The sequence below is a fragment of the Acomys minous genome (assembly GCF_964271855.1).
Source record: "Acomys minous genome assembly, chromosome: 11".
Classification (NCBI taxonomy): Eukaryota; Metazoa; Chordata; class Mammalia; order Rodentia; family Muridae; genus Acomys; species Acomys minous.
This window is the reverse complement of record NC_140492.1, coordinates 103922948-104211305: the sequence shown is the minus strand read 5'-3', so window position 1 is coordinate 104211305 and position 288358 is coordinate 103922948. Positions and strand designations below refer to the sequence as shown.

Genomic DNA, 288358 nt, shown 5'->3' with positions numbered 1-288358 from the left:
CAACCTGATCCATGGTGCTGATGGTCACTGTGTTGGTTACTTTTTTGTCACTGTGATAAAACACCAGGACCAAAACTGGCCTGTGGAAGGATGAGTTTATTTGGCCGTTTGATTTCAGGGGGGAGAGTCTATGATGGAATAAAGGCATGCGGGTGGAGTAGGATGCCGAGAAATCATTTCTTGATTCACATGCAGGGAACAGAGAAAGCAGACGGGGGACTGGCAGCTCTTATCAACTCTCAAAGCCTGCCCTCAGTGACACAGTTTCTTCACCAAGGCTGTACCTGTTAAAAGTCCTATAATTCTCCAAACAGTGCCACCAACTTGGGACCCAGTGTTCAAACGTGTGACCCGGTGGAGGAAATTCCATAGGCAAATCACCACAGTCATGCTATACCTAAAAAAACAAAAGAAGACAGCAGTAGTAATATTTAGACATAAACGCAATTGTTCAGAAGGCATTGACAGCCATATCCTATCTACTTAATAAAACAATTGAAGTAGGTCTCCCTAAGTTCTATCATTTCCTAGCCAAGTTTTCTTCTGTAGATTGCAGTATAAATATGAGTCCCGTGCTGTATAATAAGGCTTTAATACAGCTAGAAAGTAGTTGGCTGGGTCAATAATATTCGTGCCATTGTTACACCTACAGATATATCTTGCCTGGTTTGCTGATAGGTAACCACTGGCAACAAATCTTCAACACTCTACACAGCATCTTCTCATACTAGAAATGCTAGCCAACAAGGAATAAGTATTCACCTCAGTCAGGTTATAATTTTTCCATAATCAGAGCATGCAATGTCTTCAACAGTAAGATCTTACCAGCTAATTTTCACATGCAACCATATTGGTCCATCTATATGGTTTGAAGATCCTAGGGGTGTATATATATGGACAATAATATGTAAGGACAGTAATACATGCAAAGCACTCAATGTTTTATTTGAATTATGGCTTCTGGTCATCTGCTACCGATGCAGGAGACGTTCTTTTAATTCTTTAACTTCTGTTTTATTCTTCCAGTTTCTTTTGAAATGTGTAAGGTCCTCAGCAGTTACTATTTCATCTATGCTATGAACCTTTTTTGTATGTTAACAGAATGTGAAAAGAATTTCTGAAGGTCCACTTACCATCATCCATCTGAGGCAGGGAGGAATTGGTCCTGAAACTTAGCAGCTAAGGGGATACTTTTTAAAAAGTTATCAAAGCCCAATACAAACTTAGCTTTCTATTATATACAGCTGTCCTCATGAGCCATGAGTTATCTGAGCCCTCCATTAGTCACAGCTGGTGGATTAAATAATCTCTACCTTTACAGGCTCCCACTTCCTTCAACCACACAAGACACCTTTACACTCTTGACTGTCAGGCAAAACCGAACAATGTCATATGCAGGATGTGTCTCAGCAACACTTCTGCCCCACCACACTTTTCCACCAAAGAGGCACCTCTATGGGAGGACAATTGCTCACCCACAGGATAAGCTTAGTTTTCTTTGAACTGAAACCATTTATCTCCATATCTACCTATGCTTCCCAGTGTTTCGTGTACTTTGTGGTGTTGCAATGAATTAAGACATACTAGCCTCCAAAACCAATTCATGCCCAAGCATTCTGCACACCAGTAAAGGAACAGCAAATCTGCAGGCCAAGATGAAACCTCTGGTGTTCTGCAGGCAGCATTGGCTTGCCTGTTCAGGAAGCAGGTGATGTAGGTACCATCCTAGGAGATCTCCTTCGACAGCTATGATCTCCTCATTTGTAAAGAGTCATCAGGCACCTTAATAAAACCACAAAAACTCCATAACAGTCCTGAAGTCCCTGATATATTGACTTTTTTCTTAACTTTCTTGTGAAAAGAATTTTATCAGGCTCATTGTACTGGGTATCAATTCTCCCTTCTCTCGTGCTCAGTTCTTTTAATATAAATTCTACATAATGTTTTCATCTGCATGCTTACCCTATATGTAAACTACTTTCTTGTTCTTTCTCAGCATATTGCATTCCTCAAGAAGGTATGCCACTCCAGAGAGAAAGGTGATTTCACCAGGATTATCTCCACAGACCATTTTATCCTGACTTCTCCTCTAGGCAGACAGCTTAGTCTCAGCTGTGTGTTTCTTCCTCATAAGAGTAACCACGCAACTGTTGCCACAGCATAAAGGTGTGCCATTCTGTATTGCATGGGAAGAGATACTTGGCCTGGCCCTTTGAATGTTCCTGTCTCAAATAGCTCAATTACAGTGGCTAGACTTTCCATCCCTAGTTAGGGCCATGCAACTGATTCTCCTAAATTCATCTTTTGTTCTGCTTTGTGAATACTCTCAAGGAGAGGAGAGTTCAGTCCATCCACTCTAGATAGGACACTAACAGTAGAACAAAGTAATGATTCCATTCAAGTCCAGCTTGGTGGAGCAACGAGCTTAAAGGGACTACTTAAAGGAGCATGGTTGACCCGTTACCACGAAGTCCCACCCAGCATAGCAATGGCCTCATAAAACCTTAAACTCTGTTGTCTGTCGACCTGTTTCCTGTACTCTCTAGCACGTTCCAACACCACATGCACTTGTGGGCAGGAGAGAGTGAGTGGCTGGAATCTTGGGTAATGGTCTAGTGACCCCCTCGTGTGTTTCCGTGAGAGAACATTAATAGTCTTGTTAGCGTTATCATCAACATAGGTATCACTGTGTGGTTTCATTTATGCCATTGCCATAATTACTAGATCAGGGTACTTTGTAGACCACCATGGCAATCTCTGCTACGTGGTGATAGCAGTCATATTAGGCCTATAGGAAACCATTTCAGTTTTATACCCATTCTAAGGGTCAGACACCATATGCCGTGTTGGAAGACCCAGGAGTATATATATACATGACATCTAACTTAAAGTTAGCTGTTTTCTGTTAGTAAAATAATGGAAAGGAAAACTTTGTCTTCTGCCAAGGTAGAGAAAGAGTGTTTTTACAGTAATCAAAATTTAAGTTCATATTTCAATGAAAGTGCAGATGTATAAGGATAAATGTAAAGATATTTGTAACTCAAAAATCTATTGTCAGGAAGTCACCAGAAGCGAGGAGGGTCAAAATGTACTGCCTCAAAGTATAAGGTATAATGCAGTTAGACCATAGGTGGGACCATGTTCTAAAGCACATAGAAAAAAAAAACCAAATTTTAAAAATGGTTTGAGCATGTACTTTCCTTTAGAAATACAAACAACAGCAAATCCCTACTGGAGGAGGGGGTGAGAACAAAGCCAGGCAACAAGACAATTACAGGAAGTCCAGAGCAGCACATTTGTTTGAGGCAGATAAACAACATTGTAAATGCTCTTGTGTTTAGCTGGGGCAGCATGAACTCAGGCATGAAAAAGAAAAGATGACTAAGATGCCCCAACTCTATAGTGATACAGCGACACTTTATTTTGCTCTGGTACACACAATTTCTCACCCACAGTCCTAACTTGAGATATTCATTGCCAAAATAGCCACAAAGTTCTCATTTCTATCATCTTTACCTTTAATCTTCCCTATCCTGGCATGAATAAAGCATATATCCACCACAGCTTTTTTCTTAGAGTAACCGGGTCAATAATGCTGTTTCAAATTTCTGATAGAGTTTTGCTAAGTCTTCTGCTCATCTCTATCCCCATTTCCAGGGACACAACATAGCTTTTATAACTGGTCCAATGGTCTAACCTCACTGAAGACAAAATCAAGACATCCTTATGTACAGAAAAAGCAGATGACTGTGTCCCATAAGCACAGAAAAAGCAGATGACTTTATCCCGCTACCAGCAACAACACTACCAAAGCTACAGAATAGCTCCATGACGCTTCCCACAACAACCTGAGCAGTTTTTCAGAGATGTCTGCCCAGGCAAGGGCCAAGATTCTTGCCTGTGGGGTAGGAAAAAAATTCAGCATGAACCACTATGAAGCAAATCTAGAGTTTATTAATAATGCTTTTAGTGTGCAATTAAGAACAGCGTTAATAGAAAGACACTCAGAGAAAGACTTGTACATATCCAAGTGTGATGCTTGGATTCTCAGAGAGCCACACTAAATGTGTTGACGATGCATTGTATAAGGTTTGGTGGCTGCTGAAGTCATATCCTAGGGGATCACTAAAGTGATTTGTTTTCTTCTGTTAGATTTGTGTCTCCCCTTATACTAAATGTACTGTTTCTATAGGTCACAAGAGTCAAAGGCATACAGGGCCACAGGAGATGAAAAAACGTATGTTTTTACTGTAAACAAACTATAGTCTTATATATAAGATTCCCAGAAAATGGCAGGTTCACAGGTGGAAAAGGAGGAAGGCCATATGCATGTTGGCCTTAGGGATTATTAGTGGCTACTTTAATATTTGTGTTTGAAAGAGATCTATATAAGAAAAATCTTCAAATCATGACCATATCAGTCACTAGTCTATATTTATCACAAGAATATACATCTTAGGTGCAACAGATAGATATGATTCTATAGAAAGATAAGGTAAAATAGTTAGATAAGGTCTTCAAAACCCTCAGAGACATACGGAATAAGGCATTTAAAATGTTTTTATTATTTTAAAGACTCATTGATGAGACAGGTTAACTTCTGGAAACACCCAGCCTACCTCCTAAAGTCTGGCCCAAGAACCTAGGACCACGGTATTGACTATCAGATATATGTTAATAAGAATCTTCCCAAAAATAATTACAAAAGAGACCCAAGTTTAATTTAAAATCCTTTGAATTCTCCTGTTATCAGACAGATGAATTATATAATAGGGAGACAGCCTTCAAATTATGTTCATGGCCTATTCATTCATTTTTCAAGTATATTTTTTTAATGCTTTTGAATCTGTGAAGCTCTGGGTCTGTCTTGGAGCCCACTCTTTAATTACCTACTTTGGGTCCAGTGCAATGACACATGATCTTAGCCAAAAGATGGAGGAATGATTGTGCCAAGAGTTAGGACAGACCCTGGGGAAAACTCAGAACCCCTGTCTCAAGAACATTTTATACTAGTATAAAAGGGCAACTACACACACACACACACACACACACACACACACACACACAAAATAGAACAGCTGACATTGGCTTAAATATCAATCTATCTAAATTACTTTAGTTTTTTAACTCTGGTGATGTTCCCTACATAACAGTAGCAGCTTATTCTTGCTCTTGAAGTTTAGAGATCTACAGCTCTGAAATAATAATTGGCTTGGTCATTGTCCTGTCTGGCAAATACTTGAGCCAAGACATAACCCAGGCCTTATGATCCCAAAGCACATGTTCTTGGACCAGCTCTGCACTCTGTCCTCACACTGCTTGTAACGCACAAGGTGCCACAAAGCTGAAAATGGAGAGAGCTACAGTCCAGGAGTCTGAGCCTGAACAAGAAATCAACCAATGATTTCAGGACAGGGTAGAAGAAAGCTGCCTTGGTCAGTCAGACAGCAAAGAACAAAGCTGACCCGTTCCCCTCCAAGGTGCCTTCAAACATAATTCTTGATGAAATACATATGAAGTCATTTCTTACAAGTTCCCAGTGTGTTTGCTCTAAAATTCAGGCAGTTACTGCACTACGTTTCTAAACTTTTCCAGTTGTATTATTTCCACCATAATGGGCAGAGAGGGCACACTTTAAATCTACAACCAGGAGGGCTCTGTAAAGGGGTTGCTCCCCTGTACAAGATAATGTGCATTTAATAGCATATGCTTCATCTTTCCTAGACCTCTTGTTCCTTTTCTGTGAGAAGAAAAATTAATTCACCTGGTTTCCCCTTAGGAATACACTCATCCCCTGAAGAAGAAAACAAATGTTGGTCTTAAGTGCTACCCCGCGCTAACCCATGCTTTACCAAAAGGCGAGGCCTCCCTGGAATTCCTGTTAACAATGAGCTTACTCCTTTCCTGTGCACCAAGAACAACTAAAATGAAAGTCCTTCCCAATGCCAAGGATTTTATACGGTTACGAAGAAATAGAGACAAAGGCCACTTGGCTGGTGTCATGCCATTTCATTACGCATAAATATTTGCTACAGTAGCACAGGAATTCTGTTCAAAGGAATGTCACCTTGGAGCCAGGACTTTCAAACCAGTGTGGTGACGCAGCCATACCCAAACAAATTATGTTTCTTCCTTTAAAAGTAAAAGTAAGGGCTAGAGAGATGGCTCAGATGTTAAGAGCACTGTCTGTTCTTCTAAAGGTCCTAAGTTCAGTTCCCAGCAACTACATGATGGCTCACAACCATCTTTAATGAGATCCGGTGCCCTATTTTGGGCTCCAGGTACACATGCAGGCAGAATACTGTATAAATAAAATAAATTTTAAAAAATAAATAAAAGTAATAGGACAACACAATATTAGGCTTTAATGTTGCAGAGACAGAAAATTACAAATTGACTCAATAATTAATTAATCAAGCAAATAAAATGAAATGCTATTGTTACCTCATATTATAGCTAGGTAAAAATCATTGGAGGATATTAAGTTAAACATTCAAATAATTGAGTTTGGTGTTATGTGCAGACAAGAAAAGCTTTAGCCAAGATAAAGAAGAAGAGGGTGAGTGTGTAGAGAGAGGCGGGCCAACAAAACACCTGGAACATTCTGTGATGTCCTGGCTCTTCATGCCATGAGGCCAAGAGTGGGTGGGAGCACCTCTCACCCTCTTAAGAGGACAAGCAGGCTGTTTTCCACATTGAAGACTCTGTTCAGGTACGCGCTCAGGAGCTTTGGCCCTTGCCAGCTCGTGAGCATCCATGAAAGAAAGCAGTGCACCAGATTGTCCAAAACAAAAGCCAAACCCCATCACCATCACCCCGAAATGACAGCAACCAGAGCCAGCACCAGTAATACAATAAAATATACTAAGGTAAAAAAAAAATCAGAATAATACAAAAAAAAAGAGCCCAAGAAAAGCCACACAAAACAGTTATAAATGCAGAGACACACCCATTTACACACTAAGGAATTCCATAAAAACAAAAAACAAGAAGCCATAATCTATTAAGACCTGTAGGGCTAAAAAATATACACAAATAAAATAAAAGGAAAATAATAAAACAAAAAGTCTGACATGACATCATGAGACAAGGAGCTTTGAAAGATGCCAACAATCTGGGAATGTGGCCTAGCCTCAAAGGTAGCTTGTTTTCCCACTAAGACTCCCTTAGAGAAAACTAAGGGAGTTTTCATCCGTTAAGTGGTTATCAAATGGAGGTAGCTTCCAGGTTAGGGATGGCGCGTATGTCAACTTCTCCTGTCAGATCTGTGGCCCCATCTGGTGCAGCCCCATATGGTCCTGTGCTTGCTCTCTCAGCCTCTGGGAGTCCATATGTGTATTAGTCAGGGCTTGATGTCTACAGCCACACCACTCTGAATGCATCTGTTCTCCTTTGCATGTAGCTCTTTATCTAGGGTTGTAACCTCAGGAGATTTTCCCCTTTCCCATTATCATGTCTATTGGTATTGTCATTGTTCAGGTTATGCAGCCAAATCTTTGGGTATTCCTGTTATTTCTAGGAGACACAACCTCAGAGAATCAGATGTCTCTGATTTTTATCATCTTTCTCCCCCCGCCCCCCTTCTACAGTGTTCCCTTGGTCTCATGGGCAGTTGTTGTATTGCAGATATAGCCACTGGGGCTGGGCTAGTTATAGTTTTCTGCAATAGTCTCCATTTGCAGTAAAAAGAAGCTGCTTTGATGAGTGATGGTAGCTGCACTTATCTGCGGGCATAAAGGATAAGTTTTAGAATGTAGTTAGAAATTATGCCTATCTAGCAAAGTGGTGGTGGTAGGATTTATCCTACAGATCCATGACATCACTATCCCTGGACAGTTAGCTAGGTTTCTAGAAGCAGGCATTATTTCTTCCTATTGAGTGGATCTCAAGTTAAATTAGATAGCTGTTGGTTACAGGCAAGATATGCGTCCCACTGTTACACCTTCAGGGATAGCTTTCTAATGCTCAAGTTTGTTGGGTTGTGTGTGTGTGTGTGTGTGTGTGTGTGTGTGTGTGTGTGTGTACAGTATTGAAGAGTGTGTCTTTTTATTACTTTTTCCTTATGAAATCATTCAAAATCTCCACAGAATTAAGTGAAAGCTAAAACACATCTATGTTGTGTAAGTTCATTTACTAAGAATCGGGCATGGTTTTTTGGAAGAAAATTGTTTCCTCTATTTTGTGAATTTTTACCAGTATGTTAAGGATTGTAAGCACTTTCAGCCCGGTGCCCTATCATTTGTCAACAACAGGCAATCTGCTGACAGTGTATTGCCACCCACTTGCATGTTTAGAATGAGGTACTGAAAATCTCAATTAGAGAAATAAAATAAATAAACAAAGAATAATAAGAGCTTTGAGAGGGGGTTATAGACATAATTCTTTGAGATACTAAGTGAAAACTTAGCCAAAAGCTACCAGAACCTTAATGTTCTTACACATATAACATTATGATGCAGAGTCTGAAGCTGCTGAAACACACCTCTAATTACTGCTACTGCTGGATTATAGAACAGATCATGTGGTAAAGACCTAAACCTGTCTTGTAGAAAAAATATCTAACATTCTTACAAAATAATTTTTTGTTGCACTTATTCTGCCGATAGAAACAGGTTAAAGTAGCCTAGCCAAGAAAAGCAACTTGTAAATGGCACAGACATTATTCTAACAGGTTCTCACAATATCCCTAGACTGACTCTCTACCAGATTGCAGAGTACTATTCCTGCCTCTCCAGCGGTGTCCTAAAACCCAAGCATTGATAAAGTAACATGAGACTTAGCTACCAACCACAAATTATCTCCCTCATCTGAAGAAACTCAAAATGCAAAGATGAGAGTGTAGATATCTCAAACAATTCAGAGAGTTTCATGTGTATGAATTGGAATGATATTAAGGATGACTTTCTCCTGGTAATTAGTAAATACCTGTTCAGTTCCTGCAATATAATCTACACCAGATTCATAAAAAGCACAGCACATCCATCCTACCTGACTGGATGCTATGTGAGAAAACACTAATGCCTTCACAATGCCCAACACAGCAGAAATGACAGGCTGTTAGGGACAGAGAAATAATAAGTGATCCCTATGAATGAGAGGAAAAATCCCCTATGGAGTTGCTTATGACACCAAGCAAGGCTACTGAGTAATCGTCAGTTAGGAGACAGCAGCAGTGGGCACTCACTATCTATTCAGAGTGGAACTCCACCAACCCAGGAAAACCTTCTGCAGCCCCTGATTCCCTAGGGATACGTTTGTCAGTGTTTCTCGCAGCCTCTGGTGAGTGCTCTGACAAGGTTTTATAATCTGCTAATTATTGTCTTCCTCATGAGAGAAATGCTCTTTCTGACAAGTTAAAACCTCTGCAATGAAATGCCTTCAGCCCTTCTAAGCCATGATTATAATTCGAAGACTCTCATCCAGAAAGAAGCTGCAGAGAAGTCTCACAGTCATTTGCAAAACCAGAATCTGCTGGCTCAGCAGTTAAAAGCACATGCTGCTCTTACAGAGATCCTGAGATCAACTGGCGCCCATGTTGGATGGCATACAAGTGGCTGTGATGACAGGTCCAGGGGGATCCAATGCCTCTACCCACACACAACATGAATACATGTACATAAAAGAAAGTGAGTAGCATCAAACATCGCAAGCATGATGAAAAAAGAAACCAAGCAGAAATAATAAACCCAGAGCTGGTGTTATGGCCTCTCACTTGATATGGTCAAATGGAAAGTAGAATGAAGATAAAAACAGAGCAAAAGATAAAGGCAAGAAGTGAAAATCTAAAAACAAAACAAAACAAACCCAGGAGAATCCATACAGCTTACTTTCCATAAAAGGAACTATAGTCCTCCTAATATGCTATGAAGTATCTGTTTCTGTTTTGTTGAGACTGTTTGGGATCTGTTTTAAAGCTAGAACTGCTGATCTGGAGGCTCCCCATGACCCTGCCATCCCTGGCTCCTGACTGGGTCAGTTCAAAGTGCAGGACTGAGCCTGCAGTGAGGGGGAAATTAGGAGGCTTTACAGGAGGAAGAAGGTTGGGTGTAAAACATTGCAAAACATCATTTCCTTTGCTGTCCCTGTGCTTCATGCTTCCAGTCTCAAGTTAATGGAACAAGAGGTTTGCATATAGAGATGGTGGAAGTGTGGGATGCTGCCTCCTTTTCTTTCCAAAGTGTCTGTTACTAAAGGTGTAAGGAAGAATTCTCCCTCAGAAAAAGAAGAGGGAGAAAAAAAGGAAGGAGGAGAAGAGGAGGAGGAGGAGGAAAAGAAGGGGAAGAAAAGGAAGAAGAAGAAGAAGAAGAAGAAGAAGAAGAAGAAGAAGAAGAAGAAGAAGAAGAAGAAGAAGGAATTTCAAAACTCTACAATAAATTCACTGAAGGAGATCCAATCATTTGGGAGCTGAGGGGTGGGGCATTTCCTAGGGAGCTCTGTGTATAGCCCTAATTATCAGTGTTGATGTTGCACACATTAACATCATTAAAATCAGCAGGAGGGAGACTTCCTCAAGAGCCTCATGATGAGGAGAGATTAGTAGCAAATATTTTCCTCTCCACTGAGGTTGGTGTAAAAAGCAGAATTAGTCTATGCCAGAATAAGATTTCTGCTAAGAACGGATAAGCAAAATAAGCAGCATTTATTAAGCCAAGGCAGAGACCTCACAGCCAGAAAACAAACAAACAGATAGCCATGAGGTATTTATGCCTATAAAATGGAGCCCTCCGTTATGTACCAAACAAGTATTCAATGTTGTGATACAGTGAGAAGCTCACACTGTATTCTAAAGTTCAGCATCACAAGGTCTCCTTAGCATCCTCCTTGTGAGAAAGCAGCCTATGCAAATGAGCACTATGTAGTAGAGTAGACTAGGATTCAGTGACTGTGTATATGCATGTGTGCACGCGCACACACACACACACACACACACACACACACACACACACACACGCACGCACGCACACTTTTTTAAAGTAAGAAACCCCTCTTCTTTCCAAACAAAGTATACACATAATCCATCCCTTCCAATCTCTTCGCGAGCTCTGTAAGGTTGCTGGAAACCTGGGAGAGCAGCGATACTTGGCTGCTTGGAAGTAAGACATGGTCTGTTTCCTTGGAGACACCTCTCTCACAAATGCTGTCTCTGCCCTGTTCTTTCTGGTGTGATATGCCTTAGTTCACTTACTTTCTTTTTCTTTGAGATTATAATTTAATGATAGCTTAAAAGTGGATTATTATGTCTCCTTTTAGACTAAAAAAGCAACAACAAATCTCAAATATTTTACATTGATATGGATTATTGTATATTAATAGAAATTTAAGGTTACTTTGTTCAACTCTTGCTTACTGTATTGTACATATGCAGCTCATTTTAAAATGTAATGTAAAGTTTTACTTTTATGAAAGCTACTATTGCAAACTGTTTAGGATAATTGGAAATGCAAGTTAGTAGTTAGTCACCTATAGATAATCAAACTTGTAGTCATGTTAGGTACTAGTTTGGTTAATTACAGAACTAAGCTTTATTTAGTCTCCTGTATATATTTTCAAAGTTAAGCAGTTAATAAATAGCTAGAAACAAGCAACATTTGTCTATTCAGATACATCATAGATAAACCATAGAAAACCATAGATAGATGGTCTTCAAACATTTTAGAGATCTACAGAATGCGGCATTAAAGATGTTTTAATAATAAAAAGCTTTTCTAACAGGGAGACACATCTGATCCTGGCAGCACTCCCAATCTACTTCAAAGAAAAGGAGCCTTCACATGGAGTTTGCTTCAAACATGACAAAGCTAGCCACTGGCCAAAGAACTGTCCTTACCTCAACAGTTGACAGTATGCTCTCCAAACTGCAGACAAGCAAGGTAGTGGAAAATCAACTGTGTAACTTTACAGAGACAAGATAGACCAGGCCTTCAAAATTCCTGCTTCACAGAAAAGTCTATCAGATATTCTGGGCCAGAAGGCTCAAGATTGGATGCCCCAATATTACAGAGGAATCTTCAGTGATTATTCAGGCATCTCTGTCATTTCTATAGTTTTTGAAGCGGCTTGCTCTACACTTTCTGTTTACTCAGGTAATATTTATCCTGCTCAGGTCTCTAACTGGGTTAACAACTAAATAGTCTTACAGTTCACATCATTAAGATTAAAAACATAAAAGCTTAAGTTGTTTAGGATTCTACAAAATGTTTTAGGGTCTAAAAAGATGTTTTTAGCGTGATAAATGCAACTTATGATAATAAAGAGATTTAAGTACAGAACTTTGGACTCATCAAGATAAGATAAATAGTGAATACTTTCTCTAATATTGTCAAATATAAATGGACTGAACACTGTGAATATAATGTTAATTAATGTTAGATTAATAATAAATAGTTTATTCATGTTAATAATAATTAATAATAATTTATTAGTGTTAAAGAAAAGGCCATTTTTGGACTAAAAGGGGGAAATGTATTGAGAATTTTGGTTTCTTTAAAACCCAGTTATGTTATACTATAATGTGTCTCATGCTCTGGCAGAGACATGTTTTTTTGCCAGATGCAGATAGTTTACTTCTGGGAACTCCTGAGATGGTGTAATTGGGAGAGCTCTGTGGCAGCTGCTGCTAGTCCTGCCTGGCTGCTGTTAGTTCCTGCTGCTGTGTTTGCTATTGCTGGGTTGCTGGATGGCTGGGTTGCTGGACTGTGGCATTGTTGGATTGATGCATTGCTGCACTGTTGGATTGTTGGATTGCTGTGCTGCATTGTTGGGTTGCTGTGCTGCACTGTTGGATTGCTGCATTGCTGCACTGTTGGATTGTTGGATTGCTGCATTGTTGGACTGCTAGATTGCTGGATTGCTGGATTGCTGGATATTCTGACAAAGAAAATTGGACTTGCTCCTAAGAAACCAATGACCCTGATCAGCAGTAAGTAGTTTTTAAAAGTCTACATCCCCTTTCCCCCTCTAACTGTCTTTCTTTCAACTTTTCCAATTGCTCAGCCATTCTTCCAGCCTTTTAAAAAATGGAATACAGGAAGAAAGCAAAGAAGAAGAAATTTAAAAATCCCCTCAGGGAGCAAAGTCGGAGAGAACTCTTCAGCATCAGTCAAAGTAAAGTTCTCGTTGATGTCCTGATACAGAGTATTCATTCATTTATTCCCTGCCATCTCCTCTATGGCATTGGAAACCAAATTTCCCATTATGCCTGGTCATGTCGGGTCCTATTTGTAGGCATATTTTTTAAGCTGTATTATCTGGATTCTTTATCTGCCACAATTCTCCACACACTCTCTTCTAACACCTGCCCCCAACTAATTGGAAAATTAGGAGTGAGCTGCTTCCGGCTTTGTTCTTGCTCAAGACGATTTTGGGGCAAGTCTTTTGTGAGTCTATATGAATTTCACATTTTTTTAAAAATCAGAGGCAGGAAGATATCTAAGTTCATGGCTATCCTGGTCTACATAGTGAGTTCCAGGACAGCCAAAACTACACAGAGAAACCCTGTTTTGAAAAAAAATTTTTTTTAATTAAAAAAAAAGTCATTTTACTATTTCTGTAAAACTGCCCTTGGGATTTTTGATAAGAATTACATCTATAGATTCCTTTGGCTAGTATGGATTTTTATCTTCTGATCTATAAAATAAATGTTTGTTTGCTCATAAAATTATTTGGGTTTTTTTTTTTACTAGTACTTATACTAGTAGTCAGTAGAAGTCAGAGTCTAACTTCCATAGTTATATTGATTGTTAAGTCTCCTTCTCTCTCTCTCTCCTCTCTCTCTCTCTCTCTCTCTCTCTCTCTCTCTCTCTCTCTCTCTCTCTCTCCCTCTCTCTCTCCTGTCAGGATGCTTCATTCATCTCCTGCAGACAGCCTGTGCCATCTACAAATACCTTATAAAACTACAGCCCTTAGAACAACATGCTACCAGTATAGAGACAGACAAATTTACCCTTATAATAGAACAGACTTCACACATGTACCATCAATTGACCTTTGAACAAATGGTTGTAGGAAAACTAGCGTCCACACATGGAAGAATGACATTGGGCCCTTATCTCATTCCATCCAGAGAAATCAACTCAAAATGGGTTAGGAACACAAAAATATGAATGGATAAAATTCTTAGGAAGGTAGACATTCATGAAGTGATTTGAGCAATGAATTGATTTACTTTACTTAGTAACCATGAGAAGCACAGGAAGAAAGTCCAAGTGAGATGAGTAGGACCACATCAAACTTAATGTCTCGGACAACACAGGACAGCACCAATAGAGAGAAAAGGCTACCTATGGAATATGGAGAAACACGCAATAGGAAAAGAGTACATTAGGCTGAAATTCATCATGTTCCAGAGTGAGATACATATGTTCAGCATCATATAACGTTATTTAAAAATTATCTTAACAATTTTGTAATTGATAACTGAACTCTGCTATTTAATACCCACTATACCCAGACTGTGCTTGTAGCTTAGGTTACGACACTAGACAAGATGGATTTTTTTTTTGTCTCTTTGGAATTTACAGCTTAGAGAAGAGCAAAACCTGCTACTCAGGGCTAAGTGCACAGTGGTTCAATCAAGGAAGGATGACTGATAATGAAATTGAACTATCCATATTAACTGGAGTCTTCCATTAATCTACTCTGTGTTTATATCTGCTGCATACACAAATACCATTTGCACTACAATTTGTTGCAGATAGGTTACATAATTTTTCAGTGGCCCATGGCATTCAGTGCAGGACCACTGTGTGGTCCTCTGAGCAAAACAAGCCACAGAACAAAGGTGTCTATAAGTACCTCTATGCTGTCCGCATTAGAGGGGAAAATGCCCTGTGGATGAATTTCTGATTGAATAATTCCCTTTTAAGTGATGTGTGACTGTCTGAAGAGGAAAAACAGCCACAACTAGACTGGAGGTTTACAAGGACACTTCCTCCCAAAGAAAGCAACATCTGGGCTGATAGAGCTCAGTTAGTAGAGTGCTTGCTTAGCGGGCACCAAGCCCTGGGTTCTACCCCAGCACTGCAAAGCTCACAGACCAGGTGTGGTCACCTGTAAGTGCTCAGAAAGGCAAAAGGATTGGAGTTCAAGGTCATACTCTACACTGAATGTTTGAGGCCACCCTGAACTAGAGACTCTGTCTCAAAAAGGAAGAACAAAAGGAAGGAGGAAAGGAAGGAAGGAGGGAGGGAGGGAGGGAGGGAGGGAGGGAGGGAGGGAGGGAAGAAGCAAAGACATAACAACCAAGGGAGTTCTGGGCATGGTGATGATTCAGAACAGTAACATCAGCACTTAGGAGGCCAATGCAGCAGGATCACAATTCAAAGCCAGCTAGGGCTATGTACTAAAGACCTTATCTCAAAAGACTTAAAACAAAAGCAACAATAACAACAAAATGTAGCATCCAAGAGGTAAGAAGATGAATGGGGACGCATGGCAGGGAGGCGTATTCTGTTGCTGTGGCCAGTATGTGCAGTTATTGTGGGATCACAGGAGACACCTGCCAGTCATAGTGCCGCAGTCCATGCGATCCACCCATTGTGCTGGAAGAAATGGTGGGTTAACACTGGGCTGTCACCAGAGTGTTGTAACCTGTGTTAAAGATTTAAGGCTTTCTCCAATGGGCACATAATACTTCCAAGAATCTTAACACAGCAGCGACAGTCACGTTTTCTAATAGAGAGACGAATGAAAGGGAACATGGCTGAGAACAGAAATCCAAGACGAAAAGGATAGTGTTGAAAATAGCAAGTGATAATAAGAAGAGCAAATACTGGGAGGGTAAAGATACGAGTGGAAAATGGAGCTGGCTTCACCATTGGCTGAGTGAAGACCGTGAAAGAGGAAGGAACGAAGGCAAGGATATGAGCTGGGCATCAGGATAGTGAGGGAAACCACTTACTGGGATGTGGAGTGAGGAAGCCAATTTCCAGAGGTGATAAGATAGTCTATTTTCAGTGTGAAGGATTTGATTTGCCTATGATATATGTGAGTCAAAATGTCTGTTATTTGGGAAGGAAAACTGGGCCAGAGCCCATCTGCACACAAATGAATAAAAATGCAGTTTTCAGAGATATAGAAATTGCTAGCATTGGATGGTGAGTTCAGAAGCCTAGGAAATTACTACAGGGGGCATCTGCTGGAGAAAGACTTAGAAAGCACAGCAAAGTGGCAGGTGGTTTATGCGTACTCACCGTACAGCTATCTGGACCTGAATTCAAATCTCCAGTACCCTGAAAAGGCCAGGAATGACTATGGTGCCTGTGACCCCAGTACTGGAGGGACGGGGGCAGCATGTTGCTAGCCAGCCAACCTAGCCAAAATGCTTCACGTTCTGTGGGAGACCCTGTCTCAAGAGAATAAGACTGGAGGGATGGAGCAGGATGCCTGATGTCCCCCTTTGGCCTCCACAGACACCAGACAGTGTCTACGAGCTACAAGAAAAATCAGGAGAATACTCTGTGAAATCCATGAAATAGATTATATTCAGGAAGTCAAACCAAATAAGGTTTGAATGATGTTTATTGGATTTGGCAACAAGAAATTGGCCAGTCGGTCATTCTGGAAAGAGGAATGAAAGGGAGAGAAGCAGACTACAGCAGGCAAATCCAGAACCATCAGCTCCTTTGTTAAGACACCGAGGCATGCTCTTCTGCATCTACAATCCTAGCCACCCTGGAGGCAGAGACAGGAGGACTGGCTGAGCCAAGGAGGAGTTCTGGAACAGCACGGGCAATAAAGCAAGACACTTCCTCTCCTAGGAAAAACAAGGGCGCACACAATATTAATCAGTGATAAAAATTAGAACGTTCATGTTTCATTAATGCCTGCTCTGAGTGTGTCACAGGGAGTCAAATAGGAATGTCTACAAGTTCAACCAAAAGCCCTGACAACAACATGGTGCTTCCTGCCATCAGAGGCTTTAAGAGGGTCAATCCCCTGAAGTGCCAGCAGGTGGGGATAATGTCACAAAAGATGAGGGACAGAATGGTGGCCTGTTATCACCAATATGCAGAAATAATGTGAGCACATATGTCACAGTTGTCACATTGCCTCTTCAGGAAGCAGGCTCCCTCCTGAGACTGAACTAAACTGAACAACTGTGCATGTGCTTTTTGTGTGTTTATCCTCAAGCTAATTTAAGAAATGAAGTTAGTAGTTGATAATTAACAATAAATATATTAATGAAAAGAAGACAGAAATTCAACAGAACACCCTTCCTACCTGCCAAAACACAGTGTGCTTCTGGGAAATAGCTAAAAATTTAAATTTAAATTTAAACTAATTTTTGGGAAACCCCTGATCACACTGGCATTTATAATCAGTGGGATCTAATTTTTTCACAGGAAATATTGGTATATTTTTTCACAGTTCAAAACATTTATGATAGTACTTATTCAAATTATGTTACAGCTTTGATTAATTCTAAAATTTTTAATTGGATTGGCCTATCTTTTTTTTTTAAAGTACAGGGTCTCATGTAACCTAGGATAGCTGAGGACTTGCCTGAGGATGGCTTTGAACTCCAGATGCCACACACACACCCCCTTTATCCCTTGAGTGCTAGAATTGCAAGCTTGTGCCCATGGCTGGTTTTATGTGGCACTGGGTATAAACAGGGCTTCATGCATGCAAGGTAAACACTCTACCAACAGAGCTGCAAGCCCAGTCCCAGAAAGATCACACTTACAAAGTTGTTTAATATATTAGCGATATTTAGCAAACAAAGAAGGATTCTCTATAACAACAGCTGAATCACTGAAGATACATTCTCGGACTCAGAGAACCTTTGTTTTATATGGGATTTTATGTAAAACTTAGGCATACTTTAAAAAAAAAAAAGTCTTCCTACTTGGCTCCAAATTTTGGAAATAACGATAGGAAGAAAACTGGGATTATTTACGAGGGATTTGTTGGTTTGTTGTATTGCTCAAATGGTTCTTATACAATTTAGTTTTCAGGATAGCTGGCTTCATAAGAGTTGGAAAAGCTGATCTATAATTTATACATATTGGTTTGTTGGCTGGTTCAATAGATGAATGTTCAGGGGTGGGAGGTTTGTTTGTTCTCCTCTTAAATTTAGTCTCTCAGTTTACAGGGATATTTGAATAAGATCATTATGGGTAACATTTATGAGGGGAAATTTTCTAAAGCTACTGTGATTGAATGACTAAAATTATTGCCTAAAATAGTTTTATATCATGTATAGTATGCCAAGCATCAGGCTTGGTCGCACACCCTTAGAATTCCAGCACCTGAGAAATGTGGCAGGAGAATCAAGTCAACTTGAGCCACATAAAGAGTTGAAGGTCAACCTAAGGTACAGGAGGACCTTTCTCTCTGTCTCTCTCTGTCTCTCTCTCTCTCTCTCTCTCTCTCTCTCTACACACACACACACACACACACACACACACACACGTATCTACTTTTTTAGAATTCATCTTCATTTTTACAACAGAGTACACCTGTTCCATATCCATAAACCCAGTTTTCCTGACTGAATTCTTAACTAAGAGCCTGGGCACAGAAAGCACTCCCAGAGAAATTAATAGAATAGATACAAGATAATAATAATAAGATGAGAGTTTCTAACTAAATTTCTTCTTTAAGACAAATTATTCCTGAATACTAAACACCCCAGTAGCAGAAAGTCTTGCTAAGCGTATATGTTGACAAGTTTTTCAGACTCTCTTATCTGATTTGATGTGCAGCTTCATTTCCACTTAATATAAAAGCCACCGGTTCCATCCATGCTGTTCCAGAAGACAAGACTCTGTTTATCTATGACTGAATAGTATTCCATTATGCAAATGACCACGGAGCATAGAATGCCTGAGTTCAATGAAGTAGGGATCAAAAATTGCCTGTGTGCCCTGGAAACTCCTAAAACAGGAGCACAGAGTATTCTCCAGGCCAGCTGCTGCTCCGATCTGCTTGGTCAAACATGGTAATTATGTGGAACTGGGTTAATGAGGCTCCTGCCAACCAACTGGTGGACATTTCATTACATCTAGCTTTCAAGGAAGGTGAAATTATACCGATGCAATTGTAAAGCTAAAATGTGGCTTTCCTTTTGCTTATTTGGTAGGTTATGTTTGGTCTTCTGTGGGCTTTCCTCTGAGAAAGAGGCTTTCTACCTTGCAAGACAGACCTCAGACATTGTAGCTACACTTTAACGGTACATAAGAGGTGCTCAGCTCTGAAATATTTATATAAGCATTTAAGACCCCCCACACACCCCTAAAATGATGTCAGTGTGAGACGGACTCATTCAAAGATAGGTCAGAAAAAATGTTACACACATTCTGCTGGTCTGCTCTCTGTCAGAAAACACTCTCCCATTCAAAGGGCTAAAAAAAGAAAAAAAGAAAAGAAAAGAAAAAAAAGCTAAGATCCTTTCAGCATCCAGGCATTTAGCAGCAGCAGCACCACCACCACCACCACCACCATCACCATCTTGGTGACTTTGCAGACTATTTGTCAGTTGAAGAAGATGCTTCTCATGTTGCCATTTACCTAAAATGTTGCCATTCATGTATTGTGCAAGAGAAGCAATTTCCTGAAGGATTCAGGAGAAAAAAAAAAGATAATTTTTGTTTCGTTTCAATGGAGCGAGGCTTGAGGCTACAGCTTTTGAGGATATTAGCACAAAACCATTTTCCCAACCACCTTCTGTTCTTTCTAAATGGGCTTTGAATGTTACAGCCTGTGGAAGCTGAGGTCGCTTTCAGAGGAGGGAGCAATCAGAGCAGTCTAATTCTATACCATTCCATCAAAGGACTCATTACTTGTATTTAAAACTCTAGATAAGTGAGTGGGAAGGGAGGCTCGCAGTGGTCATGAGGCAGCCAGCTGCTGGAGAGGCCACAGATGGGAGCCTGGAAGGGATCAAGAGGTCTCCTGAGCAGAAGCAACCCTGGGGCCAATCAAAAGCAGCAGAATTGAGACCAGAAAGGTCTCACTCTGTGTGGTGAAGAATTCTTTCTGCATTCTGAAACAGATCACATGGTTTACCATTTGTGTGGAACCACATGGCCACCCATTAAAGAACAGAGTGATAGGAACCCTGAGTACGGCTTATAGCAGTCATCTGCCATTTAATGTACTTTTACTGTTCTATTAAAAACTTTAAACTGTGCGCTCTAGTTTTGCAACACTTCAGTGTGCGCATACATGGTATAAGCTTAAACCAGGTAAAAAGCATCTGTCTCCTCAGTCTTTCCCCATCTCCCCGCCCTCATTTTCATCCGCTCTCCTTCTCTGAGAGAGGTTTTGCTGTGTGTCTTGGGTGCCCTTGAGCTAATAGAGAGCTGCCTGCCTCTGCCTCCTGGGTGCTGGGATTAAAGGCATATGGCACCAAGCCCAGCAAGATGTTAGTTAGCTTCTTTCTGTGTGAAATATACAGCACATTACTATAGCTTAGGCCACGTTACAGGGAGACAGCACAGTAGGACTTCTGGCTCCCAGCTGTGACTTCACATCCACTAACGGCCCATCCCCCATCTCTCTTGTCTTCCAGCTCTCTGGAGCATCTAGAACGCACCATTCTACTCTCAACTTTTCTGAGACCTTTCTGTTTTGTTCTGTTGGTTTGTTGGTTTGAAGACTCCACAAGTTAGATGAGACAGCGCTTACTTTTCTGTGCCTGGCTTATCACAATGGCTTCCGGGTCCCACCTATCTAGTTCTGGGCTGCTCATTTTCTTACGTACGAGTAGTTTGCCACTGTAGGTATGTGGTGGGGTTTTTTTTTTCTTTTTTTTTTTCTTTACCTTAATAACAACTTATCGGGCTTTGACACCACTCAGGATGTTTCAGTCATTATTGTGAGCATCTTAAATATGTTAGTCTGTGTACTGTCCACGGCAGTCTTATAAAATAGTTTTGTTTTGTTTTGTTTTTTCTTTTTAAAGATTTGTGTATAATGTACTTATTTTATATAAAAAGAGGAATACATAAGACAGAATAGCTCCCATGCTCCCTCCTAGAGAACTTCCCTTTCCTGGACCATCTTCAGAGAAAGCCACCACTCCCTTTCCTGCCATGGAACTCTATCCTGTCAGGGAGTGCCGTAACATGAAGGGCACAGTGTGTGGTCTTCCTTATCTGGATTCATTTGTGCAAAGTACTGTTTTAAGCATCATCCACATTGTATATGGCCTATGTCAGCACATTAACATTCATTCTATATGATATAAATAGTTAAGTTCTATAAGCACGCTATAATTTGTTTTCCTATTGACTGTTTTCCTATTGATGGGCAACTACACTGTTTCCTGTCTTGAGGTATTATAAATGAAGCTTACATCAACACTGCTACACAAATCTTTTGGTGCACATTTGGCTTAACTGATCTGGAATTAGATCTGGAGCCTTGACCTAAGGTTGGCTTGTCATGACATATACATTCTTCTTTTTCATCTTCATTTCCCCAAAATTTATCTTTGATATCTTTTAACATTTCCACCAATCTATGAAAATTTCTGGTAGCCCACACCCTTGGCAATATTTCATTTTTTGGCGCTTTAAAATTCAGTCAGTCTTAAATTTTTATAGTGGTGTTGCATTTTATCTTAATTTATATTTCCTTTATAAATAGTAAAATTGAGCTAATTATTCCTTTTACTTTTGAGGTTATTATATAATTACACCATTTCCCCATTTCTTTTCCTTCCTTCAAACCCTCCTATATGCACCTCCACGCTCTCTTTCAAATTCATATTTTTTTAAGTTAATTGTTGTTAGGTACATATATGTATATGTACTTATTTGTTTACTGGCTGTTTTAGTAAATTTGTTTAATTAGTTTACTGATTTTTTTCACCTGGAAATGCCTCTTGTTAATAACTTCTTCTTAACAGCTAAAGAAACTATAAATCAAGTGAGGAAAAAGTCCACAGAGTGAGAGAGACTATCAGCCAGTTATATGCTTTACCAAGGATTCGTATCCAGATTTTATGAAGAACTCAAAAAGAAAAATGAACAACACGTTTTTTAAAACGGGTTTGACATCTGAGCACAGGGTTCTGAAAAGAAGAAATAAAAACAGCTAAGCAATGTTTATCATCCCTAGAAATTAGGAAATTGCGAATCAAAACAATGTAGAGATTTGATCTTACTCAGAATGACAAAGATCAACAAACAAGTGACAAAAATGCTGGCAGGGATGCATGGAAAGGGGAGCCCACATTTACTGACACTCTAGGAAGAAAGCATGGAGAATTCTCAAAATACTGAAATTAAATCTTACCAAATGATTTACTGTATCGCTCTTTGGCATATACCCAAAGGACTTGACATCCTATTCCACAGACACTTGCTCAAACATGTGCACGGACGCTCTATTCAAAATAGCTAGAAAATGGAAACAATACAAATGTCCTTCAACTAATAAGTGAATAATGAAAAAATAAGTGAATAATGAAAACATAATATATCCATTATGGAGTGTTATTTACCTATAAGGAAAAATAAAGTTATGAACATTGAAGCTAAGTGCGTGAAACTAGAAAAGATCATAACAAGTGAGGTGACAGTGACCCAGAAAAGTCATAAGGAAACATACTATTAACAACCTAAAAATAGTTATATTATGTGCAAGTTGATACATATATTTTTTTTAATTAAGTTTTTCTATCTGGACTGACAATGCTTTCTCCAAGAGTCAGAGACTATAAAACATAAATCCAATAGCACATATGAGGAGCCCTCCTTTGAGTTGTTGGTCAGAGTTGACCGAGAAAGTCCTACAACATTACAGGCTATTGCTGTTGCACTTGATTGTCTCCCAGAAGTGAGAGGCAAGTCCCGATTGCTAAAGAGACCATGCACTTTAGGCACAAGTCTCAGAGGACCAAAGGACCAAAGCTGGACCTGAGCTGAAAGCCTCCTTCTGAAGGACTAGCTCTCATGGTATCAGAAGGCATGAGACAAGCTTCCAAAAAAGAAAGAATTAACCAATAATGACCAGCATGGCACGTAACCCTAAGGTGCATAGTCAATTATGTTGCATTCCTTTTTTTTTTTTTTTACAAGAATGCCAGAGGTCATTTAATTTGATAGTTTGGTGTGTTCCCTTCTTGTTTTTTGTAGATAGTCACTTCTGTGAAAAAAGAAAAAAAAATTGGGCTACTTTCTTCTGAGTAACTTGGTGGTAATCAACAACTCTCTAATTGGACTTAAGAAGAAAGCCATTTGAGTCTTTCTGCTTCTGGGTTAACTCACTCATTATGATCATTTCTAGCTCAATCCATTTATCCACAAATTTCGGGAATTCCTTGTTTTTAATAGCTGAGTAGTATTCCATAGTGTATATGTACCACAGTTTCTTTATCCATTCTTCTACTGATGGACACTTAGGCTGTTTCCATGTTCTGGCTATTATGAATAAGGCTGCTATGAACATGGTTGGGCAAATTTTCTTGTTGTGTGCGGGGTCCCGCTCAAACTAATGCACCAGCCAAGGACAACACAGGCGGTAAACTTTAAACCCCTACCCAGATCTAGCCAACGGTCAGAACATTCTCCACAGTTGAGTGGAGAGTGGAATATGACTTTCTCACATACTCTGATGCCTCACATTTGACCATGTCCCCTGGAGGGGGAGACCTGGTGGCACTCAGAGGAAGGATAGCAGGTTACCAAGAAGAGACTTGATACCCTATGAGCATATACGGGGGGGGGGGGGGGAGGTAATCCCCCTCAGGAACAGTCATAGGGGAGGGGAATAAGGGGAAAATAGGAGGGAGGGAAGAATGGGAGGATACAAGGGATGGGATAACCATTGAGATGTAACAAGAATAAATTAATTTTTAAAAAGTACCAAAAAAAAAAAAAGAAAGAAAGAAAGAAAGAAAGAAAGAAAGAAAGCCATTCCTGGTACTAGAAACCCAGTCAGCTTTGCAGGGCTACTGAAGTCATGGATCTTGGAGGAGGAGCTATAACCACCACTTTACTGAACCAGAATGCTCCCTAACCACATTCTACGTAGTTCCCTTATACTCACAAGGAAGTGTTGTTCACATCCCTTACCAAGTAAATTTAATCTTATAGCAGACAGACCATTCCTGAAAACCACAGCAAATCAAATTGCGAAGGTGTGGAGTCCGGTCCCAGGTGAAACATCTACAACCTGATGCCTGTACCTAAGGGCTCAGGAAACACTGCAGAAGAGAGAGGCTGGAAGATTGTAGGAGCCACAGGAACAAGGAGTTTGCTCTAAGACTGTGTCTCTCAGGAATGTCAGAAGCTGCACCCATTAAAGTCTCATCAGTGCAGCTCCCTAAGCACAGCATACTACTGCAGTTGGAAGAAAGAGCCTTGAAGTAGACGTTTTTTAACTGTTTGCATGACAACAAACAGATTTCCTGCGAAGGGAGGAGCAGGGAGGCAGAAAAGCACTTAGAAGCAAAATAAAATTTAAAATTCCATTAAACATGAACAAGAACGTGTTGGCTTCTGGTCTCTCATCTCCTAACTTCTTAGATCTTAGGGGTTTTGCCTTTGGGGATGTCTGTCGAATCCTTAAAGCCAATCTCCCTTCTCTGGGAATAAGTTTAATAGTTTCCTGCACTAGATATCCCCTTAAGATGCTTAACCATCTAATTCTACTGATCCATATGAAACAAAAACGAGAACACATTGGAATAAATTTCATATACCTTTTATTATTGATTAGATACAAAAGCAAGAAAGGCACCCAGCTAACTAAATAAACTCTGCCGTCCTTTACAAATAAGCGACCCAACATAAGTGGCCATGTGTAGAAGTAACTGTTTGGCATTACTTCACTGGTCTGGAAATCAGGGCCAGAGGATTCACAGCACCCAGTAGCTATCATTGCTTGATAATCAGCACAGTCAACTCAAACTCCGGAAACTCTAGGTGTTTGGTTCTTAGGTAACATTCGTTAATCAACTTTTCCTTTCATTAGACCAAGATGTAACGTTAAAATAATGATTTGGTTGTTCTGTGGTCTAATCTTGATGTGACAAGTACTTAATCTTTATTAGCAGGTTTTTCTATGCTTCCTCTTGTGGCCTCGTTAGACCTAAATAGTGTCAAACGTTTGTGCACCAAAACAGAATTTCTTTTTGTTACTTGACTGCATTTCTAAGCTTTGGAAACGAGTGCTAATTAGCTAATTATATCAAGACCACCTCTGAGAATAAATCTAAAAATGTCCTGTTGTTTTTCAGAATCTCTCAGTAGCCTCTCATCTTATCTTAGGCCAAGTAAGCACAGTGTGATCATTATGTGTGTGAGGTTCACTATCAGACCACCACAGGACTGAGGTCAAAACCACATCCATTGATATATTACACCTGTGCAGGTCACAAGTTCAACACAGGCTCACCAAGCTAAAATTAAGCCCTTGCTATACCTGTGCTCCCTTCTGGATGGTGAAGGACAAACTCCATTTCCTTGCCACACCAACAGTGTTGACAACGTTCTGATACTTAGAAGGCCGAGAGTCACATGTTGTCTCTGTCCCTCTTGAGTCATTGTTGGCTCCTAGAGATTAGTCACATCCCTGGGCTCATAGACGCCGTGCTCCTGAAGCTGTCACTAGTAGCACCTGCCTGAATCTTCTGGGACTTTCTCTGAGGGTACAAGGGCTTAGTAATACATCCAGAGGATTCACAGCCTATTGCTCATCAGTCTGTTTAATTTCTTGCCCCAATATATTTGATGAAAGCAAAATTCAGAAGAATTTTCACCCTCTCCAGTCCCCTTCAGATTATGTTTACAACATGTAGAAGAGCTAAAATTTACCTGAAAGTAGTCTATGATGTATGCTTTTGATGAAAGAAAGAAAGAAAATCACTATATTCTCATAAATATAAAAGTAATGAACTCACAAGATCCACAGCTATAAGCTATATAGTAAAGATTTTATTTAGAGCTACTTGGTAAGCTGCTATGTAATAAATCAGGCAACTTTTTATAAGTTTCATAACACTAAAAAAAGAAGTGTCATTAAGACCGTCATTCCTGCATCTTTTTAATTGGTAGTGCTGAGAAATTGAGCCCAGAGCTGTATGTATGCTGTTAACACACATGCTCATTTATAATCTAGCCTTTGTGTGTTCATTCTGAAAAAAGCACAGTACACGGTGCTGTATTTACATCCATATGAGTCCTGTGGCACACTGATGAAATGATGATTTATTGTAAATATGTAGCTATTAGAGGGTTAGCGCCAGCCAGGCGTGGTGGTGCATACCTGTAATCCCAGCACTCGGGGAGACAGAGGCAGGCAGATGGCGGTGAGTTTGAGGCCAACCTGACCCATAAAATGAGTCCAAGACAGCCAAGGCTACACAGACAAACCCTGCCTTGAGAAACTGGAAAAAGAGGGTTAGTTCCTGATTTCAACTTTTCTAATTGCATGTTTCCATCGCCGTAAACAAAATCTCTCTTAAACATTCGAATTTCACAGCACCAAATAAATATGACTTCCTCGGCGTTCTACACAATACCAGAAGAGAAAGGTAAATATCAACCTACCTACACTCTACAATGGTATGCTGATCCAATCGTGGCACAAATATTGTAGGAATAACCAATCACTATTCTATTTTATTGGATTTAAGGCTCACTCCGTGAGTGTTTGGCATTGCTTAGGTCATGAGCCTAGGAGAAAACCAAATATTATTCTTCATCTAAAGGAGCATAGAAGTAAAATGACTCCCAAATGTCCCTGGTTTTACTACTTCTCAGACGGTTGTGGTGTCAGCCAGGAATGAGAACCAGTGAACTAAATGCTTGTCCTCTGAGAAGGCAACCTCAACCCTAACACAGCAAAGGAAAACTTACTCAGCAGCTATATTCTTTAGCCCCTATAAGGAAGGAAAACTAGATGAAAACATTAAAAACCCTAGTATTGTATGCAATCCCTAAGAGGGACATGTTGGGCAAGGGTGGAGTCTTGAAACACCTCATATCTGATGCACCAGTAATTAAAATGGTACATCATATCACTTCTGTATTCCAGAACGCTTAAGGCTACCAAACTCTTTTCACAGTTTGGAGAAGAAGAAATAGTTCTGGATTTTCACCTGATGTGTTTCTGTGGGAAAGTAGAGTCCTGTCCTGTATGACACCTGCTGGCACAACAGGCCTAACACATTGTGACAGAGAGACAGAAATGACAGCCAGAACTGTGCCTTATTCTTCTGCCAAGATGTCCTAGATTTGCTAAAATTCAGAGCCATGTGGATCTGGGGAGTTCACAAAGTGCTGACTAGGTTTACTCCCCAGGGATCTAAGTCTCTCAGCCAAGTCACAAAGAGCAAAATGATGATTAGAAAATTCAGTTAAAAGTCAACTGCACAAAAGTCATCTAGATAGAGATAGAAGTACACTGAGGACTCACCCCAACTTCAAACATAGACCTTAGATGTTTAGTCACTTAAATGCTAACCTTCAGAACACCATTCAGAAGAAATGGTGCGAAATAAAAACAATGTTTAGATATCGCATTAATTAATATAAATGTCAGTTCTTGTTCTCCTGGTTGGCGTGTTAGTATTTTGCTTCCATTCCAATCCATTGTGAAACTGCGCAAAAGCTGCTGTGATGACACACAGATAGTTTCATTCTAGTATTAAGCAGTCAACACAACATTTTCCATATGTAAAACTATGTAACCAATCAGGATGACCCTATTCACTAAGTGCAGTAGCTCTCTAAAGACTGACAACTAAGGCTCACCACATACTGGTAGCCTTCTTAAACAATTCTAGGGTAACAGAACATGACAAAGTGCATAACCTTTAAAAGTGTAGAGCAGTCAGACATGTGTGCGTGCGCGAGAGATGGCATGTTAGGTACTGGCTATATTTCCAGATTACAATCCTAGAAACCTCCTGGGTGCTTTGCTCTTGTTTGGGAGTTAACATTTAGCAGGGCTCCTGTGCAACGAAACCTGAATCTTGTCCTTGTTTCAAGTCTTCAGTCGATTAGTCCTAAGCAAGTGACGGAGTTCTTTGTCCCTTAGTTCCTCCTTTGTTAAATAGGGTGAAGATAATGTCCTAATTGGAAAATTGACTTAAAACAGAAAGTAAAAGACATAGGTTCTGAGCAGGGAAATCAAGGTGACCACTTCAATCATATCTTCCTTCAAATATCTGAATATTTATCAGATTAAAAGTAAGCCAATTCCTTTTGACATTTCAAATGACGTAACAAAAACTTATATGTAAAAGTCATGGGAAGCATATTTCTAATCAAACCAAAAGAAAACTTTAAAGTCATTGAAACTATAACCAGTGAATAGGATGCATTAAGGCAAAATGGTCCTGTCAAGGTTATACTGTGGATTGGGCAGAGAAGAACAGTAGAGAAACTTGAAGGTCCTTTCCAACTCTTAACTGACATGATACATTCATATGCATAGTTGCTGAAAAGCTTAGCTTTCTTATTCCCTTAAAGGTACTGGTATTTCTGCAAGGCCTCTGCCTGGCTTATAAAAAAATGGTATAAATTTTTGACCAGCTCCTCGGTTGTTATGGTAACAAGAGAAAGGGACATAGCAGGACAGATTGGCTGGTGATTAGAAATTTCTTTAAAAAGCAACTGCTGTAAATGTAAGAAAAAGCTGATAGTAATAGCAGGATCCAAATAGCGGTGTGCCTGACCCATCACTTTCTAATGGACTATCAACTTGAGATGGACAGCCATAAGCCATGGCAGAAATGCAAACATCAATGTCCCCCTAAATAAAAGAATGTACATTGGGCATAGTTATGTGTACAACATTAGAGGCAGGCTTATTAAAAGAAGTTAACTTTGAATAAATAAACTTATTTTCAACACAGGGATTCACAACCAGCAGCTTTAGTTTCCAGTTCAATGTCTATTTAAAGGAGTTGAGTAGAGAAACCCTGGAAGCCTGCCTGCTGATCTCTTCTCCCTCTGTCCCCCTTGAGCCAATCCCCTATTCTCATCAACAGTGCTGCAGCAGATCATGAGCTGCAGTCTTCTTTTAATCTCTGACCACATCATCAAAGGATCACAAAGCTCTTCTTCTCCAACTTTCCTTCCCCCAGCTCATGCCAGGGTCCCAGCCTCCAACACCAGCAGGCATTTTCTGTGAACACAGCAGCTGAGCAGGCCAGGAGAGCAGGCAGAACACCATCATCACACTCCACAAAATCCAGAGAGGAGATAGAAATCTAGGAAGAAAATATCTGACCAAGAAAGAAAAATGTAGAAATCAGCACCTAGACCTATAATCGTCCCAAACGCAGATGCTTGGATGCCAGCCTAAAAACACAAATACAGACAGGAAGATATGTTTCCACTAGAACCCAGATATTCTACCGCAGCAAGCCCTGAATACCCCAACATAACTGAAACACACACACACACACATACACACACACACACACACACACACACACACACACACACACACACACACGAATTCTGGAAGTGAAAAAATTAGGAATTTGAACAAGAACCGCAGAGGCAAGCTTTACCAACAGAATAAAATGGCTATAAGAACTCAAAGAAAATATTAAATGTAAAAACACTTCTGATACAAAACATCCAGGCCATCTGGGACACATGAAAACTTCCAAATCTAAAAGTATTAGGAACAAAGGAAAGGAAAGAATTCCAGCTCAAAGGCCCAGAAAATATTTTTAACAAAAATCATAGAAGAAAATTTTCCTAACTTAAAGAAAGTTCAAGAAGCATACAGAACACCAAATAAATTGGACAGAAAAGATGTCTCCTTGGCACATAATAATCAAAACACTAGCTGTACAGAACGAAGAAAGACTATTAAAAACTTCAAAGTAAAATGGCCAGTAGCATATAAAGGAAGATCTATTAGAATTACCCCTGACTTCCCAGTGAAGACTGTAAAAGCCAGAAGGGCCTAGACTGGTGTGCTGCAGACTCTAAGAGCCCACAGATGTCTACCCGGACTACTATACCCAGCAAAAGTTTCCATCCCTATAAATGGAGAAATTAGGATATTCTATGATAAAACCAAATCTAAACAATATCTATCTACAAATCCAGCTGAACAAAAGGTGCTAGAAGGAAAACTGCAGCCTAAGGAGCTTAGCTAAATCCCTGAAAACATGGGGAATAAATAATCTCTAACAAAATCAAAAGAAGGGAGTGTGCACGTGCGTACGCATGCGCACGCGCACACACACACACACACACACACACACACACACACACCTAATACTACTACTACCACCACCAATGCAACAACAAAATAATCAGAATCAATAGACATTGGCCATTGATGTTTCTCAATATCAATGATCGCAATTCCCTAATTAAAAATCACAGACTAACAGAATAAATGTGAAACAAGACTCATCCTTCTGCTGCATCCAGGAAACACACCTCAATATCAAGGATAGACATTACTTCAAGACAAAGGGTTGGAAAAATATATTCCAAGTAAATGGACTTAAGAAGCCATCTGGTGTAGCCATTTTAATATCTAACAAAATATACTTCAAACCAAAATTAATCTAAAGAGATGGGGAAGCACACTACATACTTATGGAAGAAAAAATTCAACAATATGACATTTCAACTCTTAACATATATGTCCCAAATGCAAGGGTACCCATGATTGTGGCTGGATAACGCTGCATGAGTGTCCACATACAAATTTTTTCACAATGGATTGGAACTACAATCCTGTTGCTCAGGAAGAAAGAAAGTGGTCTTTTTGTGCAGTCAAACACGTATACTGTCCAAGATAAAACACAAGTCTAAATAATGTTTAAATGTGTCAAAGTCATCTGGATATTAAAAGGAAAAAACAAATTATTTTAACTTAATGAAAACAAAAATTATGTTTCAACCTAATTGTTAAGTTCCCCCTTTGAATAAACCTTTTTCCATATCTTTATCTATTTTTTTTTTAGATATGAAATAAGGAATCTAACTAGATTTGAAACATCCCAAAGCTGGGTAGAAAGATTTCTGAATTTACTGAATCTAATACAAAATTAATACCCATCTGGTTTTGCTCAGGGACACATAGTTCCCAGATTTTTAAAAGAGACTGTGACCCATTACAAATACTAATTAGTCCCTGTAGAAACCAATTAGCTTCAGAAATATGTACCATATATCCAATGTTTCTGTAAGGCATAGGAGAAAGAGAAGAAAGATGCTTAGGGATCATTGTTAAAAAGTCCAGACACAGTGTATATTACCAAACGTCATTCACATATGCTTGTATTTGCCCCAGACAGATTAACCCTCCCTCTTAAATTCAGTGGAAGTTCTAAGACTTCAAAAGCCTTCTTGTTGCTCTACTACCACTCACCAGCAGGGGCCACTTCAAGCATCAAAAGGTTCTATTTGGCTGTAGGGGAGGGGAATAAGGGAAATAAGGGGAAAATGGGAGGGAGGGAAGAATAGGAGGATACAAGGGATGGGATAACCCTTGAGATGTAACAAGAATAAATTAATAAAAGATTTAAAAAAAGAATTCACAAAAAAGGTTCCAAACCCCATTTCAGAACTAATGGCAGAAGGCACAAGAAGAAACTCCATGCATTCTTGTGACTTTAATCCAATAATGTGAGATGCAGCTCAGAGTTGCCTTTTTCTGCAGTGTATCCATCCCATGGCATCTCAGAAGAGCAGGTGAATCATTAAAAATAAAGGTAGAGATCAGGGAGTGGTGGTGGATGTCTTTAATCCTAGCACTTGGGAGGCAGAGGCAGACGGATCACTGTGAGTTCGAGGCCAGCCTGGTCTACAAAGTGATTCCAGGACAGTCAAGGCTACACAGAGAAACCCTGTCTCAAACCCCCCCCCCAAAAAAAAAGAAAAAAAGAAATAGAGGTAGAATGAGAAACCACGAAGAAAAATTCTATGGCATGTGAAATTTTGTAGACTTTGTGATGAGTGCTCAAATGCTCAAAATATCTATTTTTTTCTCCAATTACATTAATTCTGCTACTTACAGAATAGCTGAGAGAGGTTGGTTGATGTGGATCAGCAAGAAAAGTTCTTGCCATTAATCCAGGTGACCTGAGGTCAGTACCTGGAATCCACTAGGTGGAAAGAGAGAGAACTGGGCAGGGACAAGTGGTCCTCTACCTCCATGCAGGCATACCTGAGCATTCTCTCCCTCCATTCCTCTCTCTCTCTCTCTCTCTCTCTCTCTCTCTCTCTCTCTCTCTCTCTCTCTCACTCTCTCTCTCCTACACACACACACACAAAGTAAACAAATGAAAAGGAAACTCCTGAGAATGGAAACAAGTCTGTCATTTACCAAGATACTAAAATTAACAGAAGAGAATATATTCCTGATACATATGATACTAAAATTATCTGAGAAGAATATATTCCTGGTGCATACCTGTTTCAGTTTCTGTAGTATCCCTTCAAAAGTCCTACAGACACAAATGGCCCCTTTATATCGTGGGATTGCCTGTATCAAAAATGTTTCTCGATAACTTATAGAATATGAGCTATCATGAATAAGACTCACACCAAGGTGTCCATTCCTGGTGGAGTATATCTGCAGCCCCAGCACTTGGGAGGCAGAGGCAGGCAGATCTCCATGACATCAAGGCTAGCCTAGAAAGTTACAGGCCACCTAGGGCTACCTAGTGAGACCCAATCTCAAAAACAAACAAACAAACAAACAAACAAGCAAACAAAAAGACTAATCCCAGCATAGGCAGATGTTTAGGTATTTGTTGCTGAAATTCTGCACCCTCTCCCCTGTACTACCAAGTCTCTCTCCACATTTTGTTGCTATTTCTGTGCTCTCTCTGCTCTGCAAGCCCTAGAGGCCCCAGCTACTGGAGCTGCCTGGACTCCCTCTGCCTCCCACAGTAGGACAGCAGTGATCTGTTGCTACCTTCAGGCCTCCTTCTCCCCACAAAAGGCCTTTCTCACTATACTGAGATCACTGTACTCCCTCCCAAGCCAAATTTCCCAGGCGTCATGGAAATATGCCTTTCCCCAAACATCTATATAGATAGTCAATCAGTCTGGCAGTGCACTCCCGGGATCAAATGCTACCAACTGATCTCATCTTTATTATTTGGTCCTTCTAACGTTTCTAAGACATGTGCATTTTAAAATGTCAACCACTGAACTAGCTGAGCCTGCTCGACAGGAACTATGACAGAGCGCATTCATGCTTTAAAAATTTACACCACTGGGACATATTTGATTTAGTAATAAAACGGTAAACCATTAGGATGTGCCAAGGAAATTTATCCCTTCGGTCTATTATTAGTCCCAGTCGTTTCCCATCTTGTAGCTGGCTGTTCTATTTGTTTTGTTTTTGCATTCTTAAATTTAAAAACTTGGTTCATGCTTACAGAATGTTAAATTAATTTTTAAACATTAGCCTACAGATTTTAGGAGTGAAAAAAACAAGAGAATAATGATTTTTCTATAGCTCTATTATTCCTTTTTTTCTGTCCCCATTTTACCATAGTTTGTGTATCTTTGTGATCTGATGAAGCTGGCATCCCACTTCCTGATGAGCCCGTCTATACATTGTCATGGCTCATTTTGACTGGCTATTGTTTTCTGATGTTTTTGTTCTGCTTGAACAAGACAAGTTCTCACTGTATATAACGTTAGTACATGGTCCTCTGAGATGTATGTCTGGAGAAGTACAGTAATCATAGCAGGAACTGATCCTCTGGTCCTCAATCCTATTCATGTTCATGAACGAGAGAGGGGCCAGCTACACCGCGAAGTGAGCTCTGTGCTGTTGACTGCTCTTGTGCTTTGAGGACAACCTGGCTTCATCCTTTCCCTTGATGTTCCTTTTAGTGGAAGTCAGAAGAAACGGAGACTCAGATCGAAGCTGTAGAGAAATACAGTGAAGGAGGAGCATTTGTGAAGTAGCGTATTTCCTCAGCTTAATTCTTAAAATCTTAATTTAATGGAATTTTAGCAGTTAAATTAAGTTCCAAAAAAGAAAAAAAAAGCACAGAGTGATCTCATAATTATTTTAAGTAAGTTTATGATTTTGTGTCAGGTTACTTTGACTATTATCTTGGGGTGCATGAAGACATGGGCTACAGGTTGGACACACTTGTGGAGAAACATGGCCTTGTTAATAAGCAGTTACTTTAATGGCTCTTAAGCATGAATGTTTGAGATGACCAATGAATGTCAGAAAGTTGAGCAGGCCGGGAAGTTACAGACACCCTTCCTTCTCTCATCCAGATTTGCTTACTGTGACCCTTTCCCAGCATCCTTGACTAATGACTGCATCACACCAGTCCTCTGGCTCCTTGTCATCTCTTTGTCTCTCTCTCTCTTCCTCCTCAATCTATCTCCTCAAGATGTCTCTTCTTAGTTAAAGATTCTTAGCTTTTGTTTGTTTGTTTGGTTGGTTGGTTGGTTGATTGGTTTTTCAAGACAAGGTTTCTTTGTGTAGCCCTGACTGTCTTGTATTTGCTTTGTAGCCCAAGCTGGTCCCAGACATCTGCCTGCCTCTGCCTCCCAAGTGCTGAGATTAAAGGCAAGTGCCACCACACCTGGCAAGATTCTTAGCCTTTTATGTCTACAAAAGACCTTTTTTCCAGATTCCAGGAAATTGATAACAAAGGAGGCCCAGCCCCTTCTGCTTACCAACATTTGACACATGAACAGGAGCACTGAAGTGATCCCCATCACCCTAAAGCTCGTGATATGTAAACAAAGCTAATCAAAGTAAAGCAGCTGTGTCAACGCATTGGCTGGAGTTTCAGAAACAGAGGGCAGTTTGCACCGTAGCAAGAATTCCTCCTATAAGACTGATGATCAGATTTGAGCTCATCTCTGGATCTGCCTTGCCCACTCAGCTGTTGTGAGCATGGACTCCATGCAGGAGAAATCTGAGAGAAATGAAAGGGGAATGAGTGGTTGCAAATCTACTCAAATTAAGCTCAGTGTGTTTTACATGATCTTACCTAGGTTAGAGTCATCTGAAAACACAGAATGAGTTATTATTCTTTTCACTAATATTTTGATTTTTTTTTCTTCACATTGTTGCAGCGCTATCTACTATAATATTCCAAGCTTCTTTACCCACCCTTCAGTCTCCTAAGGAGAATATCTCCAAGGGAAACCTCATAGTTCAGAAACCCTCAGATAAGAACTGGCCAGGCCCAATGTGTACTAAATTTGCCCATGGTGATGGTAGGTAGTATATCTGCTTACAAACGCACTGAAACTTTCAGCTTACTTTTGGCAACTGTTGCTACAAGAAGTGTAAGCCTCATAAACTCAATTACTTGTGCCGGAAATTACACCAAATCAAAGCCAGGGATAATGAATTCCCTCTGCTGAGTCATTCATGCAGTCCACTAAATATTTCCCATAGGTCAAAAATGTTGGTTTGAAAATTCTGGTATATAATAGCCTCTCCTCGTTCTCATATGTATGGGAGAGAGAGACTTAGAAGGAGGGATTAAGAGAGTATCTATACCCACAATTCCATGATTTTATGTTAAAACACACACCCATAGATGTAACAAGAGGTCTCATATTAGAGAGAAAACAGGGGGGATACATGGGAGGGGCTGGAGGGATAAAAAAAAAGGAGTAAAATTATGCAATTATATTTTAATTTCAAAAATTTTTAGATTTATTTTAAAAACACAGAGAGTAAGATGTTAACATAACTTGAAAATCCTGTTTTCTGAACTAGAGGAAAAGGCAATAATTAAAATACAAAAGATAAGATTGTGAGATTAATCCCTAAGACCATGATAGCTAGCACCTTTGAAGCAGAGGCACGAAAGCCCATTTTCTGCTCTGCTTTCTGCCTATTCAGGCACAGGGGAGAGTGAGAAAGGAACAGTGACCTCATCAGAGCCTGGACCTGTCACTGCCTTTGGCCCGGACTTCCTAACCCCTGAAACTATGAGAAGTGTCTGTGCTCTAGGCCGCATAGTCTATGGAGACATGTTATAGCATCTCAGATAACTGTGATGAGCTATTTTCTCCCTCTACTCTCTGATTGTTGGGAACTACCTGATAACAATGAGGAAGAAGTCACACCTCACGTTGAATGCCCTACAAGGCCTGGTGGAGGTTGGAATGCTATTGGGAGTTAGGGGTTAACCATTTCTGCTATAACATTAACTTGCTGCTCCAGCAAAAACAGTGCATGACTAAATAGAAATGCTTTCCACTAAGTCCACTGGTTCCAAAAGCAGTTGGCATCACAAACATCATTCACGCCTTCCTCTGTGTTGGTCTCTGTTTTATTTTATGACTTATTAGTTTGGTTATGGGGTTTAAATCCGGGACTTGTGCATACCACCTGCATCACCTACCTCTGCAGTACACTTCCAGTCCTTAGGCCTTTTCTAAAGAGAGGTTTAAAGCCTCATGAGTGATCTTCTTCATCATTCCTTAATTTAGCCAGGAGTGACATATTAGATTACATAAAGCACTACCTGGCTCCATTTTGTGGCTGTCTTTGGACAGCCTTAAATGCCACTGAGTCAAAATTTACCATCCAGCTCTGGAGGGTGTGTCTTTCTTTAAGGTCGTCTCTTTGTTCTTAATCAATAATAGGTCATTAAAAGAAGAAATTAAATGAGAACAAGAAAATCAGCTTTCCTTGGAATTACTCACGGAGGCAACTAAACTCTGAAAGTGTAAAGAAGGGCAGGCCAAGTCTATTTAATATAAGATAATGAGCAGAAAACTGCTTTCAGCATCCCTACTTAATTGTTCCAACAGCTCCTGCAAATTAAATAAATGCATTGTCACATCTGGTTCTTTAATAATGAATTTCCATTAGCTACTGGGGCAAGATAAAAGACCTCTGCAGATACCTTAGTTGAGACCACCCGTAGACCAAGCATGAAAACTTTTCCTTTCCAATTGCTTGAAAGGCAAGCAATTGGTCAGATAATAAGTAGCACACGTAACAGAGCAATACCAGTCAACAAAAGGCAAGGATTCTGTTGGCACCTTGAAGAGCAGGCACTGAGGATAACCCCAGAAAGAGTATGCACACCAGAGGAAGATCTATTCTACTTTCTTTATATGAATTATTACAAAATTATTCCCATATTGTAACTGAATGCAATAGGATCATTTCATGGTAAGTGGAAATACCATGAGAAAAAGCCCGGCGATGCAAGAATAAAGATAAGTTTATCACTTGAAGCACGGAAGGAGAGAACTGGAGGTAATTCCCAGTGTAGTGTTCTTCCCAAAGAAAACAATCATGGAGATTTTACTGGGAAACCTACGTCTATTGGTACAGGAAAAATTCATCATCACAAGTAGAGGTGGCTGTGTACCTGAGCATGCTCGCATCTAATTACATCATATGCATTAGGTGCTGCTGCAGGGCGTGGCTGACAAGGTCTGCCCTCTACCTAGGGGCGGGGCTTCCCCTCTCCCAGAGACTCACTATATACACCAGATATTTTAATTCCAGGAGCCCCTTTTTCCCCCGCCTTCCTACCCTCTCTCCTTCTCTTCCCCCCACCCCAGCATGCACTCTCCCTCCCCTTCCCTCTCCCATGTGGCTTCTAATAACCCTGAATTTATATTATAGCTTTGCCACCGACTAGCTCATTCTGCTTATTTAATCAATCAATATACTAAAAAAAAAAAAAATGGCAGAAAAGAACCATTTCTGGGTAGAGACCTTGATGCTACGATGAACAAAATCACTATAGGGCACCTAAAAATCATGAGTGTCTGCAACTTTGGGCTTTTCTTTGGTTGTTGGTAACTTTCTCTGAATGACCCTATCAATAATAGAAAATGTGAAAATTTAAAACAACGAGGAATAAAAAACATTGAAGGTAATTTAACATAACATATATTTAAAAGGGAAAGCATCTTCATCGCTATATTTTATTTATTTATTTATTTATTTATTTATTTGGTTGTTTTTTGTTTTTGTTTTTGTTTTTGTTTTGTTTTTTGTTTTTTGTTTTTCTAGACAGGGCTTCTCTGTGTAGCCTTGGCTGTCCTGGACTCACTCTGTAGACCAGGCTGGCCTCAAACTCACAGCGATCCACCCGCCTCTGCCTCCCGAGCGCTGGGATTACAGGTGTGCACCACCACGCCCAGCTTTCATCGCTATATTTATAGGTGCTTTTCCCTAAAGCTGTCTGTTTCAAGTCTCTCTGGCATATGAAACTATAACAAGAAGAACTATATACATCTATTAAGAAATTATTTATTATACTTATTATTAAAAATAACTTCAGTGTTTCTATATTTCATATTAATTCAAGTATTTGTTATCTTTCAATTCTTTAAAGATGCATTTATTTATTGTATACAGCGGTTTTTTGCCTGCATGTGTGCTTGCACATCAGAAGGCACCAGATCTCACTATAGATGGTTGTGAGCCACCATGTGGTTGCTGGGAATTGAACTCCGGACCTTTGGAGGAGGAGCCAGTGCACTTAACCTCTGAGCCATCTCTCCAGCCCTACCTTTTCATTTTTATTCCGTGCTTTTTCTTTTCTTTTCTGGGAATCCATTTCTCTTTTACACATAAAATATTATATACGCATAGTTCCCTTGTTGAATAATACAGCTTTTTATAATCCATTGTGTCTTGAAGAATTAAAATCATAAGATCCAAGACATTTATTCATACTTCTCATTAATCTGAAAAAGTTCCTTTCATTTTTAATAGATATTAATGTACATATTAATAAGGTTTGGTGTGATAGTTCAATACATAGGTATCTCTCACCGAGTCCTCCCTTCATACCCACCCTGTGCAACCTCTGTAAAGCCACTGTTCAGCTCCCAGGCTGACTTCTGTTGACACAAACATGTGGGAAAACATATAGTACTTGCCTTTGTGCGCCTGGCTTATTTCATGGAATATCCTCCATCCCATCAATTTTACTACACATGACAGGATTTTATTCTTTATTTGTTTACTTATCCATGTTGATGGGCGACTAAATTCCTTCTGTCTTACCTACTGTGAGTAGTGCAGGGGAGCTATGGAGCTTCTGGATAAGATGATGAATTACAACTTGCTAATGTGTGGCCTAATGAAAGAGTTGTGGTAAAATTACAAGTAGTCCCAACTCCTATAAAAGAGGAATGAAGGAAAAGGAACAAAACTTGGTAGGATTTTTTTCCACAAAGAACCATCCAGAAATGGTCACCGAGCTATGCCCATTTGCACATTATTCACACCAGGGGTCAGCAGTATCTGCCAAGGAATGCTATCCCTTTTTGACACAGGTACCACAAGTAGAGTCAACTAGAGAGACCTCATCAGGCTATGGAGATGTGGCCATGGGCTGGGCACACCATGGGCCAAAACAGCCACAGCAAGCAGACTGCATAAAAGGAGACAAAGACACAATAGGAGCTTCAGTTAGTGATTTGGGGGTGCTGTGCAGAAAGTTTTTGGATATCAGGCCTCTATCAAATGTGGATTTGGTGAAGATCTTTGCCTGTTCTGTAGACTGCTATTTTGTCCTTTTGGCAGTGTTCTATGCCTTCCAGAAGCTTTTCAGTTTCATGAGATTTCACTTATTAATTGTTGATCTTAGTGCCTGAGCTGTTAGTGTTCTGTTCAGGAAGTTGTCTCCTGGACCAATACATTCAAGGATATATTCCTCACTTTCTCATCTATTAGATTTAGTTTCTCTGTTTTCATGTTGAGGTCTTTAATCCACTTGGACTTTAGTTCTGTGCAGGGTGATGTGATAAATATGGATCTATTTGCACTCTTCTATATGCAAACATCAAGTTAGACCACCACCATTTGTTGACGATGTTTTCTTTTATTTTCTATTGGCTTCTATTTTGGCTTCTTCATCAAAAATAAAGTGTACATAGGTGTGTGGGTTTATATCTGGGTCTTTGATTCAGTTCCATTGATCAACCTATTTTTATGGCCATACCTTATAATTTTCATTACTATTGCTTCGTATGTAGTACAGCTTGAAACCAGGAATGATGGTACCTCCAGAAGTTCTTTTATTGTACAGGATTGTTTTCGATATCTGGGGTTTTGTTTGTTTGCTTGCTTGCTTTTTCCATATACAGCTGAGTATTGTTCTTTCAAGCTCTGTAAAGAATTGTATTGGAATTTTGATGAGAATTGCACTGAATCTGTAGACAGCTTTTGGTAAAATAGCCATTTTTATGTTAATGGAAGGATTATAGTAATCTTATTAATCCATGAGCTGGGAGATCTTGCCATCTTCTGATATCTTCTTCAATTTCTTCAAAGACTTGAAGTTCTTGTCATACAGGTCTTTCCCTGCTTGGTCAGAGTGACACCAGGATACTTTATGATTTTTTGTGTGTGTGATTATGAAGGGTGTTGTTTCCCTAAATTCTTCCTCAGCCTGTTTTGAGTTAATTCTGTATCCAGCCATTTTGCTGAAGGTGTTTATCAGCTGTTCCCTGGTAGAATATTTGGGGTTACTTATACATACTATCATACCATCTGCAAATAGTGACATTTTTATTTCTTCCTTTCTAATTTGTATCCCTTTAATCTCTTTTGGTTGTCTTTTTGCTCAACCTAAAACTTCAAGTTATATATTGAATAGATATGGATAGAGTGAACAGCCTTGTCTTGTCCCTGATTTTAATGGGGTTGCCTTAAGTTTATCTCCATTTAAGTTGATGTTGGCTATTGGTTTGCTGTATATTGCCTTTATAATGTTTTAATAGGTGCCTTGTATGCCTGATCTCTCCAAGAATTTTATCATGAAGGAATGTTAGATTTTTGTCAAAGGCTTTTTCAGTCTCTAATGAGATGACTTTTTTTCTTTCAGTTTGTTTATATTGTGGATGTCAATGTTTGAGGAGACTGAAATTTGAGCCTGTAGATCTTCATGTTGGTACTGGCATTTAATCACATTCACTATTGCTGTCTAAGGAATCCAAAGGCCTTTTGATTTCTTCTGTCTTCTTTCACCAGGGTTTGTCATTTTTATTACAGAGGACTTAGACTTTCTTGCTTAGATTTACATATCGGCCCTGTTGTTCTTTGGTGTGTTGTTGATGATGATTTGGTTGTTTTGTAACTATTGTGAATAGAACGGTTTCAGTGATATTTTTTCTCTCATAGAAACTTTACTGACTTTTTTCCCCAACAAATCATCCAGTTTTATTTCTTATGTAATGTATTACTTTCATTTCTCTTTTGCATTCATTTTTATCTTTTTATATAATTTTTATTAAATATTTTTACATATACATTTATATTCTTACACATATATACAATAAACTACCTATAGCAAGAAGAACCACAACACTATCAGGAATTATATAAATGTCCTATTTCCTAAGAGTGTTTTGGTCTTACCTTTGTATTATTACATCTCCAAACAGGGAAAATGGCTTTCTCCCTTCATATTTGTCTGGCTTATTTATTTCTCCTATCTAATGGGTCTGACCAAAATTTCTAGAACCGTAGAGGATAATAGACATGAAAAAGGGTGGCCTGCCCTTGTCCCCGACATTACCAGACATGCTAAGGGGTGCATTTAACTTTTCCCCAGTAAGACATTTTGAACATTTTTAGTCATTTTGTTTTTACTTTTATTCTTATTTTTTGTTACTTCAGTAGCAGAAGTGGAATGCTCTCCCATGACCTATTGGAAAAAAAGGTCTCCAGATAATATTCACTGTTATCACTGCTCTTGGTCTCTGCAAGCAATTGCACACATGTGGTGCACATACACATAAAACAAATAAATATCTTTAAATAGTATTGGTCTTCTTATAGCCTAATTTTATAAGAATTTGTTATCCTTGCTTCTTGTTAATCTTCTGTAATTATTGAAATTGGAAGGCCCGTTTTTAAATATTTAAAGCAGAATCCAAGATTTCTTTTTCAAATATTAAATGTTTCCATTTTCTACCTCTCCTACAAACACACACAAAAGTTACTGATTTAATAGCATTGTTTGTCTCTTAATTCCATCCTTAGAACCTCTTAGTCAGGTTTTTTCTTTCTGTCACAAAATCTGATAGAGCCAAAAGTTTAGAAGTTTTACAAATCTTAGACTTGGTTCACAAATGTAATCAACCCTTGTCCTTTCATTGTGATGACAATGATATATCAAAGTGACAGTAAGGGAGAAAATGTAGCGTTAGACCCCAGGTAAGAAACAAACATGTATGGGTATTAAATATTCATCTGCAGAAGGCACACTGATGAGAACATAAAATAGTAATATAGAGTCTGAGACAAGTGACCACCCTAGGGGCTGAATGATCACTCCAATTCTATGACTGACATATGTGTGTCTCTGTGTGTGTGTGTGTGTGTGTGTGTGTGTGTGTGTGTGTAGGGAATTATCAGTTTAATCTGATTTTGGTGAGCATTTTCTTAAAGGTAGTCTCAGGGTGCTCCTGTGACATTCCATCTGTAATGAAACTATTATGCTTTGGGGTAATGTAATGTACATTACATTTGTTCAATGCACTTAAGTGCATGTGTTCTCCTTGCAAATCTAGCAAGCATATTCAATATAGCCCATATTTTTGGCTATTGGATGTGAACTTAATATGTATACATAGCTATCATAAAAAACAAAAGGGATAGCCAGTGCTATGGTGGTACATCCCTTTAATCTCAGCACTTGGGTGGCAGAAGCAGGCAGATCTTTGTGAGTTCGAGGCCAGCCTTGTCTAAAGCATGAGTTCCAGGACAGCCAGGGCTATACACAGAAACCCTGTCTTGAAAAACAAAAACAAACAGACAAAATGCCAAAAAACAACAACAAATAACCCAAAGATGTTTATTACAAATTCCTTTATATTCTGTTTTGAAAATATGTATAATAAAAATATTAACAAGAAACTCCCTGCAAAGCATAACAAAAAGTATCTGCATACACATGCACAAGTCCTTCCGAAGACACACTGAACACCTAATGGTGCAAAGATATTATGGAAAGAATCCTTAGCTCCCACCCTACCCAAGATGCCCACAGCATCATTTCCCTCACCATCATAGTATTTCTCTCCCTACTTTCTCACTTTTACCTCACAACTCAAACCATTACAAAATGGTTTCCATTGCTAGTCAGTCAAGGAAAGCTGACTAGGGATTATCTTTGCACATCCAAATTTCTATTTCAATCCTCGATCTTTCTATGGGCATCTACTTACCTTGGCATCCTTCAAATTCCTGATGCCCGTAAACTTTTTCTAAAACTTGATTTTTCTACAACCATCAACTAAATGACTAAACACACTAGTTATGAAAGCCAAATGCCCTGGAATAATTGTGAACGCTCCCTCTCCACTTCTCACATGGCCACCCACAAGTCCTCAAGCTCTCTTCAGTCTGGTCTTCACTTCCTCTGCTTCCATCAGTGGAAGTCCTGGCAGTGAACCTCTATTTCCTGTGTCACTTAATAGTTTTCTTGTTATTGATCATCTGCTTCTACAACCCTTTATTTTCTTAAAACCTGATTCTTATGATAATTGTTTATTGATAAATGTTGACATTTTCAAGTTGTTATTATGACAATGATAATTCCCTATCATTACCTATAATGTTCTACGTGCCTTGGGCCCTACCTATCTCTCTACCCTACTCTGCACACTTTGTTCCCACTTATTTTGTTCCCTTCCAGCCATCTCAGCCTCTTTTAACCCATCACTCCCAGAAGAGGACATTTGGACAAGCCATTCTTTTACTAATAAACTTATTTCTCCTCCCTCAAAGGGTTAATATATTCACATGTTCAATTCTCATCAATGTCATATGTACAGAATATTATGACAATCATAGCACAGCCTGTGATAAAACAGGGAGAATTCTCAAAGTCTTGACCTTTGGACTGATTCACAAAAAGAACTGAACTTCAGCTGACATGGAAGAAAACATTCCTGGCAAGGGAATGACAAGAAATCAGTGGAGTAGAGATTGGAATTAAAGGGGATCTGTCAGTCTACATTCAGCTAGAATGTAAAACACAATTCCTGTAGAGCTGTAGAAGTCTCAAAGGCAGAAAAAATGTTATATTTACTCTGAGTCCAGTTTTCATAGTCACTACTTACAGAATGTAGAGCATGACGTCATGTTCCTGTCTCTCAGATCAAGAATCCTATGAGCCCCATACTCCAGAATAAGTCAGTTGCTTTTAAAACAGATTGCAGGATACCTCTGCCAAGACATTTATACTACAGCTCTTAGGAGCCCAGTGGTTCCTATCAGATGCCTAAATGATACTGATGTTAATAACTTAATGATCATACTCTGAGGATTGCCCTACCAGACTACCTCTCATAATAAACTAAACATAAAGCAATTCAATGAGATCTGACTCTAAAATGAATAAGAAGGAAAAGTTGAGGCACAAAAACACCCAAAAAACAACCTATGGCATTTATGTTGACTTTTGCAGCATCTTATTTGTTGTTTCTTGAATTATAGTGTTATTAATTTCCTAATGTCACATTTCTTTATCTAGAAAAGAAAATCATTGGGCCAATCAAGCCCAAAATCTCCCCAGTTCTTTGCTGTTTCAATCCTACAATTTAGCTTCTAAATTGCAGTTTGTTAAGATTTCACTCCAAGGCACTTTACTCTGTAAATATATATTTGTATAGATTTAAGGAGAACAGCTTATGGGGCTTCTAGAAACTAGGCAGAAGTTAGCAAAGAGTCATCATATTTATGTCAAACACCACGGGTTAGCTAAACAAGATAATCACTCAGCCAATAAAGAGCAACCATCAATAAAGCATCATCAGATGTGAGTGCCCAGAATAACTGCTGAAACCAATAAAGTGAAAACAGAGTATTGCAGGTAGAAGCAATAGAGAGGAGAAAGTAGGGGTCTTTAGTTAGGGAGAGGGAAAGAGATAAATACAGAAGACTGTAAAAAAAAGTATCTGAAAAATGTCATAATCATACTGAAAATCTACCTAAAATACCTATAGTGTGTATATAGTATGTACTATATTTGTTTATTACTATATGTACATGTGTAAGTCAGTGTATATATATATAGTTTAATTAAAATTTTCTCCAAGAGCCATAGACTATCTAACAAAAGCCCCAATACCAGCCATGAGAACTCTTCTTTTGAGATGTTGGTAAGGGTTGCCAAAAAGACTCCTATAAATTTGTAGGTTATTGTTAGTGTCTTGGTTTTCACACGCCATCTCCCTGACCAGAGTTGGAGGGTAAGTCCCTATTGCTAAGTCACCATTGACTTTAAACACAGAGTCTAGAAAACTTGAGATAAATCTAACTTGGAAGCCTCCTCTCTGAGGACCTGCTCTCATGGTACCAAAAGGCATCATGCAAGCAAGGAGGGAAACAATTCGCCCGCCCACCTATGATCCTATGATGCCTACAAACCACAACAACTAGCATAGCACAATAATGCAACCAAGGCAAAGGTGGCATGCAAACCTCAGGTGCTAACCAAGAGGTCTGTAATTGCATTTAAGGTCTGTCCATCAAGAGGGAAGTCATGCCTAGTGCTGGAAACCTAGCGGGTACCCAGGCCTAGTGAAGCCATGGATCTTGGAAAAGAATCTCTAATGGCCGCTTTATCAAACCAGCATCATTCCTGGCTACATCTTCAAAATGACCCTTATGCCCACAGAGAAGTGTAGCTCTTACTACTTCGTCAAGGAAACCTCTCTTTGCAGCAGAGGCCATTATAGAAAATCACAACCAATCAGAATGCAGAGTTCTAGCCAGGCATGGTGGCGCACGCCTTTAATCTCAGCACTCAAGAGGGAGAGGCAGGTGGATCGCTGTGAGTTTGAGGCCAGCCTGGTCTACAAAGTGAGTCCAGGACAGCTAAGGCTACACAGAGAAACCTTGCCTCAAAAACAAAAAGGAAAAAAAGAAAAAAAAAACAGAAACAAAAAACAGAATGCAAAGTTCTGGAGCCCAGTCCCAATGGAGACATCTACAAAATAACCCCTGCACCCAAGGTTCAAGAATCATTGTGTAAGGGAAAGTGAAGAGACTGCAGGAGGAGCCAGAAGAATAGGAAGTTTGCTGCGAGACTGTGTCCCTTCAAAATTGTCAGAGAAGGTACATCATGAAGTCTCAGCAACATGGCTGCCAAAACATGACCTGAACAAGGACAACACGCAAAGTCATGATAACATGGAAGTGGGAAAGCTAGAAAGCCTCAACTCTAGACAAAGAACAACAGGAGACTAAGGATGCTGAGAGTGGGAGATATCGTCTTCCCCAGGGCAAAATACACCAACTGACTAGCCAATCCCAAATGGTCAGCCCTGAACACACACACACACACACACACCACACACATACACACACACATACACACACACATACATACGCACACACACCACACACATACACACACACATACATACGCACACACACATACACACATACACACACACACACACACACACACACACACACACACACACGCTCGCGCTAAAGAAAAGAGGCCATAAATTTGAAAGAGAGAAAGCCAGAGTATTTTATACAGCTTGGAGGTGGGAAATGGAAGGAGAAATGATGTTACTTATTATATTATAATGTCAAAAAGTACTTAAAATTCATCAAGATGAAGATGTACAGTTGGCTATGATTTCTGAAAAAAAATTTTAAGGTTTATTTATTATGTATACAGAGCTCTGCCTGCATGTATACCTGCAGGCCAGAAGAGGGCATCAGGTCACATTATAGATGGTTGTGAGCCACCATCTGGTTACTGGGAATTGAACTCAGGACCCCTGGAAGAGCAGTCATAGTATTTTAAATATGTATATCTTAGTATATAAACATTAATGATGACCATGGGTGGCAATATATGGGGATTTGATGCCTGGACCTACAGCCAAAGTTTTACTTTAAATCGAAACTAAAACAGGCATCCTGTTGCTATTACTTTAAAAAATGAAAAAAGCAGAGGGGAAAACACTGGAAGAAAACACTGAAACAATGGCAGCCTAGAAGTTGTTTACAGTAGGGTGAGCGCAAGGGCAACAGGGCCACCTGCACATTCTTTACTTAGACATCTTCAACAATGAGGTCAGAGAGTCAAGAATTAACGGGAGCACTAAGATCAAGGGATATAAAAAATGGCTTTGTGGCTATTAATTTAATAGCTTGGTGGTAGAATGCTAGCATGTACAGAGCCTTAGGTCCAATCCCCAGTACTATAAAAAAGTAATAGTATATAAGGAGATATGTGTGGAATACATGCAAATACTGTACAATTCTGTACAAGGAGTTTGTGTTTCCCAGATCTGGTATTTTATGCAACACTCCATTCCAGATTATGATAAATGACCATACAAAGACTATATATAAAGCATACATAAACTTCGGAATGCTTAAGCAGTCAGTCATTATGTTTGATGAGATGAGAAGGCTGGCAAATATTTATTTTTCAATGGTCTAGGAGTTAAAGCACATTTGCTTATACTATGACAAGATGGCATAAAGTTGAGTTATTTCTGCCCTTTTGCTAAAGAGTAAGATATTTTCCCCTAAAACATTGGAAAACTTAACTATTGTGAATTTGTTAAGATATTTGTTATTGTATTTATTGAGAAAATGTTTCTTCATTTCAGGTTATAAGGGGACAAGTGATTGACAATTGGAGTGTTTAGTCCTCTGTGGCAGGGAAGTCCTGGTGGCCAACCCTGAGGCAGCTGTCACACTGTCCACAGTAAGGCAGCAGAGAGGGTAACTGCGCATGCTCAGGTAACTTTCTCTTTGAGAAAGTCTCTCTGGGACTCCAGCACACAGAAAAGTGCTGCTTACAGTCAGGAAGAGTCTTATCCCCTCAACTAACCCAGTCTGGGCAATTCTTTGCAGACATGCCTATAGGCTTGCCCGCTTGGTGATTCTAGACTCTACTCTGTCTAGTTGACAATCATTAACCATCAGTGTGAGGATCTATAGGAATGCAGGTATCCAACGGGCAGCTGCATCACCAAAAGGCTCTCACCCCAACATAGTGACGTCATTGGCACTCCTTGCTCAGTGTGCAAATAATTCCACTGGAGGGTCTGCTCGCTTAGCAACTGCTCTGTGTGTGTGTGATGTCCTTGACTTTGTCATCTCCTTCACATTTACATGTGTTGTTGTCCAGCCTACGTTGTCCCTCAACTGTGTTTAAAGCCGGTCTTTAACTCCTGACAATCCTCCTTCTTTGCCTCCCTCAGTACCGGATTCACACCTGCGAGCACCATGTGTTATGATTAATAAAAAGAAAATAAGATAAGATAATAAGATGCCAGGCAACAGATATTATGTTGTAGAGGAGTTTATTAAATTAGCATGGGAGGAGAAGAAAAGGGGGGAGGGGTACCCCAGAGAGAGACAAAGACAGAGATAGGAAGTGAGAAGAAGAGAGAGGAAAAGTAAGAGGGTTAAGAAAGGCGGAGCGGAAGAGGAAAAGGGAGGTCACATGCATGGCTTGTCCTTTTATACGGCCCTGGGCAGGGCCACGCCCCCGTGCCAGGTAAGCAATGACATCACAAGTAGGCAGACTGAAGCCCAATCCTAACACCATGCCCAGCACTGTTTTGATGGGTTGTTCTTTCACTTCCCAAAGGAGACATCATTGAAAAGCCAAAATAAAATACTTCAGGCAAATGTAAACTTTTGTATTCAGCAGTGAAAGAAAGATATATTTGGGGGCTTCCTCCTCCTGTTTTTCGTTCCCTATTCCGGAAGCCAAGTTATCAAACATGCTTTGCATATTCGGAATCTTTTGATCAGCTATTTTAATTGCTCCGAGCCTAAAGTGTATAGACTGACTGGTCAGCATTTACTCCACAGGGCCCCTTTGCTTCCTGAATAGCACCTGGATACCAACTGGCCTCTCAACTGTAATTGCCAGCGTCAGGTTATCTTTTGCGTTTTATATCGGTCGCGCAGGAGCCACAAGAAGGTAAACGACAGACAGACACATCAGGAAGGTAAAACTGAACCCAGGTAGAGGTGCCACCTTTAGAGTCAGGGATGAGGATGGGTGGCCCGGACACCTGCTGATTCTAACTAGGAACAGAACCTCTGTCCGCACTCCCGAGGCGCTAGGTGAAGACAGGGGAGACAACACAAACTTTTGTTGCTCTCGTAAGGGCTGAGCGGAGGGGGGAAACTTTCCCACGGCCCCTCAGTGCTGAGCCAACGGGGTCTGCGCGACTGGTCTACGCGGGGCCAGGCTAGGCGCTGCCCACGCCCGGCTCCCGGGAGAAGCGGAGCAGACGAGCCGGCAAATACGGGTCTCCGAATCCCAGGCTATGGAGTCCGGCTGCGGGAGCAGCTCCAGCGCTTTCAGCGGGGTTTGTCTCCTTGTCCCTCCCTGTCTCCGGAGCTGGCCTCGCCCTAGGTTCTGGGAGCCAGGCGGTGTACGAACGCAGGTAAGGGCCGGTTTGGGCCAGGCGCGGCCCCTGGGGAGCCCGGGCTGGACGCACGGCAGTCTCCCGCCGGCCTTGGGTGACGCTCGGAGGCTCAACTTTTCCACCCGATGGCGAAGCCTGGGCAGTTGCGCGGACAACAATGCCACGGTCTGGAGCCGGGTCGAGTAGTGGCGCCTGGGTCGTAGCAAGGAACCTGCGGGATAGGAGTGGGGCTGAGGGCGAAGCATGCCCGGGGCTTCCAGAGCCTGGGCGGAGGCGCACACTCCCTTCTGCGCCCAGCTCTGCACGAACCCCAGTTTCTTTGGTGCTTTTCAGTCCTGACGTGCCAGTTGCTTTTGTTGCAGCACTGAGTCTGGGACCTTGCAGACTTTGTGCCAGGCTGAGGTGATGAGGGAGCTCTAAGGTGCATCTGGACCCTGGGGAGCCAATGGGTCTTGGGGGGAGGGGTATTATAACGAGCATGGTGATTAGCAGTAACATGTGGCTTTTCCAGATAACCCTCGATATTTTTGTAGCATCTAATAGTTTTAAGTGTCCCCATAAGAGCGTTTATTAGGTAACTTCAAAGGTGCATGGTGTGTGCAGGTTACTTTACCCCATTTTGTAGACCAGGCCTGGGGCACCCACGAAGAAAAGTGATTCTATCAAAACGAAGCTGATAATAGAACTTGCCTGACACATCTTTGCCTTGCATGACCCGGTTGCTCTCGGGGCCTCAAGCAAAATTCAGTGCTTGAGAGACTGCCAGTTAGGTTCTGTGCTGGCTAGTTTTGTGTCAGCTTACACAAGCTAGAATCATTGGCAAAGAGGGAACCTCCCGTTGAGAAAACAGCACTACAAGTTTAACCTGTGGTGCATTTTCCCCATTGGTTATTGGTGTGGGAGGGCCCAGCCTACTGGGGGAGGTGCCAGCCCTGGGCTGGTTGGTCCTGGAGCTGTACGAAAGAAAGCGAACTGAGCAAGCCAAGTGGAGAAAGGCAGTGAGCAGCGCTCCGCGATGGCCTGGACTTCAGCTCTTGCCTCCAGGTTCCAGCCTTGACTTCCTGCCACTATCTCCCTGGATGATGCACTACAAACTGTCAGATGAAATAAACCCTTTTCTCTTCGAATTACTTTTGGTCACAGTGTTTCATCACAGCAATAGAAACCCTAAGATGGGCTCTATTTTATTTTACTCTTTGCAAAAACAAACAAAACAAACTTTCTTTTAAAGCTTTTAAAACAGGGAGTGGAATCCTTTCAGACTCTTGCAATAGTATCCTTAAAAGTAGTTCTTTTTTTTTATGTTTTTTATTCATTTAATTTTTAAATTTATGTGCATTGGTGTGAGGGTGTCAGGTCTTGGAGTTACAGACAGCTGTGAGCTGCCATGTGGGTGCTGGGAATTGAACCCGGGTCCTTTGGAAGAGCAGGCAGTGCTCTTAACCACTGAGCCATCTCTCCAGCCCCAAAAAAGTAGTTCTTAAAAGTCTGAATAGTTTCCACTGTGGAAACTTAGTCTTAGCGTAGAATGAAAAGCCTTGTCTCGCCTGTTTTTTCTTGCTGTAGAAGCGTAGAGCCCGTAGCCCACAAAGGCATTGGTGATGATCATGGCAGAGATCCTCAACATAAATCAATAAGCAGCATGGAGACAGGTTGCTAGCTTACTATACTTAGGAAGAACTGACTATGTAGGAGATAGCCATCTTGATGAAAAGTAACTTATATAGTAAACGCATGCATATTTTATTGTCTTCTTATCTCCCTACAGCTATTAGCAGTTAACCAGTTTCCCTGGGGTTCTCCTTTAAATTGTTTTGTCAATATATAGCTTTTATTGCTCAATTTTTCCTCTCATTTGTATTTGGCTTTTCAAAATGAAGGTTTTCATCTAAAAGTCAAACTTGCTTTCTACGTAGTGTTAGCAACCAGGCAGCAGTGGGGTGACAAAAATGTGTGCAGACCAAGTACGGAAAGACCCCCTAGAGATAATATATAGGTGACTGTAGTTTGGTTTTCGCTTGTTTGTTTTTGTTTTCAATTATATCAGTTCTTCTCCAGTGGAAATGGGTAGGCAACAGATGGGTATAGGACATCTCCTGTGGATAACAGAGCAGAGAGCGGAGAACCAGGTCAAGATGATGACCTGCCAGAGACAATGAAAATGGTCTGACTGCTTTGTATATTGGGCACCTCATAGCCCGAAGAGCTAGGCAGGTGAGTAGAGACGTGATTGTGATTGCTTCAGACTGATTGTCTGACACCAAGTCTGGGCAGAGCGCCCTCTCATTGAACTTAAGGAAATGAGGCAAATGTCAGGTAGCAGCTGGATTCTGAAAGGCTGGTCCCTTCTCTTGCACTTTACAGTTGGGGAGGGCGTGACAACACTTCACATTCTCGGGGAGAAGTGCAAAGCTTATGTGGCCATAGCTAGAGTGGGAGCCAGCAATAAAGAGATTAAAATGTTAGGATTAAATGAAGAAAATTCATTTATAATTAGCCCACTAGGTCTAAGCACGAGTGGATTTGAGTTGTACTCCCTCCATAAATTACATTGAAAATAGTTCTATTAAATAAACAAATCTTCTTCTTTTATTCCCATTTACACTGAAGAACAGGCCTTTCTTTTCTTTAGGTTTAACTTGATTAGCAAAATGACATCACTACAAAGTCTAAACTTACAAGTTCAAAACAAACACAACTAACTTTTTTCCTTTTTCTTTCTAGCCTTAATAACATTTTACTTAATATAAAATGACAAAAAATATTGTAATTTTTTTTGATTCTCAGACAGGATTTTTAAATATATTTTATTAATTTATTCATATTACATCTCAATGGTTATCCCATCCCTTGTATCCTCCCATTCTTCCCTCCCTCCCATTTTCCCCTTACTCCCCTCCCCTAGGACTGTGACTGAGGGGGACCTCCTCCCCCTGTATATGCTCATAGGGTATCAAGTCTCTTCTTGGTAGCCTGCTTTCCTTCCTCTGAGTGCCACCAGGCCTCCCCATCAAGGGGACATGGTCAAATATGGGGCACCAGAGTTCATGTGAAAGTCAGACCCCACTCTCCACTCAACTCCATTATGGAAAACAGTCCTTAGAAGGCAGTAATCTAAGGACTGTTTTCCATAATGGACATATTAAATGACTGACATGTGCATCAAACTTATTGACTTTAAGAATGAAGCTCCAATAGAAGTCCTCTAGGGGACAATAATTGTGATGAACATGTCAGTCATTTAATATGTCCATTATGAAAAACAGTCCTTAGATTACTGCCTTCCCCTTTGAGACTTCGTTCCCACTTTTCTAGTTACTTTCCTGTCATTTGACAAAATACCTGGCAGAAGGAACTTTGTGGAGAGGAAATCTATTTTGTCTCACAGCTTGAGCGGGACCATCTAGCACTGCAGGAAGCATGGTGGCTATGGCAGCTCAGTCCATGGTGGCCCGAGCTCGCTGGTGTGTCTGTTCACATCTCAGTAGACCAGGAGTTAGAAACAACTGAGCATGGCCAGGGGCTTTGTACAAACCCTGAAGTGCCAGCAACCCGTCTCTGTCTGCCCAGCTGACTTCCTAAAGCTTCCACAACCTCCCCCAGATAGCGCCATTTCTGGGCTCAAGATGTTAAAACACAGGAGCCTCTGGGAAGCATTTCTGACTCAAGCTATGGCACCATTTAAACTTTGTTTTTTATTTAAATAGCAACTTCTGTTACTAAGAGACTAATTAAGTGAAATTAGTGGGGTTAGTTGGACATGGAAAAGGCAGTATCAATTTAGTAAAACAAAGCCATCTAAAATTAGATACATTCTGGTTTACTGGGGTCTATGGGTGGAGGGATAAGCATAAGAAATTCAATAAACCCTCAGTGACACCTGTTGTAAAACCAGTGAATGACATCAAAGCCATGCTCTTAAATCAAGACATCTGGCTAATTGTGACCCAAGGGAAGGCAATAGGGCTGCCCAGCAAGCTCAAGTTTGTTTTAGTAGGAAAAAAAAAATCAAAAAGGCATCGATAATGTTTTGTAGCTTAATTCAATAGTTTCATGGTATAGTAAGACATTTTAATTGTAACTGTTGTAGATCCACATTCCTTATATGTATATTCATTTATTCAAAAAGCAGGCAAGGGGTATGAATGGCTGGAGCCTTACTGAAGTAGGCAGCAGCATTTCATTAGACCATTTTAGACATTTAGACTGTTTATGTACAATAATCAAAATAATTGAGTAAATAGTCTTTATGAAATAAAGGAAAATTAAACATTCTTTTTGTGTTTTAAAAATCTAGATTATTAGTTCTGTCTTCTCCCTTGTAAGAGTAGTATTTTTGTGGGTTGCAATATTCTCCCCTGACTCACAATAACTTAGGGAACATTTAAGTAGAGGCTATTTCTTATTTCTCAGAGGCTAGGGAGTGTCTTAATTTTCTTCTTCCTCCTCTTTACTGCAGAAAACTTCACAGTGGAAACTGAGCCTTACTTATCCCTCTAGTACCTGGACATGTCTTTTATTGAAAAGCATGATATGATCTTTTAATAGATACGAATGCACGCCCAAATCTATAGCTAATGTGGGAAACACTTATAAATATTTGATTTGAATGTACATCAACCTATAGGCTTGTTCATTTTCCTATGTATTATATTTTGCTACAGTTTTTATCTTGGTACAGTTATTTTCTTATAGTCACTAAATCTTTAGCTTCCTTAGCAGAAACTGTTATTATTAAAACTAATTGACGTTGGGTTGTAAAAGTAAGGCTTTGGTGTGATTACGGTTGTAAATATGTGTTGGAAGTAAGTGTACTAAGTAATTTAGTTTCAGGACCAGTGCTCATCCATAATTCGCATCTAAGTTGATCAGAACTCTGCTGTGCTAGCAGGCACCTTGCCACAGGATTGTTAGCCCCTGTACAGGACCAGGGCAGCAAGGGTAAAGCCGCTCTGCCATCTAGTGGCAGTATAATGGTGTCTCCATGTTCGGATCTGTTTTACAGAGAATCTGCACTGTAGCAAGTGGCCGCTCTGGCCTAGTAATACCAAAAAACAACTGAAGGAAGGGAAGAAGGAAAAGGAAGGGAGGATGGAAGGAAAGAAAGAAAAAGGAGAAAGAGACACAGATAAGTAGTAGGGATTTTTCTGTTTCTTCACAGGGTTATTGACTAGAAAAGGCTCAATATGAGTGGCATAAGCCGGCTTGGTGGGCCGCTCAGAATAAAACAATATTGTCAGTACTTCGAAGGAAAAGAATCAAACATGAGGAAAAACTCTTGTTTTTCTCTTGAAACTGAAAAGAAAGAAAAAGATTTTTTTTTTTTACAATCTCCGAGTTAAATGTTTCTTGGGAGTAAATATTTATTTACTTGATTTCTGGGAATAAGCCCCTGGTTTGAAGGTGCCTTTACCTGTGTCTTGTGCGCTGCTGATCCCGAGTCTTCCTGAACCAGTCACCTCAGCATCAGTACCACCTGTGTGTCCCCTGCCCACTTAGACACCTACTTGCCTTGCCAGGTCCGCCCTGCTCTTCCTCTGGGTGTTGATCTTGCTGTTGCCCTTCCTTCCAGTGATCTGCCTTTCCCATTCTTCTGCCATTGTTTCGGAAGTTAGCTTTAGGAAATATAATTCTAGAGACACCCCTGTCCTGCTCTCCAGAAGTTGTATGTGTTTTCCTAAATCTTAGTGAGCTGGAAGTTTAGTTATTGTATCATTTCTTGGCTTTGTTGAGTAGGGCACTGGGAATACCAAATACAATATAACATCTAATACACACTGAGGGTGTGACCGAAAGATCAGTTCTAAAGGTCTGCAAGCAAATGAACAGTTAACGCAAATATCAGTGTGTCTTGGTGGCCAAGAGAGAAACACATTATATGCAACAGGGAGCAATAAAAAAAGGAGAGCGTCTTTATCTGGGATTCTGCTCTTGCTGGGGCTGGTTCTTGAGATAGGCAGATTAAATTAGGCTTCTTCCATCCTCAAGCACATGTTTCACACCATGGTTTATTTATCAGTTTTCTTTCTTTCTTTCTTTCTTTTTGAAAAAGAAAGGACACATTGCCATATATGTCTAGTCTCTTTGGATCCTTCATGCTTATGGGTCTTTAGCTATATGACTTTGCCTTCCTTTACAATTTAGCTCATAAAAGCTTTCAGAAGAGGGACCATCATTCTTGTTGAATTGCCCTATTAATATAAGGTACTATTCAGATATAATAATAATAATAATAATAATAATAATAATAATAATAATAAATAATAATAATAATAATAATAATAATAATAATAATAATAATAAAACATTTAAATGATGAGCTGAGCACTTCTGAGTAAACTTTCCAGATACTAGTTTAGTCTCCCTAAAGGCCCTATGAAACAGCTACAGTTGTTCTTACTTCCTACAGAGGAAACTGGAGATTAAATTACCCACTGTGGTGAGTGGAGACTTTGGGACTTGCACCCCAGCAGTACTGGGGTGCAGCTAATGAGCCACAGTCTGAGCCTGATATCTTCCTTCATTCATCAACTATCAATTCAAATCTATGCCTCACCTCATCTCTTTCGGGGGTACTTAGCGTGATGTCTCAAATTCCATCAGTGTGGTTTGCCCTTAGGAATGTCTACCACGTTGTAATTTGTCACTCCAACGTTAGAGTAGTGCCCACCACCACCAGCACCATTGTCCCTTTCTGTACTTGTCCTGAAGAAACATAAATGAAGACGGGAAATTTCACTATAGCACCGGTCGGTGCTTTATTTGTAGTGTCTACAACGCTCACTTAATATAAAACGCAACTTGATCCTGCTCCCGTGGTTCAAGCTAATGTTAGTCCCATGTGTGGAGCAGTGTCTCATAGTTTGTTATGTGATTGATGGCTTCTTCCTCCTTCTCAATCCTTCTTTGGGTAGTAGGCATTGCAACATGGGAGGGAAAGAGTAATAATACTCAAAATGAGGATGCACCAGCTGAGGGAACATAGGATTTGCCTGGATGCTACTTATAGTCAACCCAGAAAAGAGCCTTATGGACTAATTTTACTATATGCTGTTTGTCTTTCAAATCATACTAAAACATTTTCAGACTCTCAGATAACAAACTTTGAACGGTAATGAGAGATTTACTGTATAAACGGACAATGCTTAGGCCACATCTTACAATAGAGTTCTCACCCACAATTTCTAGAGCAGCCAGTCTGGTCTGGGAATCTAACTTGCAGCTTCTGGAGCAATCAGCTCAGACTGGACAGAATGTGGTCTATGGCTGGCAGATCCCTTGCTCAAACTCAGCCCCAACAGGTAAAGCTAAACATTCTTCATAAACTCATGCTCTAGGTGTCCGCCTTGTTAGCCTGCAGCTTCTCCGCCCGCAGCTGCCGTCAGAGCACACCTGTCAGTACTTGTCTTAACCACAAAGCGTTCCCGTGCCTCTGCTTGCTTGAGTTTATGCCAGATACAACCGGCAGAGCTAACAACTATTGCTGCAGTATATACCGAACCGATGCAGAGCCTCTGTTTGTCCTCGTTTGTATGGTCTTTCATTATATCCCCTCCCTTTACAAAAGAAAAGGTTTCCTCTTGCTCTAATTTCTGGAAAATTAATCATCATATCTGCTCCTCACTTCCAGTGATGTCCACAAGGCATTTGTACAGGGCTGTTATGGTTTACATCTAGATGCTTGGACTCTCGTCTAGATGTATCTCTGTGGCATTAAAACATCAATGCCATCACTTTAAAAATACCTTTGCTTCTTGCTGCCTGTAACTGGCATATTGGCCTTTTTAGTATTATTAAAAATCAGAGACACAGCCCAGTGGTATTAGGGAGAGTTTTATTGTAAAGATAGCAATACCTACACTTTTACATGTTTCCAAGTCTACAAAAACTCTCAGAGCAGAGACTTCCTTGTGTCTGTCACACCAGCAGACAGATTACTCATAAACTGGGAAGGAAAAATCACTTCCTGCCAAACTGTGGCAGCGGCGGGGGCACTTTAATGTCTTGGCCTCTCTCCAGCTTCTTCTCACAATCCACCAGGTAGTTGACGCCGTCGATAACGATCTGGACAAGCTCAACCTTGAGAGAGAGAGAGAGAAAGAGAGACCAGGAAGAGACATGATGAAGAAAGGAAAAGGAAACGGGATTAGTTGGAGCCGAAGCTGCCTGTGGAGCCCTGCTGGACACAACTGTGTAGGCATAAATATGAACTTTGCACTCAGCAGGACTTCGTTACAGTCAGGGCACTCGTGTGAGGGGGTCATCCTGAGGCTGGGAGCAGGTGTGGAAGAGGATGGGTAGCATAAGGTTTTCTCTCAAGTTTTCTTAGGGTGGGGAATCCTGTGAGGACATTTTTTATACTTGAAATCATTAGGTTCCATCCCTGTTGTAACCTGCTTGAAACTGTAGCTCCTCTGTTAGTTAACACCTGCTTTCGTCTTTATGACAACAGAAGCCATTTTTGTTTTTAAGTCTCCATTTTGAGCATAAGGTGAAACTAAGTTCAGCTTCTCGGGCTGTACCTGCCTGGGAGCGTGAATAGCCTTTTACTTACAATTCAATTCTGGTTGTTGTTGTTGTTGTTGTTGTTGTTGTTGTTGTTGTTGCAGCTATTGGCTGTCCTTTTTTAAATGCTTTTATTTTATTACATGTGGATAAAACAAATTACATACAACAGGGAGAACCATGTGACAATCATGAGAATAATGAGTTCTATATATGTTACATTCATAGTGCAATTCTTGCTGAACGTTCTGCTTGAATTAATGATATGTCCCCTTATTCCAGAATGATGGGCAACTGGGAAGTCCTCAAGCCTATACCTAGCCAATCAGTTTAAAATGCTTTGTCTAGCCACCTGGATACAATGTACTCAGAATAAAATAGATTCTTCTTGTGTTTAGCTAATCAGGATGATGTAATGCTACCCCCCCCCACTTCCCACCTGGTTACATAGTTATAGTTTTTCTTATAAAAGAAAAAGCCTGCCTTAGAAACAGACCAGTGTCGCAGTTTGGCTCCTGAGTCCACTGTGTCCCTGGTCATGGTCAGTCTTGGGGTGCTGCATTTAATAAACCATCAATATCTCACTGAGACTGGTGCTCAAGTGGTTTGTGTGGCAATTTTTGTACTAAAAAATCCTCTTTCTTTAAAAAAAAAGTGTGTGTGTGTGTGTATAAGAAAGAGGGGTACGGAGTCAGAGAACAATTTTATCACTTTTCTTATTATACCACATGTTCCAAAATTGGACATGGGTCTTTAGGCTTGTGTGGCAAAGCTATCTCCCTGGCCCACATACTTCCTTTTTCTTCTACAGATTTATTTAATATTTTCTTATTTATTATGTGTATGCATGTGTGCCTGAGTAACAGTCTGTGTGTACTGCATGCATGCGGGTGCAAACAGAGGCCAAAGGACATCAGATTCTCTGGAACTGGACTTGCAGAAATCTGTGAGCCACCATATAGGTAATGGGAATTGAACTTGGGTCTTCTGCCAAGAGCAGCAATTACCCTTAACCAGTAAGGCATCTATCCAGGCCCCATGTACCTTTTCTTCGTCAGCCTCTTGTATATAAGACTATGCAATGACTTCTGCGTGTTATTCTTTGGATACAAACTCTGAGCAGCTTCCCAACCCTCTGAGCACTGAACGTGCTCAAGACACAGTTATCCTTATTTACATAGTGTAATAGTGTCTTCTGGAGAAATTGTTCTAACTAAATCATGCTTTCTCTGTGATAGGAAAATAGACTGCTTAAAGCAAATTTTACAAATTAGAACAAACTATGCTTTTGAAATTTTCTTGCTTGGAAAATGTTAGAACTTTATTGTTCGTATATTCATTAAAGGCCATTTACCTATGATTAGGTTTTTTTTTATGGGGACAGGGATTACCAGCTAAATGAAACACACCACTGCCCAGAGGCTAAGCTAAGATGGTAAGCAAAGGAAGGCTCCTGGAAATATAGCCTACTCTGTAAGCTGAGAATGAGTGGCAAGGGAGGCAAGACCAGTGTGTTCAGAGGGTGCAGCAGGCCTTACACACAAGGAGCTCAGTTCCCTTCCACCTGCTTTTCATTCAGAAGGAACCTGGGGCCAGAAAGCCAGCTATGTCTAGTTGAGCCCAACGTCCCCTTCTCTGACTAGATCTGTCCTGTGCTGGACAAGGTGTGATGGCGTGAGCTCCTCGTTCACTTCTGGTGGGACTCTGTCTTAACCTTCCAGGAGGGAACTTGGTCATGTATAGTTTTCCCTCTTCCTTCCACAGGATTATAGGCCATCTAGACCTGTGATCTGAGTCATAAACAAAGTTGGTTAAGATCTCAATCAGAAAATACTAAACATATAATGGAATGTCTTTACCATATAATCACCAAAAATCAAGTATTTGGATGTCAAAGCATTTTTCTTGATTCGTTTTGAAATTCTGTTTGTTTCATAACACTGGGATCAGATCTAGGGCCTCGCACCTGCCAGGCAAGTGCCTTACCATTAAAGTATACCCCTACTGGGGCTGGAGTCAGGGCTCAGCAGTTAAGAGCACATGTTGCTCCTACAGAGGACATGGGTTTGGTGCCCAGTACCCACATGGTGGCTCACAACCATCTGTAACTCCAATGCCAGGGTCATTGAGGCCCTTTTCTGAATTTCTACATGGTTCACATATAAACATTCAAGAAAAACATACATCTACATAAAATAAAACAAATCTTCTAAACATCTGACACAAAGAAAATAATTTTAAAATCTATTTCTTTATCCCCCCAATCAAGTTACTTGATAATATTTATTGTTGTGATAAAATAGTCATGAATTATAAAAAGTGCTATAATACAAAATATGTGCTACGATAGTATCTTTTAATGTGTTCTGGACAATTATTAAAAGGAGTAAGAAGAAATTTATGATAATATTCAAAACGATAATGAGGGCTACTGGATTAAATACACATGGTTTTAAAAATACTTTCAGACATTTTTCTAGGTTTTATAATAATCCCCTAGAAATGTACAATAAAACAGTAAGCTATGTTTGATCAGTACTATGCAGATTGAGAGAACAACTTTATATGGTGGCCCTTCATAGTTAGTCTTCCGACCAGAGGCTGCGTCCCAGATTGAAATAACTCACTGTGCTGACCCTACTGGCAATATGTTCTTAGTATTCAGTCATGTGTTCCCAAGTGACCGCTCAAGACCCATCTCAGTCATGGTTCCCACGTGTCAATGAACCCACTGTTCCTATGTCCCACAGGAGTCCCTAGACTTTAGCTATCTAAGATGCCAACATGAAGGCGACTAGCATGTGGTCTTCAGCAAAGGAGGTTCCAAATCAAGAGAGATTTTCACCCTTTCCACTCTCAGAGGGACAGCACATCTGTTCTCTGAGTTCATGAGGATACGATTACTGCTGCCCTTTAGCATTTGCGAGCCCCTGTTGCTGGAGATGGCTGAAACCGCTCCCAAGGGGCTGGCCAACAGCAACAGTTCCACTGCGGTTCCTTGGCTCGCCTACCAGTGCTCAGAAAGGACTGTGTATCTCTCTTGCACTATTTTCCAGGCAAGAGAAACACAAGAGTGAACAGGTAACTCGGGACTCGGTGGGGAACAAGTGTGGGGACGGAGGCAGGCTGTGGAGGCTGCTTCCTCACGTCCTCCTGCTCTTAGGCTGACCTTGCGAGTCCACGACAGAGCGAGAGGGACGTTACCTCTGATCTACCGATCCGATCAATGTTAGAAATGTCGTATACGTCCGCCACGGCTGCAGTGTCCACACCGCCTGTGCCGCGCTTCTGGAGCCTCAGGTTCTCCAGGATCTTAGAAAAGCGTGGGTCCTAGGAGAAGAGATATTGTTGCAGTCACTGGGCGAAGATGCAACATAAGAGACGGTAACCGTTAGTAAAGTATTTACAATGTACTTAGGCTTAAAGCCTTCCAACAATCTAATGCTATTACTTTCACCCCATCAAAGTCCATCTTCTGGTGCTGGAAAAGAAAATGTCTAACACAGGGCATGGGTGGTCTAGATCTTTAATCCTAGTATTCAGGAGGCAGAGGCAGGTGGATCTCTGATACTGAGGCAGCCTGGTCTAAGCGCCTGTCCTGACTCCAGGACAGCTAAAGCTACTTATTAGCCTAAAGCACGGGGGGGGGGGGGGGGGGGGGGCGGCGCGGAGGTGGGGGGGAGTACCTGACACCAGGTCACTTATAAATAATATAAGCACTTTTGGCTCACCGTTGGTTTAAGTCCTCCCTGGCTCCGGCACCTGCTTCATATCTGGTGAAGACTGTGTGTGTGTGTGTGTGTGTGTGTGTGTGTGTGTGTGTGTGTGTGTGTATGTGTGTGTGTGTCAAAGGGCATCACACAGTTAGACAGAGCATATGTGATAGCTTGGATCTTCTTGTACAGCCACTAATGCTATCATGGAGTTCAAAGCTATCTCTGACATATAAACTTGTAGGGGACAATTGAAGCTATACCAACTCCCACACTCCAGATGAGCAAACTGCTCCTGAGGAATTAACTTGCCCAAAGTCAGACACCTAGAAGTTGGCAGAGCTGCAACTGAACTTTCAGTATCTGACTCCCAGTTAATCTTCCAATAAATACACACACATATATTTGCATGTTGGTGCCTGAGTTTGTATGTTTGCTACTCACCTGTACATAGCTTTATTGTTATAATTAAAATCCTTCTCTTAGCATTGGGATTTTGAATAACAAAAAACATCATGTGCCTTCTTGTTAGGCAGCACATTTTTCTAAAATTATTTCAACATCCTTGATTTACTTTGTGTGTGTGGAAGAAACGATTAGCTCTGCATCAGAGCCCTTTACCTTTTGCCCTAGCCTTGGCCCTGAAGATGAAGCCACTTGCTTGCTAAGTTCTTTCCAACGGAATGAGTGGAAGTGACATATGCCCTCTCCTTTTCTCACATTCTAGAACGTGGAGGCTGACTGTGACTGTGCAAACGGGGACCAGTGAGGTTGCTCAGTGACCATGGTGCCTGCTGCTGCCAAGCCTGATGTCCTGAGTTAAGTCATCAGAACCAGGAAGTTGTCCCCTGGCCTCCGCTATATACCCACATGTTCCCGCAAACTGCATAAAATACAACTACAAAATGTAAAAAAAACCAAAACAAAACAAAAAAAAAAAACCCTTCTCACAAATTGCACAAGTCTGGCCCAAAAATCTACGCTTGCCTAAGCCCTCCCTCGGGTGTAAGGACAGGGCTAAAGGAACCGTAGGGAGCAGAGCAGGGCAGCCCACACACCTACCCCACCCCCTTGTCACAGGCCTGAAACCTTTTATCCTAACTTAACAAAAAGACTTTTAAGCCAAATTTCGTCCTTGTCATCACTCTTCTATTGCAGGTGGCAAACCTTGGGGTTAAGTCATGAACACTGACATTTTCTCCTGCAAAGAAATCATATCTGAGCTGGTCCCGTTGGGACCACAACAAAGTCCCTGGCCACATGCAGTAGTTACCTTGCTGAGCTTCGGGATCCTAACGTGGACGCCAGCTCGCAGTCCAGTTCCAAGGTTCGAAGGGCAAGTCAGAATGTATCCTAGGCGCTCATTCCACATGAACTCCCAGCCTCGTTCTTGGATTAATCGCTCCACCTGCAAATGCGGCAACAATGAACAAACGGCAGACTTCCCAAAGATCCCCTCCTGCAGGTCATCCCGAACACCAGGCACAGAGAGACTAGCACAGCACATGAGTGAAACTGTAGTGGATCTATATGGCACTTGTACTATAATCTCCTGTTGGAATACACACGTGATCCTGTTAAATCAAATGACCATGTGAAACATTTAATGTTCTATGTTCTCAATAAATGTCAGCTGATACCCTTTCTCATGCATAGACTAGGAAAAGACAGGAATTCTCAGCAGTTTAGCTTGTGAGAATCTATTCTGCTTCATCTCATCCAATCCTGTGTCCCTCCCCACCCGCTGCCACCCCCATTCCATTCACCCCATCTACCCCCATCCCATACCATTTTATCTAGCCACGGGCACCCCTCCCCGCCAAGAGAGAAGTCAACCCCCTTTCGGAAGCACTGCTGTGAAAGACTGGGTTCTTAGGAGAAAAAAAAAAGGAGTTCTGCTTTGGAAGTTTCCAAAGTTATCTTTTTTTAATGGAAAATTACGGGGCTAGAGCGATGGCTCAGCACTGGAGAGCGCTGGCAGCTCTTCCAGAGGACCCCTGTTGAATCCCAACACCCCTAAAGTAGCTCACAGCCATCTGCTGCTCAGGCTCAGGGGATCCAGTGCCCTCTTCTGGCCGCCAGGGGCACTGCATGAATATGGTGCACAGACACGAGTGCAGGCAAAACCCTCATACATGTAAAATAAAATAATAATAGAAAATTTAAAATACTTACACATAAATGGAAACTAGAGAAACTTTATGTTGACAACTATCTAGAAACCCCTGATGGAATCTTACTTCCTTTAGTCCACGACAGAATCGCTCAAATACTCGTTTCATATTGCCTCCCCGTTCCATCGAGATTACCCTGGTGTGGTCTTCCTCATTTATCCAGATGAGAAATGTCTTGTCGTAGTTATGCCTAACGAAGACAGAGATGAGGCACTTCTTGTTAATTGCGTTTATCTCAACACATGAAAATTCTCATTGCCTCTACAGCTTGATTGCTGCGTCTCTCCTTCCCCGTTCCCTGGATGCCCCTTAGCTCTTAATTGTGCTGGAACAAGTAGCACGGAGTAATGATGCCTCACAGAATGGGGGCTGCGACTAAACCCAGCCATTAAGGACGCCGCACGTGTTTTTACTCCCACAGGATCCTTCCGCTCCGCTTCCCCTCGCTCTTCAAACAAGATGACAACAGCTCACCTAGGATAGCATTTCACTCTAATGCAAGGAGGAGTGTTTTGGCTCCTAAGAAGTTCAGCCAAACGCTTGTGGTTCTTGAAAAAAAAAATGTGAGGCAAGGATGGAGAAACTTTTCCTGTACCACAAGAATCCCCATGCGTTCGCTACACAGAGCTACATGTCTACGCTCCTGTGAACACTCTTCCCCGCTCCCGTTGGGCACAGGTGGGATAACTCACTACAGAGGCCGAGGTAGGCTGAGGACCGCTAGAAGAGGTATGAATACACTGGGCAGCCATTCCTCCCTTCCTGACTTTAATTATCAATATTGATATTTTTCATTTTGTGTTCATGTGTCTTAAGTTTACAAACAGATTCTCTAGCTAATATGAAGTATCTTTCTTTTGAGTAGTCTGCCCCCCAGCTCACATTCCTATACCTCTTTTTTAAAAAACCACAACACATACACTCACAAACACACACATACACACATACACATTCAGACACACACACATGCACACACAGATATGATCACACACTGACACACATACTCACATACACACTCAGAGACACTCACATGCACATGCACAGACACACAAACACATACTCACATACACGCATTTATATACACACAGAGACACACACTCAGATACATACAGACATACACATATGCATGCACATGCACACACACACACACACACACACATAGAGTTTTCATATAGACTTCTTTCCCGTTTAGCTCAAGCCCCGCATGCTGTCAGCTGTAGTCCACAGCAACCTCGGGTTAGAAGCAGCAGGCAGTTTGAGATTCTCCACTCTCAGGAAAAAGATGAAAACTTTGTCCATACCAGATTCCCCTGGCATCTGGCCAGTCACGGGCCATCCCAGCACATGTCAGTAAAGGGGACACTGGCTTATCAAACAGAAAGTGGTCCTGTGGGCCAAAAGGGACAAAGCCGAGACAAGAGTCTGTGAGACTAGGCATGGCCCAGGTGATCAAGTTTCACCTTACAGATAATAAGGCCTCTCCAGCAGGCCAGTGGTTCTCAGATTCACTGTGTCTGGACCACCTCGGGAGCTTTTAATAACAAGAACACCATTGCCCAGAGCTCATACAGAGACAAGATACCAAGTATAAGGGGCGGGGGCTTCTAAATAGAAGCTCTAACAAGTAGGAGCCCCTGGAGACTCAGAAGAGGAGAGGCTGGGGAGCACTGGTCCAGGAGAAAGCTCACGCATAAACAGGAAGCCAGGGTGGCTGCTTAAGGCAGATGTAGGCTTGCTCTGTAACAGCAGGCAGGAGGATGGCCAAGTCCGCACACACCAGGAGAGAGGTGGACCAACTAGATATTTCCTGTGTGGTTTGGAAATGGCATGTTTCGTGTAATTTACATCTGTGATAACGGAATCATGTTTCTTCTTCTCTTGGAGTTTAGTTAAACATTACTTTTGAGATTGACGTCCTTTTAAAATTTGTGCTAATGAGGAAATAAACAGACTTGAGTCCAACACTTGGGAGGCCGAGCCAAGAGGATTGCTGTGTGTCTGAGGTCAGCGTAGGCTAAGTACTGAGACTTTTGTCTCAGGAAACCCCAAAGGACCGGTGTTCTGTCTACCTAGAGCCGGTGAGAAGTTTGGGGGCGCTGGGAGGCAGCGAGGTTCTGGACCAGTTAGGGGAACCACCTTAATTTCCTACCTATATCCTTCTCAGCTTCCATCAAGGCCTGCATGAGATTCCCACATCCAAGATCCCCCATGCACCTCCACCCTCCTGTGCCCAGGCCAGCGCCCGTTTTGGAGTTTCCTCTTCAGACTTTAGCCATGGCTTGACAAGATTTGAAGCCTCAACTCCTTTCTCACACTGAAGCTGTGAAATCCCCAAGGCCATTTTTAAAATATATTTTATTAATTTATTCATATTACATCTCAATTGTTATCCCATCCCTTGTATCCTCCCATTCCTCCCTCCCTCCTGTTTTCCCCTTACTCTACTCCCCTATGACTGTGACTGAGGGGGACCTCCTCCCCCTGTATATACTCGTAGGGTATCAAGTCTCACACTCTAGGTGAGAGAAGCATGGGAGAATGGGGAAATAGAAGAATCCAGAGGGTCCTAGAAACCTATAAGAAGAACATTATGATGGGCAGATCTGGGGCCAGGGATCCTGCTCAAACTATGACACCAGCCAAGGACAGTACAGGCAGTAAACTTCAAACCCCTACACAGATCTAGCCAATGGACAGGACATTCTTCACAGTTGAGTGGAGAGTGGGGTCTGACTTTCACACGAACTCTGGGGCCCCATATTTGAACACATCCTCTGGATGGGGAATCCTGGTGACACTCAGAGAAAGGATAGCAGGCTCCCAAGGCCATTTTTAGCCCTGCGTGCCGTGCCAACTCTTATAGCAGATAGAAGCCTAGACTGAGCTGCGGGTCCAGCCTCTTCCCAGGCAGCCCCTGGGTGATTTACCACCTACTTACATCAATGAGCCGTTGCTGATCCTGCTCCGTCATCTCAGACAGCTTGTAGTAGCGACCAGCCAGGTCTCCTTTGAGGCCCTCCAGGGCAGTGATGGCCACGTTCTCCACCTCTCTTCTCTCCGCCCGGGAGCAAGCAGGAGGCAGGCTCAGCCCTCGGATGCTGCGACCAGTGCGCACCCGAGAGGACAACACATAGCGCTCATCAAACTGCCCGTGAGTGATCTGCCGGGTGGAGGAGCATAGTGGAGTGTCACCATAGTACCCACAGATCAGTCTTCCGGCCTGATGCTTGCCTGGAAACCTTCAGGCATTGCGTTACAGAGAGCATGACTGGCCCCTCCAGCTTTGAGGTAGCCCTTAGTTAAGTAAAGTGGGGTCTGGAGTACATGGCTTTGGTTGGAGTAAAATGCTGTAGGAAAGTTTAAAGTTCTCATCAATTAATGGTCCCCTGGGGGGATTTTTAAAGGAGATGATTAACTTACTCTGGCCTTCTAGGGGATGTGCTGAGGGTAGGCCATCTTACACCTTCCAGGGACATCTAACGAGGGTAATGACTCTCAGCTTCCCTCCTCTGCCTGTGGAGTCAGGAAGTCCTGCATCGTAGGAACAAGAAATGGAGGCTGGAGCCTACCTTGGATGCGTCCAGGTCCGTAGGATGCTTCATCACCTTCGGGTCATAGCCGTTGTGTCTTAGTTTGATGACAGGATCAAAAAGGTCAGCAAATACCTGCAGGCAAGAGTGTCCTGTGACTGGCTCCCTTGATAGCAAAGAACTTTTGCTTTCACTTTCCCTCAAGGACCTAAGGGCCAGGGTTGATGGCCTCCTCTGAATCCTCCAAAATTCTCCATGCTACTGCTGGGACCATGTATATAAGAGGAGACTAGTGGCAGACATGGGACTTCTACACCAAGGATGAGATTAGATCCAAGAAACTTGATGAAGCCAGGAGTTTGTGCTACAGTAATAAAAAGATGTCTCAAACTACAGACACACAACCCAACCCAATAACCCCCAAAACAAACACTTGAAAGTATTTCTCACGAACACGCAGCATTTTGTTTTAGTTTTCCTGTACCAACACAGCCTTTTGACAAGCTTAGAAGAGCTGTTATGCAACTAACCTCTCTATGAGAGGGACATTGGCACAGTAAGGGGGAAAAAAAAAAGCATTGTCCTAGGAAGCTATACATCTTATAATCCCAGAAAGGATTCCTGATAGTTCTATGGGAGTTGTCTTCCTGTTACTGGAGCCCTTTCCTGAGAAGTCACAAAGCTCACTCCGAAGAGAAGATAAAGCCACCATGATAGTGCAGGGTAGTCCGCAACTCTGAAACCAGCAGCCCATGGTCTTACCTCATACGACTCCTCGTCACCAGCCACCATGCCCACAGTCTTTATGAAGGGGTGGCCGGGGTTGTCCACTCCGGTTTGGATGCACTGGTCCAGGGTGTAGCCATTGGGTGTCATCTTGTTTCGGAGTTTGGCATAGATGGTAGGAGTGAGGCACTCAGCCATGCAGTTGTTGTGTTTCCTCAGGTCAGGGTAGTCTGCGCTGTGGGAGGAGAGAGGCTGTGGGCCAGTAGCCCCAGGAAAGGGCTATCAAAGACTCAGTTTCTCTGTGACCTTCAACCAGGCTCTCTTGGCCCAGCGAACACAGGGGAAATTGGATAGAGACACCTACAAGGCCTGGCCTGAGCAAGCCAGGCATAAGAAAAGCCAGTGTCATGACCACTGGAGAAAAGGACATGGCTCCACCTAGTAGGAAACACCCAGGTATTTACAAAAGCTACAGAGGAAAAAGAGGAAAGGGAGTCAGAAAACGCACTGAAATCATACGCAGATTTCTCTTCTGCCCTGATGTGTTGGTAAAATTGAATGACAGCCATAGTCTGGTCTCTTGGGGAGGAGGCGTGGGTTGGCGAGTCAGACACAGAGCTGCCTACAATGCTGCTCATTTTTCTGTCCACTGCCACAGGACAAGCTCAACAACAACAGAGACCTGGTCCATCTTCAGAGCACTGCCTCAGCTATGGACCCAAGCATTTGGTAAATATTTGTTGGGATAACACAGAAGGCCACCACATTGGATGCCATCTTACCCTGGCCATGTACTGTGTGGGGAATATGAACTGTGGGACACCGTGGACTCAAACACAGGTGACTTCCTCCTCAGCGATTCCTGGGGTGCATGGTTGCTCTGACTGCCTCAGAGACAGACGATTCTGTCAGACAGTAAATGTCTCCGAGAGACACCTTAGTTGTTTTCTCTTCTCTACTCCCACCTACATGGAATCCTCGGACATCCTCACACTGCTCAGACTTCTCGGTGTGTTGATGTCTTAGACACAGTAAGGTTCTGAGGCATGGGAATGCCTGACCTCATCTTGCTGCCCCTCCACTTTCTGACTATGGTGACCTTTTATGTTCACACTTAAAATCTATACCATGATGGCATTTCCTAAAATACAGTAGAGCAGTGAGTGGAGCATGGATCTGCTATCCAGGGGCCTGGGTTTGCATTTAGCTGCACTAAGTACATAAATTTGGCCCCAGTATTTCTAAGTCCTTACTTCATTACTAAATGATACCAGAAAGAATCACATGCCATGTGAAAGTGCCTAACATACATGTTAAGAGATAGTCTCATAATCTAAGTGCTCAATGCAAACTATCACTGTTATTACTATTTAACTGGACAGCAGGCTTTGGGCAGAAATGATGTCATATTTCCTTCTCTTTGTCACAGGTAACTAGGCTTGCTGTGTTTCAAAAAAAGACTATTAAGTTTGACCTAGGCATTTAGAAAGACAAAAAGAAGGATTCTCAGGCACTGAAGAGATAGGTAAAAAGTTTAGGACACTGTCTGTTTTTTCCAGAAGACCCAAGTTCAATTCTCAGCACTCCCATGGTAGCTTCTTTAAAAACTCAGTTATGTTATATAAAGATGTTTTTGTTTTAATCCAAGATATGGGATATGGGGGCTACTCCAGTTTGTCCACAGCTGATAACTGTGGAGGGTGCATGATCTTTGTCAACAGGGAACTGCCTCGTGCAGTGGCATGGTCTTTGCCAGTTGGAAAAATATGAGAGCTGAGAGCCGGGAGGGAGGGAGAGAGAGAGAGAGAGAGAGAGAGAGAGAGAGAGAGAGAGAGAGAGAGAGAGGAAGGCCTTGAGAAGAACTCTTGGGAGAGATGGTTGGAGGAGGAAGAAAAAGCTGCTGCATGCTATTGCTGGATGAACGTCCTGATGATAGAGATTGCTATTGCCCCAAAGATCCCAACGACCCTAAACATCAGGAAGTAGCCAAAGAGAACTACGCCCCTTTGCCCCATTAACCTTCTTTCTCTCCTACCTGATGTTGGGGTTAGAAGGGATTAACGTGGAGAAGGGAGAAAGAGATATAAAATGAATATAAATAAATAAAAATAGACTTTAAAAGTACGCCTACAGGCACTGCAGGCACATGGTGCACAGATATACCCTGGGGCAAAACATCCGTACTAATGAGATTAAACAAACAAACAAATAAAAAGGATTCAGTAAAGAACACATGTCTGGTTGGCACTGAGTTATTCTAAAGCCAGGAGGACTCACCTTGGGGGAAAGAGCTTGTGCTGCTCCCGGGCATCAGCTGATACCTTCTGCCTGTTCAGCAGGTAGCCAGTGGTCAGGGCACTGGTTCCCAGGGTAGTAAACAGCAGAGATGCATTGCGGCCAGTTAGCAGCTTAGAGAAGGCACTGGCCATCCTTCTTCTTGTCTGAGTGTCTAGAAGCAAAAGAGCTGTGTCAGAGATCACCATAAGATGGTGCTGAGCTGCAGCATGGAGGGCAGCAGGCGAGAAAGCAATCTGCGGGGGGCGTGGCCCTGCTTCTTGTTTTGTTTATCTATTTCTCCCTTTTAATTTTCTTTACAGTAATTGGGAAAATGAGTATAATCAAATTTTGTAAATGCTCATCCCATTTTCTCCAGTGATTGTAGAGGAAAAAAAAAAAGCAAAAAGTTATCTGTCTCTATATACTATACAAACTGAGTGCTTTCTGGACTTTTCCACTACATAACAGGCCTCTGAGTAGGATGGATTGCTGAACTTCTAAGAGGTACTAGCATTCTCTGAGGACCATTGTCCCACCTCACACACCCAAATAAACTTGTGTCAGAACTCTAAGTAACATGCAAACACATTTGGGTTATCTTAAGACCAAATGCCCTTATGACTTAAAAAGTAAGAGTGACAACAGTGTGTAGGGGTGGCCAGAGATGGTGTCTACAACTTCTGCTCTGGTTTAGGACCCCTGAAAGGGGGTACAGTTGTTCAAAGTTAACAAAAATGCATCCCTTGGCTCCTAGAAGAAGCAGGTTTGAATTGTCAGTTGTAGTGGCACACGCCTTTAATCCCAGCACTCGAGAGGCAGAGGCAGGTGGATCTCTGTGAGTTTGAGGCCAGCCTGGTCTACAAAGAGAGTTCCAGGGCAGCCAAAGCTACACAGAGAAACCCTGTCTAAAACAAAAAACAAAAAATAAAAAATAAAACATATTTCATTTAGGTCTTGGATTCTTGCAGATTAAGATTAAACAACAAACTCTCAACCAAAGATCACAATCATAAAAAAAAGTGAGAAAAGAGAAAAAATAAGAACAGAGTTAGACCTCCAATGACTAAAGGTTATGGATTTGCCAGAGAAGAGTACAGATTGGCTCTAGATAGATATTTAAATAACAGTTATTCACAAATTATTATTTTATTTAAGATGTATAATTAGAATAGTAATTATGATCAAGAAGTAAGACCTATTAAGAATGACCAAGAAACCCAAGCATGGTGGTTCATATATATATATATCACTTCAGCACTTGGGAGTAAGAGGTAGAGGAATTGCTTCATGTTTGAGGCCAACCTGGGCTGATTAGTGAGTTCTAGGCTAGCCAGGGCTGTGTGGTGAGATCCTCCAGACTAACAAGCCAAAGAATAAAACAGGAGGAAAATGAAAGAGAATAAAATTGAACTGTTGGACATGACTGGGAGGCTAATAAGAGTCAGGCACGACGGCACACATTGGGGTAAGATAACACAATAAATAAAGGCTGTACCGTCTCCAGGTGCTCCTACTTTATCTAGGAAAGATGGTTAAACAGATGGTTAAAAAGATAAGGATAGGTGGGGCTAGATGCAAAAATGAAAATTAGCAAGATATTATCCAAGGGATCTTGTACACTGCCTACTTAGAATAAGGCTGCCCAGACAAAGAGAACAGAGGGGCTGAGGACTTGAGGCCGGACAGACCTCCTTGGGACAGAAAGGCTGGTGGCATTGCAGCCGTGCTGAGGCCTTTGGGACCATCAGAGCATCTGTACCTGCTCAAACCAGGGCAGGCAAGCAGGAAGACTGACACGGATGATGCTTACTCCTCTCCACGGTGATGGAAGCCCACACCAGGGAACCCCGGGAATGTGGTGGGAGGAGCGGGCGATGCGAGTTTACATGTAACAGTCATAACTTAGGCTTTCCTTGGCGTGTTATGTTTGGCTAACTTCATCTCATTCTGGTTTTAACTTTCGTTAGTAAAAAGCGGCCTGGTGGCCTTTGCTGTGGAAGAGAGGATGCAGAAATCCGCATTAGCACTGACGGAGGCTCGTGCCTCTCCTCCAAGTTCTCAAATCCATTCAGACCATGAACCAACACAAAAGGTTGGACGAGAGAGCTAAATATCAACAAAACAATATGGCTTCCCCAATTTCATAAAATCACATCCATCTCATGCATACTTCACTCAGGTCATCCTTTCACACAGCTAAACAGACAGAATCCATTATAGCCATGGATTCCATGTGTCTCTCAAGGAAACACGAGGAAGAGAACTTGATGGCAACATTGTCCTACAGAAGCCATCCAAAGGTTACTTCTGGATTGGGATGCCTTGTCTGCTAGCTCATTGCTTTGATACAAAGAACAAGTAACTCTTCTCAGTTCTCTATGCAGCAGGTAAGTCAACAACTCCAGAACCAGATACCTAAATAAGACAATTATCTGCCCACTGACAAAGGGAAGGCCATCCATGGGTTCCTTGAGGTCTACATTCAAGGCAATGGCTTCTGGGTCACAAAACTGGCTGGAGGCTTAGTTGGTTTGGCCATGTCTTTTTGAGACAGGGTCTTGCCAGGTAGCTTAGGTTGGCCTTGAACTCACAATTCTCCTGTGCCTGCCTTTAGAGGCACTTATAGGTGTGTACCTACTCTAACTTGTTCACAAAATATTCACAAGACATCTCAAAGAGACAAAGACATTGGTAACAGCAGCACATTTTTATCCTCAAATAAAATGCTCTAAGGAAACAAAATGGCTATTTCTCTCTGCTGTAGAGAACAGCATTGTGTCTCCATACACTGCTGTGGGGAGGGGGTGTGTGAGGAAGATGAGCACTGGGCAGTGTTAGGAGTCATGCAGAGCTAGCCGTATGCCCACAATTGAAGGCAGGGCTTGTAGGCAGCTTCCTTGGCTTTCACATCCATTGACCCACACTTGATAGGGTCTTATTAAATGCCCAAGTGGGTGTCACAGGAACCTGCGTAGGCTGTCTAGGTCAGTCAATTTAGCTGTAGTACAGAAATTTTTCCTCCTTAAACACCAGCAGCTCCGTGGGCCTCTCTGCTCCCTGGTACTGCTCACTCAGAATTGCATAACAGTAATTATTATAATGTTTTTTATTTGTCAATAACATAGAAAAAGCAAAGCTGGAGAATACGTTCAAGAGCCTATCTCCAAGAACAGGTAGATTATACTGAAGGAACCAGCCCCTTTAAGGACCCCCATTAAAGTCAAAGTCTGGGAAAATGTAAAAGTCAGCCTACTCAGTCTTTTTTAAAAGACCCTCATTAAGGCCAAAGCATGTACATTTTTAGGGGGTCTAGCTTGAACCAAGGACAGACAGATATCAGATCACTGTATGTGTGTGGCAGGGACAGGAAAAACCTTGAAAAGTCTAACTTGACTCAAGGTCTCAGTCTGTGCTCAGACTCAAGGACAACCAGCTGTGTTTAAAATTTTTACTACCCCTCCCCAGCTAAAAAAGTTCCTAAACGCCCCCTGTGACTGCTTCAACCAATCTTTCCCATAGGTCAGCTTGCCCCTCCACCCATTATCCAACCACCAAACGCCAAGACTTGTAACTCCCTGCTTGCAGCTTTTCTGCCCAAATGCCAACCAGTCACATACTGTAAAACTCATTTCTTTGTCTAAAACCTATTAAAAGGCCTGTGCCTCTGTTTCTCGGGGTCTACAGCTTGAAAGAGCTGGACAGACCCCATCGCGATGGCTCAATAAATTCCTATTCCTGTGCATTTGCATCGACAATGCACTCCTTCTCTTAGTGGGGACTCTGGGAATAGACTAGAGATCTCTCTAGAGGTCTCAGTCTTACAATACCACAGAACAGGAAACTTAGAGACAGAGATTTTTCACAGTTCACAGTCACACAACTAAGGTGAAAGCAATCAGCTCAAGTATCTATTCTACACCAGACACTCATTTACGTGAAAGCCCCACTCTCGCTGGCAGGTTTTTACAACAAACAAACACCACCTCAGTGTATTTGGATGGAGATGGCCCCCTGGGCTCCCAAGGACTAGAGCTGTGTATGCCTAACTGCTTTCTGTCCTCGTGGGTCCCCCGGGAATACTGAGTGGCTTTTCTCCACCAGGGTTTCCACAACAGAGTAACAGGGGAGAAAAAGAATGGGACCCAAGGCCAATCAGCACCTCAAAACAGTTCTGGGCAGTCCTGAGGGGAAACAGAGCCGGAGGGTGGCCCCAGATGCTCTCTCCACAGGAAAACTATTGACCACAGACTAAGACAGGGTCAGTAGACTGTGGGGTTCAAGATCAAGCAGAGAAAATGACATTGACACGTATCACTGGTACAGATACAGTGTGTAGTGACATGGGAAGACAGAAGGGAGAACAGTGGACGAGTACGGGGCAAAGTAGGTTGTTTAAAAAAAAAAACCAACTTTCTCCCTTGAAAATTTAACAATCTACGATATGGCAGTTTCTATGGAGTTCTTAAATTGGAGGAGGAAATTGTCATGACTCCATTACTATATGCTGGTCACGTGGTCCTAGGGTTTGATGGGTGCCGCCCCATTTCACAATCTCTACAATCCCACAGGACACCCTTATCACTTATCACCTCTGTTTTCTGGTGAGAGAACGGAAGTGAAGAAAGGCCAAACACCAGAGACCACACGGCCTACGAGGAGTGGTGCTGGGATTCGTGGGCAGCTGTCTACCCTCACCATTCACACTCCAAGCAAGCATCCTCTCCCTGGAGTTTGTATGATAAGGGGGCTCAAGTGTCATGGACCTCTGAGACGTATGGCCTGGTAGTGGCATTGTGTGAGGGGCCTCATCAAATCTTAAAAATCCCTCAGCATTCCCTGCCTTCTCCTCTAAGAGAGAAACATCATGTCACACACTACAGAGCAATAATAGAAACTGAGTAAACACCCCCACATCATCAGAGGAAGCAGAAGACCACGATGCATCCATTGTGCCCAACTTAGACAACTGCTTTTTAGGCCTCTTCTAGGTGGAGAAGTAACCATTGCCCTCAGCAACATCAAACTTCACCTACCATTGAATACTACAGAAATAAAGAGCGTTTGCCTGGAAATTGAAGTGGTTATTTAAACGGAGACTGCTATGCCTAGAATTGGTGGTGACTATCACAACAGCCCCAGGGAAAACCCATGACTTGTAACATTATTTCTTTCAAGAGTCCAGACACTGCATAAATGAGGGTAAAACCATAAAAATCACCCAATAAATAATTTGTGCCCAGAGAATCCATTCGGGCCCAAGAATTAAGCCATATGTTCCATCTATCCACTTATCCATCCATTTTTCTTATCCACTTTCCATCTATCCATCCATCCATCTATTCATCCATCTGTCTGTTTATCCATCTATCTATGCATGCATGCATCCATCCATCTATCCATCTTCCCATTTGTCCATCCATCCATTTATCCATCCATCCATCCATCTATCCATCCATCCATCTGTCTATCCAATCATTCATCTACTCAACCCTCCTTCATGTTGCCCTTCCATCAACCCATGTACTCAACAAACATTACAGAATAAATCCTGATGTCCAAGCAGGTTACCGAGAAGAGACTTGATACCCTATGAGCATATACAGGGGGAGGTAATCCCCCTCAGGAACAGTCATAGGGGAGGGGAATAAGGGGAAAAGGGGAGGGAGGGAAGAATGGGAGGACACAAGGGATGGGATAACCATTAAGATGTAACAAGAATAAATTAATTATAAAAAATTTTTAAAAAAAGAAAAAATTTTAAAAAGAAAAAAAATTAACCAGAGTAAATCCTGATGTCCAATATTGGGGTCATCTCAAGAGTTCTGTCAGAGTTCAGGGGGAGACAAACCACTGTCAAGCAGAATGCTATAATTCAAAGGACAGGGTAAAAGCAAAGAGATGAGAAGACCCCAAAGTGCTTCATGGAACAGGAAGGGCTTTCTGGAGGAGGTGAGTGTCTTTGTCACACTGCCAGATGAACAAGGGGAAGGCTTTGGAGGCAAAAGGAACAGAATGCCCAAAGCTGGGTCCAGGAAAGGCAGCAAGCAGAAGGCACAGGGGGCAGGGTGAGGCTGCAGAAATAAGCAGGCCCTCAGTAGGACCAGCATTACAGACATAATTAGTGATACTCTGGACTTGCCTCTGTACACGATGGCAAGAGTGTCAGCATTTGGGATAAAGGAAGCATTTTAGTGGATTTAAAGATAGTTGACATCAAACCAAGACTGCCAAATGGTGGTCTGTGGACTGTTACCAGTTATTTATGACAGAAACACAGAAAGCCTGTAGAGTGTTTACAACCCTTTGATAGAGTGCTTTTAATTTCAGCTGACATTTCACACGTGTCTATTTTATTTTTCTAGTAGTTATACTTTATTCTATCTTACAAATGAGTGCATCTGTTATGGATCACACTGATCAGTTTCACAGGGGCTAAAATCTGGGCTGGTCTACCTCCTAGAAGTTGTGAGGATTGGAAGAGCTGTTGGCGCTCTTCCAATCCTCCTTTAAAGCATGGGTGGAAAATAATGGAGCTTCTATGCTGAACTTGATGAAATTGGTGAGAAAGGGGAAAAGAGTCTGTAGACCAGGCATGGCTTCCAGAACAATCCAGTCAAGAGCCAGAGGGAGAGATGGGGAGAGATCTTCCTGGGGAGAGATGGAAGAACCCCTGAGGTGTCCAGGGCCTCTGTGGCAAGTGAGATGTAGATGTGAATCAATCTTGGAGGTTACCCCAGTTTCTGGTTTGGGTGGCTAACTCCACATGTATCCATGTCCTACAGTTGGGTTCTGGCTGGAGAGCAGCTTTGTGGGGTACAGGGTGGGGGAGCATGGCACTTAGATGGGAGGCAAGAGATTAATTTGTGAGGTATTCCAGGGGGAATGTGCTCTTGCAGGTGTCCTTAATGAGCGTATAAACATCCATCACTTGAAAAGCCACTGTACCCATCTGGGAAGAACAGTAATTATCTAGTTACTACTTTGTTTCATAATTCCTGCCTGGCATCCTTCCTGAGCCATCACCATAGAGTCAGAGACGCAGAATCACGAGCTGACAAGGGCACAGCATGTGAACAAAGGTCTTGGAACAACAGGGCCTGGGATTGGGCACACCTTTTTTAATAGTTATTATATTAATTATATTATATATTATATTATTAGTTTTATCTTATTGTATTATGACCATATCAGTTATCATTAATATATTATTAATTGTCTGCAATAATATATTATGTTAATAGTTATTACTTGTTGTCTTCAGAAATACTACACTCTCCATGTCTTAGTGTTCAAGCAAGCCTGAAGAGTAAGGATGTGGCCCACATCAAGTCTTCATAACAGGGCCTCGCACTCACTCAGGACTAAGCGAGGGCTAGCACCCGCAGCTATCCCCTAGCACTGTTTCGAAAAAGCCACTTCCAGATGCTTCCCACAGAGTACTTAAAACATTCTTCCTACAACCCCAAAACACCCCCATATCAGAAACAGACCCTGTTCCAGGGAAAGGTCTGCAGGTCCCTCACTTAAGGCAGGCACAAGTTGCTAACCCAGACTTCCCAGAGACTGGGCAAGGTCACAGCTGGGCAACTGTAACGCATCAGTAGGGCTACATCTTCACAAGACCCTATGTACCCTGCTCAGGTACCCTACTTTTCATCAGCTCTCCTAGCCCCTTACTGGTTCTGCTCAGGAAGATAAAGCCTTGAGTCTCAGTTCCTTTCTCTCCTGAGGACACAAGTTTCCCTGGGGCTGGGTATGACAACTGGCCAGGCAAGAGCACTTGGTCCTCCAAGGACATCCACCCAGACGCCAGCACTTTCCTGTCTGCAATTTGCCACCAGATGCCATCTCTCCCTCTGTGTCTGGCATCTTCTCACTCAGTCCACTGGGACTCTTCTGCTCTGTTCCCTGCTGTAGGGCATCCCAGAGCTAGAGAACAGGAGTTTTCTGCAGGCCAAGGCTAGTTAGCTGGCTCAGCTCACCTCTGTGGAAAAGCAGCTGAATAGACTGTAACCGGGGGCGGGGGGGAGGGGGAGGGCATGGTGGAGCCCTCCTTTGGTACTTAAGAGGATCTTTCTGAGTCTAGATGAGATTAATGACTGAATGCCAGAGGTCAGGAGTGAGTGTTGCCCTTACATGGACCCCTGTCTGTCACTGACTGTGGGACCTGGGAGGCTGACGGCCTGGATTTAGAGTCACCAGGACAGCTCTGTGAAGTGCTGTGACCAGCCTGGAAAAGGAAGCAGGAAACAGCCATCAACACAAATACACCCAGGCCAATCATCCCAGCATCACACTGTGGGAGGAGAAATGAAAGTGCCAGAACAGGACAACAGAAGTAGAAAGATCCTTAGAATCTATAGGGGCAAAAAGGCTGGGAGCAAGCAGCCTGTCAGTGGGAGAAGGGTCATAATACATGAATAAAATATGGAAGACCCTGCAGCTGTTGTCTCTGTTTTCCTAGACACATCTTTTATGACTCATTCCTAAATGAAAATGAAAAAAAAAAGTCTCACAGGAATGAGTATGCATAGTTATGGTTTTGGGACAGCAATACATTATATATACACGTGTCTACATGCATAAATATTTGCTTTGGATGAGCATCGGGAGTGTTATTGGAGGTTATTCATGAAGCACTAAAGGGTTAGTTCACAGCTGTGTATTTGGAGGAGGCTCAGCATCTGCCTTTCTATGATGCGGTGTGGCAAAGACAGAAAGGTGGCAGGCTGCAGCAGGCACCAAGTAAATGGGCCCTTAGGGTCAATCTTTTTCACTCCTTCCCCAAGACTAGTACCTCGGTGATCCCCAAATACCTAAACAGCCTTGGTTGCCCCCTCGGAAAGCCTATTCAGTTCAGCTTTTCCAAAAAATTACCTTAAGTGTTTCATTGAACTGTCTTATTTTATTCATCTCTCTGAGAGCACAATGACGTCCCAGAGTATGCTCACTGCATACCTTAAGATTTGCTGAGCATCCTTTGAACACCAACGCAACACTCACAAAATGAGTTTGACCACATGGGCCCACTCAGCCCAGATTCCCCCATATCCTCACCGGGCAGTGTCTGCAGCAGCTTCCTGGCCTTGCGGTTTGGGCCCTTGTCTTTCCCACCTTTGCTGGAATTCTTCACTTCTACATAGAAATAGCTTCTCATCCCTGACCATCTAGCCAAACCTCCCTCCCTCCCTCCCCCCGGTCTCTGTCTCTGTCTCTGTCTCTCTCTGTCTCTCTGTCTCTCTCTCTCTGTCTCTCTGTCTCTCTCTCTCTGTCTCTCTGTCTCTCTCTCTCTCTGTCTCTCTCTCTCTCTGTCTCTCTCTCTCTCTCTCTCTCTCTGTCTCTCTCTCTCTCTCTCTCTCTCTGTCTCTCTCTCTCTCTCTCGGTCTCTCTCTCTCTCTGTCTCTCTCTCTCTCTCTCTGTCTCTCTCTCTCTCTCTCTCTCTCTCTCTCTCTCTCTCTCTCTCTCTCTCTCGTCTCGGTCTCTCTCTCTCTCTCCCTCCCTCCCTCCCTCCCTCCCTCCCTCCTTTCCTCCCTCCCCTGTCTCTCTTTATTTTAAACTCTATCATGTATTGAGCTCCTCCTTGATCCCAATGATGCAAAGGGGCTTAACATCTTTAGACATTGCAACACTCTTGCCACAAAAGCTTTATTTGGCTGAATGGAAGTCAAGTGGCCTTTTCTAGGTTCCAGTGCCACAACCTGAAATCAGATTTGTCCCCAGTTCTGACCCAGGTTCATGTGGACCCCAGCACCTCATCTGCAGTCCAGCTTTGGCCAGCAGTCACAAAATAATTGTTCTCATAAGTTCAGGACTTGAGGTGTGCCCCACGTCACTCCAAGAGCCCAGAAACGCTTTCACCACAACCACGGCAGGACGCGGGATTGTCGCCTTGGAGCACGTGACTCCTCACTGCGTCCCAGAACATTCAAACTTTCTTACCTTCCTTCCTTCAGGCTTCTACAGAAGTGCCCCGAATTCCAGGCACTTCTGTGCACACTCCACTCTGACGCTAGGTACTCGGTGTGCTTGCCAAGCCTTGCTAGGGGCGCTGCACTGGCCTTGCCTTTCTTGGTACAGAGGCTTGCATTCTCTCTCTTCCTATCCTCTCCCCCTCGACAGGGGCTAGGTATGTATGAGAGGAAGAGGGGGAGGCTGTCGATAGCTCTTACCAGGAGCTCAGGGAATCTCAGGGAAACAGAAGAGCTCTATTACGCTTCATTTGAAAAACATGTGGGTTTTGGTTTGGTTTGGTTTTACAGCATTTGGGTAAACTTGGGTAGAACTTTGGAACTCTAAGCCAGGAAAATTTTATGTGAGTGGTCACGCATAAGAACTTAGCCTGACTAAGCCAAAGACATTGGGATCATGTTCATGCCTACATTTGCTCTCTATATCAAAAAAGAAAGCCACCCTGAGTACTTTAGGCAGAGTGTCAAGGAGCTGTGATTTTTTTTTTTTTTTTGCAGTCCCTGTTGGAGGACCCAGTCCCAGATGCCCAATTTCCTCTCTGGATCCATATCATCATAAACTACCCCACTCCTGAGTCTCTGCACACCCTTGGTATCCTAGAGATGGAGACTCACACGGGCCTCTCTGCCGATTCAGAGTGAGTTCTGGTCCTGCAGTTCACCACGACCATCTGCCTGAGCTTTGCCAGGCTAGGAGGTAGATGAAAGGGATGGAGTAGTGGTAGAACCCCATGCCAGCTGTCAATACAGAGTCACCCCAAAGCAAAGGGTGTCATGAGGTTTTTCCAGCACCAGAGGATTTTCTGAGCAAAGTCTCACGATGCCAGTCTTGTAGCCCAAGCAGAAAATGGCTATGGCTTCCCAGCTCTAAGACAGCAAAGCGATCCAATTACCTCAAGTGACAGGATGCAAGGTCAACCTTGGTGGGCACCCTTGGCCTTCTCTGTCTGACTCAGCAACTAGGAAGTCATAAGCTAAAGACATGGGGTTCCTCCGAGAGAGACGCCAGGTCTTTCCCAACCCTGCTTGTAAAGATGGCCAGGATTCTTTCAGAATTGTCTTTCAAGAGAAAAATGTTTCCAAGAAAATAGGGACCTAAAGGCCACCATATCCTCTGGGCAGGTGTAACAGAGTGGGACGTCATCTTCTCTGATGGCACAGGGGTGCATATGACCTCTGGCGGTCACCTTCAGGGTTGGCTCTGTGGGAGGAACCTGGCTCAACAGACAAGAACTCCCAGAATGCTAGTCACAGATTCCACATGTGACCTCAAGGAAGACAGTGGGTATTCCTCTGGACTGTGGCAGAGATGGGGACACAGGGCCTCAGGGGGAGGGACTGAATTGGTCCCGGACTCAGCCCCCATCCTACCCCTGACCCCCATCGCACCTTCTCACTCCAAACCTCAATTCCTACTTCCCAGCCCTGTCTCTGCTGCTTTTTAAAGAGAGGCTGCCCAGGTTCCCCAGTCCATGTTCTGATGCCATGATTTTTACCACGAAGCTGTGCATAGCTTAGCCCCCAGAGGTGGTCAGCTCTAAGCACAGGGGCCTTGAAAAATGGAGCCTCCCAATGTGAAAGGCATGCAAAGCCTGAGTAGCTGACAATGGGCAGTAAGTCCAGGAAGAAGGACTCTTCCAGCCGCCTCTGGTGTCAAGTCTCCATGAAAGGACAGAGAATTAAAGGGCACAGATGCAACAGGAAGTGAGAGATATCCAGAGAGGAAGCAGCCCAGCAAGTATACAGTTTAACTACCATGGTATTGTCCTCAGTGTACTGACTCCCGCCTCAGAGACCCCAGATCTGCATCCTTGAGTGAGATTCAGAAGACAACGCAGAGCACGAAGGGGACTTTGGTTTGTTTAGCAAGTGCCGCTATCCACACATTCAAAGCAAGGGTTCCAAAGGCATGGACTTTACACACAAGGACAAGGGCAGGACAGATCATGACCGTCCCCACAAGAGCCCAGAAAGGAAGTAAGGAGTGGGCTGCCCCCCAGCCATATGAAGCTTATTTTTTAGTTTCCTTTTAAAAATGGAGCTTTACATAGCTCATTTTCAGTACGTCAGTACATTCAGGAGTGACCCTCTGGAAGTAGCATTAACCAGTTAACAACACAGAATCCAGCCCATTAGTGACTGACTTTGCTCTTTTGGAGAAGCCTCGAGAAACTTCAGTTTTCTAGCTAGCTCATGCCATGTCACCAGGCATCTCTCTTGATGCAAACTGCAGAAAACACTACCAGGCATTAGCAGATTGTTCTCTGCCAAGTTATTAGAGAATGAAGTGTAACATCTAAACTTACCCCAAGTTCAGGGTCCAAAAATAAAATCCTACATTTAGATTTTTTTTTCCCCCACTCACAGAAGTTCTTGATTCACCACGAAACAGAAACACTACAAGCTGAGGTTCTGGCTTCTCCTGTTGAGCTGCCAGTGCTCATGCCCAGGGAAAAGTGGTTCCAGGCAAGGAAGGGCAACCCTACCGCTGCATCAAGTACCCACTTCTCTCTGGCCCACACAATCTCCCAGGAAGTGTTTTCAATGTGGCTGGTGGTGGTAGGCGGCGGGTTCCCCGTGCTAAAGGGAACCACATTGGCTCTAGCACTGTTCTTCTTTGCATAAACCAAGCATTTTGATCATCTCACTGACCTTGAAGCTGGAGGAGTCTGTCCTATGCAGATCCTGCTGCAAGTGCACAGCCAAGAAGTGTAACATGATCCTGTGGGGCTCGGCCTAGAAAAGGCTACTACTGCCCTGGGCGGGGCTGGAGAGTCCTTCTCCACCAATCCCACTTCAGACTTCCTGCCACGTGGCTCCCCCAGCTGTGTCCTTGAAGGCCAGCCCCTGACTCCTCTGCCACTGGGCCAGGCCGTCCTTTCTAGAACCTGCCATTTCTGTGGAGCGTTTTTTCCTGTCCCTTGAATAGGCGCAGCCCTATGACTTGGCCTGCCTGCCAGGTCTGCAGACAGTTCTTGCTCTAAGGGGAGGCTTGGTCCTGCAGCTCACCTGAGGGCAGTCTTAGTTTGAAGGACAAGGGCCAGCAGGGAAAATGACCTGCTAGGAAAACACTTCCCTTGGAAGGGACAGAGGCTTAGCCCTGATGAATAAAGTCTGAGAGGAAGTCTCAGGTGTTGCATTTCCAGCTGTTAGAGAGAGGACCAGGAGCAATCAGGAAGTCCCCCTTACAACTTGTCTGGAACTTGGCTTCAGGGATAACCGGTGACTGCTGTCATCATGTTCAAGATCACGGTATCTGAAGTAGTAACTAGACTTTTCTCACTTTCGATTCACACCAGCTTACATGACCACCAGACAGCCCAACGGTCCTCATCCTTGCTAAAAATAGCCTCCCAGGACATCCGCCACTGAACGGTGCCTATGAATAGCAACAAACCTCCCGGGTTTTGGGCAGCAGCCCTGCCATTTCCAAGGAGCTTGCCTAGGCTTCTCCAGGTCATCACGTACCCAGCTTCTGCGGCCGTGTCAGCGTCACCAGCTCACTCCTTCCCCTCCCTTCTCAGGGCACAGCCAGACTCACAGAGCTGCTGGACAGCTGGGTAAGGGGACAAGAATTGTGGTCCCCTGAATGAGTCGGTGTCCTTCTTGGCCAAGGTGTACTTAAACTTGACTCACAACAAACGTGCTTCTTTTCATCCTTTGCATGAGATGCAGACTGGGAGAACACAGGAGGGGGCCGGGCATCTCCTGGGAGCTGGGAAAAGCCTCGATTTGAGGAGGAATGTGTGTCCACTCACACATCTCATCTCCTCTGCTTAGGACTCAAGAATTTCACTGTGTGTTTGTTACCGCCCAGTTAACCCACGCACTTGCTGTCACTAAGACATGGCTCACACTGAGCAGAAACCTTTTTACAAACTGATTCCCCTTCAACTTGCGAGATCCTCAGATATTTTTCTGGATTTTTCTGTCATTTCGTTAAGGCAATCCAATTGGAGCCAGCTGCAATGACTTCACGACCTTCCAGAATCTTAGACCCAATTGGCATACTCTGCCATCTTGGATCACAGCTCCTGGGCCCCGGTGGCCTCCTCTGGTAGCACAGGCATCAAGCTTCGGGGCTGTGGGACTGGAATGGCTGAATTCTGTGGCTGGGATGGGGCAGTGGGAAAGCAGAAGCTTAGTTCCTCTCAACATAGCTCCTGTGCACGCATATTTGTTTCAAAGTCAGTTCCAGTGACCTGACACAGCCTGGCTCCCAGACCCAGAAATCCACAAGGCTTTAGGGAGGGCAACAAAAAAAAAAAAGAAAAATCCTCCTTGTAGTTCCCCTTAATTTTTTGATAATCAACATGTAGAGCTCCCTCAATACCCCTTAGCTCCACAGATTATATATTACTGATTAAATGTATATTTTAGTGAGTTAGGTCAGAAGTTGGGGGACTTGCCAAGAGAATGTAAGTCTCTGCTCCTGTCTACACTTGTGATTAAGAATCTGTGGCAGGGACAGGAAACCTCTGCAAGTGACTCACGGCAGTCATTACAAGTTTCTGACAATCCACCTCACACAATCCCTGTCATAGCCCCTCTGTCCCTCTCTCGTCAAAGCCAGTTCCTTCAGGCTCACGTCAATGTGGGCATGTGGCTAGCTCTTGTCCTAGAGAAAAGAACAGAAGTGAGCGTGCGACTGCTTTATCGTATCACTTGCTTTAAAGGAATTCTGCACTGGCCTTGCTTCCTTGGCTGCTCCTAAATCCACCTGGAATGTAGGTAGAGCGGGTTTCAGATGGAGTCATGCAGGCAAGAACGTTGCCTTGTGAGCGGGCCAGGCAGGAAGATGTGTGTAACCTGTGTGTCCTTGCGTCCACTCGAGCCTGGGTGGTTCACATCACAACTGGGAAAGAAAGCCATCTTGTGCTCATCAGCTGTATGCCGACTCAACTGCAGATGTCAGGACTGCTTCTCCTGAGCGCTTTCACATATGTTAGCCCATGTAAGCACAGCAGTCACCCTAGAAATGGACACGAGTCTTTATGTCTAAAGAAGATGCCACCTGGGACTGCTCAGAAGTTCCTGAATGTCAGAGAGAGTGGTCACTGGATGGGGACCCACCTCCCTGTTTCTTACGCCTGTTGGAAGCTTGAGATCACCCCTGCACGGTATGAGCAGCCTGGGCAGGGTGGGTTCTCCGCGGGTTCTCAGACACGGGCTGGGGATGGGACTGGGACAGATTTAAGAACTAGATATGGACGGCAGCGGGCCGCTCGCTCTCTAGAGGGCCCTGCCCTCCGATCCTCTGCTTAGTATTTCAGTCAAGGTGTTCTTTGTACCTGAACTGTAGAAGTAAAAGAGCATATTTTTAAAAGCCTGTTGAAGGGAAGGACCGTGTCAAAAATAGGAAAGGAGATAAATGAAGACATCACGGAGACTTCTGTGTACTGAAGAAAGGCGAAGTTTAATTTGCATATCGGCATAACCTACGCCTCACTTGGCAAGTGCTAGGTGCCAACCCCTCATTTAGCGTTAGTTACAAATGACAACTGATGTGCAAAGTAACCAGACACAAACAATGTGTTTTTCTGACTAACACATGTGTTTGTACACACGAACGCACACATGTACATACAAACAATAAGTACATTTAACTCCTCTGCAAAGGAGAGCTGAGAATGGTACTAAGTTACCTCGCAATTTTACAGCACTTTAAAGTTTACATTCTGACCCCTTTGGTCCTCAGTACAGCCCAGTGAGGTAGACAGCACAGGAATTATGAGTAATCCCATTTTGCAGATGAGGAAAGTGAGACTCAGAGGCATGAACACTGGCCTAAGTTTTTCGGCTGGATAGTGCAGAGCTGGGCTGAGACGAAGGTCTGGACCAGTGCTCTTTCACCACCAGCTTTCTGGTTAAAATGAAATGGGTTGTGTAGAGACAGTGATCCAACGCTGTGAAGTAAGGTGATTATTTTCCTCAAGCAGATCGAGTCAAGAACAGTCAAGCCTAACCTTAATGCGGTGCCCTGAGCAGCTGCGATGGAAGCTTTGCTAACCCATTCGTATGTCTGCACCTACAACAGAAGATCCTTCTCTGTTTCTATTTTGTCCAGTGTTAAGACACCAGTGGCCTCTGAGAGGAAGGCCAGTTACACTCCACTCACTACAGTCTGATCTCAGGGAATTACGTAGTGGTGGCCTTAAAAAAAAAAGTCACTAAACTTACAACGTTATTTCTCACAGAAAAGAAAAGTGAATTCCAATCATTAATCCCCTCCAGCGGTGGACACTAGCCTGGCTAAAAACAGTACGTTATCTTTTATGCCATCGTGACAACTTTTACACGTTGGACTTCAAAAAGAAACATATTTAAAAACAAGAGACATTTTTCCATGGGGAAATAACATTAAAGCCTAAGTGAAATCCTTTTTTGTTTAATATGAAAGCTGACAGTTTTAGGAATGGACCCTTTATTGCGTTACTGTTTAGGTACAATGCAGTCTCTGCTTTCCCACTGTCTTGTCTCAGTTAACATGAGAGAAAGAGGGGCAGGCCCATCTTCACATTAAATGGCTCACAGTGGATTATTTTTCCCTTCCACATGACCCAGCCAGCATCCGAGAGGTTAATTCGTTTATATGTAGTACTTTGAGATGCGCTGGCAAACAGACAGCAAAGACTTGATGTTAGAGTCATTCTAAACTCTGGTCACAGCTGCTTAAATTCCTCTGGAGAATTGCCAAGGGAAAGCGTCCCATTTAGGCTTCATGCCTGAAACTGTCGTGTCTTATAGTGGCTTCAGTGACAGATGTGTTTCCTTAGCTAAGAGTGGGTGTCTTAGTCAGGCATCCCCAACGTTCTCAGGGCCACCCCACCACCAGGACAAGGTGTTGTGTTCATTTCAAAGCCTGGAATTGGTTTGACTTCCTGTTAATTTTTCAATACGTGTATTCGCTACGTGACCTTTAGAAGCTGGTCTCCAGGTGCTCTCACAAATGCATCTCATAAAGCAGGGTGTTGGCGGGGACACAGACCGGAGTGCGGGCATGCCCCGTACCCCACAAGTACACAGATAGCTTCAGAGGATGGGGGACTTTCAGAAATCAAACAAATTGCTCTGGTAAATTTTAGGTGCAGCCAAGTTGAGGTGTTTTGTTTTTTTAAATGTGCATTCCTGCTTTGGCTGGCTGGTGTATGACCCCCATCTCTTCAGCTCTAAAAAGCTAAAGAAAAACTAACAATGAGCAAAGCAATGGCAGTGCCCACAAGTGACCACTAGGGGGCGATTCCAACATTCTAATGAAGGAGAAAAAAAAAGCTTTAAAAGCTGCATTCCAAGAGGCAAGGAGCATTCGAAATTCTTGTTTTTCTCTAATAAGAATGGCTGCAGTGGCCTCTGGAATATAACATTGGTGAAACTGGAGCCCAAACTCCCAAGCAGAGTGCAGACAGAGGGCGGGGCTGGGGTAGGGTGGAGGCGGGGTTGGGGTGGAGGCAATGAGGGTACTCCTTCCCCAGTAGTGTTTTGCATGAACCTGGTATGCTGTGGTACTCTCAAGAATGCTAACCTTTATTTTATCTCTGTAAAATCTTGAAGTGTTCTTATTTTATTTTATTTTATTTTATTGGTGTTATTTTAAACGTTCGGCTTCTGAACACGGAGAGATAAGTCATAGGGTATGCACAGTTAGGATCCCACATCCCATGCTTTCATCATGCATTACGATGCACCAGTCCCTTATTTGAAACTGAAGAGAACAAAGAAGCAACTCAGGAAATAAATAAAGTTTTAAAAAAGGAGGAAGCATCTTCAAGTGGCCCTTGTGGGGCTTAGTGCTACACTGTTGGCTAATATGAACCAGTGAAAAGATTTTTGGAGCGGAATTCATATCATATAAATATTTTTATGCAGGCATGTGCAGGGCTGACCCTTACTGTACAGAAACTGTACCCTCCTCTAGCTCTACGGTACATCACCAATGCCAGCTCTTCCACTGGGCATTTGGAGGCAGCTAGGGGAATGTTCTAGCAAGTAGGTAGCTCTGCCACGTAATTAAAATGCAATAGAAGAAGAGGGGAGCTAGCCAGGCAGATCAGTCTTCATCGTCAGGATCAATAAGCATCGCGCCTCTAGGAGAAAATACCAGGGATAAAAGGTTCAGATAGTAAGATCCCTCGTCGCTGTTTCTTCCTTCTTGTAAAGCAGTGGTCTCCCTGAGAATAGGAGAGGGGGTACTCAAGGCGAGCCCTGTTCCTTTCACAACAGACTGTCACAGGGGGAGCGAGTGAGGGCACTTCTCCAGGCTTGGGGTGCAAGGCAGACCCCTGCATTTGGTTTTCTGCTATAAGAGGTGTGGTGTGATGGGAGCCATTTCCCACACACACACTTGGAGTATTCTTATTCCGAGTGATCTCAAAGCCGTTTTTAAACAAAGATGGTTGAGACAGGGGAGGGGATTGCCTACCAATAGCACAAAATGTCTGTTTTTAAAGTACAGCCAACGCTCACAATGAACCCAAATAAGTTTGTAGGATACATCAGAAGGGATTTCCAGAGTGCTTTAGGGGGAAAGAAAACAAGTGAATCCAGGTGCCAAGATGATTTTAGGCCTACATTTTTGCTTAGTGAAAGATATTTCTCTCCATAGCACTTGGCGGCCTTAGTAACCCATTCCACAGTTTCGTCGGTTAACTGACATGCGCATGCGCCTTACTGCCACCTCCACAGCTGCCTCTCCAAAGGGACAGCTTCTCAGGACCACCAGTCTCCTAATGAAGCCCCCACTGAGCCCTATGGGACACCGCTCACTGTAACGAAGGAAATGCTATCTACAAAGCCGCTTGTTTTTTAATCTTTTATTTCCTCGCCCGTTGCCTAAAGGCTAGAGAAGGTTGTTTTCTGAGTGAGCACGCAGCTCCTCCCATGCATGTAGAATGCACTGAGAACCATGCACATGCTGCATACCGAAAGTGCTTGTGTGTTGGGCCTAGAGAGAAAGCTTCAGCCTGGCCCTGACGTGTGGCATAAAGGAAATGAAATTAGAAGCAATTAAGTCCTGGGAGATTGGTAGACGTGTGCCCAGGCTAGCACAGTGCCAAAGAAGCATTACAGACAGGTCTTCTCCATGGGACCTTGTCCCTGAGTTCTAACAGAACATGGGGCAGGGGACCTTTACCTTTACTCCACTTCACGACGACTGCTGCCAGCATCTCCTACAATACATCCCTTATGCAAATTGCGCTGTGCTAACAGCGCCCCTAAGCTTCAACTTTTACACCTTCCCACCCAAGGCTGGAGCGTCTGTCTTTGACCCATGCGTCTGGGCTTCACTCTGGCTGGAGACAGAATTGCAGTCTTGTTCCATCTTTGGTGGTGAAAGGAGGCAGGCGTTGTCCCTCCGGGTCCCCTCCCCTGTGCCGTGAAATTCCCATGGTCTCAGGGACAAGGCCAGATCTTCAAGCAGGGAGTCGAGGCTCAATTTTGAGTGACAGCTCATAGAGTGTATCTTCGTCTATGATAAGGGCTTTGTCAAGCAGGTATTGTATGACCTGGGGTTGGGGGGGGAGTGAGACAGAGAGAGAGAGAGAGAGAGAGAGAGAGAGAGAGAGAGAGAGAGAGAAGGAGGGAGAGAGAGAGAGAGAGGTCAGCTGATGCTTTTCTCAGATCAACTGTACATTTTCTGAATGAATCTGACACAACTCGGCATTATCTTTAGGACATTTAGAATTTCTGTGAAACAGAAACAAATGAACATATTGTTATTATAAATGTAGTCCTCTCCTAACCTCTAGTCCCTGTCAGCACCCCTGAGGACTGTTGTTGTCATTTGTTGTAGGTGATCACGCATGTGTTACTGTGCATTTATATGCATTACACGTACTTACAGCATTAATTTCAACCTTATAGTGATAAACAGAATTGTAGCATCCACTGAGATTCACTTTCTTCCCTGTACCACGGGCACATGGAGGCTCTCACAGCTTACAGCCTTGAGAGTGCTATGGCTCGAGTGATAGCACACTGATACACACGGAGTTGCTGTCAGTAGTTTACAACCACGTGGTCGGGGTGAAATCCTTGTCAGCTTCCTGTTCTTCCTGTGTTCATGTGCGCACGCTCTGATGGACACATTACCAGGAATGAGGAAAAGAAATGGCACCAGAAGTGAGGATGTGAGGGTGGGAGGTATTTCCAGGAAAACATTCCTTCTTATTGAAGTATAAAGTTCACAGTCCATATGAGTCTAGTTCTGACAAACACATAAACTCACTATTCTAGGCTGATTTCTGTTGCTGTGTTAAAGATCATGGCCAAAGCAACTTGGGGAGGAAAAGGCTTATTTCACCTGACACTATATATATGTCAGTTGCTGAAAAGAGCCAAGGTAGGCATTCAAGGAAAAAAAAAACTGAAGCGAGCTAATATGTATATATTAGAAAACTCTGCTTAGTTGTAGAATGTGTTCTGTGATCTACAGAGGCTGAAATGGGAAGGAAGGTACTGGAAACAGAAGAAAGAGGGCTTGACGATGGGTAAACGTTGACGAGTTCATCCTTTCCCCTTCCTTTTTCTCAGTCAGACTTGCTGATCATTTTGAGTTTAGGCCTTTGCCCTAAGTCAGCTTTTGGCATTATTGCTCCGCTGTCTGGTTTCATGGTACCACTAATTTCTGTGACCATCTTTGTAACTTCTCACAGGCATTCAGTGTTACCTTTGGCTGCTGGTCTATGCGGTACGCAGTCTGCTGGAACTGGCGTATCTCTCGAATAATGTGTGATATCTAACAGGAAAAAAACAAAAGCAGCTCAGAAGCATCCCTCTGCACTGCAGTACACTCTCCTGGGACAACATCCCTGAGTCCTGTCCTCCATTGAGGAGGAAGAACCTCGCCTGATCACTCTCTTCAATGAGCCAAGGGAAAAGCAAACAAGATGATCCTAACCTCATAATTATCCAATCAGCTGATACTAGATGCCCTCCGCTGGGGGCTGGGAGAACCTCTGGGTGCTGCTCGCCATGGGTTTATAGCCCCTAGCTTGATGTTCAGAAAACAGGTATCTAGCAAGGGGATTCGTGCATCTGTCTACTGGTCGCTATAAAAGAATCATTTTTAGAGCTTTATTCCCAATAGCCTAGGCCCAGACTGCAAACAGAAGTGACTGGCTGATGAAAGGTGCCCCACCCTCCTCATCTTCCTTAAAATGCTGAATCTAGCTGGGCACAGTGGTGCACACCTATAACCCTAGCACTCGGGGAGGCAGAAGCACAAGGATATCTCTGAGTTCGAGGCCAGCCTGGTCTACAAGTCAGTCCGGGACAGCCAAGGCTACACAGAGAAACCCTGTCTCTAAAAAGAAAAAAAAATAAGATGCAGAAGCTAACACCACCACACTGCCTATCTCCTTCTCATTAAGCCGTGAAGTCACCAAAACAGGACAGTCACAAAATGGCCACCTTACCATTCGCATTTTGGAGAAATTGACAAGGCCTTCTTCGGTGAAGTTCGGTGTCCCTTCTTCAATGAAGGCTAGGTCTGTCAAGTACATCCCAAGGTAAGGGACAGCTGGGGGGTTACAGCTGCAAGACCAGGAAGAGTGGCTCTTATTCCTGCACACACACACAGTTACAACATGCACTACATGAAATGACACATATTTTCTGTTTAGCTAGCATGGAAAAGAATTAGAAGATGCGAACTTAATATCCATCACAGCTGCACACTGAAGCCATGAAAGGATTGACAGCTGCCTGGATGGACAAACTGGGTCCACCTGGTTTTCCTCGTAAGACCTGAAGCTAAGGATATGCCTTCCAGTGCAGAGAGAACAGAGCGTGAATCACAGCTTGACCAGCTGCTCAGGGATTCTGAGCAGGGTACTCCCCAGCCTACATTTTCTTCGTCCATAATGGAGCCAGAAGAGCTGGTCTCTGACGTTTGCTGTGACGTTTAGGAGAGGCACGTGGAGCACCTAACGCACAGTGTGTAAACATTTAGCAAGTACTTGCTGTGCTATCATTGCTATTTCTGATGTAACAGCAATGTACACATGACTAGCACTCATCTTTTACTAGTGGGTCATGAGACCAATGCTCCTCCAGAGTCAGCCAAGCTCATGTGCTAAACCGTAAGAGAACCCCTTGCAAGCAAATAGAGCCATCACCCTCCCCGCTCTCAGTGTGCGTGCCTAGAGAAAATGATCTAGGTATAAAAGACCAAAAATAAATAACAGTAATCAACTGCTTCTAGAATATTTAGATTAAGAAGATCATAGTAGACTATTGCATTTAGATTAAGAAATACTATGTGATATTTTCCTATCTGGAATATACTGCATACATTTCTAATATGCTTACTATATGCACAGTATTCGTAAGATCCTCACTATGTGCATAGTATCCTTACACACTATGGTACATCCATAAGGTGTTCATTATATGAGCAGTATCCTTACACACCGTGGTACTTCCATAAGATGCTCACTATATGCATAGTATCCTTACACACTGTGGTACTTCCATAAGATGCTCACTATATGCATAGTATCCTTACACACCGTGGCACTTCCATAAGATGCTCACTATATGCATAGTATCCTTACACACCGTGGCACTTCCATAAGATGCTCACTATATGCATAGTATCCTTACACACCGTGGCACTTCCATAAGATGCTCACTATATGCATAGTATCCTTACACACCGTGGCACTTCCATAAGATGCTCACTATATGCATAGTATCCTTACACACCGTGGCACTTCCATAAGATGCTCACTATATGCATAGTATCCTTACACACCGTGGCACTTCCATAAGATGCTCACTATATGCATAGTATCCTTACACACCATGGTACTTCCATAAGATGCTCACTATATGCATAGTATCCTTACACACCGTGGTACTTCCATAAGATGCTCACTATATGCATAGTATCCTTACACACCGTGGCACTTCCATAAGATGCTCACTATATGCATAATATCCTTACACACCATGGTACTTCCATAAGATGCTCACTATATGCATAGTATCCTTACACACCGTGGCACTTCCATAAGATGCTCACTATATGCATAGTATCCTTACACACCGTGGTACTTCCATAAGATGCTCACTATATGCATAGTATCCTTACACACTGTGGTACTTCCATAAGATGCTCACTATATGCATAATATCCTTACACACCATGGTCCTTCCATAAGATGCTCACTATATGCATAGTATCCTTACACACCGTGGTACTTCCATAAGATGCTCACTATATGCATAGTATCCTTACACACCGTGGTACTTCCATAAGATGCTCACTATATGCATAGTATCCTTACACACCGTGGTACTTCCATAAGATGCTCACTATATGCATAGTATCCTTACACACCGTGGTACTTCCATAAGATGCTCACTATATGCATAGTATCCTTACACACCGTGGTACTTCCATAAGATGCTCACTATATGCATAGTATCCTTACACACCGTGGTACTTCCATAAGATGCTCACTATATGCATAGTATCCTTACACACTGTGGTACTTCCATAAGATGCTCACTATATGCATAATATCCTTACACACCGTGGTACTTCCATAAGATGCTCACTATACGCACAGAATTCCAAGTGAAAAGCAAAAATCCCCAAACACTGCTACAATAGGAAGTGCTTCCTATTTCTCCTTTCCAGCAATGAAGGCACTAGGTTGCTATTTGCATGCCATATAAATTATGTGATCAGATTCTTGAATTGTGGCTCAAAATGATTCAAATAGACATACTTTTTAAGGGTTTCTCTGAGGTTTTTAAATCTTCCTTCAGACGAAACAGTCTTCTGAAGTTTTTCCATCAGAGCTTTTGTCTAGAGAGGGAAGAAAAAAACTTAGTTTGTCAAGAAAATACTATAATTTGATGAGTGTGAGTTGCTGCAGGGTTGCTCCATTCCCTCCCTCAGTGGCAGGTGCTGGTGCCATCCAGAGTTCCAAAGAAGACAGAAAGGAACACCACAAAACTTGAAACGTAATTTTAAAGTGAGCTGAGACTCCCATCTTCCATAGTTACAATCATACTGTATCCTTTCATGTCAAGAAGACCACCGAAGTCCATGACAGAGGTGGCCTGGAGCTTCCTTAAAGATTAAAGGAGGCCTTGGCCCAGTACACCAGTTTCAACCAGTTCAACAACTGCGCCTTTATTTCCTCACTGGGATGGTGCGCATGCTTATGTGTCAGGCTTCTATGGAGAGAAGGGGTCGGTATAAGAGAATGGAGGGGTTTTTTTTATCATTTTTATTGCTGCTTATGAGTCTATGCTTGTTGTGAACGAAGGTTTGGTTCTTATTTACGAAATAACACTATTGTTTTTAATGGATGGCATCTACTTACCATTCCAGGCTCTGTTGGCCATGGATTTCTAAGGATCCGAGTTCAAGTTCTCAGTGCTGCCTTTTTACAAAAGAATAAGCTAGGATGGGCACCGGGACGGCCTATTTTCTAGCCACCTGGAGAACTTTAAAGCGACTCCTGCTCTAGCGAGAAGGGCGCAGAGAGATAAGTGAAGGTAGAAGAAATGATGAGCTCATCAGAGAGGCAACAGGACCAAAGCCTCGAAGAAATGCCAGCAGAACACACTGACCCTCATTTGGTCTGGCCCTGGGAGGCAAGCATTGTGGGACTCCCCCTCTCCAATTCCCGTGGGGACATCAAGGTGCAAAGTGTAGCAGAAGGTGCACAGCACAGATCTCCCATCGGGCATTACAGCAGTAAGGAGAAGCCTGTGAGATTCCTCCAAGACCCTTTGTGAGGACCAGCATAGTAATGTAATAATGAAGAACCCACATTCCCTGCGGGGTCACCCAAGTAGAGGTGAGATACACCCTGGGCTCCAAATGTTAGCAGAGCCAATGGAAGTGCACAACACAAGGCTGTCCCAACTCCTTCAGAATAGTCATGCACTGTTGCTCTTGGGTGGGTTGGGGAAACTGTGCGTGCACACCAGGAACAAGCAATTCACAACAGCCTACACCTGATAACCAACCAGTGAAGGACTAGGGCCAGAGGTGGACACAGCCTTCTACGAGTTCAGAGAAAGTCTTCCAGTGTTTGGGGGTTCGTCTGCCGCTATGTATTCTAATGCTGAGTACTGGACCCCCAAGATCTGGTGGCAGTCAAGAGGAAACAGATGTCTGCCTTTTGCTTGCATCACACCCTCACAAGTCTTTGTTGGGTAAACTTTGCTCTATCTAATTCAAGGTTAATTGGTTAATAAAGTTTCTGAAGCCTGAGACTGGGCAGAAGAGAGGTAGGAGGAGTTTAGGGTCCTGGTTTGGCGGGAGAGGAGGACCATGAGGCAGAGAGAGAGAGAGAGAGAGAGAGAGAGAGAGAGAGAGAGAGAGAGAGAGAGAGAGAGAGAGAGAGAGATCTGGAAAGGAAGAGCTCGCCATTGGACAGGATGGATTAGGAGCACCAGGCCCAGGGAAGAGCAACCTGAGGACAGAGTGATGGTGTAGAAGCCGCCTAGGAGTCATCAAATTGGCAAGTGACGAGCTTTTATGTGAGTTCCAATGGTAGTAGGATTAGAATAGCTCAGAACTTGAGCAGCATAGTGCTTACAGCTTAACAATGAATCATAGTCTCTCTGTGTCAATCATTGGGGAACTAGCTGGTTACAGAAAACTGCCATTGTATTAATTTCTGGCATACATTATTATTATTTATCATTTTACATTCCAGATAGCTTTCTAGAAGCTATCTGGAAACACCAAAACTCAACAATACCCAAGGAAATGGCTAGAAAAGAAGACAGCAGTATGATTTGGTTTGATTATTGAAATGATCTGAGTGAAAATACTAAATCTAATGGAAGAAAACGAACTACCATTTATCTGCATGCCTAAGCCACCAGGCCAAAACTTGAAAGCTGCTCCCAGAGTGACAATGGAAAGTGTCAAACATTCTGATCTCTGAGGACAAAGGCTTTGGGGAGAGGAGAAAGGGGGAAGGATCCATTGGGCAGTTGCATGTTCACTTTCCCTGCTGAAAGAATTCAGGAGATAAGTTATGACTGACAGCCACATTGTTGGAGGCTGTCCCCCTCAAATGTTTAAATGAATGTTTTGGAGACACACAGGAGGAAAATTAATTAAGTGGTAAGAACAGGGTAATTATCCATTGGCACCTTCCTTTGACAACTGTACTGCTCTCTTCAGCTAATGAGTCCCTAATTAGCAATTTTCGTCGCAGCTCGCTCTCCCCATCTCTCCTCCTCTCAGCAGCAAGGTGTGTCACACACTGACGCTCACCTGCTTGGACACCTTGGCCCAGGTTTTCTTCAGCCTGTAGATGGCACTTCTGTTTAAGGCTGAGGTGATCTCCAGGACGCCATTGTAGTTGTGTAGACATCGGCAAATGTCGGCTACTGCTACCCACTTCTCAATGGCGTTGGCACGGGAGCTGATATCAGCGTAATTCATGATCTGGGAGGCCACCAGGTTACTCATCTAAGACAATCAAACAGACCAGGCAAGCTGTCTAAGGGCCAAAACAATGCATTCAGGCAAATAACTGAATGGCCTATGAGCACATAAGGAAAGCAGACTATTAAGCAGTACAAAGCCCTTAGTTTATCTTTAGATATCAGCTTTAAGAGACCGGAATCTGTAATGATAATAGCAACCACCCACCCACGTGGGTTCATCCTGAGAGCAAAGGCAGGGGCTCTTTGAAATCCAGCTTGTCGGGGAAACAGTGGAACTTTTTAAAGGAGTCGTTTTAACAAAGGAGTCCTTGCCAAAAGAGGGAATGCAATGTATGTCCTAACTACCGAGAGAAGGACACACGGCAGACCAGGGTGTCACTCTTTGAGGAAACGTACTCCTGTACCCTCATCCGTGTGTAGGTAACATATTCTGAGAAAACTCAGTTATCACAGAGAAAGAAAAGTCACGAGTCCCCATTCGTCTGAATTCTCAATTGGTCAGCTCTCAAACCAGAAAAACACGTAATGTAGAAAAACAAAGCACATTTCCTTCCTGTAAAATTTCACCTGCAAGAGCCAACCAACCAACCAGACGCCAAAGCTAAGGACTGTAAGTCTCCTAACCAATGTCAGCTGAAGCCGCTCAACTTCCCCAACATGGAAAAAGCTGGAATACAATCGTTATCAAAGGGGGCACAGGGCGTGTGTGATCTTGTATCTACACACTAAATCTGATGGGCACCCCCAACTCTTTAAAGATACATAGGTTTTATAGTGCCTTTGGGTTTCACAGAGAACATCATCAAAACCCCTCAGGTCTTGTTGAAAGTCATTAAAACACCTAGGGTTAATCATTTGCTCGGCTTTAATGTAGAGAATGACTTGGATTCCAGTTTGTTCGCAGAAGGTGTGAGTTTGTGGTGATTGTGATAAAAATGGTAACGACATCTGACACACACATGAGTACTCACCAGACCTGGGAACCATCAAAATGGAACCTCTCATTTCTAGAAATTTCCACATCCCTTTGAGAACGCGAAGAGATTTAAGCTTGTCCTTACTATTCAATCAGCTCCCTTTAAACAGTGGTGATGGAGTTGATTTACTTTGGTTTCTGGGGATGAAATCCAGGGTTTTGCGCATGCCTAGACAAGCGCTCCTTCGCTGTGCTACCCCTCGCGGTCTCAGAGTTGCTTTACTCCAGAGGGCCCGAAAACCCATAGCACTCACCCACCTGTAACACACGCACAGCCGAATGTCCATTACTCACTTCGTTGAAGTGCTGGCTGGTTTTCATAATGTAAGGTGTCCTCTCACTTTTGTCCAGCTTCATCCAGCCCTGACCCAGAAACTCTCTGAAAGTTCAAAGCAATACACAAAACTGGTGAAGTTTGTAAGAAATGGTGGCTAGACCCCCCTCATACTTATGCAGATTAGACGGGTACATTTAAGTTAACATTCATGGCTTATTATGACCATCTCTATGGAACTGCAGCCCAAGTCTAGCATTCCACCACTTAATACTAAGATGAGAAAGATTTTTTTTCCAGTTTCCAGTGTTTGGAATTTTGTCTCCATAAAGGCTTCTCTGGAGTTAGAAAACACAGCCAACATAAGAGAAATGTAGTAAATACTAACTCAGCGAACGAGTTAAGGTTATTTCCTCTAGGCTAGTTTTTCTAAAAGCATCTGTCAGGATTCCAATGGATCTATTGTGACCAAAAGCATTCATCAGAACAGAATTCTTCCTTCCACTCTGCTCTGGTTTTTCTTGGAAGCATTTTCTTCTGCAGTTCCCAAGGCTAGGGAGCTGAGCCTGATGGAGGATAAGCTTCCAATGACCTCCCTGTGCAGTCACTTAACTCGTGAACAGATCGCTAGACCTCAATAATGAAGGGACGGGAATCCCGGGAGGAGCCCACAGCAAGAACCATCACCAAGCTCTCTCTTGGCTCTGTCACCTCTTGCAGAAAAGATGAGGGCCCACCTTCAAAGCTCGGGGGGGGGGGGCGGGGGGTAGTGAGAAGGTGAGGGGTCAGAGTTGGAAGGGATATTATGTCTCCTAACCTAAGTCTGCACAACATCACTGGGTTCATTTGAACGGCCAATGAGCCAGATTCCTATTTCAACTCTGCTCCCACAGTCATGGGTAGGCCTATGAATGCCAGGAAGCCAAGAAGGGAAGAGAAGATGAGTAAAGGAAAAATCTACGTGACTGTTCTTGGGCTCTCCCCCTTATGTTTTTCTGACGTCACTACAGGTCTAACAGCATCTCTTATCTGCTCTGACCTCACTTACCCCTCCACCACCAGGGATGTCCTATGTGACAAGGACCCCATTCCTGTGCCTTGCCCAGCCCCGCCATTACCTTCACCATGTTATCAGTTCATGGATAACCTGTGCTAATAGCTGCTGTTTTTCTAAATAAAGATCTGTTTATGGGTCTTTCTGGTCGATGTGATTGCTGGAGGTTTGGAGAGCCGCCCCCTTTGTACGTGGGGGAAGATGAAGGGTCAGGACAGCAGGCCCAGAGCCATGGAGCTCAGCAGAGTTCCATGTACTAATTTACTGAGGTGAGTGAAGAGCTGTCACAGACATTACAGCATTAACCCTGGTCACTGGTTCTCAGAGTGAATCTTTGGGCCCCCCAAACTATTTGGGGTTCTCATGGAAAAACAATTTTTTTAGACCTCAACCAAATCTATTAAAATCAGAACTTCATGGGAAAGCTACATCCGAGAATTCATTTTCTATAAGATTCCCATGTGGGTTTACACACACTCAGGATTAAGAACCACCTCTGTAGCTGCAGTTAGGTTTCTGTAATTTGGAGATAGAAAAGTACGGAGAAATTCAAATTTCGTGACAACCTTATTATATGCAGAAGAAACCAAAACCATCTCCAGGGTCTTCAAGTGAATATACCCAGCATGAACCAAGTCCAAGAGACATTTGTGCTTGCTGAAGACCCTTGAGATGGAGACTCACACGGCTGAGCATGAGTGAGGTCCCATGCACACCTGTCTGCCTTAGAGATAATCAAGCCCAACGACTTCTGCTAGGGGTCAGGGCACTCACTCATAGGGGATGCTTCTGAAAACAATGTGGTCCAGGAGTGTGATCTGCTCGGCCAGCTCCATGGCGGACAAAGACTCAAAGCACTCAGCCTTCGGACAGTCTGCCTGCAAGAGAAGACGAAGGAGTGAAACACAGTGCATCCGCGGGGCACAAAGACCTTCCCTAGAGCCTGTCTCTGAAAGAAAACTCTGAACTATGAAAGCCAATGTTGACATCACCAAGCGATTGCCAGAGCCTGTGTTGAATGGGGGCTTTTCTCACACAGCTCAGAGGCAGACGCATGATCCACCACGGAGGTGGCTACACGTGTTTGCCCACTTCAAAGATGCTGTGGCTGAACTTACCATTTGGATTATATCCTCTAATTTTAGGTGGATGTCATCTTGATCATCTTGTGAAAGAGCCCTAGAAGGAGATATATAAAACATTCTTCATGAGTATTAAAAAAAATGGATATGCCGGGATGCTACAACATGATACGCTGCTTTCCTTGATTGGGATGTGAGAGGGTTCAGGTGAGGCTGTGAGGGGCATCCTCTTCCCAGCTGTGGGCAAAGCTGGAAATGTATACAGCAGGAGCAGGCAGGAGGTCCTCTTGCTTTTCAGGGGTTTCTCTCAACCCCTGTGTTTTTAAGCTTCCAAGAGGTTAGCTTTTAGTCTTGAATGGATGATACAAGAGTCACTTAATACCCAAGATAGCATTTTTTTTTCAAAGAAAGACAGTATTTTTGTATTCTATAGAAATTCTGAGTCCGAGAGAATTAGAGCGAGTGGAAATTCCACTCTGGGCCAACCATTCAAAGTTTTTGAAGATGAAGTTGTAAGCACACACTGGACATTAAAATATTTAACCAGCTCCAAGACGTATAGCTTGTCAGGGTGTTGGGCAGTGGCAGGGGAGGGGTGGCAGGGAGGCTAAGGCTGGCTCTTTTTGTTTGCTTATTCCTGGGCAGGGGAATTAAAACCATAGTAATTGTTAATGACTCTGGCCAGGAAAGCAGATCTTCAGCCAGCCTCCCCACTTCCAAATTCAATCCCACAGTCCTACAGACCATCTGCCTCAGTCTCCCTCTATCTCCAGTGGATCATACAGCTCTTCCCTTTAATACCCCCCTACCCATCCTGTTACACACACACACACAAAAAAAAAAAAACCAAAAAAAAAAAAAAAAACCAAAAAAACCCCAAAACCATAGACAAGTACCTTGTTCAGCTATCATCAAAGAAGCTTCCTCCTGCAATTGACTAGGCAATTATCTGGAAATGTCTTTTTTAATTCTCTTAAGAACAAGGTCTCACACTATGACCCAGGCTAGTGTGGAACTCAGAATGTAGGTCACGTTAGCCTTGAACTCATGATAATCTTGCCTGAGCTTCCCAAGTGTTGTGATTACAGGCATGAGCCATCATGCCCAATTTTAGGAATGTAAGTAAGTCTTGGGCAAAGGTTTTCTTCACAAACAGTGCAACTGATCATAATTATGTTTTTGTTTTTGTTTTTGTCAGTAAAACGCAGGATACATTGTCATTGGAAACTTTTGCTTTACTAAAAATACATTTTTTTTTAAATGATGCCTACATTTGTTTTGTGGGGTTTGTGTGTAGGTGCCTGCCCAGAGGATCTGGAGTGACAAATGTTTGTGAGCCACCTGGGGAAGGTGCTGGAACCCAAACTTGAGTCTTATCTGCTGAGCTATTTCTTCAGCCACAACTTTTTGCTTTAATATCATAATGCAATATAGGCTTCACCGTATGTTTTGTGCTTATATATTACTGGAATGTGCATACATTTCTAACATCACGAATAGGTTTAAGTTTTTATCCCCCATGATATCAGCTGTTCCTCATCAGATATGGAAGCTTTGGCTCTGGTCCAGTCCCCACTGAAGCAAGACTTGCTTTTCACCTCCTAACCCCTGAATTCTGGTTTTGGTTGACATAAAAGGTTCCTGCTCACCCTATAAACCAGCAATATAATTGATTGATGGACTATGTAGTTAATATGAAACACCAATGAGCATAGAAGGAAAGAAAGAGGTTATGTTCTATGCGTGCAAAATTTTTACTTCAATATAGAAATAAAATAGTCTAAACATAGAGCTAGGAGCCATTGTATTCTGCTCTGACACTGACCCCTCCACACACACACACACACACACACACACACACACACACACACACACACACTTTTTCTGTGTGGGAGACATAGTGATAAGGCCCCAAGAAAGTGAATAATGACACAAGTCCAGCAGGTTTTATTCAAGCCCCTGTCACCCCAATAGCAGGGACCGTTTTCCTCAAGAGTTCTCAGAGTGCTTGATAAGAAGAGCAGCTGCTGTAACTGTGCCGCAGGCATGATTTCTGTCAACCTCTTTCCTCCGTGTTAAATCATGAAGTCCTCCCAACAGCATGACCGATAAATGAAGAAACGAAAGTTCAGCCTGGTTAAGAAGCTTGGAGATTCTACGTGGTTAAAGACGAGACTGGATTCCCCTGCAACCTGCAGAGGTGAGGCTAGGTCTCTGTTCAGTGGTATCCTTGCACGCTGTTTATAAATATGTCTGCTCCTCATTGGCTTTGCGCTTTTGTGATTGGGTCATTATTCACCAATGGGAATTGACATATGAGGCCTGATACGTAATAAATACCTGGAACGGTAAATAGGATTCATTGAGCTCACTAACTGCACTTAACTGGTTTCTCAGGTCACCTCTTGGAACAGACAGAAACTTCTACCTGTCAGACAGTCTTGAGGAATTTGTAGCTGAAAGTCCTTATATTGGCCAAACCTGACAGCTTTTCCTATCGTGAACACCAGCATTTCCCAGGTGGCTACTTTGTCAAATGTCTCTAGTGACATAAACTTTCAAAATACAGTTTTGAAACATCAATGGTTTTAAATACAAAGAGCGTGACAAACTATCTACATCGTAAGAAAATGAGCAGCAATCACTCCTGGGCATAAGCAGCCACCCAGTGAAGTTGGGCCCTACCTGAACACATAATTGTAAATTCTGAAGTCAGGAAATAGCTCACTGAGATGTTGTTATAGAATAGAAAACATGTGTTTTCTAGGTTGCCCTTGAAGAATATCCCAAAGTAGGCAACAGAAAACAGAGATGTACTGAATTCTGCAACAGAAGCCTAAGGTCAAAGTGCCGGCAGGGGCCTCTATCTCCAACATCTTGAAGGAAACACTTCTTTGCGTTTTCTAGCTTGAGGTGCTCTGCCAAGAATCCTTGGTGTTCCTTGGCTTGTGGCTACGTAAATCAAATTTCTGTCCCCATCTCCACATGATACTCTCTGAATCTTTTTGTCTTCTGTGGCCATCCCCCTATAATGACATCAGTCCCATTAGATTATAGCCTCACCTCCCAGGATGCCCCCAGCTTGGCTGACTGTGTCTGCAGTGACGCTATCCAAAAATAGGGTCCTATTTTGAGGTAGGAGAGGTCAGGACTTGAACATGTCACTTTCCCAATGGGGAACACAATTAAACTTTCTACAGCTTCTACATCCCGATGGTCTGGCTTTGGAAACTTAACGTGGAGTCAGCACGACTTCCTGGTACAATTGCTAAAATACCACAATCTCAGGTTTGGCATTGCTGCATCAGGGAGGGGCTTCCAGCAACATGTATTCTGAGCTCAGTGGATTTCTCTGCATATGTGCCTTCTATATAATCTACTATACCTAGGCACAATGCAGACAAGTGTGGGAGAAACAAGGGTCACTTCTAGCCTCTAAGTGAAGAAAGAACTGAAAACCAGAGTGGTGAAGGAATAATAGGCCCTAGCAGATATATGCCAGGCTCCCCACTCTCAAGTATGAGTAGAGCATGTACCCATGGGTGAGCTGGGAAGCCATCACTGAAATGTCCACATAAAACCATTGATGATGTTCCCTTCATATAGAATGAACTAGAAAAAAAAATGCCCCCCCCACCCCCATCAGTTCATCAGTGTGAATATGGAGCATTACAACTATGGACAACACAAGTTTCTAGTAAGGTCCACCAAGTCCAAGTCTTCGTCACATAGACACGTCAGGCTCATGTTTCACCCAACCTCATATGGGGTTGTGTGAGGGACCTACCTGACAAGGATAGCTTAAGATAAGAAGTGACTGGAAAAGCTGGCTAGGATGAGCAAAGCAAGACGAGGGTCATGTATCACTACAATACAGGCGCGCTGGCACTTTCACAGGAACACTATCATCCCGCCACAAAGCTGAGGTGATGATCCAGAATTCGTACTCACAAGCAGAGCAAAAAGTTCTCCACAATGCTGGCTGATTCATACCAGGAATCCCCAAGGGCCCCTCTCTTACCACGTGGTTCTACAGAAACTATCACCACACGAGTTATGCCTACAGTCCAAAGTCTCCCTTGCACAGCAGAACCCTCAAACGGCCCACACTCCAACATACTATAAGACGATAGACCACACTTTGCGGCCAAGCACACAGCCTCTGATGCCCAGAAACATCTCAAATGTACCCTCCTGGTCTGACAGAGCCTATTTCCGGTGAGCATAGCCCAGTGTCATAACTCCACCAGCAGCTGCTCTGGCCTTTACCTCAGGATGTTGGCCGTGGCCTTCCTTTCTTGAGGAAGAAGGTCCGGGTCTCGCAGAACTTCTTCTAGCAAGTTTAGAACATTCATTTTGAGTTCATTATTGAGTTCAAAGTCCTATAAAATAAAATGAATCGTTTGAGATCTTCATTTCAGGGGTTAGCTCTCTGTCCTATGACACCATTATGCACGTGGTTTCCCCAGAAGCCAAGTATGAAAGAGAAATGTACAGTCACAGCTCCCTACTGCATGCTCCTTGTGGTCCAGACTTGAGTCGTCTGGGCTGGGGCTGGGCTTTTATATTTCTGAAAGCCCCCCAGGAGATGAGAGCATTTATCCAAGGTTGAATACTGCTGCCAGTGGGGACACTCGTTGGGCCTGGTCTCCAACAGCCATTATAAAGCCCATCCAGCTTCCTGTCTCTAACTCCCCCCCCCCGCCCCCACCACATCCTACCTTCCAACACACACTGGATCACCATGCCTGGACTCAATGCACTAGTTCAGTTCCCCAGAGGGGCATGTTATTTCCTCGGCTTGGAACACTATGTCCCCTCCCCAGGTGGACTCTCATTTATCCCTCAGGCCTTGGAGTTGACAACGTCCTCCTTGGAGTCCTTAATTGGCACAGCGGGTTGAGCGCTCCTTCTCTTATGCTCCATGGAGCGCATAACTCGCTATTATCATAATTTCAGGTGGCATACTTTAAAGACAAATGCAGTTGCCTGGCTTTCTACTGGACCATGAGTAATATCCGAAACATGCACATAGCAGTAACTTTAAAAATATTTGTGTGATCAAAATGTGTTATTAATGTGGTAATGTGAATGAAGACCTGCTAAGGTGATTAATATCGGTGTACTTATGCATGAATCTACATAAATATGCTAAAGGATAAAATATAAACGATTCTCAGAAACAGATGTGCCAGAGACAAGAGCCAATGGGACAGATAATGAACGGAGTTAGGTAGACTGGAACATAATAACGAATAATAAGAGTGATGAACAAGAAATCACTAGAAAGAACTTGTGAGGCATTATTGATTCAAAGAGGGAAGTAAGGGTGGGTGAGTGGGTGGGGGGACGAGTTGATGGGTAGGTGGATGGATGGATGGATGGATGATGGTGGATGGATGATGATGGTGGATGGGGGAGTGGGTGGGTGGATTGCTAGATGGCTGGATGGGTGGAGGAATGGGTGGAGTAGATGGATGGATGGATGGATGGATGGATGGATGGATGGATGGTTGGTTTGGTGGGTGTGTGGGTGGGTAAATGGATGGATGGAGGAATAGTGTGTGGGTAGATGGATGGGTGGATGGTAGCTGGCTGTGTAGGAGGGTGGCTGGAAGGGTGGAGGAATGGGTGGGTGTGTGGATGGATGGGTGGGTAGATGGATGGGTGAATGGGGGGTTGGATGGATAATGGATCGATAGATAGATAATTAGATATATAGATACATGATAATAGATGAATGAGTAGAGGAGTGAACTGTCCTTTGTAGAAGAACTATAATTTGGAAGATGGAGGAATAAGTGAATCAGAAAATTCACCACATTCAACCAAATCAGTCATAACTGACTCAGGCAAGGATCATGAATGGATGCGGAAGGGGCAGAGTACGTGGACTGGTGAATAGTATCGACTCTCTTAGGAACCCCCTAACCACTGCTCGTTTATCACAAAAGAAGAATTCGGTGGATGTCACTAATGGTTCCAGCCACAGCCACATCAAGATGAACACTGTGTACATACCAAACACAAATTTTCATCAAATTGCAAAGAGGCCTTGACCTATATTCTTTTGAAAATGTAAATGCCAAGAAAGACAAAACAATGAATGTCTTGTTTTGTCAGTGTAAAGAAAACCAAATGAACAACAGCCTAGGACCTGGATTAGAGCCATATGTGGAACACTGTATCAGGGATACACCGTCCTGGATGGAGAGTGAAAGAGCTCAGAGTAGAAGTGACTGCTATCAAGCCTAAAGATCTGAGTTCGAACCCTGGACTCTACACAGTGGAAAAAGCAAACCAAATTGTCTTCTGGCTTCCACACATGTGTGTGCACACATGCACGTGCGCACATGTACACATACACATAATAAAGTTTTTCCTTAGATTTGATCATTTTGCTGTTGGATTGTTCTTGGGTTGTAAAGGACGGGGAGGGGGTCAGAGAGAACGCATATAAATACACTGGCTCTAGATGTGTGCCACGACACTGCTTTATTCTAGTAATTTTTCCATTGCTTTGAGATTTTTCAAGGTAAAATATCAGGGGACAAACAGAATTAAAATGTGAGTCGGTGGCTCTTGCATTCTCTATGAAGTGATTTCTGACTTACTGTCTCCTAGCAGCATGCCGGGACTGTCAGGTATCCAGAACAAACTAAGGCTGGCTGCCAGGCCTACACTGGGAGACCTCACTCGCATAGACTACTAGTCTGTGTGTGCAAGCAGGAGTGGTTGGTACCCACATAAATCTGTTACAATTATTACAGTGCATTCTATTATAATAGCTTGTATTAGTATATTATTAGCTGAATTATACATTATGATTATTATAATTACATTTTAACATTAAAGAAAATGATTCTGAGGAATTAACCTTCTGAACCATTTCAAATGGTTGGAGACCAACATCGCTAATGTCAGTTAGCTGGGTAAAAAGAAAACAGTAAAATTTTACTGCATATAGTAAGTTAGGACCAAAATTCCATAATTTTATGACTTGTAGATGATTTTTAAAATCTAACCTAATTTGAATGTTTGAACATCTCAGTTCCACGGCAAAAGGAACAGTGAGCTATTCTCAGAACTTCGCCTTGACTGTTGTTATCTCATGGGAAGCAAGAGCCACTGGGGCCTGAGGACAGTGCAGATGTTAACACCAATTCTATGTACTTGTTACGTCAATCTGGCAGACGCTAAACTCATCTGAGAGGATGCAACCTCAACTGAGAAACTGCATCCATAAACTCGGGCTGTGGGCAAGCCTGTAGGGCGTTTTTTAAATTAGTGATTGGTGTGGAAGGGCCCACCCCTGGGCTGGTGGTCCTGGGTTCTGTGAGAAAGCAGGCTGAGCAAGCCATGAGGAGTAAGCCAGCAGGCAGCACCCCTCCATGGCCTCTGCATCAGCTCCTGCCCCCCCAGGTTCCTGTCTTGTTTGAGTTCCTGTCCTGAATTCCTTTGATGATGAACTTTGATGTGAAAGAGTAAGTGAAATAAACCCTTTCCTTGCTTTTGAAATAAACCCAACTTGCTTTTGGTCATGGTGTTTCATCACAGCAGTGGTAACCCTAAAACTAAGACAATATCTCCCTTATCAACATTAAACAATATGTTTCCATGAAATGTTCACCTACATATGGTCCAGCAGCTCCTCATTATGCATTTTCCTCTTAAACTGTGCGCACGGATAAGCTTGTTATAGCTTCTTGCTGTTTTGTCTTCATCCTACCCCTGCCCTCATCTCAAGGTAGAAGCATTTGTCTTTCTAAACAGTTCATGACCTCATATGCTTCAGTCTGTACACACTACCAAAGGAGTTCGAGACCATCAGGAGTCTATTTCCTTAATGAATATTATATTCCTGTGTGAATATAATGAATATTATATATATCAGTGAGTCTTCATGTAGCTGTGTTGAGACTCTAATGATGCAAATAATCTGATCACCACAGACAGCACGATTAGCGTGAAGGACACCAGCCTTCTGTTCAGTCCTTGCTGAGACCTAATTAGTGATTAGCTAGCGAGCATCCTTGAGCAGCTGCTGGGCCACATCCTGGGCTCCACAGAGGTTGTTCTGAGGCCCCAGGGTAGCAAGTGTAGAAGGTCTCCTAGTCTTGGCGGCCGCCTAAGGTGCTGAGAATAAATGATGGATGAGGGTGCAGTCCTAAACAAGCCATTTACACAGCTCGGCGGGACACTGCAGAGGAGGTGATAGAAAGAATGCAGGAAAATAAGGAGAAGGGCAGTGAAGCCCCAGGCTCTGCATACAACACAGCCAAGATAATCGCGAAACTCATAGCAGCTGCCATGACTCGCACTGGGCCTGCACAAGACTGGCTGTTTCAACAGTCAGTAGTGGGTGGGCAGGGACCGTGGATGGCTCGTGGGACCCCACCCCTTACTGATGAACTCTAGGCAGAATAGCCTCGGGATGGGGAAGTGGGGGACTACCGTCTTTAGTTATGTACCCTCTGGTGAGAACACCAGAATTCAACGGATAGTTCCAATACCAAGGCCACACAGGAGGCCCTTAGTAGAGCCCAGAGCAAGACAAGCGAAACAAAAGAACAAGAGCTCAGGAAAGAGATAGGCAGGGGACAGGAGGTAGGGAAGGAATGGAGGGACACAAGAGCACGGGAGTAAGAGCAGGGCAAGTACATCATATCCGCTCACGAAACTGTCAAAGAGCCAACTGGAGTAGTAAACAGGATCCTTACACATGACTTGGACAAGAAAAAGTAATTTTTAAAAACTTAGTAAAGAGCAAGAAATCATCATATAAGCAGATATTTTATTATTGAGCTACTGGTAAGAGGTAAAAGCAAACCTAACGTTCTTCAATTAAAAATATTTTTAAATGCAATTTTACTCTTCTGAGCTCCGGAGAAGCCAGCCTGAGCAGCCCTATAAAAGGCAAGGTGGGCAATGCACTGGTGGCTGTGTGAAGCATGATGCCCGATTATATTTGGATATTTCCTCTCTTGCAACGTGGCTGGTATAAACGGAATCTCTGACACCTCATGCAAGCAATGAGTTTTCCCCCTTGCGTTTGTCCACATTTGCCCAGGGTCTCTACCAGGAAGTACCTTATGAACTCAGTTGTCCCTCACCAGCTGGGCTGTGGAGGAGACGGGAGTCAGGGGCCAAGTTCTCCACCTCCTCCGTCACAACGCATGGGCCACTGAGGCTGAGAGAGGGCAAGCACACAAGCAAGAACACAGGGTTCTCATCTGACTCCTGCAACCTGTGCTGCTTAAACTCCCCTGCACGTGGGAGTCACCAGGGCCGTGTCTGACACGCAAGGTCTGCTTCAGCCATGTGGAGAGATAGGGAGACTTTGGGATGTTGTTTTAGAGTCGTTTTATTTTATGTGTATGAGTGCATGGCCTGCATGTAATTATGTGCACCATGTGTGCATCTAGTTCTCACCAGATACCCTGGAACTGGAGTCACAAATGGCCGTGGATGCCAGGAACCAAACCCTGGCCCTCTGTAAGAGCAGCAAGTGCTCTTAACCACTGGATTATCTCTCCAACTCCGAGATTCTGTTTGTAACAAGCTCCACCGTGGCCAAATTTGAGGATCAAAACTTTGCACTGCTTTTGTTTTACTTTTAAAGCTGAAACCTCTGAGGTACCCACAGGATACCATATTATTCACAAATGAACACAAAAAAATACACAATTGGTCATTGAAAAGTTTCTTTTTTAAAAGTATAGACTATTCTTTCTAGTTGAAAAGAAATCTAAATAAGGAAGGTAAGGCATTCCCCCACTGTTTAAATCCAGAGATGGGATATTTATAAATCTGGCTGACTGCATTGCATCATAGAATGTTAATTTGGGCGGCATTTTCCGAGCCTGGCCTCATGTGCAGTAGAGCTAGTTGTCCACAAGATGGCGCGACTGGGCCGCTGAGCTCTTGGGAAGTAGCAGCCCTGGTTCAGTCCTGGTGTCCAGTGAACTGCAGGGGAGCAGGGACCCAGACTATTGCGATGATAATTGCTTCCGCGTGATCCCCAGACCCCTCCGCTCCAAATTAATGAATGACAGGTGTAGACACAGAGAATCTTTAGGTTTAAAAAAAAAAAGGCCACGGGAAATAAATATAAGGTATTTAAATTTCAATCGGCTTCATAATTCTTTCAACAACTGTTGAGCAAGTCAATATATACAGGTGCCGGCGAAGGCAGAGCACAGTCCAGGTGGATGGGCAGATGGAGGAAACACTAGCTAAAGACACAGAGCACAGGCTTGAGAAGGCAACATGGGAGCAGAGTTGGGGGCAGAGGCTACACTATGCTCTGCTGAGGCTTGGAGTATCAGTGGAGGCTGGAGACACGGTGTAAGACCCAGCAGAGTGAGCCAGGCGTGGTGGCGCACGCCTTTAATCCCACCACTCAGGAGGCAAAGGCAGGTGGATCGCTGTGAGTTCGAGGCCAACCTGGTCTACAAAGTGAATCCAGGACAACCAAGGCTAACACAGAGAGACTCCATCTCAAAAGCATCCCCTGGCCCCCCCCCAAAAAAGAAAGAAATGGCAGAGGGCAGAAAGATGGGAGCTGGCAAGAGCAGGTTACAGTTCACAGGCAGGACTGTGGCACACAGCAGACCCTGACTCACAGAGATTGTCAACGGATGGTGCTGTGACCCATAGAAGAGATGAGACTAACTATGACTGGGACCCAGACTTGCCCACGCTAGGTAGAAGTTCCAGCTTCAGCCTTTAAGACCTGTCTTGCAGCTTTGGGTCCACACGGTTATTCCCACTGCAAGTGAGGAAAGTCCAAATGCACAGAGCCGAAAGTTCAACAGGCCACAAGAAGCGGACCCGGATCTGCATTCCCATAGTGCTGGCCAAAGGCCAAATTTTTATACCGCACAGTCCATCAGAACAAAGCAACTGCGTACCCACTACTACTGTGGCTGACTTGGGGATAGTAGGCTGTGATGTGAGTGTTGGTTGAGTCTGGAACTGATTTTCTCTTGCCCCCAGGAATCTTCCGGTACTGGTTTCAGCCTGAACAAAGCAGTTTGTCTGAGTAATGTTTACTCACACAACCTCAAAGTCATCTGTGAATTAGGCCTGGTCACATGAGGTTGTAACCCCAGCCACTCTGCAGCTGAGGCAGGAGGACTGAGAACTCAAGGTCAGCCTTAGCTACTGAGTGAACCTGGAATGTTGCAAGGCCCTTGGCTCAAGCCCAAGTGCTAGAGAAAGGAAGAGGAGGAGGAGGAGGAGGAGGAGGAGGAGGAGGAGGAAGAGAAAACGAAATCTGTGAGTTAGTAAATTAGGCTGCCTGGCGCTGTAGATAGGTTAAGCATTCTGAAAATCACATTCATTCTTTCGAAAGAGCAGGCTAAATGAAGTATATGCTACAGGTGGCCAAGGTGACTCCAGGGCACTGGCGGGGGTGGGGGGAGGAGGGGGGCAGGGGGCAGGGGAGGGGGCGGGAACTAAACTCATACACATGCTTCAGGGAGAAGGAGAATTATGACAGTGATTTTCTCTGTTGTAGTCTAACAGTGGCCAGAGATTTTTTTTAAAGTGAGGACCGTGCAGACTACAGCAGATCTGCCCCAAACAAGATTAAAACCATAAACAAAGCTCCATAAAGCAAGTTCTTGGAATGTGACGACGGGGCTGTTGGGATTCAGACCCAGGACAAGCGGCTGAGGTGCCTACTTAACACACCAAAGCAGACCTGCCTGGCCTCCATGTTCTGCCAGCATCACTCAGTCCCTACCTGAGCATTTGAAGCTTTCACTAGATAATCCAAGCCCGGACGTGGTGACACACACCTTTAATCCTAGCACTCCAGAGGCAGAGGCAGGTGGATCATTGTGAGTTCGAGGCCAGCCTGGTGTACAAATCAAGTCTAGGATGGCCAAGATAATATAGAGAAACCCTATCTCAAAAATACAAAACAAACAAACATAAAAAACTAGATAATCCAGACTTTTTGCCTTTCTCTCTCTCTCTCTCTCTCTCTCTCTCTCTCTCTCTCTCTCTCTCTCTTTCTCTCTCCCCTCCCCCCCCTTCCTTCTCCCCTCTCTCTTCCTCAACATGGTGAATTCCCTGGCCTCATTCCTAGGGACTGGTGGACCTGCCCGAGAGCTGACTCCAGTAAATCTGTCTTTATACTTTAGTTTGGCTTTAATTGAAACGGAATTTCATCTGCAGGGAATGCCTATCAGGGTCCTAAACTTATAGATGAGGACTAAGGTTGACAGTCAAGAAAGTGAAAAGCATTCTTTAACTTTCAAGATGAAGAATTTAAAATGTGCTGTAGAGGTGTTAGATTCGGGTCATTCCGTGAATAGGGAAAAGATGCTGCTTGGTTTCCTCAGGATACAGGCTTGGGATGGTCTTCAGCAGTCCTCGTAGTGATGAAGTAAAGGTAAGGCAATGCACCTTTATGCCAACTATACTTTTCACTGTGTCCATCTCATGGCCTGTGGGCTGCATGCTGTGAACAGAGCCAACATAGCATCACAAACTCATTAGAAATATTATGAGTTGTTGTTGTTGTTGTTGTTGTTGACCCGACTATAGATCTTGAGCATGAACTTTGCAGATGACAGCATTGTGTCACAATACAACGCTGACATCAAGCATCAACCATCAAAAGGGAGACACGATTGGTAGAATTTTAAAATTGAAAGCCAACCCGAGGAGGGGTTGTCCTGGCTAAAAGCTGGGGTGGGAGCCCCGAAAGGACACCTGCTCACCCTGCTCCACTCACTCCTGTCATCCTCTGGCTTGCCTGTGATCACGACTCTGGACAACCTTGACTCTCTCTATCAGCTCTTCTCTCTGGAGACACCACAAAGCACACGGAATTCCAGGTTCCCCACCACCCAACTACAGAGGAATGCAAACAGCCTCCTCATTTGCGTAGTAAGTACAAAGCACTACTGGGAAAAACACAAGGAAGGACAAGAAGTGTGAAAGTAGATCCTGCAAAGCCAGAGCACAGTACCTCTGCTTTTCTCAACACACGTTCAGCATTTACTAGTCACTCCTAACTGGGTTCTCGAAACTGCTAAGACGATGGGCACGTAGGGACCCTATGCATGACACCCCCTAGGAGTCTACAGGCCAAGCACTAAACTCCAGGCACAATTAAGGCCCAGACCTGTTAGACACGGCACCTCGGCCCTGGCTGGCCCACCCGTACTTCTTGACTGAGTGAGCATTAAGTCCACGAGAGGACAGCTGGTGACGAACTGCCGAGATCTCAAACTGATGACTTGGGAGACAAGTTTAGCAGGTGTGAAGTGGGAAGAACTTGGGGAAGGCAGAGTACGAAACAGCAGACAGATATTAAAACAAACAAACAAACAAATGTTTGTTGCCTTTTCTCCATTGTATGGTTTTAGCTTCTTTGTCAGAAGTCAAGTGTCCATAGGTGTGTGGGTTTATTTATGGGTCTTCAATTCGAGTCCTTTGATCAACCAGTCTATTTCTATACCAATACCACACCGTTTTTATAACTGTTGCTCTGTTGTACAGCTTAAAGACGGGGATCGTGATACCTCCAGAAGTTCTGTTATTGTACAGGATTGTCTTAGCTATTCTGGTTTTTTGTTTTGTTTTGTTTTGTTTTGTTTTGTTTTGTTTGCTTTTCCATATAAAGTTGAGAGTCATTCTTTCAAGGTCTATAAAGAATTGTGTTGATATTTTGATGGGAACTGCATCAAATATGTCGATTGCTTTTGGTAAGATGGCCACTTTTACTGTGTTAATCCTAGTGACCCATGTGCACGGGAGATCTTTCTATCTTCTGATGTCTTCTTCTTTAACTCCTTTCTTCGGAGACTTGAAGTTCTTGTAATGACTCTATCCGCCTTCCCTCCCTCAGAAGGGAAAAGCAGGAGTCAAGGGCTTACCCCTGACAGCTGCTCAGAACACTGACTGGCACATAGAAGATACGGACACATTTGCAAAACCACAGAGCTGCATCCCACCCCCCACCCCGCCCCCAGAGACAACTTTCTTTCTAAGTGAAGAACTTAAAAGACTTTCACAAAAGACCTATATCATAACTAAAACAATAACAAACCTTAAGCTGGCTCCTAGAGGGTGCAACAGCAGCCAGAGCTTTCTCCTTTGTTCAGGGTACTAGCAGCACACGGTTCCGGTTCCCAGCACCTGGCTGAGGTGAGAATCTAGCGGGGAGGGTTATTCCTGGGCATCTGCAGGAGGTGCAGGACAGGAAGCACTCTTGCAGGGCAGAGAGGCTGGAAGCACAGAGAGATGATGCCCTCATCCTGCAGAGCTTCCTGTCTAGGCATCCCTACAGCGAGGCTGCCTGGCAAGTGGGAAATGCAGAGCCGCTGCTTGGGTGTAGGCTGGGCATGCGAATGGAAAAGTAGTGCAAGCAGACGGACAGGAGCAGGAGTGGACATCGACAGGAGCAGCCGAGTCCTGGGGTAAGACAGAACTGGCAGCTGGCCAAGAGCTGTCAGTAGAGGTGACAGCAGCTGCCTGTTCAGCAGCGAGCTGTTTCCTACAAATCGCATCCTCCCACCCACACCAAAAAAAAACCTGTGCTGCGCTTGTCCTGGCCCAACCTCCAGTTCCGATCGAGAACGAAGGGTTCAGCTGAACTTTTGTAGCTCTAACGGGCACTGAGTTCTGTGTTTTGCAGAGCGATGCCAAGAAATAAAAATAAAATAAAATAAGATAAAGTGAAAAGAGGCTCCTGCAACTGTCAAAATAAGCACCAGTTGAGAGGAAGCGAGTGTGCTTGCATCTTGGGCCCCTCCGATCCCAGACATCCTTGGACAAGCCTCCTAGTGGTGCTGGAACCAGTGCCCATGTCCCTGCCCTCCACGCCGGCACATTCCTATTTCTAGAAGTAGGATAGAGGGAGACACTCTGGCCCTTTCCTTCCTGGGGAGGAAGGAGCTGCCATCTTCTGTGATTTCAGCACAACACTGGAATTATGTAAAAGTTTTGTTTTTCCCTCCACGAGGAGGTGCCCTCCTCCTCAGCTTCCTACCACGTGACAGAGACCACGTGTTCCGACTGCAAGAACTCGGGTCGCTGTGCTGAGTCCAGCTTCCTGGAGGTTTATGCTGGTGGCTATTTTATTTGAATTAACTGATGAAACCTCAGTGCGTCCACCATGCTAACTATCCTCGGGAGACAGATCAGCCACATGTGCCTAGAAGCCACTGGACTGGGTGCTCCAGATAAAGCGCTGCCTTTCTACCAATCTTATAGAGAGCACAAGGGCAGAATCCTCTGAGGATTCCGTAGCTCGTGAGTCAGGTGCGGGATGACACTCTGCTTATGTGAGCCCAGGGTTTAGACTAGACAGTGCCCATTCAATGCTTTCTCCACCAAGAAAAGATATCTATAACAGCCTCACTATGTGGCTCATGGGAAGAAGTGACATCATCTGAATATTTCTTGAGGAAGAAGTCTAGAACCTGCGACAAATGATTTCCTGAGCCACAAAGACAGTGCTTGCCAGACCAGGGGTCTCAGCATAAATCACTCTTTACTCCACACCCCACCCTGTCTCTGAGATACCACCCCACACCCTGATGTGGGGTGATGAGATGCTTGTTAGCACAGACGCACACCTCCCACTGGAGTATTGCCTTGGCCATTAGGGACTGGGCTCTCTCTGTCTTGACCAGGGTGGCATTTCAGGGAGTTGGTCTTTACAGAGGTCGCTGAACTACATACACACTTAAACTCAGGGCCGTTATCACAGCTCAGTAAAAAGGAAGAAACCAGCTGTGCGTGGTGACACGCGCCTTTAATCCCAGCACTCGGGAGGCAGAGGCACAAGGATCGCTGTGTGTTCGAGGCAATCCTGGTCTACAAGTGAGTCCAGGACAGCCAAGACTACACAGAGAAACCTTATCTCAAAAAATAAAAATAATTTTTTTTTAAAAAAGGAGGAAACCGTGTAATCCAATACTAATTCAAAAGTGCTTCTTTTTTTCACATAAATATTTCTTTCTGAGTTTGCCACAAAAGTCATGAAAGAGGACTGAAATGCATTGGAAATGTGACGGCTGGGTAATTTGAATACAACCAGTGAAATGGGCTCTGAAAAGAAGCCATACTTCTTATGGGATCATCAAATACCATCATGGCATCTTGCCAGTCCTGTTCAGCTGCTCCGTGAGCCATCCTCCACCATCCAGGCAGGTGCCACTCTCCCAGGACCTTTCCGTTTCAACCACAGTCTCATTGGGATGGTCAGAATGTGCCATCCACGTGGGTAACATGTGTGCCCTGTCCACACCTGGCCGCAGATATTCAGGCGACAGAAAAGAGTCTGGTGTGATATTGAAGTGGAGCCTGGCCTTGGCTCCTGGCTGGGACAGAAGGACAGTGATTCGATTTCCTCTTGTGAGCATGTCAGTGAGATTTTTGATGACCACTGCGCTGGGCACTTCAGGCCAGCTCACCTGACCCAGGTAATGCTTGGCCTCTTGTAAGTCATTTTCAACTCCCCTAAGTCCCAGGCTTCCACTATGCCGCTTTTCCCAGAGTCTCCCAGTGGGATTACATAACCCCTCCAGGCAGTGTGCTTGGGCAGAGAGCAGAGTCAGGCCAGATTTCCTGCAAATCTTCTTGCTCACAATCTAGAGAGCTCCCACTTTGCCCCAGAAAACACCTTGTACCTCCTTTACCCAGGGCATATGGCTGGTGGCTTCCTTAAAACCACGTCTTCTGTAGCTGACAGAGGGAGAGGCAGCTCTGCCCAGTCTTTGTATAGCAGGAAACTGACCCCTCTCACCCCTCCCCCCTTTTCTCTCTTCCTATCTTGACTTCTCACTGGTGGGCGAACACAGCTGTGGCTGGGTTGCTTTCAAGAGCTCTTTCTTGTCCATCTTAGGTGGCGTGGCAGCTCCCCTTGAAGGTGTGCAGTCTTCTGTTTCCTCTCCCCCAACCCCCTCCTGAGGCTTTGGTCCTCTGCCTGAAAGTCTGAGGCAATCACGAGAACCAGAGGAAAGAGCCTGCTGCACAGGACTTACGCTAAGCACAACAGTTGAGCGTGGCCACCTTTCCCATAACTGGGAACTCCCTGAGGTCAGAGATCACATGGCTCTTAGCGGCTCTCACATGCACCCCAGTGCACAGCTGTTATTAATGGCTAAATAGAAACAAAAGAAAAAGAGCAGTAGTGATGTTCAATGCGTAAATTCTTTGGGGAAGGGGGTTGTTTTTCTTTAACTAGGTCATTTGTCTGATCTCATGCTTAGAAAGGTTTCCCCAGGGCCCAGGATGAGGAAAATCAGAATGATTCGCTTTCTGCCACAGGCCACTCAGACATTCTCCAGGGGGGGGGGGGGGGGGAAGAAAACTACAACTGGAAGTCACAGCCACAGCTCCCTTTTCAACATTGTTCCGTGTCTGTGACGTTTTTCAGGTAAGTGGAGCGAGTCTTTTCAGAACGACAGACCAATAGACAACCCAGAAAATAAAACAGAATTGCCCTGAAATGTGTCAAGTCTGTGACAGCCATGTCCGCAAGAGACAGGTCTGAGCTGACTCTCCAGCCTGGAAGGCCCTCAGAAGGTAACAGTGACCACAGGAGCTAAGAGCAGCAAAGCCCTGATACCTGCGGAGACCTAGGAATTGTGTAAATGATACACAGAGGCGTGCGTGCTTCACGACAACACATCCTTTCCACGTTGTGGTGTAGGGCCCAGCCTGTGGGCCCATTGGCAGCCACAGCCTCTGTTCTGGCTGCCTTTGGAAACTAAGGGGTGGAAAATGGCCTCGTGGAGAGCTCGAACAGTGGTGGCATTAAAACGTGAGCCCAGTACAACTGAACAGTCGAGCAGATGTCTGCCATGTGGCCAGAGCCACAGAACAGGTAGAAGGAAGGCAGACACACACCAAGAGGTCTGCAAAGTGTGCTTCAGGGTTAACTGCAGGGGGAGCCTCTCTCCTATTCTTCCAGGGAGCAGTCTGAGTCACAAATGTCCACGCTGTCTGTACTTCAGGCATAACCCAAACCGGTCTTTAAACTTTGTCACATCTTAGATCTGAGCCAATCAGGGCCCTGGTCTTTTTCTCCACCTCTCCTTAAAGACGACTAGCCAACTCCAGGTTCAGAAAGGCCTGACGTGCAGTTAGTAAAGGGTTACACACGCTGAGCCAACAGTGTAAAGGGGACCTGGTTTTATTTTGCAAATGCAGAATACATTCTACAAAGGTTTTTACTTTAGAATACGTGAAATTCGTTCCACTTGAAAACAGAGTACTAGGAACCAAAACATAACCGGTACGTAAGACATTTTGTGAATTAGGCTAAGAAAGCCCTTCCTGATTGCTGAAGTGTTTGCCTCTGTGGCTTGTGGGTGCCACTGAAGATAGAGGCCCCTGCAGTACAGTTCTGCTCTCAGAGTGGATCCTAAAAATGGTAACCTCGGATGGCCCAGGGCAGTCTCGAACCTTGGCTATAGTGTGGGAGGTGGTCCTGCCTCAAAGATCAGGAAAGAGGAGAGCTCCAGTTCACCAACCCACTTCAGACCATCTACACGTGTGAAACAGCAGCGTCAGCAATGCCCGTGACTGTTTTTCTTTGTACATTGCGATTATGTCTTTCCTTCTTAGCTTCTAGCTCCCAAGGCTTCTAACCACCATGTGTCAGGAGATAGTTCATGTGTGTAATGACTCAAAAGGTACCTTAAACATAAAATCATTGCAAGTAACTGCCGGGCCTTCGCAATTACCTGCGCATGCTTCGAGACCCAGTGGCGGAGGACATTCAGGACCCGATTGGTGGCTGTTCTCCGTATGATAAATTCCTTGTCGCATGTTCTCTCGGTGTTGTTAAACCCTTTGGGGGAAAAGAAACACACATTGCCGTTAGGGCCAGTGCCCAGGGATTGGAAAAGGTCATTTATTTTGGAACTCCTGTTAATGAAGCTCACAAAGCGCTACATCTTGGCAGGGAGGGAAAAATGGCTTCAGACCCGTGAACTCTGCTTACTTATTATACTTTCCAGCCAGCCCACCGCAGTTACAGGTGCAATTACATGAATAATGCACATGTACTTATTAAAGGCCACCGAGGAAAGCTGGCGTTCCTCTAATGACACTTCCCCTTGTGTCTCTCATGAATTACAATACAAAGCCAAGAGGCAACCTTAACGAAAGGAGCAGAGCCAGTGTTGACTGTGCCTTTGCCACAGCGTGGTTATGTAACCCATTCTATCTGAAGATGGATGTGGGCTTGCAGGTGAGGCAATGCTGTAGCGTCCACCTGCGCGCAAACAGTACAGCCATCGTTTGAAAAGAAGTCTTCAAAGGTTGCTGGAAGTGTGAGTTCCAAAGCTCCACCTCAGAAACTTCTAAGTGCATGAGGTGACAGATTTGATGGTAGGTTTCAAACATTGCACAGTGTAAACACATGAAGATGTCTCTTTTATATTCCACAAGTAGGTGCCATTTATCATTTGTGTGGTTGCTGTTTGTCAGTTGAAAATAAAGTAATTCGAAGCAAAAAAAAAAAAAGGCTGCCTGGCTTGGAGCTGCTGTTCTAGAGTTCTGGTAAGTCGTACCGTTTCTCTGGTGACCAGTGTCTGATGTCCCTCGTGATTCTGTCTCGTAGAGTTGCTGCAGAATTACGCTTGTTAACTAATAAATGTTAAGCATTTATCACAGTTCCTGCACAGTACCAAGAGCTCAAATGTCAGCCATTGCTATAACTCAACTCTTATCTGCTATCTTTTTGTGGGTTGGGCAAGTGCAGTGATCTTGGGCTTTGTACATATGAGGCAAATGTTCTACCTCCAAACTACATCCCCAGCTCTGGGCCGATGACTCAGAGTCCCTGTGTGCATCCATGTCACTGCCTTGGTCACCTCTTCACTATCAATAACACATTTTCGTACTTCATGCTGACTCTCCTTTAAAAATATTCTGCGATTAAGTAATTAAGCAATCTATTTCCTTAAAAAAAAAATGAATACGTCTTAGGCTGGGTCTAGCTTTCATGGGACACCACTTGCCTAGTATATTTGATACCCACGGATCAAACCCAGAAATGAAACAACAGTAGCTCTTCTTCAAAGAGCTGCCTAGAACCAGCAACTCCATTTCCTTGTCTCTTACCATCCTCACTTCTCTCTTCCAGCTTCCCACCCCTTCTCACCCACCACCAAGACGGACTCTGCTAAGGTCATTGGTAGCTTCCCCATCTATACACCCGGGAGGCTGTCACAATCACTCCCCTGGGAATGTGTCTTTTAACCTAAATGCATTATTCATATATTTATATCCTCTGATCTCATCTCTGAGTTCCAGACCCTCCTCACACTCCCCTCTTGGATATGTCAAGCACCCCACAAGCACCATATGCTCAAAGAGAAAGCCCAAGGCCTTTCCCCAAACTCTGTCCTGTCTGGTGTCATTATCCAAGTAAAGAAACGCCACCACCAGTCGCCACGGTAGGTAAGCCTGGAACTTGTCTGCCTCCCTGGATAATACCAGCAACCCTCCCTGGTCTATCCCACACCTGTCCGCTCAAGTCTGGAATCCCAGGAACCAAAAAGATTTTTTCAAAGGACAAATTGGATGTGTGAAACCGGTGTTTAAGGCTGCTGAAGCAGTTCTCACGATCAATTTAAAACCCTCAGCACAGACTCCAGACTCCTGGCGTTTGACCTCTTTAGGTTTTTCTGGAACTACACGTTTTTATTTTGTTTTCTTTCTCTCCACCCTTTAGTTCTTTGTCATCCCTGGGCCCTTGCACATACTATTTCATACTGAAGTAAGTAATGTGGCCCTGTGAGTCAGTGCAAGCCAACTACTCCTTCCCAAGAGAGGCCTTGTGGCCCGAGCAGGAAAAAAGTGTCATTGCATCTCACAATAACACAAACATTCACTTTGTGGCACCTATAACACAGCAGTAGACTTCTCTGTGCGATTTTCTGATAATATTTTTGTTCTTCATGGAGACAACAATTCGTTTTTTGTTTTGTTTTGTTTTAACTTTTTTTTTCTTCTATGCCCAAGCATTTCTGCAGTGTATGGCAGATACTGTACAAGTTATGTATTGATACTCTTATTTTTTATTGTAGAGTATGTGTGTATGTTTATTGTGTGTGTGTGTATGTACGTGTGTGTATTCTGTGTGGTGTATGCATTTCTCTGTGTGTAGGTGGTGTATGCATGTGTGTGCGTGCATGTGCTGTGTGCTGTATGTATGTGTGTATATGGTGTGTGTGTGTGTGCTTGCACTGCTGTATGCTGTATGCTGTGTGTGTGTGTGTGTGTGTGTGTGTGTGTGTGTGTGCGCATGCGTGTGAACTTGTGCATCTGTGTATAGAGGCAGAGGTTGGCACTGGTGCCTTCTCTACGATTCCTCACCTCCATTTTTATTCAGAATCTCTCAGGGAACCTTGAACTACAATTTTGTCTACAGCAGTGGCTAGTGAGCCTCCCAGATCCAGTGATGGGATTACAGATGTGAACCGCCACACCTGGCTGCTGTGTGATCCCTGATGACCTGGACTCAGATTAGATTCACGTATTCAATGAATAGTTGAAATTCCAAATACTAAAAACATACTTAATAATTTTACTGAATAAGATATGAATGTAAGAATAATTGACGGAATGAATGAAAGAATGGTCTTCAACGCTGACTGGTTAATTGAGAAAAAAATGTGTCTATAAATGTATAAAAAGCCAAAGACTCTTCTTCTTCTCTCCTCTCTAAACACGGACAGGAGCCTTCCACCCACAGCACACATTTAAAGTTCTGTCAGGGGAGGGTGATGGGAAGTTAGCTCTTAACAGCCTTTAACAGAAAGCTTTTACTCCCAGCATTCAGGAGACAAAGACAGACGGATCTGAGTTCAAAGCCAGCCTGGTCTACGGATGGAGTTCTAGGACAGCCAGGGATAGACAGAGACCTTGCCTCAAGGGGGGAGTGAAGGACAGAAGGAGGGAAAGAGGGAGAGGGAGGGAGAAAAAAGGGAGAGAGGGAAGGAGAGAGAGAACACACAAATTTTGAATAAAATATAACAAATATTATCCCATTTGAGTTTATAAGACAGTAAGGGATTCTGCAGAGCCAAATACACAGAATACTGTGACAATCAGAGCCAAGTCCCTGAAGGAACAGGCAGTCCTGAGAGGAGGGAAGAGCTTCCCAGGTTTTGGCCTGGATTGCATTATAGCATCTCGCTGTTCAAAGCGAGAAGCCCCAGGGCCTACATGAAGAGCAAGGGCAGGGTGAGAACTGAGTCTCCCATGTAAAGCGAGAGCTCTCAGAGGTCTGCCCCCTGTGAGAGTGTAGCATGGTCTGTGTACAAAACAAACAGTAGACACTTCCCTGAAGATACAGCTACAACTCAGAGCCGACTCCTGGGATCTTTGACATGAATGAAAGAAACTTTCTTCCTCAGCGTGGATTCCAGCCAGGTCTGGAAACCGCTAAGCACAGTCCCAGGACCAGTACACAGACCGGATCATTACCGTGTGTCTTTCCCTGAGGCCCTGGATAGCCCTGCGGACTCCACCAACAGTGCTCACAGACTTGTGCTAGGTCACCACCAGCCGAGCCCCTGAAGAAAGACTCACCACCCCAAATTGCAAGTCACAGTGCAACAGACACATAAGTCAGGAAGTCACCACGCTATGCTCCATGCTCTCACCCCTACAAAATTATAGACACTTTCTAGTTTTAAGCACTGGCCAAACAGGCAAATCAGGGGCTGAACACTAAAAACCCAGTTACCATCCATCTTAATTTTCTTTCCTGCTTCTGTGACATGACACACTGAAAAAAAAAAAACAACTTAGGAAGGGCTTGTCTTAGGTCACAATTCTGGGTCACAGTCTGTCATTGCAGGGAAGTCAAAGAGGCAGGAACTCAAAGCCACTGGCCACATCACTCCTACACTCAGAGCAGAAAGAAAGGAGCATGTTTCTAGTTCAATCCATTTGTCCACAAATGAGTGAGTTCACCCAGAAGCAGAAAGTCAAATGGTATATACTCACTTATATTGAAACACTAGCCCAAGGGGCATGTCCCATGAAAGTCTTCACTTCCCAGGAAAGTGGGTTAGAGAGGAAGACATCCTATTGGGACTTTAGGTGAGAGAAGCATGGGAGAATGGGGAAATAGAAGGATCCAGAGGGCCATAGAAACCTACAAGAAGAACATTATGACGCATGGATCTGGGCTCAGGGGTCCTGCTCAAACTATGGCACCAGCCAAGGACAATATAGGTAGTAAACTTCAAACCCCACCCAGATCTAGCCAATGGACAGGACATTCTCCACCGTTGAGTGGAGAGTGAGGTCTGACTTTCATGCGAACTCTGGTGCCCCATTTTTTACCACATTCTCTTGATGGGGAGGCCTGGTGGCACTCAGAGGAAGTATAGCAGGCTACTAAGAAAGGACTTGATACCCTATGAACATATACAGGGGGAGGAGGTCCCCCTCAGTCACAGACATAGGGGAGGGGAGTAGGGGGATAGCGGGAGGGAGGGAGGAATGGGAGGATACAAAGCATGGGCTAACAATTGAGAAGTAATATGAATAAATTAATAAAAATTTTTAAAAAAGAAAGGATCATGTTTGACAAACATGTTTGACAAAAAAACTCTGACCTGTGTGCATACTACACGTGTGTCTCTGGATTGCTGCGATGGACATCTATCTGTATCTGTTGTTGCTCCAAGTCAGCCACTGCTCCAGGAACTTCCTGCGTGGCCTGCAATTTAATCCTGGCCCCCGAGGACAGTAACAATTGTTGTTTATCATGTGGCCAAGCCACTGCATGGAAGAGATGTTATCTCCACTTATGGCCAAATGACAAAGGGAGAGGCATTGCAAACTGGTGAAGGTCCTGGAGCTAAAGGTATCTTTGAGCTTAGATCTATCCAGAACATTTTTAATCACATCTCTCTGCCTGGAGCCAGTTTTAGTCTTATGCTTCTTTCACAAATCTATAGACCAACCAGCTCTTTTTAATATGCATTTTTGTTAAAGCAATTTGAAAAGTTCGTGCACTGTATTTTTATAATATTCATCCTCCATTCCTCCTCCTAACCTTCCAGACCTACCCACCCTCAATGTGTTCTCCATCCTCTCTTCATCTCCCTCCCTTTCCCCCTCACATCCCCCACCCCCCACCCTGCCATGCTCCTGGGTATGGGACCATGCACCGAAGTGTGGTTGACCTACCGGAATCCACACCATTAAAGAAGACTGATTCTCCCTCCCTCCTCCATCACCCCTACCATACTGATGACTAAGTCACACTTGGCCCCGTTTTGAGGGCAGAGATTTTACTGATTGCAGTGAATAGGTGTCATTTGGTTGGAAAAATAACTTTTCAACAGCCAACTAGCCTCTCACACAGGAGCTCCTCTGCAAAGCCTATAAAATACTGTAATAGCCCTGGGGAAGAACTAAGGAAGATGGAAGGGCTCAATATGGGATTGGGAGGAGAAATATGTCCAGCAGACAGTATATACTTCTATGAAAAAGTCCTGTAATTAAGTGTCATGAACAAAACACAAGAAAAATAAAAGGCAAACACAATCTGCTCTTTCCCCAACTCATTACATCCCTACACGACAGTTATATGGGCCAGTGTGTTGTTGGCCTTTGATTTGTTTCTTTAATATTTTTAAAGCTTCATATGACCTATTAATGAGGACTGAAATCTGTTTAATGTACCATGACCAGCATTAAAGAAAGGAAGTAGATAAGGGCCCATCTGCATGTGTTGTCCCTAGTGATTGACAAGTACTCTTTAGAGAATTTGTGCATGTATATGAATGTTCATGAGTATATGTGTATATATGTGTGCATGTATGTTGAGTTGCATGTGTGTATATTTATGTATGTGTGTGTGAGTGTATGTGTGCATATGTCTTATGTGTGTGTATTATGTGTATGAGGTATGTGTTTGAGAGAGATAGTGTGTGGGGGGGGGCATGTGTATGTATGCACATGTATATGCATGTGTATGTGTGTGAGTATATATGTGCATTTATGTAAGTGTGTAAGAGTCAATATATATCTCCTAGAGTAGGCGAAATGAGATTTTAAAGTAGGTGATAAGACTGGCTAATCGGTAGGTCTATGCTTACCCTGCATTAATTAATAACCTGCATTAAGTTTCAGAACCCTGGGAAGCTGGGTCTATGCCAAACCCGAGAGCAGCAGAGCATCTTTGTCCCATCACCATCAACGCCATCTCTGTGTGTTTTCTATACGTTCCCACTCTCTCCAAAATTCCCCCAAAGTATTCTTGCAGGACAACCAGGAAGTATTTCCATATTGATACCATGTTCTTCTCTCCTATGACGCAGATCCAAAGCTCAGACTTAATGCTTCTTTCCCTCCAACTTCACTCACTCAGGAGAGAAACTCTCCTGGCCTTGGCTTTTCCCATTCAGTGACCACATACTTTAACACGGAAGCACTTGTTAGATTCTAAGACTGAGCACCGCACAAGTGTATTGTAGCTACAGTTCCTACGTGCTACAGCTGTAGCTCTGAGATGACACAACTATAGCTCCTGTATAACACAGACATAGTTACTATATATCATAACTATATAGCTCCTGTACATTATAGCTATAACTATAACTCAGCTATAACTCCTATACACCATAGCTATAGTTCTTGTATACCACACCTATAGCTCCTATGCATCACACCTATAGCTCCTGTGCATCACACCTATAGCTCTTATGCATGACACGTATAGCTCCTATGCACCACACCTATAGCTCCTGTGCATCACACCTATAGCTCTTATGCATCACACCTATAGCTCCTGTGCATCACACCTATAGCTCCTATGCATCACACCTATAGCTCTTATGCATCACACCTATAGCTCTTATGCATCACACCTATAGCTCCTATGCACCACACCTAGCTCCTATGCATCACAGCTATAGCTCCTGTGCATCACACCTGTAGCTCTTACGCATCACACCTATAGCTCCTATGCACCACACCTATAGCTCCTATGCATCACAGCTATAGCTCCTGTGTACCACGGCTATAGTTTCTGTGCTCCACATCTACAGCTCCTATACACCACAGCTATAGCTCCTCTGCACCACAGCTACAGTTCCTGTTCACCACAGCTGTATTCCAGTCTCTCTCCTCCCATCTTCTTCCAGGCATACCTCCACAGTTCTGTCATTATCTTCAGGGAACCTGCTGTATTCCACCAACTGCGCAGCACCAGGCCACAGAAGAGACGTGTTTCGGCTCTCGTGAGGTTTATTCTCTGGTTGGGATGGAGCTAACCTCCCAAGCAGTTGACGATGAAGTATATAAACGCCCCCCCCCCCGACCATGAAGATGAGCAAGGTGCGCACCTCTTTCTGAACATCTTCCTAAACACCGCCTGCCTCCTTGCCACTCCTCCACTGCATGACCTCCGAATTAATGTCCCTTCTCTGTGCAATATTTCCCTAAGCATGGAGAAGTAACGTGCGTCATGTCGCAGCCTGACAAACTGAAGGAAACAGGTCAGTGTAGGCGAGGAGATGTGCGCACACACCACGCTGAACGTTAGCGTGACAGTGAGCCTATGAGCAGCAGTCTTCAGTGATGGTGGCTGTGAGAGGGTGGGCACTGCGGGAACCACTGGTGCAGACAGATGTGTCCATTCTGATGCCCTGTCAGGAGTCCTCTAACGGCCAAGGGCTGAAAACCCAACTCAAAGCAGGCAGCAGGAGAAAATTAATTACTACTTAAATACATGAAGTAGTTCCCAGTTCAGATCCCACTTACTCAAGGCATATAATGGCATTTCTAGCTACTTCTTTTCAGATTGAATTCTGATCTCATTTCATGGCAGCTAAGTGAGGAAGGGCCCTGTTAGTCTTACAAGACCAGCTCCTGCAATGCAGAGGGTGACTGTCTGGCAGCCTGTGATTAAGAGACGGGGTGTTTATGTATTAGAAGCCCTCACGCACATTGTGATGACAAACCACATTGTCTGTCTTCTATGAGCTCAGCATTATAATGCAGGCCTGAGGAAGGCAAGGTGTCAATCAAAGCATAACTCTGTAATGCAAAGGGGCAGTTTCTAGAAGCCTGTTAAGAACCTGCTAAGGGAACAATGCACATACGGCAGAGTGAGGTCTTCTCTGTCTTTTCTTTTAACCTTTGCATAAGTGTCCTCTTTTCCTTCGGCTTTAAAATTCTTACTTGGGTTAGTCTCAGGATCCCCACCCCCACCCCACCCCCTTAAGTGCCATCAACTGTAGCAATGTTGGAACACGATCCAAGAATATGTAAGAATTCTGAGTGCTTGTGAAAAAAAACTCCAAAAATGCAAGAGTCTTGCTTGTGACCTCAGTTTCTTCAAAACACAAAATTGGTCTTGGAGTGTGCGTTTGTGCTCCTCGCAGGTGTGGCAGATAGGAGTGAGTTTCCTTCCGATGACTCGTCACAGCTGGCTGTTATATGTTTATACACCTCTACGGAAAGATATGTTTTGGCTATGTGAGCTTGCCTGCCACACGCAGCCTGTCTTGTGATTAAACATTTTACTCGTGTAACTCGTCTTAACCCTCAGAGTGTAATTGTCTGATACACTGAATAAAGTCGGCTATTGCGTGAGATTTCAGTGCACTTCATTTATCGGCTCCATTCTCCCAGGTCCCACCTCCCCTACCTTAGCAGACATAGTAAGAATAAACTGAGGAGAAGAACCTCAGCAGATCTGTCATTGTTTGTGATTGAAAAAATACACAAAGTATGTGGAAATCAATATATCATTGCTGCCATCTCTCAAAAAAATCAGTAACAAAAACTGTCAGCTGCATTGTTTTTATGGATTTTTTTTTAAAAAATGTTTTAAGATTCCCAAAGGAATGACTATAAATTGAGTTTAAAATGAATTTTAAAAAATCTTTTAATATTACATCTTTTACTTTTCATGACTCCACAAACGTGTTCCTCATTCTTTATAGATAAGAAACCTGAGGCTTGCAGAGTCCTTTAGCCTCCTAAGGCGGCAGGAGACAGCAGAATAAGAACCAAGATTTATGGCCAGGTTCCCACTTAGGAATGTCTAAACAACAAAATCAACACAACCCAGAGATCCACTTTATGGACTTCCTAGTGGGACTTTAGGTGAGAGAGATAAGGAAGAATGGGGAACTAGAAGGATCCAGAGAGTCCAAGAAGACCATTTAGGCTGGTGTATCTGGATCCAGGCGGGTCAACTCAAACCACTGTACCAAGCGAGGACAATGCATGCAGTAAACCTAGAACCCCTACCCAGAGCTAGCCAATGGACAACACATTCTCCACAGCTGTGTGGAGAGCAGGGGCTGACTTGGACATGAAGTCTGGTGCCCCCTATTTGACCACTTCCCTTTGGTGGGGAGATCTGGTGACACTCAGAGGAAGAGTAAGCAGGCTACCAGGAAGAGACCTGATAGGCTGTGATCTTATAATGGGTCCCCTTCTGTCACAGACCTACGGGAGGGGAATAGGACAAAAGAGGGAGGGAGGGGGAACAGGAAAAGGGAAGTGAGGGGATAACAATTGAGATGTAATCTGAATAAATTACTTAAATAAAAATTAAAGAGAGAGAGAGAGAGAGAGAGAGAGAGAGAGAGAGAGAGAGAGATCCACTTTAAGACCCAATAAAGGCCCCAGAAACAATTAATATACAGGATGCCATAAAAGAGAAGATTGCAGCTTTCTTCTTCATCTCATTTTTCTACTCCACTTCAGAACCAATGATGGTTGTTACAGAGCAATTATAAAGTTATAAAGTAAAGAAAGGAGGGGAGGAGGTTTTTCTGTCCAATTTTTTTAATTCCTGGATGACTACTAGCTGCCAATTGCAGAAAAATGTTCACACCCTTGGCATTAGGTAACCTTTATCAACAATCCAAAATAATAATGACACTTAAACCTTCCCAACAAAACTATTCATAAACATCTAGAAATGTTTGGTGTCCCTGGGGCTGGGACAGTAGGTGTGAGTGACAGATCTTCTCAGGACATGTGGGCTGGGTTAAATCTCTCTCTCTCTCTCTCTCTCTCTCTCTCTCTCTCTCTCTCTCTCTCTCTCTCTCTCTCTCTGTGTGTGGCTGTGAAATGGTGCAGTCACTGTAGAAAACACTTTGTTTCACAAAAAGGTGAAGACTGACTTTCTGTGTGTTGTAGCAATGCCACACCAAGATATACAACCAACAGACGTGATAACAGGGTCTCAAGTAGAACCTATATTCCTGGGAAATTGAGGTAATAAACAAACAAATAAGCAACGCTTGTTGGACGCATTCAAAGGAGTTTTCAGTTGCAATATGAGTGAGGCTCTGATATATTGCTACAACGTGGACAGATCGTAAGAACACTAAACTAGACAAAATTAGGCACGGATAAACAAATACGTACATGAAGTGTTTAGAATAGGCAAGCTCAAAGAGGCAGAAAGTAGGTAAGAGTTAACCCAGGAGCTGAAGGGAGGAAGGAAAAACACTGCCTAGGCCTGATGGGACCAGAAGTTCTGTTTAGGGTCATGAAAATCATTCAAAAAATAAATCCTAATAATGGTTGAACAGAAATAGTGTATAGAGTTGAGAGTGAGCGTGCCCTTGTGCATACGAGGAGCAGAGGGCGGAATTAGTTGAGATCGTCTGAAGAAGCCTCAGAAGGAATCTTAGAGGTGTGGGGAGAGTGAAAATAAGCTGTTTTTCTTTTTCTTCCTCAATTGTTAATATGTGAGAATATAAAGAAAAAGATCTTAAAGCTTCAAAGCAGTGGAGTTAACATTAGAAAAGGAGGCACACCCTTGGAGCAGGAGGCAGTAGCCACAGAGCACAAAGTTGGCAGCTCCTTTTAGTCAGACACAAAGTATTTATTAAGCAATGTTTGTTCCAGTGAGCAGTCAGCAAGCTGCTCACAAGAACCTATGCTCTACTAAAGGGGAATTTTTAAAAAATTGTATTATCTATGGGAAAACAAAGAAAGTAAATTGAGATACTGGGAAGACTCACTGATAGGAGCTACTGAAATTCAGATAGTTATAAAAATGGCCAGCAGGCAGACACGAGTGAGAGGACCATCAGTTAGAGGGAGACGCAGTTCTAGTCTCCTTTACCTAAAGCTGCCGTGGACAGGAGCAACATGTGCACTAGTTAGTTAGCATTGTGCTCACAGTCCCCTTGCCACAAGGCAGGCCCTGGGTAAATAATGGCTTCCAGGAGTATGTACACGTGACAAACCAGTGCTCTCACTGTAGAAATAGAAATTATCTTCTGGGAGGACAGCTGTGGCCACTTCAGATTCCTTAAATCCGGTGAAGCCAACAGCTTTGGACCCCTCATTTATCCCCAAGGACAATGGAGATATGTCTCAGGGTGCATACATCAGTAGGGAGGTATTCTTCCTCCTCACTCAATCCCCTACGCATAGCAGGTTTCACCACTGTGGTCAGAAGAGTGACACCATCTCTAGTAGGACAACGGGCAGCGGGAGGAGGGGATGGGGGAGGGGAGGCACTTAATTCTCTCTCCTTCCCTCCTTTTTGGTTTTCTGAGACATCGTTTCTCTGTGTTCTCTGTTTAGCCCTGGCTGTCCTGGAACGCACTCTATAGACCAGGCTGACATAGAACTCAGAGATCCACCTGCCTCTGCCTCCCGAGTGCTGGGATTAAAGGTGCTCATCATCATTGACTAGCTTTAATTCTCCTTTCCTTAATGTCTGCCATTTCATCCTAACTCTTGTCCCTCGCCTCTGGGCACTGCAGAAAGACATGACAGGAAGGACAACTTGGAAGAGAATCGTTGAGTGCTGTATCTCACTAGGACAGGTCCTTTTTTCCTTCCAGCATCTCAGCTTTCTCTTTAGTCATGCCTCTGGGGTCTCTTCCTTTGTGTCCTCTGGCCTGGAGCCCAGCCTCCCACCATGAGTCTGTACTCTCCCTCCTTCCCTTTGCAACTAGTCCTCTTCTTCCTGTAGTACCTCAGTCTCCACAGAGCCCTTCCATCTGCTTACAGGGGCCTCCACTTACAGTGACCGCTCCGTGGGTGACAGTGGCCCTTGCTTACTCTAGGTCTTCCTAAGGACATTGTAGGTAGGCACTTAGGAACTTAGGCAGTGGGTACATCTTTGACCGCCAAGCAACACTCCTCCCGTACATCCAGCCGCATCCATGGGACTATATATAGCATCCCTGAGTGGGAATAGACCAAAATCATGCCTCTTGTGTGTGCAGTTCAAAAGACAATGAGATTTGTAGGGCAGGTCGGGGTATAAGGCAGGATGAAGGGTCCCCTGAGAGTCAAGACAAGAAGCAAAGAGGAATCTGAACTGAATAAGACCCACAGCTGGAGAAGCTGTTTCTCTTATGGCCCAAGCAAGTTAACAGAGGCGCCCTCGGCCCATGCAAGATGTCTATGAAGAGACAGGGCTTCCTTCATGGCGCATCTCTGGATATTGACTTGGGACACTGGGTTACATTTCTCCTCCTTTCAAACAGATGGCCTGACACACAACAGATACTCAGTCTATTTAATTGCTTATATTTTTTTTATACCTTAAGGGGTTTTTATGGGAGAGGGGGGTTGGTTTTTATTCATTTGACTGGTTCTATTTATTGGAAGACCTTGGCATTCCCTGAGTCAGGAAGTCCGTGAACCTCCCTGCTTTGGAATTTACTGCATATCTCCCCATCCTCTCATCCCCAGGGGCTGTAACCACAAGATACTGTGAAGTGCTTTCAGGTTAGCAGCTGAGAGCTCCAAGCAATGCTTGTGCATGGCTGAGAAGCCTGCAATCCCAGAAAAACATCCTCCATGCAAGGGCAGGGTCACACTGGTCCCATCCTCAAGGCTGCAGAACCCTCAACACAGACGGCTAGAAATTCTTAAGCACGGTTAGGTGAGAGTTTCACATTCCTCTTTTGTGCTTATCCAACACCTTTACCTCGTGTGCAGAGTACTGTGCCTTTTGCAGAGGGTTTTCATCAACCTTCCCCACAGAACACATGCCCTGTGCACCAGCCCAACACTAAGTAACTGCTGTGCAAATGCCATGAAGCCCCAGATCCACCTCAAGGATTCTACTCACTGAGTCTGTGTTGCTGTCACTGTTCATCAGACTAGAGGGTCCTTTTTAGAAACCACAAATTCTGCAAGCATTTTCTGTTTAACTTCCCAAGAAATGATTCAACCGTCTAGAAATGATTTGACCGTCTACCAGATATTTTTACAATTTTTTTCCTACCAAATGAAAGTATTTGGTTTATATAAATATGAATTAATGAACTATTTTCACTTTTAAGCCTCAGCAGTCCTAAAATAATACACTGATTACTAACTTTAAATCAGTTCTGAGAGCAGAAGCTTTAATAATTGCAGTGAATACGTGTCATTTTGCTAGAAAAACAACTCTCCAAGAGCAAAGTAGCCTCTTGGACGGGAGGCCTGCAGAATGGCGGAGTCACCAGGGGAGGGATTGAGATGTTGCTGAGAGATGCTTAATCCTGAGAACACAAAGCTGGCCTTTGTGCTCTTCCCTCAACTTCAAGTCGGCAACTCTGTCTTTATTTTTGAGGACAGGAGCCCTGCAGGGTAAAATGCCTTGGGCAGACACCACACTGAGGGCACCACTCCTTAAGAGTTCAAATATTATGACTGTGATTATCTTATGGCTGTAAGTATCACTCAACACCTACTTCTGCCTGTTCTTCATCTTATGTATGCTTTACGGCAGCCCTATAAATCACAGGTAGCAGCCCACTTCATGGGACTTAGCTACACGGCAGTGATGACACCGCGGCGTGTTCAGTGCTCACTACACACCCGCCACGGTTTCCCGAGCACTTTACCCATTTTCAGTTATTTAACCCCCACAATGGCTTTCTGAGGCAGCAGAGAGTTTGGTCCACCTAGTGTCATCAGCCATCTTTTACATCTGCTGCAGCCACATGTTTTAGTGTCCCCTTCTGCTCATGCTCTCAAGTGAGCAAAGCACCTCCTTGTGTGGTGTGTGGCCATCCAGGTTAGAGCTCTGATACAAGGCCTCTCATTCTGGGACTGGCCCCATGGCATACTGTGCCCAGATCATTTAGTCTAAGCACGGGGCAAGAACCCTCTAACCACAGTTTTCTTTTGTAGCTATGCCACACGTTTCACAAGGCATTTATTTATTGATTGATATTTGTTTGGTTGTTTTGTGTGAAGATATTATAAGCTTGTGTTAGATTAGATCTACATTAGATCTATGGGGGGAAAGAACTTTCTGTGCTGATCTATTTTGCTTTTGCACACTAGCCCAGTCTACTTATATCCGCATCAGAATTCAAGTGGCTTTAAAAAGTGGCATTAACTGTCCGCTGAGAGGCCCCACCCAGCAGCGGATCAAAACAGATGCTGAAACCCATGGCCAAACATTAGGCAGAGCTCAGGGAGTCTTGAGGAAGAGTTGGGGGAAGGGTAGAGGGATCTGGAGGGGACAAGAACTCTACAAGAAGACCAACAGAGTCAACTAACATAAGCCCGTGGAGACTTACAGAGATCGAAGCACCAATCAAAAAGCATGCATGGATTTGACCTATGCCCTCTACACATATGTAACTGATGGGCAGCTTGGTCCTCACGTGGGTCCCCTAGCAACTTTGGAGCATGGGGCTGACTCTGACATGGATACAGTTGCCTGCATTTGGATCACGTTCCCCCTAGCTGGGCTGCCTTGTCTGGCCTCAGTGAAAGAGAATGTGCTTAGTCCTGATGAGATTTGACGTGTAGGAGCAAGCTGGTACAGGGGGCAGGGGCTTCCCTTTTCTGAGGAGAGGAGGGGGGGAATGGAGGAAGAGGGTGGGAGGGTAGGACCAGGAGGAGAGGAGGGAGGGGTCTACAATGAGTATGTAAAGTGAACAAATTAATTAATTAACAAGAAAAAAAAGTGGCTACTTTCTTTCACATGCACAACTGATGTGTACTCTGGCCTTGAGGGTCTCAAATCTAAAATTTGTATTTCCCAGGACTTCCGAAAACTTGGGTTCGGAATGAAATATGGAATCACTACGATGGGGTTATTTGCTGTCACAGCAGCCATTGTGACTGGCAGGCATGGTCACAGAGGGCAGGATCCTCCTGCAGCACTCAGCACCCTGGCCTAGGAGTCAATGTCACAATGAAGTCAACGGTTCACTTGGCGAAGTGATACCCACATTCCCAGTCGCCCCCTCCCTCCCTCAGCCTGCTCGTCCCTGTCCTGAGCAAAAGTGGCTAACTCTGCATAGCATTTGGAAGTTATTCCTGAGATCTGGGTGGGAAGCCTCCACCCCCAGCCTTTCTTCCTGCATACCTAATTCTCTGTAACAGCCTTCTTCCTTAGGGATTAGCCACTTTCTTCTCTGAACCCAAGTGTTATGGATAACAGTAAGGGACTGCCCAGTGTCAGCTCCCTAGCAACCAGCCTGTGACACAATATTTGCACTTCAAAACCAAGAGGCGCTGTTTCTGTCAGATGCCAGAGGCCAGTGGACAGAGACAATGCCTAGCAAGCCTTGGCATTCCATTATAACAATATGTTCTGTCTAGATGTACTAGCCCTAGAAGGTTCTTCAGTTGTGTTGTATGGATGGAAACCTGCCTTCGAAAACAGCTGTATAATTCCCCTTTAAGTACTCAGACTTCTTACAATTTCCCATCATTGTCCATTTCCGTCTTGTTAAGGGTCACTATCGCTGTGATGAAACACCATGGCCAAGGCAAGTGGGGTGGCAGGGCTTATTTGCCTCACACTCCTACATCACTGTTCATCACTGAAGGAGGTCAAACGGGGTAGGAACCTGGAGGCCGAGGTCATCATGGAGAGGGGTGCTGCTTACTGGCTTGCTCCCCATGCCTTGCACAGCCTGCACCACCAACAATGGACCAGGCACTCTGCTCCCACATCCCTGCATCAACCGCTAATTAAGACAATGCCCTACAGACTTGCCTGCAGCCAGATCTTATGTAGGTATTTTCTCAGTTAAGGTTCCCTCCTTGTGTCAAGTTAACATAAAACGAGCCAGAAAAACTCCGAAGAAAAAAGGGCAGTCACAGCAGAGGTAAGGAGTTGTTGCACGGAAGCCTCTCTCTTGACTGGGGGAATAGTCTTTGGTGAATTAGACACTCAGCAGCTGATCTCCAGAGGAGCAGCCTGAGAGCTTTAAAAAGCTTCTTTCATTTGCTTGTATCTGGCAGACTCTACCCTCCCATTTAAATGCGAGCTAACCACTAAAAACTTAATTCTGTAGATTCAGATGGAAGAGATTTAAGCAGAAAAGGGCAGTGGACTAAGAAACTAGCAATGGGCTCATGGATGCCAGATCTGCTACAGGAACGTATTAATGACAATTCCCATAAGCATCAAATCATTTACACACGAATATTTACACTTGAGCATCCTATGGCCAGGTGGATAGGACTGCAGTGGGGACAGAGCAATCTGCTCTGTGCTCGAGAAACTTAGCACAGGAGAGGACCTGTGTAGACTATACAGATTGCTCTGTCCCCACTGGTCAAGAGCACATCCTCCTGAGGGAGCCATGGTGGCTTCCATGCTGAAGTTACATGAACTGGCTCTTGTCCTTGGGTCTGAGGATGAGGACTAACCACGCTACACCCTGAGGTCACTCACAAGAGCTTATTTTTGCATCATCAAGTCAAGATGATGGAAAGGGTTCTTCCTGGACCATGCCTCTGAAATTCTCTCTGATGAGGAAATCAAATCCAATCCACCGATCTCTCCAGCAGCCATGGCAAGCGCCCTCATTTACTCAACATGATCAATTCAGTCACCACCAAGATCATTTCCACCTCTATCAGAGCTTGCCTTGGTATCAGAACTGCCAATAGCTCTACGCTCTCCTAATTGACACCCTCAGCGAGCTGCACTAGGCAACTATGGAATGATCCCAAGACGGAACTAGATTGAGTCCTTGACCTATCTTAGGCTCAGATCACTTGTTTGAATGCTGGGCAACCGGCAGCATAAAATGATTCTCAAAATGCACTGGCAGTTCCTTAAGCATTGGATAAATTAGCCTAGTCTATTGCATATAATAGGACCTCTAATTGAAGTCAGAAAGAAAATGAACACAATTAAAAGTTGCCCTCTTTTCCATCTCCCAAACCACAAGCCTTCCAGCTGATTGGAGACGGTGCTGCGTTAAACATGCTATAAAGCCGCTTTCAGAGTCCTGCCAAGGTTCCTTTCCAGTGACATCCCTGAGGGAGAACCGAAAGAATCTCACCTAACTTGCATTAACCTTTGCTATGGAGAGAAGAACAGCGTTCTGGCCATTATAGTGTTCTAAACGACACTCTCAACTCAGACACAACAGTCATCAAAAATAAGTTTTCAAACTGGGCGTGGTGGTGCACACCTGTAATCCCAACACTCTGGGAGGCAGAGGCGGAGGCAGGTTCATCTCTGTGAGTTCGAGGCCATTCTAGTCTACAAAGCGAACCCAGGACAGCCAGGAACACAAGAGAAACCCTGTCTCGAAAAACCAAAAAAAAAAATTATTTTTTTTCAGATGAAGATAATATCAGTGTTCTCTAAGCATGGACACATGACATACAGGTTGATTGAGGCATCATTTACACACGGCAATATTCACCCACCATCAATATGTAACTCACCACCATCAATATGTAATTCACCAATGCTGAGCAAATTAATTGCAATTATAATCATATGCCAATTATAAAGCATTTTTACCAGCCAAAGGTATTGTTAGTGCCAATCTTGGGACCACTTCTGCTCCCAACCTCCAATCCAGGCAAGCAACTATTGGTGTTGTGTCTATTCAGTTATTCTTTCTGGATACTTCATATGGAGATAGCATTATCATATCTATTTACATTGCTGATTGCTAAATTAATACCATAGTGTTCCCAAAACATAGCATTTATAAATTCAGCCCTTTTTTTTTTCAAATTTTACTTAATTACTTAGTGTGTATATCGGGAAGTGATAGACACATCATAGTCTTCAGGCACATTTTTCAAATTCTTAAGATGTTGGTTCGTGAACTGGCCTTCATGAACTAAGAAGTCCATATTTTCCTTTGGCCTCTGTACAACATAGAGGTCAGACAATGTCTTCTGACTCACAGGACAGCCAGGGATTAGCCTCGAGCCCTTTCCAAAATGGTAGAAGGCACAACACACCTGAGGATGCTTCACCAGAGATAAGAGGACTACACCAGCTCGTCTTTGAAGAACATATGGGTTTGCTTCTTCCTACTTCTTTCCTGTTAACAATTAACACCTGGCTAGTTGTGAACCGAGATCATTGGCATCTTATTAACCTCTTCTTCCTTTCCTTGGTCTCTATCACTCTTCTTGATGCTGTACTCTTTATACAGTCCATCCAAAGTGCCTACATTGCCACTTCACAGACTTTCTTTTCTGAATAGCTCTACTATCTTCCACCATTATTACTGCATACACCTACTGACATGCCTCTTGGCTCACCTCTCTCTAATTATCTGTCATAAACACAGAGTCAATTGACGAGAGTCAATCATTATACATAGATACATTAAACAAAGTTATTTCTGGGTATCCTGATTGTGTCTAGAACTTACTATTTTCACTGCATCACCATTGGGATAATGTTAGATAATCATCCCCCCCCCCTTTTGAAGTTATATTACTAGTCATTAATTACCAATGTGAAAGTCAGTCAGAGTGTAATGTAGTTTGTGTGTGTGTGTGTGTGTGTGTGTGTGTGTGTGTGTGTGTGTGTGTGTACACCACACATGCATATATGTGAGTCACAAGGAGATACAAAGAGTAAATGAATCATCGGGAAATACATTGGTTAAGCTCAGTACTTGGTCTGTCAGGGAGATGGAGTCTAGAGATGCACAGACAATAAAGAAGTCTCCATTCTCAAGAGGTTTATAAACTGAGAGGAGAAAAGGAACTGACACTACTAGTAGGATACGTTCACTCAACATTTAGACAGTAGTATATATTGAACAAAACCCAGCCCATGTGTCATCTCTCTCAGTCCTATGACAACCCCATGAATTAAGTGTAATGACCTTCACTATCTCAAAGCTAGGAACGTGAGGCTTAGCGAGACCATCACAGGGTCACATAACAAGCTAAGTGGCAAAACTTAAATACATATTCATTTGGCACCAAAATTCACTCTCATGACCACTCTTTAATTTTGACTCCTTGACAGTCATTAACTCTGCTGGCAACTACTCCACTCTGTAAGGCCTACGTGGCCCATATTCCCTAAGAACCTCCTTTGCCCTTTCCAGACCACAGAGCACTGTAAATGACAGGTGTGATCATCAGCAAGACATGACCTAGAACACCTAGACCATGAGCCTCTGGCTATACTGTGGGAAACTGTATCTATCAGATAATTGAGGAGAGAAGACACACCTTAAGTGTGGCCCACGCCATTCCATGGACTGGGATCTTGGGCCAAATGAAAAGGAGAATCCGCATTCATAGCTTTCCGCTGACTTCAGACGCAATGTGACCAGCCACCTCAGGTTCCCGTGAAGATGACTTACTTGCCATCACTTACTATACTCATAAACTTGAGCCAAAAGATGCCTTCCTCCCGCCCCTTCAGCTGCTGTTCTCAAGCATTTTATCACAGCACAAGACAGGTTACCAAAACAGCAGCTGCTCCTCCTACAGAAGCATCCTTAAGAAGAGGCTTCTTTCCCCAACGCAATGAGGGCAGACACACAAGTCTTCAGGACGAGAGTGGAAAGGTGACTTCCTAACCATGTCTCTGCCTGTCCCACAGTCCTGAGAGTGAGAGCACAGACTCTAGGTACATCACAGAGCCCAACTGCATTGGTCTTCACAGTAGATTTTCACGATTCAACGTTGGGAGGTCAGTAAAATAGGGCAGCACCACTGACAGCACACTTTCAAGTAGGGAATCATATGGTATGTGAAATCTATCCTCATGGATCCGTTTGAAAACATGGCTTAAGATGTGGCTCAGTGGCAAAGGGCCTGCCTGGCATGCACAAGGCCCTGGGTCTGACCTCCAAAATGCTTGAAAATGAAAATACAACAAGACCTTGAACTTTGAGAATGAGAAGCTTCTGTCTCTGGGATCACTGGTCAAAGACGCTGAACGGATGGGATATATTCCAAAGAACTGATGGTGGGTACATTTTACAATGACAAAGTAAGTAAAAGTAAAAAACCAATTGGTGGAGTCTATACTTGCTATGGTAATTCATCTGTAAGTTTATCTGAAGAGATGTTTATGAAAGCGAGAAAGTAGTGTACCCTTCTCAGAAGACTTGGAAAGCAAGCATTGGGTCTTGCACACACACAAAGGAAATAAGAAATACAAGGAAGTCCTTAAGACTTCCCATCTGGAAGTGACTGAAGCTGAGAAGGAAGGGGATTGAAATTCACCTCTGGGGCTTACCTGTCATGAACATCATTGTTCATGCCAAGGAAATGCATGCCAAGTAAACATCCAGCTATCTAGCAAAATACCAGATGCACTGTGTTTTGAAACACACTTAATGAAAGTAGCCAAAGAGCTCTAGGCTAGGAATCAGCTTGTGACTTCTAAGAGCCACATATCAAGGGCCCTTACCTCACTAGCCTGTTCCTTCTGGAAAAGGAAGATGGTGTCCACTTCCCACATCCATGCCATGACTAAGGAGTGACCTTCAAAACCGGAAGGTAGTTTACAAACCTAAAGTACAGGGGCATGTGTAGTGCCCTTTTAAAACTCTATTAGTTGGGTTTTCTTACTGCCTCTAACTCTCTGTTCCACCCTTTACCCCTCCTAATACCTTCCAATACCCCAACACTAGGTAGGAGAGAAAGAAGGTTAGTAGGGAGACGGGGCAGAGTTCTCTTTAGCTACTTCTGGGTGGTTAGAGCCATTGGGTTTTGGGGGGCAATACCAATCTCAGTCATCAGGATGTTCAGTGAGCCTTCTTCCTTCTCCAACCATTACCACCAAGTCCCCCTTCCCCCTCTGCATCCTCCTTCCTCTCTCTGTGCTCTGATATTTACACTCTCTCAGAGTCCACAGAATTAAACTAACCGCACCTGGCAAAGACCACTCCCCTCTCCAAGCCTCATGAGGCTGTTACCAGCTGTGGATGATTGTTTACATAACACAACTGGATTATTAAAGAAACCAAACTTCCACTACAGACACGTCTCTCTCATGTGCCACCATGCTGGCACAGAAAAGGGACTGAGAACACCACCAGCAAACCTTTGCTGCTCTAGCAAGGAGGCTGGATGGGGCAACTACAAGAGTATTTGCTATGGCTCCTTGACTTCCATCCCATCCCTAAAGGAGACCATCTTGTTCTACATAGCAGTCATCGGACGGAACTGAGGCACCCGATTTTGGCAGTGTGACACTGTCTGCCAGATGAAGTTCATCCTGACTCAGATGGTCTACTGTGTTTAAGTAATTCTGAATTGTGTATAGGATATGGAAAATTAGGCAAGCACAAAGAAAACTCTGCAAAGCAAAGGGGACATGGGGGAGGCGGGGTCCATGTCTGTGCTGAGGCTGCCTAATTGTTACATGTAATTAAGCATCGGGTCTGTAGACTGTGTGATCTAATAACACCTGAAAAAACAAGAACTTGGTTTCCCTGTGGCAACTGGCTGCGCTTATTAAACACTCACAGCACTATAATTTTGCTCTATTTCAACTAGTCTATTTTGGGTTTCTGTGGGTTCGTAAGTCCTGATTTTCTAAGCCAGTGAAACACAACCCACTTCTGTGTCTTTCATCACTTCTCATTTATGGCATATGTGTCAAAACCTGAGCAAGATGGATTTAGTTCCATTCGGCAGACAGCGCCTCCCCTGAACCCAGTACCAGCGAAATTCCTCACACTGTTGTACAGTGTTTGCTTCCACAAAGAGCAACTTTTACCCAGAGGATAAAAGTATTTCAAAGTTTAAAATACTCTGCTGCCAGAGAGCCGACTAATTGGAAGTGCGTCTGAAATGCTTTGAAGCCATGTTAACCTTTTCCTTCAGGGTTATGCACTGCAGAGCTATTATTTTGCTAATATGACATTTTCTTTTGAATTTCACATCCTGAGTTTAACAACATGGCCAATAATGGCACAGATTATAACCAGCATGCTGGAGTTCGTGTCATGAACAGTCTTTATGACTATCTAAGCTCCTCAATGGAAACATTGATTTTAAAGAGTAGAGACAAGGCTTTTGGGGGAACTGGGGGTGGGGGATAGAGGTGTAACGGAGCCCTTGCGTGTTAGGGAAGCAGTCTGCCTTGGTGTACCCTCACATCCACCCTCAGATTTCAATGTTCTCTTTTCGTAGTCCCTAAAATGACATTGGCAGCAGATAAAAGATTTAGACAACAGAGTGAAGGGGAAACAAAAATCAAGAAAATGTATACGTAGTTCTGTCGGTATGGTACGAAGGAATTTCACGCAGAGACCTGGGTCTGCATAACGGCCTCTAACGAACCTCTCTGATTTAGGCCTTGTGTTAAAACCATCTCTGTATTCCGCGCAAGTTGGTGCACTACCATGCATGACTCTACTAGCGCTTGGGAGGTGAGAGCTCAGAGCCTATGACTTTGAGACTCACCTGGGATACACAGCCACCTCAAGACCAGCCTGAGCTACATCTCCAAACCCCCGAGAGCTAGGGAAGCAGTTCAGTAGAACACTTGCCTAGTGTGTGTACCCCTAAGTTCAATCCCCACACTACAAGAAGAAAAGAAACTCTCCCAGCAGCTGTCATTTCCGGGAGCCTTCCCAGCAAAGTGTGGTCCAGAGGTCAGCGTTGCTTGGATAGTCTATCCTCTACCATCTCCATTCCCATCTTTTTTTTTTTTTTTTCATTTTAGATCTCTTCTCTGTAGCCTCTCTTCTAATGGCATTGGCTCAGTTTCCAGTTAGCTAATACTACAGGAGCCAGGGTTTGGGTCTCGGAATCTCAAGTAACCATACGCCATATGGTGAATACAAACCACCTGTTTTTCTAGTAATAAAAAATCCATTACTTTTTTTTCTGTTTCTCAGACTGCTTTAAGATTTTTCTCTTAAAGCTTTGTCTTAAGAATTCTAAATATCTTATAACTCCAACAGTCCAGCTTTTTCAGAAAGGGATTCAAATTGGACCAATGTGAGCTCCTGGAAGTCAAGATGCCAGGCCAAGTGGAACACCGAGGCCAACTTCAATTTTGTCTTAAAATGATAATTACAGCTTTAAACTTGGCATCACAGACAGACAATGGCTACACAGGGAGGGCCATCTCCATCTGCAGAGGCAAGTGGCACCATCAAATGCCTCTATTGCTAAGCAACAGCGGGGAGCTAAGATCAAGCAGCTCTGGGATCTCAAACAGCACAAAGATGAATCAATTCAGTTCCGAGCCCTACAGGTGTTGGGAGGGGAGCATCCCAGAGCAGAGGGCTACAAGGCAGATGCACGTTATGCAGCGGTGTCGCACACACCATTTCAATTTCAAAGTATTTGCTAGAACGTAATCACAGGCTGCTGTGTTCTGTGGCAGAGAAGCTAAACATGCTTCTCTCTCCAAAAATGAAAATACATTCATTAAAATTAATTTGATTAAGAATAATCTGAATAAAGCCTGTAGGAATCCAAGAGACCGTGTCTATATTAGTTACCCATCACTGTATTATAGATTACTCTAAAACTTAAAGGAAAACAACAAGCATCTATTATCCCAGCTTCTTCACGATATGGTGCTGGGGTTTCAAATGAATTCTCAAGCCAAGATGCTCAACATGCCCATGGAGTCTCTGCTGGGGCTGGACAATGTAGTCCCAAGCTCATTCATACATGCAGCTGGTAGGTAAATCTGTTTACTTTCTTGCTTCATTGGCCTCTCTTCATGACAAGGAGATGCATTTCTTCTATAGCAAGTGGGCCAAGAGAGCAATGGTCCAAGAGACAACATGCTATTCCTCAGATGACTGGGTCAGTCAGGTTTCTATCACTGTGACAAAGCAGCCAAGAAAACCGCTTATGAGAGGAGGGATGTAGTTTGAGCTCATGATATTAGAGGCGTCAATCTATCATCATTTGGGCTCACTGCAGTAGGCTTGGTGTTGGGACAGAGCATTAGAGCAGGCAGCACAGTGCACAGCAATGATGTTTATCCATGGCAGCCAGGAAGTATACAGAGACAGAGGAAGACTCCCTGAGAAAGCTACACCGATCAAAGTCTCACCCTCGGTGACTGTAACAGTTGATACTGTCAACTTGATATAACCTAGAGTCATGTAGGCACACTTCTGAGCCCACTAAAGGCAGCAGCATACCATAGGCTGGGGGCTGGGGCTGGATACAGAGAAAGCAAGCTGAGTACAGATACTCATCTTTCTGCCTCTTGTAGATGCACTGTAAGCAGCTACCTGGAGCTCTTGCTGCTTTGACTTTCCTGTCATGAAGGGCTGGACCTTTAAACTGTGAGCCAACGTGTACCCTTCCTTTCTTACATTTGCTCCTTGCTAGGTACTTTATCATGACAATGAGACAAGTGTCCAATACAGTTACCTACTCTCTTCAACCAGGCTTCACCTGTTAACAGTTTATTCATCTGGAAGTTTGTCAGTTGATTAATCCACAGATAAGGTTATAACCCCCCCCCCCCCGAGGATGTAATCCTCCCTCAAAATCTAGCAGCAGGGAAACAAGCCTCTAACACATGACTCTTCGAGTGCTGTTGTTAGAGTTATACCATAACAATGACGAATAGGCTGCAACGTTCCACTGATCACTTCTACTTCGTTTTATATATGGGAAGCAAGTTACAAAACTCTTCCTACAGCAGTGGTTCTCAACCTCTGGGCTGTGACCCCCTTGGAGTTGAAAGACCTTCTCACAGGGGTCACCTAAAATGCAGATATTCATAACAGTACAAATTCATTAACAGTAGCAAAATTACAGTTATGAAGTAGCAGCAAAAATAATTGTATGGTTGGGAAATCACCATATGAAGGACTGTATTGAAGGGCCACAGCATTAGAAAGGTTGAGAACGCTGTCCTATTGAAGTGGGAAATCATTAGATTTTCTATCTGAAAGGAAGAGGTGTGAAAATTGTAGGTATGTCTTTAAAACAGCAAGACCACTCAACAGAAATGTGTATGTTATTTTCTAAACAGAAGTGGCTGCACTACAGAAATCCAAAAGACCAAGTTTAAGCTGTGCCCACCCCACATATATAAAACTGAGGTTGGGGTTGGTGCATATCCCACAGGCTCTTTCTTTGTTTATGTTTTTAACCATCGGGGCCCCACTGGGCCAAGGCTACAAAGTGCTGGTGAAATCCAACCACGGTGGTTAAGGAGAAGAGCCAATTGACAGGATTTCAACCTGCTACTTATTGTAATTTGCTTAATTCTCTGTCTCAGTGTGCTTGACTGAAAGTGAGTGTGGTGATAGCAGCAGCAATAACCATAACAATAACTTCCCAAATAAGCTAAAGCTGCTTGACATACTGTATTAAAATCTATGACTCCAAAATTTGTTCACAGTACTGTGACTCAATTTATATACAGATATATCCAACTGGGCAGAGAGGGACAAGGGTTTACAAGATGTATGAAGCTTTGGGAGGCCCTTTGCAGGCAGTAACCACGTTACTATATATTTGCGCTCAACAGAACAGGGTAATTCATGTCATCAAGTTGCTGTCTGAGGTTTGCCAGCACCTAGAAAGCCAACAGTCTACCACCTGTGCCAGTGAGTGCACCACTGACACAGAACCATGTCACGGTTGCCTTGGGCTGTCTTCTGCCAGGTGATAATAGCAGGTTTCTGTAACATAGCTACCACCTTTAATCTTCAGTGTGCTAGCTTTTAAAAGTTTCATGACCAAAAGCTTATCACATTGTTTTAATAAATGGGGCTAATGAAATGCTATAAAAGTATAACATTATCATTGATTATTTCTCCAAATGAAAATTCACTTTTTTTTTTTTACTGTACATTATTAGAGGCTGTTAGTAACCTCTAACTTTCCAGAACAACAATTTTCAGTTTGGGGAGGTAATGATATTATTGTTTAGCTTGGCATATTTATTAAGGTTCAAACCCCCAGGGAAACAGAAGTTTCTGAGTCGAATAAAGTAATAACTTGTGTTTTTATGATGCTGCTACATCGCCATTGGATAGTGAGAAGTTTTCTGGCTCATCAGAGGTTGCACTCAACATCATGTCTTTGTTGAAATACTCTATTGTATGTTAATTTCTAAAAATCTATAGCCTCTTCACAAACGCAAATTCCTATGTTTACATACTGCTTGATATTCCTAACTCATCTTGTTCAGCCTTTGATTTTTCACATCATTAAAATAACAGGCTTATCATCTATTAATATTTTTTAACCACAGAACTGTTCTGCAGAATGGAGATCAAGTTTCAAAGGGCCACTGAAGAGCACAAGTAAGATCAGTACCCTAGTGGATCCAGAAAGATGTGCTAGGGAACTACAGAGTCCTGACCAAACCACAAGAGGCAGGGCCAGCATTACGAGGTGCGACTGGTGTCATCAAGAGCCCCATACCCAAAAAGACACAGCTTGGCTTGAATAACATTTTTTAAATGTCAAGAATGGCTTATTTTGGGGGGGGGGTGACTTTTGGTTCAGTGAGGTCTCCCCAATTACAATTATTTCCCAAGCTCTTGGTTACCCTACAGAAAGATAATAATAATAATGCTAAAAACACCACAGTGTTTTGAGTCAGAGTATGGAAAAATTAAGCTGGTAATGACTTGGAATCTTTATCCCTCCTGGACCGCTTTCATAGTGCTGGAAGGTGCTCCAAACACTACCAGAGGAGAAAAGCAATCACCAGCTGTGAAACGACCTCCAATAGTAACCAGTCTGGCAAGACATGCTCACTGGTGCAAAAGTGGTACCAAGGTCACAGGAGCAAGCAATTACTTCCTAGTTGGATTTAAGGCGCAACTGAAGTCTATTCCTGGCACAATTATCGGAGCCAAGAACCAGAAGCTACACAGGTCACGTGACCGATTACTACTACTGTGCCAAAGGGGCACATCGCTCAGCACTCAGACTTGCCATTTTATCTGCAGACCGGTGCATCCCTCAACCCTGTAGTGGACTCATATAACACAGAGACCCACAACTGGTCAAGGTGCAGAGAATAAGAGACTGTGGCCTGGTCGGTCCTAAACTCTATAGCATATCCTCTCCTTCTAGGGCCCAGAGATCACTGTGAAAGATGGGAAAAGAGACTGTGAGAGCCAGAGGCAGTGGACGACTACAGCGAAATCATCTTTTGTTTTGTTTTTTAAAGACACAGTAGGTAGTTCTACAGCACACACAAGAACTGATGAAGCTCAAGGCAGGTAAAATTCCAGCATGGAGAGGGGAGGCCTGCACGAAGTCGCACCACTAGATGAAGACTCTGGGTAATTGACAGCTGCTGATAAAGGAGGGGTCAGCCTTGTTTAAAGGTGAAGTCCCCTGGGATTGACCATGTTCCGGTAGAAGGCCACACATCCAACAGTATACAGGCAGCACTGACTGTACTTGGTGGGTTGGTTTGTTCATTTGCTTGTTTGTTTTTAATAAAAGAGGGCATATAGTTGGGTGGGTACAGAGGGAGGTGAATCTGGGAGAAGTAAACTGAAAAGGCTGATGACTATGATCAAAATACATTCTGCAAAATATTTTTTTAAAGCTAATAAAAATGGGGGGAAAAAAGAAATTCTTGGTAAGTTTTAGACCAGGGACAATAAAATGCCTTTTTAATTTTGCACTTTGCTCTACAAATGGGGCAACGGTTCTAGCTAGAGGACACAGCACCCTATAGAGGTGCACAGAAGTCTCCAGAATAAGGATATATGGACAGGAAGAGCAGGAATCAGCGGAAGGAGAGCTGTGTATGGTGTAAGAGAAAAGTGGGCTTCTGCCAGAAAGTGCAAAGATGGAGAGCCTCTACCTACGAAACACAGCACTGGGGCAGCATCTGTCCTTACATCTCTTACTGGCAGCAATAAAGCAGATGAGGCACTCTGCCCATGTGCTGCAACGCCCTGACCATCCTCCAGTAGAAGGACAATCAGAGAGAGCAAACCTAGTCTCTCCAGGCTGGCAGGCATCAATCACTATCACAGTTCCACCAGCAACATATCTCTCTCTCTCTCTCTCTCTCTCTCTCTCTCTCTCTCTCTCTCTCTCTCTCTCTCTCTCTCTCTCTCTTAGCACTGGCCTCTAGGAGGCTCTCAGAAGCCCAGGAGGCAGGTGTATTTCGGAGTCCCCTAGCTGTTCTTTTCCCACTGCAGTCAGGCTCCTCTGGGATGTGCAGCAGTAAAATGTCTACATGATGTGCAGCCTCTGATTTGGAAACAGTAAATCCACACGTGACTCCTGCCAGCAGTTTCAATTTTAGCTTGTAATATAAACACTGGCAGTAGACCAGATGCTTTGCCTTTCCCTACAGCTTCATTGGTGCAGATAAGCCGTTTAAAAGGGCTGAGTGTCCTCACAGATCCTGAGAGCATGTCAGGGTACACGGGCAGCATTAACTTAATTGACAGAAATCAATATCTCACTGTAAACGCAACCCTATTCTCCATGCAGACATAAAAGCTTCCTCTGACAAGATCTTATCACTGCAAGAAGGCCCTGGTTTCTGCCTGCAGAAGATCACGGCTCCCTCAAGACCAACTAAGGATCAACCCTTTGGTTGCTAATTTCTCCCGAGCTCGTCTCCTTTTACTCCCCACACTGCTGTATCTCCCACTTAGGGCAATGCTAAGGGTAATTCGGGTACCTGCAGAGATGAAACGATGGAAGGTGAGAGAGGGAGCAGGATGGGAGCCTCCCATAGAGGTCCTCTGAAAGACTCCATCCAGCAGGGGATTGAAGCAGATGATGAAACTCATAGCCAAACTCTGGGCAGAATGCAGGGAGTCTTACGGAAGAGTTGGGAGGAGGGAGATAAGAGAACCAGAAAGAACAGGAGCTGCGCAAGACCAAAGAGCCAACAAATCTAGGCTTGGGGGTGTGGGGGATGGGGGGAGCTTCAGAAACTGATGCACCAACCAAGGACCACACACGGAGAGGCCCTAGGCTTTTGGATGTGGCTGACAGGCACCTCAGTCTTCATGTGGGTCCGTAGTAAGAGGAGCAGGGGCTGTCCCTGCCATGGGCTCTGTTGCCTCCTCTTCAATTGCTTCTTCCTAGCAGGGCGGCCTTGCCAGGCAACACAGGAAGAAGATTCAGGAAGTCCTGATAGGCTGTGGTCATTTGATAGAGGAGGAAGGCTCACCATTTCTGAGGGCTAGGGGAGGGGGAGGGGCACAGGGGGAGGGGAGAAGAGGAAGGGAGGGTGGGACCAGGAGGAGAAAAGGGAGGGAGGCTCTGATCGGGATGCGGAGTGAATAAATATTTTAAAATAAATTTAATAAAAAAGAAAAGAAAGCATGGAAGATGAGTATGCTGTGCACAGACACAGATGTGAGGATGGATAGAAATTACACATTCCAGGTTTCCTCTGAGCTCCGGCTTTTTTGCAGTGAATATGGGGTTGGTGGCAACATTGAAGGCAAGAAGGCAGCGATTAGGTCATAAGTGTGAGTCTCCACCTCAGCCACTGAGCCTAGGCAAAGTGACAATGCAGGTGTCAATGCAGGTGACAATGAGATGCGTCCCAAATCTTTGAGCTTGGGTCATCGCCCTCTGAAAAACCAAAGTGGCCGAACACAGTGGAAAAATGGAGCTAACTCTCTGGAAACAGGCCAGCATACTGCCATTGAGAAGCTGGGAGAGAAGCGTGAGGAAGAGAGTCCGGAATCCATGAATAGCATCTACGGGTAACTCAGCACATCTAAGCTCCAGCAATCTTCAACCCCAGCTGTAACTGATTACAGTAAGCCCAAGGTCAACCGCTGACAGCCTACAGCCAACGGTGGCCCACAGAAGTGTTTTGTTTGGATGGAACTCTGTTTATAAAGAACACGTCTTCTCTTTCAATGTCTAAAACTGCAGAAGATTTCTCAAAAAAAAAAAATCCCCCAGATTGTCTGGCTTTCTTTTAAAAAACAAAGGCAAAAACAGAGAGAGAAAGCACATCTGACATTTGTAATGTTTCCTTCCTTTTAGAGTGATGCACAGCAGAAACTGAGCTGTGGCTGTCCCCTGTAAATGTGTACCGGCTTCCTATCTTCTGGTTAGGTTACCTTCCTGGCCCTAAGCAGATGGACCGGTGATGTAATCAACCAGCAATTAAGCACTGTGAGACATAGCCAACTTGCTCTGTAGCCTCTTGGAGCAGCACCAGTAAGAGAATCATCTACACAGAGCACGGGAAAGGTCTGCACACAGAAGGAAGACTTGGCAATGCAGCTTAGCCAGGGAAGAGGGTGTCCAGGCTTCTGCAGTAAGGACGTGGGTCTGTTTAGGAGGTGCAGAGAAGACATATGATCGCCAATGATGGATACTTTGTGCGGTCAAGCTTGTCCTGCGGCCCCTTACCAAGAAGAGAATGCAAGAGCCACCTGCCATAAGCATTCTTATGCTCATGAAGGCTCAGAGTTGTGTTCATAGCAGAGAAAGATGCAGCCTTTCAATTCCACAATTTTAATGCCAGGAGAGTGTGTGTGTGTACATGTTTATCTAAAAATATACTTTGAGATCACAATTAATTTAAGCTTGGTTTGCTAATGCTCCGTGTTTTCTATTAACTGTGGTGATAATATGTTTATGTAAAAGTATACATTAAAGTATCTAACCTCTTATCCCCTTAATTTCAACTCATTGTCTTTGATGAAATGAAGTATTTTTAACAATGTGAGAAGAAAACAGAAAATATGCCCCAAACAAGAATACTCTAGCGGAAAACAAAGAGAGATTCTGAACCCACAATGAGCACGTGAAAGAGTAAAATGAAAAACAAAGTCATTCTAAATGCTTTCAGTTCAAACTTATGCAATGAATAACAGACCTGCCAAATGTAAGGGCTCTAGTTTCAATGATACTTTCAAAGGCTGTGTACATAAGTAGACTTGGGGTACTATTTTGTTGGGTGGATTTCATGGGCCAGCTATATATTTATACAATCACTATAAAACATACCACCATTTATATCACCAGCAATGTCCAGCTCCCACATCCAGCAAAGACTTGAAGGAGCCTTTTCAGTTCAAACAGAGGCTGAAGCCAGATGTGTTTGCTTGCACGTTAGTCCAGGTTACTTGGAAGGCTGAGACAGGAAAATCATTTTAATTCAGATGTTCACATCCAGACAATACAGGAAGCCCTGTCTTCTGGATTTCTTTCTGCTTGTGTCATAAAAAAACACTCTAACCAAAAGCAACTGAGGTGTGGGTTGATTATTTCAGCATATAAGCTGAAATAAGTCCATCACTGCAGGAAACCATGGCATGAACTCCAGGTAGGCACCATGGAGGAACACTGCTTTCTGGCTTGCTCTCTGGCTCATTTCTTGCCTGCTCAGCCAGCTTCCATTATTGCCCAGGACTATCTACCAGGGACGGACACCGTCCACAGTGATCTCAGTCCTCCAACGTCAACAATCAAGACAACCCCTCAGTGACATGCCCACAGATCAGCCTGATAAAGACAATTACTCAACTGTTATTCTTTTTCCAGGTCTTGTCAAGTTGATGGTTAGAGCTAGCTATGCCAGTCCCATTTTAGAAACCAATCACAGAAACAAAACAAAAACAAAAAATCTAATGTTGGTTCCAGAAAGTGCAATAAAGTGAGCAAGTAAATAGAAGTCATACAGATTACACTGGAAGAAACAAAACTGCTATTATTCATGGATGAACTTATATGTAGAGAATCCTACAGAATATAAAAATGCTAGTGTAACTAACTCATAAACCAATAACTGAAAAAAGATATAAGTAAGTGAAGAGTTACCCCAAATTTGTGGACTGAATACTGAGTGTTGTTAAGAGTGGGTAGCTCTCCTCAGAGTGATTCATGGACTCCGTAGAATCACTATGCACATCCCACTACATAAAAACCAAACTTTCAGCTCCAACATATAACCAACTTGGAACTGACCACAGTTGTGCTTACCACAAGAAAAAGCTGGGCAGACTAAAACTAAGTAATGTTCCTGAGACACACCAGAAAAGTAAGCTGCAGGGCAAATGGCTGCCCCACATCTGAAGAGATAGGTGGATCCAGAGAGGTGACCCAAGGCCTGACTGAAGTATGCCAATGGTTCAGAAATGAGTTTGAGGAGCCCTGAGTCTACACTCTTAGATGGGCGCCATATTTGTGTGGGATTTACTTCCAAGAGCCACTTGTGTCTTCACAGTAGGAACAGAAGTGAGATCTCTTCCTGGTCCTTGTAGGGACAGTTAAAGAGGAATGTGGAATGCGCCTCACATCTTTGCTTCACAAAGGCATTCTTTTAAAGGAAAAAGACAGGCCAGAGATTGACTGGCTTCAGGAAGGCCTTCCTCATGTTCTGGTGCTTTCTGTTTTACCTCCAGGGGAAGTGCAATGGTCCACAGGGATCAGGGACTCAAGGAGGGGAAAAGCTGAAACAAGCACGGAAGCATGGGGCAGGCAGGAAAAGAAGCTGCGCTCTACCCAGAAACATCTGTGAGAATCAAGGCCCTGAGGCTGAGCCCTTAAAACACTACCTTCGCCTGAAAGGCACAGAACCTTCCTCTCCAACCACACGTTTTCAGAGACCTGGTCAATGGCTGCGGGTCACAGCAGGAAGGCTGCACATCACAGGATTCCTGCAAGGAAGTAGTTGAGGAGACCATAGGCAAGAGGGGTCACAAAGAAGAAATGGAAGCCTGTGTTTCCAATAAGTACACTGCAACCCAAATTCCTACGACATGAACACAAATCCCCATACTTAAATGCCTATCGAAATACCCTTATCTCTGTTATCTGTCAACAAGAAATTACAAGGTCTGTAGTAAGCAACACAATTCACCTTGATATATTTGCTCATTGTATTGGACGGCTCTCCATGCCCTAACTATATCCCTACTGCATCTGCAGACTTCCTGCTATCAGCAACCATCTGAAATGTATGTACCTTAAATTCTGCTCCATACAGAGCTCTAGTGCTTGAGCAAACGCCTTCAAATAACACTCTAGCCAATGTGACATCAGCACACAACGACCCCATCCATTCATTCTCCTACACATCAAGCTTATATACAGTTAAAGTAGCACCATGAGTCAAGCGCCGTGGGAGCCAGACTCGGGATCTGCACAATCTGACATTAACAGATGAAAACCAGCATGGCTGTACACACCATTCTCTCGCGGCAGCACGGCTAGCTAATCCGACCAACTTCCCCAGGAGTCTGGATATTAATGCTGCCCCCGCTGCCTTGAGCTTGCGGCTGTTTCTCATTCTTTCACCTAACCTCAGATTAACTCAGAAGAAACACAGGTGATGGCCGCCTGCAGGTCATCAGTATTTCAACCTCCAGCCCAAAGCAGAGACTTCCTGTAACTGTCATTACAGTGTAGGTAGTGCCTGGAAAAGAAACTATCGTGAGATAGGAGATACAAAGGGGTTTCTTACTTCTTTTGGATGGGACACCCCCAATTACTTAAGGGCCTTTCAGAAGACCCCCACTCCTCAATAGCGCTACCATGAGAGTCAAGCCTTTACCACATTTGTTAGAGGGCCTCATCCATATTCAAACCACAGCCGACTGAAAAGCAAATTCATCAGGAAGGCCACACAGCTTACGCTTCGGGGCCGCTTTATTTTCAAAGCCTCAAAGGTCTGCCTTCTTAGTTTTTGTCACTGCTTACTTTTGAAACCAGATCTCAGTGTGTAGCCTCAGGCTGACCTGAACCGCTCTATGGTCTGAAACTCACAGGGATTCATCTGCCTCTGTGTCCCAAGTGCTGGGATGGAAGGCATATGCCACCATGTCTGGCCTTAATGGTTTTTATCTAGGCATTTGTAGGCTTTTCTTGAGCGCTTTCTCAGGTTATGTAAGATATCAGACCCACCAATGAAATCTGGATCGGTCTCCAACTGGGTTCAGTATAAGCTGCAGATCCGCAATGGTAGCCCCATTGAGGACAGAATGCTGAGTCTGGTGGATGTTTGTAACCTGAAGTCAGTTACTGCCAGTTGCAGAACAAAAGCCGTAACAGGTTAGTTAGTGCTTGCCTTTGGATTTGCATCACTCAATCCTCGGCCCTGAGCCCCGGGCTCAGTTATCTCTCAAGAACTTCTGAGCTAAGAGGGGGAGGAAAACTCTTAAGCCATGTCGGCACCAAGTTAGACAACATCTTAGGAACTTGCCCCACCAGCTCAGAGCTGTGGGTACCCGGAACAGTGAAACCAAGCATTGCTGACCCTCATGGGAAGCCGCTCACCAAGATGCCTTAGAGTGACTGCTGTCACTTCCCCAGATACCTGGAGACATAGAAAGCCCCTTTTGTCTTGGAAAAGATAGCCAAATAACGCCCTACTATTTAAAACAGCACAGCTCCAAGAATGTGAAGGCAGCTACGGATTCTTCTGGTTGCAAACTGAGTCTAAATTATTGGCAATAGGAGGATCTATTCATTGGGACGGATTCATGAAGCTAGTGAGCATCCATCGATCGTTTACTATGTATACAATAACCATTCAAGAATATTGAGAATACTGCAACATGTAGACAAAAATTCCTGCCTCTGTGACTTTTATACTCATTGAAGAAATAATAAGCCAAAAAATTCTATCAAATATATGTAATGTGCAGTAGTGGTTAAGTACTGATGGGGAAATAGAGCAAAGACAGAGCGCATACGTGAAGACCTTAACGAGGAAGTTCAGCCTGATAACATTTCTGCTGCAGATGTGTTCCTCAGAGAGGTGTGGATCCCTGTGAGTGCAGCAGGATAAACAGTGAGAAATATGTGGGGAGCAGAGTGCTGCGGTCCCGAGGTTGTGGCCATCTCCATGGAAGCCTATAAACGTTTCCCAAAAGATAGCCACAGTGGCCAAGAGCTGCTGACATGAATTCCAAGCTTGGGGAGGTAAGGCCTGTGCTCTTTGGGTGAGAGGGGTGGACTGAGGCAAGCCAAGAGAGCATGGTATTGAAGCAAAGAATCTTCTCATCTTAGGAGAGGGCAGGCTCCACATTATAAAAGCATTAACAAATAAAAACATGTGAAAATAAAGACACAAAACTCTAATAGGTTTATTCACTGCACATGGAAATTGGGCAGGCACGGCTGCCATTAGCAGAGCCAGTAATTCCAAATGGATTCACAAACACATAAAGCTGCTGTCCATAAATAAAATCAGTTCTCCCTGTCTCCAAGACCAGGCAGGTGTGTCCAGTCTGACCTCCTTGTAAAGAAAAAATTTCAATCTAACTTTTTACTACATTTGCTCAACTATGTTTTTAGCAGCTTTATTCATAATAGCCAGAATCAGCAAACAACCTACATGTCCCTCAACTAAAGAATGGATAAAGAAACTGCGGTACATTTACACAATAGAATACTACTCAGCTATTAAAAACAAGGAAATCTTGAAATTTGCAGGCAAATGGATAGAACTTGAAAAGATCATCCTGAGTGAGGCAATCCAGACCCAGAAAGACACACACAGTATGTACTCACTTATAAGTGGATATTAGCCCAACATAGATGTCATCTGAAAGACTCCACCCAGTGGGTGATCAAGACAGCTCTTGGGGCTCATTCCTGGACTCCAGGTGAGAGTGGTATAGAAGAATAGGGGGATGGAAGGACCCAGAGAATTCAGGAGCCCCACAAGGAGGTCATCAAGGCTGGCAGATTTGGTCCCAGGGGGACCTGCATGAACTGTTGCAACAACCAAGGACAATGAATGCAGTAAACCTACACCCCCTGGTTCAGACGTAGCCAATGGACAGCTCATTGTCCACAGTTGTGGGGAGAGCAGGGACTGCCATGATCTCTGGTGCCCTATTTGACCACTTCCCCTTGGTCCCTACCTGGTGGGACTCAGAGGAAGGGGAAGCAGGCTATCTGGATGAGATCTGATAGGCTATGGTCATATGGTGAGGGAGGAGGTCCCCTTCTGTCAGAGGTCTAGTGGAGGGGAATAGGATAGAAGAGAGAGGGAGGGTGGGAATGGAAAGACATAAGTGAGGGGATAACAATTGAGATGTAGTCTGAATAAACTATAATAAATTAAATTTAAAAAAAAAGAAATCCCTTATGTCCACACAAAAGGTTTCTCTGTGCAATGATTAAATAGAAACACTTCAACACGCAACTGTCTACAGTAATTTAAAGCAAAGTCAGGTCTTATAGGTTTCAACTGGGCGTTGCCCTATTCCTGTATGCTTGAGTGGAGCTAAGAATAAGAACGCAGAAGAAACCGCAGAGGAGGCTGAAACACGGAAGCCCACGCTCCCTGATCCAGGTAGATCCAGGCGTGCTCTGTTTCCTGCAGTGAACCAGGACACAGCAGACTGGAGCAACCTGATAGGTAGAATCAGCAGGCAGGGAGGCCAAAGAGGCTGAGGAAAACGAGAGGTCCTCACGTCACAGGGCCCTTTCCCCTGCCTGCCTCTGTGTTTGAGGGCGTGCTGGTCTGAGCAATGCTTACTTCAATGGGGCAGTAACAAAATCCACTGCAGTGCTCACTGTTTCTCAGCATTCATTAATCCTGGGAATTTCTTTCCTTGGACACTCATTTGAGCATCTGGAGCCAGCCTTTCCCTGAACAATACTATGCTCTCTCTGGCCAGACAGAAAGACCATATCTTCCAATTCTTCCCTATTTTCATCCTGAGTCCTTTCCTTGGTGACCACTGAAGCACTCTCCTGCCCATGTCTCCCAGCCAGGTGGAAATCACAAGGAATCAATGCCACAGAGTGGCTAAGCCCCAGGATTGTACTTCAAAAAGAGATCCTCTTTCTAGCCACCTTAGCAGTAAGAAAATGACCCAGGGGCAGCTCCCTGTCCTTATAGCAGAGCCATGGGTACCATCCAATTCAATTCCAATTGCCTTTCCTTCTCGATCCAACTATATGACTCTAGTGTGCAGGCTGGCAATGTGCCAGCACTGTAATGACTCAGTAGCCCGCTCATACGGGATCCAGGCTGCCCTATACCAGCCATGCCCACTGAGGTCACTTAGCAAGTCCAGGTGGCCTCCTCAGAGACCCGGACAGCTCTCTGAAGGGTGCTCATCAGGCCTTCTCCGTGTGGAGAGAAAGGAGACTCTCAGACAGCAGAATCGTCAGCTTGTGAGAACAGCTGAGCTTGGTTCCTGTCTTAGAGTAATGCACATGAGAAGCTAAAGGCAGACTCCTTTTTCTAGAACTCATTCAAACAGTCCATCTTTGCTGTCTTTTTTTTTTTTAAAGTAAAATAGGACTTTGTCCCACTGGGGCTCCAATAGTGGGGAGATGGGCTCATCCTGAACTAATACAAAATCACTTCCCTTCACAAGCTCTGATTGAGTTAGGGAACCTGTGATGTCTAGCTTGTGAGAGTGGGCAAAAGGAAAAGGCTGTCTTTGCTTTTTGTTTTCTTTCTTTTTTGAAAACCACAGCAACTGACAGCTAATTCTGCTAAAAACCCAAGTTCTTACATTTTTAACCAGAGGGTGCTCATTAGTATAGAATGCAGACAATATTAAAAATCAACTGGATTGCCAAGATTGATGATTATGGGATGTTTTGTGCTATGCTAATGGATCCTTTGGGGGTAAAGTTTAAATAATCATTTGAGATGAAGAACACCTCTTGACACGTCCAGTGAAGTGCATGATGAAACACTGAAGGTGGTGAGTGTGCAAGTGGTCCATTTGGATGACATACAGAAAATAATGCCCTCCAGCCCTCCACATATACTGTATAAAGAACACATCTCTTTGTTCATCAACTTAGAACCAATCCGCACAGACATTTTCTGCTAGTTAATATTGTTCATCAATTTAGCACCAATTTACACAACTATTTTCTGCTAGTTACTTCTATAAAGTTAGGTTCATAGGCCATGGTAAAAACAAAAACAAACAAACAACAACAAAACGCTTTCTGGCCAATAAAGTGGATCTGTTCTCACAGCTCTACAAATTGTGATGAGAACCAATGGCTAAGCTCACACGAAGACACATCAATTACAGATTTATTTCAACATCATGCCTTCTGCGCATGAGGGAAATGACATTGATACTGAACATTATTTTTACCTATTAAAGCACTAGAATTTTATTTTTGTTAAATTTTCTTTTCCCTTGAAAACTGACCGGCGAGCCTCAGAAGGAATCGTGAAGCAACCGGAAGTAACCGGAAGTGGGCCGCTCTGCCACCTCCCACCCCCACCCCCCGGCTCTGCAAGCCTCCCTACATTCCATCAAATGCTTCAGATTCAGGGCAGGGGCGGGCGTGGAGACATGTCTCTGCCATGGGGCACAAAGGCCCAAGAACGGCATAAACAACACAGGGATAGTAACACATCCTCTCGGACTTGGAATTTCTCAGAAGCGTGCCTTAAAGATCACCCGTGAGAGATTCACCCGATGGTGGTTGCTTAGCTACTTATTTTTATTGTGTGTCTTTAGGGCATGATATGATGCATATGTGTGCGTATATGTATGTATATACGCATGTACATATATGTATGCATGAATTGGAGTACTTAAACCAAGCTTATTGATACATAATTCACTTTTTGAGATAAGGACATTTAAAATACATGCTTGGGATTTTTCAAGTAGTGATAGATTATTGTCATCATCAGCATCATTACCATCTGTGGTCACCAGACTGCACAGTAGCTCCCCAGAGCTTATCTTCCAATGGAACTGAAACTTTGTACTATGTGGGTAGCGTCTCCCTATCCTCCTCAGGCCTTACCCCTGTCCATAGGACTCTCCACTCTGTTCTCTGGTTCCACGCACCTTTTTTAGATTCCGAACATAACTGACACCATGCAGTGTTTATTTTGTGTGTGTGCCCACCTTATTTCATTTAGTGTAATGACCTCTAGGTTCATTGCTCAGTAATAGGAAAGACAAGATTTCCAGCTCACCGTCATCAAGACCCTGACGTCATCAAGACCCTTCCAGTCAAGAGCCACTGGTTCAATATACTCTGCCATGCAGTGGACTCACCTGGTGGGCTCCCATGTCCTGCTGCAGCTGTGGCAATCGCAAAGGCAGAAGCCGGTGAAACAGAGCAGTGGGGACTGTCAGCTACCTGTCCTGGTTATTTAAAAAAAAAAGGGGGGGGAGGGATGGAATGGTGAGGCACACAAACGATATTCTGTAGTAAATACTCTCATTTTAATACCTGTACTGGATGAAAGGTTGGGCCAAATGCACCATGCTCTTCCCCGTTAATAGGCACATAATGAGATTATACACCAGCCATCCCATTCTAGGCAGACAGCAGCCAAAAGTGTATGTCCCTGCAAAAGCGTGTATTTGAATCCTGACAGAAGCAGCCTTCGCTGTAGCCAAAAACTAGAAATGATCAAATGCCCATTAGCTGATGGGTAGACTTTTAAAATATAATATTATTCCATCACAGAAAGGGATGACGTTCTGACATATACTATAAAATGGAAGAGTCCAGAAAGCACTGTGCTAGGTGGAAAAGCCAATTATAAAGATCCTCCACTGGACGAGTCTCCTTTAAATGTCTAGAATGGATGAATCCATAAAAAAACTATAGATAAGTGATTATGGGGAAAGCAGAGGTAGGAGAGTATGTTGATGACTATCGGATTTCCTCAGGATAACAAAATGTTCTAAAATTAGACAGTGGTTATGGCCACCTGGCCTTTTGAGTATATAAATTCCAACAAACTACATATTTTTAAAAGGAAAATTTTGTGGTAAATGAATTACATCTCACAATAGGACTGTTTTCTACATCATGTTTTCTGTACAATTTCTTTATCAGTTGGATGCTTATTAGGCATGTGTGAGGCCTTTGGTTTGATCCCAACCCAAAGAAAGGATGAATTAAGTGTAGCCCACTTAAAACTGAAAAGATACAGGGCTGGGAGTATCTCAGTGGGTAAAGTGTTTGCTGCGTAAGTGTGATGGGCTGAGTTAGGAAATCCAGCACCCACTCAAAGCCGCCAGCACACACCCATAATCCTAGCACTGAGAGGCGGGAGGTCCCCAGAACTACCTGGCCACCCAGTCTAGCAAATTAGTGAGTTTCACATTCAGTGAGAGGTCCTAGATGAAAAAAAGGAGGTGGAGAGGGGCAGAGAAATAAATACACCTGGCATCCACATTTAGCCTTCACACATTCATGCAAAGGTACACACAGGCACACACTCATGCACGCATGCATGCACTCCCTCATGGGTGCTTGCTGCCAAGCCTGTTAATCTGAATCACATTATTGAATTCTGGCTCAATCCCCAGTACCCATATGGTGGAGGGACAGAGCCAGATACCATGGATTGTCCTCTGATTATCACATGCATGCATGCCATCACACACACACACACACACACACACACACACACACAGACACACACACACACACACACACACACACACACTTAGTTTTGAATTGGAAGCATGTAATTAATAAACATCCTCTGCAGCTGCTTTCACTTCTCAGACTGTACGAATCCTGTGGCATTACCTAATGCTGCTGCTGGCATCACTGTTGTCTCTCAGACTTTTAGTGAAAACAGTGCGCTCTGATTCTGATCTGAAAAGCATTGTGTAGCTTGCTTCTGAATTTTAAAATTCATACTATAAATAAATGAGTAGAAGGATAATAAATAAGCTGGATGGATAGATGGTTGCTATATAGGCAACAGATGATATAGATAGACAGATAGATAATAAATAGATGATAGATAGATAGATAGATAGATAGATAGATAGATAGACAGATAGATAATAGATAGAGAGATAGATAATACATAGAATAGATGGATAAATAAATGTATAGGATGGGTGGGTAGATACTTAGGTGAAGCAAAGAGTTTCACAATGTGCCCAAATATGAAAACACATGGCAAATATATTAGTAAACAAGTAAAAATATTGGCTAGACAATAAGAAAATATATGACACTCTCTCCTTTTTGTAGCCACTATTTTACCCCAGGTTCTAGGTTACCCCCTATGTTCTCAAGTCTCTGTGATAGATAATAAATAATAAATCCTTACATAAATCAAAATTTTATGTGAGTGCACATATGACGATAAACCAAAGCTCTAATAGCCAGGTGGCAATGAACCCAAGGAAGACCACTGTGACGCTTAACCAAGGGAAATGCCAGGTCCTGCACTGACCAGGGCATAAGGTGTAGTGGAGAGATTCAGATGACTTCACAGCAGTTGTGGGACAAGACAGGAAAGCCAGGTAGGCTTGTCATCATGTGCCAGGGCCACCCACACGGCAAGGTGACTGGTAACTGGCCAGGAATCTGAGCTTAAGAGCTGAGAGCTGGCCAGAGCCTCGCCCGTACTCTTCCTGCTGCTCTCACAGGCAAGGGCACCTACAGAACAGAGAGGCTGGGACCACAGAGGCACTGGCCACTTGAAAATGTGCACGTCCACGTTTTGCTAACACACCGTACCTGAACATAAGCCTGAACATAAGAGACGAAAGCACCTCAGCGCTTCACTTGGGTCACTTGGAGTGAATCTGGTTTCCTGGTTTTATTTCTGGCTTTGAAATAATCAGCTTTGCAAGGGGTGTCAGAAGGGAGACAATTCAAAACAGCTAACTCTGACTTGGATATTTACTTCAGCAGTAAGGACAGAAAATGGGGAGATAAACTATTTCTGCCTTTTTGAGAAGCCTCTCTTCCAATTAGCAGATGTTATCTGTGTTTCAAAACAAACTGTGGAATCATATGTCATAATTTTTATAACTGTATACTGAAAAAAATATACCAGGATCCACCACTAATAATAATAATAATAGAGTCCCATGCAACTGAACTTTATTTGTTGTTTGTTTGTTTGTTTTGTTTTTGTTTTTTGAGAGACAGGGTTTCTCTGTTTTCTTGGCTGTCCTGGACTCCCTTTGTAGACCAGGCTGGCCTCGAATTCACAGCAATCCGCCTGCCTCTGCCTCCCAGGTGCTGGGATTAAAGGTGTGCGCCACCATGCCCAGCTTGAACCTTATTTTATATGAAATAAGAATTACTGTAAGGTTTTCCCAAGCTTACTCATAATGCTTACACCGGGAATCGGGATAAGGAAGGTAATTCCTCAGCTGTTTCTCTGAGCAGAACACATCACAGTAATGGGATCAGCAGTGTCAGCCAGACTAAAGAAAGCCTTCTAGGTCAGTGACTTTTCCACCTCTCGGACCTATGTCATGTTACCTGCTTCTGGTTAACCTTAGAACAAAGACTGAGCAGTACGCTGACCTAGAAGCCCAAGGTGACTTCTGTCTTTCCGAATCCACGTCTGAGCCCTTACCTCCAGGCTGGCGGTATCGGAGGTGCCGGGGAGTTGAGGGGGAGGATCTACAAGGTGACAGTTCCACGGAGTCCCCTGCTCGGTCGGCTGGTACGGACTCCAGGACAGCTGCTGGAAAACACAGGAGTGTTACCCAGGCTGTGAGTTCAAAAGTACATGGCAAAACCATGTGTGAAAATGCAATTGTTTCTACCCATCATAAGAGTTTCATGTTGGCTTACACGCTTACAGAGCTTTGCTTGAAATCAGGTCATTCCTATCAGCAGGACACTAAGAACATAATTTATTAAGAACATAATAATCTTCACTACCCAGAAGTATGACCCACTGATTTTGTCGAGTCTTGGGGGGATGACCTTGGTTCACCCCTCTGCCCAGTGCAACAGGAAGTTAAAGAGAACAGACAGCGTGCAGTAAATCTCAGGCCTTCCAGAATGGCTTTTTCTTAGATAGAAACCAATAAACTTTCTCAGATTAGAAAATAAATTGGGATCAAAAGTAAGACTTCTTCTATGCCTAGGCTGCACCTTAAGGCGACCAAACTTTGATCTCTCTAGCCCTGTGTCTCAAGAGGCTCCGGGGAGGGGCTCTGTACCCACAAGGTAGCACTAACCAAGCTGGGCTGGGTGGCAAACTTATAAGAGCTAGAATTAAAGTCATATTTGAGCTCCCCACTAGCAGAGCTATAAACCAATTCTCTCTCATCCTGGAAAGGTGTGTTGATGAGTTCCAAGGCAGAGCTACCCATCGCTAGTAAACAAGTGAAATGTCTTTCTTTTTCTGGGTAGGTTTTCTGAAAGCTAGGTAAGAGCTTTGCCTCTAAACTACATCTGCGGCCCAAGTAAAATGTTCTTCAGTGAACTGTAGAGAGCTGACGATGGTGTGAGTCTCTGGGTGGCAGCTGATTTCCTGACAATGAAGAACTTGTCTTTCTGGGACTGTAAGATGGAGCTACCAGGACAGTGCTTCTAAATCCCTTCCCCTGACTTCTTATGCAGGTAGAACAATAGCATGTGCATTATTCCAAAGGAAAGTAAAACCAAAAGCAATACAAACACACATCTTCCTTGGCCTTCTAATCAAATTGTCCTTAATTGACTCACATTGATTAAATTTTAGTGCCATTTCCACTCTTTTTTATCCTGGTCAACTAAGCTACTTTCCTTTTCAGTATTCAAGGTTTCCTCTCAACAAACGTTACAAAAACCCATAATGATCTCATGTAAAACTATTTTTAAACTTGCATATTATTTACTCCCTTAGAAGTATGGCCACAGTTTTGATTCTTTTTTTTCTTTTCTTTTCTTTCTTTTTTTTTTTTTTTTTAACTCAATAGGGCTGGAAAAAGGAAGTGGTTAGAAGCTTTTCTTGAACGACGTAATTACAGTAAAGCTGGCAAGATGCATACAAAAAAAGGCAGTGCTTAGCTGTCAGTTTTATTATTTTCTAAATAGCTCCTTCAAAGTTCAATAATTGGAAGCATCTGTTCTGGAAGGCAGAGAAGATTATCAAATACGTATCTTTGGTTCAGTTCAAGCTCACATTCATTCATGTGAGGAGAGGAGGGAAACTATCGTCAGCAGTACATTATTTTTTAATTATGTATTGACTGAGAGAACTAGTTGGGACCCTGGAGTTCTGAAAGAGGAGGGACATAAAGCATAGCAGCGCAAGCTAACACACACTTACAGAAGAAGCCACAGCATCCCAGGAGAGAGGGGAAGCACCTCCTTCCCGGCTGGCTCGCTCTCAACCCAGAGCTTTGCGCACAGCTTTGCCTACAGGAGGAGTGGGCAGATGTGGGCTTCAAACAAATGCTAAAATCAGGAGCACTTTCAGCCTACAGGCAGGCAATTTTCAAACTAAGCACAGGGGAACAGACTCTGGTGCTGTGGGCTTGGGTGGCTAAATTGCATAACCGTGATCTGAGAAAACCCGATAGGTAAGGGACTGCAACTGTGCTGGCAGCCGTTGGGCTGTCCGTTCCTGCTCTGCTTGCCACTGGCTTGATTTTCATTGAGAACCTGTTAGCGAGAAATAGCTAGGTGTTTGTTTTGTGGAAACATATGTGGGTAGGAAAAAGCAGTAGAAGGACAGAAGGGCATTAGGTGATCCTAGAATAGATTTGAGGACCAGGTTGTGGGAAGATTAAATTACATTATTTATCTCTTTAAAAAAAATAAATCACTGCCCTGACTGGGCAGGGTGGCACACGCCTGTAATCCCAGCACTCAGGGAAACAGAGGCAGGCTGTTCTCTGTGAATTCGAGGCCAGCCTAGTCTATAAGGGGAGTCCAGGACAGCCAAGGCTACATAGAGAAACCCTGTCTTGAAAAAACAAAGACCAAAATTACATCCCTGCTTATTTTGAGGGATAGTTTGTATTCCTCGTCTTCCTTTTCTTCATGCCCATTTGAAGTTTCCTTGAAACATTACAAATCCAGCATTACCACTGTAATGACAATGAGATCAGGGAATAGTCACCAGCATCCTTCAGTGAGTTTTCCCTAATTGTGAGTGGCAGTAAGAGAGAGAGACCTATGTTCTCTACGGACGTCATGGGCAAAGCTGAGGTTACACAGTGAGATTCTATGGGGCTGGATTCTAATGTGCTAAGTCATAAATGCAGCAGCTCCTGGCGCTGGAGACTTACTCAAGTCAGCCAGCTGTTTTGACTCCTAATGTTATGCAAATCACATGCAAACACCTTTCAAATTAAAGATAGATCTGAGTCTTCCATTTCCCTTGCTACTCAGAACTGTTCAAGACCAGACAGCAAGGGGAAGCGAGTAGGACCCTTGGTTTACACAGACATCACCTGTAGCTATGCACACTCATGCACAAGCATACATCTCCACACACACATGTTCTGAATCATCAGGATGATGGCTCAGTGGTCAACCATGTCTTCCATAAAGCTATTCATGACCAATATTGCCCATATACCAATGCAGAGTAAAAAGAAAAAATAGTCTCTATAATTGATCAGTCTTATCTATTCAGAAAAAAATGCCACAGAACCACCATGACACCAGTTTTATTTCTAAGCCTTTCACTGTGAGGGCTCATTTATGAAGTCACAGTAGCCAGGAAAGATGAGCCTGCACAGACAAGCTGTTCTCAGCTTTCAATGTGAATCACATATAATTGCTCTTTCTGTCTGCTTCCATTCTGTCAAATATGAAACTCAGAAGCAAAGTCAGGGGACCGCATGGCTCAGGGGACCCCACGGTAGACCGTATAACCCTTCTCCTCAAGTAACTTTCATACTTCCCCCATTGGGGGGATTTCTTTTTAATCCAGATGTGTCCGGTCATTAGTCTGTTTGACTTCTCTCTTAAACGCTCTTAGGGATAAAGTGGGAAATAAACATATGAAAGGAAATTAAGATCAGCTATAGAGAGAGGAAGGACATTGAAATATCTTTTTTTTCCCCCTTCGAGACAGGATCTCTCTGTGTAGCTGTGTAGCCTTGACTGTCCTAGACTCGCTTTGTAGACCAGGCTGGCCTTGAACTCACAGCGATCCACCTGCCTCTGCCTCCCAGGTGCTGGGATTAATTAAAGGTGTGTGCCACCACGCATGCGGTGTGAAGGGAGCCACTGGAGTGAGAGCATGCATTTAGGCCGTCATTGAGAAGTGCTTAATTAGAGGGACTAAGGAAGGGAGTACCCGGGTTCCAAGACCTAAGAGGGCTATGTTAGCAGCCAGCAGCGCCAGGGAAGCCCAGAAGCAGAGGAACTGGCATTTCTGGGCTAAAGCCTTGCTTCAGCCAACTCATCAATGACACCTCTTGGACCTTCTGCACCACCCAGAATGGCAGGGGAACCGCACCAGATGAGTCAGAAACTGCAAAAACAGTTCTCCTAGCCTCTTAGCATCCAGAGAACCCAACTCTTAGAAGAAACTCTAAACTATTGGTTTGAGGCAAACCCAGTAGAAAAGAGGCATTGTGTCTTCACTTTGGCCAAGTGTGTACTGCGGGAATGAACATCTTCTGTCCCATGTCCTCTCCATGCACCAGCCTTAAGGTGTAAGCAGTTAAGGCTGCCCCACAGCTTGGCTGTGGGGCAGCCAGGGAGCTTTGCCCAGGTGCCTTTTCTCATTTATCATCAGACTCTCTTTGCGCTATGGCTTGAAATCCCTACATCAACTGTGCTGAGGATCTCTCTAAGGATGAGCAGCAAAAGCTCTGCCCTCGTAAAAATAGTGTGCTGAGGGGGAGGAGGTCCCCCTCAGTCACGGACATAGGGGAGGGGAGTAGGGGGGAAGCGGGAGGGAGGGAGGAATGGGAGGATACAAGGGATGGGCTAACAATTGAGATGTAATATGAATACTTTAATAAAATATTTTTTAAAAATAGTGTGCTGTTTGCAGAGAATGGGTTCCTTGTAGCTAGATGGTCTAAGTTTCCTTCCTCCAACCCCATCCCCTGCTCAGGTGAGAGGTCTACTCCTCTACACATAAGAGAATGCTCATCTCCTGCTGCTACCTTCTCTCGGACTCCTTATTCTCTGGAAGCTCTGAAACACAAACTTCTGTTGATTATGGGTTGCACAGTTTCTGATACTGTAACAGCCCCAAACAGATCAGGCCTTAAATCTGTCTCCTAGCTTATTGTTCCAGAGGAGGGGGTGCTATTCACCCCCAAATCCACCCTAAACAGTATCTCAGTGCTGCACACTCCAGCCTCGGCTTTGAAGATCAGAACTAAAGAAGGTGATGACCAAAATGCTGTGCTCTCTGGACCACCTCATCACAGGGGTGGCACGTGGTATGCAGTGTGACAGGAGCCACTGTTTAGACCATCACAAAGAAAGAAAGAGGTCCTGTTTTTCTGAAAGTAAAGAAAGCATTCATGCCCATACTGGTTGGTGTCAGAGAGATTAAAAAGCTCCTGAAAATTATTTTTAAAAAGAAAAAGTTTCTTTCATCACACCCATGAGAATAACTATTTAAATAAAATAAAAAATAGCAAGTGCTGGTTTCCACTCCCAGGAATGTGAAGTGGTACAGCCACCATACGCATTCTTCCAAAGTTTAAAATTAGAATTAACAAGCAAGCCCACTTGTCCCAGCAAGCCTACTTGTTGTATGTGTGTGTGCTCTTCTCTGTGTGCACATGTGTATACTCCTCCATGTGTGCACATGTATGTGTGTTCATATGTGTGCATGGGTCCACTCATGTGTATAATCTTGTGTGTGTGTGCTCTTGTGTGTGTTCTCGGGTATTTGTGTGTGAAAGCTTGTGTGTATATACTCATGTGTGTGCATATTTCTGAATGTGTGTGCTCTTGTATATGTGTTCTTATATGTGTGTTCATGTGTGTTCATGTGTATGTACTGTGTTTATATACCCATGTGTGTGTATATGTGCTTATGTGTCTGCTCAGGTAGATGCATGTGTGTGTGCTCTTGTGTGTGTGCATGTGTGTGTTCTTCATGTGTGTGTACATGTGTGTAATTTTATGTGTGTGTGCTCATGTGTGTGTTCGTGTGTGTGTGAATATGTGTGCTTGTGTGTATGTACTCATATGTGTGTATGTGCTAATGTGTATGCTTATATGTGTGTACGTATGTGCTCTTGTATATTGTTCTTGTGTGTGTGCTCATGTGTGTGCATGTGTATGTACTAACGTGTTTATGTATGCACGTGTGCTCATATGTGTCTTCTTGTGTATGTGCATGTATGTGGGGTTTGTGTGTGTGTATGTGTGTGTATGTACTTGTGAGTGTGGGTGCTTGCATGTGCTTTCCAGGAGAACTGAGATCAGGATCTTGAAGAGAGATTTATAGTTATGTTCTTTGGACTATTCACAGTAGCCAAGATGTAGAAATAACTCAGTCATCCACTGAGGGGCAAATGGGAAAGAAAATGGCGCGTGCATACACTGGAATATTGTTTTCCTAAAAAGTTAAGGAAATCCTATTACATGGGACATGGTTGAAGCTTAAGACCATTAAGGTAAGTAAAGCAAGTTAGTGACAAAAGGGAAAGCAAAACAAACAAACAAACAAACAAACAAACCAGTGTAATTGAAATGCGGTACTGCTCAACAGTCATGTTTTCCTATTCAAAATGAAAATGTTCTAGCAAGCTGTTATGAATGCTTTTGGTTGCTCAACTTTCTTAGCTTAAAAATCATTAAGATGGTAAGAAGAGCAGAAGGAAAGAGGGAAACAGAACGACTTTTAATTTGACTTAATGTTTGGACGCCTTAGGAAAACTAGGAAGTTCTGCTGCTGGGACTGTTCATGGCATCCAAGCAGGGCAAGGCTGTTGATAAGCAGGGGACTCAGGAAGGACAGCCACTCCGAGGCACTCTCACTAATCCCTGCACATACAGTTCTTTTGGTTTTTTTGGTTTTTGTTTTGTTTGAGACAAGGTTGGTCTGTATCCTGGACTCACTCTGTAGACCAGACTGGCCTCAAACTCACAGAGATCCACCTGCCTTCTGAGTGCTGGGATCCCAGCTGTGTGCCACTGCACCTGGCTTGCACACACATTCCTTTTACCCAGATCTTGGCCTGCCTCCTCCCTCTCGGGGCTCTCCTGCCTCATATCAAAGACGCTCCCTGATTATGCTCAGCCAGGCCGGCAGTCTCCCCAGATTTTCAGCTTCATGCTTTTGTCTGTCCCCCCTGTGCCGCCTGCCGTTATAGTTTCATGTCTTTCACACACATGACCACACTGCCAGAGTAGAGCACCATCTTATTTTCCTGGTGCAGCTGTTCCAGCCACTGGGGCACACACAGTATCTGCCCCGCCTCCAGAACAGGTCTGACAACACATGGAACAGCAGACCTCATTCCCAACCCTGAGATTAACCAAAGGATGCTCTGGGGGCCATGAAGCTGACCCAGAAATCCTTGCTCTTGGAGCACTGCTGGTTCCAAAACACATGAGAATACAGATTTTTTTCCTCGTATTTTCTACAATCCGACACAGGAGGAAAAAAACCACCATGCACTGGAAGCCCAATGGACTGCCCAGGCTGCTGTGGCCCAGGGAGGGTTAAGGTAAGCCAAGACATTTCATCCTTGCAGGTGTTCAGAAGTGCTGGGTGCCCAGTTACACCAGTCAGCTAGTCATTGCCTAGTTATTTCCAAGAATTTGTCGTGATTTTTGCAAAGCTTGTTGTCTTAATGACTTTTTAAATTATCTTCCCCCTTTCCTCCTCTTTAATTGCTCACTTGTCAGTTTAAAGAATTTCTAAAAAAAAAAAAAAAAAAAAAAAAAAAAAAAAAAAAAAAAAAAGAAAGATGCTACTTCGGGTGATGACAACCACTCCATTTAAAATCCCATTAAGTACCTCACCCAGCAAGTTTATTCAAATGATCTGAGGAAGACAGAACATAGAAGCTTCAAACAAGCAGAAAAGCAAGGGCCTGTGCCTCCATCTAAGTGATCCCCCATGAAATCTAGGCACTGTGTGACTTATTGCCTGACTTTTATGTTATCATCAAAAAGTAAGTCAGTTTGAGGCAGGACCATTGCTACAGGTGTGGGAAGAACAGCCTGGGTCACAAAGGAAAACCCTATTTCAACGTCAACAAAATTTGGCTGCATCATAGAAAATTAACACTATTTCTGCTTTGATTTGTCTCACTATACTTTTAATGTGACCCGAAACAGGCCTTCCTCCGTGACCTCCATGACCTCGCTTTTCAACCATCTTAGTACCTCCAGGTTAGGAAGGAAAGATCCTTCCTGCAACCAATGGAAATGGAGGAAACTGTGAACCCAAGAACTTGGACAAGGGTGCCCAAGGCTTATCTTTTATGCAAAGTATCATGGTAGACTTGGTAGCCGATCAGCCTTTACCAAGAACTTCCCAGTAATATGATGTCAATGCACCAGTCTTCTGTTGGTGACTAACTTTAGCCTTGACTACCAAAAATGAGGAAAACCAATAGCTTCCTGCTGCTCCGGGGCAAGAGTCTGAGTGGGTGCTCTTTATTGAACTGGCATTGCATGCATCCTACTACATTCTATGCAGAAGTAAGAACACTGCCAAGCAGGGGGTAGGGTAGGGGAGCTGAGATTCCAAAAGGAATGGTGGGAAACCAAGCAGCTGCAAATGTGGGGTGTGACCATGCCAGCGTGCTTTGAATACTTCATTTGGGCATGGTACGCAGATCCCCATGGGGCCCATCTGCAGTCTCTCCTACGGGTCCCGCACTTTCCTCTGAAACAGAGAGGCTGCTTGCTAAGGTCCAGTGATGCTTTACCAGTGTGAGGTGGCGGAGACGCAGCAGGGCTTTGGGTGGCGGTGGGACAGCTGGAAGATGAGGATGTGGTCAGGTCCAAGGCTCCGATCCTGGAGTTCAAGGAAGACGTCAAGGACAGCTTTCTGGCCCTCACTGGGGAGGACGTTCTCGATGGGGCCAGGGGAGGTGGGGAAGAGAACTTGCGACACAGACGTGGGGATTTTCCATCCACCAAATGATCTCCTCTACTGTTCTGGCTTGTGGCAAAAAATAACTCTAGTGACCTAAAAAGAAGAGCAAATGCTATCAACAGACTGCAGCCAAATGAAGACATGTCTATCATCACGCAAGTACACATTCTCCGATTGTCAGCATGTGAAGGACTTGATACCACTGCACTGATGATGATGATGATGATGATGATGATGATGATGATGATGATGGGTTTTCCTTAATCTAAGTGCTACAGATGTGCCCGTCCTTGCTAGGAGAACACAGACACTGTCCTTGCCACTAAGGGGTGACAAAGTCTATAAAGTGAGCATCAGTAGCACTCCGTTTTCGGGGGTCTTGTTAGGCATGCCAAACTTGGGTCTGTGCCACAGCTACTGTGTCAACAGCGATCCCTTTCCTCAGATGAGCCAGAGGTACATTAACACTGAAGAGCACACTTTCCAATAATAATAATGATCGTGATGAAGATGATGATGGTGGTGGTGATAATAATAATAATAATTAGTAACGATGGCAATGATGCTAAAATAAATGAGCCAGTTTCTAAATAATCATAGTATAATCAAAGGTCCCTTGGAGAGAGATCTCAGGCATCTCCATGTCTTCCCCTGGACCTTTAACAACACGCCCCCTGTCAGAGTAAGGTCCAAGGCGAGCCAATAGCTTAGGGCTTCACCGCAAAGCTGGCGTACCTGACAGGAATGGAGGTGAAAGGCCTCTTGTAGATGTCCGAGAGCTTCGCCAGCACCACGGTGGCGGTGGTGAAAATGCGATAGGTGTGAAGGAAGGTGTTGAGGAAGTCAATGCTCAGAAACCGCAAGTCCGTCAGCCGCTCCAAGAGGCGCTCCACACTGGCGTAGCGGATCTGGGGCACTTTGCAGGAATTGAGTGTTTTACTGAAACAGATGTCAGTGTCGTCTTTGTGAAGACGGGCATCAGACCTACATGCAAAGCAGGGACGTGTGAACAAAGCTGGCGAAGCTTCTGCCTCAGCCGCTGAGTGCTGCGGCGTTTGTAAACCTACGTGCACACGAGGCTCTCAGAGTCTCTCACGGATGACAAAGTGACACATTCAGGTGGTGTGACATGCCACAGATATGTTTGGGAACATGACATGCCACCGTGACATTTTAATTTAGGGAAGCTAGAGCAAATTGTGGGGTTTGTAATGACATGATTTTACTGTGTGGACTCCTTCTTACTCTAGTTTAAGTCGTGTTTTATTAGAAAGATGATACCGAAGTCTTTTTTTTTTTTTTTTAGTAGAAAGAAGAAAGATTTCTCATGTATTTAAAGTAGAATATCAGAAATGTGCTTAAAACATAGTGATGACAAACCCTGGAGCACGGAGGAAAAGATGGCTATTCAGGAGACATTGAATTGTAAATATGTAATGCCAGCATACAAGATATAACTTACTATCTTGCCTTCTAGATCCAGATCTTTAATTATACTGCTTTCCATATTGTAATGTGTTGCTATCTATTCTTAATTTACTATGCCCTTTCAGTAGTTACTTACATTTTAGCTTCTCATTCTTTTTCTTTAAACATTCTTTCCTTTTATTTTACTTTCTTTTTCAAAAACTTTTTCCTTCTATTTATTTATTTTTTTAATGTTTATTTATGTGGAGAGATATAAGTGGAGGCCAGAGGACAGCTTGCATGAATCAGGTCTCTCTTTCTACCATGTGGGTTCCAGGGGCCAAACTCAGGCCACTGAGCCACAGACGCCTTTCCACGCGAGGCCATCTTGGCGCGGCCTCTGGTCCTTTTCCTTACCTCTTGAGTTGAATGCACAATTGATATATTTGATTCCTTCTGGCTGGTTGATAATGCTTAAATTTTAAACACAACTTAACTCGCAAATTGGCATGCTAAATTTGCATTTTGTTTTCAATATTCTCCAGTATAGGAAATGAATCCTTAAGGAAAAAATAATAATAATACTGTGAGCAGAATCTAATACTGATACCATGTGAAAAAAAAAACACCTCGATTTTATTAATTCTGTAAATGCTTCCATCCTGCTGCCCCTGACTTCTGCAGGAGGCCCTTCACTGGCGTCCCTGCTGGGAGGATGGCTGGAACCCCCTTCAGCCTTCACTGCTTTGTTAAAAGATGTGTACAGGGTCTGTGGTTTTGGGGGGGGGGTTGTTGTTGTTGTTGTTGTTGTTGTTGGTTTTGTTTTTGTTTTTTGTTTTGAGCCAATTTCTTCCTAAGAATCATCTGACTTATGAGAGCTCCCACTTAGGCCTTTTAACACTTTGAAGATTTTTACATTATATATTTATTTTCTTTGGGATACGCAGGAATCGATAGCCTTCTGAGCTTGCTCTAGCGCAAAGTATGTGTGGTGCAGGCAGAAGCTCTTGGTCTGGAGCATGAAAGAGCATTTTGAATGACCAGCCTACATCTGCGCAGAACCTGACCAAGGACCTGGCCGAGGGTAGCCCATGGGCTTCATTTTGATTTTTCAAATATAATAATGGTTCTTTGGAGGTTTTTTTAAAAAATAGAACTGCTCTTTTCCCCATTTGCTGCATGACCCTCAACCAACAGTAGTTTGCTGGCTCTTGAGTTCTCATGTATTAAGAGCCCCGAGTAACTTTTATGGATTAATTCGTCTGTCCTGAAATGGTTGAATACAATGGTCTTTTTTTCCCCCCTCTTACTTTTTCCCATCAAAGTCTCCATTTTCTAAGAAAGTTAAGGTCAAATATTATTTTTAAAAAGCCTAAGTCTATATATCACTTAAAGGAATAGTTCATGTAGTAGCTGTCACTGTTTTGCATTCTAACTAACTTTGAGCTTTGCATATTTCTATAATTAGTTTGTTCAAAACACTTGGAGGGAAAAAATACGCTGCAGCCAGGATGAGATTAAGTTAAACCAATTACACCACTGCCCTTCCAATTTGTGATTATATTTTCATTTTAAGAAAGAAATTAAACATTATGAAATTACTTAATTTTCTCCTATTACACTGACTAGGCTCTTCCATGATTTCCTGAGAGACTCTCAAGAAAGTTGCAGCGTGTTACTTGATCCTCCAACGGCAGTAGCAGCTCCCTTTTGGTAATCACATAAAAAGCAATCTTGAGAGATCAAAGCCAAATCGCCCATTACAATTAGCGAGCTTCGAAAGGAAGTGCATACTTATGAAGGGATGTCGTGCAGTAACAAGATGTGGTTATGTTAGGATGTTTTCCTTTTAACTCTGAAAAATGCTAATCGCCCCCTGCCTCTCCAGTGGCTTGTAGCCATGGAGACAGATACACAGGGAAGCAGAAATGCAGGCCTCAAGGTATGCTTCCCTCGGGTTGAAGAGAGCCAGCAAGGCTGGGTGAATGGATAAATAAATGTGTGAAGCTTCTCTCTGTCTTAGGACCACACCAAGTGTGGTGTAGAAACCCTGGCAAGTCAGCAGCGTTCTCTCTCTCTCTGTCTCTCTCTGTCTCTGTCTCTCTCTCTCTCTCTCTCTCTCTCTCTCTCTCTCTCATGTGTCACTTCTGTGGATTCAAAGAAAGTTTGGTCTGTGTGAAAGCGATTATGCAAATGAGAATGAACAGGTACACTGTCATGGTAGGGGACGGTAAATGCATATGGCACCGGCCACGAGAGTCAGACACACAACTGAAGTTTCCATTAACTTTGGAAGCCAACAAAATGTGTATGGAGTCGATATGCAGTTGCCTTGGGTTCCACGGGCTTTGAACTTACCTACAATGCCTGACTGGTCATTTTGATTCTAAAGCAACATGGGCTTTCAAATGTATCTATATCTGAAATCAGAATCCTATCATAAAAATTAATAAGAAAATTCTATTAAAAAATCAAAACATAATTTAAACCGGAATTAATATGCCATATCTGTTCTGAATATTCAGGTATTTTAATTAATTCAAAAAGAAATTTCCAAGTTAAAGACTTGAGAAATTAAATGCAAGAAGAATCTTTACCCTAGAGTCAAATAGCCCTCCCCCAAAATATTTTAAAATTGGTTAAAATGTAAGATGCTATTTTTAAATTTTAGTTTAGTTTAGTTTTTTTTTTTCTAGCGTTCCATTCCCTGCATTCATGTGATGTGCGTGTACACCGGGACCATGCTAACATGGTTCTGAAGCTCAAGGTCACCCGTCTATAGTCCATCTATAGGTAATGTTGTTGTAAGTCTTGGCATGGCAGCGCAGACCTGAAAATATCCATACAGGAAAGCATGAAAGAAATGTTCTTATTTTCAAATAACTTTTTAAAAAATTATACATATAGCCAGGTTGTTTTTAAAGAAGGCATTCTACTCTTAAAATGTGGGACACAAGGGGCTGGAAAGATGGCTCAGTGGTTAAGAGCACTGCTGCTCTTTCAGAGGACCTGGGTTCAGTTTCTAGCATCCACATGGTAGCTCACAACTGTCTGTAGGTCCAGGCCCAGGGGAGCTGATGCCCTCTTCTGGCCTCCAAGCGCATTGCATGCACACCGTGTACAGACATCCATGCAGACAAACACCCATTTGCATACAATTAAAACACAAAAACAATGTGGAACACAAACAACCAAAAGTAAAATGGGAACAAAGAACATCTTCTTTCCCGGTTTCTGAATTGGAAAATGAAATAACACACAGGCTCAAGACTGTTGACACAGAGAGATCTGGCATGCACCATCGGTAGTTACTGATATGACTCCTCATTATAAACTATGACCTCCTATTGAGCCGCTTAAGCCACAGGACTTGCTCTGTTGAAGGACAGCAGCCTGAGCAAAGCCACACATGCAATGAGCATATAGTGCACACTAATTCCTGATGATGCCCATCAGGTGTGGTCAATGTCTGAACCTGGCTCTATAGCCAAATCGGAGAGAATTCATACTCACTGGGATGATGCCAAACAAGCCAGCCACACCTTCATCCACCCCCCCACCCCCACCCCCGACCTTGAGCAGTTTTTAATATCGATCTTGAACATCTTGACGGGATTTTTGCCCTGGATAAGGGTATGTGTTACAAACAAATCTCAGTGGTATCTTCCAATGTGCTGTAAATCTGAAAAAGCATTTTGATATCAGGTATTGTTAGGTACAGTGATTTAAAACGAATCGCTTCATGACTGACAAGATGTGTGCTCTCCAGAAGAGGCAGGCTTCTACTGACAAAATTCTGTTCCAGGTTTCTCATTCTCTGCTGATTCGATCTCAATTTAAATGAAAATAAGGGGATTTCTGCACTTACTTAATCATATGTGGCACAGTAACTTTAGAATTCTCTTCGAAGACTACGGTCATTAAGCCATTACATCGTATGTTGTCCACGCACTGTGAAATAAAAAATGTATATAAAGGCAATTAAAACTCACATGAAAAACTCAGGCAAGTCCTAGATTTCAAAAGTCAATTTAATTCTTATCTGTTCATGTTTACACACACACACACACACACACACACACACACACACACACACACACACACACGGAAAGACAGAGAGAGAGAGAGAGAGAGAGAGAGAGAGAGAGAGAGAGAGAGAGCAGATAAATGTTACACATTGATAAAGTAATTCAATATTACGCATGTAATCAAACTGTATTAGGCAAGCAAATGGCAAAGTACAAGTAAATAGATATAGGGGCTATATTTTTCCAGAGTGTGTTTCTTCTTACTATTTTTAATTGAACTGGGAAACTGAATTCAGGACGGAGCACTCACCAGGCAGGCACTCCTGCCCCAGATTATCAGTACCTGTTTCTTAGAATTCTGACCATGATGTCACTCTGTCAGAATTCTGTGTCAACCTAAACACTGACTGGGAGGTTTGTACCTTCTGCCATAGCTGTAGTCATTTTTCTGCCACCAATATGGATCAGCCAGGTTGTAAATGGCATTTTGTATGGAAATCATCTCCCTTACCACAAGCTCTGTGCCCACATTTCAGGTGTCTTTTTGCAAAAAACAAAAAAACAATACAAAAAAAACCCCTCACATTTTACTAGTTTGTCTAGCAGTTTCTGTTGTAACATGTTGGGGGCAAAGCATAATTTTCTTGTGTTTCTGGCACATTTAATACTCTATAACCACTTTTTCTGTTTTCTAGGAGAACTCAGAAACTTTGATATATTCCCTAGTGGGGTTTGTGTGTGTGTGTGTGTGTGTGTGTGTGTGTGTGTGTGTGTGTGTGTACCTTATTGGCTTAAAATTTTCTGCTGCAATTATATTAGATGAAGGAAGAATTCATTCTGAATTATAAATATTCCTTTTGGAGAACATAAATAAAAACAAGATGTACACAAAATTTAAAATCGAGACTTGTTTCTTGTCTCAATGGCACCGTGTAGAGCTTGTGACTAACTATAGTGCAGAGACTGCCATTATAACATGTCCTCACGTAGAGCTTAACTTCAAGGCCTACTCTGAGCCTCAAAGCCAAATGAAAGAGTGACAATGTGCAGGAGAGATCATTGAATCATTGATTGGTCTAGAAGCCATTTTCATGGTTTTTTTTTTCAAAAGTTGTTTTCCTCAAATCTTATGTCATTATTTAAGCTACCCAGAAGAAAGGATCCAAGCCAAAGAAAATGAAGTTTTCCTTTATGCATCTCTTTGAACTGGGAAATAACTTGGAGTTGTGTTTATTCACACACTTACTTAGCTATTATTTTGCTTATATGTGCTTATAGGTGAATTTATGCTCCACCTAACCCCTACAAGGTTGATGTTAAAGATACAGGACACAAATCAGGATGGGCCAGAGCAGAGCAGATTTGGAATAAGAAGCAGAAAACAGTGAAACAAAACCCAGAATGAAAGCACCATGAACACCTCTTGTCTAAACATTTGCTATAATTAACCCTCAAAACAACCGATTCGTGGGGCACCAACTCAAAGATGTACACACAGAAAGATACCGAATCCACAATTTGGCAGAATTCTAATGATTCCTGGTCCAAGATCAGAGGGAAAACATGTTTCATAAGCTCTCATAAAGAAAACACCATATAATACTGATTTTAGAAGCACTTTTACATCCAAATGAACAGCCCTGTACTGGACTCCAGAGAAGACCATCCAGAGGTGGCTCCCTTCTGCTGACATCCTCTCCGGAAAGGTCAGGGTTGAGATAGTTGCTGGCACACATCCAGTTCACATAAACCTTAGGTCAACAGAGGGTGAACCTCTCCTACCCCCAAGTCCAGAAACAACAGCGTTGTCCACGCCCAGTTTTGGAGTGTTTACACCAGTGAACCATGGGTTGGTTTCCTCTTGGACATAAAACAGAAGACAGGGTCTTCACAAGAGAGTTCTCAGGGCTTCCTGGCAATGCACGTGGGTGACCACACTGCATAGTTTAGAATGAAGATGAGCAAGGGAAGAGTAGGAGGCAGCAGGAGGCAGCAATGTGAAAGAGAATCTTGAAGTTGGACTTTTATCCTAGAGGCAGATGGGACACCACTGAGCACTTCCAGGCAGCTCCTTGATCTAAACAATCTACACTGGGCTCGTGGGGGATAACTCACAGTAAAGGAGAAGAAGAAACAGAGACCAGTGAGGTCATTGGAACAGCATTCCGAGTTGATAAATGAAACGATTCATGCATCCCAGGAGGAGATGTGTGGAAATGAAAACCAAGTGGGATATTTTGAAAAACTTGTAAGAAAGCATGATTAGCTGTAGCATAAAACCAAGAAAAGACAATGGTAGAACATCAAAGACGACCTTACTATAAAATATTTACTTTTTTTCTGATGCCAGTAATGATGGTGTTGGTGATGCGTAGCCAATGTCCTTTGGTTAAAAGAAAGTTTAACTCAAACCAATCTATCTTTTGAACTGTCAAATAGTTACATTTAGAATAATTCCTGGGGTCTTTACAAATGGATGCTTCACAATTGCACTTACATATGGAAATTGGACTAAGAGTTAAAATACTCGGATAAGAGCAACTCTCTAGAGAAGGGCTTATTCTGGTTCACAGTCTAAGATACAGTCACGATGTGCAGGCAAGTGCAGACAGTAGGGGCTTGAAGCCTGCTCTGCTGCATCCAAAAAGGGCAGACAGTGGATGGGTGTGGGCTGTCTCTCAGCTCACTTCCTCCCTCCATTGCTTATAGTCCAGAATCCCTTGCCCTGGGAACCATCCTGCTCATGATTAAAATGGATCTTCCTTCACCAATTTATTAAGATAATCTTCATAGGCATGAACAGGAGCCGATTCCCCAAAGGATCCTAATATGTGACCATTAGCCCTAGCCATCACGGCACAGTGTCAAATTCACTTCCTCAATAGAAAACCAGGGGCGGGGCTTAATGTTTATTATCTTATCAAGCTATGTGTTGGGGCATGGAGTAATCAAGAAAGGGTTTCATGGTAGGGGGCTGCCAATAGCCAGGAAGAAGAAAGAGGGATCTTTCCTTCCCTCCAAAGACTAACTTCCTCCTTCTCCAGTGTCCCTGACACACACCAAGGATGCCACTTGAGTAGTCAGTGCAGGAGGAGGGAGGGTGGAAAGATGATGTTGGTGACCTGTGTAACAATGAGCAATGTGCCCCTCGTTTCCTTTTAATATCCTAAGCAAGTGGCATAATTATGTAAGTAACAACTCTCACAATGATTGTACAAGCAAGAACACCATCAAACACATCCAGCCTAGAGTTCCCCACAGGCCCAAAGAGGCAAACATCCTGCTCAAACAGAAACCAGGCAATAAGAAGCAGGCAAAAGAGGTGACTAAAGTCACAAACCTGGGTGATAAAGGAGTGACAAGCAGATTTAACTCCAGTTTTTTAGGGATGGATAGCTCCATTCCCCTCAGAACACAGGAATTGGGTGAGTCCTGAGTCTGGACAACCAGGAAATATCCCCTGGGACAAGAGTCCAAAGGACACCTCACATATGGAGGACCAAGTGAGAGAATAAGAGAGAGGCAGAGTGTTTCTGCACCCCATGGAAACTGTAAGAAGAGCCATGGCGGCACCACAGGACAATTCTGCAGGTTGAGTGTGCCCTTCCTCTCTTCCCGGAGACCAGAAGAAAAGCTCTCACTCTCACTTCTTGAAATAATGAACCAAGAGGACAGGGGTTTTAAGACCAGTCTGCCCAGATCCCTTTCCTAGGAAGCAGATCTGTCTCTATAGAAACCAAAGGAGCTGTGATGTGTGATCACTGTGCCAAAGGTGGGACCACTTCAAGGAGCCACAGTAGTTTCTTTCCATCATCAACATAAGGAACAAGCAGTGCCTCCCCTCCATCTTCATCCACCACCTCACTGGTCCAAGAACTGTGCATTACTCAGGATTTTGGAAGGCTCTGTAGACTGAAGTGGAAGATGTTCAGGGAAAGACCCTTGACCAAACACAGCATCACACAGAGTGCTACAAAAGTCTCATCACTGATAGGCTACTTCTTCATCTGAAATAAATTTAATTTCTTAAGAAACAGGTAATTCTATAAAAGAAATTAAAGGAGAACACAAAGCCCAAAAACTACCACAAGAAGATATAAGGGTTTTAGCTATCTAGTTAAATTACTATACATCCTAGAAAGAGAATGCAAGACTCCTTTTTTTCCCCTCAACTCTCTCTATTCACAAATGTATGATGCATATTTTGGAAATTAAGAGGTTATAAGCAAAATGAGAACATAGATCTTTGTCATCTTGCAGTTTTATTTTTAGTTGACTTTTGAGGATTTATGTTTATTAATGCGTTATGAGTATTTTGTGTATATGGTCATAAGTGTGCCTTCCTGGTGTCTGCAGAGGGTTATCAGTTTCCCTAGAACTGGAGTTATGAACTCATTAGCCACTATGTGGGTGATGGGAATCGAACCCTAGTCTTCTGCAAGAGCAATTGGCGCTCTTAAACTTTGGGCTATCTCTATAGTGCTGGAGGTTTTTTTTATTTTTACTTATGATATATTTCAACTATGCAGAAAGAACAGGACATCCATATGCCAGTCACTCAAACTTAACTCGATCAACACATTTGAGTATTTGTATAGGTCATTCCTTTTCTTTTCAGGATATAAAACACTATCAGCACAAGTAAGCCCCTTTATTCTTCCATTTCTCCAGGCTCCTTCCACTCAGAACTAAGCAGAACGTTGAGCTAATGGTCCCTTCTCAGCTTAGTTAAGGTTTCTAGCACTGCAATGAAATAGCATGACCAAAAACAACTTGGGGAGGAAAGCGTTTATTTGGCTTACACTTCCATGTCACAGTCCATCACTGAACAAAGTCAGGACAGGAACTCAAGGCAGGAACCTGGAGGCAGGAGCTGATGCAGAAGCCATAGTAAAGAACTGCTCACTGGTTTTACCTCATGGCTTGTTCAGCCTTCTTTCTTATACGACTCAGAGCCTCCTGGCCAGCGGTTTCACCGTCCTGCCCACATCATCAGTCAGTCCATAAGATGCCCTACAGGCTTGCCTTCAAGCCATCTGGACGTAGGCATTTTCTCAAGTTGGGCTTCTCTGGCTTATGTCAAGTTGACAAACACACAACACACACACACACACACGTGTGTGCACACACAAGACAAAAGACAGAAAACTTACTTTTTCTTACCTCCTTTTTCCAAACTAGCTACTCTTGAATGTATTTGTATTCAAGAGTATATAATATTATCTGCATTTTTAAATTCTCACAAATGTTTGCATTTCTCATCCAATATTGCTTTGAGATTTATTTCTGTTCATCTGTTATTGTTCATTGGTTGATTTACTGCTGTGTCCTACTGTCTAAACAGATGTATTTACAGTTAAGAGATTTCTGTTTTCTGCTATTACAAAAATACAACACCAAAGCTTACACATTTCTGCCTGAGAAAATGTTCCTAACATTCTAACTTTTAGCTATTCAGAGTAATTTTGAGGTTCTTCTTTTTGTATTTGATCTTTTACAGTTTTGCCTCATTATCTCGATAAGACTTGTTTAAGCATGGGAAGTTGGAATTCAGCATGTTTCTTTAATCCTTTGGCTCACATCTTTCATTTTTATATAAATATATATAAAATCCCTACTCATGTTCACTTTGATGATTACATTTCTCTCTAATCTTCCTGACCTTTGAATGCTACTCTCTGTTGCTGGGTCTCTTTCAGCTGTCTTTGCTGTGCTCTGCAGAAATTCCTTATAAACGTGTTACAGCCCCTGATCTTCTCAGCAGGTGTGATTGGTCTGTCAGTGATGAATTTCTAAGGATATGCACTTTTGATATTTGCGCATTCCATGTAGGATTATCTGCTCGAAGGTGTGGGGGGGGGGGCTTGGAAAGATCGCTCAGAGCTTGGGCACACCCGCCGCTCTTCTAGAAAATCCAGGTTCAATTCCCAGCATAGACATGGCAGCTCACAACTATCTGTAACTCCAGCTCCAAGGGATCCAACACCCACACAGACATGTGCAGGCAGGATGCCAATGCTCATAAGATAAAAATAAGTCATTTTTTAAAAGATTATGTATTCAGTTTCATGACAATCTGGCCTTATCGTCATTTTGATGCAGCAGTAAATTTCTACCTACTTCCTTCTGCCTTGGTTACTTTCTTTCATTGTTTTATTGTGTTTTAGTCCTTTTTAGTTTACAGGCCTAATGGTCCCCATGTCTGCTTCCTTTTGCTCACTAGAGATGTTTACCCACTGGGTTCGTAAATGCATAATTTCAACTCATGCCACAAAACCAAGTGCTTCTGAGAGAGTAGGTCTGGATTCTCTTCCACAATCCTCTAGGGATTTCAGCACTCGATAATAATAATGCTCAGCTCGGGACTTTTGTGCCTTAAATCCTAATTCCATAAGTCGGAGAGGCCTTCATCAGAATCCCCTCGGAAGGACACATGCCTTATTTCTTTCTGTACCAGTAGGTGAAGTTTTTGAGGTTCTTGTCTCACAGAAGTGATGGCTTCCAGTGTCCAGGCTTTGAGTGGGGGTTCTGATGCCTTCCATAGGCCTAGAGGCTTCCGTTGCCACGTGACAGTGCTCATTCTCCTGGGAACAGTGGCCATCCTCCACCCACGGCCATTCCCCAGCCTCTGAGTCTTTGGATGACAAGTTTTCAGACCTCGTATTTCTTGTGATTAGGTATTTCTCTTCCTAACTGTATACAAGTTACATTTGTTTAGGTAATTGAACCTTTGCATCAAATGTTTCTGTTCCATAGCTAGAGCTAAATCAGTCTAGTGCACCACATTCCCAGGGTTGCAACTTGAGATAAAGTGTTTATATCCAAAAGAATAAATTTATGTGACAATTTCTGATATCTCATTCAAGGTCATGTATCACTTGCAAATCTTTCCAGTTCACTGTGTGCAGCATTAAAGTTATTTTCAACAGGAAATGAAAGGAAACTTTCACTTACATTCAATTTTCAAAAAATAAAAATATATGGGTAGTCAGAACCATAGCTCAAAAGTGAATAGGATAAATAGTGACATTTCACTTATAGAAAAGGTCTTTGACAAATGCCACACAGTATTCAATTATCTGGAGGATAGGCAGATGGAGGGACAGATAGAGTATAGATAGATAGGTACATAGATGCATAGACAGATATACAGATACATAGATAGATAATAGGTAGATGGGTGCTAGATGATGATATAAATAGATAAATATATAGACGTATAGATACATACATACATACATACATACATACATACATACATACTTACATAGATGATAGACAGACAGCTAGATAGATCATGCCATAATAGAGGAGTGGTTTTCATCAGCTCCACCTCAGCCAGCTTTCAGCTTTTATCTTACTTCTATTTAGGGTTTTGAATGATGCAACACAGCATCATTTTAGACCAAAGCTAAGCTACAGTAGAATTTACACATGTAAGTGTGTATACAAAAATACTTGTAGTGGAAGGTACCGTATAAATAACAGACCCCTCTGTATCTCTGGATTCAACATCCATGCTTCAGTTAACTGTGCATGAGAAATGCCTAAGGGAAATTTCATCTACACAACATGCACGGTCTTTTTTCCTTGCATTCTTCCCTAAGCAATATAGTCTAGCAAGGATGTAGCAGCTGGTGGTGTTGCTTTAAGCATTGTTTCAGATGTCATCAGTGATCTAAAGATGCTTTCAAGGATACAGAGGGCTGTGTGTAGGTCATGTGCAAATATTCTGTTTATACAAGGAACTTGGGCACCCCTGATGTTGGTATTCTGTGGAACCTAGAGTTAATCAATCCCATGGATGCTGAGAGGAAAAGGGATTCATTATTATGAGGCATGTACCTTAGGTGCCTGAGGAAAATGAGTACATTCTTCAGTCGTAAAAGATCTATACAAAAAAATAATCAGCGTGTCAGATGACTTTAATGTCATACTGAATTTATGCGAATTACAATAAACCTTGAAATTAATAGGATAATAAAAGTGGTCACATACAGTTTAATTCATTAAAAAATGCCTTACATCTATTTATTTGTGTGTGTGTGTGAAAGAGAGAGAGAGAGAGAGAGAGAGAGAGAGAGAGAGAGAGAGAGAGAGAATGGAGAGAGAGAGAGAATGGAGAGAGAGAGAGAGAGAAGGTAGGAGGAAGGGAGGGAGGGAGAGAGAGAGAAAGAGAGAGAGAGAGAGAGAGAGAGAGAGAGAGAGAGAGAGAGAGAGAGAATATGTGCAGATGCCTAAGCTCACCCAAATGTGAAATGTCTGAGAACATCTTGCAGGAGTCACCTCTCTCCTTCCACTGTGTGGGTCCCTTGCATCGAACTCAGGGCTTCAGGCTTGGCCACAGGTGCCTTTACCCACTGAGCCACTTTGCTTACCCTAATCAGCCCTTGACTAGAGTCCATTCACAAAAACACAAAACAACAACAATAAAACAAGAAAGCAAGCTTTGCTGATGAAGCTGGGTTTGAGAAGTGTTAACGGTTTTTGCCTTGGGTTCGCAGGTTCTACCCACAGGTGGCTGCTCTACCATCGTGTACTGTGCCATCCTATTGTTTTAGACTCTCAATGCTTATGGGTAGTAGGAAGAAGCATTTGATTCTACTTTTCTTTGACTTCACCATTTTTTATTTTAGAGTACAAAACTGGTTCCAGGGTGGCTATTTAAAGAAAGAAAGTATGACCAGCGTACTACAAATTTTCCCCATAGGTCTAAGCTTTGACACAAAACATAGAATTTCTGCCCAAGCCAAGAAGTTGGGAAGATTTAATTCTGCATTTTAGTTAATTTTCATAATTACTTCAAAATCTGTGAAATGTATCATTATGCATGTGAGGGAGACAAGCACCGGTGAGTGTGCCGCACTGAAATGAATGGCCGAATCTTTGCCTCAAGTCCTTCCCTATAAATAGATGAGAAGGGGGAGAATTGTTGGTTGAGACCATTAGCTATTTGCATGTTCTGTTAAAGGCGCCAACACTTAATTATGGCCCTACTAGTGTAACTAGAGGTGTAATTAATCAGTCAAGTAATTGTTCCTCCTTAAAATTACAGCTTTGGGGACCGAGACCTGGCAAAGCTGAAAGTCTTAGATTTTATAGAGTTCTTTCTGTGACAGTAAGACCATCTCCCTTCTCAGGAACTGCTTGACTGTCTTAAAAAAGATCCCTGTGTGATCAGTGCTGCACACTGTGGGTTCAAACCAAGCCATAAAAAAAAAACAGAGATGCAATCACGTAAACGACAAAATAACAGAGACCGTGTTCATAATTTTGAGTTGAAAGAAGATGTCAGTCTCTCTAGTCTGTAAAGATAGTTCTAGAAAATTCATGTTCAAATGGTATAAACAGTCAAGAAGTAGAAATAGCAGGAAATGCTAATCTCTTGGGTAGTTACAAAGATGTAAATTATAACCGCAACAAGGCAAAACCCAATTTTCCACTAAACCGGGAGATGTGGTGACAGGCCATGGCTAGCATTTGGCAGGACTCAGTGATGGCACCAAATTGATGGTGCAAAAAAATAATGCTTCGCTTTTTGTGAGGGCAGGAACAATATTGGGGATTGAACCCAGGACATCACACATAGGCAGGCACTCTGCCTATACCCAAGCCCCTTGCCTCGGCTGACTTATATATTTCCTCAAGGAAAGGTGGCCAAACATGAATCACTAAATGAAACCATTAAAGCAATCATGGTCTCTATGCTAACCTTACACTCTTTGAGGAGTGTATCAGTGAAGAACCTGGAAGTGTGGAGATATTTCCTTACAAAGTTAGCAGCACATTACATATTAATCCCAAGACTGTGAAACAGCACACATACTCAATAATCAATGATTTGGGAAAAGCTATAAAAATGGTAAATTAGCTGGGTCTTGAGGTAGCATTATTCCCAATTTTCTGAGAAAGTGCCAGATTGATTTCCAAAGTGGTTGTACCAGTTTGCACTCCCACCAGCAATGGAGGAGTGTTCCCCTTTCTCTACCTCCTCTCCAACATGTGCTGTCACTTGAATTTTTTATCTTAGCTATTCTAACAGGTGTAAGATGGAATCTCAGAGTAATTTTGATTTGCATTTCCCTGATCACTAAGAATGTTGAACATTTCTTTAAGTGTTTCTCAGCCACTCAATATCCCTCTGTTGAAATTCTCTGTTTAGCTCTGAACCCCATTTCTTAATTGGGTTATTTGTTTTGGTGGTATTAAATTTCTTGAGTTCTTTATATATTTTGGATATTAGCCCTTTGTTGGATATAGGGTTAGTGAAGATCTTTGGCCAGTTTGTAGGCTGTTGTTTTCTTCTGTTGACAGTGTCCTAGTCATATACCCAAAAGATGCCCCACCATATAAGGACATTTGCTCAACTATGTTCATAGCAGCTTTATTTGTTTACCAGAATCTGCAAACAACCTAGATGTCCCTCAACAGAAGAATGGATAAAGAAACTGTGGTACATTTACACAATGGAATACTACTCAGATATTAAAGACAAGGAAATCTTGAAATTTGCAGGCAAATGGAAGGAACTATAAAAAGTCATCCTGAGTGAGGAAACCCAGACCCAGAAAGACATGTGTAACATATATTCACTTATAATTGGATACTAGCCCAACATGGATGTCCTCTGAGAGTCTCCACTCTGCATGGGATCAGGACAGATGCTGGGACTTGCTCCTGGACTCCAGGTGAGAGTGGTATGGAAGAATGGGTGGATGGAAAGACACAGAGAGTCCAAAAGCCCCACAAGGACACCATCAAGGCAGATGGATCTAGACCCAGGGCTGGCCTGGGCAAACTGTTGTACAACCAGGGACAATACATGGAGAGAACCTAGACCCCCTGTTCAGATCTAGCCAATGGACAGCTCATTCTCCATGGCTATGAGGAGAGCAGGCACTGCCTCTGACGTGAACTCTGATTCCCCCATTTTATCACTTCCCCTTGATGGGGAGGCATGATGGCACACAGAGGAAGGGAAAACGGCTATCCTAATGAGACCTGATATGCTGTGGTCATATGGTGGGGGAGGAGGTCCTCTTCTGTCAGAGGTCTAGGGGAGGAGAACAGGGAGAGAGAGAGAGGGAGGGAAGGAGAGAGGGAGGGAGGGTGGGAATGGGAAGATACAAGTGAGGGTATAACAACTGGGATGTAATCTTAATAAATTATAATAAAAGGTTTTTTAAAATGGTAAATTAATATGATAGAACATATATGTATTGTGTATGCACACACGGTTATTCAAAGAACAGATGTGAAGAATTTATAGAAATATAGAAAGAAGGAAATGAAGAAAAAAAAAAGAAACCCTCAAAACCTATGAAAGCCAAATTGTGAAATCATTTTTTAATGGAAAGAGTTCATTCTTCAGCCCAGAGGTCCCGTAATGTAATTGGGCAGACATGATCTGCAGAGCTTGTTAAGTCATTTCGAATGTCATCTGGAACTCAGAGTCCCAAGGATGCATTTGTGCAAAACTCTTTAAGTAATGCTAACATAGGTTGTGCGTAGAAACCACTTTGGTAAACACCTTGGTTTGCTACATGTTGGGAATATTTCTAGTCCGTCCTTTGGGGCCGTGTTTTCCCACATGCACAATAAGATATTAAAGACATTTTCAAGTACTTGGCAGGTTCTCCCTGTTAATAATAAATGTGCTCAGCTATACTTGTGAGGCTAACAAACCCCATGAATGTGTGTATATGGTTTAATCCCATAAAATGACTATGCTTCGGGCTCAGCATGAATCCAGTTGCGATATGGGCATACAGGCTCAATCAATGATAGAATGTTCAGTACCTAATTGCTTGCCATTCAAACTTCACCCTAGGCTGAACAAACATCCCAGAGCACTCGCTGACCTGTCCAGCTCCAGAAGAGGTCACACAAGACCTCTTCCTCCTACTTATATGCTTCCTCGGTTGGCTTTGAGGATGCCACCAAACCCTGGCCATCCTTCTACTCACCCAGTTGCTCCTTCTCAGTCATCACTGCTGTTCCCTCTGGCTTCTCTTTCAGCGCAGGACCATCTTCTCACATCTATTTACACTATGCTGTACTGATTTCAACAGTCTCTCACAGCACCTGAATGGTACAGATTCTCCTCCTGCGCACCTCTCCCAAAGTCCCCATGCGCCCTACTTATGTGACTCCTATCAAATATCTTTTGGTTTTCACGGACTCAACATACCCAAATGTAACCCCATGTTCACCACCACCCCCAAATCTTACCCCCGCAGACTTTTCTATCTCAGTTATTGACAACTCCATTCTTATGTTTGCTTAGGTCATAAGCTCACATATTACCTAACTCAGCACTTTCTCTCTCTTCCTTGATACAACCCTGCTGGCCCTTCCTTCAAAACAAACACAGAGCAGAGGCCCTGTGCCCAGATCCCCTGAAGAATAACATCATGATGTGTGGATCTGGGCCCAGCGGGTTGTGCTCAAACTACTGTACCAACCAAGGACAATACAAGTCGTAAACATTGAACACCTACTCAAATCTAGCCAATGGACAGGACATTCTCCATAGTTATGTGGAGAGTGGGGACTGACTCTGACATGAACTCTGTTGCCCCATATTTGACCACTTCCCCTTGGTGGGGAGGCCTGGTGGCTCTAAGAGAAAGAATAAGCAGGCTACCAAGATGAGACTTGATAGCCTATGACCAGATAGGTCATAGACCTAGGGCAGGAGAATAGGGTAAAAGTGGGAGGGAGGGAGGAATGGGAGGAGACAAGCAAGGGGATAACAATTGAGATGTAATTCACGCATCTCTTTCTGGTGCCAACTGTCTCTCCAGTTCAGTCTGCTCCCTCCACAACACCTGTAGTGGCCTTCCAAGGCCTAAATTAAATGTCAGAATATACATGCTCAACTCCCTTAACAGCTTTCATACGATCTGAAGACAAACTAAAACCCTTCCTCTGCCGTGGACTGGATCTCTGACCTGGCCCCATGATCTCTCACTATTTCTATTCTTTCCGGCTCAGTCACACTGGCTTTCATGGTATTGCTTAAAACACAGGGTTCTTTCTATTTAGAGTGTTTGCATTCACTGTCTTCCTCTTCCTGGGATGACTTTTTCTTCATCACATGTCAGTGTCGGACATTCACTGTGTTTGGATTTTAGAGTTTGTTTCGGGGGGTGGGGGGGCAGCTATGTGCACCTGTCTATCTGTGTGTGTGTGTGTGTGTGTGTGTGTGTGTGTGTGTGTGTGTGTGTGTAGTATGTGTTCTTACCAAAGAATGTAGTCAATATAAGTGGCCTTCTTATTGCTATCCCCTCTTTTCCTATTTTATGTCACAGTGGCCTACAGTAGTACTTGGCATAGGAACACAGCATAAATATGCTAGCTGAAAGAATGAGGCTGTAAGGTCACATGGTGACAAGGCATCATAGAAGACAGTAATTTCTTGTATCGATTTTATTGCCACTTGAAGACATGTACCTTTCTATGAATGCTCTTCAGCTGCAGATATAACCTAGCATCACTTTGTAAGAAGGAACATACTTGCCACTGCACCTGGAGGAACTAAGGAGGAAGTTGAACACTTTTGACTCGAACCATAGTCTTAAGTAGAAAGAATGTCTTATTTGAATGCTTGTAGCAGGCCAAAGTTTGGGTCCTGTCCTTTAAAAGGCCAGACATGGAGTCACTCGAATACTCCAGGGATCTTTCCCACATGCCCCACTAGACACCAAGGGAAGCGGGGGACTGTGATGATCAATTCGGAATCTTAGGTGCCCTAGTTACATCACAAAAAGATGATCCCAGCAGCTGGAAAACATCTGGCTATTCTCCCACTTCTCTGTCTTTTTATACTTCTTGGCTTCACAATGCTATCAAGCTGTGTGCACTCAGTGAGTTACTCCTTTTCTGCCCTAACAGTCAGTTAACTACCATATGCCCAGATCTGAACAAGACCTGCTTGCGCATGGTGATTCCTCAGTAAATCTTTGAATAACCAATGGATGATCCAGAATTTAATAAGACCAGAGATTCTTTACAAATAATAAATTCTTTACAAATACAAAACAAGAGGCCTAGTGAAGTATTAATGCACGTTGGAGGTGATAAAAGCATTACCGGACCATCGTAAGAATGTAACTTTTGCTCACAAAAATGAAGGAAGGTCTCATGTTTCAGTCAATTGGGAAGCCAGAAAAGAGACAGCTTTCTTCTATTTAGCCACCATCAAAGCAGTCTGTGGGGTAGACAGGTAGCGCGTGCAGGGTGTTCAGTGCCAATAGGTAGCCTAGCTTGAGGTATAATCACCAACATGCAGCCGTGTGGCTTTGACAAAGGTGGAGGAGTTCCTAACTCCACATTTCTTACTGGCACAATAAAGCCAACAATGCTTCTTTCTGTCTTCTTTTAAAGTACTATTATAAGGGTAAAATGAGAGTGGAGCTTGAAATCTGGTTTAACCAGTAAAGCCAAATTCTGTGGCCATGCATTGTCTACTCCTCTCTCAGTATTTAGGCAAGCCAGCTGTTTACGGAACTGAGGAGCTGATCTTTACATATTCTTCCACTTGCGTCATATGAGAAAACTGCTATGAACTTCTCAGAAAAAAAAAGACCTTGGTAACGAATGCCTTGGCCATTTGCCCTAATCTTCTTCAAATGACAACTTTGGAAGTAAATGCTGGATATTAGTTAAAAAGTAATCAATTAATTAACTAGTTAGTTTAGAAATGATTTCTTGTTGAAGTGCGTAGGTCAGTCTGGGAAACTTAGATTCAAGCATCCTCCTGCCTCAGCTTCCTGTGGGGCTTAGATTTCAGTACAAATGACCACAGGTCACTCAAGTCTTGTTATAATAGTTTCTTTGTACATAAACCTTTCCCCTCATATTTGTAAACTGAGCCTAAATTCACATGGAGCATGAGTCAAGTCCAGCTGGACCTAGTTTGACATATTTCAGAGTGACATCATTGCCTGAATACATGCGTTGACTTCCTGCCTGAGCCTTGCAGACTCAGGAGGAACAAGCCACCCAGCTCCCTGATTTTCTTCTACACAAAATGCAGGAAGTAATTTCCAGATGTCATCCTAAAGATGCTGTCGACTTCGCTTCTTCACTTTGCAAATTTTTCACCACAGCCCTTGATAGCTGTTTTTATATCTCTCCAGCATCTTCCTACTTCAGAAACAGACAAGCAGAAAATGCCACTGGAGTCACTGGGAAAGAAGTTACTAACAGGACAGTTTCGAGGCTGTTCAACACAGTTGCAGCTGGTGTAGAGGGCTTTGGGAACTACATTGTAATTTCATTTTTTAAATGATAAAATAATATAGAACAAAAAAAAAGGACACATCGGAACTAGATGAAGCAAATGAGCAGAAGGAAAGAAGCGCAAGAGAAGGCACAAGGAACAGAGTCGCACTCCCTCACAATCAGGGCGCTCATAAAAACACTAAGCTAGAAGCCATAATATATGCAAAGGGCCCGGTGCTGACCAGAGCAGGCCCTGTGTGTTCTGCAAGTCTCTAGAAGTTCCTATGAGCCATGCTCATGTTGACTCCTTATTTTCCTGGGGTCCCCTATTCCCTCCGGCTCTTACACTCTTTCTGCTACTTCTTCCATTGGGTTCCCTGAGGCCTGAGGGGAGGCATTTGACAGAGACATCCCACATAGGCCTGAGTGTTCCGAGGCCTCGCACTCTCTTCCTAAAGTCTGGCGGTGGGCTCCTGTATTTGTGGGCACCCATTCATTGCAGGAGGAACCTTCTCTGATGGTGGATGAGCAAGGCACCGGTCACATTTACCACGTTTTAAGTAAACGTTAACAAACAAAAGAACAAGAATAAAACGCTGACAGCCTATCAGGAGGTGAAGTGGCAACAGAGGCAAGAACAGCAACTTAGAGGCACACGATGATTCTAGAAATTCTCCACACACACACACACACACACACACACACACACACACACACACACACAAAATTAAAATTCAAGGGAAAAAAAATCTACTCAGTTACCTGACTGATGTCACTCATCCACGCAGCTTTCTCCTGGCGTGAGGGTGCTAACAAGACCACGGTGAACGAGGCGGCATCAGGAGGCTCCACTACTATTTTAAAATCCAGATGTCCAAACATGTGGCCAGACCCTTTGGCTTCAGCACATAAACCAAATGATTACAACGGGAATGCAAGAGATACGAGTAACCCCTCCTCCTGTCGAGCCTTATTCCTGAGACCCGCTGCAGACTCTCGTTTCGGCAATGCGCTGCCGAGCACGCAGAAGGCTGGTGGAGAAGCTGAGGGCAGAAGGCACCTCAAAACCAGCCTCTCCCGTCCATGTTTATTTTCCTGTCTATCATGCATAGAAACCCCTGTTTAACTCCAACCCCCTTTCTTCTTCATCTGCCCGTGAAAAGGCACTACTGTGAGACAAACTCTACAGAATGGCAGTTCTCAAAGATGGTTTACCAAGGCTCCTGGGTTAAACAGATAGACAGCTTTAGAGAATCTGCCCTACCATCCCTTCTGCTCCTCACAGACAGCCCTGCTTAGCCCTATAAGCAGGGGACGACCTACAGAATTCGACTATTTTATGCTAACACTGTTCTAAGAGACGGGATGTCACTTACAGTCATCGTCACTTGCGTCAGGCTCCTCGATCAGCGTACATTCTATGAGGGAGAGAACCCCACCTGTCTGGAAACCAACGTGTTAGTGATTAGGAGGGTGGCGGTCTTATGCAGTTTGGGGAGTTCTGCTTTTTTGTAAACTTGATGCTCGGGTTGCCACAGAGACGGTTGCTGTCCTGTATCACAGGTGACTCGTCAGAGTTCAAAAACGAAACAGAACAAGCACAGTCGGAAATCGTTTGACTTTAATTAAACTCTTTTCGCTCTCCTGCTCTTGACCCTATTGTTTATAAAATGTATTAAAGCCACTTATGGGAGACTAGAAGGCACCACAATGACTTCAGAGAGCAGCCACAGCCCAGCACAAGTCTGAATTAGCCCGTCAGGATTTGACTCAGAAAGTAGGCTACTGTCATGGTATAAATAATATTTTTTGATTTGGTTTTATACTTTATTAATTGTGTGTACGCATGTGTGTGGGCATAGGGTGATGCTATGGTACATGTGGGAATCTGTTCTCTCCTACCATGTGAACCTGGGGAACTGAACTCAGATCACAGGGCTTGGTGACAGGAGCCTTTATCTGCAGAGCCATCTCGCTGGTCCAGGGAAGAGTGTTGCTAAGCAATAACAGAAGATAAATACAGACCAAGTGGGAAAACTCTTCCTACAAAAGGCCAGCTAGGAAACATTTTAGGTTCTTCGGGTCACATCATTTTTTGTCCCGACTACTCAGACATGTGATTCTAGTGTGACACCAAATAGAATGTTATCAACAAGAACAGGTAGTGAGCTTTGGGCTGAAGTGTCACAGTTCCTGATACACAGTGAGATAAAATGGCAGTCGCCCAGTATTTCATCAGCGCACTACAGTGATCGGACAAGATATCTACAGCCCACAAGTTGTCCAGTGATAATAATTTTGCCCAGATTTTGATTTTAATAATACTTCTTTATGGTGAAGCACACTTAAAAATAAATTTTTATTACCCTGAATCCAAAAGGCAACAAAATAAAATTGCTGTTAGGCACACACTACCTCTCCCTGTGTGAGCATCGCCATCTGTTTCATGACAACAGCAGGCACCGGAGAGTGAGAATCGAATTAACCTCAGCACCTCTTCCGTGCTGGGGAGGCAAATGAAACAGCACGGAAAATTCATACCTTGAGCAAATGCAGCTTTCCTCCTGAGCTTCGCGTACAAATCAGGAAGTGTTTGGTAAATAAGAAGCATTGTCTTTCGCCTTCCTTTTTCAGAGACAGGGAGCCCAGGCGGACTTTACTGAGTTTGCCCCTCTCCACAGAAGGCACTTGAATCAGAGAACCTGGTGGTCACAAAAGTGAAGACCAGACAGCGATTAAAATTCCGGTGAGGACCATGCTCTTGGCAATAAACACAAGGGGCCGTTTCCCAAAATACCAAGGATTCATCTCATGGGCCATCGGAACAAATGAAGCTCCTCTATTCTAGCCCAGGAAACAATGTGTTGTAATTTAAGGGACAAACTGTTCCTAAAATTGTTGTGGAACAATTTTGACTGATTCTTTATAAAACAGAAGGTAAGTTTGGAAGAAATATCAGATCAAATTCAAAGCACTGATGCCGTCTATGACCTGAGTAAATTTATGTAGTTGTAACTGGGTAAATTTATAAATTGTATGATTATAGATAATAATATGATAGTTTGAGCAAAATAGAATTTATTCTTCCTGAAGCAAGCAAAAACAAAAAGTATATTAACAGTTTATTCTTTATTTTAAAAATAGATGGTGTAAAACATGTATACAGTAAAAATTCATAAATTATATAATTCAATGCAATTTAATTATGGAAACTTAATGAAAGGAAAGTTATTTCAATCTGTATTTAAATTATGCATGATACAATAAGCCCTGTTCTGTACAATAATATATTCTAATAAAAAGGAAATGCAACAAAGTGTGATTAAAATGTATTTGGGAAACCTAAGCAGAAAGTAAACCACATCCAGAACAAAGCTGTGGTCTATTGACTGCGGGAAATGATGCGCAGACACCCATAGCATTTATGTAAGATCTGTGATCGCCTCCAACCGCTTGTAATAGACACTTCCCCAATCCTGAAAAGAAAATTCTAGTCTATTAAGTATCAACCACAAAAGTAGCAAGATCTGGCAAACACTTTTGTCCTAACTTCTGAAACTACGGCAGCCAGTCCTTTTAACTCACCATCCTGGGCTGCCCTACGCAGGCTTTCATGAGCCCACAAGAACCACAAAGGACATGGTCAATCGTTAAATAGCAGCAGCAGCAGCACCCAGAGAAACAACCTTATTTTCCCTTCGTGTTTTCTGAGTTTCTCAATTTTTCCTTAATGAGCACAGATTACAAGTGAAAAGATACTAAAGTTTATATATATATATATATGGCAATAAAGCTATGTGAGTCACAAAATCATCAGATTATCATTAACATATGAATGTTCCAAATTACATCTTCCTGTCATTAACAGAACTGGAAAGATACACAGAACCCAAGTTCCCATGTCCTGATCTCACATTGGCTATTTAGCTGAGTGAATAGGTGGGATACTGACAGACAGAACGTAGGCAGCTCTTCAGGGCTTAAAGAATAGCAAGGAACCAGGGCTGGGGGAGGGAGTAGGCGTAGGAACAAAGGGCCAGGAGAAGGCTTGGCTCCAAGGAACTGGTCCGGACAACAGGGGAGTAACTAAAGGAGGTGAGGTGGGTGGGGGCAAACTGACAGGCAGCTCATGCAGCAAAGAATTAAATTTGAGAAGTAGAGGAGGTGTGGAGAAAGCAGAAGGCAAGGAGGGTAAAAAAAAAAATAGTTATGAGAAAGAAATTGCAGCAAAGGGTTGGAACTCATGGGAGATAAAAATTAACCCCTTGTGCACTTTACCAATGGGGAAACTAAAGCCTGAGTTTAAGCACCTCTCCTAAGGCCGTGTGGAGGTGCAGGGCGTAGTCAGACAACCAGCAGTAGATGTAACAGCATTGAAGCTGGGCCTTGGAAGCAAAGGGCAGGGCTAAGGTAGTGACCGTGCTAGCCACAGCCTAGGTTGTCCAACTCATGAGGCTACGTTAGTCAGGGCTGAGTGGAAAGGGGACACTGGTGTCTTGGTGGGCAAATGGGTCACAGGGCCATTTTCAGAAAAGCTGTAACCAAGTCAGTGAAAAACTCTATAATAATGTGTTCACTGGCAAATGCTTCTAGCAATTTAAGTAATTTTCTAAGTCAGAAATTGCAAATTTCATGGTTAGCACATCTATTAGCAATTATTGTGAATTTCAGCTTTGAGGTTTAAAAATGTCTCCTTGGCAACCATACAATAATATTGTTAAACTGTAACCACTCACCAAACAGTAGACTGTCTACATTAGATGTAGACAGAAATCTCTTCAACTAATTCAACTAAGCTAAAAGTGAGAAATTGCAAGACTATTTGGTTTATAAAACAGAATGCTTCAAAATGTGTCTTGAGTCAGTTTTGTCACGTTTCATCTTTTGTTTGACATATTTCAGCATGGCCATGTGACTTCCAGAAATAATTGCTCTCTAGTTAATGCAAATTAGACAAATAATTGCTGTTAGAGAAATGATTACTGCATCTCCTCTATCAGGCCGATGCTGAGGCCCTGTCCTTAGCATCCTGATCACTGTGTGTCTAACAACTAAAGGCAACTTGTGGAAGACTTCGGGTGCTTCCATCCGCTATCCCTGCAGAACGGCCTCCAAGACCAGTCACTGTCTCTACTCTCTGAATTCTACTCAGCAATGGAGATATGAACAGGAGCTTTCAGGCGTTGAGCTTGGTGTCTGAGATGAGACAGTCATTATGCTCTGTGCTGTACTTCCTTACTCTGAGGGGACCTTACTGAGGACCTGGGTGACTTATTTTTATTGGAAGTCATATAAGTTGAAAGTACATGTGTACAAATGCAAGCACACATATATTGAAGTACATCTTATATCACCCATAGGAGTAATTTAAAAAAAAAAAAAAACTAGAACGCCATTAGAAATACATTGTAGTCAATTTAGTAAGAAATATAAACCCTTGATAGTTGAATAAATAACATTTTTAAAATGTGTTGTGTTAAGCGCATTTAGGAAAAGTGCTAAATAGGAGAAACTAAAGAAAGACAGCGCAAACTTCCCCAGTTATAATCAATTATTTTCTAACTTCAGGTGAAGTTGTGATGTTTAGAAACGATGACCTTCATTGAATAATTCCTAAATAGACTAACCGGATCAAACACACAGCATGACTGCTATACAGCAGTTGGTCAAAATGACATTCATTCCTGTAATCGTGGCATCCAGGACAGTCATGGCTGACCCTGCCTTAGCTATGTGACATATAACAGAATAAATAACATATGGACGTGGTTTCTACAGAGAAGCAGTATATGATTTTTTTTATTTCTTAAAGTATAATGAAAAACATGACTTATTCAATGCCTTTGACCCTCAAGTGTGTCTCGTTTTATAAGCACACCGAGTGCTTGGAGGAAATAACACTGTTCAATCAAAAGTATGATCAGAAATTGTATGCAAGTTACAGAAAGTTTTCCGTCCATTCTTAGGTCTAAAGTACAGGTCAATTATGAGGCATTTTAGAGAACTCTAAGTACAAGGAAAAATATAAAATAAAGACCTTGCAATTACAACTTCAATCAATAAGCTATTCGGTCTACTTTAATGCTCCCTCTCCTAGCAGCTTTAATACTTGACTAGGTGAGGTAAAGAGAACTCTGGAATGCTGCCATACTGGGAGATGGGAGCGGGCAGCAGACCCCTTCACACAGGAGGGCAGAATCCCTGCTCCTTCACACAGGAGGACAGAATTTCTGCTCCATGAGCAATTGCCTTGGAAATGGCAAGGATGGTCAGTTGAAGATGGCCAGTCAAGTCTCATCTGACCCGAACTTATCTAGTCAACCAGACCTCCTAGGAGCACAAAAGAGGTGGAGTAGGGCTTTCCCACTTCCACATAGGAGACAACACAAGTGAAAGCACAGGCAGACAGTGCTGAGACAGAAAGCCAGCAGTATAGGGACACAGTCCACTCAGAGCGACAGGACAGGACGTGGAAAGGCCTGGTTGTTGCCGGCATTGTGTTCTATCTACTCTAACCTTAAGAAAAGTTAGTATGTGGTGTCGAGAAAAAAAATGGAAAAGGGATCATTTCTAAAACATGCTTCCCAACTTCAGCATATATGCAGTGTCTTTCCTTGTAAGCAAATAACAGAAAATAGAATGGCATGCGCTAAACTCTTTAAGTAGTCTAGGCAAAAAATATAATAATAATAATAATAATAATAATAATAATAATAATAATAATAATAATAATAATAATAACAATAATGCAGACTGTATAATGTGTTATTTGATGAGGTAAGACAAATCTTAAAGCAGCATACTATGGAAGGAAATGGTAATAGCTTCAGATGATGTCAGCACGCTACAGCCAGAAGCTCCAAATTTATGTGTCAGTCTGTACTATAAAGCTACGCAGCGGTTCCTCCAGAGCATCCTGCTCACTCAGATCCAGCACAGAGAGCATGCTCTCCTCCTCCAAGACACCTGAGCACTGGAAGGCACCTTGGGATGTGGCTAACTTCTTGCACATTGAAAGAAGAGCTGAGGTGGGTTGTACATCGCCAGGCTGTTCCTCCTCCAGTGTTTGTGACACAACTTCCTCTCTTCAAAAGCTTAACTAACCGGGTGCTGCCCCTCACAATGCACATGCCACACACAGAATAGCTTCAGCTTCTCCAAAGCCTGGCGGGAACCATTCTATCCGGTAGCTGGAGTTACCGATTGAATCAGGTCGTATCATGTGGCACTGACTTGGAAGTGGTGATGGAAAAAAGGGAACACAAGGCAGCTGTTTTCACTTTGGACATTGTCCCCGCTCTTATGTGCAAGAGCTTTGAGGAACACCATTCTCTCCTGAGCCTTTGCCACCTGGCACTGCCATTCCAATTGGCCAGACCGACCTGTCCTCCTTGGAGCTGTAGAGAATGTCCGGTCCACTGAGGAGGGGAGTCCAGCCAGAGTGGGGTTTACTCGTGCCTTACTATTAGTGTGTTGCTGTTTTTCATGGCCCCTGAAAAGAAATAGCACAGAGGTGGGCCTCAACCACAGCCTTGGTCGAGGCCACGGGGGTGTCCTGCATGAACTGATCCAAACACACAGGCTTGCTCTAGAACGTGTCCCTGGATCTGCCAGAGATACTGTGACAGACACACAGACCACATACTGTAGAGGGGTCTGCTCAACAGGTCTTACCTTGGCGGATGAAAGTTTGGCTGGTGTCCAGCAAGATGTCACAACCCTCCACTATCATCCTTTCGATGGCAAGGTTTTTCCTTATGTTCTCCGTGTCACTCACTTCGTCATGCATCACTCTGTCAGACACAATGCCGGCAAGAGACACTGGTTATTGCTCTAGCAGACAGGGAAAGACTGTGCCACCTGAGACGAGGGTCTGAATATGAATGGATTTAACCAGGGTAGTGACATAAAAGTGACCTACAGGCTCCAGCCAGTCACAACCCAATGCGAGGCCATACTGTGGGAGCCGATTGTACAAATGGTATGGGGACCACACAGCCACCAGTGAGTGGCAATGCTATCTCTGAACACAGCAGGAGAGAGAACCAGCATTTTACAGAGGGCTGCCTGCGTTAACACTGAAGTGTGAAGTGTCACTCCTTGAAGGCACTAAGTTAGAGACTGCTACATTACTGCCACATTTAATCTCAAAAGGATAGCTGACGGCCTGCCGATTCCCTAGCTTCTTGCCAAATCCGAATACAAAATGCGACAGAAAGTCCCTTTTCTATTTCAATGGGGGCGAAAAGTGAACATTTGCAAACTTAACCAAAACACCCTTCATCTCGACTATATAAATTCACATGCTATGAAAACTTCTCAAAGATATTTTTCCGGACTACAGTGGGTGTGAATGATAATCCTACACCATCTCTTTCACTCTAAGAGGAATCAAGGAAATTGGATCTATTGGTTGCTTCCTCTCGCTTGAAGCCCACATGCCCGGCTTCCGTGGGAGCCTGCCACGCTGTTCCCTCCCCAGTCTGACCCCTTTGCCCAAGTTCTCTTTGTACCTGGACAGTTCCTCCAGCTTTGACTTAGCGAACTCCAGACTTTTCCTCTCCACGTGCTCATGGGGGGTGTGAGCCAGGAGTTCGTGCAGCGTGATGATATACCTGGGGATCTAAGGACATTCACAGGTGAGTGTGGACAAGAGGCCCAGGTGATGACACGGGGACACTCCACACGGCCATCAACTCAGGACTCAGCCCTACCCTTATAACTGTCATGGTGGTTTACACTGCTTAAGGGGATATCCAAGAGTGAACCCTGCTTCCTAGGTTCCCACACAGAGGAAGTCTATACCATGAAATGCAAGAAAAGTTGGTCGTAAAGGACAAAGCCAAGGGTGTAGGAGCCTTTGTATGCATTTGTACAGAACCATGCATGCTTGAATCAGGGTTGCTGTAGACTGAGTCATAGGGAAGCAGACATGGCTGTCATCGAGCCGCCTGACTCTATATTTAAATGTATGTTGTCTGTTTGTATGCTTATTTCAAAATTGACAGTCCTGACAACGCTCTCTGTAACAACTGGAATCAGGAAGGATGTGTTCACCGGTGTTGACATTGGGATCCTACTTCGTGTCACTTCACCGTCTTCCGGTGGCTGCTTATTTGTGTTGTAAACAGTTTCTGAATTCTGTAAAAGGCAAAACTCCACCAGCCATATGAGGCATCTGGTAAACCAAAGAAGAGATTTGACGCAAGTAACAGAGACTCAACAAGCTCTTCTCTCTTTTGTGCTCATGAAACAGCCTCTTAGAGAGCAGAGAGTTAGTTATAAGAGAAACGTGCATGAACAGCCACACTGCACACTGCCGCTAGGACATTTTCTGTGGACCCAGGAGAGTTCTGAGCTTTGCGGACATGTCCAGTCCTACAAAGGGATTAGTTCCCTGACTTGGCAAGTAAGGAGATAAATTGCGATGAGGTTCAGTGACTTATCTAAGGTAGACCTCCCAGGAAGGGGCAGAGGCAGTTCAGATTGCCCCTGGAATCTAGGGGCCTTGGTTCTCATCTGCCTTGAAAGGACCCCTAAGAATAGGGTAGAAAAAGCAGCTTTCCAGAGGCCCTCCCTTCTGTCCTCAGGGATGATAGCCCTATCTGTGGCTATGCCATTGTTGTTGTTCACTTCTGCGACCACCAGGGGGTTAGTGCCTCTTTATGCGATCGAGCACAGGCATTAAGTGCAGCTAACAGTCAAATCAAGGTCTTAGGAAACACAGGCAGATCCCTTGGTCAGAGAAGGGTAGGAAATAAGAGACTTTTCACCATAGGACAGATGAAAAAAGATTTCTACCCGTTCCACAAACTTCCCACCAAAGCCTCCTTTAGTACCCTTCCACATGGGAAAGACGCCTGGAACATGGATATTTGCAAATAACCCTTTGATGGGTAAAACTACGCTGAAAGTAAGTACCTCCACAGAAAAGGAAGCAATCAATAGCTGATACACCCAATTTTTCCTAACAAGAGTCAGGACTGGGAGGGCCTCACTACTTACTATGCACCGGAACCCCACAAAACTATGTTTAGTGAGCAGCTTCATGCTCTTTCCCCATTAGTTAAATCTATTTTGGAGAGTTCTCTGGCTGAGGTTCAAGTGGATGGAGCCGAATTCGGTAACTGGCCCCTTCTATCTTCTGCCACAGGAACAAATGAACGCTGGCTCTTGCTGGGAGCAGCCAAAGGAGGCTCTGAGAGCTGCGAGTGACTCCGCAAAGGGTTTGTCTGAGGTGTCAAGAGCTCGCTGCAAAGAGCTCCCACCAAACGTCCAGCGATCACAGCAGCTATCGAAATGGATGGTGTTTCTACTTCCAATCATGGAACAAACACTTGTCGTTTTATAAACTTCAATTAGCTTGCTCTCCTGTTTTGGTTAATAGCTAGATAGAGTCACGAGTGACTTCTTCCTGGAGCACATCTCACAGCATTGTTCTGGGAGCAGATGTCATGGCTGGCTTAGCTATGGACTTTCAACACATGCACATCCAATAAACACCTGGAGACAGCGCGAACAGTGCCAGTCAAGCCACCGGGTCCACTAAATAAGAAACTTAGCGGCTCTATAATTTCTATAATAAATTGCGTGGTAACAATAGGACTTTCTGCTTCGGACTGGTATCATCCAATTCTACAAAATCCCTCCCTGTTTTCATAGTTCAAGGCAGCAACTGACTTGACCAAAAGCCCCACCCCACCCCTCAAAAAAAGCCAGGGACGGAGACCAGAAGTAGAGTGCTTGCCTAGTATGTGTGAGGTCTTGGGTTAAATCCCCAATACAAAAAAGGGGGTGGGGCTAGGGCTGGGGATGGGCATCATATCATCACTATGTTACCTTCACTTTTCCATCCTAAAAAGCTACAGGCTAAATGCACCCAATTCTAATCACCTCTTCTCCTCCTCTTCCCTCTGCCCTGGCACCAACCTCTATAGCTAAACCCATGAAAAAGTTTGGGCCAGAGGTCTTCCTTTTAAATGTTTCAGATGGTTTCTTCTTGGGGAGACCCCAAGTGAGGAAGCCAAAGGACAGACTCCAAGAGAACCAAGGCCCGTGGGCAGCAATCTCTAACAGTTTCTTTTCTTGGACTATTCAAAACCCTTTCATCTGTTCATCTCTTGACATTGGAGTGATTCTGGCTAACCTCCTCTAGTTTGAAGGGTCTTCCAGACGAAGGGGCCAGGAAAGGTTACCTCACCATGGACAAAGTCAACGATCCTCAATGTCTGATACCTCAATTCAAGTTTAGGGTTTAGAGCTATTGTGGACTGGGGCTAAGGATGAGGTCTAGATAACCCTAGATGCCTTATGATACGTCATGGTTACCCAAGCCAGCTGGGATCACAGTCAGAGACCTAAACACTTAGAGGTAACCCGAGCTCAGCTGCCCCGAGCACTGCGACAGTGTCGATGAGAGGAGAGGGAAGGCTAAGAAAGACATCAAATCTCAGCAAGACCCCAGGCTCCATACTCTTCCAGGAGATGACAGGAATGACTCCAAGTGAATCAAAATGCTTAGTCATGGCTACTGGGCCTAAACTCTGCAGGGGGGAGGAAGGGAAAGATGGTGCAAGGTCCTTCCAAGGCTCTGTACTCAACTTCACTGGGTGTCCTGCCCATATCTCAGGTAAAATTCTGCCATTAAAAACTCTGAGAGGGCCATGCCTCAGAGAATTAAAAGGCATGTGGAGAAAACATCAGGCATAGGGAACTTCATGAGCCTCACAGGCACCTGACCTCGCAGCCACCTGACCCGGGGCTGAAGACAGGTATGGTTTGGGGCACTCAATCCAAACCTAGATAGAGGTCACTGCTGAAAACACAAATAGCATCACACAAGAGCAATGTAGGTATGAAGCATTTCACCTTAACTACAACCTGAAATTCTATCTAAGTATAGAGTAAAAAAGGGCTTATCATTTTTCTTGGGAAATATTTCCTCAGAGAGGCCAAGAGTTCAAGAAAAATAGTTCCATGATTATATATATTAAATATCATAAATATAAATTATGCTAAATATAAATATCATAAAATATTATGAAGTTTCACTACACATAAGTACTTTCAAATGCAGCCTTTTGGTTTTTAAAATTCTTACTGAACTACCATAGCCACTTCCAAGGTTCCAGTCAGTACTAACAAACCTTAAGACAAACAATTATGGACCACAGAAATCTCCTGCACCCCTCCCCCTTGCATCCCAAGCTACAAAATGGTTATCTGGGGTCAAGGCTGCCTGCTGAGAGAACAAAGTGCTCCACAGTAACTATAACACACATGATCAGAATTGTTTTACCACATGAAAATTTGGGGGCCCTGCCAAAAGCCCCATAAATTCCACAACAGGAACACTCAACGCCTTTCCAAGAGAACAGAATCTGCAATTTCCAAAAGAACGGGGGACTCCATGCACATTTTGGCCTCTATGGGGGGAGGGGGAAGGGGGAGGAAGGAGGGGGAGGGAGGAGGGGGAGGGGAAGCACATGTGTGCTTCATCCTGGCTTCATCCTGTGTGTCTCACTAGTCCCCAAGAGTGAACATCAGGGTACAGTCTGTCTTAAGAAGGACCACATGACCAGATCCCCACAACATCCAGGTCTAGCAAGCACCTTCTGGCTCTGAGGTCTCCACAGCCAGTGGGATTAAGAAAGCCTAGTTTTGTCCTCCAGAGCTCCAGCCAAGAGAAACTCAACAATAATCCTGCTGCTGCTGTTGCTGCTGCTGCTGCTGCTGCTGCTGCTGCTGCTGCTGCTGCTAGGAGGGGGAGATGGGCTGAAAACAAAGAGCCTTCCCAACAGCCACGCCAGTTCCCAGGAACCTTTTGCATAACCAGCATAAACTAGTGCATCTGCACAGAATCCTATTTCTGTGAGCCTAATAATATTTTTAAACATGCTGGAGGTGGAGGCTTCATGAGAGAGCTCTGTGTGGAATCATTCTATAAAGAGAATTTGCTGATATATATATATATATATATATATATAATTCCTAAATTATTTTCCTCAAAAAAAATGCCTGTTCTCTGGGCCGGAGATATAGCTCATCAACAGAGTGCTTGCTTAGCATACTCAAAGCCCTAGGTTCAATCCCCAGCTCCAGAAAAATGCCAAAAACATCCATTTTTCTTCCACATACTGGGCAGATAATTTATGACGTGTAGTTGGTAGCACTGAGCTCGAACCAAGGGCTGAGAAGACACCTCCCTAGTGATTTACCTGAAACATTGGGTAGGTCAAGAACGTTTCCAGCATCCTCCCCTCACAGGCAGGGTTGGCTTCATACTGTTTTAAGAGCTTGTCAAAGTCTCGGTTTTGCTTGCAGTTGGCAAGCACTTGCAGGCTGTACTGGTGATTGCGCACAAACTCTTGGTAAATGTTCAGCATGGGAAGCAGGATATCAAACAGATCAGCTGGAAAAGAGCAGAAAGCATGGCTGTTTCCCTGGGTGCTTGGTGACTTACTGGAAAAAAAAATACTTCCCAGCACCACATGGCTCAGGGCCCTAGGTGTCTTGCCTGGAGGACAGATTGTGTAGAATTCGCCCTGCTGCTGTAGTGTGATTCAAGCCCCGCCCCCAACTATGATAGAACTAGGGAGAAAAGCATCAACAGCTAACTACTGAGCCATGGCCTAGTACATCAAGCAGATTCCCAGTGTCTAAGGAAACTCATAAGTCAACAGTGAAGTTTAGACAGTCAAGGCTGAATAAGATACACTGTACTCTTAACATTCAACAGGAATCTATATCCTTAAAGAATGACATACCTAAAATCAAAGTAGGCCAATTTGCCAGCCTTGCCTTTAGTCCTTGATGGAATATTTCATGGAGAAACATGATTGTTTCACTACAAAAAAAAATAGAAAAACAATATCACTTAGTATCTGTTTTGTGAGAAGCCCAGCATATTCTTAAAGCCTCATTATCTATATACATGACATCCTGGCCTCATAGGGCCTTCAAACTATGTACTCCATAATAACATGGACTATGTACCTGCCTCCTACAGCAATTTCTCTTTTAGCCCGAGAAACCCAAAGGAAACCAAGATGAACTTCCAACTCAGAAAGAAGGTGAGGAAGCTCCCACCTGCTTCTGGATCTCATCCGTGGTCCAACATTTCCAGGAGAGCTTTACTCCCTCAGCCCTTCCGACAAATCCCAAGGAAAGGATTTCCTCTATTAAGAAAGGGGCTGATCTTTCCTACACTGAACCCTAGCGAATGGATGCATTCACCTTCGTATTTTGGTACCTGAGTTAGAAAACCAGTGAAACAAATGTTGTACATCATTGGGAGAATTACGGTTTCTTAAGTATAAGCTCGGCCGAGATTCAAGATAATTGGCCTGCCTGGCCTTTGTTTCAAAGGCAGAAGAATCTAAACAGCAGCCTGGGCAGCAAACACCATGTACGGCCTCCCACTAAAAATGGACCTCTTCAATTCTCCATCTAAGCCTAGGTGTGGTAAATATGGCTCGCTCATCTGTCTGAAGGGCTCACACTCTCAGCTCCCAATCAGAAGGACTAGCACTCACATCCAAAATGTAAGCAGTGTTCCCTGGCCCTTCGCGATGTAGATCAAGCCAGCCTATGTTAGCATCTCATCAGAGCTGCCAAAAACCAAGGGCCATGGGCTTGTGTGATCACTGTCCAAGGGTGCAGTTCACGGTCCTACCTGCACTGTCCTCCACACGTGTTTCTATGACTGTGGCTGAGGGAGACTGAGTGAGAGAACAACTTCAAAGTCCCCCCCCCCCCCCGCCCCAGTTGTTTTGACTTTTGAATCGTGCCAGTATGCATGACTCAAAAACAAGTAATTAGGATTTGAGTAAAACAACAAACCTCCCTTCCTCCACTTCTTCCTTGGTCATATTTTTCTGTACAGCACTGATCATCGGATAACATACTACATATTTTCATTTATTCACTGTCCACCTCTGTTCTCACATCAAACTATAAATATCACGAAGGCAGGGATTTTTCTGCCTCGTCCATTAATTGATCCTCAGCAGAAAGGGCACTGGAAATATTTAACGAACAAATAAATTCAACAAGGATTCTGGGGCCATCTTATTTTGTATGCTTCCTAAAATGCTTCCCTGTAAATTGCACAGGAAGATCCATCAATCCCTCCATCTCCTTCAGCTTGTAAGAGAGAATCTTCTACACGCGCATACCCTCCCTCACACAGTGATAAGAACGCAAATGTCAAACAGATCCAAACTGAGAACATGAGATGTCAGGATTCAACAGAAATGCAAATTCAGATTAGCAATGCCATTTGAGAACTTCTTCCCTTTTTTCTTTTTTCTTTCTTTCTTTCTTTCTTTCTTTTTCTTTCTTTCTTTTTTCTTTCATTTGTTTGTTTTGGTTTTGGTTTTGAAGACAGGGTTTCTCTGTGTAGCTCTTGCTGTCCTGGAACTCACTCTGTACTGCAGGCTGGGCTCAAACTCACATCAATCTGCCTGTCTCTGCCTCTCAAGTGCTGGGTTTAAAGGTATATGACATGTGCCACCCCCTCCAACCCCCCTTTAAGCGTCCCCCGCCTGTCCCCCTCCCTCCCCCCTCCCTCCCTTCCTTTCCCACCCCTCAACCCCCGCTGGCTGTTTCCTTACTCTTAACATGTAAACCAAAAGGATCTTTTCAGACTATAGTAGGGATGTTTTTCAGGAAATACTAATGAATTATTCCCAAACTATTCATTTATGCGAAGACAAACCTGTTGAGAAAAATGCTGCTGACGTCATCATGGCTAATGGGGGGTTTCTTGGAGCTGGCAGCCATCCGCAGGGGCCGGAGGAAGCCGTTGACCAGGATGTAGAGCTGGTGCACATACTCCGACTCGGCCTCCACCATGGTGAACACAATCTGGTTTCTCTTCCTCATGCTCTCGGCATGGGGAGAGCAGATGTAGTCCTGCACGATGGTCTTCCACTTCCTCCTGCACAGCCATCCCCTCATGAAGCTCTGAACCTGCAGGAGGAGGGAGGGAGGGGCATGGAGGGAGAGAGGAGGGAAGGAGGGAGGAAAGGGGCAGGGAGGGAGAGAGGGAGGCAAGGAGGAAGGAGGGAGAGAGGAGGGAAGGAGGGAAGGAGGGAAGGTGGGAGGGAGGGATACAGGATGAGACTGGCTCTCTTAACCCGCAAGGGAGTGCGTGCCTTATGAATCATATCAACGCCAGCCTTAGAATGACACATTGGCGCTTTCTTCAGTACAATAAGCAATGGCAAGCCTTCTCCAACTAGCAGGAAAAAATGATTTTAAACATTTCACTTTTCCTGAGGTTCACAAATTTCTACAGTAGATTAAATGCATTAGGCTTATTTATATAGGCACTAGAATATTCTACTACTTAGATGATACTTCAAACCCTAGCTAATATATTTAAATAATAATTACAGGTTTATTTTTAAAAATAAAGAATCCTGTATATTTTTATTTATGGTTTAAAACGTTATATAAAATTTATCATCTTAATAATTTTTAAGTGCAAAAGATTGAACTCAGGATCTTACAGATGCTAGGCACGTGTTCCCTAATTGAACTATGTGCTCAGACCTACCTTTCAGAAAATGATTTATTGTTTGTTTGTTTGTACATGTATGCACTTCATGTACGTGCAGGGGGCCCATAGAAGCCAAAAGAGGGCCTTGCTTTCCCTAGAACTGGAGTTACAGTTGTAAGCCACCATGTGGGTGCTGGGAACCAATCCTGGTCCTCTGAAGAAGATGCTAGCTGCAGACCCATCTCTCCAGCCCCATTTCAGTGACTCATCCACACAGTTCAGTAGGGTTGGGGTAGCCATAGTTTCAATGCTCAACAATTTGCACGATCTCTATTCTACGGTGTTGAAACTCTGTACCTGTTAATGAACAACTCCATAGCTAGTTCTTAAACATTGTTTAAGTGGGTTCTTCCACTGTTTATCCTTCTACTACTAACTAATTTCAGTGACTACAGTGTCTTCATGGTTCACCCATGTTGAAGCATGTGCCAGGATTTCGTGATGTCGTTACACATGCAGCCTATTTATCTCTGGTGGGCATTGTGGTTGCTTCCATCACTTAGCTGTTAAGAATAATATTGCTATGAACATGGCTATGCCAATATTTCCTCAATGGCCAGATCATGTTGTCCTTTTTGTTTTTCTGAACTATACCCAGAAACGGAATTGCTGGAAAATGCGGTATTGAATTTCATCAAGGTCAATTTACCATTTAACAATCCATATCAAACAACTATGCCAATTTCTCCACATCCTTCTTGGTTTGGTTTACAGTATTTGTCCTAATGAGTGTGAGGGTCTGGCTTACTGTGGTTTTGATATTTACTTCTGCAATGACCAGTGATCATTTCCTGTGCTTGCTGACCATTGGTGAAATGTCTTTGAACAGTGGTCTAGCCTAGCACTTTGCCCATTGAAAACCAGCTACTTTTAATTTTTGTTACTGTTGACCACGGTGCATTTTGTTTTGCTTTGAAATTTTAATGCTAAAACCTAAGTGTTGAAACTATCTCATCCAATCACTCCCAGAGGTGAGCAATCTGAGGTTTCAGATACGTCACATGGCTGGGAGAGCTGCAAGCAGAGCCAATGTCCCTTTACAGGTCCTTCCTTAAACTCCCATCAGCCCCATGGGCAAGACATATACTATCCATTTGCAATGATAAGCAACTTTAAAAATAATTTTATACAAAATCTCTTTTATGGAAACATCATATAGCCCTTAAACTAGATTTGAGATTCCTCGCCATGAAAGGAAAAGTGGCAAATCAGGAAAAGTACACTAGTCTGTATGGTTTGGCCAGTCAACAAACATTTGCTGACTATCTCTTAAATATCTCTTTCATAGTCCAGGAAACTATGGAACACTGAGGAAAAAAAATCTATATCTAACCCTTCATTCAAAGGTTCTATCACTAAACTCCAATTCTCTGTTTCCTCAGAGTAGACCCCAAAGGAAAAAGTCTTCTCTAAATATAAAATTACAGGATAAGTAACTAGGATGTGGCACTTTAGAGATGACCGATTCAGGAAGGACACATGTTTCAGATTCACACATTCATAAAAAGCTTTAATTCCCTACCTGATCCCCTTAATATGACTATTATCTATTCAACAATCCTTTAATATCTCTTTCATCCACGTGACATAAATTAACATGCATTTAATTTTGCAACACTTAAGATGTTGCCACATACTTTCTAATTTTGACACCACAACATCAGTTTCCATATGCCTATTAAGGCTGCTGCACTCAAACAATAGAAATTAATCACATTTCAATAAAATTGTATGAAGTTCTATGCATACTATTTTGAGAATTCTAAAGAACATTTTTGCAAATTATAAGCAGTTTTGAGTTGTGAGCTCTTAAATCTAAAAGGTTACATTTTGCCAAGATTAAAGGAGATGAGTGCCTCATTTGTAAACATCCTTCCCACATACATTTACATGATTTGGGACATAAAAATAACAAAGAAAAAATTAAAGCCTATTAACGAGTTCAAAAATAGGTTTAAAATTGTTTCTTTGGAGAGTCACAAAAGTTCAAAACTGTGCGATTTTCTCTTATTATTCTCTTATTTAATATAATTAGTTCCAGAAAACTCAGTTAAATTAAGTGTTCAGTAAAATGTTTCTGTTCACTTTGGCAGATGTTCCCGATGAACAATTGCTGCCTCATTTATTTACTAACAGATCAGCTCCTACAACAAAGCTGAAAAGTGGATATTATTAATATCCTTGTTTACATGTAGCTGCATACTATTAAAAGAAAAGCAATAGCATTAATCTTGGAATGCAGTGTCATAAACCAGGTTCAAATAAAAGACTGTAATGCTAAGAAAATAATAGTTCAATATTACTTTCTTTATTTTTTGAAAATTGAAAATGTTCAACTCAGCCCAAAGAATCTATTTCAAAATCTGAGCCACGTTTGGTTAAGGTTTTGTTACAGTAGGAGTAAATAATTATTTAATAAAGAAATACAATTACTAACATAGCAAAATCAGGAATTTCAATAGTGCTGCATCAACCCAACAGAAAACACTGCTGTCTCCATGTGTGTTTGTAGCGTCCCTCCCAGGGTCCATAAGGAAAGTTCTAGAACTGGAAAGAAATCTCAGGCTGAAATTTTCCAGACCAGTGTGGATCCCAATGTAGGGACAATCTGGGAGCCATTAGTAGAAACAGCAAGGCTGTTCCCAGCTTGTGGACACAATAAAAGTCACCACCACAGAGCAGACAACTGGTCACTGTGTTTCCAGAAGCCTCCTACCTTCTTAATTTTCTTGATGTCTGGGTCCTCGTCCTCTTGATGGCTGTGGTAAGGGCGCATCCGTTCCTTGGTTTTATTAAGAGCAACAATCTGTAACACAAGATAGGTCCAGCTCAGGATGTGGGGAATGACAGTGCACAGCTAAGCTACAGGCATTCAGCCTTCATCTGGTGTTGAGATGCAGGGACCATTGAGTCTAACTCTAAGCCTGGTATTTCAAGCGCTGAAAGGAAGTGTTGGACAAAGCGTGGCCTGAGGTCGGCCTAAGGAGTAATAGTAGTCCAGGGCTTAGCTCTGACAGACCGGGTCAGTGTCTCCTCAAGACCTTGCCTGAAGGCAGCCACCCTGAAGCCCTGTGGTCTCTACAGACAGAGTCACTCAACTCAAAGCTCTTGTGATAAGCCTGTGGCCTTTGAAATGCCTATCCCATAGTCCTTAGGTATCTCTTTGGGAAAATGGTAGCTACCATGGCAACCTCAGAGCCTTGGGATTGGTTGAAACCAGGTGAAAAGGGATACTTCATAGAAGCATAAAGGACTGCAATACGTGACCTACAAGGAGGAACTCAAAGCCAAGTGGCATCTTGCCTTGAGAGCAGTACAGCTCTCTAGTTTAGCCTCAATCACGGTTCATACAAAACTAAGAATTTAAACCAAATCATTGAGAAGCCAGTACTGGAAAGGTCAGAAGATCATAACTGCCCCTGGTGGCCTGCCTTTGCATCTTGTCCCCCCAAACCAAATATTCTCTGCTTCCCTTTTCTAGGAGAGAATGGGAAGATAATAGAATACGCAATAACTCCTGTCAAGTGGCCACAAAAGACATACCTGCCACTGACAGCCTTTCACGGCAATTTGTATTTGTACTAAAGCGGGACACAACGAAGACAGATACGCACACACAAGTAAATATTGGGGAGCACCGCTTGTTGCTGAGTTCCTCTCATGGTGTAAATACCAACCTGTTCACTCAGTAGACAAGCATCTGGTGTACTGGGGCAAAGAAAGAACACGATAATTTTGTTTTAAATTACAGTGCCTGATATAGTCTTTTAAAATGCAGGCTGGTTAGGTTTTCTGTTGTTGTTTTCACTGCCTCAACTATCAGGGTGGCACAGAGGAAGCTGACAAGTGTAATGATACAGTGAACATCCTTGGCAGCTCACCGTCCCTAGGGGCATTCTCACGTCTAGCGCTAGAGGCAGATATGCCGAGCTCTGCACTGTGGATGTACCTGGGAACAGGAAGGCAGACGTACACGGGAGTCACGGTGACCCACGGGAGGTGTAAGGGGATGAGAAAGAAAACGTCTGCACAGTAAAAAAAAAAAAAAAAAAAGCAAGAAAGTTGTCAAGGCTAAAGAGCCTGCCAACCAGGATCCATGACCACAGCCATTGGTACCTTACCCTTCATTAGATCTAAGAGATACCAATGTATCTCTGGGTAGAACAGAGAGGACCATCTAGTCCCTACATCCCTCCTCCCTTCTTCCTGTTTCTGTGACCATCCACACAACAGCTTGGAAGGGTCTCTGCAGAGATGCAGACCTAGGGCAGAAGGAGCACCCAGGCTCAGCACCACGGTGGATATGGACCCAAAGACTGCCTACACTGCCACTCGACAGTAACACCGCTCTGGGGTTCACATTGAGGGGAGAGGGACAGAAGGAGAGACAGAGATGCCCCCCCCATAGTCGATCAGTGTTTCCTTATTTATCCCAAATGTGCTTTTCAAACTTCTGCGTGGGGGCGGGGGGGGGGGGGGGAGCTAGAGCCTTTAGACCATAAATAAGTAAAGTATTTCTGACTTCCTGGCCCTTCTTTGGCTATCACTTTGGGCTTTCATTTATCCTTGGCAGACTCACAATTGTTACTTCAAGAGTCTATCTGAAGACTATTAAATATATATTGTGTTTCTGATCCAATGAAGGACATTAGGGACACAGAAAACAACAGATGATAGCGTGCTTATCATGGTAGGGCATTACGGCAGCACATTTACCTAACCCTGAAGCAGACAATGGCTTCGGATCTAGACCAGCAGCCCAGTCAGATATCTGTTGATAACATGAGATTAAATTTTTTTCCTGAATATGCGACAGATAATCATGAGGAAGTGACAGTCGACGGTGGGGGGCGGGGGAGGGGGGGCGCACAGTGCGACAGAATCTTCAACTAGGAAATACCTCTGATTTCAGCCTTTCGATTTCGGTATCTTGATCTTCCAGCTGATGTCGGAGTTGGTTAGCAGCAATTTTTTCTGTCTCCACAATCTGAACTAGATGAATGTACTTCTGCATTAACACTTCCCTCTCAATCAAAATGTCCGCGTAACTTAAGAAAAAATTACACAGTTAGTCAGTGAACTGCTGTTCTCCCGCAGTCTTCACATAGCCAAGGTGCACACACATTTAAAAGGGGGCTCAGGCACATTGTTTGGCTAGTTCTACCTTACACATTCACCTACATCGTCCAGTTGGCATCTTGATTTCATAGGATTTCAATATTAGCATTTTACATTTTCTCCAACTAAGAATCTATTTAATGTTGGCCACTACCCACAATTTTAACAGGACTGTGAGGAAAAAAATACAAAGATATTAATATGAAAGGAGCATGTTGTCTTTAAGGAAGAGACTGAAGTATTTTGAATTGATGCCATAGGTCTTTGGATGGTATTCAAAATATTCCACACAGTAAAACATTAACCAGTGAAGGTGACTTCCTACCAACCAGAACGCACGCTGCAACCCTGAGAGCAAGGGCTGCTCAGGAGGGACTGTTATGACTCTCCTGAAGACCACCAGATCTGTGGGGCTCTCTGGGGGAGCAGAAGGCACATAACATCCACTGCTCTGTTCCAAAATTGAACAAAGTCCCATACGTTATAGAGAAAATTCATCCTGTATCCATTTCTTCAACTAAACATGGTAAAGAGAAAATATGCTCTTAGTTTTTACCAATAAAAATGCAATGTTGCAATGTTGAGGTGCTTGGAGTATAGTGCAAAGTCAAGGCACTTGGAACAGAATGCACTGTCAAGCCAGCTGGAGTGTTGCATCAGGTCCTCTTGCACTGTTCAAGGTGGTGATATGCATGTTTCTCTCTCCATAAAACCTTCTCCAAGTGGCATAATAAGTGATAGTTAATAATGGGCACTACTTGTTGGGGGTTTCACATCGCGCCCTCCTGGCAACGCAAGAGGTAGGATTTGTGATCCCACCCAGCAAAGGAAGAATCTGGTTCTCAGAGTGCATAGTGACCCCAGGTCAGACAGCTAGTAAGTGGCAGCATTAGGACCAGATCAAAGTCTATCTGACCCAAGGCCATGTTATTAACTGCAAGCCGAACTGCCTCGAGGGGGGAAAGAGCAGCTCAGACTCTTTGGAGGCGTCTGTCAAATCTTCTGGCTGCTTGCCTTTTCTTTTTGGCCATGTTTGTATCCCAAACCCACCCTCAAGACCATGGTGAGCAAAGCTAAGAAGAGATTCCTGATGTAAGCTATGCCAACGAGAATCTCGTCCTGTACTTAAGTGAGAGGATACAGATGTGGGATGCCATTGTTCGGTAGCCCTGTCTGCCCACCTCATCTCACAGCCTTCACAGCAAGTCTGCCGAGGCAGAAAGTCATGGGCAGGTGTTCAGAAAAGCAAACGGAAAACAAGCAGGATGTCTGAGACAGCAAGGTGGCAGCCACCCAAGTTCCCTCAGGCTTCCATGACACCTGCGAACAGTTTCATCCTGGAGGTCAGAGAGAGATGTAGTTTCCTTCTAGTTGCTTCTCTTTCTAACTCAAACCACTTTGAAATAGCATTGTATTCTTTAGAACTATAATGTCTTAGGGCCGTGCCAAGGTCATAACTGTAGCCATGTCATCTGATACCCTCCGCACTAACATCATGTGTGCTAAAGTGTTGGTGACAATCCCTAGTTAGTGGCATTCTCAAGTCACCTGCTCTAAGAAATCACCCTTTGGGATTAGAAAGAAGGGCTCTGCAGTCATAACAGAGTGGAAAGAAGAGAGAAGAGGCTGGACTCCTCAGAAATAACCCTGCCTCTACCGCAGTGGTTCTCAGCCTGTGGGTTGTGACCCTTTTGGTGGTCCTAGCATTAGGAAGGTTGAAGACCACTGCTCTAAGAGGAGCAAGTAGCAGCAGAGCATGAGAAACAGGATTATAGGGGCTGGAGAGATGGCTCAGTGGTTAAGTGCACTGCCTGCTTTTCCAAAGGACCCCGGTTCAATTCCCAGTACCCACATGGCAGCTCACAACTGTCTGTAACTCTAAGAGAGAAACAGGCTTATAAAAATTCTGCCCCTTCTTGACAACTTCACCAGAGATATGTGAAAGTGTTTACAAATGTATTAGATCAGCATTAGGGAGCAGAATAGTTTTGTTTTATCTTTAAAACAAAAGCAAAAAGAATAAAAAGGAAATGGAAAATTTAGGCCAAGAATCAGGGCTGAGCTCCTGTTGACTCCTGGCTGACACTGGCTGTCCTTCTTTTCCAAGGTTTCACAGAAATGCTAGAAAAATCGACTTGCTTGTTTGCTTGTTCTCAATGAGAAAAAAAAAAGCTATAACAATACTGAAAAATGAACTGTTAACAGACCAAGTATTTTTATGAACTTCAGTGAGAGAGCAGAATTTTATTTGGTGGGAAAACTGAAGGGGAGTAAATGAAAGATGTAGGGCCTTAAATAAGAATATGAGATGCTCTCACCAGGGTTGGCCCAGAGAAGCAACTAATGCAAGAACAGAAGCGAGTGAGGAATGGGAAGAGGGCCTGAAGAACGTGAGGCAATTAGCTCCTCATCTGCATCCCCAGGTCCCAGCACATGACCTGCTCTCTGGAGAAACGTTGGCCATTTTCCTAAAGAAGGCTGGGCTAAGAGAGAGAGAGAGACCAGAGCTTAGGACAGGCCTGACATTCACTGTAGACATCAGGAGGAACCAAAAAAGGAAAAGTATGTGGGGTAGCCGGCAGTGAACTGTGCCGGACCACTTCCCCATGGTGAAGCAGCTTACCACAAATTAAGTGGCTGGGAAAAAACACATGTATCATGAAGTGTGGCAAAGGGGCGGATGGTACTTCCAAGGTGAGTTCACAGGAGACTCTGGCTTCCATCTCACCTGCCTTCTCTTACTGCCTTCGGGTGGGTTTGCTGCCATCTCTTGCTGGTTTGCCCAAAAGGGAGCCAGTCATCTGGCTGTGAACTACTCTATCCAGTGGCTCATGATGAATAGCATCCAAGGGAGGTCTCTCACCAACAGCCATCAACAGACTCACCTCAGTACAGCAAGGTATAAGGAAGTGAACCCAGCCAGCTGACCGTCTGCAACCTGTGCACTCAGAGGTCCACAAGACCTGCTCAGCATCTGGCGAGAAACCCCTGAGCATTGGCCACCACGCTAATCCTTACTAAGACAGCTGGCCTGCAGAGGCTGGGGTGGCTAATGAGTTCCTTATTGTGGTAATCACTGTGGAGTAAACCGCTGAGCAGCAGCAGATAGCAAATACAGTCCCAAATGAACAAAACAGAAAAGCTGCCGCAGGAAACAGGGGTCATCCTGCCAGCTGGGACTCACCGTCTTCAGAGACAGGAAGGATATTAAAGGTCACAAAGCAAACAGAGGCTGCCATAGAAATGAAGCAATCCAATAAAAAAAAAAAAAAGAGGGCTTGGACACAAAGCCTAATTGCTAGAATTCTATAGGTCAATGAATGTGCTAACCCGTAAGTCCGAGACAGCTGACAAGTAAGCAGAGTGGTCAGAGACCCAGAGTACTGCAGCCGGCTGTCTGCAGGAAGTAAGACTCGGCGAGCAAGTATTCAGTGCTGTGAGGCCGTTCGTGTGCTGCGAGACCAAACACCAACTTTAATAATTTGGTGTATCATATTGCTACATCCGCTGTGCAAATGTTCCTTATTGCTTTTTTCTTACAAATGGATAGAGCTAGCGACACACAGTAACGGGATGCAGCATGCTGTTAAACACATGAAGCAGCACGGGTCGAGTCCGGGTCTGCCCTATTTTCTCCTCATTGGGAGTCTTTGAGCTCCTCCTTCCCAGAGCTTTATGAAATAGTGTGAGCTATTGTCACCGCCCCCCCACCCCACCCTGGGCTGTCCAACCACAGTGTAGCCAAAGGGAAAGAAAGTGAAGCTGCCGTAAGTCGACATAACAAAAGCAAAACTGAAAACCCATCGCCCATGGAGTACCAACACATAGCATGCTTAGAACATACATGGACACAAAATATTGGTGTGTGAGATTTCCAAGCCAAACCACTACTGTCGCACACGGAAGAAAAGCGACCCATTCGGATGGAACCCAGACAAGCGCAGAGAAGACACAGTGTGAAGAGTTACAGACTTTCATTGTTTCTATAGAGGGCAAAATGCATGCGGCTTAGTTAGAGGTTACGAGGTGCGCTGCATGTTCATTCTGTTCATTTTTAATACAAAGCATGTATATGGAGTAAACTGTACCAAAATCCAACATGAAAAGCTTTAGCAAAGGTCCCCAAAGAAGAGTCCCAGCTCCGCACTTCAAGGGGTACACCCAGGTTTATAGGAAAGACCATTCAGAATCACCACTCCTCATCCCAAGAGTCTTGATGTCTTTGGGGATGGGAGGAATCCAGGCCCAGAGGGCAGCAGGACAGTGTCCAACTAAGCAACTTTTGAATTTTGGTGGCTGCGGCTTTGTCCATACAAGGTCAGGCCTCCTGCTATCATCTGCACCTTGACTATCCCCTAAAAGCTCCTGCATGGTGGTGGGAACCCCTAACTGGTTATGAGGAATAGACTTTTGAGATTTATTTATTTATTTACTTATTTATTTATTTATTTATTTATTATTTTATGTATATGAGTGCTCTAGCTGCATGCATACCTGCAGGCCAGAAGAGGGCATTAGATCACATTACAGATGGTCATGAGCCACCATGTGGTTGCTGGGAATTGAACTCAGGACCTCTGGAAGAGCAGTCAGTGCTCTTAACCTCTGAGCCATCTCTCCAGCCCTGAGGAATAGACTTTTGAGGTGGATTGTGGGACCTTAGTCTTCTCACCATTCTTCTTCTTCTTTTTTTTTTTTTTTAAACCTTAGGCCCATGAGGTGGAGCATTGTGCTCCACCACATGCCCTTGCAGTGGTTTGTTGCCTCACCATGGGCCCCAGGGAGCAGGGACAAGCGATCGTGGGCCAGAGCATCTGACATGGTGAACCTAAATACACCTTCTCTCTTTATACCCACTGTCTGGAAATGTGTTACAGTGATCCAACTAGGTTTCCCTTGTGATCACTCAGCATCAGTGGACTGTCTTCAGTGCTCTCTCGTTCTCAAATTTTCTCTCATCAGCACCTCCATTCCATTGGCATCAGTACTTCTTGGGTACCACTTTAGCATGAGGTCCTGGCACTATTGCCCAAGCCATCTCTCCCACACAGGTTCCTCGCTTCTCAGCTATCCTCTTTCCAGTAAATGGCAACTTGAGTGATTAGAAAGTACCAAGAGGGACAACTGTAAAGATGAAGCCTCCGATTCTGACAATGTTCCTTTCCAGTGTGCAGCTGCAGTTCATTATTTAACTGTCTCACTGTGGGCTGAGTGAAGGTTTTGTCAATAATTCTTCCTAAAGCACATTTTAACATAAAAAGCAGGCAAAATAGTGATGCAAGGAAGCACAACAGGAAGCCAATGATGCTAAAGTTGACTCTGAGGTGAAGAAGTTCTAGGGCATACATCTAAAAGCAAATGGACTGTGTAGCGTAGCTTCTGCTGGAAGGACTCTTTGGAAAAAACAAAATGATATAAACAAGTGTTGGTGAGGATTTGGAAAACTCAAAACCCTCATCTATCTCTGGAGAAAAATAACCCAGTTTCTATAGAAGTGACTTTGGTAGTTCCTCAAAATGTTGGTCACAGTTACCATCTGGCATAGGATTCTTGTAGGTACATGTCCAAGAGAATTGAAAAATGTATCTTGGATACAGATATCCAAAGCAGCATTATTCACAATGGAAAAAAAGAATAAACAACCTATATCACTGATAGCCATCAACTGATGGCTACATAAACAATATGCAGTGCATCCACAAAACGGACAATTCAGACACAAAAAGCAACAAAGTGCCAAAAGTACTGCTAGATCAGTAAAACGTGGTTGTTGGGTCTTGAAACATCACTGAAAGGGAAGAAGCTAGAAGCCAGACTTGGGTGGTCACTTTTATATGAAGTGTCCAGATGGAAAAACCTATTGATAAAGTAGATTACTGGATGTCTAGAAGCAAGGGGGAAAGACTGCTAAGTGTTTATTTTTATACCTTTAAACTGTTCTGGAATTACTGTCAAGATTGTGCAAACTTGTGAATACTCTTAATTGTATAATTTCAGATGAAAGATTTTGTAGTATATGAAATATAAGCCAATTAAATAAAGAAATTTAATGTTCAGAAATCATTTCCCTTTGAGGTAATGTATTTTGATTGGATCATATTTCAAAAACTTTGGGGGGAAAACCACAGATATAACTAAGACACAAAAATTAGTGCAGGTGATTAACAATGACTGTACCAGATAGAGAGCAAATTCATTATGCACAAAACTCATAAAATCAGATAGGACATGGGAAAACATTAATAAAAATGTGAAAAAGATGTAAAGTGACAGTTTCCTATAAGAAATACAAATAAAATTGGTGGTAGCAAAAAATGGTCAATCTCACAAATGTCCAACGAAATGCTTACCCCACTAAGATGCCATTTTTACTCATCAATATACTAAGAAGATTTAAAAGTGATTCAATCTTCCTCCTGTCTTGGTGAGACGGAATGAAATGGCACACACATCCTTCTAAAAGGCAACTGGGCACAATGCCAGAAGCAGGAAACACGAGGGGAAGAGAGCATGTTTTGCTTTGAAGACATCCAGGCTGACAGAGAGAAGCAAACAGATAAGCAAGTCAATGCGATGATGTCATGGTGGCTTTGAGAGAAAGAAGAGGCTGTGGCAAAGGCTCAGACAAGGACATGGCCAACCAGTCCTTCCTGGGCAGGAGTCAGGGAAGAAGGTGCAGGTCCCTGAGATCTTTACTCTGAAAGAAAAGTGTGTGTAGGTCAGACTGGAAGGGACCATCCAACCCTTCAAAATTCCTGTTTGAAAGTTTTGCCTAGAACCTAAGACTTGAGATCGGGGAAGGTGTCATGAGAAGTTTGAAAATTTCAACTTGGGAAGACCCTTGCATTGACTGGCTTACTGTACCCAGAACTCAGAGGATCTGATCAAGAAGGAATATATGTCAGTTCACATAGTACACATTTTCATTCCTTTAAGCAAAACAGAGAACTGGGATACAGACCCTTCCTCTGTTGCATATTAAAATGTTTATGTTTTTGTGAAAATCTACCAATGTAATCCACCATATAACCAAACTGAAAGAAAAAACCCACATGATCATCTCATTAGATGATGAAAAAGCCTTTGATAAAATCCAACACCCTTTCATGATAAAAAAAAAAGTCTTGGAAAGATCAGGGATACAAGGCACAAGGATAAACATAATAAAGGCAATATATCACAAGCCAAGAGCCAACATCAAATTAAATAAAGAGAAACATAAAGCAATTAAACTAAAATTAGGGATAGGGCAAAGGTACCCATTTTCTCCATATCCATTTAACATAGTACTTGAAGTTCTAGCTAGAGCAATAAGACACCTAAAGGATATGAAGGGGATGCAAATTGGAAAGGAAGAAGTCAAAATATCACTATTTGCAGATGATATGATAGTATACATAAGTGGCCCAAAAAAAATTTACCAGAAAATTCCTACATCTGATAGACAACTTCAGTGAAGTGATTGGATACAAAGTTAACTAAAAAAAAAATCAATGGCCTACACAGCAAAACCCTGTCTTGAAAACAAAACAAAACAAAACAAAACAAAAATCAGTATCTCTCCTATATACAAATGATAAATGGGATGAAAAAGAAATTAGGGAAACAACATCCTTCACTATAGCCACAAATAATATAAAATATTTTGGTGTGACTCTAACCAAGCAAGTAGAAGCCCTGTATGACTGCATGACAGGAACTTCAAATCTTTGAAGAAAGAAGCTGAAGAAGTTATCAGAAGATGGAAAGATCTCCCATACTCATGGATCAGCAGGATTAACTCAAAAACAATGGCTATCTTACTAAAAGCAATCAACAGATTCAACACAGTTCCCATCAAAATTCCAACACAATTTCTTTACAGACCTTGAAAGAACAAAATCAAAAAAGCCAGGATAGCTAAAACAATCCTCCACAATAAAGATTTTCTGGAGATATCACTATTCCTGATTTCAAGCTATACTAAAGAGCAATAATAATAAAAACCACATGGTATTGGCATAAAAACAGACAGATGACCAATGGAATAGAAGGGAAGACCCAGAAGTAAATCCACACACCTATGGACACTTGACTTTTAACAAAGAAGCCAAAATTGTACAAAGAAAAAAGAAAACATCTTCAACAAACACTGCTGGTCTAACTAGATGTTGGCATGTAGACTAATGCAAATAGATTCATATCTATCATCCTGCTTAAAATTCAAGTCCAAGTGGTTCAAAACCTCAACACAAAACTGGATACACTAAGTCTGATAGAAGAGAAAGTGAGAAATAACCTTGAATATATTGGCACAGGAGACAACTTCTTGAACAGAACACCAACAGCTCAGGCCCTAAGATCAACAATTAATAAATGGGACCTCATTAAACTGAAAGGCTTCTATAAGGCAAAGGACACCATGAAAAGGACAAAACTGTACCAACCCCACATCTGACTGAGGGCTGATATCCAAAATATACAAAGAACTTAAGAAATTAGACACCAACAAACCAAATAATCCAATTTTTAAAAATAGGGAATTTTCAACAGAGGAATTTCAAATTCTGAGAAACACTTAAAGAAATGTTCAGTATTCTTAGCTATCACGGAAATGCAAATCAAAATGACTCTGAGATTCCATCTTACAACCTGTCATAGCGGCTAAGATCAAAAACTCAAATAACAGCTCATGCTGGAGAGGATGTGGAGCAAGCAGAAGACTGCTTCGTTGTGGGTGGGAGTGCAAACTGGTACAGCCACTTTGGAAATCAATTTGGCAGTTTTTCAGATATTGGAAATCAATATACCTCAAGATCAATTTATACCTCTTCTGGGCATATACTCAAAGAATGTTCCACCATATCACTGTATTTGTAATAGCCAGTAACTGGAAATAACCTAGATGCCCCCACAGCCAAAAAATAGATAAAGAAAATGCGATAGATCTATACAATGGAGTATTACTCAGCTATTAAAAACAATGGCATCTTGAAATTTGCGACCAAATGGATGGAACTAGAAAAGATCATACTGAGTGATGTCACCCAGACCCAGAAAGATAAACATGGTATGTACTCACTTATAAATGGATATTAGCCATAAAGTAAAGAACGCATGAATCTCATTGAGAAGGGGAAAGATAATAAACATCATAGTTGGACAAGGAGAGGCCACTGGATGGGGGTGTGGTGGGGGGAACAGGAGGAATGAGGTAAGGGGAGGACAGAGGGAGAGAGTACTGGGAGAGAGAACTGGAATGGGTAGGGGGCATCTCTGGGATGAGCTAGAAACCTAGGACAATGGAAACTCCCAGGAATCTATGAGGATGACCCTAGCTAAGACTCCTAGCAATGGAGGATATGGAGCCTGGACCGGCCATCTCCTATAACCAGGCAAGGCTTCCAATGGAGGGATTGGGACATCATCACAGCCACAAAACTTTCGGCCTGCAATTTGTCCTGCCTACAAGATGTGCAGGGGCAAAAATGGATCAGAAATTGAGGGAATGGCCAACCCAACCAATGACTGGTCAAGCTTGAGACCTATGCCATAAGAGGGAGTCGGCTGCTGACATTGTTCATGATACTCTGCTATACTTGCAAACAGGGGCCTAACATAATCATCATCAGAGAGGCCTCACCCCAAAACTGATGGAAATGCATGCAGAGACCCACAGACACATATTAGGCAGATCTCGGGGAATCCAGTGGAAGAGGGGGAGAAAGGATTGGAGGAGCCAGAGGGACCAAGGACACCACAAGAAAACCTGCAGAATCTCACAGAGACTGAACCAACAACCAGGGAGCCTTCATGAGACTGACCTAGTAGGGCCCTCTGCACACATGTTACAGTTGCTTAGCTTAGTCTTCAAGTAGGCCTCCTAAGAGTGGGGGCAGGGCTGTCTCTTACTCTGTTGTCTGCCTTTGGGACCATTTCCTCCTACTGAGCTGAATCATCTAGCATCAGAGGAGAGATGCACCTAGTCTTACTGCAACTTGGTTGATACCCACGGGAGGCCTCCCTTTTTCTGAAGAAAAATGAAAAAAGAGTGGGTGGGACAATGGGAAATGTGGGGGGGGGGAAGGCCTGGGAGGAGAGGAGGGAGGGAAAATTGAAGTTGGGTATAAAATAAACTATTAACCAATTGAAATTTTATGTTTTTAAACTCTTTAAAGTAAGAAGTTAATTGAATAAAATAAATTAAAGCAGTAGTAAATATCGAGACCATTTCAGCTGGTTAGATGTTCTTAGAAAGAACACTTTGGTAACCACATGGAGGCTAGCAACCAGAGGACACTAGGAAGAGCATGGGTGAGGTGGCTTAGCAGTCAGCATTCATACCTTGACCCGAGAAAACTGCCCCAGACATGGACAGCAGTAGAGACCTGTGACAGTCCACAGGGTGAATTCATGGATGACTCCCGGGGTGTGAAGAGTGAGAATGGGAAGAAAGGAGCCATGAGTGGCTGAGTTCTGCAGGAAGAAAGATACTAGGAGCCACCAAATGCAAACCATGAGTGACGTTAAGCATCAAGGTAGCTCTGAGTGCCCAGGAGATGATACATAGGAACTGCACATGTGTGACTTTCTACATGTAATGGAGGCAGTGGTTCTTGCTGGTTAAGTGGATATGCTTTGGAGTTTCCCTGACCTGTTCTGGAAATCCAGTTCTGCCATGTACTATGTTAGTGGCCTTCAAAATGCCTTCTTGCCTAAGATGGATGCAACAGAGACAGCACCAAACATTTATTGATGGTTAAATCAAAAGAAGTATATGGTCCACTAGGCAGGGAAAGGGCAGCTTTAGCATCTTGGGGTGCATGTCAAAGAGGAGCAGAGAGGAAGACATGTGTCATCAGAAGGCTACAGACAAGAGCAAACCCAAGAGTGGATTAAAGCTTTCTTTCCCCTGAAAAGAAATAGTTTAAAGTTTAATTGAATGATTAAGTCTCTACTGGTCATGTTAGGGAACAAGAAGGTAAAGGAAAGGGCTAGGTCAGGGCTTTGCTGTGCTCTGTCTGTACAGCGTCCTGCAATGGGTGCATCTGTGAATTCCTTTTTCCATTGAGCACTCCCTCCTCAAAGCAAGCCTGAGATCCCTGCTTGAGACACACTTGGAGAGGAAGGAGGAGGACGGAGGACTTGAGCAGATTGTCACATGAGGAAACTGGAAAACCAGCCAAAGGCAGTGGGACGGTCTCCAACACCAAACATGAAAGCCACAGATTGGTACTAGGGCAAAATACAACAGTCTCAGCACCTCCAAGTTTCTCTGCCTTATGGCTTCAACTCAACTCTAGATCTCTTCTCAGGACAGGCCTTACTCCTCTCATTGTACTGGCTACTCATTCTCTCATGACTTATATGCCACAGGCCAGGTCGGTCACGGGAGCATCCTGTGACCTCCTAATTCACCTTGCTTATGGTCCATCTTCCCTTCCCAATTCCCCTTCCCGGCCACAAATCACCGTCTGCTCCACAAACTTGCACTAATTCATTCTTCCTTCTAATGAGGGACATCATCACACTAGAAGGCAAAGGATGCATTAGATGCCTTCTCAGCCTAATATTGTTGACATTCGCATGGCCAAAAGGCAACTGTAGGTGCCCACCCAGCTCTGAACTACCTTATCCCTCAGTTCCTGATTGCTGTAGTCCAGATCCTGTGGACCCTATGCTGAAGATGGGATGGATGGAGCTGAGGAAGAGGACACTGTGTCCTCTCCCAGACCAAGGACATCTTACTCCCGAGGCTCCGCAGGATCAATATCCCAGCAGATAAAACACTAAATGGACGTCAGGTTAGCCAAGAAGTCCTCAGGATCACACAACTGACCAGACCAGTGTTTCTGAATGTTCTCGCATATTCAGCTACTTCAACCAAGTCTGACATACAAGGCTAAGAAATTGAAGAAATAATACTAGTTATTGGTGCTGTACAAATTCCACTCCCAAGTGGCAGATCAATTATAAAATAACCATAGACTTAAGTGTTAGTAAAATGCCTCTGGCTTCAACTTACACAAACAAGAAGAGTCTTGGCAGCGACTTCCCACATATCCATGCCGTAATGAAGTCTTAAGTGTGTTAGAGTTCTAGAAATATCATGTTGAGCAATTGTGTGCAAAACTTTACACCAACATTCCTGGACCGTGTCAAAGTTTCCCATTGAAAATGCTGGTTCCAATGATAATGTTTTCTGGGTCAGGCATTGAGGAAGAAATATGGCATTGGACACCCCAGAAAATGGTCCAAAGATCCTCTAAACTGTAACAAGGAGGCCACTCTGACGAAAGAGCCAACACAGTGGTATGTCTTTCATGGTGCATAAAGAAAATGCTTCCAGACTACATAGAGGACCCATCCTCAGAAGCAGGGGACTGAGAACAGCTGCTTTGGGCAGTGTCTACAGGAGGATTTACAACTCAGAAAAGAGCAAGCCTTGTGCTGAAACAGTCACTGATTAATCAAAAGCTCCAACTTTTGAAAGGAGGAATCAATAAAGCCCTAACTATTGGCCCCTGGAAAGTTTTCCACTGAAAGTCAGCAATGCCAAGTTAATGTCACCAGATTGTCCGCTAAAAGTCCGCTTAGCCAACCAACCCCAACTCATTAATTGTGTTTCATACAAAATGTCAAGTAAAACGGCTCATGATTCTCTCTCTTTCTGAAGCAGTTTCATTACCTTTCTGGTATTGTTTATAGCGAAGTCGGGACAAGTTTTGGAGATGCTAGGTTATTTACTCCTTGGTTTAGAAAGTAAATATTTCAGAATCATTTCAATTCACAAAGGCAAATATAAGGACCTAAGTACAAAGCAATTGGAGCCAGAGGCATCATCAAAGAACTCAGTCCCAGGATTTAACTCAAAGTAAAACAAGGCCAGCAGAAGAAACAAAAAAATCAAAGCGTCAAGGAAAACAGTCAACTTCTAAGCAGATCTTGAAATCAGCCATGCAAACCACTTAAGTGGTTTCTCAAGTCTGCCTCCTGGCAGAGTCACACGTGCCTTAGATTTCATCAGATCTCAAACACGGTCAATTACTGACCACAGCCACACCTATGGCAAAATCTTACCACAACATAGTAAAACAAAAACAAAGAAAATTTTCTTTTCTGAAATCCATCCATCTCTAAAGTAATTCACACTGCAGTAAACTCACCAAAATATTCACTTGGCAATCGTAAAGTCATTTGTGGTGTTCAACAGTTCCTGCTTTTCTGGGATGTAAAATAAGGTCAAATAGACACGTTTCAAGTTGCGTGCCTCTTCTTTATACTCAGGTAGAAAAGACCAGACACAGCCACAAAGACTGACTGCAAAGGGCCCCAGGGCTCTACCTTGCCAGCTTGATGCATCTTTCATCTTTGAAGACTCGCCCTTTTTTTTTCTAGCAAGTCATTCTTCATTAAGCCCAACTCTGGAACTCAGACAGCAAGCACCAGAGCACTGAGCAGTAGGCCTGTCCCCCACATCACAGGGGTGTCCCCGGGGACTAGCATTTGTTGCCAACTGCATCTCAGAGAACTACTTGGGAAAAGATAGAGAGAAAAAGGAGTGAAGTATTTTGCGACTGACACCTCTCATTTTCAAAGTATCTGACCTTGTATTATTCTGCTTTCTTCTTCGAAGAGAGAAAAAGAAAAAGAAATAGAGGGGAGACTGTGCAGAGGATAAGGAAGAGAAGAGCAATACGGAGCCCTGGGTAAAGGTCTGAAGGCCAACAGACCCAAGCGGTGCTGCAGCCTAACAGCCTGCTGTTAGATCTTGCTCATCTGTTTGACTTCCTGTTTTCTCATTGTCAGTTTGGACTGATGCTCCCTGACTAAGCTACTGCAAATAATATAAAAAATAAGCATCACAGAGTGGTCCTTACAAAGTACGGAGACCACGGAGGTTTTCAAAAAGAAAGTGTCAAGGATTCAAAGACAAGCAAGAAATAATTGGGGATTGATGTTTTGTGTTTTGTTTTGTTTTGTTTGTTATATTAAGCCAATCTGGAGGTCGTTCCTGATCATCTGTTCCACAATTGCCTAATGCGTTTCATTTAACAATGAATGTGCCACCCTCTCCAATTCACCTCTTGCGTCTCAAGGTACACACAAGCCTGCTCAGGATGTAGAAATCACACAGAAAATAATTTATGTTGTTAAGCATCTGTATGCGGTGCACAATGCAGGCACGGCAGCCTTTTGGAGTAGGGATTGATGAGGGATTACCTGTCCCAGTGTCTTAGAGGACATGGTGGAGAGAGAACAGACACACAAGAGAGGGGAAAGCTTGTCAGATGCACAGAAGAAAAAAAAAAAAAAGGCTCCACGGCTGAGTTTTGCTTTGAAATATCAGAAAGATGAGGAGAACTAAAAGCTGAAAGTGAAGGCGCAGTGTGTGCTGGGCAGTTTTTATGTCAACTTGTCAGAAGCTAGAGTCATTTGGGGAAAGGGGACCACAGGGGAAAAAGGTTGGCCCATAGGCAAGTCTGTAGGGCATCTTCTTAATTGTTAAGTGATGTGGGAGGGAGGGTCCTCAGCGTGATAAGAAAGCAGCCTTGGCAAGCGCTGGTAAGCAAACCAAGGCGCAGTGTCCTCTATCGCCTCTGCATCAGCTCCAGGTTCCTTCCCTGATCTCTTGCCTTGACTTCCCTGGCCGATGGACTTGAGCCATAAGATGAAATGAATCAACCCTTTCTTCCCCAGGTCGTTTTGGTCATGGTTTTTATTCACATCAATAGAAACCATAACTACGACAGCATCCCAGGCTGGGGAGAAGACAGGAAAAAAAAAAAAGGCAGCAAGCATACACAGGAGCCAAGGACCCCGAGTTGACTCAAGTAAACAAAAAGGGTGTCTGCCTCACCCCCTCCTCCTTCAGATTTCTCACTCCTCCGTAATAGGCATGGAGTGGTGTTTCACAGTCCTGCTATTACTTAGGAGAAAAGTAAACCACAGTTTTCTGTTTCCCCTGTTAGTTTGTCACTATCATTTTCAACAATGGGATTGCATGGGTATCGGGGTAGGAGGCCAGGTGTTACAAAGGTGGCCTCCACCGAGTGTATGTCCAGCTCTGACATCCTAGCTGGGGGACCTTAAGCAAGTGAACTAACCTTCCAGGCCTCTCTTCCATTATAAGCAAAGAGGAGGTGCAAACCAGGTAGCAGACTCCTGGGAGCGATGGTCATACTTTTAATACGTTCCCTCATTGAGAAGCATTTAGTGAGTGAACGGAATATAGGAAGAGATCCATGTCTACTGCATGCCTGTTACTTTAACCTAAGCATGGCCATAGAAAGTGCAGACAACTGCCTCACACACGACACAAGGAGGAACCAAGGTGAAGCCTCCAAAAGTACTGGCAGCCTTGACAGGCCCCATCCAAAAGCAAGACATGACCCACACCTGGCTTGGTGAATGGCCTCCATCCACTCTTCACCGGCCTTCTCCTCCTCACAGCGCAGCTCCAGAGGTTTCTGACCCTCGTGCCCAAAAAGAACAGTGAAGTAATACTGAAAAGAAAAAGAAACACAGAAGGTTTATAGTTTTGTTTTTCAAGAGTAGAAACACAGTAACAGAGTATTTGCCTATGAGAGGTATAAGCTTACAAAATCTACCAGCATGATGTAAACCATATTTCAAAATGTAATACCATGCCTGGTCCAGCCAGAAATGTCTTTGCACCTTGGTGGTGACACAGAGAGCGTTTTAACACCCCTCGGTAGCACTCAGCCCACAGCCCTACCGCACTGCATATTTTTATTTAAGAACAAAAAGAACAATGTACCAACTTGCCAATGAAGAATAAAAAAAGATACCATGAAAACATTTCCAGAAGTTTTCGCTATGGAGGGTGTGATAAAGCAGTAGTGAACAGGATTCTACTCCACTGAGCTGGCTGAGTCTATGAACCTAAACTATTCTATATCCAGGCTCCGTTCTGGGAAGTCATAGGACGCTAATTGCATCTAATTGCCGCTATTGCCAATTCTGCGGCCTTAGCAAAGCATCACCAGTAGCTTAAGCCCTGGGTCACAGACAAATTATATTTAGCATGGGAAGGAAATATAATTGCCATCCTAGAGGTACATCAAAATCACAATTTCCTTTTGATGAGTGTAATCTAATTTCTTCTTGGATAAAAGGAAAAAAAAAAGAAAGAAATTATTTTATTGGGATTAAAACTACTTATCCCATTTGAACTTTATTTATAATCATCCCAAACTGGAAACAATGCAAATATCCTCTCGTCAGTAGATAGACAACCCTGGTACATCTTCCCAGTGGAATACTACTCATCAGTAAAATAGAAGCAATTCTTGATAAAGGCAGCAACTTGAATGTTTCTCAAAAGCTCTGTGCAACACTAAGAAGTCAGTCTCAAAAGGCTACCCTCTGGAGGACTAGAGAGCCAGCACAGTGGTGAAGATCTCTCACTGTTCTTGCAGAACATCTGACTCTCTCCCCAGCATCCAAGCCAGGCAACTCTACACTGCCTGTAACTCCAGTTCCAACGAATACAACACCCTCTTCTGGCCTCTGAGGGCTCCTACACATGTGCACACATGCACACTCATGCACACATACTTAAAATAAAAATAAATATTTGTTAAAGTTTTCTACTCTAGTTTCTTTTACGTGATACCATTGAAAGGGCAGAAGACAACAAATCGGTTGTTTCTGGGTGCCAGTGACGAAGCGTATGCCCATACAGGAACAACACCAAGGATGTTTGCAGGGATCTCCCCTTCATCCCATATAGCCTCTTAAAAGCCCCCAGATCACTGACCTATGGGTAAATATGTGTATGTCATTAGGAGTACTTTTACTGCTATGTTCGTTTATCAGAATAACAGTATAGGTTTTCCCCTGGGCCTATGTCCTATGTAGTCTCAGACTCTTAGCTACTTTAGCAGTGTCAGGTATGGGTTTTATCCCAGAGAGTTGTCCTTACATCCAATTAAAACAGTGATTGGCTACTTTCATGACATATGTGACACTATGACACAAGTATATCTTGCAAACGGGTCCTTGGTACAGGTTGCAGGATTTGTAGATGGGTGTTATTGATGACTATGTTTTTCCTCCAGTTGCAGAGTACCTTCCTGCACTATGAACGCTAGACAATAAAGATAAAGCCTCTAGTAGGGAACCAGCTCGACTTCTCCATCTTGAATGACATAAGTAAATATATTCTTTTGGCTAGTTTTATGTCAATCTGATACAAGCTAGAGTCCTCAGAAATGAGGGAGTCTCAACTGAAAAAAAATATGCCTCTATAAGAACCAGCTGTAGGCAAGCCTGTAGGGCATTTTCTTAATTAATTAATGAGGCGGGAGGACCATGCCCATTGTGGGTGATATCATCTCTAGGGTGGTGATCCTAGATCCTATAAAAACAAAGGCTAAGCAAGGCAAAGAAGAGCAAGCCAGTACACAGTACCCCTCCACGACCTCTGTATCGCCTCCTGCCTGCAGGTTCCTGCCCTGTTTGAGTTCCTTTCCTGACTTCCTCTGATGATGAGCAGCCAAATAAACCCTTTCCTCCCCAACTTGCCTTTTGGTCCTGGGGTTTCATCACAATAGAAACATTAACTACTACTACACGTGTTCAGCAACAGAGCCTTATCATCAGGTTGTGGAGAGCAGCCAATAACCTTGGCAACTGTGTCTTCTAGATACAACAGAATCAATGCATATGAGAACTTACAGAGACAGTGGGAATATGCACGGGAGTCACACGGATTCAAGTGTCCCAACACTGAGAAGGAAAAGTGAACACAAAGTCTCACCCCTAGCCAAGAGGCCATGTGCAATTGATACTCTTGAGAAAGAGAAAATCAGTTGTCTCTAATAGGGTGTCATTGGGTATGTCAACCACACTCCAAGGCAGGCTTCATGCCCAGGAGTAGTTGGCCAACACAAAAGGAACTCCGTGGGGTTTTTGTTTTGTTTGGGCGTATTTTGTCTTATTAGCTTTTTTGTTTGTTTTGATTTTCATTTAAAGTTTTTGTTGGTTTGAGACAGAGAATTTGAATTTTGGTGGGTGGAGAGCACCTGGGAGGAGTTGGGAGAAAGGAAGAATGTGATCAACACCTATTGTATGGAAAGGTTTTGTTTTGTTTTATTAATTAAAAATAAAATCCTAAAAATAAATAAATAAATAAATAAATAAATAAATAAAATCCTAGCCCAGAACTGGTGCTTTAGTGATCAGGTCAAATCTCCCTCCCTGTGGTAGTGTTGCCAATGCTGCTGACATAGGCAGTGACCCTAACCCCACCCCCAAACCAGAGTGTGTCCCTACAACTTTCTTTGCATTCTCAACTACTACAGATTAGGAACCATGCTTCAGAGCGTGCCACCCTCAATCTTTGTCCCAGGCTATAGTCTGGTTCTTTTGTTGTCATTGTTGGTTGTTGTTGTTGTTGTAGGTTGTTGTTGTTGTTGTTGTTTTGAAACAGGCTTTCTCTGTGTCACAGCCCTGGCTGTCCTGGACTCACTTTGTAGACCAGGCTGGCCTCGAACTCACAGAGATCCACCTCAGTCTGATTCTTATCTCAGTCCACTCTTCAAATGTTGTCCAGGGATCTGTCCCACAGAGTTGTTTAATCCTGGCTACCCAGCCTGTGGTGGAATTTATAGGCCTGGCACTTTGGTCTTGCAAAGCAGAGAGTATTTTCTTACACTTTTTAATCATCAAAGGTTTTGTGATTATTGACATCATATTGACTTCCATGCCATTTAATACCTCACTGATGTTAACAGTAGTGGCAGACAGGAATCTTATGGCCATGATATCTAGTGTATGAGCCTTCTACACTTTTCTAAGGTCAACTACAAAAACAAACAACAAACACTCTACTTCCATGAAAGATGGAAAGCAGGTTGTTGGTTGCAGGGGATGAGAGACAGGGTAGTGGAGGGTGACTGCCGATCTGCACAGAGAGGTATTGTTTCCTTATTTATTTGACTAGTGGGCTTTCTTTCTAGAACTTGGGGTTGACTGAACGCTTTGTCATCACAAAGCAGAAGAGGCTCCCGTCTTGTTCATACGGTGACTGCTCATCGCACTGTGTTATTATCCTAGTTCACACTAGGGTTTCCTCTCTGTGCTTTTTGTTTTTGTTTTTGTTTTGGTTTGGTTTGGTTTTTGGTTTGTTTGTTTGCTTGTTTGTTTGTTTGTTTTTTTCTGGCTTTTTTGACACAGGGGTTCTCTTGTATTCCTGGCTGTCGTGGACTCACTTTGTAGACCAGGCTTTCCTTGAACTCACAGAGATCCGCCTGCCTCTGCTTCCAGGGTGCTGGGATTACAGGTGTGCGCCAGCACGCCTGGCCATCAGGAAAAATTAAGAAATAAATAATCGATCTCCTTCAATGAGCAGGAGACAGGACATCAGTCCAAGCAAAAGAAAGAAGAGATGAGGCAGAAGAATGAAAGGGACAGATGGTGGGAGAAAGGGAGGAAGGCAGAGAGGGAGAGAAAACGGCTGTTGAACCAAATACATAAACTAGCCTGGAGGGGCAGAGACCTCCAGTCCTAACTAATGTGAGATGGGGAAAGGCTTTCCAGGCCTTTCCTCATCACCACTGCAGCTACAAGAAGCAGTTGCTGTCCGTATTTTGATGTTTTTTGTTTGTTTTTGTTTATTTGTTTGTTTTGTTTTGTTTTTCAAAACAGAGTTTCTCTGTGTGGCCTTGACTGCCCTGGACTCACTTTGTAGACCAGGCTAGCCTGGAACTCACAGAGATCCACTTCTGCCTCCCGAGTGCTGGGATTAAAGGCGTGCGCCACCACTGCCCGGCCTTGCTGTCCATATTTAGAATGTGAAGTTAATGTAATAACGGCTTCCCAATATTCTTGAACGCTACAATGTGATGTCTTTATTTCAGGTTCAGCTGCTGCCTGAAGAAGACAATAAGCCCCGTATGACCAGGTGAGGCCTGGAACCACCTTGTCCAAGCCAGAAGGGAGGTAACCGAGAATCAGTTTGACCTCGGCTCGTTTAAGGTCACGGAGGGGTTACATGAGAAACCACCAGATTTTAGACAATCTGGGGAATTGTGTGTGCTGAGGTCCACCCTACTGCTTCCTTTGGGAGTGAGAGTAGAGCACTCTCCCAGGCTCAGGCTCGGGGAGACGGTTCCCAGCAGCTTACTCACACAAGTTCCTGTGTTTTTCTTTCCCAAATTGGTGTCTGGCCAGCTTAGGCTCTCAAAGGCTACTGCCTAGGAGCTGCAAGCCAGGAGGTAGAAAGGAAAACACTCCCGAGGAAGGGCAAAGAAAAGATAGTGTGTGCTTTAGCCTAGAAATTGACCATATATTAGGGTGCTGAGTGAGCTTGCCTAGAAACCAGCAAGATCAGGCCGGATACACCAGCAGCTTGTAGCAGAAAGAGGTCCACCTCCTGTCTGGGGCCATGGGCACAAAAAGGGGGTCATGGGATCCAAGTCCTCTGAGGCTCTAGATGAATTTCCTGCTTCTGTGTGGGAACCCACTGCTGTTGAACCTCAGGGGCCATCCCTAAAGATTATGCTTTAATACCTGGCCACACACAATGGATGCCATGGTGGGCCCCACTTAGGAAAACTACAGTAGGGGTAGGAGAGAGTAAAACAGGACCGCCAGGGACTGAGGGACAGAGGTGCCGGTCACGGTTCTGTGAGCTATAACCTGTAATGGGGGTAGCTTTCACTTCCCACTGGGCCATCTGAGGACACCATTTTAATTGCCAACAGAGACTGTCTGGGAGGAAACTGTGACCGGAGAACTTTATGTGATATTAGAACAGTCAGAAAATGTGCGCGGCATACCCCAGGCTTTATCCTGGGGCCCGGCAAAGCTCCCTGTCATCCACCTCCACCCATGCCAGCTCTGCTCATCCGATGCGACAGCTTTTTTTTTTTTTTCCTTCCCAAACTAAAACCATGAGTGCGAAGATCGTATTAACCTCTAGTCCTGGAGTTGGACACGAGTCTAATTTTATCTAAAAGGAAAATTAAAAAATGACTCTAAAGCTGGGCGTGGTGGCACATGCCTTTAATCCCAGCACTCAGGAGGCAGGTGGATCACTGTGAATTCAAGGCCAGCCTGGTAGACAAAGCAAGTCCAGGGCAGCCTAGGCTACACAGAGAAACCCTGTCTCACAAACAAACAAACAAACAAACAAAAGTGACTCAATTGACCTCTCAGGGTCTCTGTGTATGCCATTGAGGACTGGAGATCTGAAACAAAACCCCCAGGAACGGTCCCACATCCTAGTTCTTAAACTCTGGCTCAGGCAGGGGAAGGAATGTCATAAACTTGGGAGAGACAAGCCCAGGAAAGGGCCTCCGAGCAGGAGCGGCATTGGGTTTAACATTAGATGTAATAAAACTCCGCGTAAATTTAAGAGAGAAAGAGTGGAAAGTCAGAAAAATAACAAGCCAATGGCTCAAAGGACAGTCTTCTAAGGGCTGGTGACTCGGCAACGGTTGGCTTCTGTCCAAACTCAATGTCCAAGCCAGGAGAAGCGCTCAGTGACCTGGTCAGGTCTGGTCTAGCTAAGGGCTATGTGGTGTTTCCTCGGCTGCCGCCTGGGAGCCCAATGCAAAGGCACCTCTATGGACAGCCAGGCAAGCCCATTAGCAGAGCATGCGCAAAGGTTACAGCATGGTGTGGGCACAGAAATGACGGAGAGAGCGGGGAAGTGCAGCTTCCATTTCCCAAACGATGCAATCTGGCCTCTGCATGTGCCTGCCAGTTACATATTTCCAGCCAGTCACTGGAAGTCTCCGCTGTAGCCTCAGGGATGAGGGGACAAGTTTCTAGTGACAGCTCTTAAAGGCTGAGGTAGATCAATCTAGGCTATGTAATGAGTTTCAAGGCCAGCTTGAACTACACAGTGAGGCCTTGCTAAGAGAGCTGGAGATCAAGAGATAGAGGGAAACTTGTTAAGCATGTACAAGGCTCTAAGTTCAATCCTCAGCACTGCTAGGAAAAAGGGGAAAGGAGGAGGAAGAAAGGAAGGTAGTTCATTTTCTTTGTGTCATCTGGCCTCCCTGGGATGCAAACACGATGGATCTACACAGAGACCTGCTGCACCATGGGTCCCTTGAGTGTCAACAGCAGCAGTAGAGCCCCTAGTGGTACACTGTGACCTTGACTTGTTTCTCTGCAGTAATTCAGGAGAGAGTCCTGGGTGGTTAAGAAGGGGGAAAACAACACATGAAAAGAGTGTTATGGTCTTCTTCATGTCCTAGGATCCAACACCTACAATAGTCATGAAGCTTTCTTTCTTTGCCATTCATTCTTTCGGAATGTCCTTGACATGTGTGACTGAAATGTCAGCTCCAGAAAGAAACTCCATCCCTGATACTTCTGGCCCAAAAGATCCATGCCCTCCTCTAGGTGTCAATAGCTCTGGGAGCCTTCTCCTCTCATAGGGTCATAGAGTTGTCCATTGATGCATCTCAGCCTTGACAGCCTTGACATTGAAGCTATCGCTGTGCCAGACACACACACACACACACACACACACACACACACACACACACACTCACTGTGACTTATGGCAACATCCAGGGGACAGTTCTGCTCCTGGCCTTCCTCCACTTTCCTCATTTCTGTACGTCTGAGTCATTGGTAATAAGCACATGTAGCTATGTAGCCAACACAATTCTGCATACTTCCATTTTGTAATATTTGAATCACTTAAAATAGACATGCACAGAATTGTAATCAGTACTATATAATCAGTAATCCATTCTCCTGTTGTTGTTGTTGTTGTTGTTGTTGTTGTTGTCATTGTTGTTGTTTTTGTTTTCAGTCCGGGGCTCTTCAAGTTGTCCTGGATAGCCTAGAAGGCGCTATGTCAGCAGTTCTCAACCTGTGGGTCTCGCCCCCTTTGGTAATCCTATCAGATATCCTGCACACCAGATATCTGCACTGCGATTCATAACAGTAGCAAAATTACAGTTATGAAAGAGCAGTGAAATAATCTCATGGTTGGCAAGCACGAGGAACTGTATTAAAGGGTCACAGCATTAGGAAGGTTAATAACCACCGTTCTATGTGGGCCAGGCTGGCCTCAAACTCAAGAGATCAGCTTGCCCCTGCCTTCCTGAGTGGTGGGATTAAAAGCGTGATTCACCACCCTAGCTATTCAATTCCTGTTAAAAGCTACATAAGCCTACATAATATTGCTTATCCATAGGAATTAAGCGATTCTTCAAAATAATGATGTTCAAGATAAGATAAAAAAAATACATCGTAAGAGTTCTTTAAAATGCATGGCAAGGCTTCTTTAAAACTCAAGCTTCCTTCTACACACTGTTACAGCATTACTCCCCTGATCCGCAGCTTTGCTTTCTGAGGTTCCAGGTACCCATAATAGTCTGAAAATACTAAGTGAAAAAAAAAACCTAGCACTTGTGTTAAACTGCTTGCCATGCTGAGCTCTGTGCTGATATCTCACATGGTCTCACTGTGCTACCAGGACATGAGTCATGCTTTTGTCCAGGCACGGCCTCCCCATAGGCAACCCTCCTACCTGGGCCTACTCTCAGTAGCCTCTGGGTGATCAGACGGACTGCTGTGGCCCCACAGTGCTGGGTGGCTCTTATTACCAATGACATCATCAAAATACAAGAGTAGTGAGGCTGGAGACTTGAAAAATGCCAAAGAGAAGCTACCGAAAGTCTTCAACAGAAAAACAAAGGAATCATTTGCTGAGTTTGCTAAGGTCTGTGATCACTGTCTCACTGTGCTTAATGTACAGGCATTATAGCGAGATGTGAACAGGAAAAAAAGCACACTGTTTAGAGTTCAGGTTTCAGACATCCACTGAAGGTGTTGCAATGTAGGCCCTCCCCAAAACAAACTTGTATTTGGATGATACTGTGAGTTTTTAGTTACTACACATGCCTTTCCCGTCACTCAGTGTTTTGTTGAGGCCAAAGCTTAATATTTTACATTATGAGTTGCCTTAATCATGGTATCTCTTCCCAGTAATAGAACAGTGACTAAAACAGTGGCCATTCTGCTAGGCTGTCTTGCTCCTAGAATCCTTGGCAATTGCAGGTTTAGGACAGTGACGGGAGACATTCAGGTATGTGAAGGGCCTTGGAACAGGACGCTGAAAGGCTGGCAGTAAGTTGTTTCTATCGCTGTTATCTTTGTGTCTTCAACCCTAACAGGGGGTGAGATAAGCTAGTGCCATCAAGTCTTAAAGGGGAGTCACTACCGTCTTAGCATGGCTGTGTGCAGAGCCGAGCAGGAGTCTGCTCCAAAGTAAAGGAGGTGGATGAAAGTGGAGGCACAGATGGTTGGTAGGTACCACACCACTAGTTGATTTGTGAAGCCAAAGGAGGAGCCAGTTTCAGCGAAGGCAGCTTCCAAGTGTTTGTCACCACAGCTCTGAAGCATGGTGGAGCCCTTGACACTAGAGTCTGGTCTTCCTGTTTGCCCCTCAGGCACTGGAACAACCTCATTCAGTGGACCTTTCTTCCCAGCAGCTCTGTGGGTTGTTACGACCATCCACCCAAAAAGAGGAGAGACTGCATTTTCAAGCCATGGTGATGTGCAGAGGCAGGCAGGCAGGCAACAATCTCTAGTCTGGGTTCAGAAGCGGTAATGAAGTGTCAGGTTGCTCTTCTATTGATGTAAGGCCTCCTCCTGGTTCTCCTTTGCCCTTTTTCCTACAGCTGTTTGTAAAATGAAATGAGATCTGTCTTAAATATTAACGATGCTGATGAAGCTGAGCTATTTCCTCTTTACTTGCATTAACTCTGATGACTTTCACCTTCAGGTATCTCAAAACATACCCCAGCTGGCAGGTACTCTCACATGTGCTGGAACTTGGAGTGTGCCTCTGGCATATCTGATCCCTCCTAGCATCCTGTCCTGGTCATTAGAATCATATATGTCTCCCTCTAGATTGGATCAGCTGCTACCATAAAAGATTCAGTGTGAGTGAGATGCAATTCAACCACAAATGGGCATACAGGGTTCTTGGTGACTAGGGAGGGGCCCGTACTGCTTCTGCAGACCTGATAGCTTATGGAATGTTTTGTAAACTTTTTGCCAGATGTCCGATGTTCATGATAAAACTGTTTCTAATTCTCCCAAAGCCTTAGAGAATGTTTGTGTTCTGAAACATCTGTGACACAGAGTTTGTGGAGTGGTTTCTCCCAACAGAAACCAGCATATAGAACAGAAATGTGAAACCACGGCTAAACCAAAACATTATCATGCGCAAAGTCCACATCGTGTAGCAATGTCAAGTTTTTACAAGCTTCCTTAAATATGATTATTTAAAAAATATATCTTAGTAGGTAGAACTTCAATTTAGCATCTAGTTTAAGAACGCATGTAATTGCCTCCTGTGGCAGTTTTTACTGCAAGTGGAAAAATCCATTCAGTCTAGATTCTAAATCTCAAACAATTGAATCAAATTAAATTGTGTTCACTGGAGAGTGAAGAGGATAATAAGAGGTCAGAAAACTTGTCACTGTAAGAATAGCTAAAAGCACTTGATATATTCAGTTGTTCTTCCACTTTTTGAAAGACTATCATATAAATATTGAAACAGCAAAACTTTCATTGACTGAGGGATCTGAGCTCCCATCATACTGAAATATATGGAGAGAAAAATGCAAAGTTCAATGGCTTAGGTCATCATCTTGGACTTCTATGTTGTTAAATTCTTATAGGCCTGCCTTTCTCTTCTATTAACACTCGAAACAGGGACAAATGTTGTTGAAGATAAATAACAGTTGATCTGTGTGATGGGTTTCAACCATCCCTAGCATTTTGATTGATTTATTTAGAAAGAGACATCTGGTCAACCTCAGAGACACGAATTGAACAGACTTGTGAATTTAGTCACCATTGCCATTTTTCTCCTACACTGAAATAACTGAACTGTCATTAGTCCAAAGTCTATATGAGTCTGGATACTCCTCTGTTGGTCTGGAGCCTCTAGTTTCACTGGTCTGAAAGGGGAGATCACCAAATACTTTCACCTCTTCATGTTCTTATTTCAATTTTGGGTTTCATTTTTCATTTGCTAACCATATTCTCACTTGGGGGCTGGACCAAGTGCAATAAGAACATACGCTGTTAACACCTGCAGTAGTCAGTACCACTTAGCAGAGGGACAACTCAGCAAGTGTTACTGAAAACAAATGTGAGGTGCTGTATCAAGTAAGGACTATGACGATGCCAAAAATGGGCAAGATAAATACGGATTGTGGGACAGGCTCCAGTTTTATTCTCTATATGACTTAAAGTTAGAGATTAAAAGACCTTTCTGAAAACAGAAGGCCTTGAGCAATTAACTATCTCATTATTTATGATAATCTATTTATTTGGAGGCTACACATGCCCCTATCTGCATGTAGAAGTCAGAGGACAACTTGCAGGAGTTGGTTCTCTAATTCTATCATGTGAACCCCAGAAATCAAACTCAGGTCATTGGGGTTGGTGTCAAGTAACCTTATGCACTGAACTATCTAGCTGGCCTGGCTGTCTCTCCGTTTCTAAACACTGATGGTTAGAAAGAGACCCTTGATCTTGGAAAGCAAAACCTGATGGCCTCTGTGTCCCATATTACCAAAGCCCTTCAGTGCCCAAAAACATAACTTGGAATTGTATTCTTATGGTATACAATAACTGATTCATTGAAATGCATAAATAATAAATAAACATATATATATTAAAGGCTAGACCATGGTTCTGTCTTTGGGTTTTAATACTCCAGATTTTACTATATAATGCCTTCCGAAATGGAAATAAAAGAAAATGTAAGCCTAAATAAAGAAGTCATGCCTTTTCTTAATCTGTATACATGTGTATAGGTGCATATATGTGTACCACTGGTATATGAATGCATACAGAGACCATAAAGAGGCATTGGATGGCCTGGAACTGGGGTTACAGGTGGTTGTAAAGTGCCTAATGTGTATGCTAGGAAAACAACTCAGCTCCTTCGGAAGACCAGCAAGTGCTCTTAAGCACTGAGCTATCATATCTCAAGCCCCAGAGGTAATGCCTTTTGAAAAGCCATCTACTTTATAATTTGCCTGGCTTGTAAATCATGGGGTAAGCTTGCCAGATGAATTGGGAAACATCACAGCACTGGAGATTTTTAACTAGAATTTCAATGTGTTAAATTATAAAAAAAAACAACAGAAAGATTCCTTTAAAACAAATAGATAATGTAAATGAATTGAAAAAAGAATATGTGTAAGATGTGTAAGGTCCTGAGTTTGATCCAAAGCCAAAGGGGGAGGGAGCGAAGAAAGAGGAAGAAAAGGAGGAAGAGAGAAAGGGAGAAGGGAAGGGGCAGAGGGAGGGAGAGAAGGAGGGAAGGAGGGAGGGAGGGAAAGGAGGAGGGATAAGGACAGAAAGAGGAACACATTTGTAAGTTAAGACAATTTCATCAAATAACAACTTTTACAAACTAAAACCTGTAGTTAAACAATGTCATAAGGTGGTTGAAATAAAATTGCAATCTTTGTGAAATGGTGGCAATTTGTAGCACAGACTGTAAAATACCTTCATTTTCTTCAGGAACCTACACCAATGAAATGGATATTAGCATCCATATACACAACTCTTACCACTACCAATACCAATAGACGTGCCTATTAACTGGGAGAAGTGGAGGAAACTGCGAGGCATTTAAACCACAGCAGTCTGAGCAATTAAAACAGCAATCATGCCCCTAGCTTTCTTTTATGATAGACCTTGATGCTATATAGGGAATCAAGAGCTCTTTCTGCCTCAGCCTCCCCAGCAGCCAGAACTGAAGCCACACACCATCATGCACAAACTCCCTAAGATTTGGGGGGAATTTCCTTAAGAATGCTGCCCATTTTAAACGAGCTTAAAATCCACTTGTAAAAGAGTGCATTTGCACATTTCAGTTCTTGCCCACTACAGACGGATAACTGTACATATAATTTTAATCGTTTGAAGGATAAACGATGCCATAACTGAGGGTGAAAACACCATGAGGAGTGATCGTGATGCCGTTGGGTGATGACTAACCACAAGCTACATCTATCAGATCACTAAGAAAATGAAAGAAAAGTGGACAAAATTATGTTGCAAGTTATGACATACAACACAGAACTTCCCACAGATGAAAGTATTCTCAGCCTCACTAGAACTTAGGCAGATGACAGTTAGAACTCTGAAACTTTTCCCTAGTGTACTGGGTACCACAAAAACAGCTTTATGATGTTACAGGACAGTATGATGGGAGAGGAACATTACAGGTAAGAAGACATTGGTACAGACAGCTAAAAAGAGACACGTGGTGATGCTGACTTCTCTTTCGCGAGCTTCTGGTCCCAGCAATGGCTAAGCAGGTGCTATCACACCAATCTAGTACAGAAAAATTATAGATATGAGCAATTTCAGAATTTATATAATCTAACATGCATAAAACAAACACAACTGGGATGATATATGTTTGACAACAAAACTGAAAGGCAGACTTGACCTTTGGGAGAACAGAGCTGTAAATGAGATTAGGGATGGTACACTCTTTGCATGAGGACATGCCACAGTTTGGACAGAGGCACAGAGGTAACTCTAATACAAAGTCATAGTTTTGCTGGTTTGAGGAGTAGCTGAGAACAGAGGTAAGAGTATTATTAGCATAATAGAAATTGCAGGAAAACATGAGGAGGGCTGTGGGAGGCACAGAGTGGATATGCCAGGTTCTGCACACAACCTTTGGCTAGAATCCTTCACTCGGCCTTGAACTGTGTGTGTGTGCAAACTCTAAGGAGCATCTCAGAAAACAACTCTAGAGAGAGCTGAAACATCATAAGACTGCAGCTGTCCGCAAGAGAGAAGGCAGACTGCAGATTGTACTGGCCAAGTACACTATCTGCTAGAATTAAAAGGAATGTTCTTTAAAGGAAAACAACAGAATTCTGAGACTAGCTGTAACCACCAATATGTTCAATACACGCTAACAAGTTACTGGCACCATGTAGCCAACAATAAATAGAAAAAAAAACCAAAACAAGAAACTATCGTCATGAGAAAATATGACCCAGATGTTAAAACTAGTAGATAGGGCTTCCACCTATTAAAAATGCATACAAGGTACCAGGCGTGGTGGCACAGTCTTTTAATCCCAGCACTACAGGAGGCAGAAGCAGGTAGGTCTTTCTAAGTTCAAGGCCAGCCTGGTCTATAAAGTGAGTCCAGGACAGCCAAGGCCACACAGAGAAGCCCTGTCTCAGAAAAAAAAAAACATGCAAAGAAAAGAGAAACAGGCATAACTAATCCATAAATGGGCAAATAGATATTGTCTTATAAGACCAAATGGAAAGTCTATTTTATTTTTTATTTGTTCTTTGTTTTGGTTTTGGGGGTTGTTGGGGATAGTCCTGAGATAATGTTTTTCTTTGTAGTCATCTAAGCTGGCCTAGAATTCCCTATCCCCTGCTTCTGTGCCCTATGTGCAGGGATTGCAAAAGTGTATGCCACCATGCCCATGTCCAAATCAAAAGGCTAAAGCTCAAAAATGGACCATCTGAGGTGGAAATCTTCCTGAAGTGCAGTCACAGCTCAGAAGCCTTTTCCAAGTGGAAGAGTAAGTGCAGCAAGTCTGCCACAGAGAAGCCATCCTATTGGCTTCAGGAAGGCGTCACACTGACATCTGTGGGGATCGTGCTGGACACCCTCACAGCACTATTAGCAACACCACCCTAGTCTCTGCCACAAAAGCTGCATACAGTAACACAGCAATGCCATCAAGTTTTATGAGGCCCAAATCCAGAATGCTGAAGATCAACTCTATAGAACCAGCTAGCCACTAGAGGATGGATCACAAGGGAAGAATATTCAATGGACCAGAACCAGACAGTAAGTATGTCCAGGACCAACTATCTCAAAGTCATCGAGTGTTCCAAGGGCTGCTCTGCCTGTGAATGCCATAATGGCCCCATCCGTATTCCCACTGGTGGGAACCCGCCAGGATGTTTTCTGTAGATGAAGGCAATAGTGCTATGGAAGCTCACTACCCAATCAGATCAATATACATTTAAGCTATCTCCAAACAATGGGTCCCAGAGGATTGAAGCAGCCCTATCAGAAGCATGGTTGGAACCTGGAGAGTTGTAGGCTTATTTCTGTATTTAATATATTTTATTATAACTTACTATCTGAGTGTATGTTACTTATAACCCGACTAACTAGAACAATAGGGAAATAGGATTAAGGAACACAATAACAAAACTGTAAGGATATCACTTCCGAAGAATGATTCTCCTGGCATAATCAGCAGGATTTCTTCCGCTGGAACCTGGAGTAACCAGAACCTGGAACTCCTGCAGGAGCCAGAGCCCAGAAGCCTTCTCTCGAGTGGTTCTCTCTAGGAGCGTCTCAATGTGGAGCGATGAACAGCCAAAACTATCCAAAGTCTCCCCAAAAGGTCCTGCCTCCAGTTCTGGGCTCATTTATATATCTCCTCCCAGAGTCTGTTCATGGGATCTTTTCAGCTGACAACAATCAAGCTCCCGCACGAGGTGGTTGGTCTTCGAGTGGATTAATATCACCTGTTCTCTCACAAGACCATTCTGATCCCGTACTTGGGATCCTAAAAAAACAGGTTTATCTCTCCTTCAGAGAGTAGTTGTGAAAAGTCTGCCAACTGTGAGGCAGAGATCTGATGCTGGAGGTACTGGGGTCTGGAAACATTTGGAACTCCTATGTTACTGCCATGGCAGAACCTTTTTCCATCCCGGTCTGTCTCCTTGACTCAGTGCCTACCCCCCAAATGATGAGAAGCATCTGATCTCCTCTACCCAGGTCGGCTGCTGCCCCTCGGTCACCCCCACTGTGTGTGGGATTACTGCCTTCACAAAACATGTGGTCAACCTTGTCTTGATTACACCCCAATTCAGTGAGCAAAGTAAGCTGTCATCATGGATGAACAGCCGGTCCCCCCAAACATCAGCCACCCCAGGCTCATATTTCCCCATTAATGCCCCATCTTAGTTCAAACATCCTTGATGTTTAATTTCTCAGGGCTTCCTTTTTCTCACCGGAAAATACAGTAACCGTGGCACCCACCTCACAGAGTTTACTGTTGAGCTATTGTCACTAGACTACTACTTTATTTACAGGGAGTGGTCCAGAGGGTCAGACAGATTCAAGATAAATAGGACGTTTGTGGTGGTTTGAATGAGAATGCACATCCCACCCAACCCCAGCTCACATATTAAAATGACTGGTCCCAGTTAGTGGACTGATTTAGAAAGGATTGGGAGGTGTGGCCCTGTTAGAGGAAAAGCCCATGCTATTCCAAATTAATTAATTGTCTCTGTCTGTCTCTGTCTCTGTCTCTGTCTCTCTGTCTCTCTCTCTCTCTCTCTCTCTCTCTGTCTCTCTCTCTCTCTCTCTCTCTCTCCCCCCCCCCTTCTGCCTCATAATTATTGTCCCAACACGTAAGCACTCAGCTACTACTCCAGTGCTCCAGTGTCATGTCTGTTGCCTGCTGCCAAGATCTCCGCCATGCAGCTGTAGGCAAGCCCCCAGTTAAACACTTTCTTTTATAAGTTGCCTTTGTCAGAGGGTCTTGTCCCAGCAATTGAAAAGTAACTAAGACAAATTTCTCTTTCAATGTCCAACTCAGTCCACATCGTTCCACATAATTGCAGGATCAGGTATTTGGGATTCAGAGCTTGTCGTTTCTTTACCATCTGTCTGGTCCATTGCCTAGAGCACTGAAGGAAAACAAGAGGTCATGCCAGAGCCCCAGAAAACAAATGTAATTTTGCCTCAATTTATTTATCACAGAGTTGTAGAAATGACCAGAAAACAAAATAAAGTAGGGACTGGAGAGATGGCTCTATCACATCTGAATCTGAATAAACTAGGAACTGGAGAAATGGCTCTTCACATCTGAGTCTGAATAAACTAGGAACTGGAGAGATGGCTCTATCACATCTGAGTCTGAATAAACTAGGGACTGGAGAGATGGCTCTATCACATCTGAGTGCAGATCTCCATCACCTGAGTCAAAAGCTGGGCATGGCAGTGTACACCTGCAATGGCGGCCCTGGGCAGGCAGACACAGGAGGGGGGTTCTCTGGCTCCCTGGATAGCCAGTCTAGCTGAACGGTTCAGCAAGAGTCCCTGTCTCAAAAGAGAAGGTAGAGAGTGGTTGAGAAAGACACTCAACTTTGACCTCTAGCATAAGAACACATGCACCTGTACATACAAGTACCCCTGCATACACATGTGCACACAAATGTTCACATATAGTAAAAATGAAAGACAATACAAAATAAGTTTATTCCGTAGACAACATAATTTATTACACTCCTTGGGCTAATGAAAGCTGCATTGTATGAGGGTCAATCTGGTATCCATATATAACCATCTATAGACATCTTCCACAGCCTTTCAAAACAGGGGGTTTTTTTAATGGAAAAAAAATGATATCCAGTGTTCACAGAGACTTTCTTTTTTTATTTTCTAGCCAGATTTTCAAGACTCTGCATACAGGAACAAATGTCACCAAAACAAGAATTGAGACTTTTAGGTGTTGAGGCCCAGAGCTTGTGGACCTGGGTAAGTAAGAGCTGGACCACATTGGTCGCTTAAACCCCAAGCAACATCTAATGTAGCACAGTGACCATGGTGAGGGCCATGCTGGGTAGCGAGCATTTGTCTGAAGATCTACACAAAGTGAGGGGAGTGTTCAGAGTATACGGGCTGCTGAAGGAAATACAGATGCCAGGAAGCTGATGGCGCCCCTCTGGGAAGGCCTTTGGCACCAGAGAAGGTGGAGGTTTAAGGGTCTTCAGGGCCTGACCACTCAAGGTGCACAGCACTTTGCTCGGGCTGAAGAATCGCCTCACCCTACACGGAGGGTCTCTCAGAAAACCAAAAAGACTAGTGTAAACACCAAAGCTGTTCGACTTGAAAGCCACACAAAAAAGGATCCTAGGGGTACTTGCTGGGAAGGCACGGCCATTTTGAACTCAGGCCAGAAACGTTTTAAGCAGTGTGAAGGAAGCAGGTATTCTGAAGGCCATGGGCGCGCTGTTTCTCTGTAGAAAATCACTAGATTTTAAACTTAGCCACACTTCATCTGCCTGTTGTGTACAAATCTCCCTCACTGACTTCTCTAAACTGTGACATCTAAAAACACCTTCAAAACTGTTGTGGCCTTCCCTAAGGCCTTTAAACCCAAAGCCTTTCCACTCTTTTCTCCATAAACACATAGGTGCAATCAACCCAAGCCGGTAGAGTGATCAGAGCAGCAGGAGGAAGCTGGCCATGGGTGTGGCGCAGCCCAGGAAACCACGAAGCAGCCAAACGCAGGACAATGGGGGTAGGACACATGCCAAAATACTAAGGTAGTTTTCACATAGCCCCAACACCGACTTTGGGTGTATACTCATCCAATTTGTCTTCACTTAAAAATACACAAACTTTAACTAAAATTAGTAAATATTAAAGTTCAAGTTGTTTTCAAAGTGGAAAAACAGCCGTAGAAGCAGGGACTTGGGAAGGGCGGGGCTCTGTGATGAGGCCTTTCTGGAAATGTTTCCTTTAGTATCTTTAAAAACTTTGGTTACCACTCAGGAAATTTTTAATTTGGAAAGGACTGGCAAGATGGTCTGATAAAAAGCTATTTCTTTCTACAGCTGAGAAAGCAAAGTGAATTTCCTCTTCATTTAATCAAATGGACCCAGCCCTCTAGCCATGATTCCTGCTCCAAAAATCACCCCTACAGAAGAAAGCCCATGTTACCATAGAAAAATAAGACCTACTACAAAATACAAAATGTGTTCACTGTTGAGTGGGTGCCCGAGAGGAATAAAATTCATGTCCATGAGAAGATTAAGTACGTGAGCATTCAAAGAAGCATCGTTGGCTGTGGTCAGAACACTGGAAACAAACCAAACATCCTCAACTAGGGAATGTATAAACAAAATTCAGTATATCCAAATAGTGGAATATTATCTGGCCATTAAAAAAACAAAGCAATTATTTATGTGATTTTATGAATGCATCTTTTTTTTTTAAATTGCAAAGATGATGCTCCAATGTTTTTTTTTTCTCTTCTAAAGGAAATATTTAATTGCGTGTGGCTTACAATTTCAGAGGTTTAGTCCAGATGCTCCAATGTTTTAGTGAGTTATGGATGACTCTCCAGGCAGCAAACTGTCTTTGTCATTTTTGTTTTTTTGTTTTTTAATATGGAAGCTGCTAACCTGCACTTCCTGTTTACTCAGGTGACTTCTCAAGTCTCTGATGGGGTTGAAGACAAAATAGTTTAGTTTCACAATTAAACTTGGTTGTCTGGAGGTTAGGATGTTTTTGGGGTCTAGATAGATATTTTAAGTTGATAGAGATGAGATATGACAGATATTGAGTTACATTCAGAATTTTAGACTCATTGAGATAAGAATACTTTTTCTTCAAGGTTGCCAAATACAAACAGCCAAAACACTATGAATGCCACATGAATGTAATTCCTGATTGTTCTGTGGTTCTTCTTGCTGTATGTAGTTTATCTTATATATGTGTAGTAATGTAAATGTATATGTTAAAAAAACAATTAAAAAATTGTCCAAAGTTAAAGAAGTCATTCGCAAATAGCCACATTCTTTTTTAAAATGTATTTTTTCATTTATATATTCACTTTACATCCCAATGTTAGCCCCCCTCTTCTTCTCTCCTCCTGGTCCCTCCCTCCCACCCTCTTCCCCCATCATGCACCCCCTGTCCTCAGAAAAGGGGTGCACCCCTCACCAACCTACCTCAGCACATCAAGTCACATCAGGACTGACCTCATCCTCATCCACTGAGGCCAGGAAAGGCAGCCCGTTAAGGCAAAGTGATTGAAAGCAGGCAACAAAGACCATGTCATAGACAGCACCCGATCACTTTTACTATGGGACCCACATGAAGCTTAAACTGCCCGTTGGTTACATATGTGTAGGGGGCCTACGTCCAGTCCACGCATGCTCTTTGGTTGACGCTTCCATCAGTGTGAGCCCCTACGGGTCTATGTTAGTTGACTGTTGGTCATCTTGCAGCATTCTTGTCCCCTCTTGGTCCTTTTATCCTTCCCTCCCACTCTTCCACAGGACTCCTGAGCACCACCTAATGCTTGGCTGTGAGTCTCAGGGTCTGATTCGATCAGATACTAGGTGGAGCCTCTCAGAGGACAGTTATGCCAGGCTCCTGTCTGCAAGCATAGCAGAGGATCATTAATAGTGTCAGGGGTTGGCTCTCTTCCACGGGGTGGGTCTCAGGTTGGACCACGCATTGCTTGGTCAGTCTCCACTCTGTCTTTATCGCTGCACATCTTGTAGGTAGGGTAAAATCTGAGAACCACGTTCCTTATGAGTACATTTTTATGAAATAGGAAACCCTACGGAGACAAAAGTAGCTTTGTAGCTGCTAGGACTGGAGGAAGATTCATGGATACGGGGTGGGGAGGGCGCGGAGGATGGTAGGTAATGAAAATATTCTACTTACTGCAATGGCGGGAGCTGCTGAACTAAACCTACCAAGCAGGCAGTACACACTGTTCTGAGTAGACCAACCCTGTGGTGCCATTTGGCGAAGACAATTGACTGTGTGGCTTTGCACAGGGCACCTGCTATGCTGCCGCTCCTGCTGTGTTGTGTTCAACAGTGGTACCCTCACATGAGGGCTCCTGCTTCTTTCTGTCAAGATGGTAAATTCTCTATAGCTATTTCCACTGATGAAATGACCAGCTTAATGGGCTGTGTGTGTTCCATCTCCTGAAATGAGCCAGGCCTGCTTGGCTGAGATTGTCTGGAGCTTCAATAAACAAATGTGTTATCAGGAATGTAAAAACTGAATCTGTTCTAAAAGGTTTGAACAATTAGTTAGGTGCCTGGTGATTGGTCCTCGCGGGCCAAGTTGTGGGGACACTGTTATTGCATATGCAAGCACTGACCTCATACCACAATCTGCAAGAAGCCATAGAAGTTCACAGGTCAACATACAGTACTCTGTACAGCTTGGCCAGCCCCTGCCCGGAAACAAGAGAGACAGTGGGTGGTGAGCCACACTGTCCTATTTCAATCTGGAAGACACCTGTGAAGACCTGGTCCCAAGTAAGTCACTGACCAAAACCCCCCTCCCCCTGCCTTGCCCCTCACCCCTACCCCACACACACACTTACCCCCCCCACTCCCCCACCCCCAGCCAACACACACACACCTAGTTAAATGACAGGAAACAACTTGTGTTTAAAGTTCAGGGGCAAATGAGCACTTGACTCTGGAGACAGGCTTCAAATCATCCCAGAACCTTCACTGTTCTTGGGCTGTTATCAGGTATGCCTGGCAACAGGAACACAAACGCAAAGAACGGAAGTCAACTCCCAGCTCACACTTGGCCAACAGCTCCTGATCACAATCACACACACCTTGCTTTCAGACAGGGATTTAAAAACAGGAGACTGGAAGTGTGTAGAACGCCTGATGCCCCTGTTGGTAATGCAGACACAGGCTAACTGACCACCTGTGTAGGCAAAGGCCACAGGGTGATCTACAGGGCTCTAGGTATCTTAGGAAGCTAAGGAGGTGGCCAGGCTTCATTGTTGGAAACTAATGCAGGAAAAGTGGGCACTGTGCCCTTTGGTGTCTGTACTTTAGTCCCTGCATGTGTTCTATATCCTAATTTATGCATATATATTAATTTTGAAAATAGGTTCTCACTACAAAGCCTAGGTAGCTATTGAACTTATATGGAGTCTAGGCTATCCTCAAACATACTATGTAGCTCAGGCTGGCCTTGAATTTATAATCCTCTACTCTGAGCCTTAGAGTTTATTTATTTATTTACTTGCTTACTTATTTACTTATTTATTTGGTTTTTTGAGACAGAGTTTCTCTGTGTAACAGCCTGGCTGTCCTGGAACTCACTTTGTAGACCAAACTAGCCTCGAACTCACAGAGATCCGCCTGCTCTGCCTCCCAAATGCATGCGCCACCCATGCCCAGCAGAAACTTTTATTTTAATGCCTGAAATTCTTTTGTTTTATAAATAAACCTTAAAATCCAAATAAACTTATTTTTATTAAAAGTGAGTTGTCTTTGTGTTATTAAAAACTTGAGGTGTCATAGCGACTCTCTTGCCACATAGTCACCGATTTCTACCAAATTTCTGTCAGTCAAGCAAGAAAGTTCAAGGGACCCTGATTGACGACTTCCATCTGGTTCCCAGGATACCCCCTAAGGCTTTCTTTTTTCTGTAAGCACCCTCTGACCAGCGGCTAGCTCTGCCTTTCTACTGGCTAAATCTGTCTTAATAACTGCAATACGATGCTGGCGACTTCCTGACAGAGTGATAATCTTATTATTAGTATTCTACTTCATTCCAGCTAGTGAGATAATATCTTGCAGTATTCAGCAACGTGACAGCTAATTACAAGCTCCCCAGAGCCTCATGATGAGCACTTTTACTTGCAAGGCTTACATGCCCAGTGAGCACAAACACATTCTCACATCAAGGTGCAGTCTAGATTTGTATAACTACTTGCAAAGAAAGATACAAGTTTACTCATTAGTAACTAAAAGTCTTTCTCTTTAACACCTGTGGCCACATGTTTACAGCCACAAAAATCACATCCTCTCAGGCGTGGAAAATACAAAGAGTGGGCCCATGGCTTAGCTACTGCCCAGATGTTGTGTGCCTAACCCTCAGTTATGGCTCCTTCCCTTTCTTGGTCACTGATATCTAAAGCAAGCAGCAGGCGAATGGCCTCTTCACCAGCTCCTGGCTATTCTGGTAAATGCGCTGGTGAGAGCAGCACCAAGTGAGAAGCCTAGAACACAAAGGCAGGAGAGAAAAGTAAATTAATAGAGGCGGATGGGAGTGAAGAAAAGAAGCCATTGGAGATAAATAAATAAAGCTGACAGGTCATCTTGCTAACTCTCCCTATCCGCAAAGATTGATGCTAAATGCTCACACTGCCGCTAACATTCCAGCAGAGTGAAGCCAAGAGAAAAAGTTGATATTCATTTCAAAGAGTGGGTTTTCTGGGGGGAGGGGGGCGGGACCACAGTGCTGAGTGCTAGTTAACAACAGGAGGTTCGGGTGTGCTGCAGCACAGGAAGGTAACTGAGGCAACAGTGGTGTACTGCGCATGTGCAGAAAGCTAGAAGAACAGATTTTTTTTTTTACGTTTTTGCCACACATAAGATAAAAAGTTTGAGGACATAAGCATATTTAACAATGTACCTTGTACACATGTGTCAGAGTGTTATGCGATATCCCACTAAGATGCACAGTTTGGAGGTTTGGCGTCCGTTTAAAACTAAGTTGTAAACATTAATTTTGAAAATAAATACCATAAAGCCTAGGTGGCTGCTGGATTTGCACAGAGTCTGGGGTAGCCTCACACATAATGACGTATTCACTGAACTCGTGCAGCATTTTACCAACTGGATTGCTAATTCAAGGCCATTTGCTAATAAACCATTACAGTACCAAGCAAAGTAATCTCGCCTATAGATGGCTCTGTTTGCAGATGCTCCAATTCTAAGAATGCATTTGCAATTGATGTGTGTGAGAAGTTTCCTCCTATTACCCTCAAAGCCACCAGTTCTGCCATCCCTCGTGATGCTGCAGATGACAAGGACTTCGTTTAAGCCGATGGATAAAGAGAAAGACTGAATTCCCTTCTATGCAACAGAGATCTCCAAGCCATATTGTAGGAACTATGCCAGGTGTATTCATCTGTCCAGATGAGAAACACTCTCATCCTTCAAGGGAATTTACAATCCTTCAGCAGCATGCTCAAGAAAAACACCAGTGAACACAGCCAAGGCGGGACAAGAAATTGCTCTGGGTTTTCAAAAGAGACAACCAACCACAGCCATGCGCTGTGGTGGCGCATGCCTTTGATTTCAGCACCCCACTCGGGAGGCAGGGGTAGGTGGATCTCTGTGAGTTCTCGGCCATCCTGGCCCACAGAGCAAGTTCCAGGAAAGCCAGTGCTACATAGTGAGGCCGTTTCTTGAGAACTCAAGAGAGGCTAGCACTGTGCGTGTACATTCAGGGAGTGGGTGCTTTGGGCATGAAGCATCCATACCACACCTTTCCGGTGGGCAAAGGATGCTCAAGGGTACATGAGCCTTGATTGCTGAGTGTTAAAAGAGCCCTTATGATGGTCCTAAGGGGGATACAATGAGGTCTGAGAGACTTAAAATGACAGCGAAAACTGCCACGCTTGTGGGTAAGAAATGACAAAAGCATAGGGCTGCAAAGGTGTGTTTTACAGACAAGCAAGTGATCTGTTCAAAAAGTGTGGGTCCTTCGGGGACGCAAGCCTGGCCAAGAACCTACGCCATGCTCTCTAGGAAAGATGCCTGGCCTTGGCAAAGGAACTCAGTATTCAAATCCACCCTTACCTGGATAGTGTGTTATCCTTGATCAAAATCTTCCTTGAGCACAGGCACATACATAATTAAGGCTGTAAATCTAATAAAAAGATTGCTGCCAGAAGGCTGCTGTCTGAGAAGCAATTGCACTTCCCAGGGGGAAATATATCCTAACAACAGAAGAAGAAAAGAAAGTGTGTAGGACACAGATTTCACTTTAATCACTTCAGATCAGTGCTTCTTAACCCTCTTAACTGCTCGTGAGTGTGCGTGTGTGTGTGTGTGTGTGTGTGTGCGTGTGCGTGTGCGTGTGCGTGTGCGTGTGCGTGTGCGTGTGTGTGTGTGTGTGTGTGTGCATCCTGTGTCTAGGAGATATTCCTTGTCCATTTACACAGCAAATGGGAAGATATTTAAAGATAGTTGAGAACATTCTCACAGCCTTTGGTTGTGCAAAATTCACCTTCATGACTCAAGGATGCACCTTTCTGAGGAAGTGGCTGCAGGAGCAAGCAAGCAGACATGTCCAGTCACGAACCCTGCTCTCTTTCATTAAAGAACAAGCTAAAAAGAGCCCCAGAGGGGCCCAGTCTCCAACCACAGCAATCCACAGAGTCGCCTCCACGCCGTGATACACAACAGTGTTGCCTACTGTCAGACACGCTCCTGACACTTCAACGTTTATTACAAACAAACAAACACCTCAAACCATTACAGAAGTCCTGGCGTAAGAGCCTTGTTTGATAACATTATTTTTAAATGAGTTGTTGGAAAAGCTGGATGCCCTTTCCAAAAGGAAAGAGAGAGTGTGAAGTGAAGGCATGGCTCAGCTGGGAATTCCAATATAGAAAAACTGGAATTCATATGGATATATATGGATATGTGTGTATATATAGTATGTATGTGTATGTATGTATGTATATATGGATATGTGTGTATATATAGTATGTATGTGTATGTATGTATGTATGTATGTATGTATGTATGTATGTATGCATATGCCTGGCATCTCCACTACAGCATCTTGAGGAGGGGCAGATTTCTTACACAGCAGTTCAGAGCTCCAGAAGCAAGTCATTTGTGCAGCCACCCCAGCCTTCCTCTAGCCCTAGCCGCTGTCATCCCAGACACCACAGGATGGAGAAGAGAGGTCTCCAGCCTGCCCTTTCTGGAATTCCCCCTTGTCAAATAAAAGTGACCCAGGCTTACTTATGGGGAAGGCTTACTTCAGTTTCTTACAAAGCCTCCCCTCTCTGCCTTCCCAGCGCAGACCCAGGAGCTCCAGCAGGTGATCAGAAGCTCAATAAAAACAAAGCAAACCGCAAACGCAGCAGGAGCCTTATGAAAGACACTGGCCGAGGAGAACTGATGCCTGTTAACGAGGATATTCAGGTGCCTCAGAAGAAAAACTGGTACCCGTGTTGGCTTTGGGGAAAGGCTGTGGAACTGGATGCAGCATAGGGTGGAGAACTCCTGGGGCGTTTGCCCTGAATTTAAGTCTTCCTAACTGGCACACACATATACTATTACGTGTGACTGGTGGGGAGGGGCTCCATCAGGAGACGAGGGAGAGGAAAGGATGCAGGTGTGGTAACCATGCCTCTGGGAAAGCTGCTGAGAGCCAGATGATCTGAGCAGCTTTTGTCCCCACTCCCGTAAGTTAAAGTCTCTAATTTGCATAACCACGCCTCCTCTCACATCCAGTGGTTCTGATGGTGATACCTGTTCTAGCTAGCTGTGGACCCTGTACTGTGTGCCCTGTTTGTTGTTTATCAAAGTCTCAGAGGCTTACACTTACTTTAACTCTCTCCCTCCCCCCCTCTTTCTCTCTCTCATACATATATGTGCTCCCGTGTCTGTAAATGCACACGTATGCATGTACACGGAGGCCAAATGCTTTCTTGATTGCTCTCCACCTTACACACTGAGGCAGGGACTCTCATTTGAACCCAAAGCTCAGCGGTTCAGACATTCTAGCTAGTCGCCTTGCTTCTGGAACACGCTGTCTCTCGCTCACTCATGCTAAGACTGCAGGCAGGCTGACACACACACACACACACACACACACACACACACACACACACACACGCACGCACGCACACACACACACACACACACACACGCAGCCTTCACAGGGGTGTGGGAAATTCACACTCCAGTCCTCATATTTGTACAAGCACCCTGCCGGCTGGGCCATCATCTCACCCGTCTACCCTTATCTTTGAGGTATGGCATACTGACCACTACAGAGCACTTTATTGAGAAAAAGAACTTCAGAATTATATATGGGCGTAAATACTTAAATTCTGAAGTTAGAAAACTGAGCAGTGGGTAGCAGTCACTGGATTTAATCTACTTTGTATAGAACACTTTTTCTGAAATTAAGGTTAATGATTTTTGGGGGCCCAGAAAGATTTAGTAGCACATTTTTCCAATGAGTAACTGAAAATAAAATAATTTTTCTGAAATTAAAGTTGGTAAAATTTTGGTACAGAAAGATTTAGCAGCACACTTTCCAAAGAGCAGTTGAAAATATTTCTTTGTTTGAGCAATTTAACTTAACATGTGGTAACTCATAGCTTAGATGAACAAAATGACACTCACGGAAGACTGCAAAGCCAGTATGTTGTCCATTCCCCAAGTCGTGGTGCCTTTATCACTTGAAGGCTGCTAGAGAACGTCTATTTTAACTTCATTATTTGAGGTCCTCAGAGAAATGTCTTTACTAAATCATGGCCAGACATGATGTCGTTGGAAGTTGTCAAGGGCCTTTTGGCAAATGGCCTCACAATACTCTCTGCCATACTTGTCCCAGCAGATGTATTTCACACCCCACACCCACACCCCTTGCCATGTATTTCTTTCAGGTCTCTGTACAGGAAAAGGGACTCCTCATTAATCTTTTGGGCATCATAAATTGGCTCAGAGAGCCTGAAACCTCTTTGCCGAATCTGTCACTTGCCTCTAGCAAGGGAATAGCATATCCCAGAAAATGTCTAGCATGCTGTCTAAGGGCCGGGTCTGCTTTTCCTTGCCCATAGGTTCTTTACTAGTTAAAGTTTTGTTTGTTTGATTGCTTGTTTCATTTATTTATTCATTCATTTATTTATTTATTTATTGGCCTTTATGAGCATATCCAATCATTTTGAACTGAGCTATAGATAAAGATGATGCCGATTGAACTTTCCAGAAAGTAATGACGGGTGTCATTTCTCATGATGCTTAATCTGTACATAAAACCTCATTAAAGCCATAAGCAGGTCCAAACCAGAATGATGGGCCTTAGAGCTTCCCTAAAGTGCATCCTGGACCAGTTTCCTCTCTTCTTACCTGTTGGAACTTCCCTCGCTTTATCAAGTAAACTCTGGTTATATACCACCTGCCACCTACCACCTGCCACCTACCACCTGCCACCTACCACCTGCCACCTACCACCTGCCACCTACCACCTGCCACCTACCACCTGCCACCTACCACCTGCCACCTACCACCTGCCACCTACCACCTGCCACCTACCACCTGCCACCTACCACCTGCCACCTACCACCTGCCAACCCTTCTTCTGCAGATTAGAATAATGGTTTTTTTCACTTCATTAGCCAGGAGGAAGGAATGGAACCAATAGCTAGGTTCCACTGCATGAGCCTTCAGAAACACTCAAAGACACAGACCCCCTTGAGGTAAGTGGACATACATGTGGATGGGAAAGGCGGTTTCCTCCTGCAACCTCAACCTGAAAGGGCCCTAGACAAAGAGAGAATGAGATTTTCCCCAGCTTCTTAAGATTAATAAGGACTCTGATCAGGTCTAATTTACAAACCCCTATGCTTCGCAAATCTACAAACTCCAACGGCCTGAAAAAGCACAACCAGCAATCAGACTCGTGCGCCTCACAGCTTGTAACATGAAAACCTGTAACAGCTTCCACCTCCAACATGTAAACATCTGGATTCAGTTTTCCTCCTTTTCCTCTTTCTCAGAGTCACACCAAGGATAGACAGAGTCACACCAAGGACAGATTCCACAAACCGCTCAGAGTGAAGAAGATACCAGCCAGCCACAGAGAGTAACCATGGAAGAAAAGTCCATCTGGGAGGCCTGGAGGAGTGACACCCAACAGGAGCCAGAGCATCCAGCTCAGAGTTTAGACTGTGGGGCGTTACAGGTGTCTATAGCAAAGGTGTGACCCGATAGCCCTGTTCAACCATTGCCCTAAGAGGGCCTCGTGCCAACCAGCCAAAGAAAAGAAAGTGCTACGTCAGACAAGAAGCAGCTGCCCCAGAGCTTCTTTGGATCAACAACAGGGAAAAGGGGCTTTTGAATCTGGAACTCGACTCCTTTGAAAAGTGGTGAGAGGGCTCTCGGGGCTTGAGAATTGGCTCTTGGTTGGTCACGAAGCTACAGCTGTGATGAAGCTCATTTACTTCCTGCAAACCGGAAGCCTTGCTGGTAACAGCCATGCACTCAACTACTCTGAGCTTTGGTGCAACTTAGTAAATAATAGCCGGGGTTTCTGTTTTGTTTTATGTTGATTTTTAGGTTCTGATTTGGGGGAGGGGTTGGGAAGATGTTCTCCTTTCACAGGGGGCGGAAAAAATCCAGCTAGCAGTCGAATTGATAGCAAGCCCCCCCCCCTTTTTTTTTTATGGCAGAGATTGAGCTAAGCAAATAGAGGGCTTCTGTGTGCAGGAAGGCTTCCTACACCAGCACTCTGCAGGGGACATGGCTCTCCCTAGTCCCCTAGTGCAAACATGCATGCAACCTTCACTCATCAGCTCTCCCCGGCTGGGCAGCCTTGGAGGTAGCAGGGAGAGGAGAGGAAGGGCAAACACAAAAGCATAGGAATCCCAGAACCCAATAAACAGCCCAGACAGAAGAACATTCTAGAGTGAGAAAATGGTTCCACAAGGGCTTACCCATCCCTCGCATCTCATTATAACTCATTGCAATTGTATTTCGCCACAAAACGACTATATTGCATTCTAAATTGACAGACGGCATGATTAAGTACAGTGCAGCCAGGCCGTGTTACGCTGGCTGTGCCTCGGAAAGGGAACTGTTTACTCTAGCGTGCGAGGGAGAGAAGGAAACGGCCTGCCTTAAACTCTATCTCCGCCTTCCCAGTCGCACTTGCTAACAGGATGTGGCACTTTATGAAAACATTTTTCCACCACTCCACAGCAATAGTGCCAAAGTCTGCGACAACATTATTAGCTGTTCCGTGATAAAGGTGGCTTCGATACAGAATCTCCCACAGAGGAGTCTTTAAGAAACTCTCATTAGAGTGGAGTGTCTACACTAAAAATGGCTGCACAGATATTGCCAAAATCACGAGCAACATTTCCCTAAGAATGTTTTTGCTCTAGTCTTTCTGTTATCTAGTATCTTTTGGGTAGCGTTCGCACAGCAGACATTGCATGGTTTTGAATATTGACACACAATAGGGGAGCTCTTTACCGAAAGAGAAGAAAAAAAAAAAGCAGGAGCCGGAAACACTGCACACGTGCAGTCCCAGAACTGGGGAGGCTGAGGCAGGAGGACCACAAGCTTGAAGCCAGCCTCCTTTTGGGTTAGAGCTCAGCTGGTAGAATTACTTGCCACACACAGGTCCTGGCTCTAACCGTGACACTTCCTAAACCAGGGCATGGCGACACACACTCATAATCCCAGCAGTCGGAATGTGAGGGCAGGAAGGTCATAAGCTTGAAGCCAGCCTTACAAATATGACAAGCTCAAGGTCACTCCAGACCTTACAAGATCATACCCATGACCTGCCCCCCCCAAAATAGACCATAAAACTGGCAGTCAAGCTGGGGATAGCGCTGGGTTCAATTATCAGCACCCTGCTTCTCCTCCTCACAGACGGGTCAGCCTCCTAGTTCACAACCACTGTCCCCTTTATTTTTGCTCACTTCAACTTAATAAGGAAATTTTGAATTCATAAGGATAAGTCATATACATATAAGCTATGCACATTTTGTTTAATTTTCATTTTCTTTCTTTTTAATGCACAAACCACACATCTCCACCTAGCAAGCATTTGTTAGCATTAAACGTTAATTTTTACATGTGCTTTCTCTTGGTGATAGTGTGTTGGTTTTGTCAACATCACACGAAGTAGGATCATCTGGGAAGAGAAAAAGTTCAGTTGTAGAATTGCCTCCGTCACACCAGCCTATGGGCAGTTTCTTAATTGCTGGCTCATGGAAGACAGCCCAGCCCACTGTGGGCGGTGCCATCCCTCTGTAGGTAGTCCTGTATTGTCTCATAAAGCCAGATGGGAAAAGTAAGCCAGCTGCTCCGTGGTCTCTACCTCAGTTCCTGCCTTCAGGTGCCTGCCTTTGCTTCCTTCAGTTAATGGCCTGTAACCTGTAAGCCAAATGAACTCTTTTCTCTCCTGACCTATTTTTGGTCATGGTTTTTAACACAGCAACAGGAAAGCAAATGAACGCACATGCTCTCGCTGCATCCACCCCATAGTAACCGTCACTAAAGGTTTGACTGCTAACATGTACCAAGGTCAGCATCTGAAGCCTCGCCATATGTTTCTCTCAGTCGCTATAAAATAGTGCAAGAAACATCCATCATACATAGCATGAAATATACGCCTCAACTACTTGGCGATGACTTAATTCAGCGAGGCTCCAACATTTATTAGCGATCTGTATAGGCTGCTACTAAGAACACATCACAATGGAAAGGAAAAGGTAAGATCCAGTCTCTGGCTACAAAGACTGCACAGGTTAAATGAATAGACAAAACATACACATGACACATTGGTTTTGAATACACATATAAGTAAAAAATACAATGCTGCATAACTGAAATAAAAGGAGAAGTGACAGGAATCCAGGAAGTGTCACGGAGGTGGTCCCTAAGGTTGCTTTTTAAGACAACTTTCCTCAGAGTGGCACAATAATGACAGAAAAGAATTTCACGTTGTCATCTTATTTTTTTAATAAAAAATAGAGGTGAAAGTCTCAGAAGTGCTGGAAACTGGAAAATATAATGTATTTCAGAGAGCGTTTCAATCCCTATGAAGCTGTGACCAGTTGTTTCACTGTGGTTTTCTTTTAACCAAGAATCTTTTTTACACCCATCATTCTTCCTGGCTCCTCTTCGTTGTCTCTGTTCTTGTACGGCCTTCTTGGTGCTCAGGGTGGGGAAGCTGCTCCCCCTGCCTGGCCTGCCTTCACCTCGCTTGCAGTAACTAAGAGAAAAGCAAAACTAGGAGAGTACGTGTGTGATATCATCAAAGGGCCAGTCACCACTTGCTACCAAAAAGCTACCTTTTCCTGGCACCAAGATAAAAATGAGTCTATGAGTTTTGAACACATAAGACATCACCTACTTACCCATTTTAAATCAACAATGGAAATATCTACACTCCACTCATGTGTTTTATTGCAAGAACCCACCAAATATGATGGGCATCCCAGACTGAGCCATGGCTCCTGCCTCCAAAGTCTATTTTATCCAGTGAGAGCCAAACCTACCCACCAGGGCATGGCACACAAGCAGCATGCATCAATGGACAGCATCCATCTCTTAAGCTCTCTAGCTGAACAACAGGGACTGGGAAATGCAGACGTTTAAAACAAGGAACAAACCCAGGGTCAGGGTTGCTGTAAATCAAAAAGCTGGTGAGCACTGCACAAGGACCACTGGATGGACACGGTACACTCTGGAGACCGAAGAGCTAGTGTTCCATAGAAGAGGAAATTCTTTTGGCAGTGGCGGAAAATCGGGAAAACCAGAGAAAATAGTAGAGCATTTTGCAAAGAATGATGACGGTTTCGGCCTGGTGTGAATGGGGTCTTGACATGGCAACAGTGGTAGTGAATAGGCCTGATGCTTTAAAATGCTCATGTCCTGCAAACAGCACAGAGGACATGGCTGCTGCCAGGGGTCAATAGTAGACAGTGAACAGGAAATGATTGTGATGGAACTAATATCGAAATAAGTGTGATGCAGAGGACAGGTAGGAAAGCAGGCACAGAGGCCGTTTGGAAGTTCAAGTGTGTTGGGGGTGGGGGGGTGTTAGGTCTCAAACCTGGGGCAAATGGCAAACTGAGGTGCTATTTAACATATCAAAGCAGACCTGGCTGCCAGGCTGTCCCAGCATCCCTCAATCCCTACCTGTTAAGGGGTATGGCAGGCATTCCTCACCCTGTACCCTAAACTTCTTCAGCTCTGGGGCTGGGCTACCCTTCTCCCAGCTGCCCTTCCCTATATAACTCAGACATCTTGGTTACCTACCCTTGGGTCTACCCTTATACTTTCCTGGCCCTCCCCTTGCACTCCTCCTCACATGGCCCAGCTCAGGGTCAGGTTCACTCTGGACCCTCCCGGTTGCCTCTGGCTATGCTCTCCCTCATATTTACAATAAATCGTCTCCTCCACCATACTGAAAAGCAGTCGTGTCCTTTCTTTTTATTTATTTATTTATTTATTTATTTATTTATTTATTTCAAAGAGGATCTGCACTCCTGTAGTGGAAAGTAAGAGCACGGGCAGGCTTTATCAGTTTCCTAGACCAGTCAAGCATCAGACCAGAGGTGCTCCAGATTGCAGAATTTTGGGGGTCTTGAAGTATCAGCATATTCGTGATGAGTTGCTTTTCCGGTGAACCCCAAAACCTGAGATTCATTGTACACACAGCCTGAAGAGAACGTCCCAAAATGTTTCAAACCATGTTGCCAGGAAAGCCAAGTGTCATCGTGCGTGGTATTTTCTGTTCATGGTGTCGTGTAAGGCTCACATTTCAGACTTCAATGTGTTCAGCTCAGAGAAGCTCAACTCCCAGTAGATTTCTCTTAGAAAGTGGGGTCGAATTCCCCCAGGTTAGTGGTACTGGGTTTCCGTGGGTCTCCCAAAGCATCGGCACGTTTGAACGTGGCATTCCTTCTTCCGGCGCATCTTGTTATAGTTAAGGATTCCCAACCAGTAGCATCATCAGGGAGGGTGGAGACTAGCAGGAGGCAGCAGATGTTCAGAGGCCAAAGCGCACCACAGCCAGGTGTGTCGTAGGCAGTGTGAATGCAGAAGTGGGTGCTCTGAGGTGAGTGACTACAATGGAGGTGGCAACATTTAAATCTGAATGTTATATTAACCTAAAAGACCTGTCACCTGTGTGCCTGGCACATAGCCTTATACACAGTTCTAGAGCATGAGGTGAAATTCTGTGGGATGTCCATATTAAAGTCAGCCTCATCATGGACATCAGCTGGCTGGCTGGGGCTCATCTGCTAACTGCTAGGATGAAGGTGGTTTTCTTACCTTCCCAAAGTTCACTTGTGAAATAAATCCATTGCACTGAACAAATACCATGCCAAAACCTCACCCAGTGACCTGCTGGACGCGGCACGGGACTGTGTTTACCCACCACACCTCACGTCACTTTCTGCGGCCTTAGGGCACTTTCAAACAATTTTTTCCATGAACTGGCAAAAGTTCCCACAGTACCCCACCCCTGACATCCTTCCTGCACCGGGGTCACTTAAAAATAACTAGACACGAAGCACTCAAAAATGCAGGAAATTATTTTAATGGGAGAATCACTGGCCATCGGTTGTGATGAGATGAAGCCAGGGTAGGGTTCACATGGCTTCTGACTTAAAGCTGTATCTTCTAAATACTTAGCCATGACTTCTTACCCACCCACCCCCCAAAAATGTGCACTGTGTGACTTATTTTGGTAGAAAATAATTCTTGGCCCAATGGCCCCAAATTATGTCACAACAAAATTTATTTTTATGCATTTAGATGCCACAAAAATCATTCTTGTTTGAACTGTGAACTTTTTATGCCGCTGCTCCATGAGTAGGTTAGTGCTTGGCTACTTAATCACTTAATTGATTACGTAAACATTTAAGTCTAGTATAGACACTTACACATAGAAATAAACATGAACAAAATTAAAGTAGCAAAAAACTTCCTGCCTGGAGAGTCCATATGGACAGTCAGAAGTAGTTTCTCTAAAAGCAAAAATGGGTATGTCTCTCCTTAAAATATACATGTACAAATATCTTTTTCATGGCCATTTACTGCTATTTATACTTTCACTATAATTAAATAAAGATCTCATGTCTCGAGCAGCCAGTCTTTGTGCTTGTTTATCATCACAAACATCTGAGACAATTCATGTGTAAAGGTAGAAGCTTGTAGGTTTAGTATTCTAGCCCAGGGTTGAATAGAAAGATGTTGTTGTGCCCCTGGGGGGAGGGGTGCTGAATAGCAATGGTATGAGGGCCAAATCTGTCAGAACGACAAAATGAAGAAGAAGAGGAGGAGGAGGAGAAGGAGGAAAAGTCCAGGAGCCCACAATCCCCCCAAGGGCTCTCCATCACCCCTAAAGACTCCACCACTTCCTTACAGCGTCATTCTGTGGCCAAGACTTTAAAGTGTATGTGTGTGTGTGTGTGTGTGTGTGTGTGTGTGTGTGTGTGTAGGGGGAGAGGTAGACATCCATCTTATAACAGGCTTTGACGTTGTATCCATGTTTGTTACAAATGACGCCAGTGCATTAATGCCCCCTCATGAGCACTTCTCTGCACTCAACCCATTGCTTCCTTACAGCAGAATTGGAGCTACTGGTTAAACACTATGTACTCAAGTCATGACTTTTCCATTACAGGAAGTGAGTATCTCCTGAGTTTCCAGCATGCCTGGCAGGAGAAAAATAAAGAAGTGGCCAGTTTGAGATAAAACAGATAATAGTATGTAGCTCAGTGGCTCAGCACACGCTTACTATGTGTGTTGTGGAGATATGCACCCCACACATAAGTAACATGTAAGATAGATAACAAATATATTTATACTTGAGAAAACAACCACAAAGGGAAGCATTATCGTTATCTAAAAGTTGAAGGTTACATCATCAAACTGTAACTCAGCCACAAACAAAACACCAACTCCCAAATAAAATGTGCTTAAGATTCCCTGATGGATGCTGAGCTGAACACCCACACCTGTCTGCGAGGCCTCTAGGAGAAAAGCTCTGTGGACAGTAGACTAGACTTCTGCCTTTTAGTTCAGCACTGGGCATGAGAAATAGACTCCCCACCACAAAAGCAAGCTGCGCCTGGGATTTAAAATGTCCAAGTAATCACAGGTAGAAAAAAGAGACAGATAAATAAAATAAACTTTAATAGTATATCTTGTTTCCACTAATGTGTCCAAATTCTCTCCTCCAACATGAAATCAAATATAAAAATTGCTAAGATCCAGCCAGGCATGGTGGCGCATGCCTTTAATCCCAGCACTCAGGAGGCAGAGGCAGGCAAGCGGATAGATGTGAGTTCGAGGTCAGCCTGGTCAACAAAGCAAGTTCAGAACAGCCAAGGCTACACAGAGAAAGCCTGTCTAGAAAAACCAAAACAAAAATTGCTAAGATCTTACAAGATCTTTTATTTATTTATTTACTTGCACCCTTCTTTGTTCATTTCTTGTACCAACCGTCACTCTGGCGTGCTTAACTATATAGACACATTCTCATTTTGGACCAGTCAAGTTTTCAGTGCACAAACTCAGAAATGGCTAGAGGATACCACAAATAACAGGACAATTAAAAGGCAGAGGTTGGCATTATATTTTCTATTTTGGTTTTTGGAAACAAGGTTTCTCTGTGTAGCCTTGGCTCTCCTGGACTCGCTTTGTAAACTCGAACAGAGATCCTCCTGCCTCTGCCCCCTGAATGCTGGAATTAAAAGCATGCACCATCATGCCTGCTGGCAGTTTTTTATGTAAAGAGGAAGATGATAAATATTCTAGGCGGTGGCCTTAAAGAAAACGTGAGGATGTTATGTAGGTGATTAAATAGAACTGTTTTCACAGGGTGGGCGAGGTGGTGAGCAACTTGGCACCAAGGTGGTTGGACAGTTTTGTCCCCAAATAGAGACAGATCTAGGGTGAACAGTGACTATCTCAAGGTAGGACGTCTGTCCTGCTTTACCTGGCTCCCAATGTCCTTGTCTCTTCTCCCAGAAGACCATATCATCAAAACTTAGGAGAGTGGTGAGAAACTGTAGGTCTGCCAGAGACTGTACAACTCAGCACCTTGCAGTTGCCATAGCAAAAAAACAAAAACAAAACAAAAAACCTCCACAGAGCCACTGAGGACAGAAACAAATCAAGGCCACTGGATGAGGAGTAGGGCCCAGGGAGCCCAGGGACGGGAGAAAAATGTTAGCTATGCCCTCTCGGTCCCTGCAGTTCCTGATGGCTGCTCATCTCCTCTCACCAAAGGGCAGACCCAGGTCTCTGGCAATGGACTACCAAAAAAGGGGCAGTTTTTTTTTTAAAAGACATTTTAAAAAGTCAAGGTTCTGAGGAATACTACAGTAAAAGGACTCACTTATTTATCCCAGCTCTCTTCCCTCCCCCGTATATTTGGCAGGGGACACAGCTAGCCAGTAAGGAGGTGAACATAGGACACACTTTCCGAGGCACTCACTACTCTAAGACACTGAAAACTCTATGGTACCTAGTTCCCCCACGGTAATCCTTATTAACAATGAATGGAGCCAAGCTCTCCCCTGCGTACGCCTCGCCTCTGATCTTACCCAAATGTAACTTCTCAAGTTCAACTTAAATGTTCCCGCGTAAGGCAAGCTGAGCCTAGCCACTTCCTCCCCCCTGTGAGTTGAACTTGGTTCCCCTATCAAGGGTTGCCTCAGGCACTCCTGGGACCCTCAGAGAGCACAAAGCAGAAAAGCCTTTCCCTCCTAGAACACGGACAGCCCTTACTGAGCCCTCTGGGACACTGGAGGGTGCCTCCTAATATATCATCTGTCTCCTCGGTCATCAGAAGCAATCAGACATCAGGGACGAGACCTTGACCTTCCTGCACAAACCTCAATAAAGCACTTAAGATTCAGTGAGTACATAAAACCTGCTAAGGGAAAAACTCAAGGGAATGAAGCGTCCAGGTTCCCCTGAAGGTAGGCCCAGTTTGTGAGCACAGTGGACTTCCTAAAAGCCCCCAGAGGTGGAATATTTAACCCTTCAAAGGCAGCAGGGCAAGGTGGTGCACGCCCATGACCCCAGCACTCGGGAGGCAGAGGCAAGCGAATCTTTATGAGTTCGAGCCAGCCTGGTCTACAAAGCAAATCCAGGACAGCCAAGGCTACACAGAGAAACCTTGTCCGGAAAAAAAAAAAAAGCAGAACATAACAAAACAAAGCCCAAAACTTTCGAAGATAGGCAAACTCCATCAATACTTGTCCTCCTTTCTCACCTTAGGGCCAGAACCACATCGCTTTAGCACACCACTGTAAGCCTTCACAATACACTTTACCTTTTACATTTTCTTTAAATGAAAGCACATTATCTTTTATTTTCCTATCGAAACTAGATGGACTCTTTGCTTTAAAAAAAATACTTTTTAATATGCAAAAGCAAATGCCTAGAATACCTCAGCTTTGGTTACTAAAGCACCACTGTGTGCTTGGCCATACATGCACATGCAAGTACACGCATGCACATGTACACACAAGCAGCAATCAACAGCCCTTGTTGTAAGGAAACCTCTCATTCTCTCAGGGGGCCACATGTTCAGCTGAGAACATTATTGAGGATCCTAAGGTCGGGTCCATGTGTGCTCCTAAAGCTGTGAGGGAGTGTAGGTGCTATCAATTCCAAAGGATGCCATGACACTGAGAATTCCAAAACATTTTCAGAGGACTATAAGGAGTCAGTGTTTTCAAGCAACACTCTCCTAGAAAATAGAACTCATGTTGTGCTATCAATTAAGCAATAAAACACTCAATTCTAGTAACAATAATAACTGCAGACGTCTAAACGCTACAGTGGAAGGGTTTCCCTTCTCTACGATATTGGCTTATTGGGGCCACCGTAACAAGGCCAATATCTACACACATGGGCTATTAGATAAACGTGGAAAGGAAGTTACAAGAAGTCTAGAAAACACTTTGCCTGGACTTGGCTGTGAAGTCATTTGCCTGGACCCTAAGGAGTTTGGAGATGGTCTCCCAGGGAGAGCGGTGGGAGGCTCCGGAAAACCCCACTTCTCTGCCAGCTAGATTATCACGGAGAAGACAGCAGGCACCTCCACTCCACGCACGCCCCGCCCCCAACCACTTCCAGACAAAACCGTTTGTCTGAGCCTCTTGATTCTAATTCACGGTGTTAAGTTTGAAAATAGAAACGGGGAGGGGCAACACAGGAGATTCGGTGGCATTCCTTAGAGTCCTGCCCGTGACTAGGATTACCTTAGCCACCACAAGGCTCGCGGAAAGCTGTGGTGGGAACAGCAGGTGGGGCGGGAGGAATCCCAGACCTGAGTGGAAGGAATCAGGAGCCCAAGGGGCAAGGCAGCTGTTATCTACGTTAGAGGTGGGAAAGTCTGAGTCTCCTGATCCAGGAAGCGTTTTCATTGTTTTGATCTTTCAGAATCACAAAGGCGGCGGCGTCATCTGATTTAAGACAAGGCTAACTAAAATGCCCAAGCACCTAGTATGTCACTCTTTAACCACAGTGGGAAAATCTGAGAAGAGGAAAACGCCCTGTCCGATGAGTACACGCTGGCGCTGTGTAAGAGGCTGTGGCTGCGGTACAGCTGTTCCAGTGGGCAGCTGTGCCCAGAAGAGCCATAGGAAGGGATAAAGACAACCCTCAGGTAAAACGGTGAGCTGGTAGGAAAGGCTGCCGTCTTTCCATGTCGGCTCTTAGAGTGAACAAACAGCAGCGCCTAAGCGTTGAGTTTCTTCTTTCTCACGTGGCCGCGATAGTCCCCGTCTTAAGGTTTACTTATGAAAAAGTCAAAGTTTGTAGTGTACGACACAACGTAAGCATAATTCTACAATGTGTTCTGCCAAACATGTAAGTAGAAATGTTATCTGAAAACAAATAAATGCCAATACTAACTCTTGTGTAGAGCTGTACACTTGTTTGTAAGATGGTCTAATGAAGTCCAGCCTAAGTTAGTACAAACGTTTAAGGAAAGAATTACTAAAGCAATCAAATGGACACAGTGGTTATAAGATGCAGCATTGCTAGCAATACGATAACTTTGGGCATTTCTGTGTAAACTTCCAAATGGAGCTCTTTGATAAGTCTTGGGCACTTTAATCTTAACAACCATCATCAAAATGAAGTAGATGATTAGATATTTGGTCATATCTATTCCTGTATACAAACTTGTGAAAGAAATGTGTTTTCTGTTGGGTATTCAACCAGTTGCCAAAAGTACCTTGCCTAGGCTGGGGGATGGGCACTTGCTTAAGCTCAAGAATAGCTGTGAGTTTAGTCCCCAGCACCAGCAAGCAAAAGCAAAACAGAAACTAAGGAGGACTTCAAGGAAAGTGAATATTAAATGAAACAGTTCTTAAGGTAGAGACATCAGAGAAGCTGCCCTCATGAGGGCTGTTAAAGGGGAAACTAGCTGGGGGCGCAGCTCAGCAAAGGAACCATGCTTGGCATGCACAGCCTTGGGTTTCATCCCAGAACCACAAAAAAAAAAAAAATTTAACAAGAGACTCTCACTGTTCATTTTTCCTTTGTTCTTTTGTTTACAAGGCTCTGCCAACCCCATCAGTTTTTCAAGAATGCCCTCCTAATGCCCCTTGAAGTGTTGTATACAATAGAAGGACAAAATATTACCGTATGAAAGCAAGCTAAATGTCCATCTATGGATGAGTGCTTATTATATATATCTGCATGGTAGAAATTATGCCATAATGTCATCACACACTGTTTCCAGGAAAGTTACTGTATGCTCACAATATAATGTTCAGGGGAAAAAACAAGATACAACTTCTGCAGAAAACACAATTCTAATTATGACCCCTTTGCAAATTTCTATTTATTATATGCACATGCAGAAAAACACCAGGGATGGACACTCATATAACTCAATACCGAGTTTTCTCCAAAGGATGAGATTTCAGGAGGTTTAACTTATCTTTCTCCAAAACTCTCCATGATCTTCAAATTTCCCAAAATAAATGCCACCTGTTAAATGAAAATTTAATTTTTAAAATGTTCTCTTAGGACTATGTTCCATCCCAAACAGAAGAAGCTACAGAAGTCATCCTGGGTGGACATCACTCCCCTTTCATGTCTAGTGTTGGCATTCTCAGTGAAAAACAAACCCGACTTTTAAAGCACAAACATCAATTTAGCCACCTGTTTAAATAAAAAAAAAAAAACCCTGAAGTCTTACTATAATACATATAATATGCTCATCTCACTCAGGAAAGTCTATACACCAGAAAGAATTCATACAACAAACATCAACCCCTCACTGACCCAGCCTTCAAGGAAAATGATCCCACAGTTTGTAAACGTGCTCTTCCAACTGCTTAAGAAATTCACCATCAATTACACATTCTCCACAAAACTGTAAAGAAGTCCATAAAGAAAGCAGCTGAGCTGTCTGCTCCTCAAAGTTGGCCAGGGAATGAACAGAGCACACATAATCAACGTCTCAGCTAGTTTGCAGTTTAAACAGCCCTTACTTAGGCGAGGGGGAAATGCAAGTGTAAAGAGTTCAGAATAGCATTTTATAAATAATAAATAAATAAGTCACTTTTCACACAGAGAGCCGTATTTATTGGGCATTTGCCCACTTTACTGGGTGAGAACCACCGTGCTCCCTCTGTGGATGAATTGACTAAGCTGGAGGAAGGCAGAGTCGGAACACTGAGTCTCTGGCCTCCACTTGCTGGGCATTCTGCACTGTGCTGCTCAGCCAGGCCCACACTGCTCCTGTGCTGTTATGGCCAAGAGTGGAACAGATGAGTGTCTCTGTGAGCAGGAAGGAGGACAGTTCCGGCCCACACCACCACGCTGAAAGTGGACTTATGCAACGATGTTTCTAGAAGAGTTCTATAGCTGGTGCTCTCTTTGTAAGGCAAGATACTACCAGCCAGTGGATGTACTGCACAAGCCCAGAAACAACTAAAACCTTCCAATAGATCAAGGCAGGGGACAAGGGTGCATTGTGGCCAAAACAGAAAGCCTGTGTCCCACAGGCAGCCCCTTCTTGTGTAATCATGTGGAGACGGATGCACAGGCACAAGCTTCTTTCATGTGTGCTCAAAGTTCCTGACAACTGTTCTGACATGCAGATGGCCCCAGCGGTGAGCACCAATCCAGGCCCTGAAAATACACACACTTGCATTCAAATGTAAGAAATTGCTGGGTGTGGTCGCAAAGGCAGAAGGATTGTGAATTCAACACCAGCCTGTGCTACCTAGCAAGACCCTGTCTCACAGGTAGGTAAAAAAATAGATAATAAATAGATAATAGATAGGTAGATAGATAGATAAATACATACATACATGATAAATACATATATACATAGATGATAGATACATATATATATATATATATATATACATAGATGATAGATAATAGATACAGATATACATAGGTGATAGTTACATATATACATAGATGATAGATAGATTGATAGATAGATAGATAGATAGATAGATAGATAGACAGACAGACAGACAGACAGGAACTCTTTTGTTCAGATGACAGAGGCTACTGACTTGTCATCTTTGGTCCCAAGTGCCTCATGGTGCTGGGAAAATGCCATGAAGGAGGCCTGAGCTTCAAGTCCAGACTGTGGATGCCCCAGAGGCTGGCACTCACTCCTCATCCCTTCAGTGTCCTGACTCTCAGAGCCTGGGCCTGGCACAGCCAGTGTAGAGGTCTGTAAAGCAGCATAAGGCTAAAGAGAAGACCACGGACAACTTGGCCTAACTGATGTGCTTTTAGGATCTAGGGGCAGAAACAGCAGCCTATACAATGAGCTTAAATGAAAGGGGCCATTAAGACTAAGAAATGTTCTACCCTAACTGCAAGCGTGCATTGTCCAGACTAAGAAAAATAAGACTGGAGACCAAAACCTTTCCCTTGTCAGGCTCTGCAAATGCTGGAAGAAGCCTGGGTCCTACAATCAGGCTTGCCGTTTAGTAAAAGTTTGTCCTGGGACAATTACTAAACTGCTCTTTAAGCTCAGCACCTTCACCTGCAAAATAAACAAGACAGAGTTTCCCCAAGGCTGCAAAGACTCAAGATGGTAGTGTTTATGAAGTGTTCAAATTGCTGTCACCCATGAACTGCTGTTAATGTGATGTAGGTGGCCCTGGGAAGTGGCTCGGTAGATAAAGCGCTTGCTGTGTAAACATGAGGGCCGAGTTTACATCCTCAGCATCCAGGTAAAGGCTGGGTGCCTGCACAGACAGGTGGATACCCGGAGCTAATGGGGCAACCAAGCTAGCCACATTGTCTGTCTTCAGGTTCAGTAAGAGACCCTGACTCAAACAAACAAACAAACAAACAAAACCTAAGGTGGAGAGCAATTGAGGAGGATATCTGTGCCCCCTACTTTTATGTCAACATGACATAAGTGAGGGTCATCTGAGAAGAGGGAACCTCAATTGAGAAAATGCCTCCCTAAGATCAAGCTGTAGACAAGCCTACAGGACATTATCTTAATTGGTGATTGATGAAGAAGGCCCAGCCCATTGTGGGTGGAGTCATCCCTGGGTTGGTGGTCCTGGGTTCTATAAGAAAGCAGGCCATAAGGACCAAAGCCAGTAAGCATCACTCCTCCATGGCCTCTGCATCAGCTCCTGCCTCCGGGTTCCTGTCTTACATGAGTTCTTGTTCTGGCTTCCTTTAATGATGAATGCAATGTAGAAGTACAAGCCAAAGAAATCCTTTCTTCCCCCAAGTTGCTTTGGTCATGGTGTTTTACCACAGCAACAATAACCTTAACTGAGATAATACCTCACGTCAACCTCGGGCCTTAGGATATGTGCATATACCCTCATCTGAATGCACATGCACACAACTAATTATCAATTAACTGATTCTTAGAATATAGGGCAATACAAGACATTGTTCATTTGAAAACTGAGAAATCATTATTCTAAGTGAAATTAGTATTTTATATTACTTCCTGGGGGAAAAAAATTAACTTAGGCCTACAGAAAGATAAATGTTTTAAATTAAATGCTTATTGACTGACTAAAGCAGATGATAGGGAGGGAAGCTATCCAGGCATCCAGATATAAGAAAACTTTTTAAAATGGAAAGTATAAATTCATTATGTGAGGAATATCTTAAGGTTATGCCATGAACTTTCAAAATATATACCTCATAGCCCATGAAAATTATAAAAGTAAATACATATAGAAGATAATACCATGACTGCAAAATGCTATTTCTGATTTTTGTTTTACTTTTGCAAATATATAATGTTCAAACATACTCAGGGTCAGATTGATAAAGATCTGTTTTAATTTGACTTCTTCCTTGTTTGTAATTATTGAACTTGGAGTAATAAACGTGTGTTTTGAGAAAGAATTTTAAAAAGATAAGTTCTCCACTCTTCCCCAAAGAGCTTCACCTGTTTGGACCACTGTCAACTGAGTGTTTGTAAGAGCAGAGATGCTAGATGACAGTGAGCAAACAGTGCCTTCCAGACACAACAAGGCTGATGCACGTGTGAACGCACAGAGACTCTGGCAGCGTGCACAGAACCTGCACAGGCTCAAACCACCCAGAGTGTGAACGCACAGAGACTCTGGCAGCGTGCACAGAACCTGCACAGGCTCAAACCACCCAGAGTGTGAACGCACAGAGACTCTGGCAGCGTGCACAGAACCTGCACAGGCTCAAACCACCCGGAGTCCCCGCACTGAGAAGAGGAGGTGAACACAAAGTCTCACCTCTGACTGTTTGTAATTGATACCTACTGAGAAAGAAAAAATGTGTTCTCTCCAATGGAGTGACATTGGCTCTATCTATCGAATCCCAAGCTGGGCCATGTCCAGGAGCAGAGGACTAACAAAAAAACAGAACCCCCTTGGTTTTATGTGCATTTTGTTTTGGTTCGGTATTTTTGTTTGTTTTGATTTGGGTTTTTGTCATGGGGGTGGATTGGGAGAGATAAACGACATAAATTAGATGGGTAGAGAGGTAGGGAGGCTCCAGGAGGGGAAGAATATGAGCAAAAATATACTAAATAAAAAAGTTGGGGTGTTTGTTTGTTTGTTTGTTTGTTTGTTTTTCAAGACAGGGTTTCTCTATGTAGCCTTGACTATCCTGGACTTTGTAGACCAGGCTGGCCTGGAACTCACAGTGATCCGCCTGCCTCTGCCTCCCGAATGCTGAGATTAAAGGCGTGCACCACCAACCACCTGGCTATAAAAAAAGAAAAAAAGAAAAAGAAAAAAAAAAGATTTTAAACAATATTTTTTAAGTGACTGCTAAGTGATAATGGCCTATTAGCTTAGTACAGACAACCCTCCCCTTTCAGCAATTTACAAGCTGAAAACAATACAAATGAATACGTGTTTGCAAGTATCCCTGAGCTAACAAGACAGCTAACAACACATCAGAAACAGATGCCCCAGAGCAGGGAAGCAGTGAGTCCAGGCATCTGGGAGGTCTCTCCCCTCCCAGCATTTTCCAAAACAAAGAGCAGAGACTCTAAGAAACTGAGCAGAAAGCAGCGCCTGCTATACAGACTGGGAACTGACGCTGTGGCACTCTCTGGGCGTGGACAGAGAGCTGTCTGAATGTCCTTGGCTTCTGGTTAGGGTGCTGGACACACTGTGTGTGCTTCAGAAATGGGGGCAAACTGGTAGTAAAGCTCTTGCAAAGTCCGAAACCTGGCTAGCCAGCTCAATCCCCGAATAGATTAATGCAATGCGCTGACACTAACGCCTGTAAGAAAGCAAAAGTAAATCCCTCAGAAGGAAAATGACGTCGGGGGGGCCTCGAACTGCTTCTATTTTTCATACACGGTGTCCAGCATGCAGTCCGAATTACCAGGCGACTATTAGTTTGCCACTGAGCCCTGTTTAAAAATGGGCCCCTGAAGACCCTGTGCCTCTCTGAGCTGAAATTGCTATTTTAGGAGGACTGTGTGGAGGGTCAAGTAGGAAGGTGGGAAGAGTCAAGCCATGCCTGTTTATTCAAGGATGTACCTGGTCTGGGCCCAAGCAGCTTTGTATTTTAAGAAACAGCAGGCTGGGCACCATAACAGGTCTCTGCAGTCCCAGCTACTAGGAGGCTGAGGCAGGAAGGTCATAAGGCCAAAGCAATGTAGCAAGGCCCAGTCTCAAAAGACAAAACAAAACAAACAAAAAATGAATTTAAACAATATAGAGACTTCAGTCTCTCACTCTGTCACCCTGAGCAAAGCCACTAGCACAGCAATGCTCAGGACACAGACCCTGGCTCCCCAAATGCCAGGACCTAGTCCAGGTAAACAGAGACCAGTAGTGCCTGTTGAGGTGCTGTGTGTGGCTATCCATGGCCAGCGTGGCTGTGGTTACTCCAGGCTGGGGGTAGACTCACTTTTTCAGACTATGCCAGTGGCATCATTGCTTAGCCTTCCGTATACAAAACTACAGCTCAGCACACCATACAGATTCCCTCTTGGGGATTTGAACCTGGAAACCAATCATGCTGCCTACTGACCTGCCCGGAGCACAGACATAGATACCCCTGGTAAGGACTGGCTCTTTAAGGGGACCGGCTGGCCCCAAGCTTCAGGCCATGTCTTATCATTTCTGATCTCAAGGCCAGCAAGTCACGTACACTTGGGACTCCTGACACACACTCGCCCTTGTGTTTCACAATGGGACAGGCCACGTCATGAGAAGCACTGTCCCTCCTGCTTGTGGCAGGTGGGTGACATCAAACCTTTGAATGCTTTCATCAGCATCAATAGTTCATTGGGTGGCTGGTCGGCTGTTTCCAATCGTACCACCGTAGTCCTTGAACTAAGCTGTGTGCCTAGCAACAGACTGGTTGACATTTTTATCCCTGTATCTTCATCCACTTATTTTGTGACAGTAGTTTAACTACCAGACTTGGGGCAGGAAGGAATCGTCCTTCTTGGCCACTTTCCAGGTAATAATCAAAACAAGCGAGGTGGAGGAATGATTTTAGCATGATACAGAGCATGGTATAGATCTAGGTCAAAAAGCAAGGATTCTACTTCTACCATCCTGTTCCCCGTCCCCGCCACCCCACACCACCGCCATGCTTTTCCTTTCTTGGGCAGTACCAGTCTGCTTGGGAGCATAGTGAAAGGGGGCCTCATGGTGTGAAACTTAACTCTGGTTCCATTTTATAAAGATCCCTCACGCACCCTGTGTGGGCACCTTCCACACGAAAGTTGGTGTACGCAAGGGATGCTTTAGAAAGAGGTGAAGTCAAGAGTTGGTGCGGTGGGCTACCTGGTTTCATGCAAGTGGAGGTAGAGCACTGACCCAGATTGCAGGGGTGCAGCACTTTAGACCCCAGAAGGAAACATTAGAACCTTAGAACTGTCCTTCCTACAAATGGAAAACACCCTATTGCGACAACTGCCAGCCACCACAGGCACACTCCACCTTACTTAGTATTGTGTCTTCTGAGATTTGCCTGATGTCTTTGGCCACCATTTGACACACCACAACAACAGAGGAGAGCCCTAGCTCCTGCAGCTTCTAGTCAGTGCAACTCTAGATACTGGCTTATACCTATATTCAGATCAGGGGCAGACAGAATGCCACCAAAAATAAAAATTAAAAACCATGGAACTTCGACTACATTGAAATTTATAACTTCTGCTCGCCTAAAGATACCACTGAGAGAACAGACAAGTCAAGACATAGTAGGAGATACGCATAGCTGTCAATCAATTCATATCTTCACAGATGTTAGGACAAACAATATGTCATTCTGATAGTCAACCTTTTCATGTATAAAAATGGCAGGTCATAGAGCTTAACATGATACCCAGACTCCTACAAAGCAACTCAATATAAACTGGGTAAAGACTGAGCAGGCAGTGATTATCCAGAGGGTTCTCAGCCTTGTTGTATTCTTAGGATGACGCCTCTCTATGTAGCCCATGCTGGCCTCAAATGTGTGACAATCCTACCTCGATGTGTTGATATTATAGGCCTGAGCCAGCTTCAGCCTCATTATTTACTAGGTAAATCTACCTGAAAATGAGACATTACTCTATGTTTACCACTAAACAGATTGATGCCAAAGACCATGAGTATGTACATAAACCAGAAAGCTTATGCACAGCTGGTGGGGGCATAGCAATAGAAACAGCTATTTTGGAAATCAAGCGGTAATGTTGAAGCTAAATATTCATATGTCCTATAAGGCAGCATTTTCATTCCTACGCATGCCTCCTCAAGAGAAATGCACTTGTGCATGTGTGCATTTCAAAGGCCTGCATATGGATTTGTATGGCACTACTTATAACGGCTCCACCCCAGGAACATCCCCCAGTGCCCATCAACAGTAGGATGGGTAAAGAAGCTGTTGTGTGCACAGCCAGTGGAGTGCAGAGATGGGGAAAGAACCAACGCATCCAAAACCACGGAGACATTTCTCGAAGAAGATGTTGTAGACAAGAAGCCTGACACAGGACACTGCGGCATGAGTGTAAATCTGTGAAACTCAAAATCAAACAGCAGCAGGCACTACTGTGACAAGGAAGGATGGTGGCCTCCACGGTGGGGCGTTAAGGATGAACCGACATAAGGTTGGATCCTGGAGAGCTGATCGTGCCAGTCACTTGACCTGTGCCTTCATCATAAAAACTCATCTATTTGATGAAAACTCAGACAGTGGCTTCACTTAAGGCTATGCATTTTCTCTGTGCCAGCCACATTTTAAAAACTAAGTTTGTTTTAAGTTTGTCATTTAAAGAACATTTACGTAATTTTTAAAATATTAGGAAATAATGAGTAATTATGAGCTCAGAACCCAAACAGTTCAGGAGGCAGAACAGGAAAAGAGAAAGCATATTGTCTTATTATATAGAGATCCCAGTGATAAAGTGAGTGTGTAAAATTGCTTTTGAAAGAAAACCCTGTGTCTTTCCATGCTGCGTGATATTAGCATTTGGAACATAGTATTAACTAGCTTGATGAATGCACTATAAACTTTGATAACAACATACATCACACCCAGTAAATTTTCTCTGAAACTCCCTGGGCCATAGACTTGCTGCTTTACAATTAACTCACAGACTGTTGAGAAAGCTGTGATTCCCCCCCCCCCCATACACAGGTAGGAAATAGGAAATAGGAAATAGGAAATGAGACAGTCAGATTCTCTAACAGAAGAATCAAAGCCTGGATGCAAGAGTGAATGGGAGACACTTCAGTGAGAAATCCACGTACTGTAAGAAGGCTACAACCCTGAGCATGGTCACCTACACCTGTAATCCCAGCACTTGCAAACCCATGGCAGAGGGATTTCTTAGAGTCCAAAGCTAGCCTGGGCTACACAGTAAACTTCAGGCCAGCCTGAGCTATATATAATGGTGGGAACTTATTTTATAAGACCAAAATACTGAGTTGGTAAAACTATGGGTACAGTAAGTGGGCCATGGTGACACAGAGCAGTCAACGGCAGCGCACTGTAAAGTAGCCAGCTATGAACACTATTCAAAGCTAGGTCCTGATACAGGCAGGGAGACACTTAGTCTTGTATGGTCTTATGTTATTTGTGCTGTTCCTAGCACTCATATGTGACCATTATTTAAGACAACTTGAGTTCACATCTCTCCCTTGTAATCAAAAAGGCATAAAGTGGTCAGCCATGGGACAGACCCTATTAACTCTAGGGGGAAAGTGGCAGTATTCACAAAGCAAACCACCCACTTGATTAATGAGGTCTTAACAGCTGCCTTGAAACAGTATTGACTGCTGGGTGATGGCACTGAAAGATGGAGGAAACACTGGCTGATGGATGGTGCCCTTGATGTTGCAAAGCCACAAAGAACTGAGTGTGGGGGTGCATCGGTAGAAACAGTAAATAAAACACTCACGCATGATTCTAAGTAAGATGAATGTAAAAACGAGAGGAATGTGATAAGTGCACCTCAATAGAGGGAAGATTCTCCGATTAGAAAAAGCAGCTGATAATTCCAATGTTCCTCTGTATAGAGTCCAATCCTGGTCATGCCTTCATGCCATGGTCATGGATAAATGACTGAGTGCACACATTCTATTCCTCCAGGTGTAGCAGGTTGGAGTTCACCTAAAAGCTATGCCCAGCACTTCTTCATAACAACTGCCTTCAGTTTTTCCTTTATTAGAGCATCAAAGAAAAAACTATGGCTGCCATTACAATGATACCCTTTATCACAGAATGAATCACGAGCTATTTCCAAGACAGATTTTCCAGAACTATGTCTACTGTAGTCGCCAGTGTCAACCAAGATCTAAGCCAAAGAGGCCATGCTTTTCTATGTACAGGTGAAATAATGCAGTGACTAAGACTGGCTTTAAAAACGAGCTCCTCTATGCTCTACCTCCAATACAGAGAGAGAGAGAGAGAGAGAGAGAGAGAGAGAGAGAGAGAGAGAGAGAGAGAGAGAGAGAGAGAGAGAGAGAGCAAAAAGTGTAATGAAAGTTGGAGATTGCTTAAGCTAAATAATGATGGTGGTCCATGAACTCTTGTATTCTATGTGTGCTTTGAAAGTTTTTAATAAAAGAAGTAAGGAAAACCTCTCCCAGATGATTCTAGTAATGAAAACAAAACAAAAGAAGTAGAAGGGAAGGAATGAGACAGCAGCTAATAAATGTGCCATTTGCCATGTTCGGTTCTATGTCAAGGGTTTAACCTCTTCTAGGCACTTTTCCAGCCTGTTTTGGCATCCCTAAACTTAGATGTCACAAGTTCACAGGTGCTGAAGTAACAGAGCCAAGACCTAAACCTACACTGTTCTCACCCCTGAGGCGAGCCTCTACCTCTCCTGGTGACATTCTTTCTGAGGATTCTTTCAAGTCTTTTAAAATCCATAAAAGTGCCTCTCTGACTCCTGGGCGTCGCTGACATGGTCTCATCTGACTTCTGAACTGAGTTATACCAGCACAAAACGAGCCTTAGATCAAGCTATCACCTTCCAGTTCCCACAGGGCTAACCGAAGAACTTACAGCTTTTAAATAGTTGATCTGATAGGGCCGGGACGACTAGACAGACCTACCATGTACTTTAGTCACATAAACAGCATGGTTTTCAAACACAGCTCAGGAAATGAATCAGGCATTGTCTAACTTAATCACCCTAAGCAAAATAAAGCATGGCAGGAACCCAGTAGCCGTGCAAAGTGCTAGCTGCCAGAGACCCTCCCTCCGTCCTAACCCTCAGAGCCTCGGCACTGCCTTTTCGTAAAGCAGGGTCCACAGCTGTACCTAAAAGAAAGGCACGAGGCTGTACACACTCATGTCTAGAGATAGCTTGTCTTGAATCATTTTATTTGTATCTTCTCAAGTCTCCAAGAAGCCCACTTCTCACTCAGCTGCTTTGATGCAGTCAAACTGTTCTCCTTAGACCTCCCCAACTTCAGCATCCTACCTTCTCGTCAGATCTCAAAAAGAAACAAGTTGCAAAAATAAAATACAGATCAACTCAAATGTGATAACCTTGGTCTGCCTTCTCCCTAAAAGTATAGTTGAAACATTTTGTAGCCAATGTGACATGGTTTAAGGAAAATGGTTTGAGTTTCCCCCCCCCCCCCCCCCCCCGGCTCCTGTGTTTTCTAGTACAAAGGAAAATCATATGATCATATAATCTGCATCCCTGACCCACCTGCAGCATCAATGTTCTCTGCAGGAATAGGGGGAAAATACACCGCTTTGTCCCAAGGATGCAGGCAATCATATTTTAATTCCTTGTGCAAAAATGGTGAAGCCAACTGACGTGTTTTAACTTCCCAATCAGCTAAAATTCAGAAGTTACACGAGTGAAAAATGTAACAACTAATCTAAGAGAATGCCATGTCTAATCAAGAGCCAAGTGTCCTAACAGTCAAACATTTCACACAGCGCCATGTTCCTACTTAACACCGTCTCTGCTTTCATTTAAATATTGGCTGTGATTTTACTACACCATCATCCATCACATCAAGACAGACCTACTTTCAGGAAAATGAATCATTTCTGTCCTCGTGTGAACACTGCCAAGTGTGCCCACTGGAACTGAGATAGTGTGGCCCACCACACACCAAGGCTACTGGATACAGCCATGCCACAGAGACAGCTCACTACTCATGGAAAGGTCAATATGCAGCATGCCGCTGTTTGCAGGCTTGCTTAGGGGAACTCGTTTCAGAGAAGAATTTCTCCTGTGATTTTCATTCACCACATGGCTGCAGTCATAGAAAGGAAGGCTTCCCACACCCAGGCAAAGCAGATCTGTAGCTCACATGTTTTTAATGTTTTTGAGACAGAGGTTCACTCCATAATCAAGGCTGGCTTTGAGCTCACAGCAATCCTCCTGCCACAATGTCCCATGTGCTGAGAATATAGGCTGGCTTTCTAACTCACATCCTGAAGTGTCACTGGGCATACATGAAAATATGTAAACTCCCAATATATAAATGTGTAGCGAAAAGTTAATATTCAATAGTCAAAAGGAAGAAACTTAACAAATGGGTATGCATCCTTTTCTTAAAGGGGAAATAAACAGACACTTTAATACAAAGTGTCTTTACTTAAGACTTAAGTAAATATACCTTGGCAATCTGATTTATTTCATCACAAAATATCTTTTAAATTTTAACCTTTTCTATTCTATAATATTTAAGTTATATGTACTACAGCATGAATATTCATGAAGTCTTGGCCAAGATGAACAAAAATCAACTTGAAAATATAGTTGCAATAGACACACAATGTAATTGTTTTAGCTTCATGTCTTGGAGGCAAATACAAAGAGAGAGCAGTGCCACACTGCAAATGCCTTCTACCTTTAGGTAGTGTGAAGACTCATCACTGACTACAACCCACAAACCATACTGCTCACAGGACAAAGCATTTTAACACACAACTAACACCCCAAACATGAGTTTTCCTGTACTCACAACACTAATGACAATAATCTAACTGCTAAAGGAGCCAGAATGAAATAACTAATTTTTTTCTAGTCTACAAGTTTCTTTTTATTTATTTAAATTTACTGGGAAAATATAAAGTCCAAGTAAGAATTAGTTTTGGATATTTTTATAAGATTTAGCAAATGTCTTGATTTCATTTTCCCTTTATTTGTGTTCAGTAAGCAAAGATGAAAAAGGGAATGTGGAGTTGGCTAGTATAGCTCCATTCAACACCATGAACTGAAATGAAAATCCCTCCACAGCCTCTGCCTTCTAACAGATAGTTCAGCGCTGGCGTGCAGCTCTACTTAACTCAATAAAATGCTGAAAAATCCCTGCCTTGGGGGTCAAGTTAGGAAGGTTAAAATGCCTCTCTAGTAATGAGGTGACAGAGAATTCACAGAACCTGTAATCCCTTTAAAATTAAACCAGCACAATTATGACAAGCATGTATAATTCTTCATGCCTCTGGAGCCAAGAATACCCATCCCCCACTGACCCCCCACCAGCAAGTGAAAGTAGGCTGACTACAACAGCTGATGAAGAAAAAAGACAGCTTCCTTGCTACACATCTTCCCTGCTGCAGGCAAGATACATATGGCCACTTAAGTAGAGCAGGCTAACTGGGCTATGTACCCTCACTCTAAGTGCAAACACTCAAACAGATCTCTCCACTGAAGTGAAGAGATGTCACATCAAGTCGGTTGTTTGAAAATAAGCCTCCCTCTTCTTTGAGCATGCGATGGTCTGTAACTGTGCTCCAACCACAATCATTTGACTAGTTTTGAAAGAAGAAAGAAGAAAACAGAGATTCACGAATTATACCCCCAACTCCTATCTCATCCAGATTTTTTTTTTTAAATCTGAGCTCAGTGGATTTAAATACAGCCTCTGAGGCAAAGCCCTCTTCAACGTGTTTAGTCTTAGCTGGAGTTGAACTTTACCTATTTAGAATCTGGAGTGATAACGGGTTAAAATGAAAGTAATTAAGAATGTCAAAGGGAAAAATAAAAATAAAATAAAATAAAATAAAGAACAATGTCAAATGGGGAAGACATCTCTAAAAGCTGAAGGGAGTGCCAAGTTAGACAAGATGGCTGAAGAGAATGTCTCAGGTCAGAGCGGAACACAGACAACGTGCTTGCTAATGAGGGAAGTTGTTCACTTGCCCTGAACAGGGATGAGTAGAAAGAAGTACGCTCAGATACATATTTGAAATAAGAAACATCCTTTTGGAGGCAATGATTCACTTTAAGCATTTTTAGATGAATTCATTTGATTATATCATCATTACTGTTCTAAAGAAGTAGCCACTGTGGAAACGCTAAGACTGCCTAACAATTTCCCCAGAACTTACCAGAGAAAAATCCTGGAATATCATGAGATTAATGGAGCAACAGAAGCATTCCTTCAATTTGGGCATATTTGAAAAAAAAAATTAGCTTCTTGACAAAAATAAAAAATAAAAGAAAAATTCAGGGTTATATTTTGGTCCATTTTCTGATTTTTGTTTTGTTTTTGTTTTTGTTTTGTCAATAAACTTAATTTGAAACACTTAGGTGAAGCAAACTAGTGGGTATGCCTTCTTATAGCTTAGCTATAAACACATGTAATTGAAAGTTTAAAGTGATTTGAAAAAGAAACAGAGATCAAGCACAGTTAGAGGTGGTTTACAGCAAAAATTGAAACGCTGTTGCATCTACCAAAGATGCCAGATTCTACCTCAGGGAGACTGGCGAGGAGAGCCTCTGCCTTAGTGGGCAGCGTTCCTCATAGGTTGGTGTGGCTGCTGACCTGATTTCTCAGAAATGCCCATTTCAATCACTTCTGTCCTTAGCTTCTCAATGCAGTGTTTATTCCTGTTTATTTGCTGTTCACATCTCTACCATAGCAAATATGTTGCAGCTTTTTATAGCCTTAGAAACAGATGATCTCAGTATTGGAAAATGACACAATTGACTGAAGGGGGCCCAGCTGCAGACACTATAGACTACAGAAGGAATGGTTCTCCTTTCTTATTCCCACTGCGTCTCTTAACTCAGTCGCCTCTAGGTAGCAGTGTTACAAGGAAAGCATTACTCAGCTAGGCTAACTAACCCATGTCAACAAAGTGTTTCTAACATTCGGCAAAATTTAAAAATTCTCCAAGCCCAATTTCAAATCCTTTCTGGAAGGCTTGCTTCACCAAAACTAAGTTTTATCTACAAACCCCAAAGGTCCCAGTTCTCAGCCTCCTAACTACGCATGAGAAGAGAAGCGCATAACTCATGTGGTGGTAAACAGAAAAAGACTTGCATAAGATGATCTCTCTAGAATCCCAACGATTCCAGGGTTCCAAGCCTCGATTAGAGTCCGACTTAAAGAAAACTGTCCTGAGGATCCAAGTCCTGACCTTTTCCCAGCAGATAAACAATGTTTTACACGTAATGCTGGAAGGTTTGACAGCCACAAAGGCTCTAACAGCTCTTGAAACTCAGCTCCAGAGTAACCAAAAATTAGTGGTTGCTTGTGAACTTCAGAATAATACAAAGGAAACAAATAACTCAGATTTCAGCCAGTGGTATGTATTCAAACTATTTTAAAGGACCCTGTTTTATAGTAGACATAACAGCACTTAAAATCCTTTTGGGGGTGCATTCTTGTAGGTCTTCTAACACTTACTTTTCAAACACACACACACACACACACACACTTGGTAGATCAGAGGAGAGGTTCAATGTTTACTACTTGCATTGCCCTTGGTTAGTGCAATAGTTTGAGCAGACCCCCCTGGGCCCCAATCCACCCATCACGATGTTCTTCTTGTAGGTTTCTGGAACCCTCTGGATCCTTCTATTTCCCCACATCTATCCCAATCATTCTCCACAGTTAGTGGAGAGCAGGGACTGACTTTGACATGAACTTTAGTCCTCCATATTTGACCACCTCCACTTTGGTGGGGAGGCCTGGTGGCACTCAAAGAAAGAATAAGCAGGCTACCAAGATGAGACTTGATAGTCTATGACCATATAGTTGGGGAGGAAGTTGCCCTCGTCGACCTAGGTGAGGGGAATAGGGTGAAAGCGGGAGGGAGGGAGGAACAGGAGGTTACAAATGATGGGATAACAATTTAATTGTAATCTGAATTAATTAATTAATTAATTAAAAAAATAAATGCACACACACACACACTTTTTAAAATACCTGTCTCCTTAAAACTCTTCCCCTAACTTAGATTCTAGACTGTACAACTTGGATTTTTTTTTTCTATTTATTATACCTGTATCTGCCAGCTTAGAAACTAGTTTTTCAAATGACTGAACACACCTTCAAAAGTCAAAGGGCATCTTTTAAATTTCAAATGTCTAACTCTTCAAATGTGTTTAAGCACTTATCATTTACCGAGGTTAATGATTTACATACAGTGAAAACAAAAACCAGTCCTGTGCCTGGTGTGGTTTCAACTCCTCTTGAGTTCTAAGCTTTGTTTTAAGAGGCAAAAAAAATTAAAATAAAATAAAAAATAAAAAAATTAGGTGGCCACCATCCTAACCACCATTCCACTGTGCTTTTCGCACCCTCATAGGTTCACAGTAGATGCAGTCTGGTCCAACTTGCATGAAAAATTCAGCCTAGAAACGTTTTCCTGCAGTAGTAAAGACAACCAGTTTCCCCACCCCCACCCCCCAGACCTCCTCCTTCCAGGGCTGGAATATAGAGGCAATGCTAAAACATTTGGCTGAATAAAATCATTCTTTTAGCTTAAATAAGCAAACGGCATTTGAAATCAATATGTTTCCTATTTGCAGGAATGGGATTCGGAGGTTAAGCTAGTGAATCCTCCACGCCTTGAGCATACAACAAAGCCATTCAAATTATGACTTATGATTGAACAGTCGCATTTACTTTAGAGTGCAAAGCATTTTTTTTTTAATGCCCACGTTTGTAAACATAAACTCAGGGACAAATACTAATCATCGGGAAGATGGTGTCTTCATACTGACCTCTTTGGGCAAGGGAAAGTGACCTAAACTGCAATGCATGATTGACAAGGACCAACAGAAGAGCCTGTCATGGTAGCCTGATTGGTTCCCAGCACCAACCAGGAGCCATCACTTGCAGGTAAAGAACTCTGCCTGTCCCAACCCAGTAAAAAAAAAAAAAAAAGGAAACCAAACTTTCCCAAATAAGTTAGGTCTTGCCAAGCCAATCTAAATCCAACAGGTGTCAACACACATCGCCACACCTCTTTCTGAATAAGGACTAAAGTAGCAGGGAAGGGGGTGGGGGTGGGGGAACTGAAAGAATCCGACCTGACTTCTAAGACTGTGAAAGTAAAACCAGCCTGGTCCCTAGCCCAACTGATTCTTGGGCGGTGGGGTCAAGGGATGGTGTTGGAGGAAATCTCTGCTCGCGCACAGGGACTTGCGTTGCTGCAGGGTCTCCAAGCACTGCCCCTGCGCTGTCCACCCAGCACCAGAGCTGAACAAACAAGACTCGGAAGCTGGGAGCCAGGGAAAGGAGGGTACGAGAGATAGGTACCTGCTTATCCAGAGCGTCCCGGGCGCCTGCAGGTCCCACGCTGGTCCTGGGTGGTGCCGGCGTCCGCTCACAACTGCAGCCCTCCAAGAGGTACATGCCCGCTGGGCGGCCGCTCTGCTCTCCCTCGAAGTAAAAGAGCACATTCTGGTAGAGAGCGAACCACTTCTCGTGCCAGCGGCTCGCCTCGGCAGCCTTCTTGCTCAGAAAGCCGCGCTTGGTGCCCTCCTTGCGCGCCAGGAAGGCCAGGTACAGGGCGTGCCCCTCGTTGTAGCGCACGCTTTTCTGCATAGCGAGGGCGCGGGGGAAGTTCGGGTCGCAGCCTCAGCCCCGCGGCGGGGCCATCGCAGAGGACTCACTGGGAGGACGCACCCCCCGACCGCTTGCCACAGGGCACCCGCCCGCTGCCCAGACCTAGGGCGCCGATCCGGGATGGGGCACCGTCTCCTCCCCGACCGCGCCCTCTCAGGCCCCCGACGCCTCCCGATCCCCGGAAGCCCGGTGTCGAGTGGCCCGCACCCGTGCCGCTCTACCCGAAGTTGCGGGGAGCCGAGCCCCGAGGCGGGCTTTTCAGTGAGGAGCGCGGCAGCCTGAGGACTGTCCTCGGGCAACGCGCTCCGGGAGACAGAAGGTAAAACGTCACGTGGGAGATCAGCTGTAATCGGCTTGGAGACCGATTTAAAGGGTAAAGTCGGCGCGGTGGCGGCCGCGGAGGCGCTGCCTGCTCGCCCCAGCGCGCGTCCTTCACTCGCCTGCCAGGACCCTGGCCTCCGCCTCTGCCCAGGCCAAGCCCGGATGGGGCAGATCGCCCGGGAGGGGCAGGAGCGTGTTGGCATCCAGCTGTTCACTGCACAAACATGCACAAATGTGCCCTCACACATACACAGGCAAATATACACTGAACAAACACGGAGAACGAGTCACACATACAAACACACAACTCTCATATCCGTACACAAAAGCGCACATGCACACAAATACAATAGGCACAGGCACACAAGCGTGTGTGCACTCACAACATAAATTAACAAATACCCTTTCACCCAATGCGCAATCATACACATAAGAATACAATATACAGTCACGAACAACACACTCCTATGCACACAGATACACATTCACAATTACAGAAATACACCTACAATATGCACTTCTCAAAAATGCAAACCACCAATTATACTTACACAGGCAACTACATATAATATATATATTATATGTAATATATATATATTTGGTGCTATCTCAAACACTCTCATATTTGCTGTACCCAGTGTATATGCACTTATAATCACATACATATTCACACAAACATCGGACAAGCATATATACCTATATGTAAACACACACATCCACCAGCCCTTTCCATAATATACACACAAAATCATAAACGCATGCATTTACATGCAAGTGTGCAAACACATGCACTCCAAAGCCCACTCATCAGATACAAGCGCTTACAGACAGAAAATGGACAGGTACATAGGCGCTTGGAGGCACACATTTTTGTAGCTCGTGTGCATGCACTCACGCTCAACAGAAAGGTTCAGTGGCAGCAGGTGAGTCACAAGGTGGGTTTGCATAAACCACACGTTGGCTTTTCAGCTTGTGCCTGCACGGTAGAGTTTAAAACCAGCTGTGAACGTTGGTGGGGGAAGTGGAGTTGATCCCAGAAAGCCAGCCGATGTCTGTCTCAATTCCTTTTGGACACTTGTTATTTAGCAGGATTAAAATCAAAGAAACTAAATGTTCAATGTGGAGTTTTAAACAAGGAAAGGGGTGGGAAATAACCCTATGAGGGAAACGCTGCTGTCAGGGGCCAGAAACTGTCAGCCAGAGGCCAAGCTGTCCCACACAGGCTGAGCAGAGTCCCTTGTTAAGACTGGGGTTCATTTGATTAACAAATCTTACAGCTACCGCTGGAAAACCAAGACACTCTTAAACAAAATCCAAGTGGAGAAGAAATGATGTTGCCACGGCTTTAAGAGAAAACTAGCGAAACCCTGCAGTGTGCTCTTTGATTCTGCCCCCATCTTCTTTTTATTCCCTGAGGCCCCGTGTTAAACCCAGTGGCCAAAACAGTATTGTGGAAAGAACGAAACAGGAAGCTAACTGCCTTCCAGGGCAGTGACTTGGTGGCTGTACACCTGTCTTGTCCTGTGGTTATGCGCTCACAAATTGATCGCCCCAGGGTCCTGCCTCTTCTGAAAGGCTGTCTGTCCTTGCAGGCTGCTTTAACTCTGCCTCACTGAGTAGCTGAGTGGTTTTTGCATTTTACTGTCAAGGAAAATGTCACTATTAAAATCTATGTAATAGAAAAAAAATTGCCATTTTGAAATGATTACGGGAGAACAGTAGCCGGGACTTTTATGTATCTGAAGGGCATTGCTGAGTTCGGCTGCCTTAGCCCAGGAGAGTTCTCACTGTTGGTTAGAGAGAAAAAAAAAAACAGTTCAATTACTGCGACTGCCTCTGGGGCCTTCTCCTTCCCTCTCTGTGGTCCAGCTCTGTGCCTGCAGCTCTGGGAAGAGGAAGCCAGGAGATAGCCATGTAGCTGAGGCAATCTGCTTTCATGCATGAGCCAGAATGGGTCTCACACCAGAGCATAAACAATTTCATCCTGAGTAGTCCTACCGTCTAGCCCTGTTGTGTTCCCTCAGATGTGGATGACTCCTTTCTTCGATAGGTGTTGTCTCTGAAGTATGAGATTCTCATATGTCCCTTCTGTCTATGAAAAATGCCCTTATTTGAGACCCAGGAAGTCTCACCTTTGCCTGGTCTCACTTTCTACTGTGTGAGGTGCTATGGAATTCATTTGCCCAGGGCATTGAAAGAAAAAAAAAATAACAAAAACAAAACAAACAAACAAACAAAAAAACAGATTTCCTCCATGTTTTGGTATTGCTGTTTTCATATATCGTGTGTGTGTGTGTGTGTGTGTGTGTGTGTGTGTGTGTGTGTGTGTGTGTGTTTGGAACAACTTTAGTTTTGGTTCTCGTCTTCCACCTTGTCTGAGTCAGGTTCTCTTCCTGTTCCCCACACTTATGCCAGGCCAGCTGGCTTGCAATCGTCCAAGGACTTTCTTGCCTCTACCTCCCATTTCCGCATAAGGAGAGTGGAGATTACAGGCCCTTGATACCTTGTCTGACTTTGATAAGAGTTTCTGAAGATTCTAATTCATGCCTTCAAACTTACACGCTACGTGCTTTGCCCAAGAGCCATCCCTCCAGCTCCTCTAGTGGATTTTAATTACAGAAATTCGCAGCGACCGTTACTGGCCAGAAGTTGATGTCCTCAGTGTTATTCTGGGATGGTATAGAATGATGTGGCTTGTGCTACTCATGTGCTCAGTCCAGAGGGGGTTCCCATGGTTAGGAGCATCCCCCTTGATTCTTAGAAACAAGGCAGGATCCTACAGGGAGGGATTATATGCAATAAGCACATGAGTGATCCAAAAGTGTTTTCTAGACTAATTTAGCAATTGGTCATTGAATTGTTAAGAAAAGCATGATCCTCTGAAATTTTGGGCCATTCTTCAAGACTTTAAGGGATAAAAACAACTAAAAACCTATAGGGCATCTAGAAGCCATAGCCAGTAAGTTTGTAGGCTGGCCACAAACTTAGGCCCTATCAGCTCCTATATGCAATGGAATCTGCTCCCTGGAGTATGCCTTCCTGCATCCTAAAACTGTGCCTTCTTGCAGCCCCATACCATGTCCTCCTGCATCCCTGGACCATGCCCTCCTGCATCCCTGGACCATGCCCTCCTGCATCCCTGGACCATGCCCTCCTGCATCCCTGGACCATGCCTTCCTGCATCCCTGGACCATGCCTTCCTGCATCCTTGGACAGTGCCTTCCTGCATCCTTGGACAGTGCCTTCCTGCACCCTTGGACCGTGCCTTCCTAAAAGGGCCAGAGGGTTATGGAGATAATGGTGCTTTTCCAGCAGATCTCACAGGTTAACAAAGGGACACTGCTCCAGTATATGAGAACAGGCTCTTCCATGAGTTCACTGCTTTCCCCTCTTGCATTTCACAAATTCTTTTCTGAGAGGGTCAATTTGTGGCATTTTAAAAAAATGCATTTCTCACTGATAATTCTGAAAGCATTCTATTTGCCCTTTTCTAGGCAAATTAAGAGAAAATAAAATAAAATAAAACGGCATTGAACAGCAGTATCTGGAAACCCTTATTACTATTCCCAGCAAGAGCTATAAATCAGGTAGGTTCACAAAAATCCCAAAGGGGAGAAGGATGAGGAGTTGGGAGGGAGAGTCACAGAAGGTAAGAAAGGAGAGAGAAGGAAAGGAAGAAGAGAAGGGAGGGAAAGAGAGAGGGAGGGAGGGATGGAGGGAAAGAGGGAGGAGAAATTTTTTCTGAGCTATCCAAATGCTTCGGTGGTTTGAGTGAGAAGAGTTCACCCTGGGGTGTAGGGCTTCAGGAC

General features: G+C 43.5%; 2 protein-coding genes across 6 annotated transcripts; both read right to left on the bottom strand.

Moving 5' to 3' along the window:
* Positions 1-57113: 57113 nt before the first annotated feature.
* CKMT2 (creatine kinase, mitochondrial 2) lies at positions 57114-82949 on the bottom strand. Its single transcript, XM_084801813.1, has 10 exons — positions 82844-82949; positions 70224-70395; positions 67983-68181; positions 67260-67355; positions 66629-66850; positions 64992-65077; positions 63757-63880; positions 62790-62924; positions 61008-61133; positions 57114-57377 (listed from the first exon to the last, which is right to left on the bottom strand). Exons 2-10 carry the CDS (start codon positions 70373-70375, stop codon positions 57258-57260), a joined length of 1260 nt encoding a protein of 419 aa, XP_084657939.1. The 5' UTR covers positions 70376-70395; positions 82844-82949; the 3' UTR covers positions 57114-57257.
* A 6100-nt stretch (positions 82950-89049) lies between these two features.
* Positions 89050-286410, bottom strand: RASGRF2 (Ras protein specific guanine nucleotide releasing factor 2). 5 transcript variants are annotated; one of them, XM_084802043.1, is made up of 27 exons: positions 283920-286410; positions 227534-227640; positions 211938-212085; positions 209754-209843; positions 206192-206445; positions 204240-204319; positions 203691-203884; positions 198987-199096; positions 198148-198266; positions 193015-193175; positions 191850-191916; positions 191236-191372; positions 175086-175168; positions 170546-170794; positions 169641-169903; positions 161408-161515; positions 158112-158201; positions 118725-118831; positions 104278-104390; positions 100045-100105; positions 99701-99804; positions 97893-97977; positions 96447-96644; positions 93928-94007; positions 91606-91753; positions 90858-90926; positions 89050-89694 (listed from the first exon to the last, which is right to left on the bottom strand). In XM_084802043.1, the coding sequence occupies exons 1-27, from the start codon at positions 284205-284207 to the stop codon at positions 89602-89604; spliced, it is 3606 nt and encodes a 1201-aa protein (XP_084658169.1). In that variant the 5' UTR covers positions 284208-286410; the 3' UTR covers positions 89050-89601. The 5 variants fall into 5 exon arrangements, with proteins under 5 accessions (XP_084658169.1, XP_084658172.1, XP_084658168.1 ...); XM_084802046.1 differs by having other exon boundaries at positions 161408-161518; positions 170546-170749; XM_084802042.1 differs by having other exon boundaries at positions 161408-161518; positions 283920-286408.
* Positions 286411-288358: the final 1948 nt, after the last annotated feature.

What these genes read in the sequence shown, in the direction of transcription:
- CKMT2 (XM_084801813.1), bottom strand. Translation starts at nt 70,375, where the DNA reads ATGGCCAGTGCCTTCTCTAAGCTGCTAACTGGCCGCAATGCATCTCTG. An exon ending in ATCAGCAACGGCTCATTGAT is followed by an intron (nt 65,078 to 66,628) that starts GTAAGTAGGTGG and finishes TTTGGCCCACAG; the next exon opens with GACCACTTTCTGTTTGATAA. An exon ending in ATCGGATCGGTAGATCAGAG is followed by an intron (nt 57,378 to 61,007) that starts GTAACGTCCCTC and finishes CTCTCTCTCAAG; the next exon opens with GTTGAGCTTGTCCAGATCGT.
- RASGRF2 (XM_084802042.1), bottom strand. Translation starts at nt 284,207, where the DNA reads ATGCAGAAAAGCGTGCGCTACAACGAGGGGCACGCCCTGTACCTGGCC. An exon ending in TTCAGAAGCATCCCCTATGA is followed by an intron (nt 97,978 to 99,700) that starts GTGAGTGCCCTG and finishes TTGAACTTTCAG; the next exon opens with AGAGTTTCTGGGTCAGGGCT. An exon ending in GCATAGACCAGCAGCCAAAG is followed by an intron (nt 89,695 to 90,857) that starts GTAACACTGAAT and finishes CCCCAACCCCAG; the next exon opens with GTCATACAATACCTGCTTGA.